The sequence below is a fragment of the Schistocerca americana genome, chromosome 3, assembly GCF_021461395.2.
Source record: "Schistocerca americana isolate TAMUIC-IGC-003095 chromosome 3, iqSchAmer2.1, whole genome shotgun sequence".
Classification (NCBI taxonomy): domain Eukaryota; kingdom Metazoa; phylum Arthropoda; class Insecta; order Orthoptera; family Acrididae; genus Schistocerca; species Schistocerca americana.
In genome coordinates this window covers 162,941,175-163,218,286 of record NC_060121.1, presented here as the reverse complement: position 1 = coordinate 163,218,286, position 277,112 = coordinate 162,941,175, and the positions used below count along the sequence as shown (strand labels likewise).

General features: G+C 43.9%; 1 protein-coding gene across 1 annotated transcript; it reads left to right on the top strand.

Annotated features, from left to right (window-relative positions):
• The first annotated feature begins 56,064 nt into the window (after positions 1-56,064).
• On the top strand, positions 56,065-213,717 carry LOC124605945. The gene is given in 5 exon segments (XM_047137905.1): positions 56,065-56,238; positions 56,240-56,427; positions 58,559-58,795; positions 202,456-202,666; positions 213,562-213,717. Coding segments are annotated over 5 exon segments (966 nt in total).
• The last annotated feature ends 63,395 nt before the right edge of the window (positions 213,718-277,112 follow it).

The following is a 277,112-nucleotide window of genomic DNA, read 5'->3' as shown; positions in this document are numbered from 1 at the left end:
TCTCCTAAAATGGGTTGATGCTCCCCTACAGCCACATGACCAAAATCTTCGTGTACTTTACCCCTTTTTGCCAGAAAGACAGGGTTTTGTCCACTCCTTTTTTGGGATGAGAAGCGAGCGATCAATTGTCTGGCTAGATGGATTCTGTATGTGAGCTGATTATGCTGTGCACTTTCTCTTTTACTAACTTTCCACAGGATAAAACTGTTCACTGCAGCAACATTCACCAGGAAATAAAATATTCTGTGCCACCATTTTACAGAACGTCTGCCAATAGCATACCTTTCTCGTAATTGATCAAACTTATCGACACCACCCATTATTTTGTTGTATTCTGCCACAACATCAGGACAAGAAATCTCTGTACTAGTACCATCCTTGTTTTTCCTTTTCACTGTGGATGTTTCTCGTGGGTCATGAATTGAGGACAGGAAAGTGACTGGATGGTTATCCGTCCATTTTGCTGCAGAAATGGCTCCTTTTGTTTCAAACTGGAATTCTCCTCGTTCAAATTTTACCTGCTGCTTCATAAATTTGGCTAAATCAAAAGTATTTACCTTATACTATAGCTTTGAGGGAAAAAAAATCACAAAATGTCACGCAAACAGCACTGAAAGGCTCCTCTACAGAGCAACACTCAGCTATACAATGCCTCTGCGCGAAGGTACAGCAAAAACGGTGGGAACTTCCGATTGGAAGTAGTACCCTATACTGTTCACTAGGTGATAACACCGTACAGAGGTGGGAACTGTGAATCCCACGGGACTAGGAGCGTTCATTGTAGTGGGAAGCATGTTTCCCACGGCTCACGAAAGGGTTCAAACAATGTTTTTCAGTTTAACCTCACTTTCAAGCAGACGATTGCAACGTGGAGTTTACGTGCAAATCGGTGACAAGTGAAATAATAACAAGTACAGAGGATTTGCAAGATACAACTAATTTATTACTGATCAACAGTTTAACCCAAAGGGCACAGTATTTACCAAAAATTTTGTACAAGTGTCTCTTATTCACAAGTCAGAAAAATACATTACACAATGCCTTTCTAATTGAATTAGGTGCAAACAAGAACTTCCATGCTAACTGTAAGCGCTTCAATAATAAAAGGTAAAATCAGTTTCATTTAACAAAGGGCACTTGAATAATAAAGGTGAAATAAGTTTCCTTTAAATAGGTCACCTGGGCAAGCACAATAGGATAATTCACATAATTTCCAATTTCCGCTACCTATCAAGTATTTCTCTTTAATATGTACATATGTTCAACTCCCGCTGCACGTAAGGTATAATTCAGAACACTAGTCTCCTTCCTTTATGGTTCTGAAGGTAAATATATAAGCAGTATAGCAAACGGAACAGACACCTTGGCGTCCCAATGCAGAGGAAACCTAATGCAAGATCCCCACTCACTGCAACCCGAAGAACTCAGTGGCCGTCGTATCGGTTGCCATTTTCCCCGCGGCCAAAAGAACCTCCGTTCCCTCTGGTACTGGTCGGCCAAGGCGTCGAACTCCGGACAACGATCTAGACACGGTCTAGGTGCCCGCTGCAGTGCCGCAACAGAAAAGCAGAAACACACAGCCACATCCAAAAGAAACAATGTTAACAGCCCCAAAATACAGTAAGATAAAATTCTTCAAAGATAGATCTCATCAAGACAAAGGCACATTAAAAATGGTTAAAAGAATTAACTGTAGAGTTCAAATTTCAAAATATGTAAAACTGCCCCATCACAAACAGACTAGTTTTAAAAGGGCAACGATAATACAAAGCATAATATTATTACACCAGTACATCGCAGTTCCAATACAGTATTGACACTCACAAGAAAAGGTAGAATCTAGTGGTAACACGCATAGGCCTGATTGCAACACTAGAAAGCTTGAATGTCTACTTCTTCAATAGACAGTTGCGTGGTACATAGTTCAACTCCACTAGCCAAAATGAAGACCACATTGCTCAGCGTCCTGTGTAGAAGACTATGGCCCCGTCACGCTTCAAGAACTTGCAATAACAGGCCCGCTTCCGCACTCTGACCCACATACACCGGTCAAATCCAGCTAACTCCACGCAAACACGTTTCGCTCTCTGAGCAGCGACACGTACCGGCTGTTTCGAAGCCAAAACCAAGTCTGTCCGCCAGCCCATCAGCACCACCACCGGCCAACGAGGCAAAGATTAGCAACGCCAGAGGGAAACAACCGATACGGGTGAATCGAACGGAGAAAGCAACTTGCACCGGCGCCTCCCCACGCATCAGATATTCGTCTTCATGTGCATTTTGAGCCTAACGAGTACGGTCACAAATGCAGGCAAAGCATTCGTGGCATTGATTTTGGCACTGTGTTTAAAGAAGAAGCAGAAGAAACATGACTATGGTACAGGAAATGAGAGATTTACCCTTGAAAATATGCTAAAGGAAATATTACTCTCAGAACCCGATGATTACATCAACTTTCTCCGAATGAACAGTGAACCTTTTTGAAACTTACTAATTTCAACCTAAAGGCCAACTTCGCTCTTGTCTAGCCACGGACGTATCAAACAAGCCTTCACACGTACCAAGAAAGCTTGTCGATTTAATCTTACTTTTGAAGCAGACACTTTTCGTGTATGCTGTATTTAGCCACCAGTAGGAACGGCTAGAGATGCAAATAAAGCTTTCCTAACGTTTACTCTGGCACTGTGTTTAAAGAAGAACAAAACAAGGGGCCGATTTAGGGAATGGTTTAAATTGGCAAATACACTAACGGATATGTTTCGCGCAGGACCTTGTAATGCCACTTCCTCGGACGAAAAATTAAAAAAGAAAAAATAGCAACCAATACCCCAAAAATTTTCCAAAAACAAGTTCCAAATTCCATGAAAAGTGAACAAGCAACCAAAGTTCCATTTAACACTATTATTTGAATAATAACTAGTAATTGATACTGTGGTGTCACCGCCAGACACCACACTTGCTAGGTGGTAGCTTTAAATCGGCCGCGATCCATTAGTACATGTCGGACCCGCGTGTCGCCACTGTCAGTGATCGCAGACCGAGCGCCACCACAAGGCAGGTCTCGAGAGACGTCCTAGCACTCGCCCCAGTTGTACGGACGACTTTGTTAGCGACTACACTGACGAAGCCTTTCTCTCATTTGCCGAGAGATAGTTAGAATAGCCTTCAGCTAAGTCAATGGCTACGACCTAGCAAGGCGCCATTAACCATTTCTAGAGAGAGTCTCACTTGTATCATCAAGAACGCTGTATACAAATGATGGATTAAAGTTAAGTATTCCAGCAGCTACGTACTTTTCTTTATAGCATTCATTATGTATCCTGTTTCAGACCTCACGCCATCCTGCGTGAGCTTATAGCGTGCATTTCGGTCTCCTCAAGACACACTGTGTCGGCACTTCTGTCGACACATCAGAAACAAGAACCTCATACATAGTAATTTATCAACTTACAAAAGAAAGATAGAATCTCAGTAAACTCAAACTCAAAATCATAGTAAATCATCGCAAAATCATTATAATTAAAATTAGCAAAGTAGAACCAACGATCTCAAAGAGTACTTCGTGTGAGTACTCTTTGAGAACCGTGAGTAATGGCTAAGGAAAATTTGATCCATTGTCACTACGATACGAGAGTTAGCCGAAGCTGGTCAGACTTGTTTGAATACTAGTATGTGTAGGCGCGGTTAGATGGTTTTTCAAGGATTGATAATTGCGATCTACTATGACGCAGTGAAACGAAATATTGACTTCAACTATAACATCGTTTAGAATTCAGGTAGAGGACTACCTTACATTAGACTGAAGTGAACTTTTTAATTAGATAACTCGAACTCAATTCTAGTTAGGCATTGAACAGTGATAGACGATTAACTTCATTCTTAATTGAAAATGGACTCTGGAACTTAGCAATAGTTTTAAAACAGATAAATTATAAATTTGACCCCCGCTCCCCCACACCACCTGGGAAAGCTTCCTCACGGCCTTGTTAGGAAGTGAGTGTTAATGTGAAATAAACCACCCTTTCGTGCCAATTTACACATTTGTGATTCCAAATTACAAAATTGTTTAGAGACATAACTGTGATATTTTGCGTGCTGCGATAATATTTGACTGAAGCGCTCGGCGCATATATATAAACTCTTTGACGTTAGGAAGCAATCGCTATGTTACGACTTATTAGATAATTGAAATTGCAACCAAATTATGGGGAAGTTGGTGTCGGTGGAACTGAATTGAATTCATCATCAATATTTTAATAGCAACTGTTAAACCATCGAATATAAACGAGTTAATTACGACGAGTAGCGTGATGTTGGTCACAGCTGGTAAAGTAAATACCATGCACACATCGAGAGTCCAGTTCACCACTGTTTTTTTTTTTTTTTTTTTTTTTTTTTTTTTTAACGTCGTCTTTACCTAATAACAGTATCATCGTTCTACCGACTATCGCCGAGTTTTAGCCAGGGCCGATCAATACTAATCTATCAACTACCAACTCGAAAAACCGGTGACGTTACAACCTGATGATTACATCAATTTTCTGCGAATGTACAGTGAAACGTTTAGTGACTTGTTTAGCCTTACTTCACCCTCACATTGGAGAAGACACAAGTAAGAGAAAATTTATCCTCTTCTACTTGGTCCTCTAATGGCAGGTCATTTAAACTCCGCGACATCGGAACATGTAGCCCAGATCGTCCGTGAAATAACCGGAGAACTTAGATTTCTTTTATTTCATTCCACTCTGCTTGTGTGTCAATGTATACTGATTTTGTTCATAACCTCTTCGTGTGTAATTTATGTCTGCGAAAAATGTGGTACCTCTACCATTTTGGTAACTGTCATGCTATTTTGTTTTTATACCCGATCGTAGTTTTCATTGTAGTGGGAACTCACGAACCAGTGAGATAAATAGTAATAAAACAATTATTCATTAAACATATGTGGCGGAACGTCAACATAAACAGCGTCCGTTACCTTCTCAAACTTTCTGTCGAACAAAATTTCTCTCAAACACTTCAAACACGATCTATGCTTGACAAACACGTCAAACTGCACTGTTCACAGTCAAATATTTGGAAAGCTTAGTTAAGTTAAACCAAATGTTTCATAGCTTACGCGAGGGCCTAAGACCCTTTTATATACCGACTTTCTTGCCCCATTTTTAAACAAAATCATTCCGCTTTTAGCTGTTAAAACATTACTTACTGCGACTGCAGTTTCAACATGTCATTTTCAAGCATTGTGGGATAAAGCTGTAACATGTTGTGTAAGAGCGTTGCATGAAGTATTGTGAATTTATCTACTGTTTCATATACCATATACGTTATGGTGTTGGTGAAATAATGACCTAAACATTGATGTGTTTACATCATTATTTCACCGGTTGAATGGAACAACAGATAAATCCTCACTAACTCATGTAACTGTTAACATTTCATTGTGTAGATTATTATTTCACGAGCTCTGTAACGGAGATAGAACAGCAAATAAATTGACAACAACTCAGGCAACTGTTCTTACACAGCGTGTCACCGCTGTATATTACCAAGTGGGTTAGGACATCCCGTAATGCTTGAAAATGAACACAGGTCAAAACTGCAGTCACAATAAATAATGTTTTAACAGCAAAAAGCGGAATGATTTCATTTAAAAATTTCACGAAGGCGGTGGACCCAGTTATCATCAAATTACCTCAGTTAAGCGACACCGCACTTCATGTTCGTTCCATGAAAACCTATGTCATGCATTGCTGTCTGCAGACCGAGCGTGATGGCGCAGCGGTTAGCACACTGGACTCGCATTCGGGAGGACGACGGTTCAATCCCGCGTCCGGCCATCCTGGTTTAGGTTTTCCGTGATTTCCCTAAATCGCTCCAGGCAAATGCCGGGATGGTTCCTTTGAAAGGGCACGGCCGACTTCCTTTCCCGTCCTTCCCTAATCCGATGAGACCGATGACCTCGCTGTTTGGTCTCTTCCCCCAAACAACCAAACCAACCGTCTGCAGACGGTATGTGACGTTCTAGGGGCATGCGCCACAAAGTGGTATATACAGTGGAGTGACAGAAGTCATGAGATATCTCCACATATAGTATCGGAAATCCTTTTGTTGTGCGTAAGGCAGCAACTCGACGTCGCAGGGACTCAACAAGTCGTTGGAAGCCCCTCCAGAAATATTGAGCAATGGTGCCTCTATAGCCGTCCATAATCGGGAAATTTTTGCCGTTGCAGGACTTTCTGCACGGTTTGAAATCTCGATTATGTCCCATAAACATTCGCTGGGATTCATGTCGACCTATCTGGGTGACCAAATCATTCGCTCGAATTGTCCAAAACGTTCTTTAAATCAAACGCGAGTAATTGTCGTCCGGCGAAATGGCACATTGTCATCCACAAGAATTCCATTATTGTTTGGGAACATGAAGCCCGTGAATGGCTGTAGATGGCCTCCAAGTAGCCGAACATAACCATTTCCAGTCAATGATCGGTTCAGTTCGACCAGAGGACCCAGTCCATTCGTTGTAAACACAGCCCATGCCACATGGAGCCACCACAAGCTTGCACAGTGCCCTCTTCACCACTTGGATCCATGACTTCGTGGGGTCTGCGCCACACTCCAACCCAGCTATCGGCTCTTACCAGCTGAAATCGGGACCCACCTGACTAGGCCACGGTTTTCCATTCGCTTAGAGTACAACCGATATGATCGCCGGCCGTTGTGACAGAGCAGTTCTAGGCGCATCAGTCCGGAACCGCGCTGCTGTTACGGTTCGAATCCTGCCTCGGGCATGGATGTGTGTGATGTCCTTATGCTAGTTAGGCTTAAGTAGTTCTGGTGACCTCAGATGTTAAGTCCCATAGTGCTCAGAGCCATTTGAACCAACCGATATGATCACTAGCGCAGGAGGGGCTATAGCTCATTAACGGAAAATTTCGCCGCACTGCCCTATGGGATACACTCGTCGAACATTGCACAGTGATATCTGCAGTATTTCACACAGTGTTGCTTATCTGTTAGCAGCAACAACTCTACGCAAACGCCACTGCTGTCGGTCGTTACGTGAAGGCCGTCGGCCGCTGGTTTGTCCCTGGTGAGCACACTCTTGACACTGTGGAATGGAATGTCCCCTCCGTCTAGCTCCAACTACCATTCCGCGTTCGAAGTCTGTTAATTCCTGTCGTGCGGCCACAATCACGTCGGAAACCTTTTCACATGAATCAGCTCAGCACAAATAACATCTCTGCCAATGCAGTGACCTTTTATACACTACTGGCCATTAAAATTGCTTCACCAAGAAGAAATGCAAGTGATAAATGGGTATTCATTGGACAAATATATTATACTAGAACTGACAGGTGATTACATTTTCACGCAATTTGAGTGCATAGATCCTGAGAAAGCAGTACCCAGAACACCCACCTCTGGCCGTAATAACGGCCTTGATACGCCTGGCCATTGAGTCAAACAGAGACTGGATGGCGTGTACAGGTACAGCTGCCCATGAACCTTCAACACGATACCACAGTTCATCAAGAGTTGTGACAGGCGTATTGTGACGAGCCAGTTGCTCGGCCACCATTGACCAGACGTTTTCAGTTGGGGAGAAATCTGGAGAATGTGCTGGCCAGGGCAGTAGTCGAACATTTTCTGTATCCAGAAAGGGCCGTACATGGCCTGCAACATGCGGTCGTGCATTATCCTGCTGAAATGTAGGGTTTCGCAGGGATCGAAGGAAGGGTAGAGCCACGGGTCGTAACACATCTGAAATGTAACGTCCACTGTTCAAAGTGCCGTCAATGCGAACAAGAGGTGACCGAGATGTGAACCAATGGCACCCCATACAATCAAGTCAGTATGGCGATGACGAATACACGCTTCCAATGTGCGTTCACGGCGATGTCGCCAAACACGGATGCGACCATCATGATGCTGTAAACAGAACCTGGATTCATCCGAAAAAATGACGTTTTGCCATTCGTGCACCCAGGTTCGTAGTTGATTACACCATCGCAGGCGCTCCTGTCTGTGATGCAGCGTCAAGGGTAACTGCAGCCATGGTCTCCGAGCTGATAGTCCATGCTGCTACAAACGTCGTCGAACTGTTCGTGCAGATGGTTGTTGTCTTGCAAATGTCCCCATCTGTTGACTCAGGGATCGAGACGTGGCTGCACGACCCGTTACAGCCATGCGGATAAGATGCCTGTCATCTCGACTGCTAGTGATACGAAGCAGTTGGGATCCAACACGGCGTTCCGTATTACCATCCTGAACCCACCGATTCCATATTCTGCTAACAGTCATTGGATCTCGACCAACGCGAGCAGCAATGTCGCGATACGATAAACAGCAATCGCGATAGGCTACAATCCGACCTTTATCAAAGTCGGAAACGTGATGGTACGCATTTCTTCTCCTTACACGAGGTATCACAACATCGTGTCACTAGGTAACGCCGGTCAACTGCTGTTTGTGTATGAGAAATCGGTTGGAAACTTTCCTCATGTCAGCATGTTGTAGGTATCGCCACCGGCGCCAACCATGTGTGAATGTTCTGAAAAGCTAATCATTTGCATATCACAGCATCTTCTTCCTGTCGGTTAAATTTCGCTTCTGTATCACGTCATCTTCGTGGTGTAACAATTTTAATGGTCAGTAGTGTACCTTGTGTACGCGATACTACGCAGTTTGTTTACCGAGCGAGGTATAAAAATGGTTCAAATGGCTCTGAGCACTATGGGACAACTTCTGAGGTCATCAGTCCCCTAGAACTTAGAACTACTTAAACCTAACTAACCTAAGGACATCACACACATCCATGCCCGAGGCAGGATTCGAACCTGCGACCGCAGCGATCGCGCGGTTCCAGACTGTAGCGCCTAGAACCGCTCGGCCACCCCAGCCGGCCGAGTGAGGTAGCGCAGTGGTTAGCACACTGGACTCGGATTCGAAAGGACGACGGTTCAAACCCACACCGGGCCATCCTGATTTAGGTTTTCCGCAAGTCGTGTCAGGCAAGTGCCGGGATGGTTCCCTTGATACGGCACTGCTGACTTCCTTCCGTAATCCGATGGGACTGATGACCCTGCTGTTTGATGCTCTCCCCCCGAATCAGCCAACCACCCATCGTTATATGTGCATATCACTATTCTTTGACTTTTGTCACCTCAGAGTACACATACTTTAGGTAAAAAAGGTCCGCACCTTAAGTAAAAGAGGAACAGTTCTCAGCAAACTTAACTTGTACAAAAGAGACCGACAGGACTGTCCATTAGGATAAGAATGCTTGGTTAGTCAACCTGTGTCAGAATAACTAAGTGACTGACTTTTGAGCACAGAAGCAGAGGAATCGCAGTACGCGCAAGCGCAGTGTGGCTTCAGTAGGATCATAATAGTCTTGCGACTTCGCTACGTGATTTCACAGTGGTCTCCATACATTCCGTAAAAGAGACATACTGCACTGGCAATAAACGCACACAAAAACAAATCACAACAATTATGTTACACACTAGTTATTGCGAGCTAATCTTATTATAAAGTAAAACTTCGTTAACACGAATCCGAAAGGACCGAAAACTCAGGAGTTCGTGTTAAAAAAATACGTGTTGAGTGAAAAACACAGATTTTAAGAAGTATACATGTGCAGCAGTACACTAATGTGTAAAACACTACATTATCAATCACGTTATTGTAGACTTATAGCACTATAAAGTGATTGTAAAATTACAAGTACTCACAAATTATGTACGTTACTTTCTTGGAAAAAATTCGGTCATGGTTCGCTGACGTTCATGGGAACGATAATATTTTGTAATTTCACAACCAATTGTAATGATTGCGTCCGTAAACCCAGCAGTGACGTCGGATGTTGAAGCGAACCGTTCTAAACAGTCCAAGGCTGTAAACATCTCCTGACGGGTAGGTGGAATGGTATCTGTATTCTCTTCCTCTTCGCTTTCTTCTGATGGCCTTTCTTACACCTCGTTCACAGCTTTTGGCACATCCGATTCCACAGAAGCACATACGGCAACATCGTCGTCTACACCAATGAATTCTTCGAAACTAATCCCAGGGTTTGCAACGTCCTGCAGAACTGTCCATTCATCAGGTGAAGTGGCATCTTCTAACTCGTGGACATCTTCAGCGCTGCTATGTCTCCAAGCTCTGTTAAAGCACTTCCTTATGTGATGTGGCGATACTGAGTTCCAGGCTGCTGCGATGGCTTTTATTGCGTCAAGCAGATTCCAATTTGGGGTTGCACTATTGTTTTCAGCAGCACGAACTGCAGCTCTTACAAGTCGCTTACGATAAGCTCTCTTTATGCGAGAGATTATGTCTTGGTCCAAAGGCTGAAGGCGGCTTGTGGCGTTGAGTGGAAAAAAACTTAACCTTTATGTTGGATAGGTTCAGATCATGAACGTGACGGGCAGTACATCTCTACAATGTAAGAAGAACATTTCTATTTTGAGCAACCATTCGACTGTTGAAACGAAGAAGCCACTTGCGAAATGATGTGCCATCGATCCAAGCTTTCTTGTGGTGAGAGTAGATGCAAGGTAAAGTGTCCGTATTTATGGTTTTAAAACAACGTTGTTTCTCTGATTTACCGGTAACCCAGGGACGAAACTTGTCACTGCCGTCAGCATTACAGCTCAGTACAACAAAAACACGTTGTTTGCTTCGTGCTCCACCGTGACACTTCATCACCTTATATCTCCAGGGTGTGATTTGGAAAATGATTGTAGAAAATTCGTTTCATCCATGTTAAACACATCACACTTTTCCCCTACTCGGTTGAATTCATGCAACCAGCTGTTCGCACTTTCTTCACCAATTTATTTGCTTCACCACAAATTTGTACAGATGAAATTGAATGTCTCTTTTGTAACCGATACAACCAATCAGCAGAACAACGGAAGTCTTCGATGTCCATATCTTTAGCAATATCATTTGCTTGTGACTGAATCACAGGGCCAGTTAAAGGTATGTAAGATTCACGCATATGATTGAACCATTCTAGCAGTAACGTCTCGATGTCTTCATACTTGGCGGTACGAAGTCGTTTAGATTTGTTTCCAGAACCTGATGCCGCAGCATTAATAATTTTTTCTCGATTCTTAGTAATCGTAGATAAAGTAGATTTAGGTATTCCAAACTGCTCTGCAATTGCTATTTTCTTGGTACCACGGTCCACTTCATCTACAATCTTAAGCTTTAACTGTACATTTAGAACTGTCTGTTTCTTCTTTGCCATTTTCTCGTGCTACGGTACCAGTTGTAACTGTAGTTTTTATTCAGTATTCCAACTCGATACGGCTACGACTAACAGAACACCTGTCAAATCTGGCACTGAGTACGTTCCTAAATACTGCTGCACACATTATTGAATGTCTTACAACGAACAGCATATGCTGATTGTTGAGTTGATAATCGCGGCTACCAACCTACAATACGTTAAAAACGAGTCAACAGTAATTGTAAGCGTAGGCTTCCGCGGCCGTTGTCTTCTTCGATAAAATTCTTCAGGGTATCAGACCGCATCGTCATAATTTAAAATGCGCCAACGTTTCGGCCAGCGTTGCAGCTAGCCTTCATCAGGGCCTTACGTATTTGTTTGCATACGCGTGAGGGTGTGCACGTTATGTTTTTCATGTACATATCTGACATTTGCTAACGTGAATTATGACGATGCGGTCTGATACCCTGAAGAATTTTATTGAACGAGTCAACAGTAAGTATAATTATGTTTGTAGCTACATTTCCTACATTCATTTCGGAAAAAAAATTACGCTTTAGAATACTCTAAGGTCGGAAGTTTGTGTTACAGTGAAATTTAATTTCGCTAGGAACTAAAAGAAAGTTCGTAATTCGCCTTAACCTCAATTGCTCCACTGAGCTCAGCCTCATACTGCGTCACAACAGCTGCTTGTTTCTTCTGCGCAACTGCCGCTATCAGTCAACAATATTGCATTCGTTAGCTTCATAGCTAATTATATTTGTTTGCATACGCGTGAGGGTGTGCACGTTATATTTTTCATGTACATATCTGACATTTGCTAACGTGAATTATTTTATTTACGCACTGATACAAGGTTAGGTTTGATCTAATGACGACGCATTCAAGCAAAAAACACTTTGATACCGAGTATTTCTTTACCCAGGTAAAGTACAAATTTGTCTTTACTGCGCTATGCAAGTCTGTCAGTTGGGAAGAAAGATAACGTCGAACGGTACTCAAAACCTTTCACTCGGAATTGAAAAGTATAATGTCAGCAGTAAAAGATGTTATCATATTTGAAAATATTTCTGCAAAGAAATTGGTGAGCTTAGCAACTTTTGGAGCCTCTGCGATTATAGGCGGAAAGAAGGGATTCTTAGTTTGTGTCGTAAGTACAGCAGCTTACCGAAATTTGTGTTGTACTATTGAATAATGCACCAACGGTAATGTGCCGAAAATTTTTAAGTATGAAAGATGTAATGAAAACACTCATAAAAGTAGTGAACAAAGTTAGAGCACATGCAATTCAGAGACATTTGTGGAGAGTACTGACAGATGAACTAGGTTGCGAGCATGGTCATCTACTGCCTCATTACGGAAGTTCGTTCGCTTTGTAGAGGCAGAGTTTGACAGCGTTTTAAACAATTGCTTCCTGCTTCAGTAGAATTTTCCGCGAACTAGAAGATCCGGTTTGTCTGGGTGATTTTGCTTTTCTCGCAGACATGACCAAAAAGTTGAATATCCTTAACTTGCAGCTTCACGGTAAGGCTAGGTCATTGGAGGAAGAGTTGCAGTTTATGCCTTACTCTGGAAAAAGCTGGAAGTTTGGAAAAAAATCCTCATCCAAGTTAAACAGAAACACTTCGTTTGTTTGAAACAAACCCTTGATGATTAAGGCTCTACAACGCCTCCTCACAACAGCGGAAATGGGTCGAATTTTTTTCACATTTGAGAAGTCACCTCCATCTATGCTTCCAAGATTTTAAAGGTATTTCAATTTTTGGGCATTTTGTCAACTAGCCCTTTACAGAGATTGATTCTGAACATTTCTCTACTGGTGTCATGGAACATTTGGTTTTTCGAGAAGTCATTGCTGCAATGGAGTTGGAACTGACACATTTTCAAATCATTTCTCTTTGAAGTCGCTTTCTTCTAGCTCGGGAAATGCTTAGCCTCTTGTTCCTAGAAAAATACTGTATTTTGCTCGAAGTTATTCCTAAAAGTTAAGGCAATGTTCAGCTAGCCATATCTGTGTGAAGTTTCTTTCTCCAGTATGAAATTTGTAAAAAATTAGTACAGAAACAGATTGACTTGGACAATTGTATTCGAATGGCAGCCACTGCCTACTCTCCCGACGTTAACCTGTAACTACTATGGATAGTCGCTCAGATCGCTACAGTTTTTTGTCTCGTGATATTCTACACACCCCTGTGAGGTGAAGTAGACTCTTCTGTGTACTTTCCTATTGGATGGTAAGTTACACATGCCAGAAATCTGGCATTGTCGTTACAATTTGTTTCCTATTTTTGGGCCTTGAAAAGTCTCACAGACGTACCATTGTGTCCACATGTGTTGTTATTGTCGAACGTTACCGTTTATCAGTGATGAAGAAAGCTAGACCTTATATGCAGCGTTTTCTACGCGAGACGGATGTGGCTGTTCAAGAACTCCTCAGTGAATTCTCAGATGAAGATTTTGATGACAGTCATAATGACCGAGATATGGAGTATTTAGTGATCACGATACTAATTCGGAGAAAGAAACTGAAAGTGATGAGATGTGACGGGCGATGACGATGGAGAAGCGTACTTCTTCGATGAGAAGAGAAAGAGAAAACAGAAGTTGCTAACGTACGAACATGGCAACTCAACATTGTCTTACAGAAGTCTGGACCGCAACGGATTCTGAAGTCTCGGGTAAAACTAGCTGTTCCGGAGATATGAGCCTCAAATGCAGAAATAACGTTTTGAAAAACGAAAAATATCAGACTTTTGTGATCCATGTCTGAAGTGTAAAACAAGATGTCCGTGTCAACAGTGTGGCATTTCGGTTTGTTTGGAGAATTCTAGGAGAGTGCGTGTGAAATGCATGCAGGCTGAAAGCGATTAAAATTTGATCCAAAGCCTCAGAAGAATACATAACGTAATTACTTTCTTCTTGATTTTTAAAATAAAAATTTGGCAAAATTTCTCCCTATATAGAACTGTGGGGTGGAATGATAGCTCAAGGCTAAAATGATGGGCAGTAACCTGAAAGCTGATTCCAAATACAATTTGTCAGAACTGAAATGTGTTTTTCCATACAGTTATGTTGCGAATCTGTAATACCATGTCTCTGATGATAATAATCTATGAGTGAGCAGAGAGGTAACTAGGTGCTGTTATTTTAGAAATACATATAAGAAAAATAAACTTCAAATTTTGCTGTGTTTTAGTTTCCAAAGTGTTTTAAATTCTGCGTTGTTTAAAAAATGCCGATGCAGCTTCAGCACGATACCACAGTTCACTGTGACTGGCGTATTGTGACGAGCCAGTTGCTCGGCCACCACTGACCAGACGTTTTCAATTGGTGAGAGATCTGGAGAATGTGCTGGCCAGGGCAGCAGTCGAACATTTTCTGTATCCAGAAAGGGCCGTACAGGACCTGGAACATGCGGTCGTGCATTATCCTGCTGAAATGTAGGGTTTCGCAGGGATCGAAGGAAGGGTAGAGCCACGGGTCGTAACACATCTGAAATGTAGCGTCCACTGTTCAAAGTGCCGTCAATGCGAACAAGAGGTGACCGAGACGTGTAACCAAAGGCACCCCATACCATCACGACGGGTGGTACGCCAGTATGGTGATGACGAATACACGCGGATGTAAACATCATGATGCTGTAAACAGAACCTGGATTCATCTGAAAAAATGACGTTTTGCCATTCGTGCACCCAGGTTCTTCGTTGAGTACACCATCGCAGGCGCTCCTGTCTGTGATGCAGCGTCTAGGGTAACCACAGCCATGGTCTCCGAGCTGACAGTCCATGCTGCTACAAACGTCGTCGAACTGTTCGTGCAGATGGTTGTTGCCCCTTGCAAACGTCCCCATCTGTTGACTCAGGGATCGAGACGTGGCTGCACGATCCGTTACAGCCATGCGGATAAGATGCCTGTCATCTCGACTGCTAGTGATACGAGGCCGTTCTGATCCAGCACGGCGTTCGGTATTACTCTCCTGAACCCACCGATTCCATATTCTGCTAACAGTCATTGGATCTCGACCAACGAGAGCAGCAATGTCGCGATACGATAAACCGCAATCGGGTAGGCTACAATCCGACCTTTATCAAAGTCGGAGACGTGATGGTACGCATTTCTCCTCTTTACACGAGGCATCACAACAACGTTTCACCAGGCAACGCAGGTCAACTGCTGTTTGTGTATGAGAAATCGGTTGGAAAGTTTCGTCATGTCAGCACGTTGTAGGTGTCGCCACCGGCGCCAACCTTGTGTGAATGCTCTGAAAAGCTAATCATTTGCATATCGCAGCATCTTCTTCCTGTCGGTTGAATTTCGCGTCTGTAGCACGTCATCTTCGTGGTGTAGCAATTTATTGGCCAGTAGTGTATATTTGCTATGTGTTACAAGGTTCGTTTCAGTTTCTTTGTTATGTAAAATTCAGTTTCTCTTCCTCACATACAGTTTAATTCAAACTCACTTCACATTTATTAGGAATGCAAGCTGACCTAGTTTCTTTTGGTAGGTGACAGCAGTACTTCGTAAAGGTGCGGTAGCTCAGAAGTTTAGCGACCACCGGTACAGAACGCAGTCCTCACGCGGAGTTGATTGGCAACCGGCAGCTGAGGTAGCAGAACGACGTGGCAGCTGTGCACCGGACGGATGTGAGCAAACTCGTGCTCTGACTGGCTGTTGTCGTGGCAGCTGCTACGGCAGCTGTCTTGTAAACAGCCAGCTTTCAGTAACTTTGTTGTTTTGATGCAGGCATGGGAGCAAGTAGGACTACTGCAGCACGTCTGGCGTTTCATTCCTGCACCCGGTCTCACCTATCAGAATGGACGTTCTCGTTTGCACGTAACCGACCAAATTGCGCATTTTTCTGTTCAGATGGAAGTCAGTTTCCTCATAGCTACACTTTTTACTTTATTTTGATGTTTATTTTACGTGTGAAACGAAAACTGTTTCGATACAAAGATGAAGGATCTGTGACACGAATTTTCAAACTTTGGGGCAGATTCATTGTAGACACCTCCCTCGATGCAGGGACAGTTATAGCACTTACAGCATTCTATTCATTAAGCACCCCTAACAGGTACACCAAGATAAAGACAATGTTACCTTGAAATCGATTGTAAGTACATGAGGTAGACTTCAAAATAAAATAAAAATGTAGCTGTAAATAAACTGACCTTAACTGGAATAAGTAAATAACAACTTTGAGTCGTATGTTCTGGGTGATCAAAAAGTCAGTATAAATTTGAAAACTGAATTAATCACGGAATAATGTAGATACAGAGGTACAAATTGACACACATGCTTGGAATGACATGGGGTTTTATTAGAACCAAAAAAATACAAAAGTTCAAAAAATGTCCGACAGATGGCCGTTCATCTGATCAGAATAGCAATTATTAGCTTAACAAAGTAAGACAAAGCAAAGATGATGTTCTTTACAGGAAATGCTCAATATGTCCACAATCACTCCTCAACAATAGCTGTAGTCGAGGAATAATGTTGTGAACAGTACTGTAAAGCATGTGCAGAGTTATGGTGAGGCATTGGCATCGGATGTTGTCTTTCAGCATCCCTAGAGATGTCGGTCGAACACGATTCACTTGCGACTTCGGGTAACCCCAAAGCCAATAATCGCACGGACTGAGGTCTGGGGACCTGGGAGGCCAAGCATGACGAAAGTGGCGGCTGAGCACACCAAACGACGCGCAAAAGAGATCTTTCACGCGTCTAGCAATATGGGGTAGAGCGCCATCCTGCATAAACATCGTACGTTCCAGCAAGTGTTTATCAGCCAGGCTGGGGATGATGCGATTCTGTAACATATCGGCGTACCTGTCACCCGTCACGGTAGCAGTTTCTGACGTTTTGCTGTCCAGCGCCATCTGTAGGATATTTTGTGAACTTTATTTTGTTGGTTCCAATAAAACGCCATGTCATTCCAAGCATGTGTGTCATTTTTTACCTCTCTATCTACATTATTCTGTGGTTTATTAAGTTTTCAAATTTATACTGACTTTTTGATCACCCTGTATATTCGGTACGCAGCCGACTCCATAAAAAAGAAAAAAATGCCTGTAATGCGACAGCTTCCTGGTGCACAGTTTGACACCTGAAAGGTGAAAGTCACGTTTGGGGGACCTCTCTTTCTACCAAGAAAATCGAAATATACGAGGGCGTACTGAAAAGTAATGCCTCTGAATTTTTTATTCTGCTCTCAATATCGATTGAGGCATTACATATCATGCACATTAGTCGGTCGATTTTGCAAGCTGCAAACTTTTGCTGCAAGAGGGCTCCGAATTGCAGAGTGTAGTATTCCGTTCAGAGTGGCATCGGCAACGGTCGTCAGACGTCGTCGCCAGAGGTCGCGCGATAACATCGGCCGAAAACTTGGCCACAATGCGTCCAATCTCCGTCAGTTTTTGGCGTGATGTACCCCGCAACGGTCCTGTGCTTGGAGACGAGTCCTGCATTGGGGCTTTTGCTGTACAAACGACTCCAAATGAATGTTAATGAGTTAAATCACTCTCGGGAAGCACGTGGCAAATACGATACGTTCTTTCCTTAGCTGCCAAAACAACTGAAAAAAAGCCTATGATTGTATGAGAATGAAGGGAGAAACATTCTATTACGCACGAGAGATGATCTGCAGCGATATTGAGAAGCCATCCAACTTCAGAAAATGCATTTGAGCCGAAGGGAGGATAATCGTTCAAAATGGTTCAAATGGCTCTGAGCACTATGGGACTTAACATCTGTGGTCATCAGTCCCCTAGAACATAGAACTACTTAAACCTAACTAACCTAAGGACATCACACACATCCATGCCCGAGGCAGGATTCGAACCTGCGACTGTAGCAGCCGCGCGGTTCCGGACTGCGCGCCTAGAACCGCTAGACCACCGCGGCTCGCGAGGATAATCATAAGGATAGTCGTAACAATACGGTAACATTTTTTATTCATACTGTTTAGTACCAGGTTCAAAGAAATGAAGTTGCTTATACCTGAGAGCATCTCACACTAAGCCTGCTAAAATGCTATTATGACCAGGATACAACCGTTGTGAGTGTGTGGGGGTTTTATTCCGTCAAGCTGCGCAATGAAATGATGCAACAAGTACCCTTTGCCTCCTGCAAGAAACGACTTCCACCTCACACTACTACAGAAGTCAGCCAGACGCACCTAATGTACCAACAAGAACTGCTTGAAAAACATTCAGCAACAAATATCTTCTGGAGTCGTCCGCTGTAAGGAAAACACACAAAAATATTCTATATTCTTACGTAACTAGTTGGATACTTGGATACAGCAGTATTGCTAGCTAGTGTAAGAAAAACATTAAACGAACGAAAAATATTATTTATTGCAAAAAAATTCTGAGAAATCAAGTGAAACTTTTTCTTATAAAAAATTAATAAATTTCCAGGTTCTTTTCGGAACAGTAGATTGCCTCTTATGGATAGGTATGCTATTATTTTACAAAGTATTAAAAGGTTCTTTTCTCCCTTTTCTTTAAGAATGTTATTTATTCGGCAGAATGGCTGAGAGCCACGCCTATACAACTTGAATAACTTTTCTAGGTACAGTCAAGGCTGTCGCGTGAGAAATGTAGTGGACGGTACTGTAGGGAGGACAGATGGGGCTCGCATACGCTGTAGCGCACAATACCGTGAGCTGCGACGACTGCTGATTGCGTCGCTCGCTGCTGACAAATAACAAAATGGTTCAAATGGCTCTGAGCACTATGGGACTCAACTGCTGAGGTCATTAGTCCCCTAGAACTTAGAACTAGTTAAACCTAACTAACCTAAGGACACCAAAAACATCCATGCCCGAGGCAGGATTCGAACCTGCGACCGTAGCGGTCTTGCGGTTCCAGACTGCAGCGCCTTTAACCGCACGGCCACTTCAGCCGGCGACAAATAACACAACTGTCTCTTTCTATCTGGATTGACCTTCACCAATCAAACTCTCCCTACATCTTGATGAAGTCAAGGACTCCTGTCTGCCCTTAGTCTAACTATTGGCGTGGTACACTGGTCAGATAACCAATCCACCATGATGCCACTCAATACTCGCTCGCAGGCGTTTAATTAATACTCTGTCCATGTTCACACCGCACAATAAGTGTGGCGACCAACATAGTGAACAATGCTTAATCCCGAACGACTCAATATAGAGTGTCACTCCGATTTGCTAACGACGGGGGTGCTCTCCCAGTCAGTTACTGAGGAGAGACTTTGTTCCTCACTCTTTGCGTACACGTACGAACGCACTCGCTCTCGTTACGTGTTCCCGCTCCAAGAGCGACAACGGAACGTCCCGTTGTTCTGGAAAAGTTGCAAGGGTATATAATTCGCTGCCTTCCCTCACAACTCTGACTCTTTGCGTCAGAAATATTCCTCCAATCAGCCTTGCTCTTTTAAACGGGAGAATGACGTTTCGTTTGAGTCGACCAATGCGGAAATCTGGAGCATCTCCATTAGGCGTGTACTGTCCTCCTGTGAGGACTCCATAACTACGCAGTCGGTCTGTGAAAAAATGCGTCTTCTGGGCGCTCCCACACAATGTAGCGGAATTTGCTTTTAAGTTGAACTCGGTGGTCGTTATCCCTTCACCCTGGCAAAAGCGGTCTTCTCTCTGGACGGTCGCTTCGGCTGAAATAGGTATTTTGTTGACACAGCCCTCTGAAGGGATAGTCTTCCCAGCCAGCTAGTTTCCTCTTTAGAACGAAAATCCCTGTGGCCGTCATGTTGTGTACGCCAGCCTCAACTTTTTCAACCTCGGTGCGCACTTGCGACTTACTTATTAGATTTGCGTATCGCTTACATGAATTCATACAAAATTGACTCTACCTTATCGAGTTTGGGTTCAAATGAAGCGTCTTGATGTGCAGAATTCGATTGTGAGGACGGAATGTGTAAGAAATGAAGGTCAGGAGACCACGGCACCTTTGTTCAACTGAATTTGTTCGCAAATCATCTGCAGCCTTAAGTTTACGCAATCACTTAACTGTAAGCGAATGATTTTACTTTGCCTACGATTAAAATATATTTAACAGTTAATAAAGAAATAACATTGCAGATTTGAAATTACAAAGGAATGAAAACCATTTTTATTAAAAATATCTAATTACAGTTACCATTTATAAACTATTTCTCAATGTAGAAATTAGATATTCTTCGTTGGGCCACTCCAAGACATGTGTGACCCAGAATTTCCTACTTGATACAATGCAAGCACTGTTCCTGAACTCTGGCGATCCTCAGCATCAGAAATATTGATGTGGCTCAAGTGTTCTGAATCTGACAGTGAGGAGGTGGTAGCATGCAATAAACCATGAAATGAGTCTGGGTATTGTTGACACACAGTCAAATTTTCAACTAAGACCTGTCGCAGTTTAACTACGGCGATTAATTTCAGGTGCTGTGGTATGACACGTAAATGTGGCAATAAACTCATGAGAAAGAAACAGTCTTCCAGTCTTCATCACACTCCTCCTAATTCTGATTCTTGGAACTCATATCTTCTAAATATTCTACCTTAGTTTTCTCCAGTTCTGTTAGATCGTAAACTGGATCTGCTATCTTTCGACACCTTTTCTTTGCCGATTTTGATAGATTTTCAGAAGTAACACTTTCGCCTCGAGTTGGTTCCTTCATCATTAGCTTGTTCTGAAAATTAATCCTGAAATTGTATTTCTTCATCATATGATAAAACTTGTACGAGTGTATCGTCGACCATTAAGTCTGATGTTTAGGATTTCTGGGGTTTTGGAACGCTACCAACATGATACCTTAAAGCATACTATCTCGTAAAAAATGCATTTGCTGGAAGTACGTCCATTTAGAATCAATGTCCAATGACGCTCAACCCATTGGAGGATTATTTTTCAGAAGTTCCCGTCGATATGCCTCTCTTAAATTCTTCCATTTTGTTTTCACGTTGGAAGCTAACAACACAGACACGATAAATCAATTTCTATCGAACCGCTTGCACGAATATTCGTGCAATGATAACACAATAAAAAGAGACAGCTTAAGTGCAGATCGGTTACGAAAGCATAGTTGCTTTATTGAGTTTGTGAGCAGAAGTTCGAGGAGTGTCAGTGAAATTGGTAGCCAATGTGAGCTCGGTACAAATGAGTATGGCACAGGTTGCCAACATAAGACTGGATGAAACTGAAAACAAAACATATTACTATTCCGACTATGGAAGACCTTCGCAAAATTGTGAATGATTGTGAGCGTTTGTGGAACTTTCCCAGTCGTATAGGTAGCATTGACGGTAAACACATTCGCGTAAAAGTTCTCCTAAATCGGGAACTATGTATTTTAATTACGAAAGGTTCTTCTTTATTCACCTTCAATGTATTGCAGATGCCGTGCACAGATTTATCACGGTGGATGTAGGCACACATGGGAGACAGAGGGAAAATGGTGTCTTTGTAGATTCTGCAATCTATCATTGCTTGGAAAGTAGTTCATTCAGTGTACCACCCAGAAAACCACCGCCAGGTACAGAAGTTATTGCACCTCATGTATTGCTGGATGACCAGGGATATCTTCTCATGGAATATTTGGTGAGACCATATCCCAACTGGACACAATATGGATCACCAAAAGGACATCCTCAGTTACCGCCTATCTAGAGCCAGACGAGCAACTGAATGTGCCTCTGGTATCCTTCTAAGCAAATGGAGCTGCCTGAAGACAGAACTTCAATCACATCCCGAAATTGCTTACAATGTTATAAAATATGTTTGTCAGCTACACAATACTGTAACTGGTATGGAATGTGTAAGTGAGAGAGAATCTATGTCAGTGGACAGCAACACTAACAAGTACAACAAATACAATGACTCTGAAAAAGGTGCACGGCTTTTCATTCGGTCTTCACGGAGAGCATATGAAATACGTGAAGCATTTAAGCAATATTTCATCGGCAGAGGTGTGCCTCGAGATAATAATTCAGTTTAAATAGCTGTTATACGTTTTCGAATTACATTATATAAAATGTTTGCATATGTATGTATGGGAATTTTTTTAAAATATTATCATAATATAATCAGTTTCTGTGATTCCAGAAAATAAAAAGGATTAACAGAGTCTCTCTTCTAGCAAGAACACAATTCACTTTGTTTTCACCTTAACATATTCCACCACAGTTTTGGCACCACCAGTCGGTCTTTATTTATAAGCTATGATAAAATACCGATGTATAAAATTAATGAAGGACTCACAGAACGAATGTGCTACTCACAAGAGAGATGAATTTTAGATCTGCGCCAGTGTAACATTTATCCAGACACATGTACGCCTTTTGGCATAGAAACATCACACTGGAACCCAAGAGCCACCAATACCAGTTCTCGATATACAAGAAGCCACAATATCCAGCACATACACAAACAGGCCAGATTCAAATACCACCCACGATGACTAAACCGAGTCCCAATGAATCAGTCCCAATGAATCAGTACAGCTACTTACATGAACTAAACAATTAGTAAGTCCTCATATAAAATGTCTGTACCTAAGACATGTGAAACAAATAATAAAAACACAACCACAAGAAAACTGCACCATAATACAACAGTAACAATTGTAAGTAGTCTATGTATGTTGGCAGCGCTATAGACTGTGTTAATATCGCTGGCAACACCCTGCGCCCTCGGGAAGAGATTCTGTGGTTGGACGGACTGGCAGTTAGCGAGTGAATAGGGAAGTGTATGGACACGATGTCCTTAGTGGACACTCTGTGTTGATAGGACATGCATTGTAAAGTGAGATGAAATGATAAGTTTATAAGAAAATACGCAAGGAAATTTATGATGATGGATGTTTGGTTGATAATGTTTGGGCAGTGGTATTATTGATAACTATATAATGGATATCACATGAATAAGGTAAAATTTTCTAAATACATTGTTTGCTCTTCAACAAAATCTTTCTTTCGCTAATCATATGCCTCCTAGCAGTTAGAATCTATACTAGTTAGGATCTTTGTATTTAGCTGGCTATAGTTGCTACTTGCTGTATTTGCTGTAGTTCGTGTTATGAAGATTTTCTGTGAGGTAAGTGACATGAAAAATAATGGGGTTTGCACTGTTGGGATTCGTGATTGAAATGAGTTTAGGCAGTTAACAGGGTTGGAGGTAGTTTCATATTTCTTTAATTTCATATTTTTTGGATTTGTATTATTGTTAGGATTTCTTGCAATTCGGGGCCATTCTTTTGTGTTCAGTATTGGAAGTCATGTTGTCAATGTGTAGCAATCAGACGGCGTTGGGCTTGTATATTGTGGGTAGTAAATGAGAAGGTTAAGTCTGAGTTGTCTTTGTCAGGGAAAATTCTGGAGGTCAGTGTTGAATTAAAATAATTAAAGAGGTAGTTTCACAATCACACAGCCAAAAGATTACACAAAGTACACAAAGACTGGTATGCCTCACATAACAGGAACACGGCTCACACTGATATTTGACAACAAACTAAGCCACAGGGTGTGAGCAAACAAGGAATACAAGTGGCATACAAAATAAACAGTACATTACAGAGAAGGTGGCTAAAGTCCGATATTGGATCTCCCCTCCACCCCCCCCCCCCTCCCTCCGAAATCATGATTATGATGACTCACTGATCGCTAGCAGAGCTCGAGGTCTAAGTTAGGTTGGTAGGTGATAATTTGGTTATGAGTTAGCGAAGGCAACGAACGTGAATGTCAAATAAAAGACTGTGGTAACAGATGACTTGTAGCGTGCTCTCACACTTGGCCACATTTAAAACGCTTTCGTCATCAAACTTAAATGGTTCAAATTGCTCTGAGCACTATGGGACTTAACTTCTGAGGTCATCAGTCCCCTAGAACTTAGAACTACTTAAACCTAACTAACCTAAGGACATTACACACATCCATGCCCGAGGCAGGGTTCGAATCTGCGACCGTAACGGTCGCGCGCTTCCAGACTGTAGCGCCTAGAACCGCTCGGCCACTCCGGCCGGCTCAAACTTAAAACTACAAGGTATATTCAGAACACATAGCCCCACGTTAGATAATGACATAAGTCGTCGATGGGTATTTTGTTGCATATTATATCGTACAAACTGCATAACTTTTATGAGGCATATGTCAGTTAACTTGCAAAGACGGACATTCAAAATTGTATAGCCGACACGTATAAATTTTACAGATACCTTGAATATGTAAGATCGGACAAGCGGAAGAACATGGTCCACATTTGTAAACCACTTCATGCAACAGAATCACCAGCCTACTCAAACAGATACACTAGTGAGCAGCAGTAAAAATTCGTAGACAGCTAAACTGGCCACAAATCACAACCAAAATGGATCCACGACAGTAACTATAAACATAAGCTACGCCACCGTTCTCACTTGAACAATTAATTTCTTATGGATATAATTTAGACCTAGAATTTCCGATGGTAGTAGTAACAACCACAAATTTTTTTGGGGTTATAATTTTCACCTAAATGTTACGGAAAAGATTTTGCTCTCTTGTGGTTTCATCTCATAGATTCCACAATATATCCCGATTATGATATTTTTCAAGCTCATGGTTCCACAAACTCCTTCTTTCTTGAATCAAACTTGTTTCTCACAGCCTATAATTTGTGTGTGAGAACGTCGATCAATTTTACCACAGAAAACGAACCGATCTGAATTTCATCGATTGTCGTCCTAAGTCTGTACGTTCGGGCGATGAGATCGGCTGCACCGTGACCACGCACGTACTGCGATACTGATTTGAAACAATCGGCCGTTTTCGGTCGATGTCGGTCATCGAGGATCCACCGAAGTCGGAGCGACTGCGACCACAGCCTAACATGGTGATGAATAACGTAACTATGTTGGTGCGTGAGGAACGGTGTGCTGAAATCGAATTTCTGACCGTCCACATTTGGAGCGCTCCTGTCTTCTTCAGCATGACAATGCCGGACAACACACGAGCGCTGCAACATCAGCAACAATCCGACGCGTTGGCGTCACTGTCATCGATCATCCTCCGTCCAATTCCGACCTGGTCCCATCCGACCTTCATCTGTTTGCAAAACTTAGGGAACTCCTCTGAGGACTTCGCTTTGATAGTAATGGAGAGGTGAGGTTGTGTCTGCGTCAACAGTGCTCAACATTTTAAAGTGGCGGTATCAACAAACTGGTATCTTGTTGGGAGAAATGTGTTCGTCGCCAGTTGACTATGTTGAGAAATAAACACGTAGACATGATGAATAAAGATGTGAAATGCTAAAAACAATATTATGAGAAAGAAAGTCACCACTCACCTTAAAGCGGAGATGCTGAGTCGCAGATAGGCACCCTTAAAAGACTAATGCCTTTGTCAAGAACAGACCACACACACACACACACACACATGACTGCAGTCTCAGGCAACTGTAGCCACAATGCGAGCAGCAGCACCAGTGCTATCTCTTGTGAGAGGATACTAGTAGGCTGTAGGCAGTCGTGCAGTTTTTGCACTGTGTCACGAAAAAAATCTAGCAACAAAAGAGTATGAAGAACAGACAAAAGCACACATCCATTATTACAATAGGCTTGAGCTCGGTGACGAAAAGTTAACTTACAAGTTAGCAGACGACGCCAGTCGGTGTGCATGCACAATCTGCAACATATCCAACATTTTTAGAACTCCACACACGGCGTAGTCAGTTGATCATTCTCGTCGCTGACCAGTTCTCGACGTGGTGATACTTGATTTACACGCAATCACGTGATGCCCTCCCAAAACTTGTAGTTGATTTTTATCAGAACGTCGCTCGTGTAACTCCTACTTCGGGCAATAAAAGACTTGCGCAGTGCTTTTCAGTCAAAATCCAGTCAACGTTACACGTCAGTCTTCCTTCTGAAAACTCTAGAAAGTAAATACTACAGCTACTCGTAGTAAAATAAGTCCATTAAGACCATTTTCATTATATACAATTTAATAAAACAATCTCAAAGTAAAATTTCTAAAAAGTATACACGGGAAAATCGAGATCGTTTTTCAGTTCAAATATTTACGGCAACCATTCAAGAAACTAACTGCTTAAAAAATTCGCTTTTACAAAATGGAAACAAGTTTCAGGCTTACAAAAGACATCTCTAATTACGCCGTTCTGGCACACTGCAACACAGTAATCAAACCAGAGAGTCTATAGGGCTGAAACACTCACTTTAAACGATAGGAAACGCACTCAAGAAATCCAAAAGTAATCAGGAAAAATGTAGGTCCAAATTATACTGAAGACGGTATGTAGAGACCAAGAGCAAATCAAAAGTTTTAAAAGTGTACCAACATTTATTCAGATACGAAGAAAAGAAGGCTAAAATTTTATACTCGTATGAAAGAATGGAACCAACGAGATTAATTATACCAAAATTCTTTGAGCTTATTAAAATAACGGAAGCAACCAGATTAACAAGACATCGCGGAATTCTACGGAACTCGCAGTAACGCTAAAACTGAAGAAATAAAATGGATCGGTGCTGTTAAAAAAGACCTGAAGGGAGGAGAGATAACAAGGCTTCATATACTAGAACGCAAAACATTCAGGCACAAAGTCTATGACTGGACAATCGGTTTGGCAGAAAAATCCAAAAAGACCGGAACAACTTGGTCTGACGACAGGAAAAAGAGTCCATTGCGAGAATATCAAAGTAATATGGGCACAAATGAGAGCTAAAACAAAACACTAAAGAAATGCCCCTTTGCGACAAGGGGGGTTCTACGTATAGTAATGTAACAACTCACTCTTTGCCACTTGAATGTTAAAAAAGAGACGAAAGTGTAACAAAATTCTTACCGACAATGTCTGCAGTCGCAATCGGTTGGCACAATACCCACCTACTGATAAGTCTTAAGTGCTCGCTATACAAATACGTTTTTGACTGTGATTGTACCTTATCAAAGGAATACGATTTCCTGACAACGGATAAATCTTTGTCAAAGCAAACTGAACTCACATTCAGGTGCTCCACATTTTTACACTTCTCCTATACTAAAGATACAGTATAAGTGTATAGATTACAACTAAGTTGGTTCTCGTGAAAATTAACATCCAGAACACGAGAGAATGAAAAACTAACTTAACTACGTAACGACCACAGAGTTTACAACGCACGCCGAGTCATAGACGTTGCTTCACAAAGCGTAAAAGCTAACAATTATATCAGACGCTTCATTTGATTAAATTATGAACATTTTCTACCATTTGTCAATAAAAAAGTGCTAATACACTGTAGCACCGGGAGCAACGCCTTAGGATGGGCAGTCTTGGCACTTTACAATACCCAATGCCGAGGACTTCTATAAACAGCAACTTCTATCGACAGCAATTAATGTCTTCACGATCGACGTGCTTGCATGAAGCCTCGTAAGAAAATTCCTCGTTGGACACTGCACCATTGAATCTGACATTATTCAGTTTTACCCTCATTTATATAATAATCCTACTGATGAGTTACAGAAAACATTTTCATTTATTGTTTAGTCTGTTGGCGATGGTTGGTGGCTTCACCGTTATTAATTTCTTTCCTTGACCAAAGGAAATTTAAATTTTGGCGCATTACCGTCAGCTGCTCTGAGCCTCTGGCTTTGTCAGCGAATGACGAGGAAACAAAGCAAACAGTTATCTGTGTTAGTTCCTGAACGAGCCTTCCCTAGAAATGTACTCTCATGAATCAATGCAGCAAAAGCGGGGGAACCCAACCATGCTATTTCAAACACTCAGATCATTCACCATTTATCAATGAATCCTTGAGTGAAACATCGTTTCTAGGTGCCATCAAAACTGCCAACTTAGTGCCTACTTTCAATGCACAAAAAACTAAATACCTACACCTTCCATACTCTTCAGCATGACTAAAAGAAAACAATACGCCTATTTTGACTGTTATCCGATCGCACATTGTCATCATTATCGCCATCTTTTGATCTTCGCACAGAGCGATTTTACATTGTGAAGGTCGTACCGAGCCAATTGTTGCCTACCAACACATTTATGTCCTCTAAGACGAGAAAAAAAATGTATTAGTGGTATTTTTCTACAACGTAGGCACAATTTATCATTTCACTTACTTCTTAAATTCAAAGGACACCGGAAAGATGGTAATTTACGAAGCACTACACTTGCAACCAGTAAGAATCTGTCAAACAACAGCATAGTGTTCGGACTATAGTTGCGATAGTGTTAGCAAACTATTTGTAGCTCTGACTTCCCATAAGTATTCACACTCTGATCATGATTGCTGATGTCTCTGTAATACACGTAAGAAGATGTAACATTACATTCACAAACCTCCCATGTTTCCTTCTACAATCAACCACACAATTTCACTGTCGTGGCAAACAAGTTAAGTCACATGCAGTTGTCATCACAACTTACATCTTCTTGTCCCATAACACTGCATATACACTAACCCATGAGGTAACAGAAGAACTGAAATATCCCTAGATCATACACAGAACAAGAAAAGAAAAAGGACAACGGATCAGTAAAAGGAAGGAAATTCAAGTCGAGTTCGAGAGTCCCATACTCGATAAGTATGTACCTGCTGTCGAGCAGGTTCTCTAGCAATTCGATTTATTCCTCTGTATGTAAGGCTTCAGGTCTTTTATGTTTCTAATATCAAGCTCTGTCTCAGGTCAGGGATATGTCAAGCAATAGGCATTGCCAAATGGATTACCTGCTACCTTGAATGGACCTTGATAAATCACCCAGAATTTCTTCATTTCAGTTTTTATTCCCTTGAAGTTCCCTTTCATCCTTATGAAAACCATGTTCGATTCTTTTCCCACCAGCTTTCCCTTTCTACCTGTCTATAGCTAAACTCATCTTTTTTTTCAATACCAGTTCTCTGATCACTTGATTCTCTACTTCCACCAGATAACATTACCTCTTTTTTCGTCTAACATAATTCCACATTTTTCTTGGACACGGGAATATAACTAGCCTAAACTTTTTGTAACTGAATGTTCCACACAAACAGTTCCATGCCTACATTATTTTTTCACTGTTGTTACCTTGCAGAAGGTACACAGAAATCTGAACATGTTTTGCAATCGTTGGACTCCGTAGTGCTTGAACGTATCTAAAAAGGGGGAGGCGAGAGAAAGGGCTCACCTATTCGATTCAAGTTACGTTACTAGAAGAGGGTAGATGTCCCTTTCAAGATCCTAGAATGTCTCACCTGAGTGGTCCATGGGAAAAGAGAAAACGTTCCCTAAAGGTTTTTCGGCAGCAACGGTTATAGAAACGCCGTAGCGCAGTGGTTACGCGAACCGACTCTCAGTCCATCCGCTCGGTTTCCGTCCCTCGCAATGTCGTTGTCCATTGTTCTAGTGTTCTCGTCGTCACTTGTTCATAACAGCTTCGTGCATTTGAAATCTTCTCGTGTTTCGGAGTTGATGAATGCAGTTCTGTCATTTGTAACGCCATCTTGTTCTGCTTCTTTCCACCAAATTCGAATACAAATTTTTCTTTCTCTCAAGAGCCAAGGACACCAAAGTACAAGAGGAGTATTCGCTAGGGTCGTAAGCATAGTCGTTCACGTGTCTACTTGAAGAAAGAACCCGGTACAGATAAAATAAGGCAGCATATAGTATAAGTGTGTGTGAGCAAAGAGAGAGAGGAAGACAGACAGAGAAAGAGAATGAGAGAATCCACACACCTCTTCATTTAGATTTTGTTTATCAGGTTCGGTGTTCACTGTCAAATCTGCAATTAGCATTCATAATTTCTAAAACCTGCTTCGCAGTTGCTTGACACATACACTATGTGATCAAAAGTATCCGGGCACCCCAAAAACATAGGTTTTTAGTATTAGGCGCATTGTGCTGCCACCTACTGCCAGGTACTCCATATCAGCGACCTCAGAAGTCATTAGACATCGTGAGAGAACAGAATGGGGCTCTCCGCGGAACTCACGGACTTCGAAAGTGGTCAGGTGATTGGGTGTCACTTGCGTCACACGTCTGTACTCGAGATTTCCACGCTCCTAAACATTTCTAGATCCGTTGTTTCCGACTTGTTATTGAAGTGGAAACGTGAGGGGACACGTAAAGCACAAAAGCGTACAGGCCAACCTCGTCTGTTGACTGACGGACAGCGCCGACAGTTGAAGAGGGTCGTAATGTGTAATAGGCAGACCTCTATCCAGAGCATCACACAAGAATTCGAAACTGCATCAGAATCCACTGCAAGTACTATAACAGTTAGGCGGGAGGTGAGAAAACTTGGATTTCATGGTCGAGCGGCTGCTCATAAGCCACACATCACGCCAGTCAAACGAAACCTCGCTTGGTGTAAGGAGCGTAACCATTATACGACTGAACAGTGGAAAAACGCTGTGTAGAGTGGCGAATCGCGGTACACAATGTGGCGATCCGACGGCAGGGTGCGGGTATGGCGAATGACAGGTAAACGTCATCTGCCAGCGTGTGTAGTACTAACAGTAAAATTCGGAGGCAGTGGTGTTATGGTGTGATCGTGTTTTTCAAGGAGGGGGCTTGCACCCCATGTTGTTTTGCATGGCACTATCGCAGCACAGGCCTACATTGATGTTTTGAGCACCTTCTTGCTTCCAACTGTTGAAGAGCAATTCGGGGATGGCGATTGCATCGTTCAACTCTATCGAGCACCTGTTCATAATGCACGGCCAGTGGCGGAGTGGTTACACGACAATAACATGCCTGTAATGGACTGGCCTGCACACACTCCTGACCTGAACCCTGTAGAACACCTTTGGGATGTTTTGGAACGCCGACTTCGTGCCAGGCCTCACCGACTGACATCGATACCTCTCCTCAGTGCAGCACTCTTATGGGACTTAACTGCTAAGGTCATCAGTCCCTAAGTTTACACACTACTTAATCTAAATTATCCTAAGGACAAACACACACACCCATGCCCGAGGGAGGACTCGAACCTCCGCCGGGACCAGCCGCACAGTCCATGATTGCAGCACCTCAGACCGCTCGGCTAATCCTAGGCTGCCATTCCGCGAGCAACTTTCCAGCACCTGATTGAACGTATGCCTGCGAGAGTGTAAGCCGTCATCAAGGCTAAGGGTTGGCCAACACCATACTGAATTCCTGCATTACCGATGGAGGGCGCCACGAACGTAAGTCATATTCAGCCACGTGTCCGGATACTTTTGATAACATAGTGTACCTACCGTTGCAGGACTAACGGACTGAAATAATACCTTTTATTTAAAAATTGAAAAAGGGTAATGAAGAGCACTGGTGACATTTTTTCTCTAAATCTTCATCAAAAGTTATGTTTCGACGTTCTCGCCAATCACATTACTGCTAGAAAATTCGTGTAGGATTTCCATTCTCCAGTAAACTAAGTGTTCATTGAAAACCACCACAGACACGTGGGGACACGCTGTTCACAACTGTAGGGACCAGTACAAAATTGTTAGCAAAATAACGAATGACGGACGGAGGAAGGACGACGTAAAAAGCAGACTAGCATTGGCGTAGGCGGAATTCCTGGCTGAAAGAAATCAGCTGGTGTCAAACATCGGCCTTAATTTGTAGAAGAAATTTCTGAGAATATACGTTTGGAGGATAGCATTGTATGGCAGCGAATCGAGGACTTTGAAACAACCAGAAAGGAAGAGAATCGAAGCATTTGAGGTGTGGTGTTATACGCTCTCTCTTTCTCTCTCTCTCTCTCTCTCTCTCTCTCTCTCTCTCTCTCTCTCTCTCTCCGTTCGAACAGACCTTGAAATGCCCAACGGTACCGACCGGCCGCCGTGTCGTCCTCAACCATAGGCGTAGAGTTGTTTAAAATTAGATGGACTGTTGAGGAAAGGAACGAGAAGTTTCTCCACAGAATCGGCGAAGAAAGGAACATATGAAAACACTGACAAGAAGAAGGGACGGGACGACAGAAACTGTGTTTAGACGTCCGTGAATAATTTTCTTTTTACTAGAGGGAGCAGCAGAGGGTAAGGACTGTAAAGGTAGACAGAGATTGGAGTACATGCAGCAAATAATAGAGAATACAGGTTGTTATTGCTATTCTGAGACCAAGTGATTGGCGCGGGAGAGGAATTCGTGCCGGCCATTGTGGCCGAGCGGTTCTAGGCGCTTCAGTCTGGAACCGCGCGGCCGCTACGGTCGCAGGTTCGAATCCTGCCTCGGGCATGGATGTGTGTGATGTCCTTAAGTCAGTTAGGTTTACGTGGTTCTAAGTTCTAGGGGACTGATGATCTCAGATGTTAAGTCCCGGCGGAGGTTCGAGTCCTCCCTCAGGCATGGGTGTGTGTGTTTGTCCTTAGGATAATTTAGGTTAAGTAGTGTGTAAGCTGAGGGACTGATGACCTTAGCAGTTAAGTCCCATAAGATTTCTCACACATTTGAACATTTTGTCAAGTCCCATAGTAGAGCTATTTGAGCCATTTTTTGAGGAATTCGTGGAGGGCCGCATCAAATCAGAAGATTAAAGGCTCTAAAAATCCTAATCCATTCGATTTTGATTCATGGTCTTTTGCGTAGAAAGCACTTCTTGATTAGAACCTTTCTTAGTCTAGCCAGAATTTTGTGTGTTTTTTACTGCAGAATTACCTGTGTGTGGTATTCTCCAGTCTGTTTTCTCAAGATATTCCTTTATACCTAGTTTAAATATCATAGTCCCTCTTTCTACTTTTGTTGCATGCGTGCCATTGAAATACAAATAGTGGGAAAGATTGGGATTAGTGCATACTCAAACTGAGGTCAGATTTATTTGTCTCGACTTCAGTTTCATGAGATACACATTTAATTACCAAACTTTAACGCCTTTTTGGTAGAAGATTGGTTTCAAATTATCCATAAGTGGTTCAGTAGTGGTAATTCTGTATTATGAAATGGAATGTTAGTTGCGCTGAGACTGACGTACAGTTCATATGGACTATTATCAAGTTACATTATTTGCACTGACAAAGACTCTGAAATGTTGCTTAACGAGTGGCTGGCAGACGTGTTTATTTTGTTATGTTATCTGAGCTATCCTGAAGAAATGGCAACTGGATAGCTGTGAAATACTGAGGAAATCGAATCTCATTTTACACTGTAAATTTGTTTAAGCTGTGTTTACTCTGCTACAGCTACTTCGCTTCGCTTCTAGTTTGGTTTTCCTCTGCTGTCTCATTTGCGAATGTTGTAACAAAACTAATTTTAATATATTTGCGTGCTTCGATTTCAGTTAGGTATATTTTGTTGAGTTTGTACAATAGTGAAGAAATGGCATTTTATTCCACTAATACTTGCTTAGTATGAACCAGCTTTCGGCTTATTAGGCCATCACAACTGGCTAATTCATAGCAATCACAAAAGGCACTATGCGCAAGAAAGAAAACCTTGAGCTATAGATATTACCGGTGTACAGAATATTTGGTCATAACGCGGACACGAAAAGTTGAACTGGACGGGTAAGGTATGGAATTAGGAGGTACTCTGGAGATTTGGTGAGGAAAGGAATATATGAAAAACAATGACAAAAAGAAGGGACAGGATAGTAAGACATCTATCTGTTAAGACATTACAGAATGACATCAATGGTACTAGACGGAGATGTAGAGAGTAAAAACTGTAGAGGAAATCAGAGACTGGAATTACTGGGGCTGTAGGTTGCAAGTGCTACTCTGAGATGAAGAGGTTGGCACAGGAGAGGAATTCGTGGCGGGAAAAAACATGCTCATTACTCATGTTATGTACGACATTTGCTATAATAGCGAGTGGCTTAGTGTGGTACAGCAGTACGGAAGTCCGCAGCTCGTGGTCTAGTGGCTAGCGTTGCTGCCTCTAGATCATGGGGTCCCGGGTTCGATTCCCGGCCGGGTTGGGGATTTTTCTCTGCCCGGGGACTGTGTTATCCTCATCATCATCATTCGTGACAGTGGCGAGACTGTATTGTGTAAAAATTAGACAGTGTCAAAATTAGGACTTTGTACAGGACTGTGTTATCCTCATCATCATCATTCGTGACAGTGGCGAGACTGTATTGTGTAAAAATTAGACAGTGTCAAAATTAGGACTTTGTACAGGCTCTGATGACCGCGCAGTTGAGCGCCCCCCAAATATCATCACTAACAGTATGGGAAGGTTGAGAGTGGATACAATTGCAATATAAATAGCTCTGAGCAAGAGACACATTTCAGTACACTTATAAGATGATCTCTAATGGCTAATATTACATGCACACTGGAACAATTATTGATTTTGGTTTTAGATTAGGAGCATGTGGCTTCTATGCTGTGTAGGATGATGGTAACCAAATGATACCGTAACTATACAACTGTGTTCAATTACAGTTTATAGTATGAAAAACGCTAAAACAGTATAGAACGGAAACACAATATGAAAGTGTATAGGTTGTATAGATGTAGTACGAGGGACGTTCAATAAGTAATGCAACACTTTTTTTTCTGATGCAGGTCGGTTTTATTCAGGATTCCCATACACCATATTATTCCCAACTCGTTTGGCTACAAAATCCAAAAATCTCCATTCCGTGCGACAGCCTTACGCTACCTTACTGCGAGGGGCTGTATGCCAGCGTGGTACCGCTGCTGCTGGTCGACGTCGGATTCAACGTCGTGTTGAACTGATAACCTCCCCATCACCAGCGTTCTGCTTCCCACGCAGTGCGCCTTCTTTGGGCCGAACAGATGGAAGTCAGAAGGTGCGAGATCCGGACTGTAGGAGGACGGGGAACAACAGTCCAATTAAGTTTTGTAAGCTCCTCTCGGGTGCGCAGACCAACAGAGACGTCCGGTTGAGTAGCGAGTGGTTTGATTGTGATCCGTCGATCAGCTCGAATGTGACAACACTGTAAGAGTCACAGCTGTGTGGGGCCGGCCGGCACATGGAAGATCGGTTACGTTTTCGCTACCTTGTTGCGATAATGACCGACGCCTCCCCCCACGACTTACTGTGCTTTCGTTCACTGCCAGATCTTCGAGACATTCTGCAAGCGCCTGTGAGTATCCGCGATGATCTGGGTTTTCTCCAAAAGACACTGAGTGACAGCTCTCTACTCGGCACGCACCTCTGTTACTGACGCCATTTTGTAGGCTACGCATAGCGCCGCCAGCTATCGGCACTTCAAGAAACTATAGGGACTGAATGGGAATATTCCACAGTGTCCAACAATAAATTCCGCATTTTTTCAACTGAAACTGTTGTGTCTAGACAAGACAGTCTAGACACAATGAGAGGAAGCCGAAAGGCACGCGCTTAAACTCACGCAGGCTGGCGTGAGGTCTGAAACAGGATACGTAATGAATGCTATAAAGAAAAGTACGTAGCTTCTGGAATACTTAACTTTAATCCACATTTGTAGAACATCGCTCTTGATGATAAATGCTTCACATAATAGTAATTATCAATTGAATACGGCGCCTTGCTAGGTCGTAGCAAATGTAGCTGAAGGCTATGCTAACTATCGTCTCGGCAAATGAGAGCGTCTTTGTCAGTAAACCATTGCTATGAACGTCGGCTGTACAACTGGGGCGAGTGCTAGGAAGTCTCTCTAGACCTGCCGTGTGGTGGCGCTCGGTCTGCGATCACTGACAGTGGCGACACGCGGGTCCGGCGTATACTAATGGACCGCGGCCGATTTAAAGGCTACCACCTAGCAAGTGTGGTGTCTGGCGGTGACACCACAGAAACTATCCCAAAAAAAGTATTGCATTACTTATTGAACGCCCCTCGATATTAAGGGAATTGTTATATAACATAAAAGCGAGCAAACAACATAGTATGTGTGGTGTCACCGCCAGACACCACACTTGCTAGGTGGTAGCCTTTAAATCGGCCGCGGTCCGCTAAGACACGTCGGACCCGCGTGTCGCCACTATCAGTGATTGCAGACCGAGCGCCGCCACACGGCAGGTCTAGAGAGACTTACTAGCACTCGCCCCAGTGGTACAGCCGACTTTGCTAGCAAGGGTTCACTGACAAATTACGCTCTCATTTGCCGAGACGATAGTTAGCATAGCCTTCAGCTACGTCATTTGCTACGACCTAGCAAGGCGCCAGTATCATTTGCTGTTAATCTTGTGATGCCTGTACAGTCAGAGCGATGTTCACCAATTATGGATTAAAGTTAAGTATTCCAGCAGCTACGTACTTTTCTTGATAGTATAATTCCTTTACCTGTTCCAGACCTCACGCCAGCCTGCGTGAGCTTAAACGCGTGCCTTTCGGCTTCCTCCAAACCCCGTGAATTGGCTCCTGCCAATTCACAACAGTATGTTAGCAAGAATATATGGATTCCAACACACAGATTAAGAATCACAAATAGCAATTTACTTACATGGAATGTATAAATACTAAATTCTAGAAAATGAAGTCTAAGCTTCCCAGTAGGAAGGAGATTGCTGAAAACTGGAGAAGTGGTTCATAAGAAACAAGTTTGAGTGGTACAAAACGTAGTTTGCTTGATCTTCTGCCTTCCACACGCTGTTCATTATAAATTAAAATAAGTGGTGTCTATTCTGGATTAAAAGTAACTATGAAGCCACATGTAGCATTAGGAGAGATATGCTGACAGTAATGATTTTTCTTCTGATGAGAATAATAAACATGGTATTATACTAAAAGGCTAAAATCACCTGCTCCCAGTTGCAGGTTGTCTATCCAGACATTTGATTTTCTGTATTTCGTGTAACTGTCGAAAGAATTTAACGCTTTAAATTGCTGCCATAACCTACTGATTAAGAGATACAATATTGCGTTAAACGTTAAACACAGTAAGTCAAGTGTTACAAGTAGAAATCGTGTGCGTGTCTTGAGGTAGCGTAACTCACGGCATAAAAATTCCCCAGACTATATTCATCCAGTATTTGAGAATGAGAGCACTTAGCGACTTCCAACAAACCTTACGCATAAGTTCCAACCTTTTCGTAACTTTTTTCTCGCTGACACTCCTCACAAGACACTGAAGGAAGAAAATTTGTCGCTTGCTACACTTTCGCTGTTCACGCAGTAAAACTTCAGCGTGAGGCATGACTTTTTAAATTATTTATTCTTTACTCCTAACTACGCAACACATTTTTCAGACAATAACCACATATACCAGTTCATGTACACGCAAAATTGTATCACTGTACGATGCACAGTTCAGGAGTTACGACGTCACAAACATTGAGATGTCTGGGACCAGGTCCACACCTTAGGGCCAACAGTAGTTGCTAGTCGCTTATCTGGTGAGTATTCCTTGCTCGGCATGGGTGCTGGTTTAACATTAGAACGTCATTTACACCGAAGTATACCAAACAATGTTGTATACCTATGTAGTTATGTCATCTACATATTTATAGTACATAAGCGGTGCTAAAATTCTCAACATGAATGCATTTGGAGAGATCCTGTGCATTTAGATGGGTGTCATGAGTAAGACTGGTGTGAAACAGTCTTCATTGAACAGCAGTTATGGACACCTCTCACTCTGTTCCTTCATGAGACATGGAATTTAGCAGTTATAGAACTTTCCTATTTATGGTCAGTAGCAGATTAAATCAGTCACCATGTTGCATGGAGGGTTGGTCGAGGATAATGTGGGAGGATCTTTCAATTCCGACGTTACTGTATGAATGTGATAATACTCTGTGACCCTCATCCACATAGTGGAAGATGACCAGTCCTAATCGTAAATTCCGCACTATGATTTATGTTCTATAAATATATAGATAATCTAACTGGATCGGTATAGGACACTGTCTGGTATACTTTGATGTATATGACTGTATGGACATACCGCATAATGGCCTATCTATATTCGCAGTCTAGTATATGGTACTCGCAAAGTAATGGAATGGTGGTTTAGCAATGATACAGAGATTGGGAAGCCTTCTGCTGTCTTATTGTCTGGCGTTGAAATAACAGAACTGGTAAAATTGCTAAAATTGATCAAGCTATCAGCTGTGCTGCTTAATACAGTACCTTGTCCCATGTCGATGGTGCCTTTTCCATTCCATCTGTCCTCTGGTACACTGTTGATTACCACACAATGACTGATTGACACCACTTGCAATGGAGAGAGAGCCTTGGTGGAACACTGGACGTCAGCTACTTGTCACTGTGGAACATGAGATTAAATGTAGAGGTCATCACCTTCAGATAGCTGTTGGCAGAGCTTCCTCAGTACTTCAGACTCGACCTGTTTCCATATGTTACGATGCCCTCCACACTCTTTTTCACCAATAAAATAACAGTACCTCTTTTTCTTTCTACTATCCCACTTGTGTTGCGAACAGCGCCGTCTGGGGATGGTCAAGATGGGAACAGTGATCATGTACACGACTGCAAAAAGAGGAAACATTGGCAAATCTACTACCCCATCACAGTGGAAGATGAGATTAAACGTATAGGTCATCACTTCGGACACCTGTTTGGAAACGGTCCACAATGCCTAAAACTCTTCCTGTTTCCATATGTTGCGGTGTCTTCCACATTTTAGTCAATAAGAAACACTGTCTCTGTATTTTATTTCTACCATCCTGTGTGTTATGGGAGCAGCGTAGTTCCCAGATTTCTGTGAGAGCCAATGGGTCGACACATGTTAATGTTCGTTCGGCACTTGACACCGGCTTTGAAGTCTTGGCAGAAAAACAAAAATTGTGGCGGTGTATGTGGTGTCACCGCCAGACACCACACTTGCTAGGTGGTAGCTTTAAATCGGCCGCGGTCCATTAGTACATGTCGGACCCGCGTGTCGCCACTGTCAGTGATCGCAGACCGAGCGCCACCACACGGCAGGTCTCGAGAGACTTACTAGCACTCGCCCCAGTTGTACGGACGACTTAGCTAGCGATGCAACGGACGAAGCCTCGTTTATTTGCAGAGCAGATAGTTAGAATAGCCTTCAGCTAAGTCAATGGCTACGACCTAGCAAGGCGCCATAGCAATTGATAGTTATCGTATGAAGCATGTCTCATCAAGAACGATGTATACAAATGATGGATTAAAGTTAAGTATTCCAGAAGATACGTACTTTTCTTTATAGCATTCATTACGTATCCTGTTTCAGACCTCACGCCATTCTGCGTGAGCTTATAGCGTGCATTTCGGTCTCCTCAAACCACACTGTGTCGGCACTTCTGTCGACACATCAGTGTACAAAGCTGTTTGAGTGTGTTACAAGTGTAAAAGAATGTATCACACTGCTTATGAAAGAACAACACAGGATCATTCTCTTGTGGTTGATAGTCTGTGGGATTAGGTCATCCTCCAGTACAGGCGACAAAACTCAACACACATCTGTGCAAGCCACTTTGATAACTGGCAACCTGCTCCAGTGGCGCAATACGTGTTTCTGTACACTACTGGCAATTAAAATTGCTACACCAAGAAGAATTGCAGATGATAAACGGGTATTCATTGGACAAATATATTATACTAGAACTGACATGTGATTACATTTTCAAGCAATTTGGGTGCATAGATCCTGAGAAATCAGTACCCAGAACAACCACCTCTGGCTTTAATAACGGCCTTGATACGCCTGGGCATTGAGTCAAACAGAGCTTGGATGGCATGTACATGTACAGCTGCCATGCAGCTTCAACACGATACCACAGTTCATCAAGGGTAGTGACTGGCGTACTGTGATGAGCCAGTTGCTCGGCCACCATTGACCAGACGTTTAAAATTGGCGAGAGATCTAGAGAATGTGCTGACCAGGGCAGCGGTCGAACATTTTCTGTATCCATAAAGGCCTGTACAGGACCTTCAACATGCGGTCATGCATTATCCTGCTGAAATGTAGGGTTTCGCTGGGATCGAATGAAGGGTAGAGCCACGGGTCGAAACACATCTGAAATGTAACGTCCACTGTTCAAAGTGCCGTCAGTGCGAACAAGAGGTGACCGAGACGTGTAACCAATGGCACCCCATACCATCACGCCGGGTGATACGCCAGTATGGCGATGACGAATACACGCTTCGTATGTGCGTTCACCGCGATGTCGCCAAACACGGATGCGACCATGGTTCAAATGGCTCTGAGCACTATGGGACTTAACTTCTGAGGTCATAAGTCCCCTAGAACTTAGAACTACTTAAACCTAACTAACCTAAGGACATCACACACATCCATGCCCGAGGCAGGATTCGAACCTGCGACCGTAGCGGTCGCGCGGTTCCAGACTGAAGCGCCTAGAACCGCTCGGCCACACTGGCCGGCTCAAGCACGTACAGTGCAAACTGTCAATGATTTGTTTGACTGATGGGGCTGCTAAGTGCTATATCACCTACTGCACCCGCCTGGGTCAAGCCCTCGTAGCTTCAAATCGATTTCTAAACTGATGGAAACACTTCACAGCATTCACTTCAGAACTGCTACAAATTCGTCGGGCAATAGACAGCGCCGCTCGAACTGTCAACACAACTGGCATTGCTAAGAGTATACGACTTCCACATCGCTAGCAACGGGTTATACACAATGCTGGTGACTACTTTGGTCATTAAAACTTTGAAACACGTATCTATTTTGTACGATCTGTAAATAAATAGTTGCCTCTATTAAAGTTCCAACCCTCCTATATTGGATTATGACCTGTTGAGTATGAGTGGTGTTTTTCTTTCACAACAATTTCGATGTGTAATTAGAACAGTGAAGCATTTTTCGTCAGTTGTGGTAGCATTTATTGGCATTCCTGAATTTCGGTCACCTGGGCTGCAGGGTGATTGTCGAGCAATGCAGCGGGAGGCATCTGTAGCGAACTCTATGGCGATAGACACAGTCCTCAGCTGTATGCTTACAAGTAATACACATATTAAACTCATCTCCGCGGAAACACCATCATCTCATCAGCTGAAAACAATTCCCACCAAAAATAAAGATAGTACCTTTTACTCCAGTCTTTTTCCCAACAGCTTATACGTGTAGGGATCATCCTATGTAGAGTCTGAGTACGTATGCCACTAGTTTTGACTGGTATGTGACATTTTTCCCCAGCAGGAAAGCACCAGTTTTATGATATCGTCAATTTTTGAGCTGTATTGCGATTTTAGGTGCTCCTTGTGTAGTGCTATGCATATAGATGTTTAATTAGGCTCAATCTATTATTAATTACGTAATTAGGACCGATCTTTACTTCAGTTCCCATCCAAAATAAATAAAGTATACTGAACTAACCTTCAATTCCCTCATCTGGACAGTTCCCTTATGTTGGGATGTGCTCTTGGGCTTCACGCCCCGAATGGCTAAAGCCCCAGAAAGGGCACCGCTATTTTGAATTTCCCTCCAATTTCTGGTTGAGGGAGTGGGGGTGGGATACCATCACAGCCTTGGAACAACGAAATTCCGACCATTTTTGAAATTCCCACCATTTTTTGAATTTTTCCGACAAAATTCGAATTTCCGGTCAAAATTGGAAATTCCTGCTGATAGGTTAAATGGGAGAGGGAGGGGAGGGGGTAGGGACGCATATGCCAGCTGGGGTAAGCCATGACGTCATCCATGGGTAGGGGTGTGGGTGATGGTGGGGGAGGATAATTAATTGATCAATTGAATGAATTTGCGTGTCAATTTGGTATCAAAAGCGTTCTTATGCCGCTATCAGCCTATTACTGGTTACAGCACGTTTCACATAGGAACAGCGTTATTGCTCACAGTTTTGGTCCATTGTGGGAATAGATGAAATTGTATTGGAACAAATATTGGTCCCAATGTTAGTGCAGTTTCGCGGCTTGTCAACTGTTCGCAAAACAACAAAGGGCGTTGCGGCGATTATCGATCGACCATACACATGCGCCAACGTTGTTAGTTTTCGGTGTCGTCTCGAAACCCGAATTTTGTTTGTTTGTCGAATGTAACTCCAAGTTGGGTTTTCGAAATTACAATGTATCAGGAACAGTGGAGCTACATTAAGTTTTTGGTAACTTTATCAGCAAAAAATTCTTTTATGCAATCCTGCTATGAGGAACTACACAATGCATCCAGCAAGAATTGAATATGAATTGCACTACAGCCGTATTAAAGAAAAAGGAGTCTTTATGTCAGCTCTTCACCAAATGCTATAAAACTGTCCTGAGGATTGATGCATGAAATGGCCCAATAACTGACGCCTGTCATAGCTGCAACCATAATCTATATCTATGCTTCTGTATTACTATATAAAGAAAAATCGTTGTTTAATGTTGTTATCAAAAATCTCGAAAAGTACTTGATCGATTTACTTCAGATTTTTACACAGTAGTCCAGTGAACATTCGGAACGTTATTACCAAAAGTCTCGAAAAGCACTTGAGCGGCCGGCAGCTGTGGCCGAGCAGTTCTAGGCGCTTCAGTCCTGAGCCACGCGGCTGCTGCAGTAGCAGGTTCGAATCCTGCCTCGGGCATGGATGTGTGTGATGTCCTTAGGATAGTTAGGTTTAGGTAGTTCAAAGTCTAGGGGACTGATGACCTCAGATGTTAAGTTGTATAGTGTTTAGAGCCATTTTTGAAGAATCTTCTAATCTACACAGTACTTTAATGAACATTCGAAAGGACGTAGGCTATATATTTTATATGCATAAGATAAAATATATATAATCTATAATAGGGAAACGTTGTACACGAAATTCTGTAAGTTCTTGATCTATTTGCATCAAATTTTTCATACGATACTGTATTCAGACAGACATGGCACGTATTTTTTTGAAACAATAATGTATAGGTTTTCTCTTAAAACCGACTGTGATAAAGAAAACACTGTGCTGTACTCTGCTGTGAAAGTGTACAGTTTTGTTTTCTTTCTTGCAGTGTGTTTTAACTGTGATAGCAGGGCGTTTAAGCCATTAGACCAGTTGTTTCTCCCTTGTATATTCTTTTTCATGGTATACATTTCCAAACAAAAGTTGTGTACACAATGGTGTAATGTTTTGTTTTCTTCCTTGCAGACGGTTTTCACAGAAAACAGGAAATTCGTACTTATGGGTTATCAGCTTAACATTAGAATATTACTGAGGAGTCTGAATTTGTTGCAATAACAATAAACACGGCCCAGGAGAGATATATAGAGAGAGGGCAGAGGGATATTAGGATATATACGAGGGCCGTTCAGAAAGTAACCTCCGGTTGATTTAAAAAAATACACCAAGTTAAATAAAAATATTTTAATATATACATCTTACAACTACATCTTTGCACTATTTTTCTACATAGTCTCCATAGCGATTGAGGCACTTATCGTATCTCTTCACAAGCTTTGAAATTCCTTCTGCATAAAAATCACCCGCTTGTGCCTGGAGCCAGCCTGTGACCGCATCTTTGAGCTCTTCGTCGTCATCAAACCACTGTGACCCGAGCCATTTCTTCAAATGCATGAAGAGGTGATAATCACTTGGCGCCAGGTCTGGGCTGTAAGGTGGATGGTTGATAACGTCCCACTTGAAGGACTCAAGAAGGGCCGTTGTTCTGCGAGCAGAGTGAGGACGGGCGTTATCGTGCAAAAAAACGATACCGGAAGTCAGCATACCACGGCGTTTGTTCTGTATAGCCCATCGTAACTTTTTTATTGTTTTACAGTACACGTCTTGATTAATGGTCGTACCACGTTCCATGAATTCAACCAACAACACCCCTTTGGCATCCCAAAACACCGTTGCCATCAGTTTTCTGGCAGAAAAATCTTGCGAGGCTTTTCTTGGTTTGGTAGGCGAATTTGAATGTGCCCACATCTTTGATTGTTCTTTTGCCTCAGGGTTCACGTACTTAATCCAGGTTTCGTCACCGGTCACGATTCTGTTTAACAATGGTTCTCCTTCGTCCTCATAACGTGACAGAAAGTCTAATGCAGAGGCCATTCTTTGAGTTTTGTGGTGGTCGGTAAGAATTTTGGGCACCCATCGTGCACAGAACTTACGGTAACCCAATCTTGCTGTCACTATCTCGTACAAGAGAGTCTTAGAAATCTGTGGAAAACCAGTAGACAACTCCGACATTGAGAAACGTCGATTTTCACGAACTTTTGCATCAACTGTCTGAACGAGTTCGTCAGTCACCAATGATGGTCTACCACTCCTCTCTTCATCATGAACGTTTTCTCGTCCACTTTTAAATAAACGTACCCATTCACGGACAACTCCTTCACTCATAACTCTTGGTCCGTACACGGCACAAAGCTCACGATGAATAGCTGCTGCAGAATATCCTTTGGCTGTAAAAAACCTTATGACAGCACGCACTTCACATTTGGCGGGGTTTTCTATTGCAGCACACATTTCAAACTGCCACAAAAACTAAACTAGCGCAGGTACGACGTTCACTCGACCACGGCTTGATGCCGACTGACCTGTTGAGTGCGTGAACGCACAGATGGCGTCGCTACTCCCCCCACAACCCGCACTGTGACCAATCGGAGGTTACTTTCTGAACCGCTCTCGTATATAATTCCAATACATATTTAGAAATTGTGACGCATTGCTGGATTCGCTAGCTATAACTAATACTCCAAGACAAGTTGATGCAATTTTGATTATGGTAACTGATAACTTATACCTTATTTAAATTTTAATGATTTCAAAATGCGTGAAGTATTAGAGACCACCACGTTTTACATTTTACCCTTTTATTGTTTTGCAGAGACAAAACACTGTTATTCACACTCAAAACAGGAAATGCAGCAGTCTATATTTCAAACGAGTTAACACTGGTCCTATGCGAATACAACTGAATCTTGGCAGGAACTGGTGGGTGCTGTCCTATAAGTATTAGTCATTGTTCGCGCCAACGTTGGCACCAATGTTCGGGTGAAGGATAATACGTACATTTTATACACGGGAGTTGGTTTCGTCAAGGAATCCAGGGGTGGGGGATAGTGGCAGTACTGAAGAGATCCAGACTAACAGTCTTTATAATTATTAGTGCAAGACCAACAATATCAGAAGACTAATGTAGTTTTACACTGTGTACAACCCCCTTAGAATCTGTTGTTTACTGTGAGCTCTCGAAGCAAGTAAAGTGCTTGTTACCATTTGCTGCTACTGCCCTGAATGCATGTTTTGGGCGATGCTAACTTCATGAAAGCCTAGCTTCAGCACAGAGCTATACTGAGCAACTTCCGTCCAGACCAAACCGATATCGCAGCACACAGAACGTATAGCAAGTGAGGCCTAGTCGCCGTTCGATTCAGGGCTCTTATTTGGCGCAAACCGATATAATGTTCTGAAAATTGTTTCCAGATAAAACGACTATAACTGTGCTCATGTTGGCTTCCGCAGGATGATCTGAAAATACTTTTTTTGTTGTAACGCATAACCTTGAACTGTACATCCAAGGTGAGAGCCGTATCTCTTGTTAGTGGTTCCAAAAGGACCGCGAAAACTGCTGTGGAGTTGGCTCTTTGCCTGTTCGCTGACCGTCAACTCTCGTCCTTGGATTCCCCAAAATGGTTTCCGCGCCCCACGCTGCACGTGGCAGGCCGTATAACTAGAAAGGCGGATGTGCGAAACCTGTTTGTGCAGACCGGTTCACAGGCTGTGGGACCCGCAGCGTTCTGCGAAACCACTCGGATCGCCACTCCTAGCATCTTGTATGTAATGTTTTGCTTTCCTTCTGCTGCTACGCGCTCAAGCGAAAAGCTACACGCCCGTTTCTTCCTTTCTGCGACACGCTCAATTTACACCCTGCGGGTGGACTAGAAAAAGCGTAGCTGCGACAAATAACAAGTTACTGAGAAGTCACACTTCTCGTAATTTCAAGTTATCAGTATCTGGTTGTGATTTCAAATAATAACCTGCTGGCGTGTCGTCTGTTTCACGGCGTTCACACTACCGTTGAAGTCGCATGCTGGTCGACAGTATTTCGAGTGTTCTGAGGAACAGTGAACAACAAAAAGTAGCATTATAACATACAGAGTCGTGTGCCATGTGTTGAGCGACGTTTAGACTTCTTTCTAAGAACTTTGTTTCTCATACAGTCGATGTACAACCTATACAATCTGTTAATGAAAGCAGTTAATGAGGAAGCTCTTAACAGTTGCAATAAAAAATCTCGTTTTAGTTCATTCAGAAACGTAGAACCTAACATTATTTCAGAAGAAAGCAATGGCAACTTCTCAGTTTCTGCTGTCAGTGATATTTTCAGTTTTCTCTATCTCGAATGACCGAAAATATCGTTTAGACTCCTGTAAAAATAACAACAAAGAATTAAGAATCCTTATTGTAAACACGAACACATGCCGTAAAGTGCGTCAATTTATGTTATGATCCTCAATATCAGTAATAATTTCACACTTTTCCGTTAGTTCAAAATTCAAAGCTAAAGGAAGAACAAATGTGAACAGCAGAAATATTTTAACGCATACATGTTTTGAAGTTGTAAAATGTTATTTAAGACTGTGACAAATCACACTCAAAATTACAGCAAGTACAGCGGAGAGTAACAAAACAGCGATAGCTATTATCGGAATGTAACAGTGTAGCCCATTCCTATCACATAACATGCTTGATACGACGATTAAGTTTTTATGATACCAGTGAATGAAAAATCGTGTTCTTCGCTGTTCCTTTTATTGTTTCTCAAAATATTTGCATTACAAATTTATGCAATAGTGTTTGCAAATTTTGGACATATTTTTTCTCACTATGATGCTGATACCTCAAACACACCATTCCCGTTGTTAGTTGAGGGGATGCAAATCGTAGTTTATGCAGATTTTGTTTGATTGTAGGGAACAGAAAAATGTCTTATTTATTCTTTTTTTAATTATTTGCTTTTGCAACGTGACCGTACAGCCATCTCAAGATTGGAAATGTTGTACTGCAGTTTGGTTAGACGTTTCAGAGTATACATTAGTGTAAGTCGTTCCCTGGTACAAAGTCACATAGGCTTAACAAAGGACAGATTCGGACACAAAGCAAATTTTACACATCCCAATATACCGAAACGAGTAAACAAGACGAAAATGTAAGATGGGCTACACAGAAGAGAGGTCATATGTTATAACAAAATCCTACTGGTGACGCAATAACAACAGATAAATCGCCTTAGGTAAACGTTTGTGACGTTCCCAGTTCAACCCGTATTAATAACTACAAATATCGCGTGAGGTCGAAATTCGACCGATTGAATCAGAGGACTGATCTCTGATCAAAAATATCATCTACTGTAAAGTAATACACTCCATGTAAAACTGTGTAATTTTAGCCTCAGAACTGACCGGTAGCAAATGCTGCATTGTAGCTACGTGTAGTCTTGAAACAATTCTTTGATTTGTCTTTAATTGCTTCATCATCTGAAGTCAGTCTTTGATACAATGCGTTGAAAAATAAATTTTATGTTAACGGCGGAAAATTAACTTACGACAAAACAATGTGAATGCCGTTGCATCGCGTAAAGCAAGGTCAGATGCAAAATGATTTACATTATAAAATCTGATCTGTAAATTCATTAGACTGCAATTATAACTCTCAAAATTATTTGGAGTTACGTTCAGTACATATTTAAATATGTCTTTCAAAACAACAATACGGGTCCACATTATTCCTATTACTTTTTCTACGCAAAAGTTGTGTCTGTCTAGCCTAAAACATATATAGTTTCCATGTAACAAGAGAAGTCGTAGGTATTCAGAATGAAGAAACTGAAAATTAGGAACACTTCGGATATTGTGGCGACGGCGTCAGACGATCACAACGTTAGTTCCGTTTATTCTAGGAGGACAGTAAGACGAAAAAAGTGATGCTAATAAAAAACGTTTGTTGCCCCCGGCGACTTCGTTATCAAGAAGAAAGTTACTAATCTGTGTAGAGCAATAGCAAATGCAGAGAGGGAAACAGATAAACTACAGTATCTACATAAATTTTATGACAGAACCGTCAACCTAACAGATATTGTCTTTTCTAATGAAGAGCAAAAGCTTTTGGATAAGTGGCTTAAGCATAATCCGCGAACGAACTTGCGAGACATCAAGAGAATGATCGCAGAAGTGAAGGTAGTATGTAGGGACGCTAAGTTAACTAAATTCCAGGAGACATGCATCGCCATCAAAGCCAAAGAGGCAGTTGAATGCCAGAAAACATTACGTAACGGTAAATATAGTGAGCTGAGGTTAGTGAGAGAAATTAACTTAAAACTAGATTCTAACAACGCAATCGTGATTAAGTCAGATAAGGGCAGTACCTCAATCGTGATTTACGAAAAAGATTATGTAGATAAGACACTGCAGTTTTGTTTTCATTAAAATTGAATTAAAGAAATCAAAAAAGATCTAACAAAGAAGTTTGAGACAGATTTAAAAGCTAGGGTAGAAGCAATACAATTTTTACTCACTCCAAGTGAAAAAGCTAGATTAGTAAAGATAAATCCAAGAACACCTGAAGCGAGAGCGCAAATAAAGTTGCACAAGGAGAACAAACCGGTGCGTGTTATTTGTAATGGAAAGGAAGCCGTTAATGAGCTCTTGAATAAGGCTTTGCGCCGTAAGTTAAAATCTGCGTATAAATACCAGCAAGTTTACAACGTAAAAAATATTGTGTGTTTCGCGAACGAAGTGAAGAGCATTGCAATTCCAGAGGACGCCGTCCTAGCCTCATTGGACGTCGTGAACCTCTACACTAATATACCAATAGCGGAAACTTTGCAGATTATCAGGAAAAACCTGATAAAAAAAAGGTCAATGAGCATGGGTGAAACCGTCGAACTCGTGGATATGCTAGAGTTCACATTGAGTTTTAACAGTTTCATCTTGAACTATAAGGTTTTTATTCAAGATGAAGGTTTAGCTATGGGAAACAGTATCAGGCATTTTAGCTGAAATTTTTATGAAAGACTTTGAGAACAGAGTTTTCAGCTCTTTTCCAGAAATTAAGGAGAAGTTAATTTATTACAGACGGTATGTTCACGACACTGTATTATTATTCAAAGGGAAAAAAGAAGAAGTAGAGGAAATGACTAAAGTTGTAAACGAGCAGCATCCAAAAATTTAATTCACGCTAGAAATGGAGAACAATGGGGCGATTAACTATTTAGATTTGACCGTCAGAAAGGAGGGAGGTAGGCACGTGTTCGGCGTCTATAGATAAGACACTTGTTCCGACAACATCATAGAAGCGACATCGCACCACCCGGCACAGCATAAAAGAGCGTACTTTCATGCAATGTGCAACAGAGCCCTGAGATTGCCACTAAAGGAAGACGAGTTGCAGAAAGAACTAGGTATTATTAAGCAAGTACCAGCAGCTAGTGAATACGGGACAAGATGTTATACATATGTTTAACAAGATCAAAAACAAATCCGCGGGTATCAGCAATGATTCTAGGAAAATTAAAGTTAAGAAGTTTGTCACCCTGACATACAAAGGGAGTGTATAGGAAAGAATCGCTAAATGCTTTCCAAAAAACATCGCCGTGGCATTCCAGAATGAAGGGCAAATGGCACATAGATTAACACATAAACCAGCAAATGAAATACAATTCCGGAGTATATAAGATCAAATGTGATGAATGTGACAGATATTATATAGGACAGACATGGCGGAATTTTGAAATTCGATACAGGGAACATTGCAGTCATAGCAATCGGACAGCATTTGGAGCGCACGTAAAAGACAGTAAACATGAAGTGAGAAATATAAATCAACAAATGGTGGTGCTACATAAAGCTCCAAAAAATCTCTACCTTAACATGCTCGAAGAGATTGAAATATACACTACTGCCCATTAAAATTGCTACACCACGATGTTGACCTGCTGCAGACGAGAAATTTAACCGACAGGAAGAAGATGCTGTGATATGCAAATGATTAGCTTTTCAGAGCATTCACACAAAGTTGGCGCCGGTGGCGACACCAAAACGTGCTGACATGAGGAAAGTTTCCAACCGATTTCTCATACACAAACAGCAGTTGACCGGCGTTGCCTGGTGAAACGTTGTTGTGATGCCTCGTGTAAGGAGCAGAAATGCGTCCCGTCACGTTTCCGACTTTGATAAAGGTCGGATTGTAGCCTATCGCGATTGCGGTTTATCGTTCCGCGACATTGCTGCTCGCGTTGGTCGAGATCCAATGACTGTTAGCAGAATATGGAATCGGTGGGTTCAGGAGGGTAATACGGAACGCCGTGCTGGATCCCAACGGCTTCGTATCACTAACAGTCGAGATGACAGGCATCTTATCCTCATGGCTGTAACGGATCGTGCAGCCACGTCTCGATCTCTGAGTCAACAGATGGGGGCGTTTACAAGACAACAACCATCTGCACGAACAGTTCGACGACGTTTGCAGCAGCATGGACTATCAAGTCGGAGACCATGGCTGCGGTTACCCTTGACGCTGCATCACAGACAGGAGCACCTGCGATGTTGTACTCAATGACGAACCTGGGTGCACGAATGGCAAAACGTCATTTTTTCGGATGAAAACCAGGTAATACGCCAGTTTCGCGATGACGAATACATGCTTCCAATGTGCGTTCACTGCGATGTCGACAAACACGGATGCGACCATCATGATGCTGTAAACAGAACCTGGATTCATCCGAAAAAATGACTTTTTGCCATTCGTGCACCCAGGTTCGTCATTGAGTACAACATCGCAGGCGCTCCTGTCTGTGATGCAGCGTCAAGGGTAACCGCACCCATGGTCTCCGAGTTGATAGTCCATGCTGCTGTAAACGTTGTCGAACTGTTCGTGCAGATGGTTGTTGTCTTGCAAACGTCCCCATCTGTTGACTCAGTGACCGAGACGTGGCTGCACGATCCGTTACAGCCATGCGGATGTCTGTCATCTCGACTGTTAGTGATACGAAGCCGTTGGGATCCAGCACGGCGTTCCGTATTACCCTCCTGAACCCACCGATTCCATATTCTGCTAACACTCATTGGATAAACCGCAATCGCGATAGGCTACAATCCGACCTTTATCAAAGTCGGAAACGTGATGGGACGCATTCCTGCTCTTTACACGAGGCATCACAACAACGTTTCACCAGGCAACGCCGGTGAACTGCTGTTTGTGTATGAGAAATCGGTTGGAAACTTTCCTCACGTCAGCACGTTTTAGGTGTCGCCACCGGCGCCAACCTTGTGTGAATGCTCTGAAAAGCTAATCATTTGCATATCACAGCATCTTCTTCCTGTCGGTTAAATTTCGCGTCTGTAGCACGTCATTTTCGTGGTGTAGCAGTTTTAATGGCCAGTAGTGTAGGTACATATACTGAAATTATAAATTTTAACGTATTGTCGATGAGCATAAACGACATATCGATTACAAAGATGTTCGTGTGAAAGAACGCTGCTATTGCTGAGGCAGAGTGTGTGACACAAAGAGCACATCTTAGGTCGCGCTCAACTGCGCAGTTGTTACTCAGGAGAGAGGCCGACGGTGTGCGTTCCCATGCTCCGGAGGGGACAGTCGCTTGGTATTAAATACTAAGTGTAATAATTCTAGTGTTGTGTATTAATGATTTATGGAAGGAATAAGATCTGAAGTAAAATTAAGCTTGAAAATGCTATAAATATTATTATGAAATTTTCGTGAAGAGTCTCACTACATATAGTTACATCGATCGACAACGAGGTAATCAGTATTCATGTATTTATGCGCTTTTGCTGTAGAACTAATTTGAGTGTGACCAGCTTTGTATGTAATACCAAGTTTTTTTAGTAAAGATCATTTGTTTGCGTACATGTAATTTGTATGAGATGGGTTAACAATTGCAGGTCAATTACTCAATATAGTAAAATTTTCAAGTAAGATATTACGGTCATTCTCTTCGGTCTTGTTCTGCCTCCCAGCTCCAAGTCGTTTTCTTTAAACAAATTCTAAATGTGTCTCAGTCAAATACACTCCTGGAAATTGAAATAAGAACACCGTGAATTCATTGTCCCAGGAAGGGGAAACTTTATTGACACATTCCTGGGGTCAGATATATCACATGATCACACTGACAGAACCACAGGCACATAGACACAGGCAACAGAGCATGCACAATGTCGGCACTAGTACAGTGTATATCCACCTTTCGCAGCAATGCAGGCTGCTATTCTCCCATGGAGACGATCGTAGAGATGCTGGATGTAGTCCTGTGGAACGGCTTGCCATGCCATTTCCACCTGGCGCCTCAGTTGGACCAGCGTTCGTGCTGGACGTGCAGACCGCGTGAGACGACGCTTCATCCAGTCCCAAACATGCTCAATGGGGGACAGATCCGGAGATCTTGCTGGCCAGGGTAGTTGACTTACACCTTCTAGAGCACGTTGGGTGGCACGGGATACATGCGGACGTGCATTGTCCTGTTGGAACAGCAAGTTCCCTTGCCGGTCTAGGAATGGTAGAACGATGGGTTCGATGACGGTTTGGATGTACCGTGCACTATTCAGTGTCCCCTCGACGATCACCAGTGGTGTACGGCCAGTGTAGGAGATCGCTCCCCACACCATGATGCCGGGTGTTGGCCCTGTGTGCCTCGGTCGTATGCAGTCCTGATTGTGGCGCTCACCTGCACGGCGCCAAACACGCATACGACCATCATTGGCACCAAGGCAGAAGCGACTCTCATCGCTGAAGACGACACGTCTCCATTCGTCCCTCCATTCATGCCTGTCGCGACACCACTGGAGGCGGGCTGCGCGATGTTGGGGCGTGAGCGGAAGACGGCCTAACGGTGTGCGGGACCGTAGCCCAGCTTCATGGAGACGGTTGCGAATGGTCCTCGCCGATACCCCAGGAGCAACAGTGTCCCTAATTTGCAGGGAAGTGGCGGTGCGGTCCCCTACGGCACTGCGTAGGATCCTACGGTCTTGGCGTGCATCCGTGCGTCGCTGCGGTCCGGTCCCAGGTCGACGGGCACGTGCACCTTCCGCTGACCACATCGATGTACTGTGGAGACCTCACGCCCCACGCGTTGAGCAATTCGGCGGTACGTCCACCCGGCCTCCCGCATGCCCACTATACGCCCTCGCTCAAAGTCCATCAACTGCACATACGGTTCACGTCCACGCTGTCGCGGCATGCTACCAGTGTTAAAGACTGCGATGGAGCTCCGTATGCCACGGCAAACTGGCTGACACTGACGGCGGCGGTGCACAAATGCTGCGCAGCTAGCGCCATTCGACGGCCAACACCGCGGTTCCTGGTGTGTCCGCTGTGCCGTGCGTGTGATCATTGCTTGTACAGCCCTCTCGCAGTGTCCGGAGCAAGTATGGTGGGTCTGACACACCGGTGTGAATGTGTTCTTTTTTCCATTTCCAGGAGTGTATCTTGCATTTTGGCTTTTGCAACTGTAGTTAGTTTAGTAGATCTGAGAGCAGAACAACGCTTTTTCCAAGGCGACACCAATATGAGGTAAGGAATTTATTTCACGCAGTTTTATTTTACACAATTTATGAATTTTTCGCACAGGGACCACTTTTGTACTTAATCATATTTACAGGGCCATAGTAAGATGGAATTAAGGGATCACCAATTTAGTATTGGAGGGCAGCGTGGAGGGTAAAAATCGTAGAGGGAGACCAAGAGATGAATACACTAAGCAGATTCAGAAGGATGTAGGTTGCAGTAGGTACTGGGAGATGAAGAAGCTTGCATAGGATAGAGTAGCATGGAGAGCTGCATCAAACCAGTCTCAGGACTGAGGACCACAACAACAACAACAACAGTAAGATGGAGTAGGTCTGAATGTACTTACCTCTAATTTGTCATTATCGCTCACAGGTTTTAATTAGTTTGGGTATACTGGTATTTCTTTCTTCGTAGTAGATAGATTGTTTAGAACAGGGTCAGGTAAATATAGACAAACGTATTCAGATGCGCTGTCAGCACACCATTTGATATAAATGTTCTTTGTTAGACATAAACATCACATCTTGGTTAAGACATAAACGTTACACACTTTCTCCATTTTGTCTTATGGGTCGTCTTGCCCTTCTTTTTCCGTGCAGTCCCGTCGACGTTTCAGCGAAGGCTGCAGGTCTCGTAATGCAGGTGCATCTGTGCGTTTGTATCGTTGGGCGCGATGATTGAGTCGCTAATTACTTCCCTGATGGGCGACGTTGGTGGTTGGTTTTACGAATTTTGTGGAGCAGGGGGGCAGAAATCGTCACCTACATGACGGTGAGCAACGCGTAGCAAAATATTTAACGATTTGGCAGAGCCTACAGAAGCATATCAAATCTTGGTACGAACTATCACTGTTTACACTAGGAGAGTACTAACCGAGTAGGAAGTGCTTGCACCATCGTAGCGTTCCCTCTTCCGCGTCTCGGTGCGAACTGAAAGTCATCATCTGCACAAAGTTCCATGTTTTCTTTCATTTCCCCTGCAAATAATCACTTGTTTGATGTCTTGTATCACAGCCGACATTGTCATGATGAACAATGATGTGACTGTTCAATTGTTTTCGTGATTTTATCCATAACTTGTCAAACAAACTGCTGTATACCATTCAGCATTAATTATTCTTCGATCCCGTAAAGCAATCATCATCACCCGCGTAGTGTAACCAACGTAACAAGCGATCAATTCCTGGAAAGCATTTCACAAAGGAACCACTTTTCGTTGTTTTTCGTTAATCTTGAAATATCGTACCAGTTCAATACTGCTTTCAGAATGAGATTTTCACCCTGCAGCGGAGTGTGCGCTGATATGAAACTTCCTGGCAGATTAAAACTGTGTGCCCGAGCGAGACTCGAACTCGGGACCTTTGCCTTTCGCGGGCAAGTGCTCTACCAACTGAGCTACCGAAGCACGACCCACGCCCGCTCCTCACAGCTGTACTTCTGCCAGTATCTCGCCTCCTACTTGGAAACTTTACAGAAGCTCTCCTGCGAACCTTGCAGAACTAGCACTCCTGAAAGAAAGGATACTGCTGTTCGCAGGAGAGCTTCTGTAAAGTTTCCAGGTAGGAGACGAGATACTGGCAGAAGTAAAGCTGTGAGGATTGGGCGTGAGTCGTGCTTCGGTAGCTCAGATGGTAGAGCACTTGCCCGCAAAAGGCAAAGGTCCCGATTTCGAGTCTCGGTCGGGCACACAGTTTTAATCTGCCAGGAAGTTTCATATCAGTGCACACTCCGCTGCAGAGTGAAAATCTCATTCTGGAAACATCCCCCAGACTGTGGCTAAGCCATGTCTCCGCAATATCCTTTCTCTCAGGAGTGCTAGTTCTGCAAGGTTCGCAGGAGAGCTTCTGTAAAGTTTGGAAGCTAGGAGACGAGATACTGGCAGAAGTAGAGCTGTGAGGACCGGACGTGAGTCGTGCTTCGGTAGCTCAGATGGTAGAGCACTTGCCCGCGAAAGGCAAAGGTCCCGAGTTCGAGTCTCGGTCGGGCACACAGTTTTAATCTGCCAGGAAGTTTCAATACTGCTTGTTTTCCACCTTGAATGAATCTATCCATGTTTCGTCTCCTGTTACGACGTTAATAAACAGAGTTTGGACTTAACTGGACGAATTTTTTTAAAACATTTGATATGAGTACGCGACCTAAGTGTGTTCGAATCCAAGCTGCACAGTTGCTAGATTTCCGATGATATCATCAACAATGTCAACATGCAACATTCTCAGATTTCTCCCCCTGACCCTCTGAGATCGCAGTCTAATCGCCCTGCGTGTAAAGGTGCAGCCACACTACTCGTGTGGCTCGTGTACTTTGATGCTTGCGAGCCTTGCGAGTAATGTGGATGGAGGGAGGCTCTGAGGATTCGCCGCGAAACAGGCTTGCGAGCCGCCCGAGCTTATGGCTTGTGTGGCTCCGGCTGTTGGTACATCAAAGGGATGGCGGCGAGCTGCGCGAGTGGTGTGGACGGCAACAAAGCACTTACCAGTTGGCTCGCTACACTCGTGCAGTTTGGTCTTGGTATTATCCTTTTTCTGTGTTGTGGACATCGGTTTTTCTTTTCAAATGAAGTGGACCGACGATTTTGTCATTAAATTCATAAATACTTATGAACAATACCCTGAGCTGTGGGATGCAACAAACTCCCAATGTAAAATAAAATTTAAAAAAAGTGAAGTGTGGGATTCCATCGCGACAGGCCTCGGCGTGGATGTGGCCGGATTAAAAAAAAAAAAAGACCAGCTTATTAGCCACTTACAGGAAAGTCCGCCAGATGAAGACTGAGCCTGGGAAGTCTTGCGCTGGGGTTGGGGAAGTTAACGCTCCAAATTGGTTCATTTTCAAAGGATTTGAATTTCTGCACTGCAAATATCAGCTGCGGAAGACAATCAACACAGATATAAGTAAAATATATTTATTTTTGGAAATGTGTAAACAAATTATTAACAAACTTAATGGGGTTCAGTCCCTTTTTGGTTCCGTCTCCACAGCTACCTTACTTTTTATCTTTCTCAGCTTTCATTTCGGTCCCTGGTCATTTGTTAATTTTAAATTTTTTGGTGTTACTCCCTTATATACCATTACTCATATCGTTTCTTAAGATATTTTTTCATATTTGTTTTAGCTTACTATCATTTCTATTAGGACTATACCAAGTAATTGCTTATAGTTTTCAAATTGAAAAATTAAAAATGTTCTAATTGTGAGAAAACTATAAGGTTTATGGCAAAATGAGTTCTGAACGTCACAGTGGGGAAAGGAGGAAATGGAGTAACAGGACTTGAATACATACTGGGGCAACGCTGGGTACTCAGCTAGTAATAAATAAATAATAATGAATAACATTTATTTTTCTAACACAGTATATTGAAGCACATGTACATTTATATGTATTTTATTTGTATATAATGTTATTTGAGGAAATAAAAATAATAAAATAGGAATTAATAAAGGTAAAACTTTACATATATAGGTAGTTGAAATGTGTGCAGTCAGGCAGTCACTAGTATGTACGTAGCTAGTAGCTGAAAATTCTTTAATAAGTTATTGGTAATCATCTTGCCATGGCAGTCTTCCCTCTTCGGAAATGAAACAAGCAGCGACCTCATCTCTAATGTCTTGTGCAGTCTGCTTTGAACGTCGTGGAATGCTCGCTAATCGTGTAAACGTTGTAGCAGGAGTGACCCCATTTCTCCAAGTTCCTGCCTTTAAATGCCCGTTCTCCTCATGATCCACTACTCCTACAGGGGTATAAATTTGTCTGGAAGCAGAACTTTTTCGCAAGAAATTATTGAGGTATATACAAGTCATTATAACACTTTAGGCTTTCTCAGGCTGTAGTAATGTACGCTTTCTTAGTATCCGTAATACGGAAGAAAGTATTCCGAACGCATTTTCCACAATACGCCGTCCTCTTGAAAGTCTGTAGTTAAAAATTCTTTTCATTGACCTCCGTGGTTGTTGTCTACTATTGCTTGCGGCTTCATGATATGATTGTTGAATGGAAATGTCTGCGACAATAACATAGGGTACTTTTTTCTGTCTATCTGGGAGGGTACGATCGTCCGGAAAACGATTACTCATATTCTTTAAAAAAGATGTATTTCGAAAAACATCACCGTCTGAAATTCGATCTTGGCAGCCGACATCAGCATACAAAAACCAATAGTCAGCATCCACTAGACCAAAAAGAACAATACTGAAAGTCCGCAGCTCGTGGTCGTGCGGTAACGTTCTCGCTTCCTACGCCCGGGTTCCCGGGTTCGATTCCCGGCGGGGTCAGGGATTTTCTCTGCCTCGTGATGACTGGGTGTTGTGTGATGTCCTTAGGTTAGTTAGGTTTAAGTAGTTCTAAGTTCTATGGGACTGATGACCAAAGATGTTAAGTCCCATAGTGCTCAGAGCCATTTGAACAATACTGAAAAAGTCTTATAATTGAAAACATCGCTTCCAGAATTAACTGGGCTTTGGATTGCGCAATGTTTGCCATCCGTTGCACCGAGGCAATGAGGAAAGTTCCATTTTCTCTCATATTCCCCTGCTGCAAGTAACCACCCTTGTGTCTGTGGCGTCTCCAAAAAAGTAAATAGAAACTAATAACTCCTAATAATATAAATAATTATTAAATGCATAGACAATAATGGACATTCTAATAGTTATGAACATTAACATTAATTAAAATCAGTAATTTTGGGTAAAATTGGTAGTAATCATTATAACAAATATTCTGAATTTCACTTATCAACTTGACATTGTTCCCAATTTTTTACGATTATTATCGTCTATCTCCCTATTCCTACATCCATTCTATTATTTTTTTATTTTACTTGCTTTGCTATTGTTTATGTCAATCTTTTGTCGTCGCTTTGTTTTTGGAGGAATTTAAGGAGGATTTGGAAGAACAGACAGTTGCGGGCATGGATACAAACGAAGGTACAGCGAGCACTTGCGAAGAAATTAGTAGTCAAGATGTCGATCATCAAACAATGCAAGACAACAAACTACCACCCACATCAAACAAACGCACGAAGGTATTTGCTTCACCTAAAAAAAATCAGAGAAAAAGGGCCGAAGATCCTCGTATAGGAGAGGCATACAATGCACTACAAACTGCTTTATCTAAAACTAGAGACGAGTTTGACGCCTATGGAGAGTACATAGTGAACATTATACGGTCCATGGACAACAGAACACGTGCTTTTGTTAAAAAAGAATTTTCCGACACGATTTTCAGAGCAGAAAGCGCCTGTTTCGAACATTCTATACCAAGTTCAACCAACAGCGACTACAGTTGCTCGTCGCATTTACCGATTCCTTCAACTCAACAAGTTCATGCCCATGAGCAGATGCAAAGCAACTTCCAACAGACATTTACTTCTACTTCTGACAACACCGAACAAGGCTTTCCACATTTTCTGGATCTGCTTGATTTATAATAATTAAAAGTAATCATTTTTGCGTTTAATTGTTTCTCATTCTTTAAATCCAAATATTTTTATTTCTTTTGCTTATTACCTGATGAATAAAAGTGAATTAATAACAAAATTTGTATAATTTACTAACTTACCTTTACAAACTCCTTCAAGCTGCCAGTAAGAGCTGCACGTACTTCAGCAACAATGTTTGATATCTCTTTCTTGGAGACTTTAAATAAAAAGCTGAGGCTGATGTAGGAATCGCCAGTTGCTAGGTATCTGAGCGTAAGTGCCAACCGCTCAGCAACTGGTATAGTTTCCGAAATTTTCTGTCAGCCTTCGATATTTTCGGTCCTACCAAATTTATCAGATATTCAAAATCTGATGCGAACATACGGCGAAATGCGTTGAAATGTATGTTTTCAACATCCAAGTCATCCATCAAATCACTTCCACTATATCTCTTTCTGCTTCTGAAAACTGTGGTCATCCACCACCTGCGTTTTCTTGGGACTTTGTAGCGCCTTCTTCTGTCCTCTTCCTCAGCTAAAAGGCGCATCACAAGGAAGCTGGCACTTGCTATAACCACTTCGTCCATTTTTAAATTAGGAAACTGGCACTGGTCACGACTGCGAGTAGTGTCGACGAAGATAGAAGCAGCACGAACGCAAGTCAGACAATTTTGAGAAGTCTCCCGGCAGACGAGTATGACGAGCACAAGGCTGGCGAGCACGAGTAGTGTGGACGCGCCTTAAGACTGCGGGAATTTTTTTTAAAGAAATAGCGTAATTTCAAATAATCCAATTGTGCTAAGTGTAAATTGGTGAGAAATACAAAAATACGAGATTGACTATTGTCATACTAGCGGAAAATTCAAGATTGTGGACCTGGATACACTAGCACAACCTGCATGTTTGTCAAAACAGTTCCCCGCTGGGTTTCCCCAGGCCCTGTGACATCAAAATTCAAGATGGTGGTCCCAGAGATGTAATCACAGCCTGTATAGTTGCCATGTTTCCTCAGTTTTCCCGAGCGGTTCTAGGCGCTTCAGTCCTGAACCGCGCTGCAGCTACAGTCGCAGGTTCGAATCCTGCCTCGAGCATGGACGTGTGTGATGTCCTTAGGTTAGTTAGGTTTAAGTAGTTCTAAGTCTAGGGAACTGATGACCGCAGGTGTTAAGTCCCATTGTGCTTAGAACCATTTTTTTCGGTTTTCCCCAGGCCTACGATGTCAGAATGTAAGATGGTGAACCTGGTGGATACTGGCAAAGCCTGTGTGGTTGTCAGATCATGTGTGTTAAATATAGAATTCTGTCCTAATTTTAAAATGGCAGGAAAATAAAAAAAAAAAAAAAATCATACGTTTTCCCAACTGCTATGACGTCACAGATCAGCTGTACTAAGAGTTCAAGTGAATCGAGTTTAAAATTGTGTTAACTCAGTTCTCCCAAGTTTAAACTATTTCCCCGACCGTCTGATGTCATAGCTTGCATATTTAATCATTTGTCACCAGAAGTTTAGAACTCAAGGGTCCACTTCTCCTAAGTTTGAGACGCTGGAGTATTAAAAATTTCCACCTGTACTAACTTTAAGAATGTGGGAAATTAAAAGAAAATCACTCGTTCCACATTTAAAATGGCGACAAATTCAAAAATTCACTTACCTAGGTTTAAGTTGGTGGGAAACCGACTGTTGCAAACTACATGGTTGACCTTGTGTACTTCTCAGACCTGAAAGTTACACATGTGTCTGCCATGTAAGCTCGTGGAAAACACACCTTGCCTTCAAATAGAAGTCTCAGTTGCGATCACAAAAACCTTTTACAGCTACAGGAACAGATTTTGCATACTCGTTATTCACCGTGAAAGTGCACTCTGTCAACAAATACTACATTGCTCTCTATGACAACCAACAAATTTTTGTCAGACCAAAGTCTACCTAAACTGAAAATCAATGTTATTTAATGAAAACTACTACCACCTATCAAAGAACTATGTGTGGTTGTTTTGGTGACTCCCATAAAAGTTGAAAAAAGATGCATCCCACGCTGTGTTGTTGTTAGGTTTCCATCGACAACATCGATGATGTCACCATGCGACCTCCCTCCCTCCCCTCGTTCTTCTCTTTCGCCATAGCCCAACTGCACCAGGAATAAAATGGCGGCCCCCTACTGACACGAGCCTTTGTTCTGAGCTTCAGTCTCACTATAAAATACATGTGAAGGTTTTCGAATCACGTCTCTCGTAGCGATGTATTTTGAAATAACAACCAATTTTGGTCGACCTTCACGAAAGTTACGACTGAAGTAAGCACGATCACAACTAAATACTACAAAACAATTACAAAAAATCTATTCTGAAGATGACTAAGTCTTAAAAGTTGAAGGCAGCTATACAAAGCAATCTTGTTGAGTTCCACTTTTACATAAATCGCAAAGAAACATCCAGTGGAAACCATCACAGGACATTTACATGTATTCACCAAACTTTTTCCTTGAACGCATACTCTACACAAATAACTTGGCCAGTTTCCGACCTGTCATTGTTTCAGCAATAACAAATGACAACTCTTTAAACAACACAATTGTCACATCTAATAGCACCGCCATTCAGCGTTCGTTTGTGGAACCGTAAATGCCTCGCACGCGCACAATTCGTTCCCACATCGTTGTGTCGCTACCTGACTCCTTAGTGTGTTCCACGTTCGATAAAGATAACGACTACTTCTTGCAGTTTTCAGCTTACACTAAAGCCTGCCCGCAGCTCGTGGTCGTGCGGTAGCGTTCTCGCTTACCGCGCCCGGGTTCCCGGGTTCGATTCCCGGCGGGTCAGGGATTTTCTCTGCCTCGTGATGGCTGGGTGTTGTGTGATGTCCTTAGGTTAGTTAGGTTTAAGTAGTTCTAAGTTCTAGGGGACTGATGACCATAGATGTTAAGTCCCATAGTGCTCAGAGCCATTTGAACCATTTGAACACTATAGCCCCGGTAAACAACGAGTCTCTAGTGTTTTATAAATGAATCTGGAGCATGAAACACAATGTTCTGCAAGCGATGGCTCCTCATGGCGTTTCTTCACCGGAAATAGACAGATCTCAGACGTCTAATGTTTTCACCTCAACGATCTCTTGACATGACAGGCATATTGACAGTCTACTTTTAACCCACGTGAATAGCCACGAATGTTTATAAAATAAGCAGCAACGCGTTCCCGTAACCACGCGGAAAAAGCCATCAATATTTATTTTATTTATTTCTTTTTTTCAAATTAATACCGCTTTCCTCTTCTACAGAGAAATTGTTAACAAGAGAAATTCAGTGACATCACTTGCGTGGATCTGAAAATAAATTGTCGAGTATAGATGTGTATGAAATTTGGGTTCTTCTGTTGCTCTTCCAACACTGTTGCATGATTCGTCATCCGGAAACTTGCAGCAAAATACTATATAGTTCTCTTTGTAATGTTTCAAGGCAGCGAATCTTTCGCAGTTAATAAAGCAAAGATATGAGTGGAGCAGCCTTCAGCTAACCATATTAATAATATGTTTAAAAATTTCCTACGTAGCTTCTTTTCTTAACGAACGTAGTATCTCCCGGCACTCTGATTGTCGCAACAGACGGATCCATATGTATGTTCTGGAGGGAGGTGACAGGCTAATTTCATGAAAAAGCAGTTATCGTCACTCAAATAACCAAAATGATTCCATAAAGTATTCATTCATGGATTATAAATGCGACTGATCAGCACCTAAATTAATTTCTCTAGTCCATACGTATTAGCACCAGGAGAGAGCAGAATCTGGTCGGATATTTCCTGCCAAGAAGAAAGTGACGTCAGCGAGACAAAACGTAAAAATTTAATTAATTTCCACCTAACTCCAACTGTCTTCACGCAGAATAGGAAACCGAAACTCCCAGAAACTAGGCCCAGGAGCCTTTAATTTTGAATGAAGCATTAAATACTTCCATACTTCGAAATTACAATGATATTGGCAACATAACGACTGCAGCACACAAAAGTTGATCAAAAATTAACTTTTAACGAAAATAAGGTGATGGGTTGCCGGCACAGTATAGTCATACTACAGAACGTGTTATTGCTAAATAATTCTTGATTGATTCTAACTGAACCAATTTTGGGAGAAATACAGGGTGATTCAAAAAGAATACCACAACTTTAGGAATTTAAAACTCTGCAACGACAAAAGGCAGAGCTAAGCACTATCTGTCGGCGAATTAAGGGAGCTATAAAGTTTCATTTAGTTGTACATTTGTTCACTTGAGGCGCTGTTGACTAGGCGTCAGCGTCAGTTGATGCTAAGATGGCGACCGCTCAACAGAAAGCTTTTTGTGTTATTGAGTACGGCAGACGTGAATCGACGGCAGTTGTTCAGCGTGCATTTCGAACGAAGTATGGTGTTAAACCTCCTGATATGTGGTGAATTAAACGTTGGTATAAACAATTTACAGAGAATGGGTGTTTGTGCAAAGGGAAAAGTTCTGGACGGCCGAGAACGAGTGATGAAAATGTAGCACGCATCCAGCAAGCATTTATTCGCAGCCCAGGAAAATCGACTCGCAGAGCTAGCAGAGAGCTGCAAATTCCACAATCAACTGTATGGAGAGTCCTACGAAAAAGGTTAGTTATGAAACCTTATCGTCTGAAATTGGTTCAAGCACTGTCTGCAGCTGATAAGATTAAGAGTATCGATTTCTGTGATTTTATCCTTGCTCAAATGGAAACAGATGAATCTTTCGTTTCAAAGATTGTGTTTAGTGATGAAGCAACTTTCCACACTAACAGGAAAGTCAACCGTCACAATGTCTGTATATGGGGCACTGAGAATCGGCGGGAAACAACTCAGTATGAACGTGACTCGCCTAAGGTGAACGTTTTCTGTGCCATTTCAGCCAATAAAGTTTTTGGTCCCTTTTTCTTCGAAGGTGCTACTGTAACTGGACTACAGTATCTGGAGATGTTAGAGAATTGGCTGTTCCCTCAGCTCGAACAAGAAGCACAACAATTCATATTTCAGCAGGATGGAGCGCCACCACATTGGCACTTATCTGTCCGTAACTACCTGAACGTCAACTACCCGAGGCGATGGATCGGCCGCCAGGCAGCCCGTGACAGAGCACTTCATCACTGGCCTCCAAGAAGCCCTGGTCTTACCCCCTGCGATTTTTTCTTATGGGGGTATGTTAAGGATATGGTGTTTCGGCCACCTCTCCCAGCCACCATTGATGATTTGAAACGAGAAATAACAGCAGCTATCCAAACTGTTATGCCTGATATGCTACAGAGAGTGTGGAACGAGTTGGAGTATCGGGTTGATATTGCTCGAGTGTCTGGAGGGGGCCATATTGAACATCTCTGAACTTGTTTTTGAGTGAAAAAAAACATTTTTAAATACTCTTTGTAATGATGTATAACAGAAGGTTATATTATGTTTCTTTCATTAAATACACATTTTTAAAGTTGTGGTATTCTTTTTGAATCACCCTGTATATTCTTCCGCTTTCTGTTATGTTGTCCATGATTTATTTCATGAGCTGCATTAGTTATAAAATCTCAAGTTACACATATATAAACCCTTCTTAAGAGTTTACTACTGCTTATCTTAAAGTGATTTATCGATTAGCGGATGACCTTGCTATTGGACTGCTTATTGGGTGTATAATGGTTCTTTATATATTTTTGGTTTATATTGTTACTGTTGAACCTGAGTGACCATCTACTCGCATTACCTTAGAATATTATACTCGACTTTGCGTCATGGTTGCTAATATACCAGGCACATAAGAAATGGTGTCTATATTGTGACCCTTATTTCAGTAACTTGGTAAACAAATTAATTATTTTAGAAGTGTGCGCAACGGAAACTGGTGCGAGTTTCTCTAAGATAATACGTGATGTGGTGGTTGAACTCAAAACCGTCACTCCAGCAGCTGGTAGCCTATCTAGATTCAAATTGTAGATTATTTCTATCAATCATTAAATTTAGAAGATCTAACTGAAAAGGCTTGCCAGGTTTAATTGAACTGAATAAGATATGTCCTATCCCTTTCATTTATCAGGTGACTGGGTATTTCTTAATTGAAATGCTGACTCTCATTTAATACATTTATTTTCTACTCTGATGAAAATATTTTATAACACCACACACAAGAATTTCTCCTCAGTTACAAAACTTATGTTTGAATGAGCGTTAAACTTCTCATGGGTAGAACAATGACAAAAGGAAAACACTACACGAATAATTTCATAACACAAAAAAATACATAAGTGGGCCACACCGTGTTTAGCGGGATAATCATCATTCATTCCTTAAAACTCACGTTTCATCATGCTTGAATTACACTATACCACAGTTTAGGGGTTGGACCACAATGATTCTACCACATTTGCAAGACACTGTACCGATCAAATTACTATACTGTCGCTATCAGCAGGCCAAATAACTCTAGATGTTAGGGTTATCAGAGCACAAACACAATTACACAACACGGGACTGTTAACTCAAATGTCTTTTGGTGGGCATGAGCATTCTTTGGTATATTAATTTTGTTACTTTAATTTAACACAATTTGTTAGCTCACAGCTGGCGTAATGCTGCATGAAAAACACTGCTAGAAATTTAAGGTAAGCCACTGCTGAACGTAGAAAACCTCAACCAAAGAAAACATTCTGGGCAAAATTTTACTAACATTTTTTGTAGATTTTACAATGATTCATACGCCGCTGTCTGTTTCAATTGAAAGGACTATGCAATGAACACAGTTAACTTCAGTTTTAACATGGCAAGGAGGTGGGGGGGGGGGGGGGGGGAGGGGGGGAATCTATTGTTCTATGCCTGCTACTGGCCATGTGGTCGAACATCAACTACAGCAAAAATGCTAAAAAATACACAAACTTTTCAATCAAAAATTCATATTAAGACACGCAAAATCACTTTTAAAATGTATCAGCAAGAAATCGTGCGAGCAGAAACGCAATTATCAGGCAGATGCACGGTAGTGGTTATGCACTGGATTCACTTTCCGACACCGCGAAGGTAAGAAATAATCAGAATTTATTCTGGTTTAATCACCGAATGCTGTTAGGTGAACTGATTAATTTGCTTTGAACGCTGAAAATTTCACTGTAGCAACGACTATTAGGCTGTAAAGCATGTGCTACGCTGAGGACGCAAAGACGTGGTCGATCATATGATATCAAAGAAACTACCTCAAATTCATAAAATATTTAGGTAAAAGGAGAGTAGCACACTAATAACGGTTAAATATGTCACTGAAAACAACTGTAAGCATACTGAAAACTCGAGAACTGACCACTTTATCGGACTTTGTACTATTGGCGCCATAATGAAGTGGGAACTAAACTCACAAAGAAAGTACCAAAAATAATTAAATTTCGCGACAGAAATTTCTCGATCTGACATCTAATACGCAGTCTGCACTCACTGAGTTAAAAGCGAAGCTTATAACTCGGGAAATAGCTACATGAACTGATGGTTCCTGTTGCGTGCTCACTACCACAAAGCAAAATTTTACTAACACATTTCCGAGAAAATTATTGCAAATAAATTAAAGCCGTAACGTGTACCGATCAAGATATGTTGAATGCGTGCTATGGGCATACCCTGTCGTGAATTTTTAGCCATATTACCTCATTTTTATCTCACCAAATCTGCGAGCTGCTGTGCTCCCGCGTCCTGTCCGTCTCGTGTCTGGCCCCACAGTGCTCTCCACGCGCCAAAATCCGACCAACGTTGCTATTCAGACGCGGTGGTGGGGAGACTCACCTTACCCCCGCACCAACTTTGTAACCTACCCTCGTGCCTGTTTTCATGTTTGCTTGCTGCTCTGGCCTACCTGCCGTTATTCTTGTAACGTTGGCAATGACTGCTATTCCCTTAAAATGTTCCCTTTTGTCCATGCTCCCGCTACATTTGACTTCCATTCATCCTCATGCACACTCATACAGGATGGAATAAGGAGTATACATATAAACGGCGGGTGACCTCTTTGTGAAATGATAAAAAGAAATAAACAAATGCGTCCAATATTCCATTCACCCAGTGAGGTGTTGAAGCTGCTAGCAATCAAATAAAGACTTATGTCTCGACATAGAAAACATAATTACTTCCTACTGTAACCTGAGGCAAAACGAAAGTAATGCCTCAACCTTGTGCGTTTATGTGACTAGCTACTGAAATTTTGTGTCATAGTCGTTGTGTTTGAAATAACGGTGACTGCGACGCTTGAGATGATTGTGGGAACACAGGATGATTCCGTGAGAATGTTACAAACTTTCAGGGATGATGAAGAAGCGTAAATATATCAGTTTGAGATGAAGGGCCCTGATCCGGAAACGAACGAGTCGAAAGTTACACTAATGTAACGAAGACCATGGGACAGCGCTGTGCGCATACACAGATGGCGGTAGTATCGCATATACAAGGTATAAAAGGGCAGTGTATTGGTGGAGCTGTCATTTGTACTTATGTGATTCATCTGAGAAGGTGATTGTGGCCGCCCGACGGGAATTCGCAGACTTTAAAGATGGAGCTAGACGCATAGGATTCTGTTTCGGAAACCGTTAGGTAATACAAAATTCTGAAATACACAGTGTCAAGAGTGCGACGGAATAACAAATTTCAAGTATTACCTCCAACCACGGGCAATGCACTTAACGAGCGAAAGCAACGGCGTTTGAGTAGAGTTACCAGTGCTAACAGACAAGCATAATGGCTCTGAGCACTATGGGACTTACAATCTGAGGTCATCAGTCCCCTAGAACTTAGAACTACGTAAACCTAACTAACTTAAGGACAACACAAACACCCATGCCCGAGGCAGGATTCGAACCTGCGACCGTTGCGGTCGCGCGGTTCCAGTCTGAAGCGCCTAGAACCGCTCGTCCACGCCGGCCGGCAACAGACAAGCAACACAGCGTGAAATAAGCACAGAAAGCGGTGTGGGAAGTACGAGGAACATATCGGCTAGGACAGTGTTGCGAAATTTGCCGTTAATAGTCTATGCCAGCAGACGACCAAAGCGAGCGCCTTTGGTAATAGCATGATGTCTTCTGTAGCTAATCTCCTGGGGCTCATGATCATATCGTTTGAAGCCTTGACGACTGGCAAACCGTGGCCTGGTCAGATGAGTCCCGATTTCAGTGGATAAGAGCTGATTTTTAGGGTTCGACAATGGCACAGACCCTAGAAAGCCATAGACCCGTCAGGGCACTGTACGAGCTGGTGGTGGCTTCATAATGGCGTGGGCTGTCTTTAGGTGGAATATACTGGATCCTATTGTCCAGCTGAACCAATCATTGTCTGTAAACGATTATGTTAGGCTGCCAGGAGACCATTTGCAGCCATTCATTGTCTTCATGCTCCCAAACGACGATGAGCCATCCCTCTGGGCCACAACTGTTAGCAGTTGGTTTGAAGAACATTCTGGACAGTTCTAGCAAATGGTTTGGCCACCCAGCTCGTCCGATATGAATCCCATGGAATATCGAGAGGTCAGTTTGTGCACAAAATATTGCACCAGCAACACTTTTCGTAATTATGGAAATCGTTAATTAGGAAATCGTTAGGGAATTCAATACTCTGAGATCCGCAGTGTCGAGAGTGTGCCGAGAGTACCAAATTTCAGGCATTACGTCTCACCAAGGTCAACGCAGTAGTCGACGGCCTAAGTGTATTAACGACCGAGAACAGTTGCGTTTACATAAAGTTGGCGGTGCTAACAGACAAGCACCACTGCTTGAAACAACCACCGTAATCGACGAAAATATCGATTAGGCGATATTTGGCGATAATGGACTGTGGCAGCAGACGACCGTCGCGATTCTTTTCCTATCAGCACAACATCGCCTGCAGTGCCTCTCCTGGGCTCGTGACCACATCGTTTTGACTGGGAAACCTTGGCCTGGTCACATGAGTCCCGATTTCAGTTGGTAAGAGCAGAAGATAGGTTTCGAGAGTGGTGCAGAGCCGTCGAAGCCATGGACCCAAGTATTGTTGTGAACAAGGCACTGTGCAAGCTGCCTGTGGCTCAATAACGGTGTGGGCTTGGTAACATGGAATGGACTGGGTCCTCTGTCGATGGAACCTATCATTGACTGGTAATTGTGTTCGGCTACTTGGAGAACTTTAGCAGCCTTTCATGGCCTTCATACTCCCAATCTTGTCACCGGGCCACAGTTGTTCAAGACTGGTTTCAAGAACATTCAGGACAATTCGAGCAAATGATTTGGTCATCTGCATCGCCCACCATGAATCCCACTGAACATTTATGGGATATAATCAAGAGGTCACTTCGCGCACAAAATCCTGAACCGGCAATACTTTCGTAATTATGGACGGCTATCGAAGCAGTATGGGTCAGTATTTTGCAGGGGACTTCCAACGACTTAGTGAGTCCATGCCACGTCGAGTTGCTGCGATACGCCAGACAAGAGGTGATCCGACACAACGTTAAGAAATACACTATGATTTTTTTCATTTTAGTGTATGAGCGAAATTTCTTATACCTCTGATAGTACACCTCTCCCAGTGCAAGCTCTTTGCCTTCTATATTTTGGGAGAAGGTAGCATGAACCAAAACAAGAAGAAAACTTCCGGTAAACACGGTCTCTAATCTACATATCTTAAGAGCAATAAGCACTTGTTCATCTTCGCTATTGCGAGGCACATCTCTTCTACTCACCAACTGCTAATACAGGGTGGCGCACGAAATGTGTTACCAATTGTTTCTTTCACAATTTACGACGCACATTAGATATCCTGCTGGGATCTCTACAGCAGTACCAGCAGAGCTTGGAGAAACAAATGAGTTACGAAATGACGTGTAATTCACGATACTGCCGTTAGGAGACTAGTAAGCAGCACTGGCTGACAATGGAAGACTGACGACACAGCAACGATCGGCAATTGTGTTACTTTTTCATGAAACGAAAAGCCTTGTTGTGACTCAGAGGCGTTTTCGACAACAGTTTAACACACGATAGGTCCCTTGCAAGAAGACCATACACAGGTTGAACGATAAATTTGTACAGGAAGGAACAGTATTGGAAGCGAAGCGACCTCGGCCTAAGCCTGTTTGCTCGCCGGAGAATACTGAAGCAGTACGAGTTGCTGTACAGAGCAGTCCCGGGAAATCGTGTAGAAAGGCAGCAGTGCAACTGGGAATATCCAGACGCTCCGTTCAACGCATTGTTAAAAGTGACCTCCATATGTACCCATACAAGATGACCTGTGCACAGAAGCTCACAGAAGAACACAAGCAGCAGAGACTTCTGTTTGCTCAGTGGGCGGAGGATAGGGGAGAAACTCTCAACAACGTTTGGTTTTCAGACGAGGCGCATTTTCATTTGGACGGTGTGGTTAACAAACAAAATGTACGCTTTTGGGCCACTGAAAACCCACAAGTGCTTCATGAACGACAACATTATGCTCCGAGGATTACAGAGTGGGCAGCAATTTCCAGTCACGGACTTATTGGACCCTTTTTCTTTGGAGAAACTGTGAACAGCGAGCGTTATTTGAGCATGCTTCGCAATAGCTTCATTCCACAGTTTCTTGCTACTGCCTTGCCCTTCAACACGCAGTGGTTCATGCAAGATGGAGCAAGGCCACATACTGCAAACACTGTGTTGGAGTATTTACACGAGCATTTCGACATGCGGATCATTTCACTCAGGATTCCAGGTCGCTTCAATGACGGACAAAATTGGCCCCCCAACAGTCGAGACCTCAATCCATGTGACTTTTTTCTTTGGGGCTACCTAAAGGAAAAAACTTTCCCGAATCGTCCACGTGATTTAATGGAGCTCAGAAGACTTATTCTTACGGAAGACATGTGCCGTAGGGTAATCACTAACTTCAGCGTTCGTTTGAAGGAAGTTAGGAAACGAAATGGTGGACATATTGAGCATGTGCTGAGTTACAACAAATCTCCATGAACGGCTCTTCACTGAAGTATATGTTCCTTTCAGATTGTATTGACAGTTAAGTTTATATTCAAAAACAAAATGGTAACACATTTCGTGCGCCACCCTGTAGCTCCCAAGGTATGCATTTTAGTGGCCTTGTTTACTAGTCAGTTTTTTCTTGTTTTCGCTCGTACTACCCCCTCCCAAAATATGAAAAGCAAAGAGCTTGCACTGGAAGAAGTCCACTCTCAGAGGTAAAATAACGATTTTCGCTTATAGCCTTCGACTCAGTGGTTTACGGGTCAGGTTTCCTTACCTCAAATTGATGCATTTACCCTCCTTCATCATGCCTGCAAGTTTGTAACATTATCATGGAATCACGATATACATTCCTTCTCGAGTCATAACATTAAATTTATATTAAATTCCGCACAATGAAATTTCAGGACCTATGGAGCTATCTTTTATAATCCATCTAACAAGGGGTGGACAAAAACATTGAAAACTAAAATCTCAACACAATACGACGCCCGGTACGGCGTTGGCATTCAAAACAATTTCCTGTCTTCTCCGAACGGATAAATGCAGATCCTGCATGGTTTTAAAGAGACTGTTATACCATTCTTCCTGCAAAATAGAAGCAAATTCAAGTAACGATGATGGAGGAGGATAGCGATCACGCATCCTTCTCTCCAATGAAGACAACAGAGGCTCAATATTACTGAGTGGTGGGTAGGAGAGAAATGGCATTGGATTCTCGTGCTCACAAAACCGGTCCTGGAAGATGCGAGCGGTGTGAACATAGGCGTTGTCATCTTAGACAGCATCACCACTGGGAAACAAATATTGTACCACGGAATGGACCTAATAAGACATAAAGTCACGGAATCTTTGGCAGCAATGCGACCTTACAGAATAACCATTGGCTCCGTGGGATACTACGATGTGGATGCCCAAACCATCACCGAATCGTAGACGGGCTTCATTCTCGGGTCGTAAACTCAGCCAGAAATTGGAAACAGTGTGACAGAAGACCCATCCGACCAAATAACTTTCTTCGATTGTTCCGCAATCCACGTTTAATAACCTAGGCACTACGTTTTACCGTTACGAGTATTTGCATCACTGATGAGTCGGTTTGGAAATCCAGGGCACTCTTCAATTCCTAGGGAGTTTCCCCTCGTCTTGTATTGGTACTGACAAGATTCGGAAGTGCGACATTCAGTTCTGCACCAACTTTTGCAACTGCTTTCCTCTTATTTTTCGTCAGAATAGTCTTCAATGACCGTCTGTCACGATCACTCGAAACACACTTTCGTCCGCTTTGTGTCTTATTGAATGATGTTTTTCCGCTTTTCTTGTACGTATGTATATAAATGACCTAGTAGATAGTGTCGAAAGTTCCATGCGGCTTTTCGCGGATGATGCTGTAGTATACATAGAAGTTGCAGCATTAGAAAATTGCACCGAAATGCAGGAAGATCTGCAGCGGATAGGCACTTGGTGCATGGAGTGACAACTGACCCTTAACATAGACAAATCTAATGTATCGCGAATACATAGAAATAAGAATCCTTTATTGTATGATTATGTGATAACGGAACGAACACTGGTAACAGATACTTCTGTAAAATATCTGGGAGTATGCGTACGGAACGATATGAAGTGGAATGATCGTATAAAATTAATTATTGGTAAGGCGGGCGCCAGGTTGACATTCATTGGGAGAGTCCTTAGAAAATGTAGTCCATCAACAAAGGAGGTGGCTTACAAAACACCTGTTCGCCCTATACTTGAGTATTGCTCATCAGTGTGGGATCCGCACCAGGTCGGGTTGACAGAGGAGATAGAGAAGATCCAAAGAAGAGCGGCGCTTTTCGTCACAGGGTTATTTGGTAAACGTACTAGCGTTACGGAGATGTTTCGCAAACTCAAGTGGCAGACTGTGCAAGAGAGGCGCTCTGCATCGCGGTGTAGCTTGCTGTCCAGGTTTCGAGAGGGTGCGTTTCTGAATGAGGTATCGAATATATTGCTTCCTTCTACTTATACCTCCCGAGGAGGTCACGAATGTAAAATTAGAGAGGCTTTTCGGCAGTTGTTCTTCCCGCGAACCATACGCGACTGGAACAGGAAAGGGAGGTAATGACAGTGGCACGTAATGTTCCCTCCGCCATACACCGTTGGGTGGCTTGCGGAGTACAAATGTAGATGTAGATGTAGAGTATAAATTTACGATGCTCACAACTACACGCAACATTGTTCTGGCCGCGATGATACTTACAACATACTGAGGACATTGCGCAGGTGCTGTTCGTTGTCAAATACATCAGCGCAACCCGCAGGCTTGGCTGCATCTGCACTTTTGTCCAAGCGTGCGTTTCTTGTGGCGTTTCCATTTTTTGTCCAATCGCTGTACGTTCTTCCCCTCGATAGCATCTCCATGCGCCCTTGAACATGATTTCTTACCCAGCGAGATGGCGCAGTGGTTCGACACTGGACTCGCATTCGGGAGGACGACGGTTCAATCCCGCGTCCGGCCATCCTGTTTTAGGTTTTCCGTGATTTCCCTAAATCGCTCCAGGCAAATGCCGGGATGGTTCCTTTCAAAGGACACGGCCGACTTCCTTCCCCATCCTTCCCTAATCCGATGAGACCAATGACCTCGCTGTCTGGTCTCATTCCCGTAAACAACCCAACCAACCATGATTTCTTGCGTTCCGTGGCAACGTAAAATGTTCGGGTGGTGTATAAGTTCATAGTATTTTTGTTTTGCATGTTGAAATTCCGGTTGCTGTTGGTCTATTTATCGACTGTCATTTTCTATTTTTAGTTGACTGTTGCTAATTTATTTTAAATACTGTTATTTTGTCAAAGTGAATTGAGCGGTGGACGTCAGAAAAGGGAACGCGAAGATAGGAAATAAGAACATTTCCGACATATTCTCCTGTTTGAGTTCAGTAAAGATCTCACAGCTGAGGAGGCAGCCAGAAACATTTGCGCCGTGTATGGGGATGATGACACTGGACAGAGCACGGGAAAAAAATACACTACTGGCCATTAAAGTTGCTACACCACCAAGATGACGTGCTACAGACGCGAAATTTAACCGACAGGAAGAAGATACTGCGATATGCAAATGATTAGCTTTTCATAGCATTCACACAAGGTTGGCGCCCTTGGCGACACCTACAATGGGCTGACATTAGGAAAGTTTCCAACCGATTTCTCATACACAAACAGCAGTTGACCGGAACCTGGGTGCACGAATGGCAAAACGCCATTTTTTCGGGTGAATCCAGGCTCTGTTTACAGCATCATGATGGTCGCATCCGTGTTTGGCGACATCGCCGTGAACGCACATTGGAAGCGTCTATTCGTCATCGCCATACTGGCGTATCACCGGTCGTGATGGTATGAGGTGCCATTGGTTACACGTCTCGGTCACTTCTTGTTCGCATTGACGGCACTTTGAACAGTGGACGTTACATTTCAGATGGGTTCGACCCGTGGCTCTACCCTTCATTCGAGCCCTGCGAAACCCTACATTTCAGCAGGATAATGCACGACCGCATGTTGCAGGTCCTTAACGGGCCTTTCTGGATACAGAAAATGTTCGACTGCTGCCCTGGCCAGCACATTCTCCAGATCTCTCACCAATTGAAAACGTCTGGTCAATGGTGGCCGAGCAACTGGCTCGTCATAATACGCCAGTCACAGTGAACTATGGTATCGTGTTGAAGCTGCATGGGCATCTGTACCTGTACACGCCATCCAAGCTCTGTTTGGTTCAATGCCCCGGCATACCAAGGCCTTCATTACGGCCAGAGGTGGTTGTTCTGGGTGCTGATTTCTCAGGATCTACGCAGCCAAATTGCGTGAAAAGGTAATCACATGTCAGTTCTAGTATAATATCTTTGTCCAATGAATACCCGATTATCATCTGCACTTCTTCTTGGTGTAGCGATTTTAATGGCCAGTAGTGTAGTTTCCTCGATTTAAGGTGGATCGGTTGACATTAGTAACTCCCCACGCTCAGAAAGACCTTCGGCGTTTGACGAAGATCGAGTAAAAGCATTAATCCACAATGATCCACGTCAGTGTACGCGAGAAGTGGCAAAACTGTGATCATTCCACCATCGTGCGACACTTGCATGCAACCAGGAAGGTTCAAAAATCGGGTGTATTGGTACCACATGCTCCAAACCAAAATCATAAAATCAGCAGGCGGCCATATGTGCATTTCTGCTTGCTCATCAGCTGGCTCGTGAACAACACCAACCAAAAATGATATCTTTATGCTAACGTAAAGAAAAGAGAGGAATGTTTAAGCCTAAACAAAGCAGCAACTCCCCGTACAAAGACATCCACAAAAGGTAATGTTATATATCTGATGCAACAGCGACGGTGTGCTGTACTACGAATTGCTTCCCCAGTGTGTAACCACACTGCTGATATTTATTGTCAACAACTGAGACGTCTTGCAGCACAGTCCAAGAACAACGACCAGCAAGACTGCGTAAAGTGATGCTAATCCACGCTAACGCCCGCCCGCATTCTGACAGACTGACAAAAAACACTATACAGGTTGGTTGGTTGGTTGGTTTTGGGAAGGGGACCAAACAGCGAGGTCATCGGTCCCATCGGATTAGGGAGCGATGTGGAAGGAAGTGGCCGTACCCTTTCAAGGGAACCATCCCCGACACTTGCCTGAAGCGATTTACGGAAATAACAGAAAACCTAGACCAGGATGGCCGGAAGTCGGTTTGTTTCCCTACGTAAGGCAGAACACATTTTGCTGCAAATTGTGATGTACGAGGGGCGTTCAGAAAGTAAGCTCCGATCGGTCGCGAAATGCAAACGACTATGAAAATCCGATAAAGCTTTGCACAGATGTGTTGGGTAGTGTCTCTAGTATAACCCCAGTTAGCATCACGTCGCTCTTCTCATTTCTGAGCTCGCAGTGAGTGCGTAAAGACGTCTAGAAAATAGTGTCTGCCGCCAAGTACGAGGGCCTGGTGAGAAATTTCGCCTGAAGCTATGCAGCTAACATTACATAACTGTCGTGCTGTTTCTTCTTCAAGACAATTCTCAGCCGCATTCTGCAGGGGCAATGAAGATGCTCCTGCATCGTTTTCAAATGAAAATGTGAGATTACCCACAATACAGTCCGCAATTGTCTCCCCCTGAGTTTCATCTCTGGTCACATGAACCGCTGTCTTTGAAGACAACATTTTGACACAGACAACGAGGTGTAGGCCAGCGTGGAGAATTGGCGGAAAGCACTGGCGGCTGCCTTCTATGATGATGCTATTGAAAAGTTGGTACAACGCTATGACAAAAGTCTAAGTCAGAACGGCGACTACGTAGAGAAGTAGCTGAAAGGTGTAGCTAATTGTTACAAGTAAAACATTTCTGATGTTCACTGTGGTTTCAATTTGGCAATCAATCGGAGCTTACTTTCTGAACAGGCCTCGTAATACTGTACATTTGTCTTGACAACGCTACAGATTATCTCAGCCGCTCATACTGTCTTGCATTTCATTGTGACGATAATTCTGAATGATGCGTATTTTGGAAATGACTCCATTCTGCTCGTGGCGAACAGTGATTTTCTACTATTCTTATTTCATCTATACACAATCATAGCAATACGCGTTCAGTCGTGACAATTTACGGTCAAACACTGATCTTTGTCAGAAACCATATGCTACCTAGCACTTATGATTTATGAAGAGGCGGCCACGATTAATAGCATGTTACTGTGTTTGTTTGTAAATAGTAAATAGAACCGAATAGCGCATATGGCAGGCCTCGCACGGTAACTATCTAGTTGAGACACGTATAGCATTCTGCTACCAGAACAGGTACACCGCTGGAAAGACTCCAAGACCAGGTCAGCTTCGCAGCAGGTTTCCGTAAAATGTCGAATGCGAAACCGGTTAAGAATTACGCCACTTACGGCTCGCGCAGTCGAATGCACTGCCCTGCCTCAGCTGGAGGTAGCTTCACAAAACGAACTTTTGACGGCGTCTTCATTCGCTTCACCTGTGACTCTATTCTACCTTTTAAGGTCCTCTTCGTAACATCAAGCCGAAAAGAAAAGTTGATCGAGGCTGTACCTTGTTTCTGAATTCATACATTATAATTTTTTGTCACAAACACAGCATGCAACCTGCCTTTGTCCGTTTGCCGAACCTTCACGAGTAAATCATTCTGGTTGTGGATTTGGTGCGGTGCCTCAAAGATGTAATATTCCATCCCATTCACTGTGCAAAAAAGTGAATTTTAGGTGTACTTATTCACCATTCTTCCACTACTTTATCATCATGAATAAAAGCTACTAAATTTTATATGAAATAAAATGTTCGTAACTTCTGAACGGTTTGCATTGGGACGTTTAAACTGCATCGTTGGCTGTGGGGCGCGATGGGAATTAGTATGCGCGTGCATGGTTTGGTTTAGCGACGAAGCCCACTTTCATTTTAATGGGATCGTCAGTGAGCAAAATTGAAGCATTTGGAGGACTGAGAATCCGTATTTTTGCGATAGAGAAGTCTCTTCACGCTCAACGGATGAGTGTGGTGTGCAATGTCCAGTCACGGAATAATCGGTGCGATAATCCTTGACGGCAGGGTGGCTACTGGAGGGTATGTGAAGGTTTTGGAGGATGATTTCATCCCCATTATCCAAAGTGACCCTGATTTCGACGAGATGTGGTTCATACATGACAGAGCTCGACCCCCATCGGCGCAGGAGAGTGTGTGATGTCCTGCAGGAGCACTTTGGCGACCGCATTCTGGGTCTAGGGTACCGAGAGGCCACTGGCATGGGCCTCGATTGACCGCCATATTCTCCGTATCTGAACACATGCGACTCCTTTTTGTGGAGCTGCATTAAAGACAACGTGTACTGCAATAACCCCAAAACCACTGCCGAGCTGAAAACAGCCATTCAGGAGGTCATCGACAGCAGATCACGCAGAATTTCGCTATTCGTCTGGGTCACATCATTGCCACTTATGGCAGGCGTATCGAACCTGTCATAACCTATATCCGAATATCTGTGGCAACGTTTGTATGCTGAATGAAGTGTGTGCACGCCGTAGTTTGTTACTACTTCACATTTTTGTTTTCATATAGTCCAATAATTCTCACCGTGCATAATTCTCACCGCTTACCAGTCCGGCCTCTATCTGATAGGAAGGCCATTATACCGGAACTACTGTGAGCTACTTTTGACCACATCATTTTACGGATGCAGCATCTCGCTGGCATCTCTGGTGACCATACTGAGCAAACTGTGTGAGCGGCAGTTAATAATAAAATCAACATTATGCTTTTCTCACTTGTTGGAACTTTTCTGCCCTCGTCCCGTTCGTAATGCATTAAACACTGGACTATTTCTATATAACGGTATTACATTCACAGTGCAAGATTTGCACCTGGTGGCCAAAACAAGAAATAATTTTTTTTCCATCATAGATCGGTTCCGTATTAACGCATTACTTAGAACTACTTAAACCTAACTAACCTAAGGACATCACACACATCCTTGCCCGAGGCAGGATTCGAACCTGCGACCGTGGCGGTCGCGTGGTTCCAGACTGTAGCGCCTAGAACCGCTCGGCCACCCAGGCCGACTCTGCTTGGATAGATAGTGTGTTAGGGGACAGATCACGTGAGGCGAAATTAAGAGTACTGGACTGACACACTGCTACAGTGCGTCGCGCACTCAAAGTAAATCTGAAGATTCGGAACGCTTTCATTGTCCATTGCGTCTCAGGATGACAACGTTCAATTTTCTCGGCGAAAATACAGCTTTCAGAGTCTGATAGTAGCCACCAAACTTGGTACTGTCACTTGGAAAACTCGATGTACTTAATTCAAATATGTTTTTAAAGAAATTATATTGTTGTTGTTGTTGTGGTCTTCAGTCCTGAGACTGGTTTGATGCAGCTCTCCATGCTACTCTATCATGTGCAATCTTCTTCATCTCCCAGTACCTACTGCAACCTACATCCTTCTGAAGCTGCTTAGTGTATTCATCTCTTGGTCTCCCTCTACGATTTTTACCCTCCACGCTGCCCTCCAATGCTAAATTTGTGATCCCTTGATGCCTCAAAACATGTCCTACCAACCGATCCCTTCTTCTAGTCAAGTTGTGCAACAAACTTCTCTTCTCCTCAATCCTATTCAGTACCTCCTCATTAGTTACGTGATCTACCCACCTTATCTTCAGCATTCTTCTGTAGCACCACATTCCAAAAACTTCTATTCTCTTCTTGTCCAAACTAGTTATCGTCCATGTTGCACTTCCATACATGGCTACACTCCATACAAATACTTTCAGAAACGACTTCCTGACACTTAAATCTACACTCGATGTTAACAAATTTCTCTTCTTCAGAAACGATTTCCTTGCCATTGCCAGTCTACATTTTATATCCTCTCTACTTCGACCATCATCAGTTATTTTGCTCCCTAAATAGCAAAACTCCTTTACTACTTTAAGTGTCTCATTTCCTAATCTAATTCCCTCAGCATCACCCGATTTGATTTGACTACATTCCATTATCCTTGTTTTGCTTTTGTTGATGTTCATCTTATATCCTCCTTTCAAGACACTGTCCATTCCGTTCAACTGCTCTTCCAAGTCCTTTGCTGTCTCTGATAGAATTACAGTGTCATCGGCAAACCTCAAAATTTTTACTTCTTCTCCATGAATTTTAATACCTACTCCAAATTTTTCTTTTGTTTCCTTTACTGCTTGCTCAATATACAGATTGAATAACATCGGTGAGAGGCTACAACCCTGTCTCACTCCTTTCCCAACCACTGCTTCCCTTTCATGCCCCTCGACTCTTATAACTGCCATCTGGTTTCTGTACAAATTGTAAATAGCCTTCCGCTCCCTGTATTTTACCCCTGCCACCATCAGAATTTGAAAGAGAGTATTCCAGTTAACATTGTCAAAAGCTTTCTCTAAGTCTACAAATGCTAGAAACGTAGGTTTGCCTTTTCTTAACCTTTGTTCTAAGATAAGTCATATGGTCAGTATTGCCTCACGTGTTCCAACGTTTCTACGGAATCCAAACTGATCTTCCCCGAGGTCCACTTCTACCAGTTTTTCCATTCGTCTGTAAAGAATTCGCGTTAGTATTTTGCAACTGTGACTTATTAAACTGATAGTTCGGTAATTTTCACATCTGTCAACACCTGCTTTCTTTGGGATTGGAATTATTATATTCTTCTTGAAGTCTGAGGGTATTTCGCCTGTCTCATACATCTTGCTCACCAGATGGTAGAGTTTTGTCATGACTGGCTCTCCCAAGGTCTCCAAATTATATTAATCTAACTAATTGTAATGACAAATCTGGCCAGATTCGGTTGCTAAGAAGTAATCATCAGGACTTTAAAAAAAAACTCAAAGACCATAAATAGGGAGCAACTATTACGAAAGATAAAATTGAAAAGTGCATAGATATGAAAAATAAGACATTAATGAGGCTTTTGTGACGTAAGGTTTTACAGACATGGTGCGTGCATCCCAGTCACACAACACAAAATGCCTCAGCCGCTTCTGCATCATGCGTGAGGGAATGGGACTCACTCTATTAATAATGGGAGCAGAACCATGCTTGGCTTACACGTGTGAGCAGAAATAGAAATGTGTGGTTTACGCATGTGAATAGAAACAGAAATATGTTGAGTAGAATTCTGAAATCAATGTCATAAACATCGTTATCTGCGAGCTTTGATACAAGTTAAGAAAACAAGGAGATCCATATGCGTATGGTCATCTTCGTCTTTATATTTAGTATGATCAAGACAGTTTTGATAGAAACGTCTTATACTTGTGCTAGCGAATCTGTTCTTACACCTGCAACATGTAAGAACCACAACACACTGTTCGCAGGTAGGTACGTGCTACAAGAGACGGTGTGTGTTTTTGCTGAAATCTGCAGCACGCTGCCGTAACACCTAACTTCTTGGAATCGCAGGAGCGTCACAAACTCGTCTGGGAAACGCTCAGAATGAAGTGCAGAGCTGCGTCTGTCCATACTGCTTCATTCGGGGTTCTGGTAGTTAACGACTTCAACAGAGGAATACTGTAGCGGTCAGCTTGTTCCGCGAGCATATGTCTCATTCGTGTAGGTAGTATAGCGATTCCCACTTACAACAACTTCATTCTGTTTTATTTTGTACGATATTTAATGACTCAAGGTATTATCTTCACTTACCATTAGAACTGCATTATCGGAAGTTTCACACCAGACGAATAGGATGGAGGTCATCTTTGGAAGTTTCTGTTTCAACAGAAAACTGATACAGCTAAAAAACAAAGGAATCTTTTTCATAATTCAAAAATCAGCTACCCAAAATATTTACATTAGTTCTTTTCATCATATACAAAATGTCTGTCTCGGCAGGTAAGAGTACCCAAATTCGTTTTAGTACGGAAAGCATCGTAATTTTCGGACGGAATCCAGAAACACACATTATGCACTACAGAACTGAATCACAAAGTTCACATTTAAAAATAGCCTTCACTAATTCAGGTATTAGGCCTACACGTCTTATTTCGAGTCTTCTCTACAAATAATGAGTAAAACTTACAACAGCAGTATCACACTCCATGATAGAGACACACGTGAAACGATCCAAAACTGAAAAAATACTGTGTAGTATCCATTCCATGAGTGAGTAAGAACCAACTGCGTAAAGATGCGTTTAATGGAACATTCTCAGAAAAATATAGTCCTAGAGGAAACATCGACGCATGGAATATGCGGAAAAAGAACTATACATCGGAAACGTACAGCAACCTAAAAAAAATATTCATTATCTAGAGAAAATAAGTATTTAATATTTATAATTGACCCAGAAGACATATATCAAACATATAGAGTAACAGTAATTGCTATTAGTTAAGAACGACCACCAATTATCCACTATAAGATTGTGTACAAAGGATACAAATTTAAATAGGAGGAAGAAACGAATAAACGAAAGCCTGAGATAACAAAAGGAAAGATGTTAAAAGAAGCCGTCGGTGATGAGATCGTCGGAGACGGATTTCCTTATAACAAAGAACGAATTTGCTGGTAGTCGTATTGAAGCCATCTGGAACGATTCAGAGAAAGCCCCGAAAAACCAATTGAGCATGGCCAGATGCGGATTTGAACCATTGTCTTCACGAACACCCTTATATGCAGAGGACAGGAGATGCATGGCAATCGTTCTGACGTTTAACGACCGAGCCTTTCATCCTTACGAGGTTTTGAAACGTCTTACATAAGACACTGTGCATAAAGACACGACTCTTTCAAACTAATTTACACTAACAAATTTCTAGCTGAGGTCAGCATTCTTTACTATTCCAAACGGGACAGCGCAAGTGACGCAATGTCTAACAGCTAGTCAGATTAAATAATCTATTTACTCAGACGTACAATAATTTCCATAAAGTTGATGTAAGTTTAAGTTCTCACGTGATATTCAGAAACGTTTGTGCAATGAATCAGATATTTTCCTATATAAGACCTTTCTGCCCTCAAATTATTGGTAGTCAGCACAAAAATTTTTAAAAAAATAGTTGAGAATGCACATTCACTTTTCATATGTCTGAAGGGTTCACTATTGAAAAAAATATGAGATTGAAAAATTGTAACAATTTGTTTACATCTTCGGGCACTGGTGACAGCAATATGTGAAAGCCACACATCTGCAGACTGCACGACATAACAGAAACACATCCTCTGGTACCCTTTTCAATTCTAAGATTATAAGTTGAACATCGAGCTTTAAATCCTCAATCTGCACCTCATACACTGTACATGATTTCGAACGTTATGCAAAGGTGTGTTAAACGTTTTTCCAATCTATTTTGTTTCTTACTTTTCTACAAATCATTTCACAACGCATTTGACGGCTTTACTTTTAAATATTTTGATTATTTTCAAGTTTTGTTCAGAAAGCATGAACTTTTTAACACCACATTTTGATGTGATGCAAAGCAAGCTCAGTACACTCGTCACGAAACGGCGCGGGCGACGTGACAGGTGGACAATTGTCAGTGTGCTCTCTCATTACAGAGTGTAATATTATTGGGATTTCCGTAGTATGAAAGCTGTGAGTACCCTTGGAAAGGCATTCACCTATCTGTATATTAAATGATCAACTTATGAGATGAGACATATTCTTTGAGAGACATTTGTTTTACACATATAATTTACATAACTGTAGAGATGCGCATCTAGCGCGGACGCTAATACATCAATTGCGCAGTCAAAGAAACATTTTAACAGAAGCTGAAATGACGTTCCGCTTCGATCTAAATAAAAGATGACAGTAAAATACATTTGTAGATCTTCAGATTTTAATGTACTTCTGCTTGTAATGTGAAAACGTAAAGAAGGTGGACTTTAAGCTATAAAAGTGAGCGGTTTTGCCAGCGTGTAGACAACATTATTAATTAATAAAATTCAAGTAATTTATGTTCGAAACTGTAAATCGGCAAGTTATTGTTATGAAGGTGTTGAACAGTGCAAGAATTGTCTTTAACGAAGGATAAAAGTAATGACTGTAATTTGTGACAAAAACGTGAACCAAGGAGACAGCACAGGGCAGGCTGAAATCTGATCGCACCATACAGTTAGAAAATTACTTATGTAAGTTATACTGTTTATAAAGAAGCTCTAATTTGCTAGTGAGAATTGTTTGAACATATTTAGTGTTTACCAGATTTCTTATTCTGTTCTTTTCCTTTATACTTTTTTAACCTCCATGCCATATTATTTTTATAAATGTCAAACAGCCTTTACTACAGCAGAGAATACTGCGGCATCCTGCTCGTGGACAGAAGGCCGCTCCATATCGTCTATACAACTTATAGCTGCCCCATTTATTATTGATTTCATTCGCAAATGCAATTTTTTTATTGTTCATTGTTAAAGGTCGCTTAGGTGATTATAAACTTCATACTGATTACGTAAAGAAATCCGGGTTGTTATTTTCCAAATAATAGAAGCCTTTGCGTAATCAAAAACTAGCCGCCTTCTGACAACGATCAGGAGCCGACCAGAAGACGGACGTCTTCGACCGCTTTCGTGATATATATATATATATATATATATATATATATATATATATATATATATATAATTATCAGATTAAAATTGAAAACAAAATTCAAATATATTTAAGCAATTTTTTTTTATCATACTAGATGTGGCGCCCGAACAGGGACCTGATAAAAAAAAATTTAATCTGTTCTGTTATTGTTTCATGACATCATCCGGTGGACGTCGGGAAGCCGTAAAGAAAGTACTGGACGAAACCGAGGAAGTATTAAAAAAATTTCAAAAAATAACAGCAGTGCGCAAAACGACTGATGTAAGTACGGTTTTCATTACGCATAAAATCTCGCGTCTTGTATAAAAAAAACTGATTTCCGGAATTTCTTTCCTTACTGCTTCATTTTATCCTAGCGCTATTATTTCCTTGCGGAGTTGCTTATTTACGTAGTTAGAATTCATTTCTGATCATCTCTTCATGCAAAAGTTTATTTGTTAGCATTATTAGCATCTTCATTGTTGCTACGGATAAGAACACAAGATGGATGCCATAATAGCAGGATTAAGTGTCTAGTAGGTGTTTGTCACTTATTTTCAAAGTTAGGTGCCATCTTGTCTTCTACCCGGTATAGCACTGCAATTGTCAGCTACCGCGGTGTGACGTTTGACTATCAGGAAGCGTCGCAGCGTGCGCATCTGAGAGTAGACGGTCGGCGTGCAGCGAAAGATTTCCTTGAGCAGTTACGTCACAAACTTGAAAATAAACATGTCAGATGACAGAGGCAAGCCGACAAACAGTGTGGATGACGTTGATGAAACATTTTTTTATCATACCAGAAGAGCCATACCAGAAGTCCGGCATCACTTTGTAAAAAGTCAGAAATCAGCTCCAATAAGCGGACCACTAACATCAGCAAAAATGAACTTCCACTATGGACAGAAGGAATGGCGGAAATGTAGTGAAATTTAGCGTTCACCATGCGTGTTGATGCGGATATTGTTTGCTCCAGTCAATGTATGGGGTGTGGCTAAATTTGATTCAGAGCACAGATGCCATGTGAAAACATTAATTTCCGAGCCAGAGTCGACTAGAAATTTGTAACCAATGTTCCTGTCCTTCATAAACAGCCCGTCTGCGAACGTTTTAGCGCTGCGATCGTCGCGTTGATGCAGTGTAGGTAAAGCACTGGTTGTGGTCGGGCGTGTTTTGTTTGGATGGCGAGCGGGAACGCCCACTAACTCTCGTCGCTCGCGTTTGGGTATGCACACGGCACAGTACATTATTTTGCATTAGCGCCAAACTTTTTGTACAACCAACACCAACTGGAAGAGTCACTTGTTTTACTGGTGAAATCTGGCTTTCTGCGTCCTGGAGATTAGTTGGAGGATGCGAACTGACGTTGAATTTCAGTACAGGTATCACTTGCTTGCTGTGTAGGCTACATGTTATGACGCAGCGCGCGTAGAGCTATTACAGCTTTGTAGTCATGCGCAATGCAGGGCCGCTAGTCGTTACACTGCAGCATATGCGCGATCCGGGGCTGCTTTCGCATGCATACAACAATTGATCACAACAGTCTTCAAGGTACTTAGCCATAGTACCAGCCTTCTAAACGTTCATGGAATGGTAGAGAATAATGTTCAATTAAAGCCTGTTTCGGGTCGACATACGATTGTTCCGGTAGCACATGCTCCACATTTTCGTTGTGCTAACACTAACGCATATTTGTCAGTCACGGTGCACACGGTGTTTGCAAAATATTGCTTCCAAATTACTGCAGTTTCACATTAGCAATGCTTGGTGGGCACGAAGCATGATGCAAGTCCAGATTGGTGTGACAACTTATTTGCTCAGCTGTGACCGAAGTAGAAGCCGCTGGCGTAGAAACTGGTGTACGTTCCTGCTTGACTGATGTCGAAAACGGCTCCGAGGTAGGATGCAACAGTGGTGGATCTGACTCTGTTGTCACTGGTCTATCCACGTTCTACTCAGTGGTCACCAATGTAGGAGATAATGTGAGGAATTTCTGTGTTATCTCAACTGCAAAAAAAAAAAAAAAAATGGTTCTAATGGCTCTGAGCACTGTGAGACTTAACATCTGAGGTTATCAGTCCCGTAGAACTTAGAACTACTTAAACCTAACCTACCTAAGGACATCACACACATCCATGCCCGAGGCAGGATTCGAACCTGTATCAGCGCATCAGGGATTCCATGCGACGGAGGGTAGATGCATGTATCCTCGCTAACGGAGAACATTTTGAACATTTCCTATAACAAAGTGTTTGAAGTCACGCTGGTACGTTCTGTTGTTGTGTGTTTCCATTCCATGATTAATGTGATTTGAAGAGAAGTAATAAAATGAGCTCTAACATGGAAAGTAAACGTTTCCGGACACATGTCCACTTAACATATTTTCTTTCTTTGTGTGTGAGGAATGTTTCCTGAAAGTTTGGACGTACCTTTTTGTAACACCCTGTATATGTTCTTTACATATTGTTCGTAAATGGACGAAATCGGCACATTTGAAGATACATACACTTAACGATCATAAAATAAATACAAAGACACACACACAGTAAGAAAAACACTCTCGCATGCGCAGCCCAGAGATATCAGAAACACACATTCGACAGTTGGTAATAACATTCAACAGTTGGCAACATCATCCGAAACATAAGACGAAGAAAATCAGTGTTCGTTTCTTAGTGTTGTGCTAATGAAAATTTGAATTACAGAAAGTAAAAGAGTAGCTTTAAGTCCAGAAAAAAAACAAGAATACATGTACAGTAATATCCACAAACTTAGTCAGTAGAAATTGAAACTACCATGTGGAAACTATTGCTCAATATACAGTGTCTAACATATAAAATAAATCAGTGTAAATGAAATCTATAGATATATAGTTTTCCGAATATAAAGCCGAAACGCGTATGGCAGGAAAAATTTTGATTTATTCACTTTTAATCAGATGGACGTACCGTGAAACTTATAAACATAATACAACACGCAGTTGTTGACGGCAGGGAAACAAAAGTTAAAGGTTATTCGTGCACCAGTAGCGTGTTATTTGACCGTTATTGTTTGCAGTACATATAAATGACCTGGTGGGTAATGTCGTTAAGTTCAGTGAAGCAATTCTCAGGCAATTCTGCTGTCAACAGGACGGTTGCAACACCAGAATACCTAAGCGGAATGCAGGAATCTTACGCAGTGACTGGCGTTTGACTCTGAACGTAAATACACGTAAAGTATTGCGCACGAGTACCCGCAGAGCTCCATTAACATTCAATTATGCTATTGTAATTAAATGACAAGAAACAGCACGAGCAATAAAACACATAACAGTAACCGAGGAATGTATCAATTGTAAGAAAAGTGGATTGGAGACTAAGATTGATTGGAAGAAAAGTAAATGGCTCACAAAATACTCGTTCGACCGAGTCGAGTATTTCTCAACGCCACGGTGCTCTTTTATTACGGTGAATTAATAGAAACGATCCAGCGAGGATCGGCGTCTTTCTTCACGGAATCGTTAGAGTCGGTGCGAGAACTTTACGGGAATACTCAAAACAAAGTCCAGTGGCAGAGCGGCGTTGAAATTCCAATAGAGTGTGTTACATCAGGCAACATATTAATTTCTCCCACCTCCCGAAATGATTATTACACGAAAATCAAAGAAATTAGAGCTCTCGCTGACGGTTTGCGAATGGAACGTGCAAGAGGAGGAATGGCAGTAGCAAAGTGCGCTCCACCATATACCACATGGTGGTTTGCGAAATAGAGATACAGACCTCAAAGGTCTGGCCTGCGTGTCGCCCACTGACACATCCTCAAGAGCGGCGAGTTCTCTCCGTGAACCATTTACGGATCCGCCACTTGTCCGGCACCAGTGCCTCACGGAACGCGATCCGACCGCCAAAACTGGACATGATAGATTTACAGCTGCAACGAACATCTAATCATCGCAGATGGGGAAAAAAATCCATACAACACATGGTACGGGTCGTATGAGCACAAACCGTTTTACTGTATTGTGAAAAAATACGCCCGCCAGTACTGCGATCTGTGACCACGACATTCCCTTTCAGGTCACGTAGTAAACGTACTAATGATTTTATTTGGGTGGGCGCGTCAGGTGCTCAAGATCTCTTTTTATTTGTTCAGTGTTCCAGTCTCACTTCTGGTGACTTTTTCTAAAAAACTAATGTAGTGGAAAAATTTCTTTGTTCCTGCGTGTACCGGGCGTGACTCCTAATAGTCGTCAAGCGCATTTTCTGTGATGTTTCGGCGGATATTTGCAGTATCGTGTTTGCACCCTGTAGCTGTAGTCAGCCCAAACAATTACTGCTAGTCACGTCTTTCATGCGACCCAATTGTCAGCAGAAATCATTGGCTTGTTTGAATAAGACAAGTCGTCATGTTTAAAAAAATTGTTCAAATGGCTCTGAGCACTATGGGACTTAACATCTGTGGTCATCAGTCCCCTAGAACGTAGAACTACTTAAACCTAACTAACCTAAGGACATCACACACATCCATGCCCGAGGCAGGATTCGAACCTGCGACCGTATCGGTCACGCGGTTCCAGACTGAAGCGCCTAGAACCGCACGGCAACACCGGCCGGCCTCATGTTTAAAAGTAACTGCTACAGAGGGTGTTTATGGTGTGCTACATTTAGAAAAAGAATGTTACGATTTGGGAGGTCCTGCGCATACGATGTCTGTTCAAAAAATTCCGGAACTTGGGCCACAAAATTTTTCTGTTCTTACCTGTTACTTATCGTGCATGGTCTGCTTCGAAATACTCTTCTCCACAATTGGTACACCGCTCCGCAACGCCATTCCCACTTACGGAAGCAGTCTTGGTACGCCTCTTGCTGGATCACACGAAGTGCCGTCTGCGAATTTTCTTTTGTCTCGTCTATCGTTGCAAATTTTCTCCTTACAGAGGGGTTTCCAACTTTAGAGATAAAAAATCTCCGCAGGAGCCAGGTCTGGAGAGTACAGAGGAAGAGGCATCACAGCGATTTCGTTTATGGTGCAGTAGTCACGCACCAACACGGACGAATTTGCGGGTGCGTTATCGTGATGCAAGAGCCAAGAATTGTCTCGACACATTTCAGGCTGTTTCTTCTCACATATTCTCGCAGGCGTCGCAACACGTCCCGATAATAACATAGGTTAACAGATTGTCCCTGTGACATCAATTTATAATGGGGTAATCCTTCAAAGTCAAAGAAAACTATCAGCATGGCTTTGACATTTGACGTGACCTGACGAGCTTTTTTTGGTCTTGGAGAACCTTTTCCGACCCATTGTGAAGATTAAACCTTTGTCTTGGCATCATAACCATAGACCCACGTCTCATCACCAGTTATGATCCTCTTAAGGAACATCTATTTCTCACTTGCACGATACAAAAGCTCTTCACACATTGTGAGGCTCCAAGAACTACTTAAACCTAACTAAACTAAGGACATTACACGCATCCATTCCCGAGGCAGGTTTCCAACCTGCGACCGTAGCAACAGCGCGGTTCCAGACTGAAGCGCCTAGAACCGCTCGGTTACAACGGCCGGCGCGAAGGTCTTCCTGGTCTTGACTCTTGAGCCGTGGGACGAAGGTGGCGGCAGCACGATGCATTCCATGATGTTGTGTCAGAATTTCATGACCTGATGCAACTGCGCGAGGCGTTGGCAACTGTGCTACATTTACATGCAATTTTACAAAATGGAACGAGAAGTGATATCATGATCGCATGGATAGAAGTGACATGTCCGAAAGAACAGACAACATCGTTGACCATGCAGCACGTTAGAATGAAATTACAATGAAATGAATACCGCTAGCTGCATACAGGCGTTGATATAAGTCAACGGGGACAGTTTAAAATGTGTGCCCCGACCGGGACTCGAACCCGGGATCTTCTCCTTAGCGGGGACAGTTTAAAATGTGTGCCCCGAGCGGGACTCGAACCCGGGATCTCCTGCTTAACGGGGACAGTTTGAAATGTGTGCCCCGACCGGGACTCGAACCCGGGATCTTCTGCTTACATAGCAGACGCTCTATCCTGTTTTTTTCATTTTGTTCGATGTTGATCGTTGTGTTCGGTCATTGCGGACGCCATAAGACATCCGTTCTAGTTCGTTTGTTGATCCTCCCACTCATTTTTTTTTATTACACAGCCCAACCAGCTCTCTGACCGAACACGCTGAGCTACCGTGCCGGTTGAATCCATCTGAGCCACCGAGGGCACAGGGGATAGTGCGACTGCAGGGACGTACCTCTGGCACTCCTCCCGTGAGACCCATACTCCCAAATTGTCCCACACTATATTCATAGTGCCTCTGCCCATTATACTCATTACTCGCGGCTTTTTGCCGATTCCCGTAGGAGTTCAGGCTCTGTTTGAACATCCGCACAGAAGAAGATGGTCAAATGGCCGGTGAGCCTGAACTATATAGTAATAAATTTATGTATGTCGGACTAAAAGCCCAGATGTGACCCAAAAGTTATCAGCAATCGCCTTATAAATTTTTATAAAGTGTCTGTGGCTAAAGAGCGTTGTATTACCGGTTGGGGTGACTACAGTATACAGCTACAGAATGGATCGCATGTTTGACCCTGTGTAGGACTATTTAGGTGTTTTAAATCTTAACAAACAATATTTACAATGTGCTTCTATTTACTTCCCGGCAAGCATAACCTTGCGGCGTCAGCTAACAAACAGTTTCTGTATGGCAACATTCTACTGTATGTCTATTCAGGTAATAGTGATACATGTAAGTGGATTGTTGTTTTTGATACTTTCCTGAAAAAGAGAGTCGTCTGCCTCTAAACTTACAAGGATCTGCGTTAAAGGACTATGGGGTGACCGGTTGAGAGAAAGAGAGGAAGATGTTGCTGCAAGTCATTTATCAAGCATTTAACCATTTTTTCCCGTTTTTCTCTCGGGAAGCATTAGTTGTGTGGCATAGCCTGCGATCGACTGGTATACAATTGTATGTTCTGTGTGCTACTTAGAGCACTATCTACCTGCGATCGGTAACAGCAAACCTCTCCAAACCACAATCATCAGAGGACTTCCAACTCATGTGTGATGAAACATGTTCATCCATGGGAAACGTGTTTCGGTACCCTCCTCTAGATGAACGAAGATGTATGAAGATGTATGCGACGTGGCTCATATCTCTGCCACATATTGGACGTAAATCGAGCCTTCAGTTTCATATAGGTACGAAACGACTATTGCTATACTTTCCATGTTCGTCCTACCCTAAATGCATGCAAGTGGATCGTCGGGGAGAGGGCAAGTCATGCACACCAGGAAATCTATGTAGTGTTTGTGTTACAAAGAATCGATGTTTTCTTTGGTGTGCAAGGTAGTAGCTTTATAAATTTGCAGGTTGTTGCCATAGTTTATCGTAGAGAAACTTGCATGGAGACTGTATGTCATGACCTGGGGATATGTTTCTTACTTTGGAGTATTAACAGCATGGCATTCCTCACGACTAATAGATCAGAAGCTGCACAGCTCTAGCGTTATAGCGCGTTTTAAGTGAATAACCATGTAGCCTTAGGAAAGAATGTGTTTATGTTCTATCTTACCAATACCTTTTTGGTACTGACCTCAGACACTAGAACAGTACTTCTGAATTGATAGTGCAGTAGATTTGCATAAAATGCTTCAAACTACGTCCATCTGGAGGTCCATCATGCATAAACCACACGTTTCTTCTTCATAACCATCTGTTATATGATCACAACACTTTCATATCTACTACACATCGATAAGGGATGCTAACCTCCTCGACATGCGCACATCTGGAGAGATCATTGTGCACTTCGATGAGTACAATGAAAAGATAGTTCCGGAACAGCAGTTACGGACTTGTCTCACTCTGCTTTCTCCATGAGATGTGGAATGTAGTGGTCTACTTTTGTTCAGCTGCAAATTGAATTAGCTGTTATCCTAAGAATGCGAGAATGCTCTGTGACTTCCATGTGTATAGGGAAAGATGTACAACCATAATCGTAAATTACGCACTACGATAGAAATGCTAGAAAATATGTAGATCGCTGTCTGGTATACTTTGGTGTAAATGTTCAGAATTAACAAGGAGTGAAAGTCCTGTATTCATCATCTACATTCGCAATCCAGTATATGGTAATCGCAAAGTAGTGGAGAGGCGATTTAGCGAGACACAGAAATTGGGAAGTATGCTGTAGTGTCTTTGGTCAGTGTTGACGTTATGGAAAAAACTGTAAAATTGCTAAAATTGGTCGCACTATCAACTGTGATGCTTATAACAGTACACTGACGGTGTCTTTTCCATCCCATCTGTCCACTGGTATGCTGTTGATTGCCACATAATGACTGACTGACTGCTTATTTGAGACGGAGAAAGATTCTTGGTCGAGAGGCAACACCCAGGGATGGCTAGCACTGAGACAGTGATCGGGTACATGACTTCAATATGAGGAATCAATCGGAACGGAACACTGAGCCATCTGCTATCCCGTCACTGTGAAAGATGAATTTAAATGAAGAGGTCGTCAGTCACCTTAGGACAGCTGTTTGGAAAGGCTCCACAATCTCACAAAACTCTTCCAGATTCCATATGTCGTGACAGTCTTTTACTTAAAATCATCCTGTGTGTATAGTGGGAGCAGCAGCATAATTTACACTGTGGGATGTCCAACCTTCAACCAGAGCCAATGGATCGAAACGTGTTTATGGCAGTTTAGAACCCAACATAGACCTGGAAGTCGTGGTTAAGAAAAGAAAATGTATGGCGGTGTACAAACCTGTGTCATACACTGCTTGGACACGTTATAGCAGAAAAAAACAATGCATAAAGCAAAAACAGGGACACTCTCTTGCAACTGATAGCCTGTCGGATATGGTCCTCCTATAGTACAGGTGGTGGCACTTTATGCCGATCTGTGCAGGCGACTTCAATCACTGAGTGAATCAATACCTGCATATTTAATGGGGGTCAGTGTATATGCTCGATGGCAGCACATAGATGGTATTTGTTTTCGATATATACATGTCAGAAAATAGGGACGCGGTAAAATCTTATTGAGTTCTCTACCAGATGATGTTTCTGGCGTTTTTATAGTTCATAGTTTTTTATTCTCTGTTGGCTGGTACAAAGCGATGATGATAGTGACAGACGTAAATGCACCCTGAGGGACACAGATCTCCTTTGGACTGCAGTACCTATATGTAGTTTGGAGGTGCACCACAGTGTGGTAGCAAAATATTTGCCCTTCTCCCAGTTCCCATACTGTCTTTTTCTAGTACTGCCTCATGTTGCAGGAGATACCTTCATTTGGCATTGGCCTTACACGTCATATACTGTTGGCGGAGCTATGACAACATGTTCCCATTTTAACCAAATGGTCAAAACATGGTCCTGTCGCATTAACTCAGGTCACCCTGTTTCTATGCAGAATGTGGTAGATATAGCGGTCTCTGACTTCTGCTCAGTTCCGACTTAAATTGGAACAATCACATGCACAACGCCGCAGGGATGGTGGGTCAGAGACTGAGGAACAGTTACAAGATGCATAGGGGCTGCCTAAAATGCCATGTTGGAGTTTTACTGTAACAAATAGATTAAAAAAATGTGATTCACTTTCAGATATGAGAATGGCACGAATTTGATTCACTAGTGGCTGTAATCATTAAAAGACATCTCCATAGGATCCAATGCAGGTATGTGGCGGAATAGAGAGTCTTGATTCCAAACTGCAGACAGCATTTCTACCAGAAAGCGTAACACTATCAGCGACTCTTGTGTGTGCCTGTAGAACCAAGACGCCTTTCTATGCAGGGTGATGGTAACATAATCATTGCGATCATGTTTTTAATTGTGTGGTCCTTAATGCAAAATGTATGTTGCCAGCGGTTGAACCGTTCTGCGGTCAGCTTCAAATGTCGGTTCTCAATAGTGTTCCTCAAAAAGAACATCGTCTTCCCTCCAGGGATTCCCATTTCAACTATCTGGTGAGTGTAATCCGACTACAGAAAAAGAAAAGTTATTCACCATGCAAAGTGATTCTCATGATCAATTTAATTAATTAGACTATCAATTTGATATCAGTGGCGTGCCGCCTGGTAGGTAGAGGTGATAGCTAGGGCACTAAAGTGGTAAGTAGTATAAAACTTACATTTACAACTTCTCTGTGCTGTTACCTTAAGAGAAAGTCCGGAAGATAGGAGGCGTCCTGTGACTGTTTGATCTTAAGCACTCCATCGTGAGCCAAAAATAAGTTTAATATTCTAGTCCTGTGTTTCAGGACATGGCAGATAAGAAAAGATACTTTTCTACCAGATGAGAGAATATTGGAAGGAATATAGCCTATGCCATAATCCTGTACAGGATTTTCACAAGTAACGATACTTAGGGATGTGAAAATGTGTGTATGGTCCGATTTCTTCTACCTTCGAAAATAACTCATATAAAAGGGAGAAACCTACATTTCGTGCGATAAATTCGAGGTGTATGGTCAACAACATCACTGCCTCAGATTGTGGAAAGTAGATTTTTTAAACTGGTGGGTCTATGTCGCAGTGGAATCGTTTAGAGCTGCTGTATACATCCAAGGTGCAGCTGCTTGTTTCGCAGTGCCAGGCGGCTGGCTGGAGCAGCGGCCCTGAGGAGTTGGGAACAGGAAGTAACGGATTAGCTCAGCCTTCACCGGGTACAAAGAATGCATCGACTTGCCTGATCTTGCCCATCGCACCAAGGGCTGGCGAAATGACCGGCGTGCTCAGTGATCGCGACAGAGGCAGACGTGTGTGTGTTGCGTCAGAGGAGATTCAAAATGAGAGATGTTTGCGATGGACGTATTGATAACATTCGAATTCCTACCACTCCAATCATTTCCAGATGCCCTCCATGGCAGGGGCAATCACCATACACGCGGTCCACGACTGCAGCTGTGGCCATGGCTGCAAGTGGTTTAAGTGTGTCGTGTCTAGAGCTTCCCAATACATCGCAGTGGGCTCTGTCTTGCAGTGGTATTTGCCATTGTCTCTATCCTATCATGCGGTAGAACCTTCCTCTTCCTCCTCCTTATTCCGAATGTTGCAGAGAGAACCAATGTAGGAATTCTGTAGTGCTTGAAAAACCCAATCGAAACATCAGATTCCCAATTGATGGCGACCTCTGACGTATAGCCGTAACAGCTTATTGCTACAGACTAGATCGTTGTTTAAGCGTGTCATGTATAGTGCTGCTCAGTATATCGCAGTGGACTTTGACTTGCAGTGGTGTTTTCTGTTGTCTCTGTTCTATCATGCAGTAGAACCTTCCTCTCTCCTTTAGAATGTATCAGAGAGAACAAGTTTAATAAGTCAGTTTAAAAACCCAGTCACGAGCCGGCCGGTGTGGCCGAGCTGTTTCAGGCGCTACAGTCTAGAACCGCGTGACCGCTACGGTCGCAGGTTCGAATCCTGCCTCGGGCATGGATGTGTGTGATGTCCGTAGGTTAGTTAGGTTTAAGTGGTTCTAAGTTCTAGGGGACTGATGACCTTAGAAGTTAAGTCCCATAGTGCTCAGAGCCATTTTTGAACCCAGTCAAGATGTCAAAATCCCTATTGGTCCATTTACGGTTTCCGATATCTGTATTGCATGCACGCATGCATTCGGTACGGGTGTGCATTGATCTCTCTTTCCCAGCTGGTGAGGACAGGGCTGCTCTGCATTCAGCGGACGGCGCGATTCGTGATCGCAAGTTTGTGTGATCGTCAGAATTTTTTTTCACCAGATATGTTTAGCGGAAACGTTGTGGTGGAGGAGGATGTTTATGTTCTGAAATGTCTGTGCGTACAAGACCTGGGATGCCTTTAGCGCTATGATCTATTTGTGACGGAAATTGCATTACTTGATTTGCATAATGTTTGTGTGTGATACTCAAACGTTGAAAATATGTTTTATTATGAAGAAATATCATCGTAAGGTGGAAGTGATTGCGTTAAGTGATCTATTTGACTCCTTTGAATTGCTAAACAATTAATTTGACATGGTCTTGCAAATGGATTTTTTGATATCGAAATTGCTTCAGCTTTCCTCTTGTCTCTCGCATTAGCCAATAGGAATACAGTGTCCTGAGGAGACGTTGGTTCACACAGACAACCAGGGAGCAGCCTTTAGAGAGAGACAGGAAACGAGTTTGGAATTTGAGGATCAACAGAATGCCGCCACTTGATGCTTTGTTTGGAGGCTGTGAGATCAAAGGAGGCCGATATTCAGTCTGTGGTAAGTGATATTTAGTAACGTGATCTGTATTTAGGACAGTGAGCTGTTTTGACCTTCATGATGATAGACACATATGCGGGAGACTCCCAGCAGTACCTACCGTACCGCACTTCATTCCATTTCCTGGTGATTGCAGTTATAATGTCATGGGGTACAAGGGTGTGGGTGGGGTGCAGTCTATCCAAGTAGGGGAACGCTGTCACCTGAAAAGTGATTAAATAAACAATATGTATGAATATATTATTGACTTCGATTTCAATTTCATGACGTGAGATCCTTCCTCTCCATCACAGAGTGAGTCTTTTTCCTACCAATTTTTTCTGGGATGGATGGGAGGGAGGGGGTGAGGGGTAGCGGGGTGGGAGGTCCTCTCGTGGTGGCACTGTGCACTAGCTCAGTCGAACCCTGCATGTGAAAGTGAGTGCACACATTAAAATTTTCCAATAAGATGACACCTCCAATATGCGGCAGTATAATTACATACACTACTGGCCTTTAAAATCGCTACACCAAGAAGAAATGCAGATGACTAACGGCTATTCATTGGGCAAATATATTATACTAGAACTGACATGTGATTACATTTTCACGAAATTTGGGTGCATAGATCCTGAGAAATCAGTACCCAGAACAACCACCTCTGGCCGTAATAACGGCCTTGATACGCCTGGACATTGAGTCAAACAGAGCTTGGATGGAGTGTACAGGTACAGCTGCCCATGCAGCTTCAACACGATACCACAGTTCATCAAGAGTAGTGATTGGCGTATTGTGAAAAGCCAGTTACTCGGCCACCATTCACCAGACGTTTTCAATTGGTGAGAGATCTGGAGAATGTGCTGGACAGGGCAGCAGTTGGGCATTTTCTGTATCCAGAAAGGCCCGTACAGGACCTGCAACATGCGGTCGTTCGTTATCCTGCTGAAATGTAGGGTTTTGCAGGGATCGAATGAAGGGTAGAGCCACGGGTCGTAACACATCTGAAATGTAACGCCCATCAATGCGAACAAGAGGTGACCGAGACGTGTAACCAATGGCACCCCATACCATCATGCCGGGTAATACGCCAGTATGGCTTCGAATGTGCGTTCACCGCGATGTCGGAAACACGGACTCGACCATCATGATACTGTAAACAGAACCTGGATTCATCCGAAAACATGACGTTTTGCCATTCGTGCACCCAGGTTCGTCGTTGAGTACACCACCGCAGACGCTCCTGTCTGTGATGCAGCGTCAAGGGTAACCGCAGCCATGGTCTCCTAGCTGATAGTCCATGCTGCTGCAAACGTCGTCGAACTGTTCGTGCAGATGGTTGTTGTCTTGCAAACGTCCCCATCTGTTGACTCAGGGATCGAGACGTGGCTGCACGTTACAGCCACGTGGATGAGATGCCTGTCATCTCTTATCACTAAGAGGCCGTTGGGATCCAGCACGGTGTTCCGTATTACCCTCCTGAACCCACCGATCCCATATTCTGCTAACAGTCATTGGATCTCGATCAACGCGAGGAGCAATGTCGCGATACGATAAACCGCAAACGCGATAGGCTACAATCCGACCTTTATCAAAGACGGAAACGTGATGGTACGTATTTCTCCTCCTTACACGAGGCATCACAACGACGTTTCACCAGGCAACGCCGGTCAACTGCTGTTTGTGTATGAGAAATCGGTTGGAAACTTTCCTCATGTCAGCACGTTGTAGGTGTCGCCACCGGCGCCAACCTTGTGTGAATGCTCTGAAAAGCTAATCATTTGCATATCACAGCATCTTCTTCCTGTCGGTTAAACTTCGCGTCTGTATAGCACGTCATCTTCATGATGCAGCAAATTTAATGGCCTGTAGCGTAAGTAGAACGTGTAGTTATCAGATGTGAGCTTTTTCCACCAAATAAAAATGAGGGACCAGCCCCTGCGAATTGAATTTTATAAACAAACAGTATATCCTATGCTATATAACAGAATTTCCTGTCGTGAGATACTTCCTCTCTAGCACAGACAGCAGCTTAGAGCCCATGGCGGAGTCCATTCTCAGCAAGGTATTTGCCTTGGAAGGAATTCTCGCATGCATCAGTTTCTGCAGGAGTTTACAGATAAACGGTGCTTTGTTTGCAGTTCGGTTCGACTTCGACTGACGGCACGTGCAGGCCTTGCAGTGGGCTGCTACAGGAGGATAAAGAGAGAGAGAGAGAGAGAGAGATAGAGAGAGAGAGAGGGAAGGAGGGAGTGAGCATGTGTTTCGACAGGAATTTCTTGAGTATCAAGTATCAAAGGATTGCTGCCACCTGATGCTTTTGTTCGGGGTCTAACTTAACAACTGGTCTGTCAGTTGCGGAGCCCAAGTGGATGCATCTTGGACGCCGCCACGTAGTGTGGCTGCTGATGGACATGCTACTTCATGGGGTCCCCAGTGCACCCTGACTCTGTGCAGCGTGTGCACGTGGCACGAGCTGGCACTTGGTGTGGGACTGTGGATGTTGTGTGCATTGTGACCAAAAAGCAGTGTAATTACGTGCTATGGCTGTTTCATGACGGTATTCCTTGCATGATCAGGATAAAAAAAGCGATCGATTTAATTACTCGTTTTTGATGTATTTTACAACACCTGCATCTTACCAAACAGCAGAGAATGATGAGCAAGAGAGATGCAAGCCCTGCAAATGAATTTTTTTTTTTTGCAAATAATATACCATCTGCTATGTAGTTGAATTTTCTGGTGTGAGATCCATTCTCTCCAGCACAGAGCTGCCAATTTACGGGTAGCAGAGTGTGGGATGGGAGGGAATGGTTGGAGGTTTACCAGAGGGGGAAGGGTTAATTAACTGATCAATTTAATTGAGTAGTCAATCAAACTGATAGAGTCAGAGGCGGCTATTCGAATAACTCAGGCCTGAAAGTGTTTATCACTAAGGGGGAGGAGTGAGGGTTGGTGGTTTCCTAAGGGGTTGGGAGGTGGAGGGGTATGGGGAGGGGTGGGGTTTCTCAGAAGGATAAATTATCTCCAGAAGGTCATAATCCTCTTGGCAAAACAACAGGTTAACGACCTGTCAATAAAAGGAGAATAATAGGTTTGCCCTTGAATACTTACTTCCCCTTGATATGGGCAACCAACAATAACAAATGCCCTGATTCTCTCTTTATCCTACTACTATTGGCGATCCATTATAGTTCACTAGTTGTCGAAACACTATTTACCAGTTCTCAGATATCAGAAATGATAATAAAGTCAAACGAGGGGAGCATACCAGTTTTTAATTTACGCCTCACTTCCGGTATTTCAATAGCCTTTGACATAAACAGTTTGGCATTACTTTACTAGCGCATACGTCGTGTCGGGGAAAGTGCTGCTTTCTGGATCTAAGTTTATTAGGATTATTTGCTTGTTTGATAGTCCCCTATAATAGGTAAAACAACTCTATATGTAATATAATGATAGAGAGGTATAGTACAGTTAACTCGTTGTGAATAGTAAACAATAAATAATAGCCACTTTGTTTGAATATAAAATGTGTGTGTCATCTGATATGAATGAAAGCGGTGTCTGAGAGCATTTGATCTCCACCCCCCTTCGCGCCGGACAAACCAAATAAAGCATATCATCCACCCCCCTTCGAACATCCCACCGCAAACTATTACACATATATTTAACTGCAAGAAATGGACGTATTACAGCGGTCCCTCAATCATTTAGCTCCATCAAGAATTTTAACCCTGTGGTGCATAGCGTCCACTACAGTGGACAGCTGTTAATGGTCGTTTCTTTGGCATTTTCAATCAGTCCTGAGGCTGCAAATGCACACAGTTCACTGCAGTGGGCACTCCCTACTGGTGTTGTGTCCTGCAAGCATTTTCAGCCTCTTGACTGATTGAAAACTCCAGAGAATTGACCATTAAAAGTTGTCCACTGCAGTGAAATTCATGCATCACAGGTTTAAGGACTAATTATGTAAATGTACAAAAGAGGAATAGCCATACTGGTTGGACCTTCAGAGTATGGGAACCCATCTTCGTACTCTACGCGGTAAACACAAATGACTTGCATACATCTTTGACCACAAAGAACATTAACAGTTTAAGTGTGTCAAAATTAACCTGAATTAAGCGTGCATTCACGGTGCACGAAACATCATTATGGTCAGGAAGAGTGGTCTGTGTGAGAACTTAAAGATGGGATGCTAACGTCAGTGTCCGACATAGCTAGTGGCTTTCGAAGGCCACTGCCTATGATTCTTGCCACAGTTCGTTCCAGCCTGTCACGGATGACATAGGATTAATTGTGCGACCAGACTAAAGAGAATTTGTCACAGTCGATGTCACACTTAGTGTCTGAAGCTCTCAAAAGTAGGAGTTGGGGGCTGTTTCGTGTCTGGCCCATTACAGAAAGAACAATAGTTCAGCTACGTACTAATTAATAGGAAAGGAAATCTGCCATGTAAATGTCCCAGTAGTAGCATAAAGTGATCGGTATAAATAACGGAAAAGTGTTGTCGAAAGGGGATCTGAACCCTGACCACAACAGTGTTTTCTACATCTACGTCACACAGATACTGCATAAGCAACCCTACAGTGCATTTCTGAGGGTACCTTGTTCTGTTGCTAGGCATTCCTTGTACTGTTTAACCAGCAAATGGAGCAACCGAGAAACGATTGTATATACGCTTCCGTGCGAGTCCTCCTTCTTTTTCCTGGCCTTTATTCCGAATCTTTACCGAGCGAGGTGGCGCAGTGGTTAGCACACTGGACATTCGGGAGGACGATGGTTCAAATCCACGTCCGGCCATCCTGATTGAGGTTTTCCGTGATTTCCCTAAATCATTTCAGGCAAATGGCGACATGGTTCCTTTGAAAAGGAATGGCCAACTTCCTTCCCCATCCTTCCCCAATCAGGTGGGACCAATGACCTCGCTGTTTGGTCCCCTCCCCCAAATCAATCAACCAACCAATCGAATCTTCACAGGGTCGGCATGTTGATTTTGGATTTGGGAGTGTTGGGGGTAGAGTGAGCCTAGATGACCTTCTTGTCGCCAGCTATCCTCCCCCCCCCCCCCCCTCCCTCGACTTCCCGTTTGCAGCTTCTGGACGAAATTTGTGTTCCTTACCTCTCTGCATCTAGTGTTATCCCGTGTGATAGTGTGAGAATGTCTTCTAAGTATTTGCGAATAGCCTAACCGAGACGGGACGTGAGTACCGGGCCTGTATGCACCCAGCACATCGGCCCTCTTCGTTAACTTACAGGGCGGATTCGATCCAGAGCTGGCGAGCTCCCCCAAATCCCGGAAGCGTCGTGCTGGCGCGCGCGGCTCTTCAGGCGTGTCTACCATACGGGCCCCGATGCCTCTTATCTTGGTTCAAAAATGGCTCAAATGGCTCTGAGCACTATGGGACTTAACATCTATGGTCATCAGTCCCCTAGAACTTAGAACTACTTAAACCTAACTAACCTAAGGACATCACACAACACCCAGTCATCACGAGGCAGAGAAAATCCCTGACCCCGCCTCTTATCTTGTCTTTGCAGTCTTTCGCGAGAATTATGTTCTTGCAATAGGACCATGCTGCAGTCTGTCGTGACTGCCAGTTCTCTAAAACTACTTGAATATTATTTAACAAAAAGCACATCGTTTTGTCTTCAGGCATTCCCATTTTAGCAGAATAGAACAACCACAGCTATGAGTAGTCATTTTGGGTATTAATAACCGCTTCAGCTGTACTTAGTCGTTTATTATTGGATCACTACCGGTTTCGTGGCGCTAAAAGCCACATCTTCAGGTGAACATATGACTAAAACGTTAGAGCGGAAAAACTCGGAACCTTTTTAGCCAACACTCTTTGTCCGTCAGAACAGGCAAACCTTTTACTTTCTTGTCTTCGGTATGACAGAGCAAGCGGCCGCGTGTCATGTGCGCAATTCCGTGCAGGTCGGAGAAGCGGATCCATCCACATTTGAATCCGGTTGTTTTATTCCATGACATACCGCCTTTTAGCAGCGTTTTGTTCTGACAGCCAACGAGTGTTGGGTAAAAAGGTTACGAGCTTTCCCGCTCTAATATGTGTGTGTGTGTGTGTGTGTGTAAAATCTTATTGGACTTAAGGTCATCAGTCCCTAAGCTTACACACTACTTAACCTAAATTATCCTAAGGACAAACACACACACCCATGCCCGAGGGAGGACTCGAACCTCCGCCGGGACCAGCCGCACAGTCCATGACTGAAGCACCTTAGACCCGCTCTAATGTTTCAGTCATATGTTCACCTGATGATGAGGTTGTTAGTGCCACGAAACTGGTAGTGATCCAATAATAAAGGACTAACTAGAGCAAAAGCGGTTATTAATACCCAGGATTTCCATTTTAGTTCACATAGCATTTCCGCAATATTCGCGTGTAGCAGAACACCTCTGAAGCACTTCGACGTCTTCCTTTAATCTGTCTCCCTTTAACTGGCGTGGTGGGGATTCCAAACACCCTAGCAGAACTCAAGTATGTGTCTCAGATGCGTTCTGTACGCGGTCACCTTTATAGATGAACTGCAGTTTCCTAGAATTCTCCAAATAAACCGAAGTCAACTATTCACCTTCCCGCAACTGAACGTACGTGCGCGTTCCATGTCATATAATCTTACAGCATTACACCTATAAACAGGGTGACAATTGTTGAACCACATGAAAAAAAAACATAAATTAGTTAGAAACAACTGCGTGCATACACTTTATTCAACATGTGAACATCACTACAAATATTCAGATTTAGATTATGACATGTTCGATATGACTGCCATCACTGGCGATGGTTTGGTGCAAACGAATAACGAAATTCTGCATGTCCCGCAGAAGTGTCGGAACATCGATACTGTCGATGACCTCCTGAGTGTCTGTTTTCAGCTCAGCATTGGTTTTGGGACTATTGCTGTCTTTAACATAGCCCGTAGAAAGGAGTCGCATGTGTTCAGAGCCGGAGAATATGGCGGCCAATCGAGGCCAATGCCAGAGGCAGAATGCGGTCCCCAGAGTGCTCTTCCAGGACATGAAAAACTCTCCTGCTTCGATGGATCGAGCTCCGTCATGCATGAACCACATCTTGACGAAATCAGTGTCCCTTTGGATAATGGGGATTAAATCATCTTCCAAAACGTTCACGTTCCCTTCGGTAGTCACCGTGCCATCACGGAATATCACACCGATAATTCCGTGACTGGACAGTGCACAGCACACAGTCAACCGTAGAGGGTGAAGAGACGGCTGGCTCTGAGCACTATGCGACTTAACTTCTGAGGTCATCAGTCGCCTAGAACTTAGAACTAATTAAACCTAACTAACCTAAGGACATCACACACATCCATGCCCGAGGCAGGATTCGAACCTGCGACCGTAGCGGTCGCTCGGTTCCAGACTGTAGCGCCTAGAACCGCTCGGCCACCTCGGCCGGCGGTGAAGAGGTTTCTTTCGCGAAATGCCGATTCTCAGTTCCCCAAATCCACCAGTTTTGCCTATTGTCGAATCCATCCAAATGAAAATGGACTTCGTCGCTAATCGAATAAACTACACTAATTCCCATCATGCCTCGCGTACAACCGTGCAGTTTGAACGTTCTAATGCAGACCGTTAGGAAGTTACGGCGATGTTATTTCATATAATTCAATAACCGTCACCATATATTTGGCCGATGTCACTATGTCGAGCAGCACACAGCTAATAACGTATTCGAACGTTATAGGATTGTTTTTCCTAATAATCTGCATTAATTTACTGTTTTTCACATTTAGAGCAAGCTGCCATTCATCACACAAAATTGAAATTCTGTCCAAGTCATCCTGTATCCTCCTAAAGCCTTTGCATACATCACAGCTGCAGAATATTGCTCACCCTAACCGTAAGATATTTTATGTACAAGAGCGGCCCTCTCACACTTACCTTGGACGCTCTTAACGATATCCTTGTCTCCGACGATCAGTCGCTGTCCGGGACAACGTACTGGGTTCTATCACTTAGGAAGTCTACAAGCCACAAGCATATCTGAGAGCCTATTCCGTGTGCTCGGATGTTTGTTAACAGTCTTCATTGTGGCACTGTGTCAAAAGCTTCCCGGAAATCTAGGAATATGGAAATGCCTGTTGCCATTCATCCATAGTTTGCAGGACATAGGCCGAGAAAAGACCAAACTGAGATTCGCACGAGCTTTTCTTTCTAAATGTCTGTGATTTGTGGATAGAAGCCACTGTCTCACCCCGCCGCTCTTCAATCTTCTTCAAAGGAGAAATAAATGGGGGTTGCGTCAATAAAGACAGACTAAAGATGTGACGTTTAATTTCTTGTTTCACAGAATGCATGCTACTGTTAAGCTGCTTTTGATGTCTCCGAAGGTCCAAGGCTCCTTCTCTGCTACAGGCCCAGTACTGGGAACGCAGCAGCGGATATGTTCGGTAGTTAGCGCTTCCTTAACCTCCACAGAAGCATATACACCTTGATGGAGGTTTGATTTGTATGCTCGACGACTGGGTCTATGGCGTCTGTACGAGACACATGAGAAGCAATTATGCCTGAAATTGTACGACGTCAGAAGTTTCCATTCACACCCAGCTCACAGACACATTATTACTCTGCAGTTCACACTTAAACGTTTGTCACAGGGTTCTAGAAACATTTTCAGACTATTTCCCTTCCGTCCCACTTCCGAATTGCACATTGGAAAAATGAACAGTTTAATCTTTTCTTGCGAGCTCTGACTTCTTTTGTTTTACCCCGCTGGTCAATTGTCCTTGCGCAGATGACAGTGAGAAAATGTTTTGGCTTTCAGAAGAGAAACTTGGTGATTTTAATTTCGTGAACAGATCTCGGTAACGAAAAATGCCTTTGTTTCAATGATTGCAACCCCAACTCACTTATGTATCTGTTATATTCTACCCTCCCCCTATTTCGTGATAAGAGAAAACGAGCTGCCCTTCTTTGAACTTTTTCGACGTCCTCCGTCAATCATATCCGATAAGGGGCCCAAATTGAGCAGCAGTACTCCAGAAAAGAATTGATAATCGTAGTGTAGGCAGTCTCTTTAGCAGGTTTGTTGCATCTGAGTGTCCTGCCAATAAAAAACCAAACTTTTTTCAACTTCCCCACAAAATTTTGTGTGTGACTCTTCCAGTTTGTCAGTAACTATAATACCTAGGTACAGGGTGTTTCGAAAAGAATATACATGCTCCGAACGCATGCATTTATTAAAGAGACGGACATACAACTACGAAACTTAGGACACGATTTACGAATTTCTCAAGTTTAGATTACAGATGTTCAGTATGTCCACAAGCGAAACGAAAAATAACACATCGTCACTCGAATTCCTCCCATACTCAGGTAAGTATGGGCATCGTCACTGATATTATGGCAGTACGGATACTATTCTTCATCTCTCCTAGGCTCTGTGATAGTGTTAGTGAGTAAACGTTGTTCTTAATGATATCCCACAGCAAGGGAGTCAAATTCGGTGACAGCTAAGAGACGCTAAGTCGCCGGCTGTTTGATTATACGACTCCAATGGCTCGATACTCTTTCTTTCAGTTGTTCACGCACTTGGCGACTCCAGTGAAGGGGTGTCCAGCCTTGTTTTAAAAAAATGAAGTTGTCCTCGTTCAGGTGCGGAAACAACCAGTTTTGTAACTTCTTTAGAAAGCGGTTTGAATCTGTGCAACATTTTCGTCGGAAACGCGAGAGCGGCCAAGACTCTTTCCTTTACATACACATCCCGTGGCTACAAACTGTCGATACCATCTTGCGAATGTTACATCCATTCGAGGGATCAGTTTGGTACCTCGGTCTGAAACGTCTCTGCGCTGTAATCAACAGAATTACACTTCGTAAACTCGAGACACAAAATGATTTCAACTGCGCCGTTGCAGTTTTGCAACATGTGACCATCACCAAGCAAACAGAAGATAACCGACATCTAACGGCAATGAATATTAACCAGACACTGTATTCGTTACTCCGATAATCGAGTCGTGGTGCAGCGAATGATAGTTTTGACAATATAATACTTTGTAATACACTTTTCGAAACGCTTTGTATTTACTACAGTCGACAGCCGTTAAATGTGTGTGATTTATCATGTAACCAAAATTTAACACATTCTTTTTACTACTCATGCAGATGTCCTGACACGTTTTGTTGTTCAGGCTCAGTTGCCACCACTCGCACCATGCAGATACTATGCCTAATCATTTTGTATGTCGTTTTGACTTTACTAGTCGGTAAACGAGAGCACCACCTGCTATAAATAAATAAATGTCGTGTGACTAGGTCCTCCCGTCGGGTAGACCGTTCGCCGGGTGCAAGTCTTTCGATTTGATGCCACTTCGGCGACTTGCGTCGAAACACCACCTGCTTACAATCTAAGATGGCTGCTAGGATTGTCTCCTGAATCATTTATATAGATCAGGGACAGCAGAAGGCCTATAGCACTTCCTTGGGAAACACCAGATATCGCTTCGTATTACTTGATAACTTTCCGTCAGTTACTATCCTTTCCGATAGGACTTCACCAATCCAGTAGTACAACTGACATGATACTCAATAGGTACGCAGTTTGATTTGAAGCTGCTTGTGAGGTACGGTATCGAAAGCTTTCTGGAAATCTAGAAACATGGAACCAGTTTGAGGTACCCTGTAGAAGCCCTCATTACTTCATGAAAGTGACGAGCTACTTGTGTGGCAGAAGAACGGTATTTTCTGAATTCGTAGTCACTATGTGTCAATAGATCAGTTTCCTCGAGGTATCTCATAATGTTAGAACACAGTATATGTTCCAAAGCCCTATTACAAATCAACGTCAGTGATACAAGTCTGTAATTCAGCGGATTGCTTCTGCTTCTTTTATTAGAGTTCCATACCTCAATCGGTAGAAACGGAACTCCTATAGGAGCCGTTTCTTGTCCATATGTCTATCTGGCCGACTGTTAAGAATCCTTTTCCCCAGGAAGGGGTGGCTGTATCAAGTTGAAATTTATATCAGATACTAAGGTGTGCAGTCCGTTGGCGTTGTGAAAACTAAGCTTGTAACAAGGGAAACTGCCGGTCGCACCCCCCTCAGATTAAGTGGTAAGATGCCCCAGTGGATAGCCCGTCGAAAACTAAACACAGATGAAGCATGAAAACAGGAAAAAGGTGTATTGAGCTGTGAAAAAAAAAGCAAAACATAAACCGTAGCGTTTCAAGAAAAGGAAGTGCAATAAAGAGAAACTAATAACAGCAACGGTGTCGTTGTTGAGTGGTTACCGCCGACACGGTAGCTCAGCGTGTTCGGTCAGCGGGTGAGCTGCCCTATGTAATAAAAAAATTGAGTTCATGGATGAACGATGAACTCCAACAAGAATCATAGAACGACCGCCTCGAACAAATACAACGAATGCTAACGAACAAAATTAGATCAACACCCCCCACCCAAAAAGAGTGTCTATGGTGTTGGCTTGCCCAGCGGGCGAGCCGTGTTCAAAGTTAGCTCGTGCTACTAATGTTTCTATTTATTTTTTCATAGTATTGAAACATTTGTTCTCTTTCTGCCATCTTGGAAGTTGTCATACTGTACATTTGTTATAGAATATGAGTCATGTGGTATGAATACGTTACCGTCGGAAGTAAATGTGATAAAAAGTGAGAGCAGACGAGATACCACACAGACGTCTCACAGAAATGAAAGCAACAAATAAACAGCTGGGAACTATGTCATAACAAGGAAACCCAACTTCAGAAACGTTAGAAACATTTGTTTTGACAGAGCACAGAGAAACTGTGTGATTGTCAAATTGTTGCTTTCATTTGTTGCAGCTTATGTGACAAACTATTATGTTTTTATCATTTCCTTGGGAGTGATCACATTCACATTCATACGAACACCTATATCGGGCAAGGAGGCATGTCTCTCTCACTTACCAGTCGTACAAAGTAGGTGCGTCGATAAGAAATTCCTATCATATGACACACGTGCTGTCACTAATGCCATGTATGACACACCAGACGTGTTTTCCGTTGGAGAATTTGGTTGACTTGTCACCTTGTCATCAAACGTTTGCAGTTCCCATTCGAAAGCCACTTCCTATCAGCTGCTAATAGAGCAGTTGTGCAGGATCAACTGTCGTTATAGGTCCCTTCCTTACAAAATTGGTTCAAATGGCTTTGATCACTATGAGACTTAACTTCTGAGGTCATCAGTCCCCTAGAACGTAGAACTACTTAAACCTAACTATCCTAAGGACATCACACACATCAATGCCCGAGGCAGGATTCGAATCTGCGACCGTAGCGGTCGCGCGGTTCCAGACTGTAGCGCCTAGAACCGCTCGGCCACTCCGGCCGGCCCTTCCTTGCACCCCGTTGCTGCAAGCGGACATTACACGACGACACAGACACGAATTTGAATTAAACGAATAACGAAAAAAAAAGAAGTTTGTATGAGCGAGATTCGAACGTGGACAGCTCGCTCTGTTGTTCAACACCGTAACCACTTACCCACGGCGCCATTTTGCTTACCGGGTGCTCTATATTGCACTTCTTGTTCTCAGACCGTTCACTGTTACTATTTTGCCTTTTTTTCGTAGTGCAGTACACCTTCTTCCTGTTGCCGTGCCTGATCTGTGTTCAATTTTTGGCGCGGGCTGTCCACTGGTTCCTCTAACCACGAGATCTGATGGGGGTGCGATGGGAACTTTCCCTTGTAAGTCAATGGAATCAAAAGATACAGCCATTTATGTCACATATTTTGATATTCGCAAACACACTTGTCAAAATCTATAGGGTACTTCCCCTTGACCCAGAATCGTGAAATTTGGTAAGCGACAATGTTTCACAGTACTAGTAAAGGAAAAAAATCTGAAAATAGTTAATTTGCATTATATCACATAAAAATGTTTTTCCCATTAGAGCTTGCATTGCATTCATAATCCTTCACAGACCTTAGTAGACAAATATTACTCCATGCAAACATAAAATGTAAGATGTAGTCATGTTTTAAGTAAGTGAATAAAACATGTACTATTAAATCTTCTCTGACTACATCCATGAACTGAAGTCCCCTGCTCGCTTCTTTTTGAATCTCCAGTTTAATCTCAGAACTACTGTAGAGATTTTGATACCGTCTTGGAATTCTTGGGGCTGATGCCTTGCCAGTTCCGATATGGATAAGAGGCAAAAATCATCGATATTGTCGATTCCTGGGATGGATAAGCTATCTATACATATAATTAAGTTTGTACGGAAACCTCAGTACGCGAGTCCTACTCGCATTTGCCAAATTTGTGTATCGTGTGACCTGTGCAACTTCCCGGTTTTTAGGTACGGATCTATCGGAGGGAGAGCGGCTACATATGATTGCTAAAATTGAGCTATTTCATCAGCGTAAAGGAAACAAAAGAAAAATTCGGAGTAGAAATTAAAATCCACGGAGAAGAAATAAAAACTTAGAGGTTCGCCGATGACATTGTAATTCTGTCAGAGACAGCAAAGGAGTTGGAAGAGCAGCTGAACGGAATGGACAGTGTCTTGAAAGGAGGGTATAAGATGAACATCAACAAAAGCAAAACGAGTATAATGGAATGTAGTCGAATTAAATAGGGTGATGCTGCGGGAATTAGATTAGGAAATGGGATGCTTAAAGTAGTAAATGGATTTTACTATTTGGGGAGCAAAATAACTGATGATGGCCGAAGTAGGGAGGATATAAAATGTAGACTGGCAATGGCAAGGAAAGTGTTTCGGAAGAAGAGAAATTTGTTAACATCGTGTATAGGTTTGTCAGGAAGTCGTTTTCGCAAGTATTTGTATGGAGTGTAGCCATGTATGGAAGTGAAACGTGGACGATAAATAGTTTAGACAAGAAGAGAATAGAAACTTTCGAAATGTGGTGCTACAGAAGAACGCTGAAGATTAGATGGGTAGATCACATAAATACTGAGGAGGTACTGAACAGAAATGGAGAGAAGAGAAAATTGTGGCACAACTTGACTAGAAGAAGGGATCGGTTGGTAGGGCATATTCTGAGGCATCATGGGATCACCAATTTAGTATTGGAGGCCAGCGTGGAGGGTAAAAATCGTAGAGGGAGACCAAGAGATGAATACACTAAGCAGATTCAGAAGGTTGTAGGTTGCAGTAGGTACCGGGAGATGAAGATGCTTGCACAGGATAGAGTAGCATGGAGAGCTGCATCAAACCAGTCTGTGGACTGAAGACCAACTCCAAAACGAACCAAAATAGTCTACAATGTGGGCTTAGACTTCACTTTACTTGTGAATTCATTTACACCGAGGGTATCTGTTTTCAAATTACGCATGTTGACAACTGTTTTTTTTTTTTAATTTTGGAACATTTATTGCATTTTGGAAAGCGCTGTTGCCGGTAATGTTACCATTCCTGTCATGCAGTGAAGGTACTGATGGTGTCTTGTCGCTTGTATACTTTATATGCGACGAGAACCTCTTTGGACTTTCTGCCACATTTCGAGACAGATCTTTGTAGTAAAAACTATTAAAAGCATTCCACGCTGAAGTCCACAATAAGCTTCGATCAACTGTAAACCACACCCTAATTTTGAAGACATTGCGTTCTTTTAAATCTTATGTGCGGCTGGTCCCGGCGGAGGTTCGAGTCCTCCCTGGCGCATGAGTGTGTGTGTTTGCCCTTAGGATAATTTAGATTAAGTTGAGTGTAAGCTTAGGGACTGATGACCTTAGCAGTTAAGTCCCATAAGATTTCACACACATCTGAACACTTTTTTAAAATCTTAAGCTTAAGGAGGAAACAGGAATAAAATGACATTACAGAGTATTTTTATCTTACAAAATGTGGTAAAACTGACGGCCATCAACCTCTATGCAATCATGACATTGGCAAATAAGATCCTGACGCTCCCTGACAAATATCCTTGGTGTGTTTCGAATCACCTCACAGGCAGCTACAATTCTGGCAACTAATTCCATCTCCGTACCCACTGAGGTCTCATACTCAAGTGACTTTAGATATCCCCATGGGAAATAATCAAGAGGATTCAGGTCAGGCCATGGGAAAGGACCTCCCCTTCCAATCCAGCGACAAGGAAATGCAGAATTGAGATGTTTGTACTGTATTGCACTGTACGTCTCTGAGTAGCACTTAGTAATGAATGGGTATATCGTTGATTCATGGCACGTTCTGTCGTGGGACAATGTAAATACGATACAATAGAGCTCAAAATGGTTCAAATGGCTCTAAGCACTATGGGACATCTGAGGTCATCAGCCCCCTAGACTTAGAACTGGTCAAACATAACTAACCTAAGGACATCCCGCCCAGTTGGCCGTGCAGTCTAACTCACGGCTTTCTGGACGGGAAGGAGCGCCTGGTCCCTGGCACGAATGCGCCCGGCGGATTTGTGTCGAGGCACGGTGAACTGGCCAGTCTGTGGAAGGTTTTTAGGCGGTTATTCATCTGCTTCGTCGAATGCGGGCTGGTTCCCCTTATTCCGCCTCAGTTACACTATGTTGGCGATTGCTCCGCAAACAAGTTCTCCGCGTACGCGGACACCACCATTATTCTACCACTGAAACATAGGGGTTATACTCGTCTGCTGTGAGCCGTTCCCTGGGGGTCCACCGGGGGCCGAACTGCACATTAACCCTGGGTTCGGCGTGGGGCGGCGGAAGGGTGAAGTGGACTGCGGTAGTTGTCGTGGCGTTGTGGAGGACTGCAGATGTGGCGGGGACGGAGCCTCTCCGTCGTTCCTAGGTCCCCGGTTAACATACAATACAATACAATACAACCTAATGACATCACACACATCCATGCCCGAGGCAGGATTAGAACCTAGACCATAGCAGCACCGCGCTTCCAGACTGAAGCGCCTAGAACCGCTGGGCCACTGCGGCCAGCTTACAATAGAGCCACTTCGTGACTTGCTGGTAATCAGCTTCGTCCTTCTTGTTTCCTTGCAGGAAATAAAGAACGCACATGTAAATAAACAACACAGTACGTGTAAACTTGTAAGCATGTTAGTTGTAAATAAGCTGTAAAACAGTAATGCTAGACAAACCGGTAGACAAGTTTACTTCCATATCTCCGACCCCAGGTTCCCTACCTCAAATTGTTCAGTGGGACATTCTCCATGTTCTGCTACATTTATGCACGATGTTATGGACATTTCAGGTGAATGCCTGATTACCAGAAATTAAGAAGCAATATGGAACCACTGACTTTGGAACAACGATTGTTTTTCGTAAGAAAATCTTATGCGAATAACCGCAATAATGTCACAGTTCGACGGGCAAGTTTACCACAGTTCGGAAAGAAAAGGACACTTGTGAAGTTGCTATCGCGCGGTAAGTTATAGCGCTCTAAAGTCGCAGTGATGTTGAAACCATCAGACGCTCGACGTTCTGGTCCTCACCTCACACTGATTCTCATTGTTGACGGCCTGTTGGCCAGATTCGAATCTACCGGGAGTGTTTCGGATGCAAGAAGCAAGGCGTCGGGACGGGAATCCGCATTCCTTACCGATTACAACAGGGAGCGTGTCCGTGCATTCTCTGAGGATCCGCCAACCACATTCTCTCGACAGACGTCCCAACGGTTAAGCATATCCTAAACATCATTACAAAGGCTCACGAAAACGGTGGGGTGGCGTTCTTACAAGATCCAAATGTGCCAGGCGCTGAAGGAGGGGTACACTGTGCAGCGGAGAGATTTCGCAAACCACATGATGGAGGAACTTGAACATGGTGCCATCAGTGAACACAAGATCTGGTTCAGTGACGAGGCCCATTCTCAGTCGAATGGTTAACTGAACAAACAAAACAGGCGTCATTCGGGTATTCAAAATCCTCAGTGTTGTCTTGCCACTGCGTCCACAAAGGGTCACAGAGTGGTGCGGTGTGCCACATCGTCGAAATTGATCGTCGGTCCGATATTCGTTGACGGTACGGTCACAGGAGTGAGTATCGAGAGTCCCTGGTGCTTACTTTGGCCCAGCTGTGGGCCGTCTCAATACGACTCGCCGGTACTGGCGCATGCTGGATGGGGCTCGTCCCTGTGGGACTGCTGACGTCTTAACGTGGCTTGAAACGTCGTTCGGTGGACGTTTGATTGCATTTGATGCAGAAAAATTCACGCGGCTTCTGACTGAGTAGCCCCCATACAGTCCGGACCTCAATCCGTATTTCTTACGAGTACATCAAGGACAGAACCTATAGAAATCCTCCTACATCACTGGAGGACCTCAAATCGCCCAACACAAGTGAGACAGATGCACTTGAATCCGTCACACTCCAGGGCGTCATGACAGAGTTCCGGACCCGGCTGTATACCAGTGGCCGGCCGAAGTGGCCGTGCGGTTAAAGGCGCTGCAGTCTGGAACCGCAAGACCGCTACGGTCGCAGGTTCGAATCCTGCCTCGGGCATGGATGTTTGTGATGATGTCCTTAGGTTAGTTAGGTTTAACTAGTTCTAAGTTCTAGGGGACTAATGACCTCAGCAGTTGAGTCCCATAGTGCTCAGAGCCATTTGAACCAATTTTGTATACCAGTGTGGCCGGGGACATTAGACATTTTACATCTACATCTACATCCATACTCCGCAAGGGTACTTTGAGTACCTCTATCGGTTCTCCCTTCTATTCCAGTCTGGTATTGTTCGTGGAAAGAAAGATTGTCGGTATGCCTGTGTGGGCTCTAATCTCTCTGATTTTATCCTCATGGTCTCTTCTCGAGATATACGTAGGAGGGAGCAATATGCTGCTTGACTCCTCGGTGAAGGTATGTTCTCGAAACTTCAACGAAAGCCCGTACCGAGCTACTGAGCGTCTCTCCTACAAAGTCTTCCACTGGAGTTTATCTATCATCTCTGTAACGCTTTCGCGAAGACTAAATGATCCTGTAACGAATCGCGCTGTTCTCCGTTGGATCTCCTCTATCTCTTCTATCAAACCCATCGGGTACGGATCCCACACTAGTTCAAAAATGGTTCAAATGGCTCTGAGCACTATGGGACTCAACTGCTGAGGTCATTAGTCCCCTAGAACTTAGAACTAGTTAAACCTAACTAACCTAAGGACATCACAAACATCCATGCCCGAGGCAGGATTCGAACCTGCGACCGTAGCGGTCTTGCGGTTCCAGACTGCAGCGCCTTTAACCGCACTGCCACTTCGGCCGGCCCCACACTGGTGAGCAATATTCAAGTGTACTGTAACCGACTTACTTTGTTTTCGAATTGCATTTTCTTAGGATTCTTCCAATGAATCTCAGTCTGGCATCTGCTTTACCGACGATTAACTTTATATGACCATTCCATTTTAAATCACTCCTAATGTCTACTCCCAGATAATTTATGGAATTAACTGCTTCCAGTTGTTGACCTGGTATATTGTAGCTAAATGATAAAGGATCTTTCTTTCTATGTATTCGCAGCACATTACACTTGTCTACATTGAGATTCAGTTGCCATTCCCTGCACCATGCGTCAATTCATTGCAGATCCTCCTGCATTTCAGTACAATTTTCCATTGTTACAACCTCTCGATATACCACAGAATCATCCGCTAAAAGCCTCAGTGAACTTCCGATGTTATCCACAAGGTCATTTACGTATATTGTGAATAGCAACGGTCCTACGACACTCCCCTGCGGCACACCTGAAATCACATTCGAGTATCTTGTATATTAAATATCATTTTTACCTGTACTCAGTAAAACAGGGTTAATGTTCTTGCATGTTGTCTTTTTCCTCATCGATCGCTTACTTTCTGTCATGTGTTTTGAACAATCCTGTATCAACACGCTGAGAATGAAACTCTTAATTGCTGTCAATTCCGTATAGGAGAGACTAAAATTCTATACCAGTTACGTGCGGTTGGCTAATATGGAAGAGTCAGCCATTTTGCAACACAGCAAAACCTCCGACCTAGAGCTGGCCGAAGTGGCCGAGCGTTTCTATGCGCTACAGTCTGGAACCGCGCGACCGCTCGGTCGCAGGTTCGAATCCTGCCTCGGGCATGGATGTGCGTGATGTCCTTAAGTTAGTCAGGTTTAAGTAGTTCTTAGGGGACTGATGACCTCAGAAGTTAAGCCCCATAGTGCTCAGAGCCATTTGAACCTCCAACCTAGATGCTTCGACAGTAGTTGGGAATCTGCACAAAATGTTTATCGCTACATTTGTTTCTAACAGCGAAAACACAGGATGATCCACGGGCATGGAATGGTGGCAAATATGTGAGGCTATGTTACCAACATATTGGCCATTTTGAAAGTCGCCGTCTTGGATGCAACTTGTAATTTTCAAATGAAACAAGGTCACGTGACGTATCAAACAGCTAGAAAAATACGTGAGAAAACAATGGTAACTTTTATTTGAGCAAAGCCTCATTATTGCGACCAGGTTTCTTGCTTACAGGTGACTTGCAATCTGGTGATGGCGACACAACTTGTGCTCACTGAGATCGTGCTGATATCAGGAGAGAAGAGCATCCCTTTTTTCGCAGATGGATTTCAGTCAGCGGCACCCAGACAGACCAACCGTTACGCACAGCGCGATTGTGAAACTTCTCGCGAGATTCCGTGAATCTGGGTCTCTTGCAGACACACCGAAAGCTGGACGGCCGTAAATGGCTGCGGATGATGCAACATCAGCCGCCGTTCTGGCGTCGTTGGGTAAGCAGAACGCACTACTCGCTGCATCTCGTCGGAAACTGGGGTCACGCGAAAATCAATAATGGGAATTTAGGCCACATATAAATTATACGTTTGCAAAATGCAAATATTACATCTCATTGAGGACGATCCAAATCATCGTGTTCGGTTTGCGGAATGGGTGACACTCAAGCTGAACGATAATCATCGTTCCCCTATGGTGTACAGTTTGCGAATGAAGCTAATTCCTATGAGAAAGTAAATAATAAATAAACAGATTTATACATTCTGGTCAAATGTCAGTCATCACTGGATGGATCCATCGAAGTTAGTTTGGAGCGTCGGGAGTGATGGTAATTTTTCAAATAGCTTACGGGAATGCAGCCGGGTGACATTGTCGACAACCCCCGATATCTCGACAGGTGACCAGCACGTCATTTCCGAGACAAAGATGCAAGAAGTAAGCGCTCTACGAGGGAATTTAAAACCTCTGTCATTTTACCTGGTGATAAGGGCAATGCTACCGGTGTTCTGGACTAGCAGGATTACTTTCAACAGATGCAGTGTTTACTGCCTGATTCAGCGTATCGCAGGATCGGTGCTGACCACCAAAAGAGTTTTGAGAAAAATACTAACAGCCTCCTGAAGAAAACGTCCTTGTCGCATGTGACTACTAAGAGTCTTAATTCTTACTGTGCTGTTTCTTCTAGGTTATTGGTCTTTCTAAGGTTCACAAGGAAGTGGTTCCTCTTCGTTCGATAGTAAAGTTTTTGCTCTGATATATTGTGTCGCAAAATACCTAGCTATTCTGTTGTACACTATAGTAGGTCGACGTGAGCACCACATTAAGAACTCGGCGGATTTCTTGCGTCGATTAGAGAGAAAGCGTTTGAATGACTCTCATACTCTAGTAAGTTTTCATGTGGTCTCTCTCTTCACTCGTGTTACTCTGATTCATCACGGTTAATTGACAGTAGGTTTGGTGTTGAATTAACAAACCTATTTCGACATGTGATGACTTCCACATACTTTTTATTCAAACAGATGGAGTTGCGATGGATAGCCCATTGTTACCTATGTGAGTGTGTGGGTTTTATTTTGTCAAGCTGCCCAATAGATTGATCCAACAAGTACCCTTTGGCTCCTGCAAGAAACAATTTCCACCTCACACTACTACAGAAGTCAGACAGACGCTCCTAATGTACCAACAAGAACTGCTTGAAAAACGTTCAGCAACATATATTTCTGGAGTCGTCTGCTGTAAGGAAAAGACACAAAAATATTCTATATTCTTCGTAACTAGTGGAATACTTGGGTACTGGAGTACTGCTAGTTACTGTAAAAAAAACTTTAAACGAACGAAAAATATTATTTGTTGCAAAAAAATTCTGAGAAATCAAGTGAAACTTTTTCCTATAAATTAATAAATTTCCAGGTTCTTTTCAGAACAGTAGATTGCCTCTTATGGATAGGAATGGTATTATTTTACAAAGTATTAAAAGATTCTTTTCTCCCTTTTCTTTAAGAATGTTATTCACTCGGCAGGATGGCTGAGAGCTGGGCCTACACACCTTGAATAATTTTCCTAGGTACGCTCATGGCTGTCGTGTGAGAAATGTAATGGAGTGTACTGTTAGGGAGGAAAGATGGGGCTTGCATACACTGTAGCGCACAGTACCGTGAGCTGCGATGACTACTGCCTGTGTCGCTCGCTGCTGACAAATAAGACAACTATCTCTCTATCTCGATAGACCTTCGCCAATCAAACTTTCCCTACACCTTGATGAAGCCAAGAACTCCTATCCACCCCTAGTCTAAGTATTGGCGTGGTATACTGATCAGATAACCAGTCCACCGCGATGCCACTCAATATTCGCTCGCAGGCATTTAACTAGTACTCTGTCCGTGTTCACACTGCACAATAAGTGTGGTAACCAACACAGTGAAGAACGCCTAATTGCGAGTGACTCAGTATAATCACTCCAATTCGCTAACGACAGAGGTGCTCTCCCAGCGAAGTACTGAGGAGAGACTTTGTTCCTAGCTCTTTGCATACACGTACGACCGCACTCGCTCTCGTTACATGTTCCCACTCCAAGAGCGACAATGGAACAGTCCTTTTTTTCTGTAAAAGTTGCAAGGGTATATCATTCGCTGTCTTCCCTCAGTCCTCTGGCTCTTTGTGTCAGAAATATTCCACCAATCAGCGTTGCTCTTTTAAATGGGAGAATGACGTTTCATTGAAGTCGACCAATGCGGCGTATACTGTTCTCCTGTGAGAACTCCGTAACTATGCAGTCAGTCCGTCAAAAAATGCATCTTCTGGGTGCTCCCACACAATTTAGTGGAATTTGCTTTTAAGTCGGACACGGGGGGTTGTTATCCTTTTGCTCTGGCAAAAGCTGTGCTCTCTCAGGGCCGTCGTTCCGGCTGAAGTAGGTGTGCGCCGACCCACCCTTCTGAAGGGACGGGTCTCCCAGTGGGCTGGCCACCTCCTTAGAACGAAAATTCCTGTGGGCGTCATGTTGTGTACGTCAGCCTCGACTTTTACAACCTTGGTGCACGCTCACGTTTTATTTATTATATCTGCATATTGCTTACATGAATTCATACAAAATTGGCTCTACCTTATCGAGTTTGGGTTCGAATGAAGCATCTTGTTGTTTCACTATGGAGTTGGAAAAGGAAGTGATGGCTTCCCTTCTTTGATGTGTTGGTCAGATGGAAGGTTGATGATATGATGGGACACGCCGTTTACAGTAAAACTACTTGCATTGACTTTTATCTGCAGGATGATATTTTTGCCACTCTGCTCAACGTGTAAAGCTACATCGTATCTTGGTTCAAAGGGCCATGTCATATCGCACTCTGAGAGTTTCTCAACTGAGTTAGCGCAGCTTGAGGTCTGCATTCGTCAGAATGCTTTTAGTGAAAGACAGGACAGACGTGCTTTGCGCTATCTACCAACCGTGCACCGGGTGAGTGACGATAATTCCGAGGTGGGACCACAGTCTACGCCCTTTTCCCATTACGCAGGAGGCATTTCGGACAGGATTGGTCGTATTTTGCGAAAATATTATGTAAAGAGTGTTTTTGGACGAGCATCTAGATCAGGGTCCTTCTAGGTTCCCTAAACGATTAACTTGGTTCGCATAAGGTGGATTTCTACCATATTCCTTGCAGCTGTGAGATATTATAGTAGTCAGACAATCAGAATTGTGGAGGTACGGTGTTCTGAGCGTAAGCTTCATACAGGCCTACAACAAAGGAACCATTCCGCCACTGCAGAACGTTGTCTTCGCAGCGGTCATCCTATGGAGTATAACAACGCGGAGTTTCCGGCATGTACTTCCAGCTGTTGGGATAGTCTTATTAAGGAAGCAGTTGAAATTAATTAGGAAGTAACCTTGTAAATAGAGATGAAGGTTTTTGTTTAAATTTGGAATGGAATCCAGCTCTCTCCTTTGTCAAAACAAAAGCGGGACGGAGTTAATGCTACCTCATCCGTTGGTTATTAATTTCACTATCGTTAACTTCTGACGTCGGTCATCTCTGGTTTGTGACGGCGCTAGTGTTTATAGCGTGTACGTATGTGTGTGTGTGTGCGCGTGTGTGAGCGCGCGCGCACTTGCACAGCGCTTACTTTCTGCAGTTTTTCCTGGAAAATGACAGGTTGTGCTCCTATCGAAATATCGGCTATGTTGACGATGTCACCCGTCAGCATACCCGTAAGTTATTTGAACAGTGTGTACGCCAGGAGAAACTAAGGTCTTGCAGTGGTGGTTCTGTGTGCAATATGAGGTTCTCGTATTGTTGGACCCTTCTTCATTCACACTACACCGACAGCAGACCGTCATCTGCTGTTGTTAGACGAAGATGTGCTGCTTTCGCTGCAACACATTCCTAGCTTTCTGACGGCATGACTCTGGCCTTACGGACTGGCTGTCCGGGCGTACCTGCATATTCAGTTCCAGTAGCGATGGATGGTTCGTAGTGTGGAGTTGCTGCCATGTTCCCGGGATTTAGGTCCATTATATTTCAGTAAGTGGGTACAAGTGCAGGCAGTTGCGTACGTACTAAAGACCAGAAACCTTGCAAACACCAGGGAGCGGACTGTCGATAATTGTGCTCGCATTGCGGTACGTGTGTTGGTTAAAGTCCATGGGGAGTGGGTGAAGCGGATGCCAACAACCTTACCACAAGTCAAGCTCATGCTACAACATCTATGTATTCCCAACAAAATTTGCCTCGCTCTGTACAAAATCGTCATAGATCGAGAATGAGTAAAGCTATACTCAAGTGAAAGGCAGTAAAATCTTTCTCGTGTAATTCTCTGTCCATCTCATATCTCTCAGTTGAAAATTACGAGTTGCATCCAAGAGGGCGGCTTCTAAAATCGCCGCCTTGTTGGTATCATACCTTCCCAGGTTCCCCCAACCCCTCCCTACCATCTCATACTACTCTACTCTAAATTCCCGACTATCTGTTTTTGTTTTAGAAGTGTGTTTGCACACCGATGAATCAGCCTGTAGCGGGCAACCACACGTTCCTCAGCTGTCACACAAACATGAAATATAGTTCATTAAAAGCTTTTGTCCCCCCCCCCCTCCCCTAATGAACCATGGATCTTGCTGTTGGTGGGGAGGCTTGCGTGCCTCAGCGATACAGATAGCCGTACGGTAGGTGCAACCACAACGGAGGGGTATCTGTTGAGAGGCTTGACAAACGTGTGGTTCCTGAAGAGGGGCAGCAGCCTTTTCAGCAGTTGCAGGGGCAATACTCTGGATGATTGACTGATCTGGCCTTGTAACACTAACCAAAATTGACTTGCTGTGATGGTACTGCGAACGGCTGAAAGCAAGGGGAAACTACAGCCGTAATTTTTTCCGAGAGCATGCAGCTTTACTGTATGGTTAAATGATGATGGCGTCCTCTTGGGTAAAATATTCCGGAGGTGGAATAGTCTCCCATTCGGATCTCCAGGCGGGGACTACTCAGGAGGACGTCATTATCAGGTGAAAGAAAACTGCCCTTAATAGGGCAGGTAAGCTAGAAAATTTAAAAAGGGAAATGGATAGGTTAAAGTTAGATATAGTGGGAATTAGTGAACTTCGGTGGCAGGAGGAACAAGACTTTTGGTCGGGCGAATACAGCGTTATAAATACAAAATCAAATAGGGGTAATGCAGGAGTAGGTTTAATAATGAATAAAAAAATAGGAGTGCGGATAAGCTACTATAAACAGCATAGTGAACACTTCATTGCTCCCAAGATAGACACGAAGCCCACGCCTACTACAGTAGCACAAGTTTATATGCCAAGTAGCTCTGCAGATGACGAAGAAATTGAATAAATGTATGATGAAATAAAAGAAATTATTTAGATAGTGAAGGGAGACGAAAATTTAATAGTCACGGGTGACTGGAATTCGGTAGTAGGAAGAGAAGGAAACGTAATAGGTGAATACGGATTGGGGCTAAGAAATGAATGAGGAAGCCGCCTGGTAGAATTTCGCACAGAGCAAAACTTAATTATAGCTAACACTTGGTTCAAGAACCATAAAAGAAGGTTGTATACATGGAAGAAGCCTGGAGATACTGACAGGTTTCAGATAGATTATATAATGGTAAGACAGAGATTTAGGAACCAGGTTTTAAATTGTAAGACATTTCCAGGGGCAGATGTGGACTCTGACAGAAGATATATTAAATTTAATTGATGAAAGGAGAAAATATAAAAATGCAGTAAATGAAGCAGGCAAAAAGGAATACAAATGTGTCAAAAATGAGATCGACAGGAAGTGTCAAATGGGTAAGCAGGGATGGCTAGAGGACCAATGTAATGATGTAGAGGTTTATCTCACTAGGGGTAAGATAGATATTGCCTACAGGAAAATTAAAGATACCTTTGGAGAAAAGAGAACAAAATGCATGAATATCAAGAGCTCAGTTGGAAACCCAGTTCTAAGCAAACAAGGGAAAGCAGAAAGGTGGAAGGAGTATATAGAGGGACTATACAAGGGCGATGTACTTGAGCCCAATATTATGGAAATAGAAGAGGATGTAGATGAAGACGAAATGGGAGATACGGTACTGCGTCAAGAGTTTGACAGAGCACTGAAAGACCTAAGTCGAAACAAGGCCAGGGAGTAGACAACATTCCATTAAAACTACTGACAGCCTTGGGAGAGCCACTCCTGACAAAATTCTACCATCTGGTGAGCAAGATGTATGAGACAGGCGAAATACCCTCAGACGTCAAGAAGAATATAATAATTCCAATCCCAAAGAAAGCAGGTGTTGATAGATGCGAAAATTACCGAACTATCAGTTTAACAAGTCACGGCTGCAAAATACTAACGCGAATTCTTTACAGACGAATGGAAAAACTAGTAGAAGTCGACCTCGGGGAAGATCAGTTTGGATTCCGTAGAAATATTGGAACACGTGAGGGAATACTGACCATACGACTCATCTTAGAAGCTAGATTAAGGAAAGGCAAACCTACGTTTCTAGCATTTGTAGACTTAGAGAAAGCTTTTGACAATGTTGACTGGAATACTCTCTTTCAAATTCTGAAGGTGACAGGGGTAAAATACAGGGAGCGAAAGCCTGTTTACAATTTGTACAGAAACCAGATGGCAGTTATAAGAGTCGAGGGACATGAAAGGGTAGCAGTGGTGAGGAAGGGAGTGAGACAGGGTTGTAGCCTATCCCCGATGTTATTCAATCTGTATATTGAGCAAGTAGTGAAGGAAACAAAAGAAAAATTCGGAGTAGGTATTAAAATCCATGGAGAAGAAATAAAAAAAATGGTTCAAATGGTTCTGAGCACTATGGGACTTAACATCTGTGGTCATCAGTCCCCTAGAACTTAGAACTACTTAAACCTAACTAACCTAATGACATCACACACATCCATGCCCGAGGCAGGATTCGAACCTGCGACCGTAGCAGTCGCACGGTTCCGGACTGCGCGCCTAGAACCGCTAGACCACCGCGGCCGGCTAAGAAATAAAAACTTTAAGGTTCGCCGATGACATTGTAATTCTGTCAGAGACAGCAAAGGACTTGGAAGAGCAGTTGAACGAAATGGAAAGTGTCTTGGAAGGAGGATATAAGATGAACATCAACAAAACAAAACGAGGATAATGGAATGTAGTCGAATTAAGTCGGGTGATGCTGAGGGAATTAGATTATGAAATGAGACACTTAAAGTGGTAAACGAGTTTTGTTATTTGTGGAGAAAAATAATTGATGATGTTCGAAGTAGAGACGATATAAAATGCAGACTGACAATGGCAAGGAAAGCGTTTCTGAAGAAGAGAAATTTGTTAACATCGAGTGTAGACTTAAGTGTCAGGAAGACGTTTCTGAAAGTATTTGTATGGGGTGTAGCCATGTATGGAAGTGAAACATGGACGATAAATAGTTTAGACAAGAAGAGAATAGAAGCTTTCAGAAATGTGGTGCTACAGAAGAATGCTTAAGATTAGATGGGTAGATCACATAACTAATGAGGAACTGTTGAATGGGATTGGGGAGAAGAGAAGTTTGTGGCACAACTTGACTAGAAGATGGGATCGGTTGGTAGAACATGTTCTGAGGCATCAAGGGATGACCAGTTTAATATTGGAGGGCAGTGTGGAGGGTAAAAATCGCAGAGGGAGACCAAGAGATGAATACACTAAACAGATTCAGAAGGATGTAGGTTGCAGTAGGTACTGGAAGATGAAGAATCTTGCACAGGATAGAGTAGCATGGAGAGCTGCATCAAACCAGTCTCATGACTGAAGACCACAACAACAACAACAACAAAAGCTTTTGTACTGTGGTAGTTGACAAGCAAAATAGGCTTCTGGCTGTTTACTGTCAGATTATGTAGCCATGTATGAGAAAGGAAAACAAAAAGAAGCAGTGCTCTAGTACACCACACTCGCAGATTCGGCTTCAGTAAGCACAGTTTATTGTCTACTAGCCACTCTTAATCTCACAGTTGCACTAAAGAGGAAGGCGACGTACAGTAAGCCTGACAGTAACATACTGTGGCAGCCCACCCGGCTAGCCACGCAGTCTAACACACCGCTTCCCGAGTAGGAAGGCGTACCAGTCCCCAGGATGAATCCACTTGGTGGATTAGTGTCGGGGTCCAGTGTGCCGGCCAGCCTGTGGATGGTTTTTAAGCGGTTTTCCATCTGCGTCGGCGAATGCGGGCTCCACATACATGTACACCGTAATTACCCTACTACGCAAACTCTCGTCTGGCATGAGACGTTCCCAAGAGGGTTGGCGGCGGTGGGGGGCGGGGGGGTGGGAGGGGGGGGGATGTTCACTGGGGACTGGGGGCCAAACCGCACAATAATCCTGGGTTCGGTGTGGGGCGGCGGTAGGGTGGGTGGGTGGACTGCTGTGGCCCGTTGTGGGGTTGTGAACCACTGAGGGCTACGGCGTGACGAAGCCTCTCCATCGTTTCTAGGTCCCCAGATCAATACACAATACACGTACACACAACATACTGTGGCACACTGTCATATTCATATTGATTATGATTATGGCTACATACCCCCATCAAGACTTTGACTTTGATCTCAACCATATTGTCATCTCTGAAGCTAGACTTAGTGGTTATGACCGATTTGCAAATTTACTATCAACCGCCAGAAATAGACATGTTCCCCTGCTGTTGAAGCTGTAGAACTGTGGTCCTGAATCTCTTTGGCGACTTTTTTCTGCAGTGTACAGTATGTGTAGAGCAAGAAGTCGATGAGAGTAGATCAGAAATCTTTTTCTTTGCTGATACCTCATATGCTTGCACCTGCATAAGCGAGTACAGTTCTTTTCTTACTGCTGTTGTCTAAAGTACGAAGACAAGCTTTTCTAAAAAATTATTTTTTATGTAAAAATCGAGCTTATCGATTAACAATCAGAAATTTCATTTGAAAATACTTGTGTAATAAAAGAAGGCGTGGCCTTCACATTTTTTTAGAGAGCAGCTAGGAGAAGCCTGGCTGTCGCATTTGTCTTTCTTGTTCCAGCTATCAGAATTTAAGCATCGTGAGCTGTAGTTATTAAGGATTCTAATATAAGGAACTGATTTTGACTTACCAACGAATTGTATCATTATTAATACGCCATATCAGATGTTTATCTTATTATTTATTGTTCTACAACTTTAATTTCCCAGCTTTTCTCGCGGGGAAGACGCAACACTTCTGTGGGGCACCGATCTCCCATTGGCGTGATTTTATTACTAATTTACTATGTTAATTTTTGCTTATCGTAGACCGGAGCCGGCAGCCATTCAGAGAAGAAGTCTGAAAGATTTTAATCAATCATACAGCATAGAGCGGCTATCAATATGCAACTTACATTTTCTAAAATTCAATCGGTCCACATTCTCTTTTGTACTGCTACCAAAACCAATCTGGGACACTTACAAACTTCATTCTGATAAAGTTTTATTTGTAATACTTGAATGAGAGGATGTGGAAGCCAACTCAAGGGCTCTCTAAATTACTCTGTCCTGCGCAAGCCTCTTCAACCCCGAAAAATTATTTAACTCGAAATAAATAATCTAGCAGGAAGTTTCTACCCAAATTACATTTCAACCTGCTTAACGTGGTCTCTCTCTATAATTTTATCCCCTCACTCTCCTCTGCTTCTTCTGCCGTTAGTCTGCATTTTACAGCCTCTGTAATTCGGCCATCGTCAATTATTTGGCTAACTACTTTTAGTGTCTCATTTCTTATCCTAATTCCCTCACATCACCTGATTTAATTCGACGATATACCATTTTATTTTTATTTATCATCGTCTTACAAACTCTTCTCAAGGTACGATTCATTCCATTCAACTGAAGCTCGACGTTCCTTTCTGTTTGTGGCAGAAATACAGTCTTTTCAGAAAACAAAGATTATTGTGTTTGAATCATTAGTTTATCGTACAAAAAGAAGTAATGTCACTTACTTACAGGCCATAAAGTAAGTACTACATGCGAACTGCAGTTTCTGTGACGTATCCTTTTTTGGAACTATGTGTACTTATCGATTTTCCATTTATGTAACTATACTTGTTATGATATGTTACTTTTCGCATAGCCTGGTATGTTATCGTTACATACCAATACGAGCACTCAAGTGAACGGCAATACGACGTGCTACAAATTGCTGGAACAAGCTACAAATGTCACTACATGAAGCATTACTTTTTTAACTACAATTTTCTCTACAAGTCGGAAAGAAGAACTGTTGTTTTCCGTTCAAAAGCGCTTTTCCGTTCGTTTATAATGTAACTCATATACAGCAGAACATAATTTATTCAACTTAACTGTAAGTATCACTATTTATATCTAAAATTATCCGTCCCTTATTTCTTTATTTTTGTTTCTATCTTAATAGGGATCGGTGAAGATGATAATATTTGGCTACAACCAGATTAATTTCAATAGGACATAGCAATTCAATGATCAAGTCTCTGAAGATATTAGCAGCTTGCTTACTTCTTATACCCTCTGAAGCAGGTAAACACAGTTAAAAGCCTTTATTTGGCCAAGCTTGCAATATGAAGAATATTGATTACTAGTTTCGACCGGTTAAACGGTTATCTTCAGATCAGAATACGAACATTGGGAGTCTAAATTGAAGGAATAAGTAATACAGTTTGTAATTATGCTGTCAACATCCCTAACACTATAACGAAAGAATGTCTTACGTTTTCCCTTTGATTTAGACACCGCATGTTTGTATTCTGATCTGAAGATGACCGTTTATCCGATTGAAATTAGTAATCAATGTTCTTTTATTTTGCGATCTTGACCAAGAAAAGATTTTTAACAAAATTTGAAACAGTCAAGCCGGCCGGAGTGGCCGTGCGGTTCTAGGCGCTACAGTCTGGAACCGAGCGACCGCTACGGTCGCAGGTTCGAATCCTGCCTCGGGCATGGATGTGTGTGATTTCCTTAGGTTAGTTAGGTTTCATTAGTTCTAAGTTCTAGGCGACTGATGACATCAGAAGTTAAGCCGCATAGTGCTCAGAACCATTTGAACCATTTGAAACAGCCAAGTTTACATTTCGCCACCTCCACTGTGATTAAGTCATGTAAGTATAACAATTCTTTAATTCTGTGAATTTCATTAGATTATAAAACATCGTATCAGACAATAATGATTTTTCACCCTGTGAATCAAACTGCGAAATCATATGTTCACAATGTTAACAAAGTGAAATTCTGTTTCCTTTTTTGTATTGGTTCCCCCGACCACCGATGTTAAGCAACGATGGCGTCAGCTAGTATTTAGATGGGCGACCTTTGGGGGCGAATCGAGTGCCGTTGGATTTAAAGACACACAAGTCACCGAAGTGGCGTCCACCTGACAGACTTACACCACGCCGTTGTGCCTCACGACATCTACATCTACATCATGTTTCGCAAGCCACCTAACGGCGTGTGCCAAGGGTACTTTCGTTACCACTATCTGGTACCTCCAACCCTGTTCCACTCGCGAATAGAGCGTGGGAAGAATGATTGTCGGTAAGCCTCTGTATTAGGTCTAATTTCTCGATTTTTCTCTTCGCGGTCGATACGCGAGTTGTATGTGGGGGAAGTATAAGGGGCTTCAAAAAGAGACGAGCCCGGGGGCATAATTACAGGAACCAGTACCTGTATCTTAGAAGTATTGGCCCTGGCTGTTGAGACACTTATCCAACTGTGGCACAAGGCGGTAAATGGCTGTCTCATAAAATTCCCGGGGCTGCGATGTTGTGGGGACCACACTGTGTGGTTCAGGTCGAAAAAAAAATCGATTTTCGGTTTTCATCATATTTCGATAGATTAAAGTTATATTTAAGTACTCTGAAAAGGATTTTGCTGAATAAAATTTTTTTCGAGCATTTGTAGAGCATTTTCCTACCACATGTGTTTATGTGCTAGCCCACTTTTCTGTCACTCGCTATTCTGCTTATATTTTAGATCCCCTACATTGCAAATTAGGAATTTTTTTTTTTACTCCCGAGTGTGTTGGTTATCCTTGGAATGCAACGGTCGGTATTCTTTTGTTTCTGCTGTTTGTAAACAACACGCTTTCAAACACGCGGTTAGTTTTGTTCAAGTGTGATTGCGAGTAGTCGTTATAGAAAACTTGCAGGTGTACTATGGGCAGGCAATTAGGAGAAATAAAGAAAATCTGGGGGGCAATGAAGAGAGATGTTTGGGCCATATTCTTCCATAAGTCCTATACTGATGATAAGCCATGTCATAGATTGTGTCCATCAGGAGAAAATTCGTGGTGCAATTACAATAGGGCTCAGGCAACTGGAGAATCTTATTCTCACCAGCGCTCTCTTCCTGCTGCTGTTATTACAGCAATTAAACCGATTTTCAGAGACTTGACTCATCCTGGCCTTCTAAGGAAATGTCTGCATGGGCAGACACAGAACTCAAATGAATGCTTCAATAGCATATTTTGGAACTGCCTTGCTAAAACTGTATTTTTAGGCATGCATACAATGAAACTAGGAGTTCATGATGGTGTTATTACATTCAATTGTGGTAATACTAGAAAGTGTTGGGTACTGAAAAAGCTGGGAATTAATCCTGGTGAAAATATGATCACTGGGCTGCAACATTGCGATAAAATGAGGATAGCCGATGCAGACAGGTCTGCATCTAATATGGCCAAGAAAGCAAGACAAACATCCAGGAAGGTGAAAAAGAAGCTGGAAGACCTGCTAGAGGCCAAAGAAGGGTCATCATATGCAGGAGGACAGTTTTTATTAAATGTAGGTAACAAATTTCAAAAGTTTTTTCTTTAAAGTCAATTTCTCGCAAACTAAAATTTTCAGTACATATGCCCCATTATATCAGAAACTATCACTGATAAATGAATGAAATTTTCAGAGACTCTGTATAACATAAAAAGCCACCTCTGGTACTACATTCATTAATATTTCCCCATTAGGAAGTCCACAAAAAATATTTTCTGCAGAAAAAACTTAATATTTTTTTAATAAATTTAAAAAAAGTATTTCTTAAAAACTATAAAATGGATAAAGTAGATTTTAGTACTGTTGACTCTATTATCATCGTGTAACATATATTAAAAATATTAAGGTCCTGCATCAAATAGTTTTTCATAAATGGGTCAAATACTTTCCTAAATTAACATGGGTTAGACAGGCAGTGTGTGGACCCCTTAACAAGTTCCGCAGTGAGACGTCGGCGTCCGAGGTGAATCGTTTGCCCCTCAGAGCCTTTTTAAGGGGACCAAAAATGGCAAAAAAACAGGGACAGAGGTCCGGACTGTACGGAGGGTGGCCGAGAACCTCCCATTTGAATTCCTGCAGGAGTGCGGCGACTGTGTTGGCCGTATGAGGCTTTGCATTGTCGCGGAGAAGAATGACCCCATGGGTGAGATTGCCTGGTCGTTTTGATTTGATCTCTTCGCGACGGGTGGTCAAGGTTTGCGAGTAACGCTGGGCATTCACTGTTGTCTCGTGCTGCAGGAAGTGATTCAGAAGGGGGCCATCTTGGTCAAGGAAGAACGTCAGCATAACAATTCCTGCACTCGTGTGGACGGCGACGTCCAGCTGTACATGCGGAACTGGTTAACATCGCAGCTCCAGGAATTTTTGAGACAGCCATTCACCGCCTTACGTCATAGAGGGACAGGTGTCGCAACAGCCAGGGTCAATACTTCTCAGATACAGGTACTGGTTTCTGTAATTATGCTTCCAGCTGGTTTCTTTTTGAATGCCTCTTGTAATATGTTGTCCGACTCCTCCTGAAAAGTGCTGTTCCGAAATTTCAATAGTAAATCTCTCCATGATGCAAAATACCTCTGAGCTGTGCTGCGGCTCTGTTGGAGGCCAGACCGTATCGATTAGTTGGCATGGTTGCAGTTGTTTCTCTTCTTCTCATGTTGACTGGCGCCACTTCGTTTTGCAAGCATTGCCTGTCCACTAGTGGCATCAGCGGCGGTTATCGATATGTAGTAACTGTTGCTCTGTCTTTGGGGCGATGTCGTTGTTTTTCCAGGCGTGAGTGTGGAGAGTAGGTTGGGGACTGAGGAGGAGCCAGGTCCGCGCAGTGCGGGAACACGCCGGGGCCGCTGGCGGCGCGCGTGGGCTGCCGGATCGAAGGGCTGTGCTCACGACCTCGTTGTAAAACGGATCCTGCAAGTTTTAAGATGAGTGCACTTGAATTCAACTAGAGAAACCTCCACCATTGTGATATCGGGCGATTTTCCAGTGACTTGGGTCGTGTTGCTGCTCGTAGTGTCGCCGAGCTGAAGAGCAGCGAGTGGAGTGCTTGGGGAAGGCGGATATGATTAGCTTCCCTCGACTTCTTATTACTGTTTACTGCTTTCAGCTTGTTACAGTTTGTTAAGTTGAACCAGCGGTATTTTTCCCGCCTAGTGGCCGCTAACGCCCCAGTTACCTGCCCCGGGGGGTTGGTGTATGTAACAACAATGTACGTTTCCTCGCCTTGCCGCAGCTGTGCGATAAGGCGTATGGTTTTGACATTTTTTTTATTGTAGGCCGGTTGGTGACTTTTTTCTACTCTGGTGGTAGTGATTCCTTTCTCCTTCCGAGCGCTCTAAACACAGTATTCTGGGGACATAGTGCAGACCGCCGGTTCCAGCTTTGGCGTGTTGTTCCATCGTTATATTTGGTTTGTCGGACGTTAGGTAGCTTCAGCAAGTTTCATTAGTCATTCATTGGACTGCCACTAGTCCGAGTTACCATCTTGTGAAATGAATGCAACTCGTGGTTGCCTTTCTCATCGATTGCGAAAGTGTTTCTTCTCAGAGGTCGATTCCTGGAGTACCGTCTGTGACTGGTCCTTGTGTTTTATTATTATATTACTTATTATAATCCCTTGTAATGCCTACATTAAAGGCCATGTATGAATAGTTAATAGTTCTGGTCGCCTTCTAGAAAAAATCTAGCAGTGTAAGGGTTGTGTTACAAGGTTTACCATCATTTCATTTCACCCGTTTGGTGATCAGTTTTTTTTAATATTAACCTTTGCTATTGTATTTGCTGTTTTTCGGCAGGTTTACAATTTTTTATATAATTGCCGTTCCTGGCGTGTAAGGCGTTCAGCCGTGATTGTGGTTATTGCCTTAAAATTCTAATTTGGTATTGGTACTTTTAGCAGTAACCCTTAAAACCTTATTTACTGCCATGTCTGGCATCTGATGCCTTCTGCTGTGTTTGTGGCTACTTACCTGTAATATTTCAATATTTGTAAGTTGTAAATTGCAGTGAATTGTTAAACATTCTTAATTTATTGGCATTCTTGGCCTATTAGGCCTTCAGCCGTGATCACAGTGGCTTGTTTTTAAAACATTATTTGTTGTATCTGTATTTTATGGTGATTTTCTAAATTGTTACGCACTGAAAACACTATTATTTTACACAGTTGTTCATTCCTTCATTAATAACGTGTGTTTTTTTATTTATTGTAGAGTCTTGAGTTACTGGTTTAAAATAGAGGTCTATAACTATAAAAGGCAACCAATAGTAACTGACTACAGCCTCGTCCACAATCGTAACCGAATCCTGCCTTCCCCTGACTACCAGGTCTCAGATGGTTGCAGAGCGGGTTATGATCATAATATCGCCATTTCAGTTGCTGTTGGTTTGATTTGTTAAAGTGTTGTACTATATCTCGCTTTGGTATTCTGTTCTGTTTTAGGTGATCGACTCTGTAATGGCGGTCAGGCAGTGCCCCGGGATCGGTCTATTGAGGAAGGACCACCTCACTTCTGAGCTGGCCGATTGAGGGTAGTGTTCCAGACTTAGCAGCCCGCTTGCGTGCTACCGTTCTGCGTGCTACCGTTCTTCAGACGGTTGACGCCTCGCCAGATGTTGTGGATGAGACAAAGCCAGCCGTTGAGATGTTGCTTAAGGCTGTTAAGAGTCTTGACGACAACATCGGCTTTTTAGAGGGCACTCAATCTAGTGGCAGTCAGCTAGACAGAGTGCGGGCACAGTTGATACATTTCACGAACGGGATAACTGATTTAAGTGCATTAATGTTAAAGGATCGTGATAAGGAATCAACCGCTGAATTGGGATCCTTTGTTAGTAATTGCAGTATAAGGTTACATGTTCAGAGCTTGGTGGAAGACGATGGGGGACCAGGATTTATTAACTTCCGGATGGTGCGCCAGCGAGCCCGGGAATAATGCCCTTCTGTCCTCTGAGTGGTTAGCCGGGGCCTTTCCTAAATTGGCTAATGTCGTGTCCTGACATAGGTGGGAGAGGGAAAAAAGGGGTTACTGGTCAGTCTGCGCTTCTGAGCAGTACAGAGCAAGAGGCAGAAGGACAATTCAAAGTGAAGGCATTTGATTGTTTTCTTCTATCTGAGCCAACACTGGTACAGGCATTTACTACAAATGCAGGTGGTGAGACTCAGTAGGGAACTCGTTGTGGAGACTCTTGGACAAACAGGGTTTTGAAATAGTTGTTTATTCCAGACAAAACTAACTAATACCTTGGAGGCTATTTCTAGGGTTAGAAAAAGCATGAATAACACTTTTACAACTGGAGCCAGTGCAGAAGTCCCAGGGGTGGATGCTAACCACAGTAGCAAACATTAGCAGAATCTTAAGGCAACAGCTTAGTTGCAAAACAAAACATAATAAATGTGACACTGTTCACTGAGACACTCCAAGTGAGAGAGCAGACTTACGTGGAGCTGGACCGAGGCTGGAGTCAATGGACGTGGATTCGGCGCCCAGATCGTCTGACTGAGAACTCCTCCAAAATGCGGAATCTCGGGGTTTTAAAGAGTCGCGTGGGGGCACTGTTTTTCCCACTTAAAGCCACCCAGCCAATCCACCAGGTCTCCTGCAGGCGCCTGCCAATCACGGTTTAGTTAGGTCCCCTCTACCCTAATGCAGTTGCTCTAAGTCCGTATTTGGTATAAACATTGTTCAGCTGAAAGTTAAATGTAACTGCTCTGCCAAATAAGGCTTGCATCATTATTGTTATCCGTCATTTAGCTCCGCCGATCGGGCTCCTCGGAGTAGGGACTGCTAGGTCAAAGGTTTTTGGCGTTTTCGCTCTCTTTCTAACCCTTGTGAGCCTATTGACGTTGCTGTTCTCAGAGCTTTATACGCTACTTCGCGCCTGTTGGTTACAAAGTTCTATGGTGGCAACCTACCACAGCGTCTAGACGACGTATGAAGTTACATGTTAATTTCATGAAGAGTAACTAAAGCCCTGGGACAGCGACTGGGGGCGTCTGCATTTTCGCAAGGCTCTCCCCTTACGGTTTACTTCATGTAACAATGTCTCTCCTAGTTTCGTCTGCCTTCGGCATCGTCTCTGCTTTCGCACCTTGGAATGCCTGTTCTCCATTCTCACAGCTTCATGATAACACTACAGCAGCAAGGAATAATCAGTATATTACACTAATCCCGTGGTGCATCTGTTTCGAGACATCACAGATTTAGCTATAGATCAACTCGAGCAAATTGAAAGGTTGTTATGGTTGTTGGTTTGCTTTGAGCAACACGCTGATGCATTTGGTGTTTCACGTCAGTTAATTTTGTCTCTATTGTATCCTTTAACTAGAGGCTAATTGAGGACTGGTATCCAGGGCTATGGCACAAGTGTTTTCATTCCATCATTTGAGGGAGCTTGTGATTAGCGAAAGACTGACTACAGGAGTTCGTAAACTGCCAACGGCCTTGCCGCAGTGGTAACACCGGTTCCCGTCAGATCACCAAAGTTAAGCACTGTTCTTTCCTTTTGTGTTATTCTGCTATGTGTTTGTGTACCCTTGTGTGTTTGTGTTCTTCCTGTCTCTGTGTGCTTTTTCATAGAATTTTTTTCTCTTCTAATACTAAGCTACTTCACTATCATGAGAAATACTGAAATCCTCAAATATAATTAACATTAATAATATGTTCTTTAGAATGAAATTTTCACTCTACAGCGGAGTGTGCGCTGATATGAAACTTCCTGGCAGATTAAAACTGTGTGCCGGACCGAGACTCGAACTCGGGACCTTTACCTTTCGCAGGCAAGTGCTCTACCAACTGAGCTACCCAAGCACGGCTCACGCCCCGTTCTCACAGCTTTACTTCTGCCAGTACCTCGTCTCCTACCTTCCAAACTTTACAGAAGCTCTCCTGATAACCTTGCAGAACTAGCACTACTGAAAGAAAGGATATTGCGGAGACATGGCTTAGCCACAGCCTAGGGGATGTTTCGAGAATCAAATCTTCACTCTACAGCGGAGTGTGCTCTGATATGAAACTTCCTGGCAGATTAAAACTGCGTGCCGGACCGAGACTCGAACTCGGGACCTTTACCTTTCGCGGGCAAGTGGTAGAGGTAGGAGACGAGGTACTGGCAGCAGTAAAGCTGTGAGAACGGGGCGTGAGTCGTGCTTGGGTAGCTCAGTTGGTAGAGCACTTGCCTGCAAAAGGTAAAGGTCCCGAGTTCGAGTCTCGGTCCGGCACACAGTTTTAATCTGCCATGAAGTTTCATATCAGCGCACACTCCGCTGTAGAGTGAAAATTTCATTCTAGAAACATCCCCTAGGCTGTGGCTAAGCCATGTCTCCGCAATATCCTTTCTTTCAGGAGTGCTAGTTCTGCAAGGTTAGCAGGAGAGCTTCTGCAAAGTTTGGAAGGTAGGAGACGAGGTACTGGCAGAAGTAAAGCTGTGAGAACGGGGCGTGAGTCGTGCTTGGGTAGCTCAATTGGTAGAGCACTTGCCCGCGAAAGGTAAAGGTCCCGAGTTCGAGTCTCGGTCCGGCACACAGTTTTAATCTCCCAAGAAGTTTCAATATGTTCTTTACTTTGTAAAGATGTTTAGACATTATTTATTCTGTTCTGTTTTCTTTTAATGCTCATGTGTGAAGTTAATGTTCCGAAAGATATTCTCATTTTTTATTTATTTTCTTATGTCATAATTCCTGTAACACTTATGCATATGTTTATTTCTATTCTTTTGTAAAGACTGTATTACTACAAATGTTATATGTTCTATTATGTTCTTTAATGATGTTTTCTGTACCTTTATAACTGTATTCTTATGCTGTAAATTTGTAATTGTATAGACACCAGTTCTTCAAATTAAGTATATAGTAGGGTTTCATTTCACTGCACACATTTCTGTTGGTCATAGTATATGCACAGTATGTGAGAAGTTAAGAAAAAAAGAGGCTGTTAGTGCTCGCACGTGTGTTGATAATTCAGCAAGGGACTGGTTAACAGCATTGCTAGTTCTAAGGACATTTCAATTTTTTTTTTTTTTTATTGTGAGTGCACAAATGGTGGTTCATGGACTTGCCATATTATCCGCAAGACTCTTCTATGGTGATTGTGCACCCGCACAGTCGCAACAGATGGCTGCTAGCCATCTCTACAGGGACAACCGTGGACCTGCACCTGCGATGGCCCACCAATACCATTATCTCTACAAGGACTGCAGTGGGTCTGCACCTTTGGTGGCCCACCAATAGCATAATCTCTACCAGGACTACAGTGGGTCTGCTCTGTGCTGACCTACCTACCAATGTTCTTCAAAACTTCGACTGACTCTGCTGTGGGTTTGCTCTGTTGTGGCCCATTACCTGTCCGCATGTCAAGAGACAGCACTGTCTTTCTGTTGGAAGGACAACACTACTTCTTCAAGATTGCATGGAAATCCACTACTTCTGTGTGCATTTTTTTTTTTAACTGCTCAGACTTTAGCCGGCCCAAGTGGCCGTGCGGTTAAAGGCGCTGCAGTCTGGAACCGCAAGGCCGCTACGGTCGCAGGTTCGAATCCTGCCTCGGGCATGGATGTTTGTGATGTCCTTAGGTTAGTTAGGTTTAACTAGTTCTAAGTTCTAGGGGACTAATGACCTCAGCAGTTGAGTCCCATAGTGCTCAGAGCCATTTGAACCATTTTTGCTCAGACTTTGTGCATAAAACTGCAATTACTATTGTGATGAATGATCAGGAGTGTCTTTATGGACTGTGAGGACAATTTTTGCTTTTGACCAAAGTCTATCAATAAGTGTGTGCATTTAATATATTTATTATCGTTAATATAAAAAATTTTTAGCAAATTAGTATTGGCCTTTGCCCAAAACAATTTGTAAAATTTCTTTTGAGGGGTATGGAGGCTACGTAAGTAGGCTGTTTAGGTTTTTATGTTGGTAACGCCACGTAGTGCTCTGTATGAAAATCGCTGACTGCGCTGTGTGCAGTCTGTGGCTGGTTGGCATTGTTATTATATTCGCTATTGTAGCGTTGGGCAGTTGGATGTGAACAGGGCGTAGTGTTGGGCACTTGGAAATGAGCCGCCTGCAGTGGTGGATGTGGGGAAAGAGATTCCAGAGTTCTGAGAGGTTACTATGATCGGACGATCTGGGCGTGTGTCCGTCAGGAAAAGGATATTTGTAAAACTGGATGTCACGAACTGATATATATATATATATATATATATATATATATATATATATATATATATATATATATATATATGTAATGACTTTTGAACACTATTAAGGTAAATACGTTGTTTGTTCTCTATCAAAATCTTTCATTTGCTAACTATATGCCTATCAGTAGTTAGTGCCTTCAGTACGAGGGCAGTTCAATAAGTAATGCAACACATTTTTTCTCTCGGCCAATTTTGGTTGAAAAAACCGGAAATTTCTTGTGGAATATTTTCAAACATTCCCGCTTCGTCTCGTATAGTTTCATTGACTTCCGACAGGTGGCAGCGCTGTACGGAGCTGTTAAAATGGCGTCTGTAACGGATATGCGTTGCAAACAATGGGCAGTGATCGAGTTTCTTTTGGCGGAAAACCAGGGCATCTCAGATATTCATAGGCGCTTGCAGAATGTCTACGGTGATCTGGCAGTGGACAAAAGCACGGTGAGTTGTTGGGCAAAGCGTGTGTCATCATCGCCGCAAGGTCAAGCAAGACTGTCTGATCTCCCGCGTGCGGGCCGGCCGTGCACAGCTGTGACTCCTGCAATGGCGGAGCGTGCGAACACACTCGTTCGAGATGATCGACGGATCACCATCAAACAACTCAGTGCTCAACTTGATATCTCTGTTGGTAGTGCTGTCACAATTGTTCACCAGTTGGGATATTCAAAGGTTTGTTCCCGCTGGGTCCCTCGTTGTCTAACCGAACACCATAAAGAGCAAAGGAGAACCATCTGTGCGGAATTGCTTGCTCGTCATGTGGCTGAGGGTGACAATTTCTTGTCAAAGATTGTTACAGGCGATGAAACATGGGTTCATCACTTCGAACCTGAAACAAAACCGCAATCAATGGAGTGGCGCCACACCCACTCCCCTACCAAGAAAAAGTTTAAAGCCATACTCTCAGCCGGTAAAGTCATGGTTACAGTCTTCTGGGACGCTGAAGGGGTTATTCTGTTCGATGTCCTTCCCCATGGTCAAACGATCAACTCTGAAGTGTATTGTGCTACTCTTCAGAAATTGAAGAAACGACTTCAGCGTGTTCGTAGGCACAAAAATCTGAACGAACTTCTCCTTCTTCATGACAACGCAAGACCTCACACAAGTCTTCGCACCCGAGAGGAGCTCACAAAACTTCAGTGGACTGTTCTTCCTCATGCATCCTACAGCCCTGATCTCGCACCGTCGGATTTCCATATGTTTGACCCAATGAAGGACGCAATCTGTGGGAGGCACTACGCGGATGATGAAGAAGTTATTGATGCAGTACGACGTTGGCTCCGACATCGATCAGTGGAATGGTACCGTGCAGGCATACAGGCCCTCATTTCAAGGTGGCGTAAGGCCGTAGCATTGAACGGAGATTACGTTGAAAAATAGTGTTGTGAAGCTAAAAGATTGGGGAATAACCTGGTGTATTTCAATGCTGAATAAAACAACCCCTGTTTCAGAAAAAAAATATGTTGCATTACTTATTGAACTGCCCTCGTAGTTAGAAACTTTTATTTAGCTGGCAGTATTGGCACTCGCTGTATTGCAGTAGTTCGAGTAACGAAGATTTTTATGAGGTAAGTGATTCATGAAAGGTATAGGTTATTGTTAGTCAGAGCTATTCTTTGGTAGGGTTTATTGAAAGTTAGATTTCGTAGCGCTAAAATATTGTGTGTTAGTTTAGTGATGGTCAAAATAAGTAAAGATAAAACTGTCAGTACGTTGAGTTTTGCTCAGCTGTTTGAAAATCACATAACGTAAGAGTTTTTCTAGCACTGTAATTTTTTACATACAAAAGGGAAGTTTCAGAGTTAGATAAACATGGTTAGGATTACAAAATGCGTCATGTTTCACATTTTCCTGTTCAGGAATGAATGAATGAATGATAAGTAATTTTTCCCTCACGTAATAGTTTTTTTCTCTGTCACAACTGTCCCAGTGAGAAAAAAACACTATACTTCGTGCAACAAAGCTGCAGACCGATAATAAGGGCAGTTATCTTCAAATACCACAAACATTCCATTCATACACTGCATGTTGAAGCTTTTCCTGTTGTTGTTGTTGTTGTTGTGGTCTTCAGTCCAGAGATTGGTTTGATGCAGCTTTCAATGTTTCTCTATCCTGTGCAAGCCTCTTGGTCTCCGAATAACTACTGCAACCTACATCCTTCTGAATCTGCTGAATGTATTCATCTCTTGCTCTCCCTCTATGATTTTTACCCTCCACGCTGCCCTCCAATACTAAACTGGAGATCCCTTGCTGCCTCCGAACGTGTCCTATCAACCGATCCCTTGTTGTAGTCAATTTGTACCACAAATTCCTCTTCTCCCCAATTCTATTCACTAGCTCCTCATTAGTTACGTGATCTACCCATCTAATCTTCAGCATTCTTCTGCAGCACCACATTTAGCAAGCTTCTATTCTATTCTTGTCCAAACTATTTATCATCCATGTTTCACTCCCATACGTGGCTACACTCCATACAAATATTTCCAGACAAGACTTCCTGACACGTAAATCTATGCTCGATGTTAACACATTTCTCTTTTTCGGAAACGCTTTCCTTGCCATTGCCAGTCTACATTTTATTCCCTGTCTACTTCGACCATCATCAGTTATTTTGCTCCCCAAATAGAAAAACTCATTTACTGCTTTAAGTGTCTCATTTCCTAATCTAATTCCCTCAGCAACACCCGACTTAATTCGACTACATTCCATTATCCTCGTTTTGCTTTTGTTGATGTTCATCTTATATCCTCCTTTCAAGACACTGTCCATTCCGTTCAGCTGCTCTTCCAAGTCTTTTGCTGTCTCTGACAGAATTACCATGTCATCGGTAGGCCTAAAATTTTTTTTTCCTGTCCATGGATTTTAATACCTACTCCGAATTTTTCTTTTGCTTCCTTTACTGTTTGCTCAATATACAGATTGAATAACGTCGGGGATATGTTACAACCCTGTCTCACTCCCTTCTCAACCACTGCTTCCCTTTCGTGCCCCTCGACTCTTATAACTGCCATCTGGTTTCTGTACAAATTGTAAATAGCCTTTCGCTCCCTATATTTGACCTTTGCCACCTTCAGAATTTGAAAGAGAGTATTCCAGTCAACATTGTCAAAAGCTTTCTCTAATTCTAAAAATGCTAGAAACGTAAGTTTGTCTTTCCTTAATCTATCTTCTAAGATACGTTGTAAGGCCAGTATCGCCTCACGTGTTCCAACATCTGTATGGAGTCCAAACTGATTCTTTCCTGTATAAATTATAAATTTTCGTAGTTTCTTTCATACTAGCAGAGTGAGCTATTATACAAACCTTCGCTCTTAAACTAACACTAAACGCCATTCTGTTGGGTTATGTACAATACCAAATGTGACAATAAGAAAAGAAATGTTATTACGAAACGATTTTTCTTCAGAAAAATAGTCTCTAAATTGAGATTAATTATTACGGTATGTACAAAGCTTTGTATTCGCTTGAAGAAGATTCCGTCCTTTTAGGCCGAAATCAAGCAATCCACACTGGTTTTTGGATAACTTTCAATCTTGTTCGGGATCGTTCTTTTTTTTTTTACTTGCTTGTTTCCATCAGGAGACTTTGGCGTGTACACCACTGTAGGTTTTGATACTTTAATCTCTGTTAAGCAGAAATAGAAGCCACAGAAGAGATTGTTGGTTCCCTCTAAATCACATGGGCATCAAACAGCAAGTGGCGTGTGCCATTCTGTCACGCAGTAAGAAGCCTGGAACAGGATAAACTACAGATACGAGAGGCACTGGCCCTTGTTTGATATCCTAGTTTACATCCAAATTAAAGTTCATTCTATGCTTATGGAGTGAACCTTAATTTCTGGACGTGGGCGTCACTTCATCACGTATTTTAACTATAGTTCTTAGGCAAGGTAGCATGCGAGGCGGCTTATTTCATTCCATTACATTTACAGTGCTATAGGGCCTTTTTTGACAGTGGATAAACAGACGAAAAAGCGTTTATTTAAAAAATTGAAAACTGAAATTTAAGTAAACTGTGAGTGATGACAAAATTCCGAAAACATATTTGAAAATATTATAAAAAATGCGATAAGCGCAGCTATTAGTAGCCGTGAGATCAAAATCATGTTTGCTCAGTGTTAGCCATGTATATCTTACAATACGTCCGTTTTCCAAATCGAACTGGTGTAGCTATCGTTGCAGTAATCGTGTTGATTTACTATGTGAATATCAGCGGTGAGCCATCCGAATTAAGGGGAGAGGGAAGGTAATTTTTATAAGAACTATATGTGTTAAAACAGTGGAATTTTTATAATATATATGTTTGCATTTACAAGTAAAATGAACAAAAAACCTTTTAGGGATTTGAAGAAACTTATTTTATTCTTTCACTAATAAAATTTCACCTCCTAAAATAATTAATTAATATAAAACAATTTCTGTTGGGTTGGTGGTTCTCAATTTACTTGTAATAACTTATTGCCATCCTGAGTACTACTTTGCCAAGTTTCATATTTCTAATACAATTAGTTTAGAAAATAGTGGCACTTGCAATTTTAATGTAGTTATTGAGGAAAATTACTTACCACTACTCTTTTTTTCTGCACCATACTGAGCATAATCTCAATCATGCTGAGTTTTTCTTCTCTTGGTCCCTTTCCTTTTCTGTATAGCTTCCTTTGTGCATTTTAAATTAGCAATTTCTGCTTTGCAGATTCTCTCTTTATCTTTCTACACTAAGGATTTTGCAGTATTTACACAAGAAATCAATGCCCAATACTTCCAAAATACTCAGTTTTCTTGTTACACCGTGACTGAAGTATAAAATAGCATCACAGACACCTAATTTGAGGGCTGTAATCTGAACAAATACAGTTTTTGGTAATCGGGACTAAATGAAAGAATTCACACATTAATTTAAATTTTGCGTTTCCTCATGACATTTCTCCAACAAAGTACCATTACAAAGATCTCTAAATATACATTTAATTTCTTTCATTACTGCTACAGATAAAAAATGTTCATGGTCGTATGGTCCTGTACTTGCACCAAGTGGCAGAATCATTTGGGCAAAGACAGTGCTGAGGAGTTTAATTTGTGGAAAACGTGTGGGAAAAAAGTACCCCATAATGCTTTTTCGTGGATTCTAAATTCCCAATATCTCTTCTTACGGCAAAACCGTAATAATTCTGTAATCTACACTGAAGCTCCAAAGAAACTGGTATAGGTATGCGTATTCAAATACAGGGATATGTGAACAGGCAGTATATGGCGCTGCGGTCGGCAATGCATATAGTAGACAACGTGTCTGGCGCAGTTGCTAGATCGGTTACTGCTGCTACAATGGCAGGTTATCAAGATTTAAGTGAGTTTGAACGTGGTGTTATAGTCGGTGCTCAAGCGATGGGTCACAGCATCTCTGAGTTAGCGGGAATTTTCCCGTACGACCATTTCACGAGGGTAGCGTGAATATCAAGAATCCAGTAAAACATCAAGTCTCCGACATCGCTGCGGCCGGAAAAAGATCCTGCAAGAACGGGACCAACGACGACTGGAGAGAATCGTTCAGAGTGACAGACGTGGAACCCTTACGCAAATTGTTGCAGATTTGAGCTGGACCATCAACAAGTGTCAGCGTGCGAACCATTCGAAGAAAAACCATCGATACCGGCTTTCGTAGCCGAAGGCCCACTCGTGTACCATTGACGTCTCCAAGGCACAAAGATTTATGCCTCGCCTGGGACCGTCAATATCGACATTGTACTTTTGATGACTGGAAACGTTGCCTGGTGGGACGAGTCTCGTTTCAAATTGTATCTAGCGGCTGGACAGTACGAGTAGGGAGACAACCTCATAAGTTCATGGACCCTGCATGTCAGCAGGGGACTGTTCGAGCTGGTGGAGGCTCTGTAATGGTGTGGAGCGTGTGCAGTTTGATTGATATGGGACCCCTGCTACATCTAGATATGATCTGACAGGTGACACGTACGTAAGTATCCTGACTGATCACCTGCATCCATTCATATCCATTGTGCATTCTGACTGACTTCAGAAATTCCAGCAGAACAATGCGACACACCACACGTCCAGAATTGCTACAGAGTGGTTGCAGGTACACTCTTCTAAAACACTTCCTCTGGCCACCAAACTCCCCAGACATGAACATTTTTGAGCATTTCTGGGATGCCTTGCAACGTGCTGTTCAAAAGAGATCTCCGCTCCTTCGTACTCTTATAGATTTATGGACAACCCTGCAGGCTTCATGGTGTCAGTTCCTTCCAGCATTACTTCAGACACTAGTCGAGTCCATGCCAAGTCGTGTTTTGGTACTTCTTCGTGCCTACACGATATTAGGTATGTGTATCTGTTTCTTTGGCTCCTCAGTGCATCTATTTCAACATTTGTTACATTGAAGTTAATAAGAGACGGGGCTGATCCACCATGGTACATAAAACACCTCAGAACACTGTTGCAGAAGCAACGAAAAAAGCATGCCGGATTCAGAAGAACGCAAAATCCCCAAGACTGGCTAAGTTTCACGGAAGCTAGAAATTTAGTGCGGACGTCAGTGCGAGATGCTTTTAATAGTTTCCGCAATAAAATACTGTCTCGAAATATGACAGAAAACCCAAACAGATTCTGGTCGTATGTAAAGTACACCAGTGGCAAAAAACAGTCAATACCGTCACTGCGCGATAGCGATGGAAATGTTACCGATGATGGTGCCACTAAAGCGGAGTTACTAAATACAGATTTCCGTAATTCCTTCACGAAAGAAGACGAAGTAAATATTCTAGAATTCGAAACCAGAACAGCTGCTAGCATGAGTGACATAAAAGTAGCTATATTAGGTGTTGCGAAACAACTCAAATTACTTAAGAAAGGCTAGTCTTCCGGTCCAGATGGTATACCAACAAGTTCCGCTCAGAGTGTGCAGACACAATACTCCCTTTCTTAGCAGTCATATACGACCGCTCACTTGACGAAAAGTCTGTTCCTAAGGACTGGAAAGTAGCACAGGTCACACCAATATTCAAGAAAAGAAAAGGAGTAACCCACTGAATTACAGACCCACATCACTGACCTCAATTTGCAGTAGGATTTTGGAGCAAATACTATACTCGAATATTATGAATCACCTTGAAGAAAATGATTTATTGATACATAACCAACACGGATTCAGAAAATATCGTTATTGTGCAACACAGCTAGCTCTTTATTCCCATGAAGTAATGAGTGCTGTCGACATGGGATCTCAGATCGTTTCCATATTCCTAGATTTCCAGAAGGTTTTTGATACCGTTCCTCACAAGCGACTATTAAGGAAATTGCGTGCATATGGAGTATCGTCTCAGTTATGTGACTGGATTCGTGATTTCCTCTCAGAGCGGTCACAGTACGTAGTGATAGACAGTAAACCATCGAGTACAATAGAAGTGATATCTGGCGTTCCGCAGGTTAGTGTCATAGGCCCTCTGCTGTTCCTGATTGATATAAATGATCTAGGTGATAATCTGAGCAGCCACCTTAGATTGTTTGCAGATGACGCTGTAATTTACCGCCTAGTAAAATCATCAGATGATCAATTCCAATTACAAAATGATTTGTGCGAGGTCATCCACATGGGTACTAAAAGAAATCCTATAAATTTTGGTATACGATAAATCACACAAATCTAAGAGCTGTCAGTTCGACTAAATACCTAGGAATTACAATTACGAGCAACTTAAATTGTAAAGACCACATATACAATACTGTGGGGAAGGCGAAACAAAGACTGCGGTTTGTTGGCAGAACACTTGGATGATGCGACAAACCCACTAAACCTTACCAGGTAGGATTGACGGAGGACATCAAAAAAGTACAAAGAAGGGCAGCTCGTTTCGTGTTATCGCTCAGAAGGGGTGAGAGTGTCATTGAAATGATACGCGAGTTGGGGTGGCAGTCACTGAAACAAAGGCAGTTTTCTTTGCGGCGAGATCTATTTACGAAATTTCAATCACCAGCTTTCTCTTCCGAATGCGTAAATATTTTGTTGACACCCACCTACGTAGGGAGAAATGATCATCATAATAAAATAAGAGAAATCAAAGCTCGAACGGGAAGATTAGGTGTTCCTTTTTCCCACGCGCCATTCGAGAGTGGAATGGTAGTGAAGTAGTAAGAAAATGGTTCGATGAACATGAACCCTCTGCCAGGCACTTAAGTGTGAATTGCAGAGTAACCATGTAGATGTAGATGTTGTCAGGCGACTTTGGCATCTATCTTCTTACAATTTTCAAGTTCTGTTTTCGACTATTCTTTTGATAATCTTCTCAACCTAGACCCCACTCTCTTCTGGACATGCTCAATGCATTCTAATTTTGAGAGAGAATGAGAAAATAATGTAAAAGGAATAAAAGAAGCCTATGCAATATGTCTGCATGGTGCAAAAAAGAAGGGTGAGCCGTGGTGAAAAATTGCTGTTTTGAAGAGCGCGCCGCAGCGCGTAGTGTGAAGCAGTCGCCCTCCATTTCTTGCGGTGGCACCGCTGTGGCAATCGCAGCTTTGGTGTCTCCATCTGGTGAGAAAGGGGAAAGGTTGCCTGATCACGTGCATTTAAGAGACGCTATGAGCTCGCTAGTCGGTCAGTCTCTCGTCCCCAGCTTGCTAGTTTGTCTCTCGTCCGCATTTGTTAGGCAGTAAGAGAAAGCGAGTGGTCGCCCGGTCGGGGCTTAGTTCCTGCATCTGAGTCTGCGCGTTAGGCCGCCAGTCTGCTCGAGTTTGCTCAGGCAATGGTCATTGCCGGTTGGATCGATCGGTTGGTCGGTCGCGCACTGAGACACAAGATGACTTTCCGTCTTCAGCGTCGGCGCATGTGAGGTCGCCACGTGAGTCCAGTGGGCCGCGGCGTATAGCGAGGGATAGTGACTTCGCGGTCGACACGAGAGCAACAGGAGTCAACCGACGACATCAGTCTGGCCGGTGCGAGCTGCGACGCGGTGAGACGGGAGATCGGCGCGCCTTCCTGCTTCCGTTGAAGCGGCTGGCAGCGGACGGTTTGGGAGAGCGATTTGTGGGTGCTGCGCCAGGTCTTCTCGAGAAATCGCAGTTTATTAGAAGTTGAGTGATTGGTGACATGTTGTTTGATTTACTCTTGTTAAATTCTACTTGTTTTCTTGGTGAGGTCACCAGCCATTTTGCTTTGGGGTCGTCCTACCATTCTTATCGGTTTGCCCACCCAGGGGAAGGTGGTTGTTTATAAATTGGGCGGTCCGTTTTTCCCTTGTGCAGTAGGAGTGGGTTAGAGCAACCTGCGGTTCGGGTTGTTCGGTAATCTCCCTATCAATCTACCGTACGTTAGTAGCTGCCTCTGCCATGTTTATCGGATTTGGTGTGTTAACGAATTTATTGCTTGGAGTGTAACGTCCTAATACCTGAAATATGTTTTTGTCTTTGGAAACTTTGATATTATTGCCTATGCTCTTGAGAGGCGGTATCTGTGTACTGTAGCGCATCGTAACTATTTTTTGGCCAACCTTGTAGAATTTTACATAAGATTGCACTTCATGGGCTTTTATTTAAATGATCACTTTAGTATATAAAGTTGCCACCCTTTCACCGTAAGACTTTTCTTAGAAGTTAAAATCAAATTGTACCTTCAGTGACAAGGTTAATATGTTAATTGTTAGTGTTTGGTACCATTTCCATCCCTCCTGCAGGGGTGCATAGTTTGTGTGCTTGTGTAAATTGATAAAACTCTTAGTTTAAAGTTATCTGGTGTGTTGCAGATTTGCACCAGTGTAGTCTTTCAGAGGCTGTTGTGAGCGGTCGTAACTACAGCCGTGTCAAAAGGAGCGGGAGGGTTCTCTGCCCGAAAGCTCATACAGTCAAAACTTGTTTCTTTCTGCCTCTGAATAAACTGTAACTTTGATATTTAGAGGGTGCTTTCTGATTATAATTTTAAATCTGTTTCTTTAAAAAAAGGCTTTTATGCACTATTAAAGTGAATAAAATTCCCTTTTTTTAGAAGGAATTTGGTTATGATTTCATCAGTTACTCCCTGGCAACTACTTCCATGCTTACATAGTGTGATTAAATGTGTTGATGTTCTTGATGAACCGCTAGTAAATAAAATAAATTCTTAAGAATATTCTTTGAAAATAAATCACGGTTCAAAGGGGTGGCATTTAAATGCCAGATCGTACAGAGCGTCAGGAAAACCATCATAACTCACGAAAAAAAGTGTAGTATTTACATGACACAAAAACAGTTTTACGCAGGAAACAGCGGGCTTTAAACACGCAAAAATCTAAAAATCGATTTTTTGAACCCATTTTTCTTCCGTCTTCCTTGAAACAGTCATTAGAATTTATCGTATACCAACAGAAGACAGTCCCACTCTGTGTGTAGTAACAGAAGGCAGTCCCACTCTGTGTGTAGTAACGGTTACCACTAGCGCTGCCAGAGAGAGTGCTACTCCTAACGTGCTGAGAAGCAAGTGTAAACCTGTCCGGTCGGCGCTGGCGCTGAACGACCTATCGGCTGGCCTGCCGGATTGCCCCTCCCGCCGCTGGGACACTGACCTACGGCGTGTCCTCGGTGGCTACACGAGATAACGGCCACACCAGCAGCCGCGAACTCGGCCACGCAGCGGACGAGGGAGCGTTGCCGAAACACCGTGCACACACAACACGCGACACCTGCTTCTGACAAGAGCACTACACGGTGTTCAGATCTACGTTACGTGAAGTTCGGAAGCCAAATATCACTCCCCAAAAGCCGTTCGATGCAAATCTCGAAAATTACCGAGAACTTCGACTTTCAAGTTCTTCGAGCGTCATTTATGTCCTGAAGTGAAGTTCCTTATTCGGCAGGTACTGCGATGCTTTGGGTGAATGATCGCCAGCCACGTAGGCGACGTGGATTCGATTTCTGGCTGTTGCAACTTTTTTGTAACAAGTGTATATGTTCGACGAGCATTTGTATGAAGTGTAAAATGCATGACAACAGTATCGCTTTAGACTGGTAATTGCTGGATCAGCTGGTTCGAGTCTCGTTGCTGTCATTTTTTTTTCGTTTTTTTTTCTGTTCAGTTCGAATACCTACGTCATTTATATATAAAATTCATCAAATACCAGATGGTTACAATTAAAGTGCAGCTGCTCAAGTACGTCCAGAGTGGGCTGTAATCAGCGTATCGCAGGAAACTTGGTAGATAGGCGAAAAAAATTAGTTCCAGTTTTAGCCACTTGGTGGAAATTTGGCGCTATATACGGTTTGTAGGACGCTGTGACATCCAAGCTCTCATTTGACAGGTCGTAAAAGTGAATGAATAATATGCCTATCGAGAAGAGAGACCGTGGGCAGTTCGAGAGACTGTTTTATGTGAATGGCAGTAATTACAGTGCTTCATCGAAAGGTCTGAGCAGAGGCCCGATGTCATGACATTATTTAAACAAGATGATAATAAAATTCGAAAACACGGGTGAATTTGGTGTAGCAACTGGTAGAGATAGGCGCCCTATCCCTTTGGAAGTCAATGACGTGATTGCTGTTGCTGTAGCTGACCACACTGCACGTGCCCCAGGTGGTGGTAATTGCTTGTCCAACTCACAGTCAACAGTACGGAAAGTTTTGCGGTCTATATTACACTGGTACCCTACAAGACCCAGGTTCTGCAGCAACTCAAACGTCATCCGCAGCAACGTTCTGATTTTGAGCATAGGTTCCTGGTACGGATTGAAGCTGATGACATGTGGCGGGGCAATGTTCGCTGGAGTGATGAGACACATATTACACTACAGGATGCTGTGACTACACAGAACTGCCGAATTTGGGGTCCTGATAAACTACGAGTTATGCACGAAGATCCATTGCACTCGCCGTGTGGGTGGCGTGGATTCAGAAACGACTTCATTCTCGGTCCGTTCTTCTTTGAAGAGAATACACCCGAAGGGCGTGTCAGTGTACCGTGACGTCTGCACCTTATCGAGACCCCCTGTACCCCCTGTACAGCATGTGATTCCTGCTATGAAAGAGCGCAACTGTGTGGAAACCGCTTTTTTCATGCAATATGGAACAACACTTCATGTCGCTCGCCCTGTAAAAGATCGACGAATGATCCACGAACGTGTTATGTCCAGAGTTTTTTGAGGTGTATAGCCTGAAAGATCACCTGATCAGAATTTGTATGAGTTTGGGCTCTGGGAGTATCTAAAACAACGCGTTTACGAAGGACACCTGATGTGGAGGCCAATATACACGAACACATTGCTCAGATTCCACTGGAACTGCTGCGAGCAACTGTTGATCATGTCGTTTTACGGATGCAGAATCTCATCGACGTTTCCGGTGCTCATATTGAACATCTTGTGTAAGCGGCGGTTGATAATAAAATAGTATGCCTTTCTGACTTGTTTGACCTTGTCTGCGCACGTCCCGTTCACAATCTATTATATACGCAAACATTTCTATACGCCATTGCGCCAGATACGAAACCTGGTGGACAAAACTGGAACTACTTTTTTTCAGCTTAAATCGCTTCCGCATTAACAATCGGCATATCTAATAAGTTTCGCTGCCTACTATAATTACCGTCCACACTGTACTTACATGAGCAGATGCACTTTAATTATAATCACACGGTGTTTGCTAATTAACGCAAATTTAGTTGTCACGTTTGTCAAAAATGCACGTCCTCGTTATTCTAACTACCTAATGCACAAAAATATCCAGTTATCATTACAAATATAAATTCTTAATTACCGATCTTTTGAGGAAGATTGTTAATAGAGATTGTTTGACCTGAAAATACATTACAAATTCGTTTTTTTCCTCTTTATGTATTTTACACTTCACGGAAATGCTCGTACGAACTGGACCTTTGTTTAAAAATTTATCTCAGCTAAGGAGTGAATGTAGGGTACCCACATGGCAGGCGAGCACTCTACACACACAGAGACACAGCCCCTCCAAAATGACGACCTTATAGCAGGGTATTAAAGACACTCGAAAAACTTCAGAGTCGATTTTCTCGAGAATTTTTTAGAGTTGTGTTGACCTGCTTTGGATGATTGATATTTGAGTTCTGAACTACACCTACCATAAGTATAAAGAAATACAAACATCTTATTGCCGCATGGTCTCCTTGTGAGTCAAACGTTTAAGTATTATACTCTGCAAGTTGATACGATTCACTGTCATTTTAAAGTTACAGGGCATTCCATGTTCACTCCTGGGTCGCGATGTTCAGATGGTTCACATGGCTCTGAGCACTATGGGACTGAACATCTGAGGCCATCAGTCCCCTAGAACTTAGAACTACTTAAACCTAACTAACCTAAGGACACACACACATCCATGCCCGAGGCAGGATTCGAACCTGCGACCGTAGCGGTCGGGCTGTGCAGAATGAAACGCCTAGAACCGCTCGGCGGTGTTGTAACTGCACGGAATTGCTGTTGGATGACACAGAATAATGTCATGTTCCCACAGCGTGCACAACAGCGCTGTTTGGACTCGCTTAAGACAAGTATTCAGCCGCCAGTGTGCAGGCCACATCATTAGAAGACTGCCTAAAATCTGGAGCAAACAGTCGTCGTAGTATACACAGGGTGTTACAAAAAGGTACGGCCAAATTTTCAGGAAACATTCCTCACACACAAATAAAGAAAAGATGTTATGTGGACATGTGTCCGGAAACGCTTAATTTCCGTGCTAGAGCTCATTTTAGTTTCGTCAGTATGTACTGTACTTCCTCGATTCACCGCCAGTTGGCCCAATTGAAGGAAGGTAATGTTGACTTCGGTGCTTGTGTTGACATGCGACACATTGCTCTACAGTACTAGCATCAAGCACATCAGTACGTAGCATCAACAGGTTAGTGTTCATCACGAACGTGGTTTTGCAGTCAGTGCAATGTTTACAAATGCGGAGTTGGCAGATGCCCATTTGATGTATGGATTAGAACGGGGTAATAACCGTGGCGCGGTACGTTTGTATCGAGACAGCTTTCCAGAACGAAGGTGTCCCGACAGGAAGACGTTCGAAGCAATTGATCGGCGTCTTAGGGAGCACGGAACATTCCAGCCTACGACTCGCGATTGGGGAAGACCTAGAACGACGAGGACACCTGCAATGGACGAGGCAGTTCTTCGTGCAGTTGACGATAACCCTAATGTCAGCGCCAGAGAAGTTGCTGCTGTACAAGGTAACGTTGACCACGTCACTGTATGGAGAGCTCTACGGGAGAACCAGTTGTTTACGTACCATGTACAGCGTGTGCAGGCACCATCAGCAGCTGATTGGCCTCCACGGGTACACTTCTGCGAATGGTTCATCCAACAATGTGTCAATCCTCATTTCAATGCAAATGTTCTCTTTACGGATGATGCTTCATTCCAACGTGATCAAATTGTAAATTTTCACAATCCACATGTGTGGGCTGACGAGAATCCGCACGCAATTGTGCAATCACGACATCAACACAGATTTTCTGTGAACGTTTGGGCAGAGATTGTTGGTGATGTCTTGATTGGGCCCCATGTTCTTCCACCTACGCTCGATGGAGCACGTTATCATGATTTTATACGGGATACTCTACCTGTGCTGCTAGAACATGTGCCTTTACAAGTACGACACAACATGTGGTTCATGCACGATGGAGCTCCTGCACGTTGCAGTCGAAGTGTTCGTACGCTTCCCAACAACAGATTCGGTGACCGATGGATTGGTAGAGGCGGACCAATTCCATGGCCTCCACGCTCTCTTGACCTCAACCCTCTTGACTTTCATTTATGGGGGCATTTGAAAGCTCTTGTCTACGCAACCCCGGTACCAAATGTAGAGACTCTTCGTGCTCGTATTGTGGACGGCTGTGATACAATACGCCATTCTCCAGGGCTGCATCAGCGCATCAGGGATTCCATGCGACGGAGGGTGGATGCATGTATCCTCGCTAACGGAGGACATTTTGAACATTTCCTGTAACAAAGTGTTTGAAGTCACGCTGGTACTTTCTGTTGCTGTGTGTTTCCACTCCATGATTAATGTGATTTGAAGAGAAGTAATAAAATGAGCTCTAACATGGAAAGTAAGCGTTTCCGGACACATGTCCACATAACATATTTTCTTTCTTTGTGTGTGAGGTATGTTTCCTGAAAGTTTGGCCGTACCTTTTTGTAACACCCTGTATATATACGTACTTTGGATAGTAATGTTGTAACATGTTACCTCTCTACTTTAGCAAGAAATTCATAGATTTTTTAACGTGTTCAGAATGTATCGCCTGCGTTTCTAAACAATGGCAAAGAATAGTTCATACAAAAAGGATTAAAATGTGTTATAACGGAAAAAATCAGGATAGTGCTAAAATTAAAAAGTGGTTACGACATTTACAGTCCAAAGAATTGTTTCCTGTTACTCTATCCTGTGAAATGCTCTTTATCTCAGCGTACCTACTGTAGCCTACATCTACAATTTTTACTCCCTACCAAATTAACAATTCCAAGATGCCTTACGATGTTTTCTATGAGTCTATCTCTTCTTTTCGTGAACATCTTCCATAGACCTTTTCTCCGTGACTCGATTAAGTACCATTTCCTTGCTTATCCTATCTATGAATCTAACCTTCAGTATTTTTCTGGAACACCAGTTTTCCAAAACCTGCTAGTGTCGTCTTGTTTGTATTGTTTATCGTCTACGTTTCATCCCCATTTAAGGCCACACCGCTGACAAATACTTTCGTAACAGGACTTAAATTTATACTAAACTGGCTGACAAAAGAAGTGAGGCATCGAAAAGACATTGTAGGACATCAGTGTAAATTCCTATGCATACAAACCCTCGGTGGCTGTCTAAATGATAAGTGCTAGAATTCTCTGTGACAGGAAGAGCGGCCGTCAGACTGCATCAGTATTGTTCGTGTTAGAATTCTTAGCAGATATGGCAGAGAATAGGGCTATTCAAAAAGCAAAAAAAGAATTTCCTTTGTTTACCAGAGATAAACTATGAAAGAAAGAAATATATTGCGCATGTCACTGGAAAGAGGGAGGTTCACAGTTTTATGTTCGCACAGACACTATACCATACACTCAACATCGAAACGGTAGTCATTTCATTCCACACACAAATCAACAGTCTCAACAATAAGATCTCTCAGCTCTTGAAGAGTAGCTGCTACAGGTGGGACAAAGACTGTGTTTAATGTACTCCCACAGAAAAAAATCGCAAGGCCTGAGGTCTGGTGACATGCGAGGCCAAAATGACCAAGATACCAAGATTTTGTTGTCCACCTCTTTCAGTCCAACGTTTCGTGTTGGTGTTTCTAAGATAACGCCGCACCTCACGGTGAAAGAGAGGCAGGAGACCGTCATTCATAAAAATTAAATCATTGGAACCTTCGTAAAGTTGAGGAAACAACCAGTTTTGCTGCACGTCTATGTGTGACATTTCGGTGAGTCTTTTTCATTTTGTGACCCCTACACTCTTATGTCATAGCAGTTTAGTTTACCCAATAGATGAAACGTCAATCCGTCCGAAACGAAGAGACGTTCAGAAGAAGTGTATTCTGCCATAGCCTGCAGAAATGAAAAGGAAAATTCGTACCTTCTGTTAGGATCGCCGAGACGGAATTGCGGCAGTAACTGCAACTTGTAAGGCTTCTTATGCAGGCTTCGTTTCAGAACACGGCGCACTGTTGTTTGAGAAAGTTCAAGTTCCTTGCCTGCCCGTCTTGTGGATTTGCGAGGCCTCCGTGTAAATACATCTCGGATACGCTCGACATTCTCATCAGAAGTGCGTGGCCGTCCAGTGCTCTTCTCTTTGCATACGCAACCAGTTTGGAATAACTTTGTATAGCAGGCACAAATTTGATTGCACAGAGGCGGCTTCTTGCTGCTTCGACGGCGTAGTGCACGTTGCACTTGAACAATGGACTGACTTCGTGCAAAAATCCAACACAAATAACTGATTTCTCTTTGTGGTGTAGTCGCCATCTTGCTGCAAACAAAGAATAACGTGGTTGTTTCAGAACGTTGAACCTCCTCTATCCAGTGACGTGCTCAATGTGTTTTTATCTTTTATTGTTTGTCTATCATAAACAAACGAATTCTTTTTTTTTCTTTTTGAATCACCCGGTATATAAGGAGCGTTAGAACAGGGTGAAGCAGCTTATTCCTGTAACACAGCATTATCAGAAACTGACTGCTTCATATTAGGTCTCCATATGGCTGGCTGTTCGAATTGTGCAATACCCAGATTTGTAGGTCATTTGGATGTGACAGTAGCCTGGTGCTGGAATGCGAAGGAGCTTGAGGACAGACATACTCGCCAACAGGGTTCCAGTCGACCACATCTCACCACAACAATGGGGATCACTGTATTGTTCACCAAACATATCGTAACCGTTTCACACTAGGGCTGTTGATATTTTTAAAAATGTCGGGAATCCGATAAATTGATAAATTAAAAAAAATACCACTATCTGCCCGCGATACATCGAAAAAAGTAGATATATAGACGGAAAAAATATCGACCTATTGGCCTATAAAATTATCGGCTGCACATGGTAAATATACTGCCAGTTTTAGAGCTGTGTATTGTTGTACTGACTTATTACTAGATATTCTGTACATCAAGAAGCTAGCAGCCTGCTTATCTCCCTTAGAGCAAGATTTGAAAGGAAAACGATGCACATTCACGCTTGGCAATAACCACTTTGCTAACAATGGTAACCGCATGTAAGTGGCACAATAAAAGGTGTCCGATGGGTCAGCCGCTCGGTTTCGCCACGTATCGGATTTTCCGGAACGCTTCGCGTCGATTCTCTGTTTTTTTCATTCCTGCGAACGTCAGGGAGATAGCAGTTTTGACAGAATTGCGAGGTGAAGTTAAGCGTTGCAATGTCTGTTGGTAGCGCCGAGCGCTGATTACGTCGAACATTTCCACTCACACGTCTCCACCCACCACAGAGACCAATCTTCTCTTTTAGATTTTTGTTTATTATTTTCAGCAACTGTTTTTGAAGAATGCCTATGTGAAGAAATACCACACCCGTTGCGTTAAAAATTGTTTCTAACGCAGCTGGTGTGCTACTTCTTCACATCGGAAATCTTGTTTTCCATTCACACCACCATTATCCCCCCCTTTCCCCCACTGACGTGCCAGAACAATCAGACTTCTTTTGTTCCACCTGTTCTTGCTTCACACAGCCAAAGAGAAGGACTGAACTGATGAGAGCTCAAAAAGTGGTAAGGCTCCTTCACGCAGTGAAAGTAAAATTATGTTCTACTACAATTTCAGGAGAACAGTTTCAAGTGTTTACCGAAAATTGAATAAATAAATAAATAAATAAATAAAGCGGCACCCGATATTGCCATTTCGATGCTGATAGATCGATACATCCGTGAAAGATATCGCCGTTTTATATCGATATCACTTGAGAAAAATTGGTGGGATACTAGCAGCAGACGGTCTACAAAATTACCGTGCCATATACATAGGCTGCCATTGACAGCACACCATAAACAGCTGTCGTGACCTGGAAACAACGGCTGCTGATGAATGCCGTCGCACCGCGTTCTGCGATGAATCGCGGTTCTGCGGTACTCCGGGCGACCATCGTCGGGAGTTTGGTAGCGACCTGGACGGACGTCCGTCCCTCCCTTGTTTGTAGAGGCACAGCGGTATTACTTATGGCATCATGGGTTGGGGAGTCATCGGCTGTGACCTCAGGTCACGGCTGGTAGTGCTCGAGGGAACGCTGACCACATAACGGTCGCCGCAGACGATAATATAGTGGTGTCACTTTTAAAGGCTGGCCGCAAGATGAGACGCAGGTCCGTGAGGTGACGCAGGCTGACTCACGGTGAGTTTTTGCGAACCACACCACTGAATGGTCCTGCGCACGTTAGAGCGCAGCGTGACGTGACGCAGTTCCTGCGCTTGGTGACCCTGCGGACCGCAGTCTCCTGTACGCAGTTTACTGCGAGGCTCACGGTTGTTCTAGCTGTTGGTAGTTCGAAATGGAGGAAAAGCTAATTGAAGCCGTACGTGTTCGCAAAGTTCTGTATGATACAAGCCATGAAGATTACTTGAAAACGAAGCTGAAAGCTGAGAAGTGGGAGGAGGTGGCCAAGGAAACGGACATACGAAATGGTAAGTTGCATTGTAATTCGTTGTTAACATTCTACATCGACATTGTTAAAACTCTGTAGCAAATTTTCGTGATGCGCTCTGCCCTGGTTAAATGTTTATCAAAAAAGATGCCTAGGTTCCTTAGAATATCATTCCTTACTAGTGTGTAACCCCCCATATCTACCAGTGAAAACGGAATAGATGGATTTAACCACGTCTTTGATATCAATGTAGAATCGAAACTGTCGTGAAAGAACATTTAAGAGAATGACACAAAGTTCTATGAGCACTGTTTAAATTGATTTGTTGTTGGATAGTCCTGATGACTAATAGGATTCTGTTTCTGCTAATGTCTGTATGCGAAAATACGGTTTCTGTTAATTGATAATAATGAAATTTGCCCACTTGTCGCTATATATACAGTACCCCTGTCGACAGCAAGGGCTTTTCTCACCAGCTGCCCTGCCCCTTCTGACTCACGCCATATGGTCCTACTCGTGCCTTCTTCGGCATGAGAACTTGTAGCCAGCCAGCTAGCCAGCCATTCTTACCAAACTTTGTTAAACATGTAAAAAACAAAATTTAATAAAAGCGATGTAACACACAGTTTCGAACTCAAACTCAGAGTCGGAATCCGAGATAACATAGCAGAAGTAGTCGCCATCTCTGCCAGAACCAAAGTTACTCAGCAAACTGCGATTGAAACTGCGATCCAACTTGCGATGATTGTCGCCGTGACTCACGCTGCCTTGAGGAATTTGGCGTGAGCCCCCCTGCGTCACCTAATGGGCCTGCGTCTCATCTTGCGGCCCGCCTTAGGGTTCCTGCACCTCAGTCGATAAAAACGGAACCCTTGGAGGATCAAAAATGGTTCAAATGGCTCTGAGCACTATGGGACTTAACTTCTGAGGTCATCAGTCCCCTAGAACTTATAACTACTTAAACCTAACTAACCTAAGAACATCACACACATCCATGCCCGAGGCAGGATTCGAACCTGTGACCCTAGCGGACGCGCAGTTCCAGACTGTAGCGTCTAGAACCGCTCGGCCACCTCGGCCAGCCCTTGGAGGATCACTTTGTTGTCCGTCTGTCTATCCGACTGTTCAAAACCCTTTGACTCAGTAGCAGGTAGGTATACTGAATTCGAATTTATGTCGCATGTTAAGATCTACAGTACCTTTGCGATGTAAAAAAGTGAAGTGTCTAGGTCAATGCTATCAAAAGATATGACCAATTATGTCACATACTTTGAGACTCGCAAAGTCACTCAACAAAACCAACGAGGTACTTCCCTTTCAGCTAAAAACATGAAATTTACCGGCAAGCAAGGTTTCACACTACAACTAAAGGGAGAATCCGAAAATTGTTAATCAGTAACTGTATCAAAGGAAAAAAGATTGCCACGTGCTATCAGACTCTGTATGTCCTTTCGTCTATTGACACTCCTCTCTCTCCTGAAATTTATGTCACGTGCTAAGGTCCATGGTCCCTTGGGGATATAAGAGACGTTAGCTTCTAAGCCAACGCAATCAAAAGATACGGCCATTTATGTCACATACTTTGAGACTCGCAAAGTCACTCAACAGAACCTATAGGGTACTTCCCGCTCACCTAGAAACATAAAATTTTCTAACAAGCGAGGTCCCACACTACAACCAAAGGAAAAATATTCGGAAATTGTTCATTTATAATCACATCACACACGAGAGCGAACTAGTTGTCTGTTGTTATGAGACTGTCTGTCTGTCTGTCCACTTCTTAAGACTCCTTTGTCTCAGGAACGGTAGATATACCAAGTTGAAATTTATGTCACGTACTAAGGTCTATAGTCCCTTGGTGTTACAGTGAACGTTAGTAGCTAAATCAATGTAATCAAAAGATACTCCGATTTATATCACATATTTAGATGCTCGGAAACTCACTCATTAAAACCTATAGGGTACTTCCACATGACGAAGAGTCATGTAACTAGGCAAGAAGGGAGGTTTCACAGTGCAAGAGAAGGAAAAAATTAAGAAAATTGTTAATTTATAATTGTTGTTGTTGTTGTTGTGGTCTTCAGTCCTGAGACTGGTTTGATGCAGCTCTCCATGCTACTCTATCCTGTGCAAACTTCTTCATCTCCCAGTACCTACTGCAACCTACAATCTTCTGAATCTCCTTAGTGTATTCATCTCTTGGTCTCTCTCTACAATTTTTACCCTCTACACTGACCTCCAATACTAAATTGGTGATCCCTTGATGCCTCAGAACGTGTCCTACCAACTGATGCCTTGTGCCACAAATTTCTCTTCTCCCCAGTTCTATTCAATACCTCCTCATTAGTTACCTGATCTACCCATCTAATCTTCAGCATTCTTCTGTAGCACCACATTTCTAAACCTTCAATTCTCTTCTTGTCCAAACTATTTATCGTCCATGTTTCACTTCCATACATGGCTACACTCCATACAAATACTTTGAGAAACGACTTCCTGACACTTAAATCTATATTCGATGTTAACAAATTTCTCTTCTTCAGCGCTATTATTTTGCAGCCATTTTTTAAGCTGATAGTTCGCTAATTTTCACATCTGTCAATACCTGCTTTCTTTGGGATTGGAATTATTATATTCTTCTTGAAGTCTGAGGCTTGCCATCTTGCTCACCAGATGGTAGAGTTTTGTTAGGACTGGCTCTCCCAAGGCTGCCATTTGTTCTAATGGAATGTTGTCTGCTCCCGGGTTCTTGTTTCGACTCAGGTCTTTCAGTGCTCTGTCAAACTCTCCACGTAGTATCATATCTCCCATTTCATCTTCAGCTACATCCTCTTCCATTTCCATAACATTGTTCTCAAGTACATCGCCCTTGTATAGACCCTCTATATACTCCTTCCACCTTTCTGCTTTCCCTTCTTTGCTTAGAACTGGGTTTCCATCTGAGATCTTGATATTCATACAAGTGGTACTCTTTTCTCCAAAGGTCTCTCTAATTTTCCTGTAGGCAGTATCTATCTTACCCCTAGTGATATGCGCCTCTACATCCTCACATTTGTCCTCTAGCCATCCCTGCTTAGCCATTTTGCACATCCTGTCGATCTCATTTTTGAGTCGTTTGTATTCCTTTTTGCCTGCTTCATTTACTGCGTTTTTATATTTTCTCCTTTCATCAGTTAATTTCAATATTTCTTCTGTTATCCAAGGATTTCTACTATCCCTCGTTTTTTTACCTACTTGATCCTCTGCTGCCGTCACTACCTCACTTTACAATTATGTGAGACAAAAAAAATATTTCATTTCGTAAAATGTTTCATTTGTTGTTTGTTATCCGACCTCAAGCTTGAAATTAAACCCTTCTCGAAAGTCTTGGGAATCCATGGGACAGATATCTTGCCAATATCAATGTCGTCAACAGACAAATATCATCGAGATCCTCGATTCGCGAAATGAAATGAGCTGTCTATACAGGGTGTTTCAGAAGTGTTGCTCAATAATTCACACGTGGATACTACAGGTCAAAAGTAGTTAAAAAGCTCCAATAAACATGGGTCCGCAAATTCCGAGGTATCGCATTAATTGGTATCTCAAGTTTTGGAATCGAGTATCTGTTTGTTTTACGCCTGCGCAACTACTTCCCTTTCCTCCTCCGTGCACTGTGCCGTACCAGCCACAGAATCAGTTACGAACGTGGAGAGAGGTTGCACCAATAAAGAGTACCCTGACATGCACTTCATGTACGGCAAAGGACGATTGTACGAAGAAGCTTTTCGTCTCCGCAGGCTGCCCGACAGGCGTACATTTAGCCGATTACATCAGCGCCTTAGAGAAACCGGGAGTTTCGCACGCCATGTACGAGAAAGTCGACCCAGATCCATAACACACGATGTTGTACACGAACGTCCGAGTACTTCAACATGGAGGATCGCTGCCCAAGAACGTGTCCTGAGTCATAGCAGTGTGTGGCGGATTTTACATCGGAAAGTACTGTATGCATATCATCTGCAGCGAGTGCAAGCCCTCAACAATGCGGACTTACTCCTAGAGAGAAGTTCTGCAAATGGCTGCGACAACAATGTACCCTCAAAGTCCTATTTGTAAGCAGTATTCTGTTCACGGGTGAGGCTGGATTTACCCATGACGGTATTTTTAACTACCATAACTGTCACTTTTGGGCCGATGTCAATTCTAATGCAACACACGTATCACGATACCAGCAGCGTTACTCGTTGGACGTCTGGGCAGGACTGCTGGAGACCGCATAACTGGACCACACTTTCTACCACAGGGACTAAACGGAGAGCAGTATACGTGGTTTCTGCGGACTGTACGTCCAGATGTATATGATGATGTCCCACTGAACTAATACCTGAAAATATGGTTCATGCATGACGGCGCCCCAGCACATTTTCATTTACGAGTGCGCCGGCTTCTAACTCGGATAGGTAGAGGAGGACCTACGCCATGGCCTCCAAGGTCTCCGGATTTAAATACCATGGAATTCTGTGTGCGGTGTCATGTCAAGTGCCTGGTCTACGCTACCGAGGTCAACTCTCTTGAGGAATTATAATTGCAGATTGAAGCGGGCTTACAATATTTACGGAATTCCCCACGACTGCCTGACAGGATTGCAACTTCAGAGACGAGTTCAATGATGCATTCAGACGAATTGACAACATTTCGAACTGCTACTTTAGCGTTTAGAGATGCCGTGTGTTCTTAGTCACTGATGAACTGCCACAGAAAATGTCTTGTATCTCGACAAAGGTTGATTTGTGGACCCATGTTTATTGAAACTTTTTAGCTACTATTGGCCCGTACTTTAATGTGTGAATTATTGACCATCACTTCTGAAATACCCTGTATACATAATTTAGTTTATGCGGAGCCCTCAGTGCGTGAGTCCTACTTGCGCCTGGTCAATTTTTCAACAGGACAACGCTCGACCGCACATGGCACGTGTCTCTATGAGCTGCCAGGATGATGCTGAGGTATTCCTGTGGACACCAAGATTCTCAGATCTGTCCCCGATAGAGCAGCTCGAATATCAAATCTGTCCCACAGCCTTTATCCAGGGTGTCGAGGACCAGTTACAACAGTTGTGGATCAGCTTGCCTCAGGGCAGAATACACCGTCTTTACGATACTCTTCCCAACCGAATCACTGTATACATCCAGCAACGGCAGACTGATAATTAAGCTCAAACTGCCAAGGTGTTGGTCAAATTTCACTCGATTTGCAGTCACTGAAGTTACATCTCGTACCCTCTCATCAACTTGTGAAGTTTCAGTTTATTTCCTCCACCTCTTCCGCGTTCTTCACCTCTTTTGTCGAGCTGTGCAGATGTTTAACTATTGCAAGTCTCCGTTTCATATGCTCTTCAGGTTGGCATTGCCGATTGTATTGTATTGTATTGTATTGAACCGGGGACCTAGAAACGACGGAGAAGCTTCGTCCCACCGTAGCCCTCAATGGTTCACCACCCCACAACAGGCCACAGCAGTCCACCCACCCCACCGCCGCCCCACACCGAACCCAGGATTATTGTGCAGTTCGGCCCCCAGTGGACCCCTCCCCCTCCACCCCGCGAACGTCACACACCAGACGAGTGTAACCCCAAATGCTTGCATGGTAGAGTAATTATGGTGTACGCATACGTGGAAATCGTGTTTGTGAAGCAATCGCCGACATAGTGTAACTGAGGCGGAATAAGGGGAACCAGCGTACATTCGCCGAGGTTTATGTAAAACCGCCTTAAAAACCATCCACAGGCTGCTCTGCACACCAGACCTCGACACTAATCCGCCGGACGGATTCGTGCCAGGGACCGGCACGCCTTTCCTCTAGCCGCCCGTTGTGATCGAGCGGTTCTAGGCGCTTCAGTCCGGAACCGCGCTGCTGCTACAGTCGCAGGTTCGAATCCTGCCTCGGGTATGGATGTGTGTGATGTCCTTAGGTTAGTCAGGTTTAAGTAGTTCTAAGTCTAGGGGACTGATGACCTCAGATATTAAGTCCCATAGTGCTCAGAGCCATTTGAACCATTTTAGCCTTTCCGCTCGAGAAGTAGCGCGTTAGACCGCGCAGCTAGCCGGCCGGGCAATGGGCATTGCCAGTTGCTTTGCTACCCAAACAGCAGAATTCGTTTAGTACCTCTAGTGTCTCATTTCTTAATATTATTCCCTCAGTATCGCCATGTTTGACTACAGTCCATTCACACTTGTTATATTTTATTGATATTCACCTTACATATACGGCAGTTGACGTTATAATGGCAATCAAGGTAGCGAAATTAAGAAGATGTGAACAGTTAAGTACTACGATTATAAGAAAAAGATTTTGGAAAGTAAACAAGCTCTGTCGAAAAAGAAGCTACTGAGAATAAGGTTATACAAAAAATTGATAGTAAGTTTCATGAAACAATGGCAATTATCAAGGCGAATAAGTAGGACACAACCGTATTGATTCACGATATTGACTATATTCGAGAGACAGAAAAATTGTTCTAGAAAAAATAACGTTAAAAAAGTGCCACAAAAGAATCCGAAAATAACTAAGAACATAGATAATATGAACTTTCTTTTATCAGATAAAAATAAAATCTACCTGTGCGTGTACACTTAGTCTTTGGGCACAAATTAAATTGCAAAAAAAAAGTTTTTCGAAATGCATTGACGATCCAACGAAACCGGTACACCTGCCTAATATCGTGTAGGGTACCTGTGAGCACGCAGAAGTGCCGCAACACGACGTGGCATGGACTCGAATCATGTCTGAAGCAGTGCTGGAGGAAATTGACACCATGAATCCTACCGGCTGTCCAAAAAATCCGTAGGAGTGGGAGGGGATGCAGATCTCTTCTGAACAGCACGTTGCAAGGCATCCTAGATATGCGCAATAATGTCCATGTCTGGGGTGTTTGGTGCCCAGCGGAAGTGTTTAAACTCAGAAGAGTGTTTCTGGAGCCATTCTGAACGTGTGAGATGTTGTATTGTCCTGTTGAAATGCCCAATCCCATCGGAATGCACAATGGACAGAATGGATGCAGGTGATAAGACAAGATGCTTACGTACGTGTCACCTGTCAGAGCCGTATCTAGACTATCAGGGGTCCTACATGACTCCAACTGCACTCGCCCCACGCCATTACAGAGCCTCCACTAGCGTGAACATACCCCTGATGACATGCAGGGTCCATGGACTTATGAGATTGTCTCCCTACCGGAACTATCCATCCACTCGATACAATTTGAAGCGAGACTCGTCCGACCAACGCCGGCCGCTGTGGCCGAACGGTTCTAGGCGCTTCAGTCCGGAACCACACGACTGCTACGGTCGCAGGTTCGAATCCTGCCTCGGGCATGGATGTGTGTGATGTCCTTAGGTTAGTTAGGTTTAAGTAGTTCTAAGTTCTAGGGGACTGATGACCTCAGATGTTAAGTCCAATAGTGGTTCAAATGGTTCAAATGGCTCTGAGCACTATGGGACTTAACATCTGAGGTCATCAGTCCCCTAGAACTTAGAACCTAACTAACCTAAGGACATCACACACATCCATGCCCGAAGCAGGATTCGAACCTGCGACCGTAGCAGTCGCGCGGTTCCCGACTGAAGCGCCTAGAACCGCTTGAGTCCAATAGTGCTCAGAGCCATTTTGAAGAGCAAGAACATGTTTCCAGTCATCAACAGTACAGTGTTGGCGTTGACGAGCCCAGGCGAGGAGTAAAGCTTTGTGTCGTGAAGTCTTCAAGGAAATCGATGATGTTTCATTGAATGGTTCTCACGCTGAGACATGTTGATGGCGCAGCACTGAAATCTGCAACGATTTGCGGAAGGTTTGCACTTCTGTCACGTTGAACGATTGTCTTCAGTCCTCATTGGTCCCATTCTTGCAGGATCTTTCTCCGGCCGCAGCGATGTCGGAGATTTGATGTTTTACCGTATTCCTGATATTCACAGTACCCACGTGAATTGGTCGTACGGGAAAATCCCCACTTCATTGCTACCTCGGGGATGCTGTGTCCCATCGCTCGAGCCGACTACAACACCAGGTTCAAACGCACTTAAATCTTGATAACCTGCCATTGCAGCAGCAGTAACCGATCTAGCAACTGCGCCAGACACTTGTCTTCTACAGGCGTTGCCGACCACAGCGCCGTATTCTGCTTGTTTACATATCTCTGTTTTTCAATACGCATACCTATACCAGTTTCTCTGGCACTTCAGTGTATATTCGCTGAATTGTGAATTATTTCAGCATTAGCTGTATCGTGCATAACTCTGCTACCCATCGGTACCGGATCTGGACTCGAAACCAGATATCCCGCTTGTCGCAAGCCGCGTACAAAACGCAGGAAATGTGCAAAGCTATAACGTGCACCGAAGAAAAATTAAAACATGCAAAAAGAAACCTCAGTCAGGGTGATACTTAATATAAATTGTCTTACATACAAAATAATTTTATGTCAAAAAGACTATATTAGCCCTACTGATTGGCAATATTTGCACAATATCGATATTCTATCGAGCTCTGATTGCATATTAGTGTAGCTCTTTTAGACAGGACTACGCTCCTAGTGCTGAAAGTTTGTCCTGCAGAAATTTCTATCGTGTAGTCTAGGCGATTATACAGTAGCTGAAACTTGTTTTAAATCCTTATGCTTTGGAACAGAGGCACGCGTATTTTCGGTGTCCATTGCGGCAGAAGTGGCAACGTCAGAACGCTCCAAATTTTTTTTATTTCCTGGGCAAAGTTCGCATTGTTGTTGATACATACCAACTGCAGAAGTTTATGTTTCAAAGATATGGAGAACTAAATTTTGAAGCATGTATTCAGATTACTAAAATCATATATCTTTTCCATAGCGGCTGCGACAACCATAACTGTGTTACGTGAAAGTGAAGTGGCATTTTTCACTTATGCTATGTTTATTTCACTTTGTTTTTCCTTCTAGAAGTACTTTAGTTTATGCTTCATAAGCCATTATGCAGTGTATAGGCGTATAAAAATGCACTTATTATCGCCACGAAAGGAGAGCATAATGGTATGTACGTAAACTAACGGGAAGATAGTTACATACAGAAACGTGCCATACATGGAGATAAGAGAAGAAGGAAGATTGCAGTATAGACTTACGCTGCACGTTGTTTTGAAACCAGAGTGGGTGGGACCTGCCGCCATCTTAAATAGCCCAAAGCATTAGCAGACTGCTGTTTACAATTGCTTCTTATTCATTATTTCTGTCGTGTGCACACAACTCTTTTAAATACTACATCAATAATATATTGTCAGGAAGGCAATTTCAAATGTTTTTCTGTTCTTCAATGCAAATTTGCTCTAGTAATATGACACATTTGGCCTCGTTCATGTAATTTGTTTTTTTTTTCAACATATTTCGAATACCCAAAAAGAGAAGGTAATGATGTGAGAAGGACTCTTTCGTAATCCACGTAATTTCACTTTTACTGCTTTTATATCAATGTCAAATGTAGCTGGAACTCCTAAACCAATGCTTGTTTGCTTACTAGTACTGCTTCTTGTTCGTTACATTTCCAGCTTTCAGCTCGTAAGCACAACATTTTTAGTGTTCCCATTTCCTAAAAACGTACCTACGACTTCTTTGTTAGCCCATAAACGTGTGCAGTGAGAAAAGAATCAAGGCATGTTACCGTATCTTGCGCTGGCGCAAGTTCACATTTTTTATGAAACGACTACGTCTCCACACAACCAAAGCACTACGAAAGTCGATAGTTATTGCCAACGGTCGAAACTGGGCCTCGGCATGCCAGAATGACGTCACGGGGAAGTATCATTGCTGTGAACCAATGGGGTATAAATGCGCTGAACCTAATGTTTTGGGGCTACACAAGATTGCAGATGTCGGCTTGAAGTTCGTGACGTAGTGAGAGCTCCCTTCTTTTTTTACCTCCATGGTGCCATACGTATAAAAATGGAACATCTCCGATATTGTTAGATCCCCTCTCTTTAATTCCTTGGTGAGCATTGTATCTTTGCACATTTCCCACGTTATGTACAATATCTGCGAAAAATCAAGAGCAGTTAAATTTGAAATTCAGAAATACTGGTAGCACAAAGTGAATGTGCTGCCATTTTTATACGGATGTCACCTCTTTCTAGGTAACTATCTGTCAGATAGTTGACGTGTCGTGGCAGTTAACATACTGTGCCTTTTTATACAACTCAACAGTGGATAATGGCTTAAAATACAGGGAATAGTTCTGCGATGAGAACAGATTTCAATGAAAATAGCCTAAGAGCAAGCTGCAGCATCCGTTTGCTAAAATAAGTCCATGCCGTTTTCAATCTTTTGTTTAATTTTTCTCCTGCCCATATAGTTATTGTATTGAAATCATCAACAATTTCTATTCCCACACAAATTCGTACAATGTTCTTTTCAGTGTGTTCATTGTGCATTGTTTTAGTATTTCTCTGATGGATTTTCAGGCCTTATCTTAAAATTGCTCCGTTAAGTCTTCAGATTAACTCTCTAGGAAGGAGAGAAACTCACTAGGAAGGAGAAAACTACTGAAGTTTCGACGCAGTTTGATAGAAGGGACGTTGCGATTGGTAGAGGGTGTGTCTACAAAATAAGAGGAACGCTCCTAATGGTCAAAAAAAGCCGTGACGTGAAAAAAGAACGCAAGTGGAGGGAGGCAGTTCTGCCACGAGAGGACTAGAGAGAAATTTTGGTGGGACTCTTCTCTGAACTTGCGTCAAGTGCAGAACGGAGCGCTTAATGCTCCGTGCGATGCAGAGAAGAAATTGTGTGGACACTGCGTTCACAGCGGCTGCACTCCAGCTAAAATCAGCTGTAGCAACGTTTAGCTCCAACTGTGGAGAAACGAACCAGCCAACTAGTTAATTGTTCTTGCGAGAACTGAGAGAGCACTATCATATGCACGCTGTTCCAAACATGAGCGTGTATATCGCCACATAATAAGAGTAGGGGTGAGTACATGTTTTCTCACATAACGAGAAACATAGGGAAAGTTTCTGCTGGAATGTTCAGCAAAGGCCAGATTAGTTTTATAGGAATTTCAGTGGGGGAGAGGGGCCTTGCAGACAGCAGCAAGTCGCAGCTTAAGGTAAATACCGCGTTCAGAGACGTAAATCTTTATTGGTTCACCAGCTTGCATCCACTGTAAACTCGAGCGGCCTTGGGTAATCTTGCGCTCCAATTTGTCACTTGACTAACCATCCACCGTAGACTAGACTGTCATCCTAAATAGTACAGAACTTTGAACCGGAATCGGACGATTTTCGTAGTACTGACCAACATAATAATGTATGTGCAGGAGCAATTTTGCTAAGAAACGTCCAATTAAACAAACTTTCATATTATTATGCTTAGAATTAATGTAAAGAAACTTCCAATTAAACTTTCATAATATTGTATTTAAGATTAATGTTCTTTCAGAGAGTTAATATTTAACATTGTTGTGTATAAAGTTATTTCATTTTTTGATGTTGGCAAGATGTGTTATCAATTGCACTGTTTTTATGCTGGCGAGTTGAAAACTGTGTGAAAAGCTGTAATTTCTTGAGAAATATTGCGACATCAAACTTGTCAATTCACCTCACACAGTTGTTCTCAATTCAAGAATGAGCAAGCAAAAACAACAACCCCCCCCCCTTACCTTACCAGCTGTTTAAAACATTAAAACGGTTTCAACAGCATTGAAACGTCCCCTTACAAAAATTTATAAATTACTGTGCTGGTAAACACCTTACGTTATTTGATTTTCAAACAGCTGAGCAAAACTGAACGTACTCAGACATTTCTCTCTTTACTTATTCTGATCATCACGAAACTGACACACAATATTTTTAGCGCAACGCAATCTGACTTTTAATAATCCCTACAAAAGAATGGCCCTGACTAACATTAACCTATACCTTTCACAAATCACTTACCCCACAAAAAGCTTCGTTACTCGAACTACTGCAATACAGCGAGCGCCACTACTGCCAGCTAAATAAAAGATTCAAACTACTGAAGGCACTAACTACTGATAGGCATAGTTAGCAAATGAAAGATTTTGATAGAGAACAAACAATGTATTTACCTTAATAGTGTTCAAAAGTCATAATATATATAGCAGTTCATGACATCCATTTTTACAACTGTACTGTTTCTGATGGACACACGTCCAGATCATCCACTCTCAAAAATCCGCCATCTCACTTCCCCACATCCACCACTGATGGCGACTCACCTCCAACTGCGCAACGCTACGCGCTGTTAACAGCCAACAGCCCAACACTACAATAGCGAATATTACAACAATGCCACCCAGCCACAGACTGCACACAGCACAGCCAGTGATTTTCATACAGAGCGCTACGTGGCGTTACCAATAAAAAAACCTAAACAGCCTACTTACAGCATTTTCAGCGAGTATAAATGTGCATGTTGTTCACTTAAACCTGCCTTCATAAAAAACCAAACAAGAACAAAAAACCACGCTATTAAAAACAGTCACTGCAGATGAACAGAACAAGCCAGGTGACAATGAACTGGCAATGACTTGCGCTGTACATGCCTAGCGGCGGGAATTCTTACTACACAATCTCCGGCCATGGCAATGTTATTCCGGTTTTTTGAGGTAACCCCTCGTACTGTCTGGCACGAAACTAAGTAAACGACTGCACGAAATTTTGTGTTTGCAAAGGTAAAAACGCGTTATGTAGGTATTGTATATAGTTCATTTTATAGTTTCATGTTATTGCGTATGAAACGTAGCCAAAATATAGAGAGCCGGCCGGAATGGCAGAGCGGTTCTAGGCGCTACAGTCTGGAACCACGCGACCGCTACGGTCGCAGGTTCGAATCCTGCCTCGGGCATGGGTGTGTGTGGTGTCCTTAGGTTAGTTAGGTTTAAGTAGTTCTAAGTTCTAGGGGACTGATGACCAAAGAAGTTAAGTCCCACAGTACTCAGAGCCATTTGAACCATTTTTTTTAAAGACAGAGGTTTTATCTATATGGTGCGTAGGAGGCAGCCGTCTCGTATCGGTAGTTTGGTAGTAACGTTCTATGTCGTCAGCGCTCGTATAAATCCCCAATCTGTATACAGTCCAGTTTAGCCACTTACATGAATGATGATGGAATGATGAGAACAACACAAACACCTAGTCCCCGGGCAGAGAAAATCCCAAACCCGGCCGAGAATCGAATCCGCGACCCCATGATCCAGAGGTAGCAACGCTAGCCACTAGACCACGAGATGCGAACCCAAACAGTCGAGGTGACGCAAGAGGACCAGTAAGGTGCAATAAAATTCTGTGTTCGTTGAAAGCACACAGCCACTGGAACTTATGAAAAGCTGTAGCAAGCGCATGGTGAATGTGCACTACCTCGTCCAACGGTGTTTAGGTGGTTCAAGGTCATCAAAGAAGGCCGACGACTTGTCTGTGTTAAGCAAGGTGTACTCGGTGTTTCGCCTACTGCTGTGACTGAAGTCAACATCAAGATGGCTGCTGTGGTTGTCTGTGAGGACAGACGATTGGCATTACATAACCCCAGCGAAGTGTTGAAAACTTCATATGCCAGTGTCTTTACGATTATACATGATCGTCATGTAATCTAAGTTTGTACTAGGGCTGTTGATAAAATATCGATATATATACTTAGATCGATATTTTTCAAAAATATCAATATATATCGGGGATACTTTTCTCGATATCGATATCTACACTACTGGCCGTTAAAAATGCTACACCACAAAGATGACGTGCTACAGACGCGAAATTTAACCGACAGGAAGAAGATGCTGTGATATGCAAATGATTAGCTTCTCAGAGCCTTCACACAAGGTTAGCGCCGGTGGCGACACCTACAACGTGCTGACATGAGGAAAGTTTCCCACCGATTGCACATACACAAACAGCAGTTGACTGGCGTTGCCTGGTGAAACGTTGCTGTGATGCCTCGTGTAAGGAGGACAAATGCATACCATCACGTATCCGACTTTGATAAAGGTCGGATTGTAGCCTATCGCGATTGCGGTCTATCGTATAGCAACACTGCTGCTCGTGTTGGTCGAGATCCAATGACTGTTAGCAGAATATGGAACCAGTGGGTTCAGGAGTGTAATACGGAACGCCGTGCTAGATCCCAACAGCAACGTATCACTAGCAGTCGAGATGACAGGCATCTTATCCGCATGGCTGTAACGGATCGTGCAGCCACGCCTCGATCCCTGAGTCAACAGATGGGGACGTTTGCAAGACAACAACCATATGCACGAACATTTCGACGACGTTTGCAGCAGCATTGACTATCAGCTCGGAGACCATGGGTGCGGTTACCCTTGACGCTGCATCACAGACAGGAGCGTCTGCGATGGTGTACTCAACGACGAACCTGGGTGCACGAATGGCGAAACGTCATTTTTTCGGATGAATCCAGCTTCTGTTTAAAGCATCACGATGGTCGCATCCGTGTTTGGCGACATCGTGGTGAACGCACATTGAAAGTGTGTATTCGTCATCGCCATACTGGCGTATCACACGGCGTGATGGTATGGGGTTCTATTGGTTACACGTCTCGGTCACCTCTTGTTCGCATTGACGGCACTTTGAACAGTGGACGTTACATTTCAGATGTGTTACGACCCCTAGCTATACCCTTCGTTCGATCCCTGCGAAACCCTACATTTCAGCAGGATAATGCACGCCCGCATGTTGCAGGTCCTGTAAGGGACTTTCTGGATACAGAAAATGTTCGACTGTTGCCCTGGCCAGCACATTCTCCAGATCTCTCACCAATTGAAAACGTCTGGTCAATGGTGGCCGAGCAACTGGCTCGTCACAATACGCCAGTCTCTACTCTTGATGAACTGTGGTATCGTGTTGAAGCTGCATGGGCAGCTGAACCTATACACGCCATCCAAGCTCTGTTTGACTCAATGCCCAGGCGTATCAAGGCTGTTATTACGGCCAGAGGTGGTTGTTCTGGGTACTGATTTCTCAGGATCTATGCACCCAAATTGAGTGAAAATGTGATCACATGTCAGTTCTAGTATAATATATTTGCCCAATGAATACCCGTTTATCATTTGCATTTCTTCTCGGTGTAGCAATTTTAATGGCCAGTAGTGTAAATGGCAATATGAGTGCCGATACTTTCATTTTATATTATATCTTTTCGCAATTTTCGGTAAATATTTGAAATTGGTCTGCTGAAATTGTAGTAGAACATAATTTCATTTTTGCTGTGTGAAGGAGTCTTACTACTTTTGAGCTTTCATGACGTCTTTCTCTTTGACTGTGTGAACCAAGTATAGATGGTACAAGGAAGAAGTCCGATTACATGTGGGTGGCAGTGTGAATGCAATAACAAGATATCTGATGCAAAGAATTAGCACACCAGCTGCGTTAAAAAACAATTTTGACACAATAAACATACCATTTGTACTGCATCTTACAAAACGTGCTGAAACTGACGGCCATCGGCCTCAATGCAATCATGACGTCAGCGAACAAGATTCCGTCGCACCCAGACAAATATCCCTGGTGTGTTTCAAATCACATCACAGGTATCTACAACTTTGGCAAGTAATTACATCTCCGTTTCCACTGGAGTCTCAAACATAAGTTCTCGTGGCCTGCCCATTCGATGAATATGAGGTGCCTAGGAAACCTGCTTTCTCGGACCGCTAGACAATAATTCAAGCAAATTGTATTAATGAATTTTATTTACAGAAAATAAATGACAAAACTTAACTTCGAGAAATGTACATTGATGTGTCGCAGGAAAATGGCGACAGACCAATAAGATCTCTTCAGTTGAGAGGTGGCATGCCTTTACGGTGCACACAGTGACTTGCCCCCTCTCATATTTATATCTTACTCTGAGTTATTCGATTTGGGGAAGTATAGCAGAGTATGGTCGTTACAAGACTAGTATTGAGAACTCTGAAGATATTCATATTTTCCTCTCTAATTGCATGCGGTGAAAAGTTGCTATTCCTTCACACACAGACTTCCCACGCAGCATCTCTCGTCACCCAGGTGGCCCGGGGACAGGCAGGTTCTGCTCACCTTGAAAGAGTTATACTGACGGGTGTGAGGGAGTCGAGTGGATGCTGTCCAAACACCGACATTGTCATAAGAGTGGGGGCGACACTCCCACAGGGGCGTGAAGGAGCGGCTGGGTTTAGAGATTCCATTACTTTGCAGAAACTTAGTGAAAACACTTTCTGACGGGCCACCAGCGAGGTGTGGGAATGACTTGTGTTCCCAGGCAGTCTTGGTGGGAAAATTCCTGCGTTTTTTGCAAAATCATAACTGTTTGCAAAATTGGCGCAGAAATTGGCGCCAAGTATCTCCATTGGTGGAATAATAGCGCTTCGGCAACAGAGTGGAATTTTCCACCGGTTTTCGAGTTGCTGATTGGCACGTTTAACCACGGCCACTGTGGTGGGGGCGGTAATGTTCTGTGTTTGGCTTGTACGGGTGCTCTTGAGAGTCGAGTCTCGCCTTTCGGTCAGAGTAGGTTACAAGACTATGCTCTGGCTGCTCTGGACAGCTTGCCTTCAGTTGGCTGTGTAATATACTTTCATTTAATTGTAACTGTTTGACGAAGTAACTTAAATTTACACTTCAGTGTAACTTTCCGAGTACAGTTGGCAATTGAGTGTTCTGCATACAAGCGGCCTAGGTCGTCCGTCTTGAGCAGTTTTGGCTAAAGTTGACTGTATTGGAGCTACTGTGTGACTTCGCTTGTTAAAATCAATCACTGTACCGTCAGTGATTGTGTGGCGAGCCGCCTTCATCTCCCTCAGAGGCGCATTTGTGTTCTAGGAAGTCTTTAGTCTGGAACAACCAGACCAGGATAATTTGTTTCAGGCTATAGTCGCGACAATATCATCACCACAATGGGACGTCGAAGCAACCAGCCATCTCCTTCGGTACGCCAGATCATGTCCTTGCAGTTAAGAAGACAGCTTGGTAATGTATGTCCACAGCACCGGCAGATTAGGGAATTTTGCTACGTGATAATCAGAGCTCAACAGAGCGCCACTGTTTCCATTCTTTCTATCTTGGTTCTGTCTTGGGAGTTCATTGTCTGAGTTCTCACTGCTGTAGCAGCAATTAATGTTGGGTTCGCTGGGTGTTTTAAGATTTGAGTTGCAAGGAATTGGCTACACATACCACTTGGTCATAAATGTCACAACCTAGTTTATGGACAACTTCACCTTCACAGCATTTATTTGAGTATCCAATTTGACGTATTGTAAATATTTCATGTGTTTTGTTTATTATTTTGAGTTTGGTCATAATAAATCAAATTGTTATTTTGGACAGAACTTTCATTCTGTAGATCGGTAGAGCAACCCTTTCATTTCTCACTACGTTAATGAAACTTTCTTTTATCAAATTTTCTATCAAATTAAATTATTGCAGGTGCCAAACTCTTTTCTACTCCACTTGCAGGGTCGATTATAGTCAGTTCGCGTTTCTTCTTAATCCATGTGCAACAGCAAAAGTCGGAGCTAGAAAAAGGAGGAGGGGCCTTAGAGCATCATTTCCATATGAAGATTCTAGAAGAATTTAGTGTTAAATATACTGATAGCCCCGGCACCTCGCACAGTGTACACAACTCCTAATACAAGTGAAGTAATGCAGTTCCTAAGTCGCTGCTATAGAGTTCGTAGAACCGCTGGTCTTCAACTGAGCAGCGGCCAGGCGGAGCGGTGCTTATTTTCTGTTGGCCTAGACGCCGCTCCTGTGTCGTTGTCGTCCTGGAGAGGGGTCGGTCAGCGTGCAAGTGGCTGACGTCGTCTCACAGTCCTCTCTGCTCTAGCGTTCCTGACCGGTGCCCCGGCGCTTGACTTTACGCTGCAACATAAATGATTTTAGATATACCCATAGGAAATAATCAAGGGGTACAGGTCAGGTGACCCCACAGGCCATGGAACAGGACCTTCACTTCCAATCCAGCGACCAGAAGACACAGCACTGAGACGGTTGCGGACATCCACACTGAAGTGATGCGGTGCACCGTCATGTGGTACCCACACCCTCTCACGAAGAGCCAAGGGTTCGTCTTCCAACAACTCAGGTAGAATTCTTAGCATGAACCTTAAGTAAAGACGGCCAGGTAGAGGCTATGCCCCAATGAGATACCCGCCTACAATGCCAGTAGAGATATTCACAGCAAAACGTACTTCATGGTGAGGGTTTTGCTCATCCCACACATGGCTATTCCTGCTGTTCGAAATACCATCACGATCAAATGAAGCCTCGTCAGTAAACAGCACAATTTGGAGGAAATCTGGTGGATCAATCCACTGCTGGAGCACCCACTGATACAGTGCGATCCTTGGTGCAAAGTCAGTCGTAAGCATTGCATGGACTCATTGTGGGTGATATGGGTGAAACTGTTGTTCGTGGAGTACTCGCCAAACGCTAGTATGTGCAGCGGCTATTTCACGTGCAATACGACGAGTACTTGTAGTGAGCTCCGCTGCAACACGTTGCAGCACCTCCTCTTCAAAATCGGCTGTACGAGTGGTCCTGATGTTGCCAGATCCCTCCTTTTTTCTTTCCAATGAGCGAGTCTCCCGCATTCGCCGATTGAGGGCAATAAACATTCGTGGTGACGGATGACGCCTGTTACGAAATCGTTCCCTGTGCAGCCATTGAGCAGCGGGAATATTGCAGCGTACTTCCCCCGTACACAAGATGTACGAGGATCACTCCAAAAGAAATGCACACTATTTTTGTAAAAATACAGTTTTCATTGTGCATGTGTGAAAGTTTTAGTGTGTAGATACGTCCTTCCCGCTTGTTTTCAAACTTAGTTCAACCTGTTCCCGTGAGTGGCGCCGTCACAGCATGTCTTCAAGATGGCTGCTACACTTGACGTTCGTCAGAAGCAACGTGCTGTCATAGAATTCCTGTGCTGTGAAAACTAGACAGTGGGAAACATCCACAAGAGGTTGAAAAAGGTGTATGGAGATGCTGCTGTCGATCGCAGTACAGTTACTCGATGGGCAAGCAGGTTAAGTGATGAAAGCGGGCACGGCAATATTGAGGATTGTCCTCGCAGCGGCAGGCCTCGTACTGCACACACTCCAGACAATGTGCAGAGAGTTAACGAATTGGTGACTGCTGACAGACGCATCACAGTGAACGAATTGTCACGCTACGTTGGGATAGGGGAAGGAAGTGTTTGCAGAATACTGAAATTGTTGGCGTTAGAAAAGGTTTGTGCCCGGCGGGTTCTCAGGATGTTGACAGTGGCTCACAGAGAAACAAGAAAAACGGCATGCAGCGAACTTTTGGAACAGTACGAGATAGGTGGAGATGAATTTCTTGGAAGAATTGTGACAGGTGATGAAACATGGCTCCATCTTTTTCACCAGAGATGAAGAGGCAATCAATGAAGTGGCATCATGCAAATTCACCCAAGAAAATAAATTCAAAACCACATCTTCTGTTGGAAAAGTTATGACTACGGTGTTTTTCGATTCCGAAGGACCCTTGCTTCTGGACATCATGCCAAGTGGAACCACCATAAATTCTGACGCATATGTGACGACACTGAAGAAACTTCAAGCTCGACTGAGCCGTGTTCGACCACATCGGGAAAAGCAGGATATTTTGCTGTTGCACGACAATGCACTGTCAGATGTGAGTCAGAAAACCATGGAAGCGATCACAAAACTCGGATGGACAACACTGAAACACCCGCGTTACAGTCCTTCCCTGGCTCCATGTGACTATCATCTCTGTGGGAAACTGAAAGACTCTCTTCGTGGAACAAGGATTGAAGATGATGACTGCCTTGTGCAGGCTGCCAAACAGTGGCTCCAACAGATTGGTCCAGAGTTTTACCGTGCGAGTATACAGGCGCTAGTTCCAAGATGGCGTAAGGCAGTTGAGAGGGATGGAAATTGTGTGGAGAAATGAAAATATTGTTCCTAAAGGATGTATCTACACACTGTAAAACTTTCAAACGTGTAGAATGAAAGATGGATTTCAAGAAAATAGTATGCATTTCTTTTGGAGTGACCCTCGTATGTCTTACTGCTCCATCGTATTGTACTGTACGTCTCCGAATAGCACTGAGTAACGAATGGGTCTGTCGTTGGTTCATAGCAAGTTCTGTCACGGGACAATGTCAATACGATACAACAGAGCCACTTAAAGTAAACAAAACCTGCGTCATGACTTTCTAGTAATCGGGCTTGTCCATCTTGTTTTCTTGCAGGAACTAAAGAATGTACATTGTAATAACGCAGCCACTTTCGACAAGTCGCCGCGAGCGGCCGTGGAGGAGGAGCCCCCGGATGCAATCTTTCTGCAAGCACACAGGGGGAAGCCGGGCCGAAGTCCGTGCCTCGCTCAAGGACGGATACGATGTGAAGGGCCTGTCTGACAATGAGAAGCATGCCGTGTTGAGAACTGATGGACATCTGCAGGCATTAGGACGGAACGCCAAGAATGTACGAGCGAAAGGAGTTCTTCTAGCCTGGCGGCAGTCATTTTAGCTGCCTCAGAATGCAGGGACTGCCAACAATTCCAGCACCCCACGGGCAGAGGGAGCAGCGTACAAAAATCTCGGGGAATTGGTGCAGGGAGGCGTGTAAAAGAAGCCAGCATTCTTAAGAAAATGTTTTTCTCGACAGTGAGGACTAGAGATGGGTAGTTCGCGAATGAAGGGGTGCAAAGGAACGGTTCACCAAGATGAACGAAAGGACCGAGGAACGATCGGTTCATAGTTCACTTCGGTCGCGGCAGTGTACTTATAGTTCCCAGGAACGAGGAACGAACGGTTCATAGTTCGGTCTACTTATAGTTCCCGGGAACGAGGAACGATTGTTTCATAGTTCACTTCGGTCCCGGCGGTCACTTCGGCAGTTCTCGTTCCGGCCTCGGTCGCGTGCTCGTCTCAGTCTCGGTCTCCCCCGGCCGCACTCGTCGTCCTTCGCATGACCACCTGTCTCAGTTCCACTGCCGACTGCTCCTAGTTAGTTCAGTATCCAGTCGTTCGTTTCGTTCACTGCGCTCGCCCATTTTACATGTGTTTCAAACTGTTTTTGCGCTTGGGTCTGGTTATTCACCGTCCACGACCGGTAATCAAAAAGTATTTTATAGTCACGTAAATTACATAAAAATTACGTTCTATGTAATAGGTACGTCTTTCAGATAACAAAAGGGCATATCAGCTCACTTCATTGTATCGATGAACAGCGGAAGACACATTTATAATAAGGCAAGTTCTTTTTGTTATTCATATATTTTTGGTGTGATCTACTTGATTTAGCAACTAACTTTCAATTATTTGCTTAATTTTTAGTGTAAGAAAATTAATATAAAACAATTTTCTTGTATCTTTCATATACAAAACATTACATTTAGGAAGGCTCTAATTACTTTTAAGTTTTATTTGTTTCCAATTTGCTTTACCTGCTAGTTTGGTTTCTTTGAAAAAAAAAAAGTGCGTTGTGGGTTATTTTAGCTCAGCAGGAAAAGCGGTGCGTCTCCATTTGAAAAGACAGATTGCCATAAAATCGTATTTACTTATTATCTCAAAAACATTTGTTCAGGAGCAGGAGCAGCTTTCAAACCAAAAACTTTATTACTGCTTAATTATTATTATTAATTATTATTATTATTGCCGCATTAACTTTAATAATGCAACATAAAAACCTAATTTTTACTAAGCGCGTGGCGCAAGTATGATGAGAAAACCACATTTTATTTTACGCTTCCATAAAGTCTACTTCGTCTACGAACTCAGAGACAGCGTGAAGTATATATAAGGTGTAAACGATTATTGTTTACAACGTAGCATAGCTATGTAGTGGAAATCGAAACGAAGAATTTTATACAAGACACTTGTGGTCTATTAACTTGGGAAACAGTCACCAACAGGTTTACAAGACTACATGTGCTATAGCCCCTGTGCGTCGCGTGAGATTTTCATGTTCTCTTCTCCAGCTCTCTACACATCGACATCGATTGTTTCGCCACTGTTGCTTGCATTAGCTTGTTATTTCTTCACTGCCTAATTATTACATGTTTGTCTGTTTGTTGTATCTGCTCGTAACGGGCAACACATCGTCCGTAATTGGCGAGCAGTCTGTACTCGGGGTCGGTTTTCCGTGCGCCACCCTTTATTATTTCCCTGCGATCAGCCACACAACCCTACAGTTGGCAGAACCACAGAAATTACTTTTAAAAGTGTGTAAGAATTCTGTAATGAATAAAAACTCTATACTCCAGGGGGGAGGCAAGTGCCCCCTCTTGGTGCCTTCCATCCTTTAGTCACCTACGCTACTAGTTTTCAGTTTTTCATAAGAACCATATACCAAGCACAAATGAACGGTGACGAGTAAAAATGAACAGTTCCCCAAAAAGAACGATCAGCAGTGAACTAGTTCCCAAGGATGAACGAGTTTGCCCATCTCTAGCGAGGACATTCCTTTTAAATGTCGGACGCCGGCAGATTTTGAGATGGAGCCCAAACATTGTCCAGGGCTCACGCAGAGAGAGCGGTTATAAAGAAGTGTTGTGTAGCTGCTCTTCCAACAGCCTCGGAATGCAGGAAAACATCTTAAGAATGTGAGATCTTGAGAAATATGCCAATTCACGAGGCACACGCCAGCCCACGCCAGATGAAAAATTTCCACCCTGCACGGAGAGGCGTGGCTATGAAACGGTGACCTGCCATGGGACTACATTGAAAATTTCGAACGCCAATGACAACGCCGAAAGGAACAGCGTTTCGAAGAGGAGTTGAGCCGAGAGATGGATGACAAGCGAAAGGAGGAGTCGTGGAGACACCATGGAGGCGAGATGACGTAGACGCTATTCCACCCATCGCCAACATCAGCCTTCCGACGCCGTGAGAGCACAGCTTCGGCCACGCAACCGACAACGGGCAGACAACGGGGAGATCGTACCTAGGCCCCGCCGCAAAGCCGCGATTCCTAAGGACGGTAGGCAACCCGTGCAGCACAGCTCCGATGCGACACGCCGCACCGACGCAGCGCCTGCCGCTGACAGCAGTATACGACGAACGGTAACAAGAATGGTGAGATGACTCGTACCTCCTCCTTCCCCTTAATAAATGAGACGTGTCCACGCCCAGTCAAATCGGCCCTGAGATTTATAATTTTGTTTTGTTTTGTGTAAACAGCACGAAAATAAATACATTTCTTTCATGCTTCGAACATATAAGCAATCTTTTATATTCATACAGGAATCCCTAAATTTTGTACCCTTTGTGTTTGATTTTATTTAATTTCTCGAATTCACTACAGTTTTCGCGCCCAACATGGGGCGACCGGTATCTGATGTCACACAATTATTTCTCTCAAGTTCACACTACAACATGTAAATAAACAGCACAGTATGTGTAAACTCGTACACATGTTACTTGTGAATAATCTGGGAATCAATAATGCTAGACAAAGCGGTAGACAAGTTTACCTCGATATCTCCTTAAGCTGGCTTCTCCGACCCCAGGTACTCTACCTCAGATTGTTCGGTGGAACATTCTCTATGTTTTGTTACATTGTTACTTCAAATGGTTCAAATGGCTCTGAGCACTATGGGACTGAACATCTGTGGTCATCAGTCCCCTAGAACTTAGAACTACTTAAACCTAACTAACCTAAGGACATCACACACATCCATGCCCGAGGCAGGACTCGAACCTGCGACCATAGCGGTCTCGCGGTTCCAGAGTGAAGCGCCTAGAACCGCTCGGCCATCCCGGCCGGTTGGTTGGTTGGTTTGTGGGATTGAAGGGACCAGACTGCTAGGGCCATCGGTCCCTACCCCGGCTGGCAAATTATTACTCTTAGGGAAACACCCTGTATCAAAGGAACAGAATTTGTTATTACATGAAATCCAGACTCTGCGCATAATCAAATGGTTCAAATGGCTCTGAGCACTATGAGACTTAACATCTGTGGTCATCAGTCCCCTAGAACTTAGAACTACTTAAACCTAACTAACCTAAGTACATGAGACACATCCTAGCCCGAGGCAGGATTCGAACCTGCGACCGTAGCGGTCACGCGGTTCCAGACTGAAGCGCCTAGAACCGCACGGCCACACCGGCCGGCTGCACATAATCCATAACTCTTAACCTGCAACTCATAAAACATAACCAATTACGTGTAACACATAACCTGGAACCAATAACCTCTACAACATAACTGATAACGCATAACCAATGACACCTCCTCCTGCCTGCAGCCGGATACTGCCGCAGCTGACTACAGTAGTGAACAGGGCTAGCACCCGCGGGCAGCTAACAAGTTCTCACTGCGGTACGTGATCGATGCTACAGCTGAGAGGCAACGAGTGGCTCTCGCTACGGGCAGAGCACTGGCATTAGATGCTGCGCAGAACAGGTGGTCCGCATTGCACCGTGGGGCTGTCAGACGAATACAGGCCGAGATCGTGCAAGTAGCTGCTGAGATGAATATCGACCTGGGATGTATTAGTGTTATGTGGCGTAGACAGAGAAACAAGCTGTAACCTTAACTTGAATTTCAAGGAAGTTCACTTTTTTATGTTGGGGTGCACATTCTTTAAAAGCTATTAACGATAAAGAGGTGAAATTTCTGTATGCTCTCTGAAAACATACGTAACTAGAAAGTAGACTATTCTTATGCCTTAAACTTCAAAACTACTTTATTAACGAGAAACTATGAAGTAATTACGGAAATTTTTTATAGTCACTATTTAAAATCTTTTAAACTGTAATTTATGACAGCACACCTTTTTAGAAGTCTACTTCAAACATAATAAACTACTGGCCACTAAAATTGCTACACCACGAAGATGACGTGCTACAGACTCGAAATTTAACCGACAGGAAGAAGATGCTGTGATATGCAAATGATTAGCTTTTCGGAGCATTCACACAAGGTTGGCGCCGGGGGCGACACCTACAACGTGCTGACATGAGGAAAGTTTCCAACCGATTTCTCATACGCAAACAGCAGTTGACCGGCGTTGCCAGGTGAAACGTTGTTGTGATGCCTCGTGTAAGGAGGAGAAATGCGTACCATCACGTTTCCGACTTCACGTTTGGTTTATCGTATCGTGACATTGCTGCTCGCGTTGGTCGAGATCCAATGACTGTTAGCAGAATATGGAATCGGTGGGTTCAGGAGGGTAATACGGAACGCCGTGCTAGATCCCAACAGCCACGTATCACTAGCAGTCGAGATGACAGGCATCTTATCCGCATGGCTGTAACGGATCGTGCAGCCACGTCTCGATCCCTGAGTCAACAGATGGGGACGTTTGCAAGGTAACAACCGTCTGCACGAACAGTTCGACGACGTTTTCAGCAGCATGGACTATCAGCTCGGAGACCATAGCTGTGGTTACTCTTGACGCTGCATCACAGACAGGAACTCCTGCGATTGTGTACTCAACGACGAACCTGAGTGCACGAATGGTACATCGTCATTCCTTCGGATGAATCCAGTTTCTGTTTACAGCATGATGTTGGTCGCATCCGTGTTTGGCGACGTCGCGGTGAACGCACATTGGAAGCGTGTATTCGTCATCGCCATACTGGCGTATCACCCGGCGTGATGGTATGGGGTGCCATTGGTTACACGTCTCGGTCACCTCTTGTTCGCATTGACAGCACTTTGAACAGTGGTCGTTACATGTCAGATGTGTTATGACCCGTGCCGCTACCCTTCATTCGATCCCTGCGAAACCCCACATTTCAGCAGGATAGTGCACAACCGCATGTTGCAGGCCTTTCTGGATACAGAAAATGTTCGACTGCTGCCCTGGCAAGCACATTCTCCAGATCTGTCACCAATTGAAAACGTCTGGTCAATGGTGGCCGAGCAACTGGCTCGTCCCAATATGCCAGTCACTACTCTTGATGAGCTGTGGTATCGTGTTGAAGCTGCATGGGCAGCAGTACCTGTACACGTCACCCAAACTCATTTCGACTCAGTGCCCAGGCGTATCAAGGCCGTTATTACGGCCAGAGGTGGATGTTCCGGCCACTGATTTCTCAGGATCTACGCACCCAAATTGCGTGAAAATGTAATCACATGTCAGTTCTAGTATAATACATTTGTCCAGTGAATATCCGTTTATAATCTGCATTTCTTCTTGGTGTAGCAATTTTAATGGCCAGTAGTGTAGTATAAAGAACATGCAGAAAAAAAATCAAGCTTCTAGTTTGTTTTGTTTCTAGTTATCTGTACCTATGCTGTACATAGTCAATTAACATGACAAATTTCACTTGCAACACAAAATATAGCTGAGAGAAAAGTGTGAGACCAAAAGACGTGCTTCATACATAAAATTGTTCCCAAAATATCTGTTAAAAGATGGTCAGCATTACGTGGGCTTACAGCTCTTATTCTTTGAGCTAAACTATTTAGAAAACTGACCAGTTTTTCAAAAATTCCGCTTGTGTTCACGAACAAGTCCCCGTAAAGTATGCATTTTAGAGTTCATATTTACGGGACAATTTTTTCTTGTTTCGTCGCTACTACCTCCTCCCAAAATACGGATCGCAGAGAGCTTCCAGCAGAAGAGATTTGCTTCACAATATCCAAGAAGGAGAAGGGCTCGTAACTCATAAACTGCGCATTTTAGACTCCATGTTTACTAGACTTTTTTGTTTCAGAAGGTCGATCCTGTCATTTTCCTGAATATCGGCACTTTCTCCGGAGCACTCTGTATAAGCAGAGCAGAGACGAATAGGTGAATCTTGATTCGCTAAGTGCATGGCAGGTGTGTGGAACACCGCCGTCATACGAGGCTACAACAGCCGGAAAAATCGGCAATAGCAGAACACTGCCTAAATGAGGGACACAGTATGAAATTTGATGAAACTGTGGTAGTTGTCAACATTCCCGATTTTTGGAACAGTGTCTATAAAGAGGAGATTGAAATTATGTTGGCTGATAATTTAATCAACAGAGACAATGGGTTTCCTCTTAGTAAGACGTGGAATCCTGCATTATCTCGCATCAAAACCGAACGTTCTTCGGTGCGGCCTTGATTGCGATATATCGTTGCCAGCAGTGTTTCACTAGGGGCGGCGCCACCTCCCTTTCTTGGAAGGCAGAAAACGTGATGGTCGGGGCATGCGCCGTGTCGATTTGCAACCTGGCGTCAGTTCTCAGCGGGACTCATCAGCAGAACCAGCATTTTCCTGAAGATGGCGACCAGTTGGATCGCCGAAATATCGAGTCAAGTTGATTTCAGGATCCGGTAGCAAACCCGAAGAGACTTTCAAGACTTATTACGCCGGGAAAACCTACATAACCGAATAGGTGAATCATTGCAGTCACGGTACGGCCCACAAACGCACTCACATAATCGACTTTGACGAAGGGCAGATTGTTACGCCGTGACGCCCGCAAACGAGCGACTCGGAAGCGGGCAAACTGGTCGGCTAGTGGCGTCCTACTGGTCGTGAGCATCTGAAGGACGGAGAAACCTTGAGACCGCGGCACGTGTCGTCACAAAATGTGCGGCTCGGAGGCTCGCACGATGTGGAGCGATCTGTGGCAGATACGACGACAGAGCGCAGCGCTGGTGCAGCCGCAACTGTTTCGGAGCGCACCGCTCAGCGCTCAGTGTGTAACATGGTGCTCCACGGCAGAACACCTTACGTGTTCTCAAGTCGACGCAATGGTATTGTTAATTCCGATAGCAGTGGACACAGTGTCATCGAAAGTGGACCGTGGTTTATTGGAAACGTGTCGCCTGGTCAGGCGAATCACGTTCCTTTGCTTTAATCATAAATTAAAAAAATGGTTCAAATGGCTCTGAGCACTATGGGACTTAACAGCGGAGGTCATCAGTCCCCTAGAACTTAGAACTACTTAAACCTAACTAACGTAAGGACATCACACACATTCATGCCCGAGGCAGGATTCGAACCTACGACCGTAGCGGTCGCGCGGTTCCAGACTGAAGCGCCTAGAACCGGTCGGCCACCCAGGCAGGCAATCATAAATATATGTGATGCTGAATGTTATTATCTTCAGGTAAAGAAAAGTTTTATCTTCTCAATAATCTTCAAATCGTGAGTTCATTTTTATGCACACATCAAAAAAAGTTTTGCATCACCCCGGTTCCCAGAACTCCTGAAGATAGACGTTGACTGTTAATATTTTATCACAGTCCCTTTGACTGTTCAGAGATGTCACTAAACCTGCCCAAAAATGTAAATAACCATGCATTAGCAGCGCCTGTTAGATGGAGGGGGTCCGACAGCCGATCAGTTCCAGTCATTCCACCTGGAAGGAGGTATACGGCTCGTGTTGTCTGTAGTTCAACCATGCCTAGACGGTCAATACCGCATCTCGCAGTGAACCAAAGCGAAGTTGTTTGGACATGGAGGAATTACAGACAGACAGGAACTGTCGATGACATTGAGAGGTTCCATGCCCTCTTTTGCATGTCTCCTCTCATTTTCATCAATTTTAATGTTCTATGTCATAGCACGGTAGTAACAGACCGAATAAGGTTATTGTAATGAGAGTATTTGTACTGAGAGCTCAAAAAATACTTTTCACTTTATTCCTATACATGTTGGGTTAGTTCCATGGGTGGCCTGTGCGAGGCAAGCATCGGAGGGCGCGGCACACGGCATTTCCGGTTGGGGGATGCACTTCTCTGAATTCTGTGGAGTTCGTACAATAGGCTTAAGTGCCTGGCGGGACGTCGGTCGAGTTTCGCCTATTGTATGCAGGGCGAAACGACCTGTGAGACGTCTGAGTGTCGCCGCAGTTTATGTGTTTACCGCTCCGGCGCGTCCAGAACGAAGTTTCCTGGCACCGCCTGACTGCATTGTCCGCATAATTCTGAGAATACTTGTGGACTGTGCCGTGCTGGGTGCAACTGTCTGGCGCCAGATGGCCGGTGGTCTAGGCAGGTTGTTTTCGTAGACGGTCAAACGGCAAGCTCAGTGCCCTCAGCTGAATGGCAGAGGCATGATTGGTCAACTTAAACTGAGGCTAGTTGACGTCATAAAGCCCTGCTCGAAATTGGAGGGAACGGCCGCTATTGGCGCGAATGATGCTCTGAGACAGTGTGGGGGAATTTTGGAACCAGAACTGAATGCTGATTCGCAGTTTTCGAGGAGAGTAGGGAGTTGAGCAATGCTGGCTTCGCTCTTGCATCGCATCACAGAGAGGGGATTCGGGATCTGATCTTCCTCGGAGTCGCACCGTCTTGCGACTTGGTCGCTCGTTTTCGGAAGAACTTAGAATTCTTGGACAGCCTTCGCGGCCAGGAGTTGACACAGAGTTGCTGCACGGCAGAAGTCGGCGCCTACATCATCAGGACGCTGCCTACCAATGACGTGCTGCAGATTTCAGTACTGGTACAGTATTTTGCGGCTCCAGCATTGTGGGACCTTATCAATTTTATACTGAATCCCTCAGCAGCACGCGCGTTCTCTTTGCTGCAAGTCCACATTGCTTGTTTCTCCATGTGATCCCATTTGAGCTCTCACTACTAATTTCGATACTGCTACATAATCGGGACATTAATATTTGATTCCTTAGGATCTCCAGTGATTATCGTCAATCTATTGCATCACAGAGAGTAGGAGCCCCTTGTTCTCTACCCAACTCTTATTCTCATAATATTTCAGTATACCCTATCCTTTACCTTACTGTGTGTGTCGACAATCATGTGCATTTATGTCCTCATGTATAATAAATCTCATTGTAATATTTAATCAGCATATCACTTCGTAGATATGCAGAATCCCGTTTCCTGTTTATTATGATAAAGTTTTCTTTTTTTTAGTAAATTACAATTTTTATTGAATTATTGTGAGTGTGCACTCCTGATTTTACCAACTAGCAGGGTCCACCATCATTTCCTTCCGTTACCGTTGTGCTCATAATTAATTAGCTGGTAGATAAGGAGGGGGACCAGTGCATGTCTCGTTCTCATGCAAAATTCGTCTGAATTAAAGAGGTACAAACTCATCTCCACCCCAGCACCTCGCAACATGCATCGCTGAGGCCGCCCAAGGGCTACTAATGCATTGGATGAACGCTACCTACGGCTTATGGCTCGGGGAAACCATGACAGTAACGCCACCATGTTGAATAATGCTTTTCGTGCAGCCACAGGACGTCGTGTTACGACTCAAACAGCGCGCCACAGGCTGCATGATGCGCAACTTCACTCCCGACGTCCATGCTGAGGTCCATCTTTGCAACCACGACACCATGCAACGTGGTACAGAGGGGCCCCAACAACATGCCGAATGGACCGCTCAGGATTGGCATATTCCTTCAAGCAGACAATCGTCGGAGACGTGTTTGGACACAACGCAGTCGTACTGAGCGCCTTAGACGCACTGTCCAGCGAGTGCAGCAAGGTGGAAGTTACCTGCTGTTTTGGGGTGGCATTGTGTGGGGCAGATGTACGCCGCTGGTGGTCATGGAAGGCGCCGTAACGGCTGTATGATACATGAATGGCATCCTCCGACCGACTGTGCAACCATATCCGCAGCATATTAGCGAGGCATTCGTCTTCATGGACGACAGTTCGCGCCCCCATCGTGCACATCTTGTGAATGACATCTTTCAGGATAACCACATGACTCGACTAGAATGGCCAGCATGTTCTCCAGACATGAACCCTATCGAACATGTCTAGGATAGATTGAAAACAGCTGTTTATGGACGACGTGACCCACTAACCACTCTGAGGGATCTACGCCGAATTGCCGTTGCGGAGTGGGACAATCTGGACCAACAGCGCCTTGATGAACTTGTGGATAGCATGCCACGACAAATACAGGCATGCACCAATGCAAGAGGACTTGCTGCTGGGTATTAGAGGTATCAGTGTGTACAGCAATCTGGGCCACTACCTCTGAAGGTCGCTCTGTATGGTGGTGCAACATGCAATGCGTGGTTTTCATGAGGAATAAAAGGGGCGGAAATGATGTTTATGTTGTTCTCTATTCCAATTTTTCTGTACGGGTTTCGGAACTCTCGGAACCCAGGTGACCCAAAATTTGTTTTATGTCTGTATATGAAAGTGAATTTAATCATGGAACATTTGTTGGCTACCCTTCAGTTACTTTCAGAAGTCAAATTAACAACCAGATTAATTAATTTAGTACGATAGAATCTTAAATTGTTGGTGTATCCATGTACCACCAGAATAAAATAAAAATATTGATTAACTGAGGAAGTATGAATCAGAACAGTTGGCGTATTTAAGTTTACAAAACAATTCTAACACATATGAGACTGGTTCTGATCTATCTTCCTACCACAGTTACGCAAGAACGCGCTGGGAGTGTTTTAGGAATTTGGTGTTGAACCTACGGCCTACACGGTAGGAAGATACCATCTCACACATGCAGAGTTCAGGAGGGTGCAGCCGTACTGGCAGTGATGTAATCAGACAATGATGTCAGTATCGGTGCCACCACACTCCCTGTGAAGGAATCGTTATCGCTAATAGAAATTAGTCTACTTGTTCATGCGTAACTATATGTTAGCAACAAATGAAAATGCTAGATTATCGTTATTGAGGTTTATTTTTACTCTAAGTATGACTTCATGAGATATTACAATACGTACAGGGTGGTAAAATATAGGTATGGGGTGTTCACAACTGTGGAGCGAAATTCCTAAATATTCTAAGGTTTTTTTAATAGCAAGATGGTTGATGACCATGTCTGGGGGTCGATAAAATACAAACAAATTAAATACAATTGGGGCCAGAGATATCAATTTTAAAAATGCAGAATTAAAATAACCAATTATTGGATGGGGATCGGTAAAGAGCACTCAGAAAGAAGTACACATTTATTTCATTACCATTGGGTTATAAAGCACTCTACAGTGCCTGATCAATGCTTTTCGTTAAATCGGATATCTCGCGTTTCTTCTTCAATGAAGCCTGACAATCGTGAATATGTTTAACTACAGGTCATGGTTGAGTGTACGAAAAAAATAGGAGAGACGGAGACGACCGCAGTTTTGAGTGTCAATTGAATATCACTTGCTGGCGTGGCGCGAGCGCGCATGTTTACCTTTCGTCAGTTGTGATTGTGGCGGCTGTCGGCGCAGGTTGTGAACCTGAACATCTATTCAAAATCTCTCTCGATTGCAAAATCCCAGTCTGATACATTTCCTACGTCTTCGGTGAAGCCGAGAGTCCTATTTGTTCCCTAGCTAATTGGCATGGTACACACGATTTGGTTGGAATAGCACGTACGTCGTTGCCCTCAAATCGCTCGCAAGCGTTAACTGTCAGTGCTCGGTGCGATGCTCCGTACTAGGAGAGTTTGCAGTTTAACTCGTTACGAGTTAAGACGAGCCTGTGAATAAATGTTCACATAATGACTCTCGCAATCGTCTCGGTGCGGCGCGAGTCGCTCTGCTCAAACACTCGAGGAATTGCTGCAAGAGAAAGCACGAAATTTAGTCTTCAATTTGCCTATATCAAAGCTGGTTTTCTTTCTGGCCAGTCAGAGCGTTCGTACTTCACCCAATAGAGTTTCTGTAGCCTATCACAGGCGTCGTTTCTCTCATAGGACAGAGTTTGACTATTGTTACATAATACTGAGATAAGCAGCTTTTTATTTGAGTTGGGTTTCTCCCGACGTTCATCTGCCGCCTCCGGCCGTGTTCCTGTAGAAAGGCTTTCCAAAGGGTCGTCGTTAAAAGCACGAACGAGGGCGGCTTTGACCGGCGGCGGTCTACGCAGTTGCTCCGGCGTCTCATTGTGTCCGTTAGTTGTGCCACTGTGGAGTTTTTGGCCAACATGGAACGGGCGTTGCCATCGTAAAATTCTTCTTCCGTCAGAACTGCGTCTCGTAGCTCAGATCTGGGAAATTACTTGCATGCGGTTACTAGTGTGAGTGTTAGTGGTTTATAGTCGCATGGATGTGTGTGATGTCGTTGAGTACACAATCGCAGGAGTTCTTGTCTGTGATGCAGCGTCAAGAGTAACCACAGCTATGGTCTCCGAGCTGATAGTCCATGCTGCTGAAAACGTCGTCGAACTGTTCGTGCATATGGTTGTTATCTTGCAAACGTCCCCATCTGTTGACTCAGGGATCGAGACGTGGCTGCACGATCCGTTACAGCCATGCGGATAAGGTGCCTGTCATCTCGACTTCTAGTGATACGAAGCCGTTGGGATCCAGCACGGCGTTCCGTATTACCCTCCTGAACCCATCGATTCCATATTCTGCTAACAGTCATTGGATCTCGACCAACGCGAGCAGCAATGTCGCGATACGATAAACCGAAACGTGAAGTCGGAAACGTGATGGTACGCATTTCTCCTCCTTACACGAGGCATCACAACAACGTTTCACCTGGCAACGCCGGTCAACTGCTGTTTGCGTATGAGAAATCGGTTGGAAACTTTCCTCATGTCAGCACGTTGTAGGTGTCGCCACCGGCGCCAACCTTGTGTGAATGCTCTGAAAAGCTAATCATTTGCATATCACAGCATCTTCTTCCTGTCGGTTAAATTTCGAGTCTGTAGCACGTCATCTTCGTGGTGTAGCAATTTTAGTGGCCAGTGGTGTATTATGTTTAAAGCAGACTTCTAAAAAGGTGTGCTGTCATAAATTACGGTTTAAAAGTTTTTAAATAGTGACTATCAAAAATTTCCGTAATTAATTCATAGTTTCTCGTTAATAAAGTAATTTTGAAGTTTAAGGCATAAGAATAGTCTACTTTTTAGTTACGTATGTTTTCAGAGAGCATACAGAAATTTCACCTCTTTATCGTTAATAGCTTTTAAAGAATGTGTACCCCAACATAAAAAAGTGAACTTCCTTGAAATTCAAGTTAAGGTTACAGCTTGTTTCTCTGTCTACGCCACATAACACTAATACATCCCAGGTCGATATTCATCTCAGCAGCTACTTGCAAGATCTCGGCCTGTATTCGTCTGACAGCCCCACTCTGCAATGCGGACCACCTGTTCTGCGCAGCATCTGCTGCCAGTGCTCTGCCCGTAGCGAGAGCCACTCGTTGCCTCTCAGCTGTAGCATCGATCACGTACCGCAGTGAGAACTTGTTAGCTGCCCGCGTGTGCTAGCCCTGTTCACTACTGTAGTCAGCTGCGGCAATATCCGGTTGCAGGCAGAAGGAGGTGTCATTGGTTATGCGTTATCAGTTATGTTGTAGAGGTTATTGGTTCCAGGTTATGTGTTACACGTAATTGGTTATGTTTTATGAGTTGCAGGTTATGAGTTATGGATTATGTGCAGCTGGCCGGTGTGGCCGTGCGGTTCTAGGCGCTTCAGTCTGGAACCGCGTGACCGCTACGGTCGCAGGTTCGAATCCTGCCTCGGGCTAGGATGTGTGTCATGTCCTTAGGTTAGTTAGGTTTAAGTAGTTCTAAGTTCTAGGGGACTGATGACCACAGATGTTAAGTCCCATAGTGCTCAGAGCCATTTGAACCATTTTTGTTTATAGTCACGAAATACTGGCTTGTTTATTCGATATGCATATCAACAAAATTCGAACAATTTGACGTAACTGTGTAGCGTCACTGGAATTGTTTCAGGAATTCAATGTAAGGTGTGTTACTTGTTTGATACTTTACACAATGACAAGTTTGATTAATTCTTCTATAACTACAACAAGCTGACAAATCTTACACAAAAAAATGACGAACACAAGTCAGAAAAGCGATGGTGTTTGATTGCCAGAGTGTACATTGGGATGGAAACTATACAGATTCTCCCCTGAGTTAATCCCTTTTACAACGCAATCTGACTTTGCATGAGTCCACTGTGAGGCCCAGCTCTGTTCACATGGAATCAACTACAACCAAGTACACCGCAAACTATGATTCGTCTAGGAACAGGGAACTGTGAATATCATGTTAACAGCCCTACGCTGGTGTAACAGTACTTCCCCTTTTCACCTAAGTGGAAGGAGGAGAGAGCATCGGCCAGAAGTCCTTCTCCGTGTAAGATCCACTGCTTCCCAGAATTACTCACACAGCCTGGTCGCTGCACTCAGAATTTATGGCCCGCAATCCATCTCTCTCTGCCTGTTCTCCGTCGCCTCCACTATGGCGCCTAGGGAACAGTTCCTCTACAGGTTACACATGCAGTTATAAGAACATTTTGCCCACAGTTACCTCATGTAAAAAAGTCGTAAACCACACATACCAAATGTAGTACTAGAGAACACCGAGATAATGACCTAAAATATGAACGTTAATCTGACTGACAAAGTTGTTAAAGTGAGAGAGTAGCGTGCCATTTGTCACCTTGTTACACCAAGTCGATGATTGTGGCCAGATACGCAGTCATGACTGGTCGAAACCTGCACACCTGCACTGTGCCTCTGATAGTTGTGGACTACGCGAATGTTGCTGCATTCTTTCACTACCCGTATCACAAGGCCAGAATCATGCTACAGTGGTTTAAAGTATGCGTTAGTGAACTCACGTTGATGTCTTGGCCAGCAAATTCATCTGATCTGACCAGTATGTAATCGGACGCTAGCTGCACACTCATGAACTACCAGCCAGTAATTTATGGGAAATGTGCGACCTGTGGATAGACATCTCGTGCCACATGCACCCCTACGGTCGCAGGTTCGAATCCTGCCTCGGGCATGGATGTGTGTGATGTCCTTAGGTTAGTTAGGTTTAATTAGTTCTAAGTTCTAGGCGACTGATGACCTCAGAAGTTAAGTCGCATAGTGCTCAGAGCCATTTGAACCATTTGAACCACATGCACCCCAAAAGCTGCCAAGGCCTTAATGATTTTACTTTCTTGTGGACCCGCTGTCATTTTAAACTTTTTAAAAGACGTAACAGCCATTCAGCTGTACAGCATGTTTTAATCCACAATCTACATTTCGGCCTTGTACCATTTTCAGTGTTACAGGCATTAGAAAATCATTGGACTTAAACAGAACACAAGTCATCGTCAAAACACGTGTCTTCGGTTATACAAACCAATTTTGTGAAAAGTAAATTCGACGCCAATTGTGTAATAGTCTGTGTCCTCAGAGCCCTTGGCACCAGCATGACTGGATAAGATCTTCTCATTCAAATAGCATCAATTCCAATAAAATTTTAATTTAATGTAAATAAGCCTCTTACACAAATGTTCTCGCATTTACTTTTGACAAAATCTTTTAATACATTTCATACATTACCACTAGCTCTCCCTCTTCATCTCCCGCCCTGCCTATCTCCTGCCTCTTGGTGCGCCTCCTGTCCCTTTTTCCTCTTCCTCCCAAACCCCCCCCCCCCCCCCAGCCACCCCACCGCACCTTCCTCCCCTCTTTTTCCCTCCTCTCCAGCCTCCAGTCCCTCAGCAGGTCCCTTCTAGCGGTTTTTTATTCTTCATGAATGCTCCGTCGTTTCCAGAGGGTTTTTCTTTTTCTTTTAAGTGTCTTGCCGACTTTTAACTTGTGTTTGCCTCCAGTGGTTTTTAAGTGCAATTTGATTTGTCAGCCGTGATCTTTTAACTTTATGTCGGCATTTAACTGTCCCCCAGTGCATGTCCCAATCTTAGTGTATATTTTAACTCCCATCATCTCCATTTACTGTGGTTTTTATGTCCCCCTTTTTATCCCCCCTTCCGTATATTCGTAAAGCCAATTGGCTGTAGAGTGGTGGACTGTGCTGCTGCCAGCCCTCCCTTGCCCATTTCTACAATAAGGAAAAAAAACCGTTAGCTCTAATTAAAAAACGAAACGATATTTTATAAAATAACTGCTGGGATTATGCCAACACGTAAAAAACCAAAGATGTCACGCATGATTCCAAGGATTTAGAATTTGAAGATTGCTCTCCACACAGTTGCACTAGGGCCAGGTTGGGGTGTCAGCGCTCGCGATTTGTGGCAAGTGTTTCTGTACTTTCGTTTGGAGTGTGGTCGGCGCCCAGATACCAAACCACATACACACATTTTAGCATCCGACAGTTATATTCTGACTAGCTAAGAAACCTGGCGTTATCTGGGTATTCCAGTCTTCTGTTAGTTTATCTCCTCCTCTCCCCCCAACCAATTCCTCCTTTCCCCCCCCCCTCACCCTCTATCCAACTGTTGCCCCCTCTCTCCGTCCATTCCCTCCTCCCCCTCTATCCATCCACCTCCACCCCCTCTCTCCATCCACCTACTCCTCCTCCTATACCCATCCCCTCTCTCTTTATCCACCTCTCCTCCCTCACCTCTCTATCCACCTTGTCCCTCTCTACCACCTCCAACCCTCCCTCTCTCTGTCCTTCCCTATCAGCTCCTCACCCTGTGTCTCGTCCTGCCCCATTTCTATGTCTGCTCCCCCCCCCCCCTCTGTCCATATCCACCCCCCCCCCATCTCCCTGTACATCTCTTTCCCTTTCCTCCCTGCGCCCCTCTCCTCCTCTTGTCTCTCTATGTCCAGTCCATCTCCTCCTCTTCCCTTTCACTGTCTATTTCCGCCTTTCCGCCTTCCCCTTTCTCCGTTCATTTCCTCCTCCTGTATCTCGCTCCCTGTCTCTTCCTCCTCCTGACTCTCTCCATCTCCTCTTTCCTTTCTCTGTCCATCTCCTCCTCTCTTCTCTCTGTCCACTTCCCCTTCCTTATCTCTACCCATCTTCTCCTGCTCCTATCTGTGACTCTCTCTTTTTCCCCTCTCTGAGTGTCCATCTGCTCGTCCTCCCCTCTCTCTCCACATTAACATGCTCACTCCAATGTCAGTTTGATAGTTTTAGCCCTAAGTATTTCTTTCCAGATTGTAACTAATATATGTACCAGATTTGATTGAAATCGGTCCATGGGTTTAGGATGAGCTTTTTACTCCCAGCTTTGCTCGCATACACACGTGCCATATATATTTCACACATGTTTAATACATTCCATGCGTATTTGTAGACATATTTCACCCGTATGTCTAGCGAATTTGTCCTGTAGTTTCAGTTTCAGCCAGCTTAATTTTTATGACATCGCATCTTCTGAACTATGTGCTGTACAGTGATGTAATTTTGTAGGACATCCAGTGGTATGTGTGCCTACTATCGTCGAAATGTGTTGTGATTAGAGCTAGTGAAACATAGTACATGATGCGGCAGTTTATCACGCATCTCAGTTTTTATCACATCATATCTCTGAAATACGAGTCGCATAATGATACATTTTTGTAGGTTCATTCAGCGGCAAACGAGGATACTGTCTAGTAGAAGTGTTATGAACACAGTTAATATCAACGAAGTAATAAATTTAACAGTTTTACATGATGAGGCAGTTTTCACACATTCAGTGTTTCTGATGTCGTATCTCCTGAACTAAACAATGATGCAATTTTTATAGTACATTCAGTGGTATAAATGAATATTGTCTGCACATTGTTAGTGGTAAAGAAGTAATAAACTAAAACGACAAGCTTTTTGTAGTAGTTGTTCTGAAAGAACAACAAAACTGTAGTAAACGACTTTCATCATTTGTGGGGGTGATCAGCGAGAAAAAGTTTCAGAAAAGTTTGAAATATTGTTTGTAAAGTTTTTTGCAAATTTCTAAATACTCACATTCTCAAATACTGGATAACCGAAGTATGGGTTTCTCGCGTCGTGGGTTACACTGTTTTTCTCCCCCACACCCACCCTTTTGGATAGGTTGGTGGTTCTTACCCCCGCAGTGACTGTTTCCAGGATGTAGATGGTATGTGTGCCAAGTTTGGTTGAAATCGGTCCAATGGTTAATAAGGAGATGTGGAACATACATACACTGAAGCGCCAAAGAAACTGCTATGAGCATGCGTATTCAAATACACGAATGTGTAAACACGCAGAATACGGCGCTGCGGTCGGCAACGCCTATATAAGACAACAAGTGTTTGGCGCAGTAGTTAGATCAGTTACCGCTGCTACAATGACAAGTTATCAAGATTCGAGTGAGTTTGAACGCGGTGTTAGAGTCGGCACACGAGTGATGGGACACAGCATCTCCCAGGTAACGATGAAGTGGGGATTTTCCCGTGCGACTATTTAACGAGTGTACTGTGAATATCACGAATCCGGTAAAACATCAAATCTCCGACACTGCTGCGGCCAGAAAAAGATCCTGCAAGAACGGGACCAACTACGACTGAAGAGAATCGTTCAACGTGGCAGAAGTGCAACCCTTCCGCAAGCTGCCGCAGATTTCAATGCTGGGCCACCAGCAAGTGTCAGAGTGCGAACCATTCAACGAAGCATCATCAGTAAGGGCTTTCGAAGACGAAGGCCCACTCGTGTACCCTTGATGACTGCACAACACAAAGTTTTACGCGTCGCCTGGGCCCGTCAACATAGACATTGGACTGATGATGACTGGAAATATGTCGCCTCGTCGGACGAGTCTCGTTTCACATTGTATCGAGCGGATGGACGTGTACGGGTATGGAGACAAGCCCATGAAACCATGGACCCTGCATGTCAGCAGGGAACTGTTCAAGCTAGTGGAGGCTCTGTATTGGCGTGGGACGTGCGCAATTCGAGCGATATGGACCCCCTGATACGTCTAGATACAACTCTGACAGGTGACGAACGTAAGCGTCCTGTGTGATCACCTGCATGCATTCATGTCCATTGTGGATTCCGACGGACTTTGGCAATTCCAGCAGGACAATGCGACACCCCACAAGTCCAGAACTGCTACATAGTGGCTTCCGGATCACTTTTCTGAGTTTAAACAGTTCCGCTGGCTGCTATCCCCAGCCATGAACATTACTGACCATATCTTCCAAGATGCTACGTGCCATGAACATTATGGACCATTTCTTCCCAGATGCAACGTGCTGATCAGAAGAGATCTGCACCTCCTCGGACTATTACGGATTTATGGATGGCCCTGCAGGATCTCAAGGTGTCAGTTCCCTCCAGCACTACTCCACACATTAGTTGAGTCCATGGTATTTCATTTTGTGGCATTTCTGCATTCTCGAGGGGGCACTATACGATATTATGCAGGTGTACCAGTTTCTTTGGCTCTTCTGGTGGTATATACATACATACATTTTTTATAATTTTAGTGGATTTTTTGCCAGCCTGAGTACGAATTTGGAGGACAAGTCTGAGATACTAAGACTAAATAAGTCGGTCACAGGTCGCTCCTTCGGAGGGCATTGTCACAGCTGCAGGCTTGTCACGTGGGCTCGTCCACCGACGCGAGAGTGCCTCCAGATACCGCAGCCACGCACGTCTTTGGCAGTTCTCGCTATTCTGTAAAGACTTCGGTACGTGCGATTGACAGTAGAGCCACTGAGCTTGCCTTCGCTACTGCCTGGTCGTTCGCTCCGTGAAATCCGCTTTCACCGACCACAGGTACCGCCCGTTTGTTACAGCACTCTCTACGCCACTGCCAGTGCGAGTGACCAGAAACTGTGTTCTACCTACACTGATTAGAATAGAAAACTTATTTTAAGACGATTGTGGCAGAACCCAGAAGTACTTGGCCACCCATGTAAATACTTTTACTACATGCAGTGGGCACTACTTCTGTGAGGGACAGCAAGAAAGAGAGAGGCACGTATCCTGAAACTCTCAGGCCGACGCCAGCACAGGATGCTATCAGTATAAGCAAGTAGTCTGTGAAAAAGCAGCTCCGTGTGTGACTGGTTTGGTAGTGACAGTAAAGACTTAACTTTCAGTAACTGGCAGATTTGTGCCAAATCTTTTAGTTAACCAGTACCTATTCTTGGTTTTCCCAATTTAATGATCTTCAGACACCCTCTACGACCACTGAGAATAGTTTTGATGATCAGAATTTACTCCTCTTTCACTTCGCAAATTCCTGCTGTTCTACTGAAGCCCAACTTATCTTTCACTTGAAAATATTTGCCGAAAGAAGAAAACAAGATAAGCGGAGGGAAGTACGGTACTTCTGATTTAAATAGAATAAGGCTTTCTAGATCTGCATCTACATCTATACTCCACAAGCCACAGTACGGTGTATGACGGGAGGTCGAGAATGGTTAGCGGGGAGAAATATTCTTAATAAGCCTCCGTGTAAACTCGAATCTCTCTGATTTTACCTTCATGGTCTTTTCTCGAGATACACGTAACAGAAATCAATATATTAGCTGACCCTTCTAGGAATGTACGCACCCGGAATTTCAACAGTAAACTACATCGTGATGCAAAACCATATGTTCCATAGCGTATGTCACAGCCTTTGCACGCAGTCTACATCTACATCTACAACCATACTCCGCAAGCCACCCGACGCTGTGTGGCGGAGGGTACTTTGAGTACCTCTGTCGGTTCTCCCTTCTATTCCAGTCTCGTATTGTTCGTGGAAAGAAAGATTGTCGGTATGCCTCTGTGTGGGCTCTAATCTCTCTGATTTTATCCTCATGGTCTCTTCGCGAGATATACGTAGGAGGGAGCAATATACTGCTTGACTCCTCGGTGAAGGTATGTTCTCGAAACTTCAACAAAAACCCGTACCGAGCTACTGAGCGTCTCTCCTGCAGAGTCTTCCACTGGAGTTTATCTATCATCTCCGTAATGCCTTCGCGATTACTAAATCATCCTGTAACGAAGCGCGCTGCTCTCCGTTGGATCTTCTCTATCTCTTCCATCAACCTTATCTGGTACGGATCCCACACCGGTGAGCAGTATTCAAGCAGTGGGCGAACAATTGTACTGTAACCGACTTCCTTTGTTTTCGGACTGCATTTCCTTAGGATTCTTCCAATGAATCTCAGTCTGGCATCCGCTTTACCGACGATTAATTTTATATGGTCATTCCATTTCAAATCACTGCTAATGCCTACTCCCAGATAATTTATGAAATTAACTGCTTCCAGTTGCTGACCTGCTATATTGTAGTGTAAATGATAAAGGACCTTTCTTTCTGTATATTCGCAGCACATTACATTTGTCTACATTGAGATTCAATTGTCATTCCCTGCACCATGCGTCAATTCGTTGCACATCCTCCTGCATTTCAGTACAATTTTCCATTGTTACAACCTCTCGATATATAACAGCATCATCCGCAAAAATCCTCAGTGAACTTTCGATGTTATCCACAAGGTCATTTATGTATATTGTGAATACCAACGGTCTTATTACACTCCCCTGCGGCACACCTGAAATCATTCTTACTTCAAAAGACTTCTCTCCATTGAGAATGACATGCTGCGTTCTGTTATCTAGGAACTCTTCAATCCAATCACACAGTTGGTCTGATAGTCCATATGCTCTTACTTTGTTCATTAAGTGACTGTGGGGAAGAGGAAATACAGCTATTCGAACCCATAACCTCCAAAATGGGTGTCAGAAACCATACCACTACGCTACGAAGTCACATGAATGTGACTATCGCCCATATTCGACGTCAACGTGCGATAACCACTGACAGACGGCAGGTGGTGATGATAGCAGAGCAGGGTAAATAAATACTGTCGGTGGGGAAGGTGAAAATAGTGCAGTCGTTGTCGTAATACGGAAACGGAGCGATTTATCTGACTTCCGAAAGAGCATGACCATTGGCTTTTGGGCCAAGGGTCGAAGGATTTTCTGCAACGACTGTAATCTGTTTGCTTGCCGCCGTGGTTAAAGTGCACAGTGCATGGTAAAATGGTGCTGTCCAAAACCGGCGACGAGGTGGCTGTGGTGAACTACGAGCCATAAAAGATAATGGTGAACGGCGCTTCGGAGCCGTGTACTGACGCACAGACGTGCAACTGTTGAGCAACTGATCTCCCAAATGAACCAAAGGATACCAACAGTGTCTCCTCAACAACTTTCCAGCGAACGTTGCTGCATACAGACCTTCGAAGTTGGCGCTTGCTTCATGCACCCATAGTGACTGCCGTTCGTGGACGCCAATACCGCAACTGGACGCCCACAGGTGACCTTTTCATACTAAGCACGTTTTATGCTCCTGCGCCGCGAAACGTCTGAAAGTAAACACCTTGCAATAATCATCAGAAAATTCCAGTCCAGAGGAGGTAGCGCTATTGTCTGGGGAATGTTTTCACGGTTTTTCCTGCGTGAGCTCGTCATTCTGGAAAGCACAATGGATCGACGTAAGTATGCATCTATCCTTGGGGACATATCCACCCACATAATTTGATATATCTCGGCACGATGGAACCTACCAGCAGGACAGTGTATAACATTATTTGTTTATGGTTCATTTAAATGTTTATAATTTTTTTGCTTTAAAATTTTCGCATATTCGTCCTATATTTTCTGTATATCTAAAGTAAAGTGTACTACACTGGAGACTGAAGTTCTTTGCATTGTATGTGAGTTATGTATGTAAAATACTACGTAAGTTGTTTATTACGTTAAATTATTTCCTGATTACATTTTGTATTTAAGAATATTTGTGTGTATAAATTGTTCATGTTGATATCAATCTGAAAATTTAAGAAATGGTCACGAACAACGTAAGAAATAGGTAAAAGCCAGTGTGCTTTTGTTTAAAACGAAAGTGGCTCTGGGGAGTGGAAAAGGTGGCACGGGCGAATTGGCTACCTAGAGCAAGCGTTGGAAGTAAGTCACACAGTCTCTAGGCAGCAGTGATTGAGGCAACACCCTTGTGGAGCACGAGAAGCTCTGTCTGCAAATTTGCACAACTCCCCAGGATGAAGGCTGCAAACGGCTTACGGCATACCTGCGAGTTGTTGAGCTACTGTATGTAAAATTGAACGTCGCCAAGAAGAGAAATTGAGCCCATACAGAATGATCCCCCTCCATGAACCATAGACATTGCCGTCGGTGTGGAGGCTTGCGTGCCTCAGCGATGCAGATAGCCGTACCGTAGGTGCAACCACAGTGGAGGGGTATGTGTTGAAACGTCAGCAGCACCCTTTTCAGTAGTTACAGAGGCAACAGTCTGGATGACTGACTGATCTGGCCTTGTAACATTAACCAAAACGGCCTTGCTGTGCTGGTACTGCGATCAGCTGAATGCAAAGGGAAACTACCACTGTAATTTCTCCCGGGGGCATGCAGCTTTACCGTATGGTTAAATGATGATGGTGTCCTCTTGGTTAAAATATTCTGGAGGTAAAATAGTCCCTCATTCGGATCTCCGGGCAGGGAATACTCTGGAGCACGTCGTTATCAGGAGAAACAAAACAGGCGTTCTATGGATCGGAGCGTGGAATGTCCGATGCCTTAATTCGACAGGTAGGTTAGAAAATTTAAAAAGGGAAATGGATAGGTTAAAGTTAGATATAGTGGGATTAGTGAAGTTCGGTGGCAGGAGGAATACAGGGCAGAAGGCAGGTGAACACATTGTTCTAAATACAAAATCAAATAGGGGTAACGCAGGAGTAGGATTAATAATGAATAAAAAAATAGGAGCGCGGGAAGGCTACTATGCACAACAAAGATAACGCATTATTGTAGCATGCCCATGCCTACCATAGTGGTACAAGTTTGTACGCCAACTAGCTCCGCAGACGGAGCAGAGATTCAAGAAAGGTATGATGAGATACAAGAAATTATTCATATAATGGAGATGAAAACTTAATAGTCACGGAGGACTGGAATTCAACATTAGGAAAAATAAGAGAAGGAAAAGTAGTAGGTGAATATGGAATGGGAGTAAGGAATGAAAGAGGAAGCCGCCTGGTAGAATTTTGCACAGAGCGTAACTTAATCACAGCTGGTTTAAGAATCATGAAAAAAAGGCTGTATACGCGAAAGAGGCCTGAAGACACTGGAAGGTTTCGGATAGATCATATAATGGTAAGTCAGAGATTTAGGAACTAGGTTTTAAACTGTAAGACATTTCCAGGGGCAGATGTGGATTCTGACCACAATCTATTGGTTTTGAACTGCAGATTAAAACTGAAGAAACTACAAAAAGGTGGGAATTTAAGGAGATGGGACCTGGATAAACTGAAAGAACCAGAGATTGTAGAGAGTTTCAGAAGAAGCATTAGGGAACGATTGACAAGAATGGGGGAAAGAAATACAGTAGAATATGAATGGGTAGTTTTGAGGGATGAAATAGTGAAGGCAGCAGAGGATCAAGTAGGTAAAAAGACGAGAGCTAGTAGAAATCCTTGGGTAATAGAAGAGATATTGAATATAATTATAAAAGGAGAAAATATAAAAATGCAGTAAATGAAGCAGGCAAAAAAGAATACAAAAGTCTGAAAACTGAGATCGACAGGAAGTCCAAAATGGCTAAGCAGGGGCTGGTCCCGGCGATGAAGCGTCATTCACCAACAGCGGAAATTCGAGTCTTCCCTTGAGCATGGGTGTGTGTGTTTGTCCTTAGGATAATTTAGGTTAAGTAGTGTGTAAGCTTAGGGACTGAAGACCTTAGAAGTTAAGTCCCATAAGATTTCACACACATTTTTTTGCTAAGCAGGGATGGCTAGAGGACAAACGTAAGGATGTAGAGGCATATATCACTAGGGGTAGGATAGATACTGCCTACGGGAAATTAAAAAGACCTTTGGAGAAAAGAGAACCACTTGTATGAATATCAAGAGCTCAGGTGGAAAACCAGTTCTAAGCAAAGAAGGGAAAGCAGAAAGGTGGAAGGAGTATATAGAGGGTCTATACAAGGGCGATGTACTTGAGGGCAATATCATGGAGGAGGACGTAGGTGAAGATGAAATGGGAGATATGATACTGCGTGATGAATTGGACAGAACACTCAAAGACCCAAGTCGAAAGGAGGCTCTGGGTTTAGACAACATTCTGTTAGAACTACCGATAGCCTTGGGAGAGCCAACCATGACAAAACTCTTCCATATGATGAGTAAGATGTATGAGACAGGTAAAATACCCTCAGACTTCAAGAAGAATATAATAATTCGAATCCCAAAGAAAGCAGGTGTTGGCAGGTGTGAAAATTACCGAACTATCAGTTTAATAAGTCACGGCTGTAAAATATTGACACGAATTCTTTAGAGACGAATGGAAAACCTGGTAGAAGCTGACCTAGAGGGAGATCAGTTAGGATTCCGTAGAAAAGTAGGAACACGTGATGCAATACTGACCCTACGACTTATCTTAGAAGAAAGATTAAGAAAAGGTAAACCCATGTTTCTAACGTTCCAGACTTAGAGAAAGCTTTTCACAATGTTGACTGAAATACTCTCATTCAAATTCTGAAGGTGGTAGGGGTAAAATACAGGGAGCGAAAGGCTATTTACAATTTGTACAGAAACCTGATGGCAGTTATAAGAGTCGAGGGGCATTTAAGGGAAGCAGTGGTTGGGAAGGGAGTAAGATAGGGTTGTAGGCTATCCCGGATATTCAATCTATAGATTGAGCAAGCAGTAAAGGAAACGAAAGAAAAATTAGGAGTAGGAATTAAAATCCATGGAGAAGAAATAAAAACTTCAAGGTTTGCCGATAACACTGTATTCTGTCAGAGACAGCAAAGGAGCTGGAAGAGCAGTTGAAAGGAATGGACAGAGTCTTGAATGGAGACTATTAGATTAATATCAACAAAAGCAAAACGAGGATAATGGAATGTAGTCGAATTAATTCAGGTGACGCTGAGGGAATTAGATTAGGAAATGAGACACTTAAAGTAGTAAAGGAGTTTTGCTATTTGGGGAGCAAAATAACTGAGGATGGTCGAAATGGGGAAGATATAAAATGTAAACTGCTAATGGCAAGAAAAGCGTTTCTGAGAAAGAGAAATTTGTAAACTTCGAGTATAGATTTAAGTGTCAGGAAGTCGTTTCTGAAAGTATTTGTATGGAGTGTAACCATGTATGGAAGTGAAAAACGGACGATAAATAGTTCAGACAAGAAGAGAATATAAGCTTTCGAAATGTGGTGCTACAGAAGAATGCTCAAGGTTACGTGAGTAGATCACGTAACTAATGAGGAGGTACTGAATAGAATTGGGGAGTCTGGTACTGCGCGCCGCGGAATTTGAATCCGCGCCAGACGTCATGGGCGTCGAAGACCCCTAGAGGTCTCTGCACCATCGCGCCGTAAGCTGTGGCGTCGCGCGCCTCCTGGCCTGCTTTTTAGTGTGAGGGCGCCACAGTGGAACACGAGGTCCCAGCGGCCAATAGCAGCGCCCCCGATAGCCTACTTAAGCGCCTGCCTTGCGCTAAGGCAGGTCATTCGAGGGTTGGATTCCCTCTCTTCTTCATCGAAGAGTTTCACTGCCTGGGCTACTCTCAGGGTGCGCCTTCGACGTGGAAGATCCCTGCCGTGTCGTCTGCTTGCCGTCACCGTCAACGCCGCCGCCGCTTGGTCGCCGCCTTCCGGTCCTTGCAGCCGCCGCAGCCGTCGCCGCCTGCCGGGGCTCGCCGCCCCCGCCTGGCCGCCGCCGTCGCCGCCCCCGCCTGGTCGCCGCCTGCCGGTGCTCGCCGCCCCCGCCTGGTCGCCGCCTGCCGGTGCTCGCCGCCCCCGCCTGGTCGCCGCCTGCCGGTGCTCGCCGCCGCCGCCGGTGCCCGCCGCCGCCGTCCGGTGCCGCCGTCCTGACCCTGGTATACGGCCGTCTTCGTCTTCATCCGTCTTCGTCTTTGTCTGTCCCCAATTTCTGTCCTCTCCTCTTCGTTCTGTTCGTTCTTGTTTCTCTCTTCCGTCATGTCCACCCCCACCACCACTGTCACTACCACCACCACCGCCATTGTCTATACCTCCCCTTCCGCCGCCTCCACCACTATAACTTGGTGTGCCCAGTCCCACCCCCCTCCTTCCATTCCACCTCTCCTCACTCTCCCTTCACCCTCTATCTTTGTCGCCCCCTCTCCCGCTTCTTCCTCCCGCTCCTCTCGTTCTGATCCCTTCCCCCCACTCCCCCAGCCTGTCACTGCAGCCCCAGCTCGGGTGATGGCCCGTCGGGCCACTGCCCACGCCCAGCTCTCCCCGTCACCTTCGCCATCACCGCCGCCACTGCCACCGTCATCGTCATCGTCGCCGTCGCCTTCACCGTCACCGTCACCATCTCCGGCGCCGACTCCGGCCCCGGGACCTGCCCCTCCCCGCCACATTCCCGTTGTTCCCATCCCCCACACCTCCTCCACCGCCGTCAAGCGCCCCGGTGGCACCCCTGCTTCCTCTGCTTCCAAAAAGGCTGCGCCTCGTCCTTCTTCCCCCACCCATGATGCCATGGAAGTCTCCCCGCCTGTCCCTGCCCCCTCATCCTCCTCCTCTCCCCCTTCCTCCTACCGCTACCTCCTCTCCCGTCCTGATCCCTCTCTCCTTGAAGCCCGGAACCTCACCCTCTTCCTTCGCCAGCATTGTCCTGGTGCCCCCATCTCCCTCCTCACTCCTCGCCGCGATTCTGTTCTCATCTCCTCCCCCAGCCCAACCCTCCATACTGACATCCTCTCCCGCCTCCCCATCAACCGTTTTGGTCCCAACGCCTCCCTTACCCCTGCTCCTTCTCCATCTCCTACCCGCCAACCCCAACCCCCGCGTCGCCCGCCGACCCTCACCGCCGTGATCACGCGGCTCAGACCGTCGATCACAGAGGAGGAGGTGTTGGCGGAGTTCCAGGCCCATCCCACGCTGGAGGTGCGGGCAGTCCGCCGCATTTTCAACTCGGCCGGCCCCACCCGCCTTATGCGGGTTTTCTCTGAGGACGCCCCCTCCATTGACCGTCTCCTGAAGGAGGGTGCCCTCCTCTTCCACCAGCGGTACAAGGTCGACCCTTCCCGTTCCCCTCCTCAATCCCTGCGCTGCCAGAGGTGTCTGCGCTATAATGCGCACCCCACAGCTGAGTGCCGCGAGGCCCCCACCTGCCCGCATTGTCGGCAGGCGCACTTCCTCCGGCAGTGCCCTAACCTCCAATCCCCTCCCTCCTGTAATACCTGCAATCTCCCTCATCCCACCTACTCCCAAAAGTGCAAAGCCCGACCCCCTCCAACCACTCCTGAACTCACCGTACCTGTCCGTCCTCTGGACGCCCCCACCCCTCCTGGCAATTTCCTTCGTCCCCCACCCACCGCTGAGGACATCATCAGGTTCCTCACCATCGTCCTCCAGAATGTTCATCCCTTTCAGCGCCCTCACACCCTCCAGCAGATCTCCCTTGCTGCCCGTTCCATCTTCCACCTCAAGATGTACGCCACCTACTCCAACAACCAGGCCCATTTCACCTTCTCCCGTCTTGACACCCTCGTTTAAATCCCAGTCATGGCGCGACAGCAACGTATCCTTTTCAACAACATCCGCTCCCTTCCCGCCAACAAAAACCTGTTCCTGCACACCCTTGCCACCCACCGCGTGGATGCCTTCCTCCTCAATGAAACCTTCCTGCAACCCCACCACACAGTCCACACTTCGCCCTACCTCCTCCACCGCTCCGATAATCCCCTCCCGATTGCACGTGGCGGAGTTGCCATTGGTCACCACCGCCAGATCCCCGTTCGGCTCCAACCTCTCCTTCCTGACCCCACCGAACACCTGATCCTTAGTCTCTTCTTCCCCGGCCTTACCGTTACCTGCGCCACCATCTATGTCCGCCCCAACGCTCCTATTCCCTTCGACTTCCTCTCCCACGTCGATCGTACCTTTTCCTCCTACGTGATCGCCGCCGACCTCAACATCCATAGTCGTTCCGCTGCCCAGTTACGGCGATGGCATCGGTTCCTCTCCACCCTTCAAGGTGACCTCGTCCCCATCCCCCGGCATACCCGTCCTGAATCCAACTCCACTCCTGATGTTATCCTCTCCTCCCCCAACCTCCTTGGCCGCATAACGGTGGATGTCCTGGAGCCTATTGGTAGCGACCATCTCCCTGTCCTCCTCACCGTTTCAGACGGTCGTCGCCCTCGCCCCGACCCTCGTACTGACCCTCCCCCTAAGTATGTCCACGACTATTCCCGAGCCGACTGGAATGCCTACCGGGATACCCTTTCCACCCAGGTCGATAGCGACCCTCTCACCTACCATCACCCTGACGATGTCACCCATGCCGCCTCCTTTCTCCAGCGGACCTTGTCTGAGGCCGTGGAGGCCCACGTTCCTACTGTCGCCATCCACCCCCACCGTCCTACCTTACCCCCACAGGCCGTTCTCCTCCTCCGTGAATCCCGTCGTCTCTACCGTGCCTTCCTCCGCACGCGTGACCCGGACACACTCCGACGCCACCGGCAACTCCAGCGACACGTTCGTAATTTGCTCGCGGCTAAGAAACGCCGGGACTGGCGACAGACATGCACCCGTTTAAATGCAACCCTACCAATCAACTCGTCCAAGTTCTGGTCGGCCTTCCGTCGCCTTACCGGAACTAAACCCTCCCCCTATTATCCTCTTCTCCATGATGATCACCCTTTCCCTGACTCCCTTAGTAAGGCCAATCACTTTGCCTCCTACCTCTCCGATGTATTTTCCGTCCCCGATGATCCCCAGTTCGATTACTCCCTCTTCCCGGATATCCGCGATCGAACTGACACCTCTTCCCCTCCCCTCGCTCCTGGCTTCCAGTACTTGGACAACATTACACACACGGAACTCAATGCCCCTATCACTACACAGGATCTCATTGCTACCCTCCGCACAAAACGCAACACCGCTCCTGGTCACGATCGTGCCACCTACCGTCACCTTCGTGAAGCTCCTGTCTCTTTCCTCTCCACCCTGGCCAGGCTCTACAATGTAGTCCTGTCCACCGGTTACTACCCCGACCTGTGGAAAACCTCCCGTATCCTCATGTTCCTTAAACCTGGCAAACCGCCGTCAGCCGTCTCCTCCTACCATCCCATCAGCCTTACCTCGGTCTTCAGCAAGGTCCTAGAATCTATCCTCACCCGCCGCATCCACCAGCATCTCCGCCAGCACCGCCTCCTTCCCGTCACCCAGTGTGGCTTTCGGCCAGCCTTCTCTTCCGACGATCTTCTCCTTCACCTCACTCATCTCCTTTCCGAACAGCTTAATTCCCGTCGCTCCGCCATCTTCCTCTCACTTGACCTCGAACGCGCTTATGACCGCGTCTGGCATTCCGGTCTCCTCTTCAAGCCCCAAACCTTTGCCCTTCCCATTAACTACGTCCGTCTGATCGGTTCCTTTCTCTCCCGCCGTCCTTCCTATGTCACCATCCATAACACCGATTCCTACACCTTTTTCCCCTCCGCCGGTGTGCCCCAAGGCTCCGTCCTCTCCCCCCTTCTGTACCTTTTGTACACGGCGGACATGCCGCCGCCGTCGCCCCCCGTCCACCTCCTCCAGTTTGCCGATGACACCGCCTTCCTCGCCCTTGCCCCCACCCTGCAACGCTCCCAACGCCTTCTCCAATCCCATCTTGACCGGTTCACCGCTTGGTGTAACCAGTGGTTGCTCAAGGTCAATCCCTCCAAAACCCAGGCGATCATTGTAGGCAAAACCACCCCTTCCTTCCGCCTCCTTGATTTCTATCTCACCGTCTATGGCCGTCCTATCGCCCTCACTCCCACCCTTAAGTACCTTGGCGTCACCCTCGACCGTCGCCTCTCCTGGACTCCCCATCTCCAGACGATCCAAGCCAAGGCACGTTCCCAACTCCGTCTCCTCAAGCTCCTTTCCGGCCGCACGTGGGGTCTGGACCCCTCCACAATCCTACACACCTATAAATCCCTCATCCGCCCTATCCTTTGTTACGCCCATCCAGCGTGGATCTCCGCCCCACCTACCTTTTATAAATCCCTCCAAATCCTTGAACGCCATGCTCTCCGCCTTGCCTATCGCATCCGTCTCCCCTCCCCCACGCGGATCCTGTATGATCTCATCCCCTTCCCCCACCTCCTCCTTTTTCTTGAAAGGATACGTATGCTGTACACCTCACGTAAACTTGATCCTCCTCACCCGCTCCTTTCCCCGATCCTCTCCCACCCCCGCCCGCTGCCGCGCCTGTATTCGCACGTCCCACCCGGTCTCCATCTCTCCACCCTCCATACCCTCTCCCAAGGTGGCTTCCGCCAGCTCCCTCTCCCTGATGATGTCCTCGTCCCCTCCATCTACCCCTCCTATCAACTTTGACCCTGCCCCGCCCCCCACTTCCCGTGTCCTTTCCTTTCGGCATCCTCCCTCCCTTCTCTTCTCTTCCCTTCTTTTTCCGTCTCCCTGTCCCCTCCCTTCCCCCTCTTCCCCCGGGCTTCCTCTCCCCCTTCCTCCCTCCCCCCTATCTCCCCTGCCCGTGGCATCTCTGCTCTCCCCTCTCGCTCTCCCTCTCCCCTTCCTCCTCCTCCTCTCTTGGCAGGTCCCCGGACTCGCACACGTATAGTGAACATTCGCGCGCCGGAGATCGTCGCCTTTTGTGTCTCCTGTGTGTGACGTCGTATAGTGTTTTTGGTGTCCGCCGTCCCACTCCTACGTTCACTTGTGCCATCGGTCTCATCAGTGCTTTGTGCGCCGTGCCGACGTGTTTTCCGTGTTGTTATCGTCACATGTGAACGACTCCGTGTTTTTTATGTCTCTGTGACCTCTCTCTTTTGCCCGTCACTTTGTTCTTTGTCATTCACCATGTTTTATACTCTTGTAAAACGCTATGGCTGAAGAGCGGCGTAGTGTGCCGCTGCCAGCCTACCTGAGTTGTACAGGTTTTAAAATAACAATAAAGTAAAAAAAAAAAAAAAAAAAAAAGCTAAGGCAGGTATCAGAGGGTTGGATCCCCTCAGTCGACGACGTCAGGTTGCAACGCCTGGGCTACTCTCAGGTTGTAATCTCCGTCTTCGGCGGTTGTGTCTGCCTGCCTGCCTGCCTGCCTGCCTGCCCGTCGCTTCCTGCTGTCGCTGTTCGTCCGTCTGTCTGCCTGCCTGCCTGCCCGTCGCTTCCTGCTGTCGCTGTTCGTCCGTCTGTCCGCCTGCCTGCTCGCTGTCCGCCGCCGCCGCTGCTGCCTGCTGTCCGTCCGTCTGTCCGCCTGCCTGCTCGCTGTCCGCCGCCGCCGCTGCTGCCTGCTGTCCGTCCGTCCGTCTGTTCGTCGCCGCCGCCATCCGGTGCCCGCCGCCGCCGCCGCCGCCGCCGCCGCCGCCGCCGTTGCCGCCTGGTCGCCGCCGTCGCCGCCGTCGCCGCCGTCCTGACCCTGGTCTACGGCCGTCTTCGTCGTCATCCGTCTTCGTCTTTGTCTGTCCCCAGTTTCTGTCCTTTCCTCTTCGTTCTGTTCGTTCTTGTTTCTCTCTACCGTCATGTCCGCCCCCACCACCGCTGCCACCGCTACCACCACCGCCATAGTTTATACTTCCCCTTCCGCCGCCTCCACCAGTATAACTTGGTGTGCCCAGTCCCACCCCCCTCCTTCCATCCCACCTCTCCTCACTCTCCCTTCACCCTCTATCTTTGTCGCCCCCTCTCCCGCTTCTTTCTCTCGCTCCTCTCGTTCTGATCCTTTCCCCCCACTCCCCCAGCCTGTCACTGCAGCTCCGGCTCGGGTGGTGGCCCGTCGGGCTACTGTCCATGCCCCGTCACCTTCGCCGCCACTGCCACCGTCATCGTCATCGTCGCCGTCGCCTTCGCCTTCGCCGTCACCGTCACCGTCACCATCTCCGGCGCCGACTCCGGCCCCGGGACCTGCCCCTCCCCGCCACATTCCCGTTGTTCCCATCCCCCACACCTCCTCCACCGCCGTCAAGCGCCCCAGTGGCACCTCTGCTTCCAAAAAGGCTCCGCCTCGTCCTCCTTCCCCCACCCATGATGCCATGGATGTCTCCCCGCTTGTCCCTGCCCCCTCATCCTCCTCCTCTACCCCCTCCTCCTACCGCTACCTCCTCTCCCGTCCTGATCCCTCTCTCCTTGAAGCCCGGAACCTCACCCTCTTCCTGCACCAGCATTGTCCTGGTGCCCCCATCTCCCTCATCACTCCTCGCCGTGATTCGGTCCTCATCTCCTCCCCCAGCCCAACCCTCCACACATACCTCCTTTCCCGCATCCCTGTCACCCGCTTTGGCCCTCATGCCTCTCTCACCCCTGCTCCTTCACCACCTCCCTCCCGCCAACCCCAACCTTCGCGTCGCCCGCCAACTCTCACCGCCGTGATCACTCGGCTTAGTCCAGTGATCACGGAGGAGGAGGTGTTGGCGGAGCTCAAGGCGCATCCCCATTTGGAGGTGCGTGCGGTTCGCCGCATACATAACGCTGCCGGCCCCACCTGCCTTATGCGGGTTTTTTCTGAGCATGCCCCCTCCATTGACCGTCTCCTGAAGGAGGGTGCCCTCCTTTTTAACCAGCGGTAAAGGTCGACCCCTCCCGTTCCTCTCCTCAATCCCTGCGCTGCCAGAGGTGTCTGCGCTATAATGCGCACCCCACAGCTGAGTGCCGCGAGGCCCCCACCTGCCCGCATTGTCGGCAAGCGCAGTTCCTCAGGCAGTGCCCTAACCTCCAATCCCCTCCTTCCTGCAATCTCCCCCATCCCACCTACTCCCAAAAGTGTAAAGCCCGACCCCCTCCAACCACTCCTGAACTCACCGTCCCTGTCCGTCCCCTGGACGCCCCCACCCCTCCTGGCAATTTCCTTCGTCCCCCCCCCCCCCACCGCTGAGGACATCATCAGGTTCCTTACCATCGTCCTCCAGAATGTTCATCCCTTTCAGCGCCCCCACACCCTCCAGCAGATCTCCCTTGCCGCCCGTTCCATATTCCAACTCAAGATGTACGCCACCTACTCCAACAACCAGGCCCATTTCACCTTCTCCCGCCTTGACACCCTCGTCTAAATCCCTATCATGGCGCGACAGCAACGTATCCTTTTCAACAACATCCGCTCCCTACCTGCCAACAGGAACCTCTTCCTGCACACCCTTGCCACCCACCGCGTGGATGCCTTCCTCCTTAATGAAACCTTCCTCCAACCCCACCACACCATTCACACTTCGCCCTACCTCCTCCACCGCTCCGATAATCCCCTCCCAATTGCGCGTGGCGGAGTTGCCATTGGTCACCACCGCCAGATCCCCGTTCGGCTCCAACCTCTCCTTCCCGACCCCACCGAACACCTGATCCTTAGTCTCTTCTTCCCCGGCCTTACCGTTACCTGCGCCACCATCTATGTCCGCCCCAACGCTCCTATTCCCTTCGACTTCCTCTCCCACGTCGATCGTACCTTTTCCTCCTACGTGATCGCCGCCGACCTCAACATCCATAGTCGTTCCGCTGCCCAGTTATGGCGGTGGCATCGGTTCCTCTCCACCCTTCAAGGCGACCTGGTCCCCATCCCCCAGCATACCCGTCCTGAATCCAACTCCACTCCTGATGTTATCCTCTCCTCCCCCAACCTCCTTGGCCGCATAACGGTGGATGTCCTGGAGCCTATTGGTAGCGACCATCTCCCTGTCCTCCTCACTGTTTCAGACGGTCGTCGCCCTCGCCCCGACCCTCGTACTGACCCTCCCCCTAAGTTTGTCCTCGACTATTCCCGAGCCGACTGGAATGCCTACCGGGCTACCCTTTCCACCCAGGTCGATAGCCACCCCTTCCCCTACCACCACCCTGACGATGTCACCCATGCCGCCTCCTTTCTCCAGCAGACCTTGTCTGAGGCCGTGGAGGCCCACGTCCCTACTGTCGCCATCCACCCCCACCGTCCTACCTTACCCCCACAGGCTGTTCTCCTCCTCCGTGAATCCCGTCGTCTCTACCGTGCCTTCCTCCGCACGCGTGACCCGGACACACTACGACGCCACCGGAAACTCCAGCGACACATTCGTAATTTGCTCGCGGCTACGAAACGCCGGGACTGGCGACAGACATGCACCCGTTTAAATGCTACCCTGCCAATCAACTCGTCCAAGTTCTGGTCGGCCTTCCGTCGTCTTACCGGAACTAAACCCTCCCCCTATTATCCTCTTCTCCATGATGATCACCCTTTCCCTGACACCCTTAGTAAGGCCAATCATTTTTGTCTCCTACCTCTCCGATGTCTTTTCCATCCCCGATGATCCCCAGTTCGATTACTCCCTCTTCCCGGATGTCCGCGATCGAACTGACACCTCCGTCCCTCCCCTCGCCCCGGGTTTCCAGTACTTGGACAACATTGCACACACGGAACTCAATGCCCCTATCACTACACAGGATCTCATTGCTACACTCCGCACAAAACGCAACACCGCTCCTGGTCACGATCGTGTCACCTACCATCACCTTCGTGAAGCTCCTGTCTCTTTCCTCTCCACCCTGGCCAGGCTCTACAATGTAGTCCTCTCCACCGGTTACTACCCCGACCTGTGGAAAACCTCCCGTATCCTCATGTTCCTTAAACCTGGCAAACCGCCGTCCGCCGTCTCCTCCTACCGTCCCATCTGCCTTACCTCGGTCTTCAGCAAGGTCCTGGAATCTATCCTCACCCGACGCATCCACCAGCATCTCCGCCAGCACCGCCTCCTTCCCGTTACCCAGTGTGGCTTTCGGCCATCCCCGTCGCTCCGCAATCTTCCTCTCCCTGGACCTCGAACGTGCATATGACCGCGTATGGCATTCCGGTCTCCTCTTTAAGCTCAAAACCTTCGCCTTTCCCATTAACTACGTCCGTCTGATCGGCTCCTTTCTCTCCCGCCGTCCTTCCTATGTCACCATCCATAACACGGATTCCTACACCTTTTTCCCCTCCGCCGGTGTGTCCCAAGGCTCCGTCCTCTCCCCCCTCCTGTATCTTTTGTATACGGCGGACATGCCGCCGCCATCACCCCCCGTCCACCTTCTCCAGTTTGCCGATGACACCGCCTTCCTTGCCCTTGCCCCCACCCTGCAACGCTCCCAACGCCTTCTCCAATCCCATCTTGACCGATTCACTGCTTGGTGTAACCAGTGGTTGCTCAAGGTCAATCCTTCGAAAACCCAGGCGATCATTGTAGCAAAACCACCCCTTCCTTCCGCCTCCTTGATTTCTATGGCCGTCCCATCGCCCTCACTCCCACCCTTAAGTACCTTGGCGTCACCCTCGACCGTCGCCTCTCCTGGACTCCCCATCTCTGTACAATCCAAGCCAAGGCACGTTCCCGACTCCGTCTCCTCAAGCTCCTTTCCCGCTGTACGTGGGGTCTGGACCCTTCCACAATCCTCCACACCTATAAATCCCTCATCCGCCCTATCCTTTGTTATGCCCATCCAGCCTGGATCTCCGCCCCCCCTACCTTTTATAAATCCCTTCAAATCCTTGAACGCCATGCTCTCCGCCTCGCCTATCGCATCCGTCTCCCCTCCCCCACGTGGATCCTGTATGATCTCATCCCCTTCCCCAACTCCTCCTTTTCCTTGAAAGGATACGGATCCTGTACACCTCCCGTAAACTCGATCCTCCTTACCCACTCGTATCCATGATCCTCTCCCATCCCCGCCCGCTGCCGCGCCTGTATTCCCACGTCCCGCCCGGTCTCCATCTCTCCACCCTCCTTACTCTCTCCCAAGGTGGCTTCCGCCAGCTCCCCCTCCCTGATGATGTCCTCCTCCCCTCCATCTACCCCTCCTATCAACTTTGACCCTGCCCCACCACCCACTTCCGGTGTCCTTTCCTTTAGGCACCCTCCCTCCCTCCCTTCTCTTCCCTTCCCTCCCCTTCTCTTTCCTTTTCCCCCGTCCCCTCCCTCCACCACTCTTCCCCCCGGGATTCCCCTCCCCCTTCCTCCCTCCCCCCCTTTCTCCCCAGCCCGTGGCATCTCTGCTCTCCCTTCTCCCTCTCCCACTCCCCTTCCTCCTCCTCCTCTCTTGGCAGGTCCCCGGACTCGCACACGCATAGTGAACATTCGCGCGCCGGAGATCATTGCCATCAGTGTCTAGTGTGTGTGCTTCGTTTTGTGTTTCGTGCCGTTACAACTCAACTGTTCACATGTGCCGTCGCAGTTCTCCATGTCTTGTGCGCCGTGTCAACAAGTGTTAGTGTTTTTATCGTCCAACGTGAACGGCTTCTTCTTTTTTGTTTTTTTTGTAACTACTTTCTTTGCCCGCCATTTTTTGTATTTTCTGTGTCACCTATCTCATATTATTGTACCCCATAAGGCTGAAGAGCGGCGTATTAAGCTGCTGCCAGCCCGCCTTGTATGAGGTGCTGAAAATTACAATAAAGGGAAAAAAAAAGCTAAGGCAGGGCATTCGAGGGTTGGATTCCCTCACATCCTCATCGAGGACTCGCACTGCCTGGGCTACTCTCAGGGTGTATCTTCGACGTGGAAGAGTCCCAACCGTGCTTGTCGTGTTGTTGCCCGTCTGCACGCCGTCACTGCTGCCCGCCGCCGCCGCCGCCGCCGTCGTCGTCGTCGTCTGTTCGCCGCCGCCCGGTGCTTGCCGCCGCCGCCGCCGCCGCCGCCGCCGCTTGGTCGCCGTCTGTCGGTGCTCGCCGCTTCCTCTTCTGCCGCCGCCACCTGGTCGCCGCTTCTTCAGCCGCCGCCGCCGCCGCCGCCGCCGCCGCTGTCGCCGTCTCTTGGTGCTCGCCGCTTCTTCTGCCGCCGTCTCTCGGTGTTCGCTGCCGCCTGCGATCATGGACGCCCCAACTACCACCATCATCTACACCGCTCCTTCACCTGCCCCCCACTGTAACGTCATGGAGTGCTTCCTCTGGGATTCACCTGTCTCATGCACCTCCCTTACTCACCGTCTCCTCCCCATCTATCTCCTCCATCGATGTATCCCCACCTGTACGTCACTCCTGCTCCTACCCCTGCTACTGCCCCTGCTGCTTCTCCAGCTCCTGCCTCTGTCCCTGCTCCCAACCCCCCTCCCGCTCCTGTCGCCCCCCGAGACGACTTTCCCCCTCTCCCCCCTGCGACTACCACTGCTTCCCCTGCCAGGGTCTCCGCCCGCCGCGCCACAGTCGCCGCCACAGAGCGCCCTACCCTTTCATCTGGTGCTACTGCCTCACAGGAGGGCCCTGCCTCCCACCACCTCCCCATCCATCCAGTCCCTCAACCTTCGTCCCAGGCAACACCCGCCAAAAAATCTTCCAAACGGCCCACTGGCGACCTCTCTTCTACTCCTTCCTCCAAAAAGCCACTGCCCACCCCACCTCCCACTGACCCCGCTATGGATACCACCCCACCTCCCTCCTCTCCAGCCCCCTCCCTGTATACCTTTGTCCTAGCCAACCCTGATCTGAAATTCCTGGATGCCCGCACCCTCACCCTTGAAATCCGGAAGTACATCCCCAGTGCACCCATCACCCAACTTATCCCTCGCAGAGACTCTGGTCTCATCAAGTCTCCCTCTCCGTCCTTCCATACTGATCTGCTCCGGCACCTTCCCCGCATCACCTTTGGGCCCCACGCATCCCTCACCCCATTCCTTACATCCTCCTCTCCTCGTCAACCCCAACCGCCTTGTCGTCTGCCGGCCCTCACTGCCGTCATCACAAAACTCAGCCCTGTGGTCACGGAGGCTGAGGTGTTGGCGGAACTGAATGCCCACCCCTCCCTGGAAGTCTGCTCTGCCCACCGTATTTACAACTCCTCTGGCCCTACTTTCCTCATCTGTATCTTTACAGAGTCCGCCTCCTCCATCGACCACCTCCTCACGCAGGGAGCCCTGATTTTCAACCGCCGCCACCCTGTTGACCCGTCCCGTTCCCCTCCTCAATCCTACCGCTGCCTGCGTTGTCTTCTGTACAATACCACCTCACCCAAAACTGCAAGAACCCACCCACCTGCCCCCATTGTAAAGCCTCTCACTTCCTCAAACAGTGTCCCAACCTCGCCTCCCCCCCATCCTGCAACACCTGCAATGAACCTCACCCCACCTATTCCTCCAAATGCAAAGCCAAGCCCCCTCCCACCAACCCTGAACTCACTGTCCCCGTTCGCCCCATTGACCCACCTATCCACCCTAACAATTCCCTCCGCCATCCCCCTACAGCAGAAGACATCATCCGGTTCCTCACCATCGTCCTGCAGAACATCCACCCCTTCCAGCGCCCCCACACACTCCAGCAGATTTCCCTCGCTGCCCGCTCTGTTTTCCACTTAAACACCTACGCCACATACTCCCACAACCAGGCCCACTTTACCTTCACCCGCCTAGACACCCTCGTTTAAGCCCCTCTCTCCCCTTCCTGCACCCTTCCCACACCCAACCCCATGGCTCGTCAACAGTATCGTCTCCTCTACCTCAACATACGCTCCCTCCCTGCAAACAAATACCTCTTCATGCATACCCTCTCCCAGCACCAGGTTGACTCATTCATCCTTAATGAAACCTTCCTCCAACCCCACCACGTGGTCCGCATCTCCCCTTATCTCCTTCACCACACTGACAATCCCCTTCCTCTAGCTCGAGGTGGAGTCGCTATCGGCCACCTCAGGCATCTCCCTGTCCGGCCGCAACCCCTCCTCAATGACCCAACCGAACACCTTCTCCTCAGCCTCTTTTTTTTTTTTTTTCCCCTCCCTCACCGTCAACTGTGCCACTATCTATATTCGCCCCGCAGCGCCTCTCCCCTTTGACTTCATTTCCCATGTTGACCGTACCTTCTCCACCTATGTGATCGCCGCTGACCTCAACATCCACAGCCGTGACCCTGCCACCCTTCGGCGGTGGCATCAGTTCCTTGCCACCCTCCATGGTGACCTTGTTCCTCTCCCACAGCACACCCGTCCTGAAACTAACTCCACCCCCGATGTTATCCTCGCTTCCCCCAACCTCCTTGGTCACATTGCCATTGATGTCCTCGATCCCGTCGGTAGTGACCATCTCCCTGTCCTTCTCACCATCTCCTCTACCCGTCCTGCCACTGCAGCCACCTGCACAACTGCCACTCCAAAGTCTGTCCATGACTACCACCGTGCCAATTGGGATGCCTACCGGGAATCCATTGCCTTACAGGTCGAAAGCCACCCTCTCACTTTCCACCACCCTTATGACATCACCCATGCCTCTTCCTTCCTTCAGAAGACCATCACTGACGCTGTGGAGGCTCGTGTCCCTACAAAACTCATCCACCCTCACCGCCCTACGCTTCCTCCACAGGCCGTCCTTCTTCTGCGTGAATCCTGCAGGCTCTACCGCTCCTTCCTCCGCACTCGTGACCAGGATACTCTCACCCGCCACCGGCAATTACAGCGACATATCCGGAACCTCCTTACAGCAAAGAAACGCCGGGACTGGCATCAGACATGCACACGCCTAAACTCCACCCTCCCTGTCAACTCCTCCAAGTACTGGTCAGCCTTCCACCGCCTTACTGGTAGCCATCCCACCCCGCATTACCCCATCCTCCATGACGATCGACCCTTTCCTGACAACCTCAGTAAGGCTAACCATTTTGCTTCCCACCTATCCGAGGTCTTCTCCATTCCTGACGATCCCCATTTTGATTACTCCCTCTTCCCCACTGTCCTTGACCACACTGACACCTCTGTCTCCCCGCTCGCCCCTAGCTTCCAGTACTTGGATCAGCTACCCCCCTCCGACATCATCGCTCCCATCACCATGCAAGACATCACACTCGTCCTCCGCTCCCAACGCAACACCGCCCCTGGTCATGATGGCGTCACCTACCGTCACCTCAAGGAACCCCTCCATCCTTCCTGTCTGTCCTTGCTACCCTGTACAGTGTCCTCCTCCACTGGATTTTACCCTGACCTGTGGAAGACTTCCCGTGTCCTGCTGTTCCCTAAGCCTAACAAACCTCCCTCTGCTACCTCTTCCTATTGTCCCATCTGCCTCACCTCCGTGTTCAGTAAGGTCTTTGATGCCATCCTCTCTCGCCGTATCCACCGCCACCTTAACCAGCACCGCCTCCTTCCTCTTACCCAATGTGGCTTCCGGCCTTCCTTCTCTGCTGACGACCAGCTCCTTAACCTTACCAATCTTCTTTCCCTCCAACTTAACTCCCGTCGCTCTGCTATCTTTGTTTCCCTTGATCTCCAGAACGCCTATGACCGTGTCTGGCATCCCGGGCTCCTTTTCAAACTCCAGACCTATGCTCTCCCCATCAACTTCGTCCGTCTCGTTGCTTCCTTCCTCTCCCATCGTCCCTCCTATGTGAGTATCCACAATTCCAACTCCCGTACTTTCTACCCCTCTGCCGGCGTGCCCCAAGGTTCTGTCCTTTCCCCTCTCGTCTATCTCCTGTACACTGCTGATATACCCAAACCTCCCCCTCCTGTTCATCTTCTCCAGTTCGCTGATGACACCGCCTTCCTAGCCCTTTATCCTACCCTTCAACAGTCCCAACGTACCCTCCAAACCCACCTTGACCAATTCACCGCTTGGTGCAACCAGTGGTTCCTCTGTGTTAATCCCTCCAAGACCCAAGCGATCATCATAGGCCGCACCACCCGCTCCTTCCGCCTCCATGATTTCTACCTCACTATTTATGGCCGTCCTATCCACCTCACTCCTACCCTCAAATACCTTGGCCTCACCCTCGACCGCCACCTCACCTGGACTCCCCATCTCCTTACCATCCAAAACAAAGCTCACAACCACCTCCGCCTCCTGAAACTCCTGTCTGGCCGGACATGGGGTCTGCATCCTTCCACCATCCTCCACACCTACAAATCCATGATGCGCCCCATCCTTCGTTATGCCAGCATCGCTTGGATTTCCGCCCCTCCCCGGTTCTATAATGCCCTCCAAATCCTCGAACGCTGTGCACTCTGCCTCGCCTTCCGCATCCGCCTTCCGTCCCCCACGCGCATCCTCTATGACCTCATCCCTTTCCCCCACCTTCTCCTTTTCCTAGAACACATCCGCACACTATATATTATCCGCCGCCTTGATCCCCCTCACCCCCTGGTGTCTCCCTTCCTCTCCACTCCCAACCAGTTGCTGTGCCTTTACCGTTGTGTCCCACCCTCTCTCCATCTCCACACCCTCCATCTCCTTTCCCAACACAACTTCCACCGTCTACTCCTCCCGGATGATGAGCTTCGCCCTGACATCTACCCTTCCTACCAACTCAAACCCCCTCCTCCTGCCTCCTCCTCAGGGCTCCCTCCCTCCTTCTGAGTGGATTTCCCCTCCTACTCCCCCTCCATCTCTTGTGCCTTCTTTCAGTGTCTCTGCACTCCCTCCTGCCCTGTCTTCCCTTTTCCTCTCCCACCCCATGTGTCTCCTGCCTCTTCGTGAACCCACGGTTGCCCCTCCTCTCTTCATCCCGCCGCTTCCCCAGCTGCCCCATGCTCTCCCCTCCTTTTCCATCCTCTCTGCCCTTTCCCTCGGCAGGTCCCACCTGGTAGTTTTATTCTTCGTCGTGTGTGCTCCAAGTGGGTTTAAGTGTGTTGTTTCGGAGTGTTTTTAATACTGTGGCCAACTTTTAACTTGTGCATGCGCATCCAGTGTCTTCTCTGTGTTTTAAGAATCGCCAACTGCGTTTTTTAACTTTCTGGTGACTTTCTTAACTGTCCCCAATAAACGTCTACATGTCAGTGTATTTTTACCTCCATTTTCTCCCCTTACTCTGTTTTATGTTCCCCTTTTTTGCCTCCTTATGTATGTATTACTTTATTCTTGTTTTAGTTGTCATGTCTCTCGGCTGAAGAGCGGCGGATTGTGCTGCTGACAGCCCTCCCCTGCCCATATGGGGCAGGGGAATGAAATCACAATAAAGAAAAAAAAAGCTAAGGCAGCATAAGCTGCTGCCAGCCCGCCCCCTTTAGGGGGAAGCGAAACTCAATAAAGGAAAAATAAAGGCTAAGGCAGCAGTCTAACATCGCGTTGCGTCTCAGGACATATCGTCTCAGACAGCGTATTGACTTCGTGTTTCTATTCCAGTGGACGTGGTTGTCTTGTTTGGTTCGTTACTCTGTTGTCTGTTCTTGTTGTGTCGTAAGTTCCTCCTTTGGTCGTGTCCGTCCTCTCCCGTTGTGGTGTTGTTTGCAGGCCGCTCCGGGGGTCCCGCCGCGTTTCCGTCACTACAACCCCGCGACCCTTCCGGTCGCCGTTGCAACAGAGAGAAGAGGATTTTGGGGCATAATTTGACTAGAAGAGAGGTTCGGTTGGTAGTATATGTTCTGATTTAACAAGGGATCATCAATTTAGTACTGGAGGACGGCGTGGAGGGTAAAAATCATAGAGGGAGACCAAGAGATGAATACACTAAGCAGATTCAGAAGGCTCTAGGTTGCAGTAGGTACTTGGAGATGAAGAGACTTGCACAGGATAGAGTAGCATGGAGAACTGCATCAAACCAGTCTCTAGACTGAAGACGACGACAACAACAACAACAACAACAACAACAGCAGCAGCGAGATACTTGCAGGCCGTACTGTGAGTAGTGTAATCGTCATAATTGTTCGCCACATCCAAGCCTACCGTCACCAGATAAGATTTTTTTGTATTTTACTTTTGTACAGCGTGAACCATTAATTTAAACTCTTTTAATAATCATTCGTGAACTTTAAAGAAACTTGTTCACCCTGTTGTTTCATACTAATCATACACCAATATATGGTTCCTTCCTGGTATTTGATTAATCCGAGTATGCTGTCTTACAGGCTTATGAAGTGCCAAGTTAATATAAAGAGGGACCATTTAAATTGTTTTTGTGTAAATAATAAAAAAGTTTCATAAGTATTGCAAAGTGTAATAGTAAAAGTATGCTTGCGTAAAATTCAATCAGAGTGAAGCCTAGTTACTAGAATATGTTAAATGACTATACAGAGTTAATTCAAAGAATAATAGCTCTTAAAAGTAAATACCAGTAATAAAGAGGTTTTCTTGGAGTAAAATGTTCAGTATAATAAAAGTCTGTGCTTTAGTATCTAACTATTTTAGTATTTAAGTTTGTTTATTACGGAAAATGCTTTTCTAAAGGTTTTTAGCGTCCTTGAAGTTATCTACTGGGCTTTTCCTCTTTCAGAATCATAATGTATAAGAGTGTAGTCCAGCATTGTTTACGTGGAGTAATATCTATCTGAAGAAGAAACTTAAACAGTAGCAAGAAAGTAGGCAAAATTCATACTTCTGCTTTTCTAGTACTTCACTGTTTCATTGCCTGGATAGGCTGGCGATCATTAGTACATGTTTTAAACCACTAAATGAACTTGGAACTGAGTTCTCGTAGATTCAATAAATGAGGGTAATCCCAAAAGTAAGGTCTCCTATTTTTTTATAAGTGCATAGACCTGTTTATTTCTACAATGGTTTACATCAGTTTACAGCTTGAACATTTAGCTATTTTTCGAAATAATCACATTTCTGTCGATGCATTTTTGTAGACGCTGTAGTAGTTTTTGTATGCCCAAGTCATACCAGCTCGCCGCCATGCTGTTCACAAAGTTATGAACCTCTTCTTTCAGCTCGTCGTCGGAGCTGAATCGCTTTCCGGCTAAATGTTCTTTTAACCTAGGGAACAGGTGATAGTCACTGGGCGCCAAGTCGGGACTGTAGGGTGGGTGGGTTTTTATGTTCCATTGAAACTGTTACAGGAGACCAACGGTTTGCCGAGCGATGTGTGGGCGAACGTTGTCATGGAGAATGTGTACGCCCTTGCTCAGCCGGCCGAGATGGCCGAGCGGTTCTAGGCGCTACAGTCTGGAACCGCACGACCACTACGGTCGCATGTTCGAATCCTGCTTCGGGCATGGATGTGTGTGATGTCCTTAGGTTAGTTAGGTTTAGGTAGTTCTAAGTTCTAGGGGACTAATGACCATAGAAGTTAAGTCCCATAGTGCTCAGAGCCATTTGAACCGTTTAGTCCTTGCTCAACATTCCTCTTCTCCGATTCTGAATTGCCCGTTTGAGTTTTTTCAGAGTCTCACAATACCTGCCAGCGTTAATTGCAGTCCCAGTGGGCATAAAGTCGACCAACAATAACCCCTTTCCGATCCGAAAAAACGGTTGTCATGACTTTACCGGCAGACTGTGTTAGTTTGAAGTTCCACGGCTTTGGCGAAGAAGGATCCCGCCACTGGCGTGATTGTTGCTTGGTCTCAGGTGTAAAGTGGTATGCCCAGTTTTCGTCACCCTTGACAATTGAGTCCAGATCGGCTGAAAGGCGGCGAAGAAATGCGCGGGAAGCATCAACTCGTAGCCGCACGTGGTCCTCAGTCAGCACGCGTGGCACCCATCTTGCGCACACCTTCCGGTAGTTCAATGTTTCCGTTAAATGTGCGTGGTGCTTCAGGAAACCTCAGGAACCAAGGTGCAGAGACCATCCAGGGTGATTCGCCGATCTTCACGCATTCTTTGCTCAATCTTCAACACTGTCTCTCAGGAACTGACGGTCTCCTGCTCCTTTGTTCGTCGTGAATTTAGGTACGACCAGCTGCAAACTCTCTACACAACTTAGGAACATTTTTGACATCCATGCACGACTCACCATACACTTCCGTAATTGGCGATCGATTTCAATCGGCCCAATGCCCTTTGCGTTCAAAAACCGAATAACTGCGAGCAATTCGCACTTGGCGGTAACATCCAACGGGAGCTCCATTTTCAACGGCTGCCAAGCCAAGGTTGAGCGCCTCAGCGCGGCGTGCGCATGTTTACACACAGCGCGTGAAGCACTCTTCATAACAGTGTGACCAACTGCCACACAAACAGAGTTCTGTAGTTATAAAAAAATAGGAGACCTTACTTTTGGGATTACCCTCGTAATGTTATTCATCCTGCGTTTCTACCTAACCACCGGGTAAGATCTTAGGAAAGGATGTGAATAGTCTGATTTACTTATCCATTAGACACAACCCACGCTCAGATCCTGTAAAAAAGGGTAACTCTATTGATTAGATTTTCCTATAAACAGGACTATTCTCCTATAGTGTACTTTATTTGGAAACTAAACTAAATTTTAGTAGGAGGGCTATACGTGGCAACATGGAGCGAGAGTTTCTGTTATTTAGGTAAATAAAAATGTAAATGTCGCGTGACTAGGGCCTCCCGTCGGGTAGATCGTTTGCTGGGTGCAAGTCTTTCGATTTGACGCCACTTCGGCGACTTGCGCGTCGATGGGGATGAAAGGATGATGATTAGGACAACACAACACTCAGTCCATGAGCGGAGAAAATCGCCGACCCAGACGGGAATCGAACCCGGGCCCTTTGGATTGACATTCTGTCGCACTGACTACTCAGCTACCGGGTGTGGACATTTAGGTAAATGTATACTGAAATACAATAGTAGTGGTAGGGTTATAAGTGCTACATTTCACACAGCTCGCAGTGTACGAGCGTCGTCCGGAGAGCATCGGGATGAGTTTACCGTACACCCCAGGCCACCAAACTGCTCGGATTAAAACCCAATCGTGAATATGTGGCACCACCTCGATTGCAACCTTCGCACCATGGATCCTCGACCAAGAAACCTACCGCCGCTGGCCATGGCATGGCTCTCGGTACCTTTCATGACGTCACTGACCCCTTGCTGCACGCCTCGCATCAGTCTGCTCTGCAAGAGGTGGCTATTCGACTTTTGGCAGGTGGCTACACTAACGTGACGGGGCTGTACTTACTGCAGTCTGCTTAGAGACCCATCCTTACCGCAAGTTAGGCACAAAATCTAGGGTTTGATCTAAATGGATCGGTTATTTAAGCGTCGCGTTCTCTCCCTTTGTGTTCTTATCCTAGGGAAGTAGGAGAGTCACTCCAAAAGAAATGCACACTATTTTTTTAAAATCGATCTTTTATTCTACATGTTTGAATGTTTTACAGTGTGTAGATACATCCTTTAGGAACAATATTTTCATTTCTCCACATAATTTACATCCCTCTCAACTGCCTTATGCCTTCTTGGAACCACATCTGTATACCCGCATGGTGAAATTCTGGCCCAACCTGTTGGAGCCACTGTTTGGCAGCGTGCACAAGGCAGTCATCTTCTTCAAACCTTGTTCCACGAAGAGTCTTTCAGTTTCACAAAGAGATGATAGTCACATGGACCCAGGTCAGGACTGTAAGGCGGGTTTTTCAGTGTTGTCCATCCGAGTTTTGTGATAGCTTCCATGGTTTTTTGACTAACATATCGCTGTGCATTGTTGTGCAACAGCAAAACATCCTGCTTTTGCCGATGTGGCCGAACACGACTTAGTCGAGCTCTAAGTTTCTTCAGTGTCATCACATATGCATAAGAATTTATGGTGGTTCCACTCGGCATGATGTCCACAAGCAAGAGTCCTTCGGAATCGAAAAACACCGTAGCCATAACTTTTCCAGCAGAAGGTGCTGTTTTGATTTTTTTTTTTTTTTTTTTCTTGGGTGAATTTGCATGATGCCACTCCATTGATTGCCTCTTCGTCTCTGGTGAAAAATGATGGAGCCATGTTTCCTCACCTGTCACAATTCTTCCAAGAAAATCATCTCCACCATTCTCGTACTGTTCCAAAACTTCGCTGCATACCGTTTTTCTTGTTTCTTTGTGAGCCACTGTCAACATCCTGTGAACCCACCTGGCACAAACCTTTTTTAACGCCAACACTTTCAGTATTCTGCAGATACTTTCTTCCCCTATCCTAACGTAGCGTGACAATTCGTTCACTGTGATGCACCTGTCAGCAGTCACCAATTCGTTAACTCTCTGCACATTGTCTGGAATGTGTGCAGTACGACGCCTGCCGCTGCGAGGGCAGTCCTCAATATTGCCGTGCCCACTTTCATCAAGTAACCTGCTTGTCCACCGACTAACTGTACTGCGATATACAGCAGCATCTCCATACACCTTTTTCAACCTCTTGTGGATGTTTCCCAACTTCTCGTCTTCACGGCACAGGAATTCTATGACAGCACGTTGCTTCTGGCGAACGTCAAGTGTAGCAGCCATCTTGAAGACATGCTGTGACGGCGACACTCACGGGAACAGGTTGAACTAAGTTTGAAAAAAAGCAGGAAGAATGTATCTACACACTGTAAAACTTTCACGCATGCAGAATGAAAACTGTATTTTTACAAAAATAGTGTGCATTTCTTTTGGAGTGACCCTCATAATAGGCCAGAGGAATTTGAGGAAATTCGAGTAGCGTTTCGAGCTAGAATCAGTAGATTTCTCTCAATGAGAGAATAACGTACAATGTATTTGCAGCTACTTACGTAACAAGTGACTCATTAATTGTTGGTGTTACAAGTAGCGGAATGCAAAATTATCTAGCTGTAGCACTAGACACTTGTCATGCGAATAGCTGCACCTACTTTACTGTCTCGCTTACCGTTTTATATCTTATTATAAGAGCTCTCGTAATCGTAGCTCCAAACACAGCGACCTGAACAGACACACACATAATTACAATTTGCAACCGGTTGCATACCTATATCTAAATAAATCACCAATTTCAATTACAGTTGTAGTTCGTCATCTTTTTTTTTTTTTTTTTTTTCGTCAGTCTGCTGACTGGTTTGATGCGGCCCGCCACGAATTCCTTTCCTGTGCTAACCTCTTCATCTCAGAGTAGCACTTGCAACCTACATCCTCAATGATTTGCTTGGCGTATTCCAATCTCTGTCTTCCTCTACAGTTTTTGCCCTCTACAGCTCCCTCTAGTACCATGGAAGTCATTCCCTCATGTCTTAGCAGATGTCCTATCATCCTGTCCCTTCTCCTTATCAGTGTTTTCCACATATTCCTTTCCTCTCCGATTCCGCGTAGAACCTCCTCATTCCTTACCTTATCAGTCCACCTAATTTTCAACATTCGTCTATAGCATCACATCTCAAATGCTTCGATTCTCTTCTGTTCCGGTTTTCCCACAGTCCATGTTTCACTACCATACAATGCTGTACTCCAGACGTACATCCTCAGAAATTTCTTCCTCAAATTAAGGCCGGTATTTGATATTAGTAGACTTCTCTTGGCCAGAAATGCCTTTATTGCCATAGCGAGCCTGCTTCTGATGTCCTCCTTGCTCCGTCCGTCATTGGTTATTTTACTGCCTAGGTAGCAGAATTCCTTAACTTCATTGACTTCGTGACCATCAATCGTAATGTTAAGTTTCTCGCTGTTCTCATTTCTACTACTTCTCATTACCTTCGTCTTTCTCCGATTTACTCTCAAACCATACTGTGTACTCATTAGACTGTTCATTCCGTTCAGCAGATCATTTAATTCTTCTTCGCTTTCACTCAGGATAGCAATGTCATCAGCGAATCGTATCATTGATATCCTTTCACCTTGTATTTTAATTCCACTCCTGAACCTTTCTTTTATTTCCATCATTGCTTCCTCGATGTACAGATTGAAGAGTAGGGGCAAAAGGCTACAGCCTTGTCTTACACCCCTCTTAATACGAGCACTTCGTTCTTGATCGTCCACTCTTATTATTCCCTCTTGGTTGTTGTACATATTGTATATGACCCGTCTCTCCCTATAGCTTACCCCTACTTTTTCCAGAATCTCGAACAGCTTGCACCATTTTATATTGTCGAACGCTTTTTCCAGGTCGACAAATCCTATGAAAGTGTCTTGATTTTTCTTTAGCCTTGCTTCCATTATTAGCCGTAACGTCAGAATTGCCTCTCTCGTCCCTTTACTTTTCCTAAAGCCAAACTGATCGTCACCTAGCGCATTCTCAATTTTCTTTTCCATTCTTCTGTATATTATTCTTGTAAGCAGCTTCGATGCATGAGCTGTTAAGCTGATTGTGCGATAATTCTCGCACTTATCAGCTCTTGCCGTCTTCGGAATTGTGTGGATGTTGCTTTTCCGAAAGTCAGATGGTATGTGGCCAGACTCATATATTCTACACACCAACGTGAATAGTCATCTATAAGGGATATATTGAAATGCGCCACAGATATCTTTATTTTCCACGATTCGATTCAGTGCCACATTTCAGAAGCTTCAGCCCTCTTCTATTCCGAAATGCTTGTCGTTCATATTTCACTTCCGTACAAATCAGACAAAAACCTTCAGGAAAGACTTCCTAACATTTAAATTTATATTATATGTTAGAACATTCCTCTTTTTTCAGAAATGTTTTTCTTGTTGTTGCTGGTCTGTATTTTATGTTGTCTCTGCTTCGACCGTCATCAGCTGTTTTGCTTCCAAAACAGCAAAACTCATCGCCTGCTCTTAGTGCCTCCTGTGCTAATCTAATTCCTCCAGCGTCGCCTGCTTTAACACAACTCATTCCGTTATCCTTGTTTTACTTTTTTCATGTTCATCTCACAATTTTGGTATGATGAATGAAATTAATGAAGACACTATACACTCTGTTCAGTTGATATACCGATTTCTGCCCCATTCGGATAGTTCCTTCGTTTCCTTTTAGACTGTTATGTACAAAGGTAAGAGGAACTAAATGGAAATGAGATGGGGTACATGATGCTGCGGGAAGAATTTGACAGAACACTGAAACGCCAGAGGGTAAATTAGACGCCTGGGGCAGTCAACATTACTTCAGAATTATTGAGAGCCTTGGTAGGTCCAGCCACGGCGAAACTGTTCCACCCGGTGTTCAAGCTGTATGAAGCAGAAAAAATTCCGTCAGACTTCAAGAAGAATGCAATACTTGCAATTACGAAGAAGGCGCGCGTCGACAAGTGAATACTACTTAACGATCAGTTCAGTAAGTAACATTTGCAAAATACTGACACCAATTATTTACAGAAGTAACTCTTTGTACATTGTCTGGAGTGTGTGCAGTACGAGGCCTGCCGCTACGAGGACAATCCTCAATATAGCCGTGCCCGCTTTCAGCACGTAACCTGCTTGCCCACCGACTAACTGTACTGCGATCGACAGCAGCATCTCCATACACCTTTTTCAACCTCTTGTGGATGTTTCCCACTTTCTCGTTTTCACAGCACAGCAATTCTATGATAGCACGTTGGTTCTGATAAACGTGAAGTGTAGCAGCCATCTTGAAGACATGTTGTGACGGGGCCACTCATGGGAACATGTTGAACTAAGCTTGAAAACAACCAGGAAGGATGTATCTAAACACTGTAAAACTTTCACACGTGCAGAATGAAAACTGTATTTTTACAAAAATAGTGTGCATTTCTTTTGGCGTGACCCTCGTACTATTGTAAATATTGTCATTTTTGTCGTTTAATATGGATTCAAGTTGTTTTGTATCGTGTTTTTATATTTGGAGTGTTTCGAGGATGTCTAGTTTTTTGCCTTTAGGTTGGATGTGTAGGATGTTGATACCACCTGAAATATTTAGTCCCACGCTTGTATTCAACACGTCAAAACAGAGGTCTCCAAAATCCTTTAAAAATGTAATCCTTAATAATGTTGTTACGATGTTCTTTGCACTTTTGTGATAATGTTTCTCTTCTGCTATATGGTCCTTGCACCTAATAGTTTCCCGACGCCATATTTGTTAACAAAATATGACAGTATACATGGGATGTGCTACGGCAATGAAAGGAACCTGCCACCACTGGAGTTACTTTAGTTTACTTACTTTATTGTTACTGTTAGATATAAGTTTAGTTTTTTGTCGAAAGAAACTCAAAACCATGTTCTGAAATAGTGTTTTGTTTCTCCCACTAGACAGTGCCGCAAGTTCCCCCAAAAATCGTAACACAACACACACACACATGAAACTTCCTGGCAGATTAAAACTGTGTGCCGGACCGAGACTCGAACTCGCGACCTTTGCCGTTCGCGGGCAAGTGCCCTATCGACTGAGCTACCCAAGCACGACTCATGCCCCGTCCTCACAGCTTTACTTCTACCAGTATCTCGTCTCTTACCTTCCAAACTTTACAGAAGCTCTCCTTGAACCATGCAGAACTAGCACTCCTGAAAGAAATGATATTGCGGATACATGGCTTAGCCACAGCCTGGGTGATGTTTCCATTGGGGGATGTGTCCATTCTGGACACACACACATGTCACACTAACAAATGTAAATCCACCTGATGATGGAGGTTTAAACCATTGAAACGCTTGGTGGAGATAAATAAACGGTGACTGGTAACAGTAAACCTGTTGTTTCATTTAAAGAAGAAATAATAATTTTGAGGTTTGCTGATGACTGACACGTCTTTGCTGGTCTTCGGAGTTCAGTTCAGAGCGACACTCATCACTGAAGGCCATTCTACTCCAGTCAAATTATATTCAAGGCGGAAGATGTGTCTGGAGACGCTCCAGACAGTGGTGGGGTACCAACCTAACCGTTGTAGTAATGATTTGGGGTGCCGTTTCTTTTCACAGCTGCACACCTTTGGTTGTCATCCGCGGCACCCTTACGGCACGGTGGTAAGTCTACGCCAAGTTTTGTTGTCCTTCATTCCAAACAATCCCGGGCTTGAATTTCAGCAAGATAACGCACTCCCGCACACGGCGACAGCTTCCATTGCTTATCGTCATGCTTACCATACCCTGCCTTCACCGGGAAGGTCAACAGATCTCTCTCCAATTGAAATGATTTGGAGCATTATGAGCTGAGCCCAACAACCAGCTCGGGATTTTGGGGTCTAACACGCCAGTCGGACAGATTTGGACATGAAATGTCTGAAGAGGACATCCAACAACTCTCTCAATCCATGTCAAGCCGAATAACAGCTTGCATACTTGCCAGAGGTGGACCAACGCATTACTGACTTTCTCAATCTGTGAAACTCTTCCTCTTGAATAAACTATCCAGTGTTTCTGAAAACATTTCTATGTCTATACATGTGTCACATCCATCGATTTCTGTCTCATTCGTATAATTCCTTCGTGGTTCTTTTTTTCTTCATTTTCCTTGTCTAGCCGTACTTCACATTTCCTTCAACTTCTTCTTCTTCTTCGCTTAGCACTGGTTTGTCATCTGAGCTCTTGATATCCATACAGTCACTTCTATTTTCTCCAAAGGTCTCTTTAATTTTCCTGCATAAAAAGTTCATTCCAGTTACACGTGGTACAAGCTTCATAGACGTGAGTGGATGTGGTGCAGGCAACGTTGCTTCTCGACATCCGGTACAAAACGCTCCGTCATAAATCTTTGACGGTATCGTTTCCGTAAAAAGATAATTTGAGCCTGCCAACTTTTTTATAGGCAAGACATTGATCACCTTGCCACACGAGGCACAAGTCCTCTATTTGCTCTGGGTCACCTTGATCGTGCTCTTCGGGTGCTATCGCTAATGTTACTGCGTAGCAAGGTCACACGACATTTGTCTTGATTATCTGTGGTAGCTACTGAGTGTGCAATGTCCTGAGGCCATCTAAGTACAGCTTACGCAATTCGATAGTGGATTATAGCCACTTAGCATTAGGGTCTCGTCTCGCCTTCCCTGAGGCTGTGCCCTGGCCGTCCACGTTCGCAATATATTCGAAGTATGCTGGCGCTGTTACCAAGTACACTACGAATAGCCCCTGTGAAGATCTTTTGAAGTGTCGTTTCTTGAGGTTCGACTAGAGTTAAAAAGCACTTTTAACTTTTGTTGTACTGTAACTTGCGTGTAATATTATGTTTACAATTTTCAAATTAGGTCTGTCTAACTACAACTGAATGAAACGAATTTTTTTCGAGCAATACAAGTTTTGCATTTATTTTTTGACCTTAAGTATAAACACTGAACAGCCAGAGATACGGGTACGCCTGTGTAATATCATGCCGCGCGGGATTAGCCGAACGGTCTAGGACGCTGCAGTCATGGACTGTGCGGCTGGTCCCGGCGGAGGTTCGAGTCCTCCCTCGGGCATGGGTGTGTTTGCTTGTTCTTAGGATAATTTAGGTTAAGTAGCGTGTAAGCTTAGGTTCTGATGACCTTAGCAGTTAAGTCCCATAAGATTTGACACACATTTGAACATTTTTTGTAATATCGTATAGGGCCCTCGCGAGCACCCAGAAGTGCCGCAACACGACGTGGCATGCTCTGGATTAATGTCTGAAGTAGTGCTAGAGGGAACTGACACAATTAATCCTGCAAGTCGTCCATAAACCCATAAGATTAGGGGGAGGGGGTGGGGTGGGGGGGGGGGGGGGAGATCTCTTCTGAACAGCGCGTTGAAAGGCATCCCAGATACGCTCAATAATGTTCATGTCTGCAGAGTTTCGTGGCCAGCGGAAGTCTCTAAACTCAGAAGAGTGTTCCTGGAGTCACTTTGTAGCAATTCAGGACGTGTGGGCTGTCGCATTGTCCTACTGGAATTGCACAAGTCCGTCGTAATGCATAATGGACATGAATGGATACAGGTGATCAGACAGGATCACATACTTACTGTATGTTTCTACTTCAGTCTAGATGTGTTACTTCTCTTCCAATGTTGTTTCAAACATTGTAACTTCTATGGTGATAATACAAGGTAAATGTCCGAAGATGGCGTTGTAAGCCGAAAACCGGTTAACAATGAAAGTAATATTGTAGAACAAAAGCAAATTGGTGGTTTCCATTTATTACGAATATCTTCTGGATCTCCATCTCCTGTAAGCTTCCAGTAACGTCACAAACATCCAGTAGCCATCATTTACTCATACCATTCTTTGTTTGTACGATTGGCTTTTCTCTGTAGTGAAAACAATGCAAATAATATCAATTTCGGGCGAATTTTCAATCAATGTATCCTACAGGCATGTAAATACTGGAGTGTTCCAATTACTGTGTGTTGAAATTGTAATGTGGGAGCTATTTCGCATGCCTTTTTCACTCTACATGAAGTCGATTAAGGGAGGAGAGAAAGATTATGGTGAGGATTACATGGGCAATGTATATTAAAGCACATCGAATCACGGAGGCTGGACATACTGCGCTCTTTCTAGCATCATTTCTTTTCATTTTAGTTTGGTGCTTAAACGGCCTGTTTTTCTGGATGATTTTTGCGTGTGTGCGAAGGCGCGGCGACTCAGATTTGGGACAGAATGGACAGATTGCTACAAAAGACATCGGCTCTATGTCGTGGGCAGAGACTGTGGCATCAGGTGCCTGTAATTGCGGAAGGTGGGTCGCCAGCGCGAAGCCAGGGGACCCAGCGGCTGTTGTGTATTTTACAATGTAGGGGTGCCTAGAGGCAGAACTGTGGCGAAGTCGCCACGCAAACAGTGGGCGAGAACCATTTCCCTATCTTTCGAAAAAAGCTTCTGTAGACAATCTTCGCTGACTTTCCTTTACAGAGACGCATAGTGCTGAAATGATGGTCCTCGTCTCTCTGATTTCAGGAGATATCTGATGAGAGGCCTGTGACGGCCGCAAAAACATGCTGTTGGTAAATTAGTCAATGACACTACAAAGATGGAGCTGAAGCGACGGTTTTTAGAGATCGAAAGCCGATTTTGTGATATGATTGGATTGGACTTTTGAAGTGTTCTGTTGGCAGCATTCTGTGTGCTGGAGGGTATCTATGCTATCAGGCCGCCATATGTGCACTTTTAGGTATTGGCGGCGATGTACGGCTTGGCGGGAAAATATTTCTAGGTGTAGGATGACGCTGGAAATGAAGATGAGATGGTGGTGAGAGTTCATGGTAGACGGATTTCGGAGTTCGGGGCCAGCTGGCTGAAATTGTGGCCCAGAGAGAGTATCTTAGTGGGCGAGCGGTATTTGGAGTTGAGTCCACTTCCTGTACAGCAGAGCCATCCGTACGTCGACATCGTCCAGCACAGCTGTCCGCAAATAATTATAGGAGGATATGTTCTAGCACCAGCTTGATAGGGAATTCTTGGTCTGCACTGGCGGGTTTCTGTACAATAACCTGGCTCATATCAGCAGTTTCTGTACTGAGTTCAAGAGCCTCTTGATTAACCACCAGGGGTCCAATCACTCTTCGTTTGAGGTTAGCGAATTTTCAGACCAACTTAATGTTTGATAGTTTGCGTCAGAAGAGCTTAGCTATCTCGTTGGTGAAAGTAACTCAGCAAACCGTTCAAAATCCAGTGGTTAAAGCTGTTGTGGATTGGCCAGAGCGCCAACCCACAATGAGAGGAAGCCGAAAGGCACGCGTTTAAGCTCACGCAGGTTGGCGTGAGGTCTGGAACAAGTAAAGTAATTGAGACAAGCAAATAAAGTACGTAGCTGCTGGAATACTTAACTTTAATCCATAATTGATTAACATTGGTGTGATGGTACATGCATCACAACACAAATAGCTAATAATAATGGCGCCTTGCTAGGTCGTAGCAAATGACGTAGCTGAAGGCTATGCTAACTATCGTCTCGGCAAATGAGAGCGTAATTTGTCAGTGAACCATCGCTAGCAAAGTCGGCTGTACAACTGGGGCGAGTGCTAGGAAGTCTCTCTAGACCTGCCGTGTGGCGGCGCTCGGTCTGCAATCACTGATAGTGGCGACACGCGGGTCCGACGTATACTACCGGACCGCGGCCGATTTAAAGGCTACCACCTAGCAAGTGTGGTATCTGGCGGTGACACTACAAAAGCTATATGCACTGAGTTTACAAATCATTCAGCAATCTTGAATAAATTGTTCATTTCTACTATGTTTTATTGAATGAATTATTGTGTTCACTGAAACTTTGTTTCTGTTACACACCGTTCATACGTATTAAAATAAATTTTGTGTGAATCTCCACTTTCGGATCTACACTACTGGCCATTAAAATTGCTACACCAGGAAGATGACGTGCTACAGACGCGAAATTTAACCGACAGGAAGAAGATGCTGTGATATGCAAATGGTAAGCTTTCCAGAACCATCACACAAGGTTGACGCCGTTGGCAACACCTACAACGTGCTGACATAAGGAAAGTTTCCAGCCGATTTCTCATACACAAACAGAAATTGACCGCCGTTGCCTGGTGAAACGTTGTTCTGATGCCTCGTGTAAGGAGGAGACATGCATACCATCACGTTTCCGACTTTGATAAAGGTCGGATTGTAGCCTATCACGATTGCGGTTTACCGTATCGCGACATTGCTGCTCGCATTGGTCGAGATCCAATGACTGTTAGCAGAATATGGAATCGGTGGGTTCAGGAGGGTAATACGGAACGCCGTGCTGGATCCCATCGGCCTCGTATCACTAGCAGTCGCATCTTATCCGCATGGCTGTAACGGATCGTGCAGCCACGTCTCGATCCCTGAGTCAACAGATGGGGACGTTTGCAAGACAACAACCATCTGCACGAACAGTTCGACGACGTTCGCAGCAGCATGGACTATCAGCTCGCAGACCATGGCTGCCGTCACCCTTGACGCTGCATCACAGACAGGAGCGCCTGTGATGGTGTACTCAACGACGAACCTGGGAGCACAATGGCAAAACGTCATTTTTCGGATGAATCCAGGTTCTGTTAACAGCATCATGATGGTCACATCCGTGTTTGGCGACATCGTGGTGAACGCACATTGGAAGTGTGTATTTGTCATCGCCATACTGGCGTATCACCCGGCGTGATGTTATGGGGTGCCATTGGTTACACGTCTCGGTCACCTCTTGTTCGCATTGACGGCACTTTCAACAGTGGACGTTACATTTCAGATGTGTTACGACCAGTGGCTCTACCCTTCATTCGATCCCTGCAAAACCTTACTTTTCAGCAGGATAATGCACGACCGCATGTTGCAGGTCCTGTACGGGCCTTTCTGGATACAGAAAATGATCGACTGCTGCCCCGGCCAGCACATTCTCCAGATCTCTCACCAACTGAAAACGTGTGGTCTATGGTGGCCGAGCAACTGGCTCGTCACAATACGCCAGTCATTGCTCTTGATGAACTGTGGCATGAGCAGCTGTACCTATACACGCCATCCAAGCTCTGTTTGACACAATGCCCAAGCGTATGAAGGCCGTTATTACGGCCTGAGGTGGTTGTTCTGGGTATTGATTTCTCAGGATCTATGCACCCAAATTGCGTGAAAATGTAATCACATGTCAATTCTAGTATAATATATTTGTCTGATGAATACCCGTTTATCATCTGCATTTCTTTTTGGTGTAGCAATTTTAATGGCCATTAGTGTATAATTAGTACCTTAGTAATAGCGTTATCCATAAAAACTCTGCACTTTAAAATAGTTAACTTAGATCTTAAAGTCTTATTTTTCTATGATCGTATAGCTTTTTGCACGCACGGGGTTTCGCAAAGCCATTTCTCTGAAGTCGTACCTAATTGTTTAGTAGTAAAGCATGTATCTGAAAAACCGAAAGGTTGTGCGATCGAACCCTGATGGGACAACGTGATTTTCAGTTTGCCTAAAATGTCCCTTGCCCCTCCCACTGATATCAAGATTCGCCAAGAATGACACGTAGTTCCGATTCCACGTAGAATTGTAGGTCTCCTTTTCCTGGTATGATCACTGGGGTGGGCTGGACAAAAGGTCGCCGAACTGGCGCCCAATTGAAACACTTTCGCCAGGCCACTGATCCACTCGGAATTATTATTATTACCTATTAAAGTCAGCTTCTTGACTGACTAATCTCTTCAGCAGTTTTCACTTGCGACACACTTCAATATATGCTTCTGATACCTTCTGGTACCTTGCGTATTTATTGCCGGACTACAATGGATTTGGGAACGAATGCAAACAGCGGCGTCTAAGGTTGATGGCGTGTTTATTGGCTTGTGGAAAGTCTTCGATACAATTCTTAACCAATTTCTAGTAAATACATTGCTTGCATATGTAATATGTAATTCGAAATAGACCCATCATGACGTTTTTTATGGAACGACATCGACTCGAAGCAAAAGCAGCGTCCGATGTATGGCAATAAAGTGCGACAGGGCAGTTACTGTCCACCTATACACTTACTGGCAAAAATAAATAAATAAATAAATAAAAGAGGAGTCGCCCTGAAGAAAAGGAAAAAAAAACTTAAAAATAGAAAAGTGCGAGGTCATCCACATGAAAGTAAAAGGAATTCGTTAAACTTCGGTTACACGATAAATCAGTCAAATATAAAGGCCATGAATTCAACTAAATACCTAGGAATTGCAATTACGAACAACGTAAATTGGATGGAACACATAGAAAATGTTGTGGGGAAGGCTAACCAAAGACTGACTTTTGTGGGCAGGACACTTAGAAAATGTAACAACAGATCTACTAAGGAGACTGTCTACGCTACGCTTGTTCGTCCTCTTTTAGAATACTGCTGCGCTGTGTGGAATCCTTACCAGATAGGACTGGCGGAGTACACTGAAAAAGTTCAAAGAAGGGCAGCACGTTTTGTATTATCGCGAAATATGGGAGAGATTTTACTGAAATGATACAAGATTTGGACTGGACATCATTAAAAGAAAGGCGTTTTTCGTTGTGACGGAATCTTCTCACGAATTTCCAATCACCAAATCACCAACTTTCTCCTCCGAATGCGAAAATATTTTGTTGAGACTGACCTACATAGGGAGAAACGATCACCACGATAAAATAAGGGAAATCAGAGCTCGTACGGAAAGATATAGGTGTTCGTTCCTTCCGCGCGCTATACGAGATTGGAATAATAGAGAATTGTGAAGGGGGTTCGATGAACCCTGTGCAAGGCACTTAAATGTGATTTGCAGAGTATCCATGTAGATGTAGAAATCATACTATACGGTTTGAGGCGGTATGTAATGTTATTGCAGTGATTACTGAGTCGAGACAATTTACGAAGAACTTTGCAGTCTTAACTCACTTACCAGTATGACATTCCATCTAATATTGTTGGTGAATTATCGACACATCGATTTTTTCCGAGGTATTTCGACACCAACCATGCGTATCATCGCCTGATATATCGGTATCGATATGCTTATATCGATTGACGATATTTTTTCTATATTAAATTTTTTTCGCAATTTCGGTAAATATTTGAAATTGTTCTTTTGAAGTTGTAGTAGAACATAATTTTACTTTCGCTGTGTGAAGGCGTCTTACTGCTTTTTGAGCTTTCATCACGTCCGGTCTTTCTTTTTGACTGTGCGAAGCAAGTGTAGGTGGCACAAAGCAGAAAGTCCGATAGCACTGGGGATGGAGGCGTGAATCGAATGAGATGATGCGAAGAAATAGCACAGCAGTTCCGTTAAGAATCAATATTTAGAGCAACTAGTGTGCTATTTCTTCACATCGTCATTCTTCAAAAACAGCTGCTTCGAAATGATGAACAAAAATCTAAATGACAAGATTGTTCTTTGCGATGGGTGGAGATGTGTGAGAGGAAATGTTGACGTAGTCGTCGCTCGGCGCTGGTAACTGAAACTTCAATGTTTAACTTGACCACACAGTTTTGACACTATAACTGCTATGTGGCTGGCGTTTGCAGAAATGAAAAAAACAGAGAAGTCGACATGAAGTGCTCCAGACAAATCCGATATGTGCCCATATTTGTATAGGGCGATACGTCGATACTTTCCCTGACGATATACCGGTATGTCTATTCTTTTCCCAATGTCGACTGCTGGTAAGGGTCACTTCTTAAATATCGATACATAGGGTTCTCGATATTTTTAAAAATATCAACAGTCCTAATTCCATCACTTATGGCCTGGGTCCATACACTGATTCGGTTGGAAAGGACGTCATAAGGCCGTTTTATTCTCTCCTGAGCCAAGCTGACGCACAACTGTTGTAACTAATCGTCTATAACCTGGATACTGGCACGTACACAAAGCTGATGGCCAATCTGGTCCTACACGTGTTCCATCGAGTACAATTCAGAGGTTCTCTCTGGCCACGGGAATGCCTTAGTGTCAGTGAGAATGTTAATAAAGACACATGCTACGTATAGACGAGCATTGTCCTACTGAAAAATGGCACCACGATACTGTCGCAGTATTGCCAACATATGAGAATACAGGATCCCCACGACGTGTCGTTGTGCTGCCAGTCCTTCGATCAGCTATGCCCTGAAACCATGCGGCCCTCACACAATGACACCGCAATTTCTCTCCAAAACATTGGAAGAATTAGACCTCTGCGCATGTGGCCGCCGTATTCGCTGAGGATGTCCATCCGGAGCAGCACAGGACACCGCCACTGAACACAGTGTAACGCCATTTATGAGCAGTCCATGCTTCCCAGCCACAATAACATTAGAAACGCAGCCGTTTTGTTGTAGTGTTGACGGCAGCCCGCATATGGGACGGTAATTCCTTAGTCCGGCCGCTGCTGACCTCCTACCAATGACCGCGCGACTGCTACGGTCGCAGGTTCGAGTCCTGCCTCGGGCATGGATGTGTGCGATGTCCTTAGGTTAGTTGGGTTTAAGTAGTTCTCAGTTCTAGGGGACTGATGACCACAGCTGTTAAGTCCCATAGTGCTCAGAGCCATTTGAACCATTTTCCTACCAATGGTGTAAAATGACAGAAAATTGCAGAGAGTCCATTACTTGTTCACGGATGGCAGGCGAAGAGTTGAACGGGTATCGATGTCCTTGGTGTGATCGCTGTCATGCCATGCAGTCGAATGTCGTACCAACGTCACATCCGAATGCCCCATAAACCTGAAAGTTACACGATTCGGCCAAATCACTATCAACTGCCGAGAACGCTGTCTCACATGCCCATGCAGCATCTTCGTGTCCTTCGGAGCGATCACCACATCTGACACTGTTCACGCCCTTATACAGGATGATTCAACGCTCCCTACCGACGTCGTTCTGTGCAACCCGCAATTCTATATCTGGCCTTCAGAAACCACACGCGACATTTTCATATTCTCTCGCTCACTACGAGCAAACTGTTAGCCCTACATAGAAAATGAACAGGACCTTTTACAGGAAATTTAATGTACTTAAATTTTGTACTAGACTACTCGCCATTAAAATTGCTACACCACGAAGATGACGTGCTACAGACACGAAATTTAACCGACAGGAAGAAGGTGCTGTGATATGCAAATGGTTAGCTTTTCACAGCTTTCACACAAGGTTGGCGCCGGTGGCGACACGTACAACGTGCTGACGTGAGGAAAGTTTCCAACCGATTTCTTATAGACAAACAGCAGTTGACCGGCGTTGCCTGGTGAAACGTTGTTGTGATGCCTCGTGTAAGGAGGAGAAATGCGTATCATTACGTTTCCGACTTTGATAAAGGTCGGATTGTAGCCTATCGCGATTGCGGTTTATCGTATCGCGACATTGCTGCTCACATTGGTCGAGATCCAATGACTGCTAGCAGAATATGGAATCGGTGGTTTCAGGAGGGTAATACGGAACGCCGTGCTGGATCCCATCGGCCTCGTATCACTAGCAGTCGAGATGACAAGCATCTTATCAACATGGCTGTAACGAACGGATCGTGCAGCCACGTCTCGATCCCTGAGTCAGCAGATAGGGACGTTTGCAAGACAACAACCATCTGCACGAACAGTTCGACGACGTTTGCAGCAGCATGGACTATTAGCTCGGAGTCCACGGCTGCGGTTACCCTTGATGCTGCATCACAGACAGGAGCGCCTGCGATGGTGTACTCAACGACGAACCCTATGCAAAATGTAATCAGATGTCGTGTAACCTCCCAACAGCAAAAGTATATAATAACCTTCCAACAGTAAAAATATAATATAATTATATAATTCACATTCTGCGTAACCTACCAACAGATAAATTCCGAAACCTACCAATAATACAATGTGCCTAATCTTTCAATAAAATTGTGGCTCACTTATATCACCCTTCAATAATTTATTAAAAAACTAGAAACCCGCCTCGGTTGCGTAAAAAGCACGTAGTGTTAACCTAGGTTTCGGCGTAGATAACTACACCTTCTTCAGAACAATAAAACCCACAAGTGCCTAAGAAGACCTTTGTCAATGATTAAAAGAACACCATAGCTATAAATTTATAAACGAAAAAAAAGGAAAATACAAACAGTACATACGTACAAAGTCTAAACCACTACTTAACTTAATGGTGTAACCACCACCTCACACCGGCCTACGTTCGATGGGCCATGACCCGCCATAAACTGCAGCTACAAGTGGTCGCTCACTTACACGCCCGACCCGCTACCTATGCACATGCGCAAGACAAGGGGAGTTACTTGAATGCGCATGCGCATACGAATACGTGAAAGTTTATACACGAGTCGTGGCTAAATAGCCCTTATATTCCCACTGTGGATCAACGTATATATATATATATATAAAACATAACTGATAAATAATATAAGTACAGAACATATTAAGAAAGGAAATAGAGTGTACGCGCACTGAGTACAAAATATATTAACAAATGACAAAGCGCACATGCGCTGTAAAACTCTTTAGTATTTTACATAACTTAAACATATGAAGGAGTGAAATAAAATGCAATTGCATTGTATAAGTCTTTACCATTTTACAAGAACTAGGAAAGGAATGGGAAGGACAGCATCATGGTTGTAGCACAGTGGGTTGCACGTTGTTGTTGTTGTGGTCTTCAGTCCTGAGACTGGTTTGATGCAGCTCTCCATGCTACTCTATACCGTGCAAGCTTCTTCACCTCCCAGTACCTACTGCAACCTACATCCTTCTGAATCTGCTTAGTGTATTCATCTCTTCGTCTCCCTCTACGATTTCTACCCTCCATGCTGCCCTCCAATGCTAAATTATTGATCCCTTGATGCCTCAGAACATGTCCTACCAACCGATCCCGTCTTCTAGTCAAGTTGTGCCACAAACTTCTCCCCAATCCTATTCAATGCCTCCTCATTAGTGATGTGATCTACCTACCTAATCTTCAGCATTCTTCTGTAGCACCACATTTCGAAAGCTTCTATTCTCTTCTTGTCCAAACTATTTATTGTCCACGTTTCACTTCCATACATGGCTACACTCCATACAAATGCTTTCAGAAACGACTTCCTGACACTTAAATCTATATTCGATGTTAACAAATTTCTATTCTTCAGAAACGCTTTCCTTGCCATTGCCAGTCTACATTTTATATCCTCTCTACTTCAACCATCATCAGTTATTTTGCTCCCCAAATAGCAAAACTCCTTTACTACTTTAAGTGCCTCATTTCCTAATTCCCTCAGCATCACCCGACTTAATTCGACTACATTCCATGATCCTCGCTTTGGTTTTGTTGATGTTCATCTTATATCCTCCTTTCAAGGCACTGTCCATTCCGTTCAACTGCTCTTCCAAGTCCTTTGCTGTCTCTGACAGAATTACAATGTCATCGGCGAACTTCAAAGTTTTTATTTCTTCTCCCTGGATTTTAATACCTACTCTAAATTTTTCTTCTGTTTCCTTTACTGCTTGCTCAATATACAGATTGAATAATATTGAGGAGAGGCTACAACCCTGTCTCACTCCCTTCCCAACCACTGCTTCCCTTTCATGTCCCTCGACTCTTGTAACTGCCATCTGGTTTCTGTAAAATTGTAAATAGCCTTTCGCTCCCTGTATTTTACCCCTGCCAGCTTAAGAATTTGGAAGAGAGTATTCCAGTCAACATTGTCAAAAGCTTTCTCTAAGTCTACAAATGCTAGAAATATAGGTTTGCCTTTCCTTAAACTTTCTTCTAAGATAAGTCGTAAGGTCAGTATTGCCTCACGTGTTCTAACATTTCTATAGAATCCAAATTGATCTTCCCCGAGGTCGGCTTCTACCAGTTTTTCCATTCGTCTGTAAAGAATTCGTGTTAGTATTTTGCAGCTGTGACTTATTAAACTGATAGTTCGGTAATTTTCACATCTGTCAACACCTGCTTTCTTTGTGATTGGAATTATTATATTCTTCTTGAAGTCTGAGGGTATTTCGCCTATCTCGTATATCTTTCTCACCAGATGGAAGAGTTTTGTCAGGACTGGCTCTCCCAAGGCCATCAGTAGTTCTACTGGAATGTTGACTACTCCCAGGGCCTTGTTTCGACTCAGGTCTTTCAGTGCTCTGTCAAACTCTCCACGCAGTATCATGTCTCCCATTTCATCTTTGTCTACATCCTCTTCCATTTCCATAATATTGTCCTCAAGTACTTTGCCCTTGTATAGACCCTCTATATACTCCTTCCACCTTTCTGCTTTCCCTTCTTTGGTTAGGACTGGGTTTCCATCTGAGATCTTGATATTCATACAAGTGGTTCTCTTTTCTCCAAAGGTCTCTTTAATTTTCCTGTAGGCAGTATCTATCTTACCCCTAGTGAGATAAGCCTCTACATCCTTACATTTGTCCTCTAGCCATCCCTGCTTAGCCATTTTGCACTTCCTGTCGATCTCATTTTTGAGATGTTTGTATTCCTTTTTGCCTGCTTCATTTCCTGCATTTCTATATTTTCTCCTTTCATCAATTAAATTCAATATTTCTTCTGTTACCCAAGGATTTCTACTAACTCTCGTCTTTTTACCTACTTGATCCTCTGCTGCCTTCACTACTTCATCCCTCAGAGCTACCCATTCTTCTTCTACTGTATTTCTTTCCCCCATTCCTGTCAATTGTTCCCGTATGCTCTCCCTGAAACCCCGTACAACCCTCAGGTCCCATCTCCTTAACATTGTGCTCCATGATCATGAGGATGAGGAGCATGTACGGATATTGCAGTACTTGGTGGTAATTAGGTCAGAAAGTGAAAGATACATTATGTCTTATGCTAGTCATCATTCAGAATTACACTAGCATATCAACTGATTTGAATAATTATTGGCACTCATTGGCCAGTTTTTAAACATTTGTGTAGTACGTATGGAGTATTACAAAATATTATTAATAAGTCATCTAATTAGAGTAATTATTGGCATAGCATTTATGCATAAGTCATATCATTACAGTAATCATTGGCACTGCATTTATGCATACGTCATCTCATTACTGTGATCATTGACATTGCATTTTGCATAAGCCATCTTATAACAGGAATCATTGGTATAACATTCATGCATAGGTCATCTCATTACAGTAATCATTGGCAACACATTTATGCGTAAGTCATCTCATTACAGTAATTATTGGTATAGCATGTGTGCATTATTACAAAACATCATTCAGTATTACTCATAAGTCATCATTCAAAACAAGAGTTAATGCATGTAGCATCAAATTCTTAGTATTTATATATGATATCATATAAGTGACATAAGACATATTTAAAATGTAAGACATTGGAACTATTACTCGAGCTCTGTAGTTCAATAATATGTAAATATAATGGATTCAATACATCAGAGAAATTTGCATTATATTTAGGACTAGAAATATATCTTTAACTGGTAGCATTATTTATTTGTATACTGGTAATAGTTGGGACTGGTAATAAAAAATTTTTTGCGCTAGCAATGCATTGCATTGGGATTGATAGTCAATTGCTGGAGCATGAAAATATTTGCTTTTGACTTATTGCTGGGAATAAGGATTAATAATATCATTCATCATAAGTCAGCTGTATCAAGGTTATGAAACAAGTAGAGTATATGTGATCACATCCATGAATGATACAAACAACTGGGTAAAAAAAATGCAAGTATTAGAACAGGTTTAATAACTAACTGCTTACAGCATATTAATATCATGAAAAGCTTCTCCTGGAAAAAATACAAAATGGGTTATTGACCTGAAATAAAAAATATATATTATGCTGAAAAGTAGTAAACTTCGAATTAATAGGTAATGAAATGTGTACTCAATATGTATATACTCTAGCTGTCTTTCCCAAAACATTCAATCATTATACTATGCAACATAAGACATACTGTCAAAAAGAACTCCAACAAATACTTAAATAACTACACAGCATTTCTTAACTAACAGAAAATATATCAACTTCATCCTTATCATCATCTGCAAAGAAAAACTTCATTATTACCATGTCTTTCATATAACTATTCATCGTCATTTATTATCATTCGCAAAAAATAGACACTTCATTATTCATATTCATATTACCATTTACTTCATACAACTATTCATTATGATTCATTACTTCATGTAGTATAGAGTTTCTTACTTCTAGCATTTTTCATCACTAAAATTAACATGTGTAGTTCTGTCTGACAGCCTGCATCAATCGCCTCGTGTTCTGAAAGAAAAACAATTAGTTAAGATTGCTATTATACAGTGTGTATAGTATATTCTTGTTAATGCTTGTTAATTCTGATCCATTTACTCTTCATGACACGGTACTGCATTTTCTATATTTCATTCCGATGGTGAAATTTCCATTTCATAGTAAACCACTGTGGTTTGTTTAATTTATTTCCTTTACATGTTATTGCTTTCTGAAAATGATGAATATGGATTAATATCTTGCATTTAATTCATATACCCATTAAATAAAAACTTATTTCTAGTGATATAACTAAGCATACAGCATAGCATGACAGAAAACGTATTATGTCAAAACCATTGACAATGTTCAAGTCCAAAAATGTACACACAGTATTATAATGCAGTAACAAAAAATGTAGAATAGTCAAGATATTGAGACATCATAAGGAAAAATGTCAAACTCAACTGGTGTTTGTTATATCTTAAAGATTTCATAGTGCATACAGACAAAATTCTACTTTCGTTAGGAAAAGAAACATACATACACGAAAAAATGGAAAATGTGCACAGTCTGATGTCAAACGACAAGAAAAGTGACCTGCTAACCTTACCTTGCCGGGCACTTACCAAGAAAAAAATATAATCATCATCAGTAAGTGGTTATATAAATATCTGGAAATGGCATTACAGTGTAATAAATCATAAAGTATGTTCATTCAATAAATGGTTTAATATTGGAAATATGGTGATTGCCCTTGCTTTTTCTGGTTCTCAAAATTTCGACATGTACTACATTGGGGTGAGGAATGCTGCGAACTCAATATGGACCTGCGTATAGAAGCTCAAATTTACTGCATCTTCTTTTTCCTCTGTTGGATAAATAGTGTGTGCGTACTAATATTTTCTGTGAAAGTCACGGCGCATACAAACCTGTTTTTGCTGTCTTCTCCTGCGCTCTGCGGCACGTTTGATGTTGTTGAGCGCAATGTCAATTATTTCATGGTGGCGTAGTCGACGAGATGTAGGAAAAGATGCTAATTCTTTAATTTTGTTAGGTGGTTCAACATTTTTCAATATAACAGTCGGAGATAGCATATTAGATTCATTTGGTATGGAGTTAATTACATCCTTGAATGAGAGTATGTGTGTATCCCAATCAATATGTTTTTTATTGCAGTATATTCTACATAGTTTACCAATTTCTTTCATTAGTCGTTCAGAAGGGTTCGAAGAAGCGCGATACCTGGATATATAGATAGGAGAAATGTTTCTTGCTCGTAACGTACGTGTCCATATCGCAGATCGAAATTGTGGTCCATTGTCGGAAATTACTTTCAATACATGCTCTAGATGAAATAAAAAATGTTTCAAAAATGCATTCGAAATAGATTTAGCAGTAGCTTTGCGTAACGGAGTGAAGGTAACAAATTTCGAAGTAAGTTCAACAGCGACAAAGATGTTACAAAATCCTCTATTATATCTGGGAATCGGACCAAAAATGTCTACAGCGGCCATATGTCTCAATTTAACGGGTACAATTGGATGTAACGGAGGAATATGTGAAGTCGTGTCTGATTTAGCTTTCTGGCAAATTTTACATGACGCTAAAACTCGTCGAATACGTTTCTCCATGTTGGCAAAATAACAGATCTGTCTCAGTATAAGAAAACATTTTCTGGCTCCGTAACTGGTGTAACTTAAATGAGTATACCAAATTAATTTGTTAACAAGCTCGTCAGGAATGCATAATAATCAGTTGTTGCTGTCAGGGTGAGAGCGGCGAAACAGAATATTCTTGCGTACAGTATAATGGTTTCTAATGGTAACGTTATTCCTATCTTGCCAAAGGTGTTTAATTTCTTTCCATATGGTGTCTTTGCTCTGCTCTTGTGCTATGTCTCGTAATGATGACGAAATGAAATTTTCAAATGCAACTTGTTGAATATACATGACGCTAAAATTTGCTTTGCAGAAGTTGGTTGCGATGTCTTGCTGATTATTGCTGAGAGAACGTGATAGTGCGTCTGCTACAATATTTTGTGTACCGGGAATGTGAACAATTGTAAAATTAAATTCCTGCAAATAAAGTTTCCATCTGCTTAACCTGTCATGTGTAAATTTAGCGGAAAGTAAAAACTGTATAACTCTATGATCTGTGTAAACGGTAGTATGTCTTCCATAAAGAAAATGCCTAAATCTGGTAACACAGTAATTGCGTTCAGCAGGTGACAGAATACGACTTACAAAGGCAATGTTTTGAATTACTGTGGTACCGTCTTCTTCAATTTCCTGAAAAGTGTGTACGCCTGAAACGGTGTTGGAACTGTCGGTGGCAATGGAAAAATTTCTAGTAAGATCTGGGTTGATAAAAGTGGTGCATTCAATAAGGCATGTTTCGAATTAACAAATTCAGACTGTGCTTGGCTATCTCATGACCAAATATCGTTTTTACCCGTCAACTGGCATAATCTAGGGGTGTCTAAAGCAGAGTAATGAATAAATTTACGGAAAAAGTTAATTATCCCAAAAAGCTGCGTAGTTGTTTCTTCGTCGTTGGAACAGTAACGTAACGTAAAGCTTGAAGTTTTTCCGGGTCAGGCGCATTGCCTTCTGCTGAAATTACATGTCCAAGAAATTTTATAGAAGTTTGGCCAAAGTGCGATTTGCTAAGATTAACTGTGAGTCGTTGCACACGAAAAGTTTGAAACAGTTGTTCAAGAATCAAATTGTGTTCAGATCAGTGAGCTTCTGCAATAAGGATGTCGTCTACTTATGTTGTGATTCTGTCTTTCAGTTCTGTTGGAAGTATACGATTCAAAGCGCGAATAAACGCTGCTGAGGAAATTGTTAAACCGAACGGTAATTTGCAAAATTGATAACAATCACCATAACAAAGAAATGCTGTGTCCTTTTGCAGTTAGGATGGAGCTGAATTTGCCAAAAGCCCGATTTTAAATCTAATGTGGAATAATTAGCAGTACCATGAAATTTCTGTAAAAGTTCTTCTAGTATCTGTGGGCCATATGTTTCATTAATAATAACGTCGTTGACATGACGCGAATCAAGTACGAGGTGAAGTGAAACACCCTTTTTCTTAACAATATGTAGCGGGTTTATGGACGGACTAACTGCCGGTTCAATAACTCCTTGGTGTAGCATAGCTTGTAATTCTTTCTTAACTTGTTCTCTGTGGATATACGGAATAGGATAATGTTTGGCTTTAAACGTGTCGTGCTGTTTAACTTTAAAATTCATCCATGAAACTGGACATAGTACCAGGGATGTTGTCAAAACCTGAGCTTGCTGTAAAAGAATTTTGCATAGTTGCGTACCTTCGTCGTCTGTATTTGCACTGCTTTGTTTTACTTAATCTGAAATCATTTGCATAACGTCATAGTCCGCTGCGTCTGGTGTATTATAGTTGTGTACGTACGTATCTGTGAACAATGTGGAATGACAGTCCGTGTTACGCGATGTAGAAAAGACCTCTGTTCGATTGATTGCCTGTTCATCTGCAGATAAAGCGTGCTGGAATTCTAATGCCAGTTGTACATTCTCATCCTTTAACATTAAATAGGATTTTTGAAAGTCAATAATTGCGTCGTGTTGTACCAGAAAATTCGTACCTAAAATAACGTCTGTTGTTAATAACGAAACAATCCAAAAATTTGAGTGGAACGTATGACGTGCAATACAAAATGATAAGTGTGTCTGTAACTTTACATCTACTCCTTTACTAGAAACTGCTCCTTTTACCTTAGTTTTGCCTAATGGTAATGTAGGATAAATATTCTCTTTGTTACATTCATTGAAGGTTTCTTCATTTATAACTGACATAGGTGATCGAGAATCGATTACTGCTGAAAATGTGGATGATCCAATCTTTACTTCAATGACAGGGTGGGAAATGGATTTTTGAATAACTGGTTTTTCATGCAAAAGAGTGTCTCGGATGTCGTCAAAAGTAATAAAATTTTCGTGAACAAGATTCTCTGTGTCAAAAGTATTGCTTGCGTTGCTGGAAGATGCAACCTGTACTGTATCTACTCAAATTCTTTCTGACTTGCTGTTATTTGCGGGAGGATGCTGTGGCATTTCAACTATTTGTACTGTTCTGTTATTTCTTCCTGACGTATTAGGTTCAGAATGATATCGACTGTCTGGTTCATTCATGATAATTTGTTGTTGCGGATGATTCTGCTGCTGTTATTAAATGTACGCTGAAATCTGTGATCATTACTTTTACGCCTGTCATGATAGTCATTTCCATACGGCGCGCTGCGATAGGAATTGAAATGATGTGTTTTCTGTATGTACTGATTCCTTGTTGCGGTGCGTTACTATTTGCTGGAGCCGACGCTATACGTGTAGGCGGCGAAACATTAAAGCTTGGTTGACCTTGCACATTACATTGTTGGTTAGGTATGCTAACCGGCTAGTTTTGTTTTCGTTGTGGGGAAAAACCTCTATTGTTCCCAAAATGTGTTTCCTGTTGTTGATAATTTTGACGATACTGATAATTAAAATTTTGTCACTTATTAAAATTATACTGGTAGTTCGGGAGTGTCTAATGAAAACTGTCACTTCAAGTAAAACTTGTCACATCAGGTTTTCTTTACTCATTCTTAATCCTAGATGGATCGATAGTTGAAGAGCTGTTTTGATAGATATAAAGGATAGTAAAAGAGTAAGCAGCAGTGCAGAAAACTAAAGAAGAAATAGCACTGCTACGGCTCGGGGCCCTGTGCACGCTACGGCGCATATTGATCGAAGTGTAATGAATCCCCTGAGGTCACTTACGCGCTGGGAATAAATTTTAGTTTCTGCGTTACAGGCCAAGCTAGTGGAAATGCGAAAGCAAATTGTTGTACCTAGTCCAAAGGGTGAATCTGTGTTCTGTCATTATTAAGTACTTTAAATTTCCTAACGGATAGAAAGTGCTTATAATCAAAATTATCGTCCCTGAATGTCTGAGCGGTTTCAGGATTGTATGATAATCTGCTTGTCTGTGACTGTTCGGAATCTCAGTCACGTACTCTCTGTAAATTACCTAAATTATACTGGCTGTGTGAGTGTGAGAAATGTTCGGAATGTGGCGTATGCTGTGCCGTGTTAGAGGCTGAAACATTTTTCATCTCTGTCACTTCTTGCTGTAAAGATGACAATTTTCTACGTAATGTATTATTGGACGAACCTATCTCACTGATTGTCTGCTGGAAGTTTTGGTTCAAATGGCTCTGAGCACTATGGGACTTAACAGCTATGGTCATCAGTCCCCTAGAACTTAGAACTACTTAAACCTAACTAACCTAAGGACATCACACACATCCATGCCCGAGGCAGGATTCGAACCTGCGACCGTAGCAGTCGCGTGGTTCCGGACTGCGCGCCTAGAACCGCGAGACCACCGCGGCGGCGGAAGTTCTGGAATTCGGGTGTTTGATTGAACGAAATTGGTGGCGTATCGTCTGATTTAGTGTCATTGTTATTTTCGATAACGTCAATACGACTGGCCAATTCATCAAATTTTTCATTCAGTGCTTTAACATGATCATTTTTAGTGTCACAAGCATTAATTTGTTTTTGCATTTTACGTATGGTTTTGTTTAATTTCTTAACGTCTGCTTTAATAGCATCGGGATCCTCTATTAAATCCAACTGTTCAAGTCTGCTGGTCATTGTCTGAAAGTCTACTGTGTGTGTGTCCGCTTTTGTTTTAAGAGCGGAGATTTCATCATGCAATTCAGTGTTCTACTGTTTGATAGTATTAATTTCGTCTGATACTGTCGCAATGTTGGTGTCTACGTATGTTTTTGCTTTCGTAAATAACTTACGCTTATCTTCCTGTCTCTGTGCAGTAATTGTTTCCATACTTGTTTCAAAAATGGCTCTGAGCACTATGGGACTCAACTGCTTACGTCATTAGTCTCCTAGAACTTAGAACTAGTTAAACCTAACTAACCTAAGGACATCACAAACATCCATGCCCGAGGCAGGATTCGAACCTGCGACCGTAGCGGTCTTGCGGTTCCAGACTGCAGCGCCTTTAACCGCACGGCCATGACTTGTTTCTTCACTGTATTCTGTTCCTGTATAAATTTACGGTAACGCGTTTCACTGTTTTGTAGGTGGTGATTAAAACGTTCGCCAATTTGGCTGTTCTGTTGTTCGAATTTCTTGTCTACTTTCGCATCCAGTGTGAGTGAAAGTTCTGCTGACATTAATTTAAACTCGTCGCGTAACTGTGTTGCGTTTTCTGAACATTGTTTAGCAACTGCACTAATTTCATCTCTAAGTAATTTTGTTGTGGCTGCATGTGCATTACATATTTTTTGTGCAACGGATCTAATTTCTTCACTACTATTCCTAGCACTAGCCTTAATTTCATCACGTAACTGTTTTTTAGTTTCGTTACACTGCTCGGCAACGTCTGTAATCTGTTCGGTAAGCTGTTCAGTAGAGGTGTCAAGTTTTTCTTTAATCTGTTTAAGATTTTCATTAAGTTGTTTGTAATTGTTGTCTTGTTTTTCATTCGACTGTTTGAGATTTTCATTAAGTTGTTTGTTCGATTCATTAAGGTTGTCTTGTTTTTCATTAACTTGTTTGTTCGATTCATTAAGTTGTTTGAAATTTTCATTTGTTGTTTGTTCGATTAATTAAGTTGCAGCAGTGTTGCCATAACTTGATGCAAGTCAAAATTAGCGACTCTATTCTCTGTGCTGTGTGATGGTGTATCTGTATTTGTCACGTTTTGTGTAACAATTTGGTCATTGTCTGATTCACGAAAAGGTTTGCTAAGTGGAAGTGCACTGTTGGTCACTACGTCGGAATCAAATAAATTTGACATATTTTGAGTACATTGTTCACCTTCGTTAGAAACATTTGTCTGTTCATTGTGTAAAGTTTGCAAATCAAGTGTTTCAACTGGGCAGCGTTCATTGTATCGGAACGTGCCGCGTCATCAATTGCCGTTAAATTAAATGTGGACATGATTGAATTTGTTTGTTCATCATTTGAAATAAAATCATTACTGGAGGTCGGCACGCACTGATTGTCTGTAATTGGAGGATTATCATTAAGACACTGAGTGTCGCTAGTATTATCAGTCAAATTATTCAAGTCGGCTTTTTCACTCATTACGGATCGCGATGTACTGTTAGCAGTTTTTCTCGGCATTTTCACAAATCAAAGATAAGCACAAAATCAAACAAAGACAAAGCAAAAATGGGAAAAATACAGTGACAACAGAGAGCAAAAAATTGCCGATGATCTGTGAAAGAAAGAGTGACAAATTAGTAAATGAGTTGCGCCAGATGCAAACTACATTTAACAATAGTGTAAATAAGAGCAGATATATGACCACTTCTCAGAAATTCACAAAAATACGATCCTGGCCAGTTGTCGACAAGTGTAGCCTCCAAACAGAAAAATTATATAATAACCTCCCAACAGTAAAAATATAATATAATTATATAATTCACATTTTGCGTAACCTACCAACAGATAAATTCCGAAACCTACCAATAATACAATGCGACTAATCTTTCAATAAAATTGTGGCTCACTTATATAACCTTTCAATAACTAACTGACTGTGAACCTAAACTGGTAAATTTGGACGTCAGCAGTGCTGCGTCATGGCCCTGAAAGATCATACTGAATAAATTGAAAAATCTTACCTCAATAAGGTCGCCGGATAACGCATATATATCTGCTCCTACAAGAAATTTTTCTGGTATAGCCCAGTGGAATGCTGGCCGATAGATTTGTCATGTATAAAAAGAAACAACTGATTTTTCTTTACAATAATCTGGATGACCATGGATTGGAGAAATTAGTAAATTCTTTAAATTGAGGTGAATGATTGTCAAAAGTTAATTTTTATAAGAAAGATTATTATTAAGAGATTTTTTAAAAACATTTACATGGGACTTGATATTACAATAGTACATATGCGCGAGGCTGCTTTTACCTTATACTACAACGCTCAGGCACCGCCATCGCTCCGCACGACCGGCCCAGCCAACTCCATACACCAGACTGCTCGCTACAACTTACTTCTACTGCTACACAGTTCCTACTGCAGTCAACACTGCTCTTTGGTCTGAGATTGTCTTGTAGTTTACATATCGCAGGCAGCGCGTGAGCAATCCATCGAAATTACATCTGCTCGAGTGCGCTAGCAACAAATTCTTTAATCATGGACCTCTTACAGTCAGTTCTAGTATAATATATTTGTCCAATGAATAGCCGTTTATCATCTGCATTTCCTCTTGGTATAGCAATTTTAATGGTCAATAGTGCACTTAAATTTTGTATTAGATACCTTTTCGCTAGAGGCAGTAGTTTCCGAGCTATTCAATAAAAACGTTCATAAGTGACTTTCAAACGCATTTCACACCCACACTTTACCCAACCAGTCAGCTTTTTAGTATGTTTTTCATGGCACTCCCCCCTACTACTGTGCAAAAGTTTGCGGCTGCAGGAACTATTTCCCAAATTCGATGTTTTTGGTCTTCATTGATTGGCCTTATGCCACTGGCTTAGTGGAGCATTGACAAATTGTAAAAATGACGTTTGTGTATACCTTACCAAACAATTTTATGATTTTTAACAGCATAAAATAAACAATGACATCGTTTTAACCGTCGGATCTTGTGACTACGAAACTAATGTACTTGTGAGGATTACATCTACATCCACATGATTAGTCTGCAACTCACATTTAAGTGCCTGGTAGAGGATTCATCGAACCACTTTCAAGTTATTTCTCTACCGTTCCATTCTGAACTGTTCTTTCTGTGCGAGCTCTGATGTGTCTTATTTTATTATGCTGATCGGTCCTCTCTATGTATATGGACGCCAACGAAATATTTTCACGCACTGAGGAGAAAAGTGGTGACTGAAATTTCATGAGAAGATCCTGCCGCAACGAAAAACGCCTTTGTTTTAATGACTGCCACTCCAATTCACATATCATATCTGAGCCGCTGTCCCCCCTGTTTCGCTATAGTACAAAACGAGTTGCCCTCCTTAAAACTTTTTCAATGTCCATCGTCGATCCTATCTTATGTGGATCCCACACTGCACAGCAACACTCCAGAAGAGGACGTACAAGGGTAGTGTAGGCAGTCTATTTAGTAGACCTGTTGCATTTTCTCAGTATTCTCTCAATAAATTGTAGTCTTTAGTTTACTTTAACCGCAACATTATCTATGTGATTGTTCCAACGTAAGTTATTGGTATCTGTAATCTCGAAGTATTCAGTTGAATCTACAGTCCTTAGATTTGTGTGATGTATCGCGTAACCGAAATTCAGTGCATATCTTTTGGTGCTAATGTGAATGACTTTACATATTTCATTATTTAGAGTCAATTGTCACTTTCCACAACATACAGGTAGGTTGTCTAAATCGTTCTGCAATTCTTTTTGATCATCTGATGACTCTACTGGGTGAAAAGTAGGAGGAGGAGGAGAGTAGTGTTTAACGTCCCGTCGACAACGAGGTCATTAGAGACGGGGGTGAAAAGTATTTAAACCGACAAACTCTGGGACGTTGTAAGGGACATCAAAACAAATATTTTTCCCTAATGTCATTTTATCCTATGAGAATTATTTAAACCAGTGGAGATCATATTACGCTCTTCAGTTGTTAGAGGCCATATTACGGTTGTTAGAGAGCGTATTACGCTCTTCAGTTGTAGGCAACTGCTGTCCACCAGCGTAGTAGTGGATTGTCTCTGTTTACTAATGGATCGATACACCTGGAGTGAGTACACTGATATGGTTGGTGACTACTACGTAGCACACCACAACGGACGAGCTGTACAGCGGGTTTATCAACAACAATATCCTAATCGCCGTATCCCGCATCATACGACCCTTGCTGCTGTGTACCAACGTCTGCGTGAGACCGGGTCATTTAGCAGATTACCTGGACAGGGACGCCGTCGCACAGCAAGAACGCTGCAATTTGAGGAAGTTGCTGGAAGACGTCCCGCTATCTACAAGACAACACATGTGGTTCCAACATGACTGGGCGCCGGCACATTTCAGTCGTCGTGTGCGTCGATTCCTGGACCGACGGTTCCCAGAAACGTGGATTGGCAGAGGTGGTCCTGTATCATGGTCTGCTCGATCCCCATATATGTCCCCTCTGGACTTTTTTGTGTGGGGAGAGATGCGCAACCTTGTTTAGGCAACTCCTGCTTCATCAGAAGAGGATCTAGTTGCCCGGATAGTAACAGCAGCGGGAACAATTCAGGATACTCCTGGGGTTTTTGGCCGTGTCAGACAGAACATGATCCGACGATTTAACCTTTGTTTACGTGTCAATGGAGGCATTTTTGAAAATCTACTGTAATTGAAATTGGGTTGTGTTAATGTGTTGTCTCTTGGTCATAAAAAAATGGAAAAGTGTTTGTTGGTTTAATTAATTTGCTGCCAGATAAATCCTTCTCTACCGGTTTATATACTCCTCATAGGAAAAAATGACATTAGGGAAAATATATTTGTTTTGATGTCCCCTACAACCTCCCAGAGCTTGTCGGTTTAAATACTTTTCACCCTGTATAAGACGTTAAATGATAGCGTCAGCTGCAAACAATCTAAGAATGCTATTCAGACTGTCACCTAAATCGTTTACGTAGATCAGGAACAGCAAACGGCCTATAAAACTTCCTTGGAGAACGCCAGATATTACTTTCCGTCAATTAGTACGAACCGTGACCTATCTGACAGAAAATCACGAATCCAGTCACTCAATTGAGACGATGCTCCACAGGCATGCAATTTAGTTAGAAGTCGTTTGTGAGGCACGGTTTCAAAAACCTGGTGGAAATATAAAGATGCGGCATCAATTTGAGTTCGATTGGATCGTCTTGCCAACGTAATTATTTTTAGCGTAACGTTTACAAAAACTGATTTTCTTTCACTTCCCTCAAGCCCACGTATAAAAAATTAATAATGTTAACGAAATAGCCAACTATGGTGGTGACGTAATAGGCCAATCGCTGGAGACAAAAAAAGCCGTATATCGGTAATAGTTAGTGTAGTTCGAATCATTTGTACTATGGTAGGAGGGACTGCCACGAACAACGTACTAGGAATCCTGTATGATGAGAGAAGAGTGGCAGAAAGTAGATGCGTTTGAAGTTCACTTTTGTACATTTTTCTTGAATAAGTCGATACCAGGGCCTCCAGCGAAAACGTATCCCAGTACAAAATTTAGCTACATTAAATTTCCGCCGGCCGCTATGACCGTGCGGTTCTAAGCGCTTCAGTCCGGAGCCGCGCGATTGCTACGGTCGCAGGTTCGAATTCTGCCTCGGGCATGGATGTGTGTGATGTCCTTATGTTAGTTAGGTATGAGTAGTTCTAAGTTCTAGGGGACTGATGACCTCAGATGTTAAGTCCCGTTGTGCTAAGAGCCATTTGAACCATTAAATTTTCTACAAAAAGGCCCTGTTAATTTTTTTTTTCTGTAGGGCTGAAAATTCACGTGTATCTATCACGAAGAACTGCAGCTCTTATCATTTACTTACGCGTCGATGGAGAGTGCGAGTACGAAGTTACGTTGGAATCCGACTGTGTCTTCTGGGTCCTTCACATCCTTTGTCAGGAGGTGAATGTTGCAAAGTAGAGTCGTGTTTGCGTGTCACTCTGACGTGTAGTGCAGCATTCAGCAAAAGCTACACGACCTGTCATAACAACGTGTAACCCTCTAGAACAGAACTGGACTTCGATGTACTTCTTCTACGTACCTGCACTTGTTTATTCTTTTGTTGTTTGTACACAGATTTCACATGTGCACCTTGTTTATTAACACGTTCCCGTTTTACGTCTCTCGTGTTAGGTTTAACATTCTTATACATGTTGAATTTCCTTTCGATCTTCTTTTTCCCAATTTCTTATCTTGTCTCTGTCACTTATTTTGATAGTGTGTGCTCCAAACTGCGGTTACTGTCATCACTAAGCAGCCTATACATCGAGCTCCTGTCTGATTCTTGTTATTCTTGCACTTTCTTCTTTCATCGATAAGTTTGAATACGTCCTGAGCTATCCGTCATTTTTTTTACCTCCGCATTCGCTGTACTTATAGTGCCTTACCCTGCTTAATTTTCTTCGTTTCTAGATTATTTGGATACTAAATATAGGACTGTGTATCATACTCTGGGATAGACATAGATCATAATGTAGTAGCGATGAATAGTGAGTGGAATGAAAAACAAGAGCCTCAAGAAAAGCGTCTGTTATGAAACGTAATACTAACAAGTTAGGACAGAACGAGACGAAGGGGAATTTCTGTCTCGCTATGTAAGTATTTTTGTGGCAACTATCTCAAATTCAGTTTCGGTAAACTGAAGAAGACATCGATTTAAAAGATTACTGGAGGATCCATACGAATATTTCCAACTTCAAAGCCGCTCTGTTATCTCGTACATATTTTATCCCAGCTTGTCGGCGATCTTCATCTATTTGCATTCGATATGTAGACCACTATTCACGCTTCGGTTCGCTCCGGCGGTTTCCGACATCTTACAACGGCCACTCGGCTGCAGTAAACAGAGTGCTGTGCCACCGGAAGAATTGAGGCAGGTTTCTCTGAACAGCGTACAGCTCTCAACAGTTAAATACGAAAATAGTAGACTGTCTCCCTGGTCCGTATTTGGCGCACTGTATTTTTTTCAATTCCCTAGGGAATGGATGTTAACACACATGAAGTTTCCAGTTTTCAGCATGTGTATTTATTTCACAATAACTAGTCCCAAGACAACTGTCAGTTGAGTTCTGCATGTTACTCGGTGAACTTACATAAGCGCTCCAAATACATTTTAATCACAGCACAAATGGTCACAGGTCGTGTACACGCAAAAGAACCCTGCTGTTCGTATACGTATTAACGGCAGATTGGTTATGAGATTATTATGTTACCCGCGTACTATGGGTTAATTTTAATATTTTTGTGTCACACCGAAGAAACTACCAAACAACAGATTTACACTTCATTTTCCTTCTTGTTAACACATGATTCGTTCTGTGTACGATTCGAAGCATCAAGATAAGCGAGGCTGGCAATGCAAGCAGTAACAACATTGCGAGTGGCAACTGCCAATTTTATGTGAACGATTGCTTACAACGGCTCGTTGTGTTTCCAGGCAAACGTGATTTTTTTCGCACTTGTCTTAGCCCTCGAATTAGTCATTAAGAGCAACCAAATGTTGGTTTAAAGTGACCGCCTCAATTCAGCCAGCGATATAATATTGACAGATACACTGAAGAGCCAAAGAAACTGGTACACCTGACGAACATCGTGTAGGGCCCCCAAGAGCACGCAAAGGTGCCGCAACACGGCGTAGCATGGAGTCGACTAATGTCTGAAGTAGTACTGGAGGGAACTAACATCATGAATCCTGCAGGGCTGACCATAAATCCGTGAGAGTACGAAGGGATGGAGCACGTTGCAAGGCGTCCCAGATATGCTCAAGAATGTTTTATGGCCAACGGAAGTGTTTAAACTCAGAAGAGTGTTCCTGGAGCCACTATGGACGTGTGGGGCGTGCCGCATTGTTCTGCTGGAATTGTCCAAGTCCCTCGGAATGCACAACAGACATGAATGGATACAGGTGATCAGACAGGATGCTTGCGTACATGTCAACTGTCAGAGCCGTATCTAGACGCATCAGGAGTCCCACATCACTACAACTGCAGAGGCCCCACACCATTACACACCCTCCACCAGCCTGAACAGTCCCCTGCTGACATGCAGGGTCCAGGGATTCATGAGGTTGTCACGACCATTCGCTCGATACAATTTGAAACGAGACTCGTCCGAACAGGTGTAACCACTCTTTAGAGAGTGTTTATACAGAAACGAGTATTAGACTAAATTCTGTAATACGAAATGACCTAAGAGCCACAAAACGGTAGTAGTATTTCGAAGTAATAGTTAGTTAAAATTTTACAAAGAGTAGATATTCGAAATAGAGTGACGTAAAGTAGTACAAAGGGAATCCAAGGAAGACATAACAGAGCTGCCTTTGGGTTTGAATGTAATATATATACCAATGCGCAGCATTGTTAGGTCTCTTGAGTTTTTGTTTTCAGCGGTGGCGAGTGTGTCCGCAGTTCTTCCGTGGTAGTCGGAATTTTGGGATTAGAAGCCTAATTAAATTGCATTCTTAGAACTGCTTGCACATTGGAGTGGTGGAGAATAGATTATTTTGGGAGAAATTCAACGGAGTCAATTAGAGGTGACTGGTTGTACGAACATTGATATTCAAGTGAATAGTGATTGTTCGTGTTAAACGAAACGCTACGATCGTATACTTACGATTGTGAAGAGATTTATTGACAATACGGAAACGCTTACGTTGAATTAGGACTTTATTCGCTGTATGCGAATTGTTTAAGAGTATTGGGACCGAAAATAGTTTGGACCTTATCACACTATTATCCTTGCCGTTCGTTGTCAAGGTGATAACTCTAACAAACGAGAAGTGAAAAATAGTGCCCGATAAAAGACTACACTTGTGCTGAACAGACATTGAAAGGATTTGAACCCATAATTAATATCGTGTCGTGAGAGTTGAGAAGCTTAGACATTGTAAGGCCCAGAGACATATTTATAACTTATCGGACAGTTTCATAGGAAATCATATCGTTGGTGATAGGTACACGTAGGAAAGTGGTATTGATGACTGTTATCATACCGAAAGAATACACACTAGGATCAACTCTCCTTTCATTGATCCCCTAGTGCTATCTCTCATTAATTTAAGAACTCAATTGTGTCAATAAAACAGAGACATTCCCAGTGTTTAATAAATTCCATAAGCAGCTAATACATAGACCATAATATCTGTGAACATTCAAGGGTTATTGAAGGAAGCTGATAAACTTTTTACAAACATATTTAATAGGATTCAACGAAGGCATACAGACTGCTATAGTAACTACATCAAATTATTCAGGGAAACAAATTAGTAAAAATAGACTGGAACTCAATTGATAACTTACTCCAGAATAATAAAAAACAAAACTGTCTTTGGATCCGTCGTGGTTGAAAGTGTATGAATTATCTCTGGAAAAATACGACCAATTTTCAACTGCTAGTTCACAGGACTAGATTCAGAACGTGATTCAGAGATGTTTTATGCCCGACCCTCACGGCAGGGAATGGTTCTTAACTAGCCGGGACAATATATACGCAAACTTTTGAGACTGTAGCGACATCTATGCAGTCGCGACAGCGATGGGCATACAGGCTACATGTTTCCAGTCATGAACAGTCCAATGTCGGTGCTGATGGGCCTAGGCGAAGCATAAAGCTTTGTATCGAGCTGTCATCAAGGGTACACGAGTAAGCCGATGATGTTTCGTTGAATGGTTTGCACGCCGACACTTTTTGATGGCCCAGCACTGAAATCTGCACCAATTTGCGGAAGGGTTGCACTTCCGTCACGTTAAACGACTCTCTTCAGTCATTGGTCCCGTTCTTGCAGGACTTTTTTTCCGGCCGCAGCGATGTCGGAAATTTGATGTTTTACCGGATTGCTGATGTTCAAGGTACAGTTTTCGTGAAATGGTCGTACCGGAAAGTCCCCATTTCATCGCTACCTCGGAGATGCTGCCTCCCATCGCTCGTGTGCCTACTACAACACCACGTTAAATACATACTCACTTGAATCTTGATAACCTGCCATTGCAGCAGCAGTAAACAATGTAACAACTGCACCAGACACTTGTTGTCTGATGCAGGCGTTGCCGACCGCAGCGCCTTATTCTGTCTGTTTATATATCTCCGTATTTGAGTACGAAAAATGTTCAAATGTGTGTGAAAACCTATGGGACTTAACTGCTAAGGTCAGGAGTCCCTAAGCTTACACACTACTTAACCTAAATTATCCTAAGGACAAACACACACACCCATGCCCGAGGACGGACTCAGCCGGGACCAGCCGCACAGTCCGTGACTGTAGCGCCTGAGACCGCTCGGCTAATCACGCGCGGCATTTGAGTACGCATGCCTATCCCAGTTTCTTTCCGCTTCAATGTAATAGTGCAATGCAGTAAAATAAATAGTCTAGAGATTGCTACCAATGTCACAGTAGATTTCACTATGAAAGGTGGATCTAAAAATTGACTGTAAATATACAGAGAAGTATGTATGCGTCTTTGTTCGGTAAAAACGAGGTTGCTGAAGTCGGCAAAGAGTGGTTCAGTATTAGAAGATCCGAAAATGGGCGTATCGTAGAATCACGCCGATACACGCAACTACTTAAGATATCCGCTATCGGAATGGGAATTGTAGGGGCTCTTCTCAGCAATTTAGGCGTCCACTACACAAAGTAGGCGGCTACCTAGACGAGTACGTGTGGCGAGCTGATAGAGGCTTTTAAGCTAGAACCCCTCAATAATTGTGGAAAGATCAACCATTTCGTTCTCGAAATAGAACTTTCGTCCTAGCAGATCAAAAAAGGAAATATTAATGTTGTGTTAGTACATTGCAAGAACATCTAAGTTAAGGTAACAGAATTAATGTCAAACGACTTACGGGAATGCGCCCAAGCGATATCTTCGACAACCACCGACATTTCGATGGGCGAACACACCGTCATTTTCAAGACACATATGAACTGAGAGAGCAGGGCTCTTACAAATGTATGGTGAACCACAATTAATGGTGTAAAGGATTACAGTCGAAAGTACACTATATTACAACCAAAAAAGTCCCAACATATATAGGTCTGCAAACGAACCGTTTACAAGATAACTGCGATTTGGTGCACTGTGTGCACTTGTATCAGATAACAATGACATGGCAGGCTGTTTAACGAAGGTACAATCATACGGCATAGGTTCCTAGACATATGAGTGGGTCGAGAATTTCTAAAGTAATAGAACCCACTGTCTTGTCCTCAACGACAAGTGTTCATCATAGACAGGGAGGTATGATACGAGCATTAGTATTTTCTGTATACATACACTACTGGCCATTAAAACTGCTACACCAAGAAGAAATGCAGATGATAAACGGGTATTCATTGGACAAATATATTATACTAGAAGTGCCATGTGATTACATTTTCAGGCAATTTAGGTACATACAGCCTGAGAAATCAGTACCCAGAACAACCACCTCTGGCCGTAAAAATGGTCTTGATACGCCTGGGCATTGAGTCAAACAGAGCTTGAATGGCGTGTACAGGTACAGCTGCCCATGCAGCTTCAACACGATACCACAGTTCATCAAGAGTAGCGACTGGCGTATTGTGACGAGACAGTTCCTCGGTCACCATTGACCAAAGTTTTCAATTGGTGAGGGATCTGGAGAATGTGCTGGCCAGGGCAGCATTCGAACTTTTCTGTACCCAGTAAGGCCCGTACAGGACCTGAAACATGCGGTCGTGCATTATCCTGCTGAAAAGTAGGGTTTCGTAGGGATCGAATGAAGGGTAGAGCCACGGGTCGTAAAACATCTGAAATGTAACGTCCACTGTTCAAAGTGCCGTCAATGCGAACAAGGTGAGGCCGAGACGTGTAACCAATGGCACCCCATACCATCACGCCGGGTGATACGCCAGTATGGCGATGACAAATACACGCTTCCAATGTGCGTCCACCGCGATGTCGCCAAACACGGATGCGACTATCATGATGCTGTAAACAGAACCTGGATTCATCCGAAAAAAAGACGCTTTGCCATTCGTGCACCCACATCGTCGTTGAGTACACCATCGCAGGTGCTCCTGTCTGTGATGCAGCGTCAAGGGTAACCGCAGCCATGGTCTCAGAGCTGATAGTCCATGCTGCTGCAAACGTCGTCGCACTGTTCGTGTAGGTGGTTGTCTTGCAAACGTCCCCATCTGTTGACTCAGGGACGAGACGTGGCTGCACGATCCGTTACAGCCATGCGGATAAGATGCCTGTCATCTCGACTGCTAGTGATACGAGGCCTTTGGGATCCATCACGGCGTTCCGTATTACCATCCTGAACCTACCGATTCCATATTCTGCTACAAGCATTGGATCTCGACCAACGGGAGCAGCAGTGTCGCGATACGATAAACCGCAATCGCGATATGCTACAATCCGACCTTTATTAAAGTCGGAAACGTGATGGTACGCATTTCTCCTCCTTACACGAGGCATCACAACAACCTTTCATCATGCAACGCCGGTGAAATGCTGTTTGTGTATGAGAAATCGGTTGGAAATTATTCTCATGTCAGCACGATGTAGGTGTCGCCACCGGCGCCAACCTTGTGTGAATGCTCTGAAAAGCTAAGCATTTGCATATCACAGCATCTTGTTCCTGTCGGTTAAATTTCGTGTCTGTAGCACGTCATCTTCGTGGTGTAGCAATTTTAATGGCCAGTAGTGCAAATGATCTGGCGGACTGGGTGGGCAGCAATCTGAGGTTATTTGCTGATGATATCGGGGTGTACAAAGGTGTCTAAGATGACCGACTGCAGGACGATGCAGCATGCCTTAGACAAAATTTTTAGTTGGTGTAGAAAAAGAAAGAAAGCTCTAAATGTAGAAAAATGTATGTCAGAGCGGATGAGTATGAGAAAGAAACCCGTAATTTTTGGATACGGCATTAGTAGTGTCCTGCTGAACACAATCACGTCGTTTAAATATCAGAACGTAACGTTGCAAAGCGATATGAAACGAACAGAGCATGTGAGGATTGTGGCAGGGAAGGCGAATGGTCGACTTCGGTTTATTGCAAGAATTTTAGGAAAGTGTAGTTAACCTGTAAAAAGAGCGTATGTACGACGCTAGTGGCACCTATCTTTGGTACTGCTCGAATGTTTGGGATCTCTATCAGCTCGGGTTAAAGCAAGACGTCGAAGCAATTCAGAGGCGGGCTGCTACATTTGTAACCGGCAGGTTCGAACAACAGGCAAGTGTTACAGAGGTGCTTTTCGAGGAACACCACTGAGAAAATTTAGAGAACTGATACTTGAAATTGACTGTAGAACGCGTACTACCGACAACATATACTCCGCGTAAGGATCACATGGGGCAGGAGATAGGGAGAGAGGGGTGAGGAGAAGATGGACAGACAGAGCGGGTGGAAGTAATGGACTGAGAGAAGGGATAGAGAGAGGGCAGGAGGAGATGGAGAGAGGTGCGGTGCAGATGGATAGAGAGAAGGGGGAAGAAGGAAGAGATGGCCAAAGAAAGTGGGCGGGGAGACGGACAGAGACGAAGTAGAGAAAAAGATTAGGACGTTTATCCAATTCTCACACGTATTAGGAACGTGTGCTTTCTCTTCTCTTTCTGTTCCATTTAAGCAGACTGAATCACAGCAAAGTGTGACCGGGTACAGGCTAGTTATGTATAAGGTTGCTGGAGATCGCAAAGTGCTCTCATTCTCAAACACTGGATAAACGTAGTCTGGGTAACTGGTGCACTGTGAGTTAGGCTTGCTCATGAGATATACACAATTTCTGACTGTAACAAGTCTTACTGCATTAAAGCTTTAAGATACGATTATATCTCTTAATGACCAGATTGTGACAGTATTTTTAAATTTTCATTCTGGAAATAGTTACTTGAAACACAAAAAATAAAATTTTCCTTATCCCTTGGGATCCGTTAGAAGGGCAACTTGCAAAAGGACCTGTGCATCGTCAAACATGAACCAATTTCACCTTTAGTAATATACTAGCCGGCAAACCGAGTATTGCCCTGGCATTCATTTCGCCAATTTCATATATATATATATATGGTGAGTCACTAACTATTGCCACCAAGAATAACTCCGAAAGTATGATAGGAGCTGAAACGTTTGTGGGACAAAAGTTGCATGGGACAAAGGGGGTTTCTTGTTGCTATGTGGGCTCGCTTCAGAGATATGAAGTTCAACTTTGTTTTTTTAAATGCAATGCTATAGTTTGGTACCTATTTTCTGATAGCGGCTATCGAGACGAATCCAATGATGTGTAACAGTAAGGTCTTTGAAGGTCAACGAAGGTCACAAAGGTGGCATGAACGTCCATTTACAGAAGGCGTTCAAAGTGATGACCATTGGTATCAATGTAATGCTGCAATCTCCTTATCACGGATTGAGTGGTATTCCTTATCACTTCGTCACTTATCGAAGCAAATGCTCTGACAATTCTCCCTCACGTATCTTCAGGTGAAGTTAGAACGTCTACGTATCCCCACAAGATAAACTCCAGAGGCACCAAGTCTGGCGAACGAGGCGCCCACAACACATCTCCTCTGCGTCCAATCCAACTATTTGGGAATTGTCTCTGCAGCTCATGTTTAGTCATCAGCGAAAAATGTGCCGAAGACCCATAGTGTTGCTATCACATTATGTTCCTTGTTCCTAAAGGTATTTCTTCCAATAACAGACCTAATGTTGAAACTTCCTGGCAGATTAAAACTGTGTGCCGGACCGAGACTCGAACTCGGGACCTGTTCGAGTTCAAGTCTCGGTCCGGCACACAGTTTTAATCTGTCAGGAAGTTTCATATCAGAACACATTCCGCTGTAGAGGGAAAATTTCATTCTAGAGACCTAATGTTTCTTGCAGGAATGTTCTGTACTTCCAACCATTAGGATTTCTTTCAATAAAACAGGGGCCTCTAATTCTGTCATCCAGAATCCCGCTCCATACATTCACCGACCACGGTTTTTGGTGTGTAACTTGCCACAGCCAACATGAATTTTCAGGTGCCCAATAATGCATGTTACGCAAATTAACATTTCCATAGTGAAGCCTCGTCAGTACATAAAATCAAATTAATAAATGTGTCATCCCTCTGAATCTGAAGTTGAGCCCATCGGCAGAACTCAATGCGACGCATACAATCCATACCAGTTAATTCTTCGTGGAGACTGATATGGTAAGGATGATATTTATGGCGATGCAGAACACGAACAACACTACCCCGGCTCATACAAGATTCCCTTGCGATTTGACGCGAACTAACTCAAGGATCTCTAACCACAGTGGCAAGAGTACCAATTTCCGTTTCCTCATTAGTAACTTTCCTTTGCCGGATATGTTTCCGATGCGGTAAAAAAAGTTGTTCTCAATTTATCATACACATCTTTAAATGTACGACGGTAGCGTGAGTACATTGAGGATATCTCTCAGCGTATAAGTCTCTAGCCCTCACCGAATTTCGTTGGCATTCTTCGTAAATGAGAAGCATATCGACTTGTTTTTCGAAGATATACATCATTCACATTCGCTTGTTTCGACGATACTAGTCTTGCCGTTCCTATTAGTGTTGTATCGCAAAACCGTAGAATGGTGTTTACATGTCAATGGCACGTTAGATGGTTACGCCGTAGTCGGGGAATATTTACTGTTTTCACGATATACGAGAGGGAATTGTCAGAGTATGTGCTTTGATAAGTGCCGAACTGATAAGGAATACCACTTAATCCATGATAAGAAGATTGCAGCACTGCGTTGATACCAATGGTCATCACTTCGAACACCTTCTGTAAATGGACGTTCTTGCCACCTTTTTGACCTTCGTTGACCTGCAAAAACCTTACTGTTACACATCATTAGATAGGTATAGCATCCCATTAAAAAAAGAAAGTTGACCTTCATATCTCTAAAGCGACGACACCTAGCAACAAAAAACCAACTTCATATTATGACCGCGTCTCATGCAACCTTTGTCTCGCAAACTTTTCAGCTACTACCATACTTATGAAGTTATTCTAAGTGGCAATAGTTACTGACTCACCTTGTATGTATATATTTCACTTCCATGTGCTCACGAAAACAAGCTATGATGCAGACGTACAGAGATCCCAGACAGCTTCTGCACGCTGGACTCAGCTGCCCGGCGCGTCTACAACGCTATTTTCTAAGCGTCTCCAAGGCATCGCCTCTTCACAGCTCTATAGACGGCTATCGTTTTCGCCTACAGCCATTTGCTCTTCGCAGCTGTAAGCTGTCGAAAGCACTGCCAGGTGTCACGAATTTCCACAATCTGGCAATTTTTCACGCATCTCATTGTTTATGACATCATACCTCCTTAATTATAATAGGTAAGGGGTTCTTATGCACAATCCTATTGTGCCCTGATGAGAAATAATCTGTGTACCAAGTTAGGTTAAAATCGTTACTGTGGGTTAGGAAGAAATATGGAACATAAATACATATATAACATCCATAATTACAATACTGGTGTGGTACGTAAGTTCGTAGAGTTTTCCATTAGTTTAATAAGACAACAGGTACACATAATAGAGATTTTAGCCGTTAATAATGCAGTTCTTTCTTTCTTTCTCGGGCCTGTGTCCCGCTCCAATGTGGGGTCGGCTGTGCTATGACGCATTTGGCAGTGTTAATGGCAGAGGGTTGCCGCATGCCCTTCCTGACGCCACCCCGAACCCCCCCAGGGTGGAAGTAGTGCACCCCAGCTGTCTGCGTCTAGTGTAAGTCATGAAAGAGTGCGAACGTTTTCAAATGTCTGTGAGTCGTGTAACTGAGGCGGAACTTGGAGACCAGCCCAGTATTCACGTAGCGCGATGTGGAAAACCGCCTAAAAACCACTTTCAGGCTTGCCGGCATACCGGCCCTCGTCGTTAATCCGCCGGGCGAATCCGATCCGGGGCCGGCGCGCCTACCCGAGTCCAGGAAGCAGCGCATTAGTGCTCTCGGCTACCCTGGCGGGTTCCATTAATAATGGAGTCTCCTTCACTATTCACAACAGTGTGCTAATCCGCGACTGTAGAAATCACGTGGTTTTGAGGCAAAGAACTCGTCGAGCCATTTTCAGAGGACATTTTCATCCGTAAAGGAAGTTCCTTAAATGTTGGTCGATAGAGAGCGGGCCGGCCGCGGTGGTCTAGCGGTTCTAGGCGCTCAGTCCGGAGCCGCGCGACTGCTACGGTCGCAGGTTCGAATCCTGCCTCGGGCATGGACGTGTGTGATGTCCTTAGGTTAGTTAGGTTTAAGTAGTTCTAAGTTCTAGGGGACTGATGACCTCAGAAGTTTAGTCCCATAGTGCTCAGAGCCATTTTTTGATAGAGAGCGGAAGAGGTGAAAATCTGATGTTGCAGGATCAGATAAACAAAGTGGGTTCGGAATGACTTCCCCATCCAGCCAGTCTAGCAGAATGCAGGTGAGTGCTATCATGGAGAAGCATCACTTCACTCTGTCTTAGTGACTGTTCTTCTTGGACTGTGTCTGCAACACGTCTGAGTTGTTGGCAACAAATGTCAGCAGTGATGGTTGCAACTTTGGGAAGCAATTAGTAGTACACCGTGCCGTCTCTGTTCCACCAGATTACATTATCTTTGGTGGATTCGTGCAGGTATATGTATGTGGTGTTGCTGCTTTGCTTGGGCTCGATCATTCCCTTCTTTCCCGTATGTTAGTATCAAGACACTATTTCCAGTCACCAGTAACGATACAGGAAAGGAATGGTCGGTGACGTTTATGAGCGAAATGATGACGAACAAGCAGAGATGCTCATATGGTTGCCCACTGTTTTTTTGTGATTGTGGCTTAGAGCATGCGCTACCCATACACCAGATTTTTGATCCTTCCCCATTGCATGCAAATGTCGCACGATAGTCAGAGTTCACCACATTTCGAGTTTTCGAGTGCACTGACGTGTTTCATTGTAGATTAATGCTTGTGAACGATATTCATCAAACCCCATCCCATTTTATTTTGGTGTAGGCCTATCACTGAGCTACTTTGTGAACTATTTATCATGTCCCAAAACCGAATTGTCATTGTCAATAGTTTTTACTTTAAAATGGCAAGAGAAAATCTTTCACAGAGTGAAATTTGAAGAATTTTATATGATCATGAGAGTGAATAGACAGTTCTGACAAGGATTCCGACTTCGAAATAATTAGTGACAATGACAGTAATAGTGAAATATGTGGCTATGAAGAGGAAGATCTTCAGCTCTCTGGCAGCACCGAAGCGCCTACTGCTGTTGATTCGAGTACAACTCCTGTAACTGACTTATGTACGTCACCTACGTTCGTTTATAAAGGAAAGTACGGAGCAATTCAATGGAGAAAAACTTGTTTCCCACAAAGCGTTCAAACACAACGTCACAAAAAAGTTACCATGCATTTTCCTGGAAGTATTCGAGCTGCGATTGATATGCACTACTGGACATTAAAATTGCTACACCACGAAGATGACGTGCTACAGACGCGAAATTTAACCGACAGGAAGAAGATGCTGTGATATGCAAACGATTAGTTTTTCAGAGCATTCACACAAGGCTGGCGCCAGTGTCGACATCTACAACGTGCTGACATGAGGAAAGTTTGCAACCGATTTCTCATACACAAACAGCATTTGACCGGCGTTGCCTGGTGAAACGTTGTTGTGATGCCTCGTGTAAGGAGGAGAAATGCGTACCATCACGTTACCGACTTTCATAAAGGTCAGATTGTCGCCTATCGCGATTGTGGTTTATCGTATCGCGACATTGCTGCTCGCGTTGGTCGAGATCTAATAAGTGTTAGTAGAATATGGAATCGGTGGGTTCAGGATGGTAATACGGAACGCAGTGCTGGATCCCAACGACCTCGTATCACTAGCAGTCGAGATGACAGGCATCTTATCCACACGGCTGTAACGGATCGTGCAGCCACGTCTCGATTCCTGAGTCAACAGATGGGGACGTTTGCAAGACAACAACCATCTGCACGAACAGTTCGCCGACGTTTGCAGCAGCATGGACTATCAGCTCGGAGAACATGGCTGCAGTTACCCTTGACGCTGCATCACAGACATGAGCGCCTGCTATGGTGTACTCAATGACGAACCTGGGGGCACGAATGGCACAACGTTATTTTTCCGTATGAATCCAGGTTCTGTTTACAGCATCATGATGGTCGAATCCGTGTTTGGCAACATCGCGGTGAACGCACACTGGAAGCGTGTATTCGTCATCGCCATACTGGCGTATCACCCGGCGTGATGGTATGGGGTGCCATTGGTTACACGTCTCGGTCACCTCTTGTTCGCATTGACGGCACTTTGAACAGTGGACGTTACATTTCAGATGTGTTACGACCCGTGGCTCTACCCTTCATTCGATCCCTGCGAAACCCTACATTTAAACAGGATAATGCACGACCGCATGTTGCAGGTCCTGCACGGGCCTTTCTGGATACAGAAAATGTCCGACTGCTGCCCTGGCCAGCACATTCTCCAGATCTCTCAGCAATTGAAAACGTCTGGTCAATGGTGGCCGAGCAACTGGCTCCTCACAATACGCCAGTCACTACTCTTGATGAACTGTGGTATCGTGTTGAAGCTGCATGGGCAGCTGTACCTGTACACGCCATCCAAGCTCTGTTTGACTCAATGCCCAGGCGTATCAAGGCCGTTATTACGGCCAGAGGTGGTTGTTCTGGGTATTGATTTCTCAGGATCTATGCACCCAAATTACGTGCAAATGTAATCAAATATCAATTCTACTATAATATATTTGTCCAATGAATACCCGTCTATCATCTGAATTTCTTCTTGGTGTAGCAGTTTTAATGGCCAGTAGTGTAGTTACCATGTATTTGCCTGGAAGTATTCGAGCTGCGATTGATATACATTCGCCGTTAGAACCATGTCAGTTATTTTCTAGCAATCGACTGACTGATTTAATGCTCGAATCAACCTATATATACATTGATTCAGTTCGAAACAAATAAACAAGTGACCCAAATATGGCTCGGACTGCGACTTTTGATGAGTTTAAGGTATACTTTGGCCTAATTTACTTATCTCCGACATTGCATGGTGGTAAAATGAATATTGAAGACCTTTTGAATACAGATGGGACAGAAACAGGAATCCCTCGAGCAAGTGTGTCATTGAAAAGTTCAAATTTTTGACTCGTCGAATTAGATTTGACAATATCCATATGAGGGAAGAAAGAAAAGCACAAGATAACCTTGCTGCAGTAAGATCCGTTCTTCATATTTTTGTCTCCTACTGCAATGCATATTTTTCTCCGTTATTAAAAATTACTTTGGACGAAATTCGAAATGCTCGTTCCAAACAAAGGCAGGTGCAGGGTCAGGATGTATCTTCCAAATAAACTTGCCGAGTGTGGAATCAAGGTTTTCGTTCTGGCTTCTTCTAAAACGTACTATGTTAAATATTTGGGAGACTACGCAGGTTCACAACCACAAGGACCGTACAAAGTCAGTAATAAGGCAGACGATGTTGTTTTGCGTCTTGTAGACCTAGTAAAATGGTGTGGTAGAACTCAGTCAATAGACAATTGGTTTACTTCTACGCAATCGTCAAAAAGTACAAAAAAGAATCTTACTGTTTTAGTACATAAAAAAAAGGCTGAAATTTGAATTAAGTTTTTACCCAAAAAATCTGAAAAAGAGTAGGCCTACTCTAGTACGTTTGCATTTCAGGAAGTCGTTATAATAGTTTCATATGCACCAAAACGAAACAAATCAGTACTGCGTATTTCGTCAATACATCATTATGATGAAACTGACGGTGACAACTGAGAAAAGAAATAAAAATATAAGTACAACAACGCGCAACAACAAAACAAAAGGCGGCGTAGATGCCGTTGTTGCTGTGTGTGGTGAATATATTGTTGCTGGAGGGACAAGAAGTTGGCCCCTCTGTCTCTTTCCTCTGTTGAACATTGCTGCTCTCATTGGCTACATTGCATTCAAAGCAAGCAAAAACGTTTCAGTTAGAAGAGGATGCTTCAGAACCCTAAGAAAGTCTCTCATAACACCATACTTGACAATGCGAGCAGACCAGCCAAACCTCCCTTGCGAAATTCGCAGGCTTGCCTCTAAACACTCTGGCACCCAAGAACAAAGAATAGTTGAAGATCCACAACCAGAGAAAAGGCGAAGATACTGCAAATGCAAGGACAGCAAAACTAAATACTTTTGCAAAGTTTGCAAGGTGAGGTTATGCTTGGGACACTATGAAATGGTTTGCGGCGACTGGGTTGAAAAATGATGATTTTAGAGGACGATTTCTCACAAACTATGCATTATAATCACAATTTCTATTTATATAGTAAAATTCAACATTTTTGCTTCTTAGTTCTACAGCTTACTCTCATTCAAATTCGTATTTCAATCTAATTAACGTGCATTTCCAGTTCATTAACATTTGGTACTACAGAGAAGTACGTTTTTCAGGTTTTTTTTACAACTATTGCATAATTCAAAAAGTTAAAATAATGTTCCTGTAACATTTAGTACTCCCTGAACAAAATAAAAATTCGTCATTTGATGTAAATATACTGCTTGTCACTTGTTGGAAGTGCTTTGTTTTTTGGTTCCCACAGACCCAGCTCGGCCGTTCTTGCAATTTTCGCCCGACCGTTCTGGCGTTAATAGTTAAATTGCAGGTACTCAAACACATTGGCCACTGCCTCAGTAGATTCAATCCCGAAAGAGTAACCTTGAAACTCGCATGGGTGTGGGTTAGCGCGCAGATATAACGGGATAAGCCGGTCTGTGAGTTTTGGAAAGCAGGTCGAATGCACTGATCCAGCTGCAAGGGCCGCTTTCTGGTGGTTCTGGTACACCGTATCTGTCGGGCGTCGACCCACGGCCTCTGAATAGGTGTGCTAACATCATGATGAGAAAAACTCTAAGCAAATTGACAAGCGATGAGACTACTACCCGCTTCAGTGTTTGATATTAATTTTTACAGAACACCAAGATGCTTGTTTGCACTGTCTAAAAGTAAGACAATGTAACGAAGCGTAGTATCGATTTATTTGTCTCCCATGACCGATATTTCAGTCGTACTTTATTCAAATGCGTTGCAATTGAGCGCTCTCAGTGATTCTGTTAACATTTCTCTCCAGGCACCCTTGTTTTCGAGCCCAAAGCCACCCACTTCCAGAAAACTGTAATGTAAGACAAAGATTGGATACAGTACAAAATATCAAAAAAGTGTGAGGCTCTTGTTAGGATACGCAAACATAGGGAGACAGCAGCGATCCCGGTGGCCTGGCAGTGAACTTTGAATACCAGAAAATATGGAGTGAGAAACCGTATTTTTTAATTCGAAATACGCGGATTTTGGTGAAAATACTTTTGATTTACACTTTGTGGGTGGATCCCGTAGTACAGTACTAACTTGCCTGCCTGAGAGCCAAGAGGTTTCTTTGACCTTGCAAAGTAATTAATTTCGATAAAATGTTTCAAATGGCTCTAAGCACCATAGAACTTAACATCTGAGGTCATCAGTCCCCTTGACTTAGAACTACTTAAACCTAACTAACCTAAGGACATCACACAGATCCATGCCCGAGGCAGGATTCGGACCTGGGACCGCAGCAGCAGCGCGGTTCCGAACTGAAGCGCCTAGAACCGCTCCGCCACAGCCGCCGGCTAATTTCGATAAATCTCAGTCAGAAACTAAGATTATCTTCCCGTAGCCGCGGTTCACAATCAAGGAAAATTTTGGAAATGACATTGTGGTCTCTTTCTGACTGAAAAACTATTTATTCGCAAGGCTCAATATTGCAGTTCCGACCATGTGGTCATTGTTAAGCGGAAATAATTGCGCCGTAGCACATATCAAAAGGTAAAAATTATATGACATGACACAGGTTTCATTGGATTGCGTTCCTCATTGCCTTTGCTTGTGTGTATTATAATTTTTGAATTGCGTTGTGAATGTGTTACTCCTATTATGCCATATTTTTGCACTCATCCGAATTATTGGTGGGAGTAATTTATTCCATTTTCTTTTTATTTCGTATAAAACGGAAGTTGGTTTTGCTGCATAGTGTACTGCGTGTGAACTGCTATATTTAAATGCAACGGAGGTATATATTTTCAGTATATGTTATAAACAATGCGTGCGTGATTATGAAACAAAATCTGTACTGTATGCTTGATATTTTCTTCACGTGCACGACATTTCGATCACACTGTGTACGAGGTGCCCTGTCGATTCATTTGTAATCCTTGGCCGTACACTGATGAGTCGATACAATGTGACCACTTCCTAACAGATTGTTTGTCCGTCTTTGGAACGAAATACATTACTGATTCAGCGTATCAGAGATCCGACAGCTTGTTGGTAGGTTTGTGGATGTGGCCTGTCTTTGAAGAAGTGTCATGATGATCTCTCCATTGGCAAAAGATTCCGGAATAGTCCCCCATTCGGATCTCCGGGAGGGGACTGCCAAGGGGGAGGTTACCATGAGAAAAAGATTGAATAATCAACGAAAGGATAACGCTCTACGAGTCGGGGCGTGGAATGTCCTTGAACGTGGTAGGGAAACTACAAAATCTGAAAAGGGAAATGCAAAGGCTCAATCTAGATATAGTAGGGGTCACTGAAGTGAAGTGGAAGGAAGACAAGGATTTCTGGTCAGGTGAGTATCGGGTAATAACAAAAGCAGCAGAAAATAATATAACAGGTGTAGGATTCATTATGAATAGGAAGGTTGGGCAGAGGGTGTGTTACTGTGAACAGTTCAGTGACCGGGTTGTTCTAATCAGAATCGACAGCAGACCAGCACCGACAATGATAGTTCAGGTATACATGCCGACGTCGCAAGCTGAAGATGAACAGATAGAGAAAGTGTATGAGGATATTGAAAGGGTAATGCACTATGTAAAGGGGGACGAAAATCTAATAGTCATGGGCGACTGGAATGCAGTTGTAGTCGAAGGAGTAGAAGAAAAGGTTACAGGAGAATATGGGCTTGGGACAAGGAACGAAAGAGGAGAAAGACTAATTGAGTTCTGTAACAAGTTTCAGCTAGTAATAGCGAATACCCTGTTCAAGAATCACAAGAGGAGGAGGTATACTTGGAAAAGGCCGGGAGATACGGGAAGATTTCAATTAGATTACATCATGGTCAGAAAGAGATTCTGAAATCAGATACTGGATTGTAAGGCGTACCCAGGAGCAGATATAGACTCAGATCACAATATAGTAGTGATGAAGAGTAGGCTGAAGTTAAAGACATTAGTCAGGAAGAATCAATATGCAAAGAAGTGGGATACGGAAGTACTGAGGAATGACGAGATACGTTTGAAGTTTTCTAACGCTATAGATACAGCAATAAGGAATAGCGCAGTAGGCAGTACAGACAGTTGAAGAGGAATGGACATCTCTAAAAAGGGCCATCACAGAAGTTGGGAAGGAAAACATAGATACAAAGAAGGTAGCTGCGAAGAAACCATGGGTAACAAAAGAAATATTGTTCAAATGGCTCTGAGCACTATGGGACTCAACTGCTGTGGTCATAAGTCCCCTAGAACTTAGAACTACTTAAACCTAACTAACCTAAGGACATCACACACATCCATGCCCGAGGCAGGATTCGAACCTGCGACCGTAGCGGTCGTGCGGTTCCAGACTGTAGCGCCTTTAACCGCTCGGCCACTCCGGCCGGCACAGAAGAAATACTTCAGTTGATTGATGAAAGGAGGAAGTACAAACATGTTCCGGGAAAATCAGGAATACAGAAATACAAGTCGCTGCGGAATGAAATAAATAGGAAGTGCAGGGAAGCTAAGACGAAATGGCTGCATGAAAAATGTGAAGACATCGAAAAAGATATGCTTGTCGGAAGGACAGACTCAGCATACAGGAAAGTCAAAACAACCTTTGGTGACATTAAAAGCAACGGTGGTAACATTAAGAGTGCAACGGGAATTCCACTGTTAAATGCAGAGGAGAGAGCAGATAGGTGAAAGAATACATTGAAAGCCTCTATGAGGGTGAAGATTTGTCTGATGTGATAGAAGAAGAAACAGGAGTCGATTTAGAAGAGATAGGGGATCCAGTATTAGAATCGGAAATTAAAAGAGCTTTGGAGGACTTACGGTCAAATAAGGCAGAAGGGATAGATAACATTCCATCAGAATTTCTAAAATCATTGGGGGAAGTGGCAACAAAACGACTATTCACGTTGGTGTGTAGAATATATGAGTCTGGCGATATACCATCTGACTTTCGGAAAAGCATCATCCACACAATTCTGAAGACGGCAAGAGCTGACAAGTGCGAGAATTATAGCACAATCAGCTTAACAGCTCATGCATCGAAGCTGCTTACAAGAATAATATACAGAAGAATGGAAAAGAAAATTGAGAATGCGCTAGGTGACGATCAGTTTGGCATTAGGAAAAGTAAAGGGACGAGAGAGGCAATTCTGACGTTACGGCTAATTATGGAAGCAAGGCTAAAGAAAAATCAAGACACTTTCATAGGATTTGTCGACCTGGAAAAAGCGTTCGACAATATAAAATGGTGCAAGCTGTTCGAGATTCTGAAAAAAGTAGGGGTAAGTTATAGGGAGAGACGGGTCATATACAATATGTACAACAACCAAGAGGGAATAATAAGAGTGGACGATCAAGAACGAAGTGCTCGTATTAAGAAGGGTGTAAGACAAGGTTGTAGCCTTTCGCCCCTACTCTTCAATCTGTACATCGAGGAAGCAATGATGGAAATAAAAGAAAGGTTCTGGAGTGGAATTAAAATACAAGGTGAAAGGATATCAATGATACGATTCGCTGATGACATTGCTATCCTGAGTGTAAGTGAAGAAGAATTAAATGATCTGCTGAACGGACTGAACAGTCTAATGAGTACACAGTATGGGTTGAGAGTAAATCGGAGAAAGACGAAGGTAATGAGAAGTAGTAGAAATGAGAACAGCGAGAAACTTAACATTAGGATTGATGGTCACGAAGTCAATGAAGTTAAGGAATTCTGCTACCTAGGCAGTAAAATAACCAATGACGGACGGAGCAAGGAGGACATCAAAAGCAGACTCGCTATGGCAACAAAGGCATTTCTGGCAAAGAGAAGTCTACTAATATCAAATACCAGCCTTAATTTGAGGAAGAAATTTCTGAGGATGTACGTGTGGAGTACAGCATTGTATGGTAGTGAAACATGGACTGTGGGAAAACCGGAACAGAAGAGAATCGAAGCATTTGAGATGTGTTGCTATAGACGAATGTTGAAAATTAGGTGGACTGATAAGGAATGAGGATGTTCTACGCAGAATCGGAGAGGAAAGGAATATGTGGAAAACACTGATAAGGAGAAGGGACAGGATGATAAGTCATCTGCTAAGACATGAGGGAATGACTTCCATGGTACTAGAGGGAGCTGTAGAGGGCAAAAACTGTAGAGGAAGACAGAGATTGGAATACGTCAAGCAAATAATTGAGGACGTAGGTTGCAATTGCTTCTCTGAGATGAAGAGGTTAGCACAGGAAAGGAATTCGTGGCGGGCCGCATCAAACCAGTCAGTAGACTGATGACCAAAAAAAAAGTGGCGTTATATGTCTTCGCACAGGTACAAGACCTCGCGTAAATAACGGGCCGCTGATTTCCGTACGCGGTGATGGCGCCCGACCTCGACCAAGATGGGTTGCATAGGACTTATATCAGGTGAATTTGGTACCCGAGACGTCAAAGTAAATTCACTACAATGCTCCTTAAATCGCTGTAGCATGGTTCGAAACAGGGAAAACTATACACCTGAAAGAGAACATCGTCTTCGGAAAAGACATCAAGCATGAAGGTATGCAGGTGGTTCACAGCTGTCGCGTGTCTCCGATTACTACCATAGGGCCCATGAAAGCTCAGGAGAATGTCTCCCATAGCATAATACTGCTCCCACTAACCTACGTCCGTGGCGCGCAGTACGTTTCGAGCCGCCGTTTATGTTGACCACGACGTTTGTGGAGACGACCATTTACCTAGTGTAGCAAAGACGTGATTAACCCGAAGATCCGACACGTTTCCATTGATCGACCGGTCGAATCCCGATGGTCCTGTGCCCACTGCAATCTTAACTGACGACGTCGTTGGGTCAACATATGAACATGTAGAGGTGGTCTGCTGCGGAGCTCCATGTTCAACAATGTACGATGAACGGCGTGCTCCGAAACACTTGTGCGTGCACCAGCGTTGTGGTCTTTCGGTAGAGATGCCACAGATCACCATCTATCCCAATTACAGAGCAGACAAGCCTCCTCGTCATGAACGTCCAACCGTTTAGAGCCTAGTGGTGGTCTCTTTGTCCTCCTACCTCTTTCCACAAATGCTTGCAACAGTAGCACGTGAAAATTCGACCAGCTTCGCCGTTTTTTGAGATTGTCGTTCAGAGGCTCTACGTAATAATACTCTGCCCTTTGTCAAAGTCGTTTATTTTGATGAATTTCCCCATTTACAGCCCATATCTTGGCTAGGGTGATCCTCCGTCATTGTCTACGCTTACATACTTTTTTTAGCGCGTCACATGCCCGCAACGCAACGAGGCGGCATCCACCGACGTGGTGGGCAGAGGTCATAATGTTTTGGCTGATCGGTGTATTTAATTCGTACATCATTTCCTCTAATGCTTTGTGAATACAACCATCTAGATCGCTTCAGGGCAGCCGGAACGATGAAAATGACAAAATTAACGTTTTTTGGTTTTTTCATTATAAAATTATTTGGAGTTTTCTGAATAAAACAAATCAAGCTTCACCCTTCTAAGTGAATTCTAGGGTATATCTTTTATCGCTGCAAAGTTGACGTGCCTGGTGTCTCACCTCTGACGGCGCCGCTCGCTGGCTGCAAGAAGGGTATCTTTGCGGAATTAGACAGTGTTTTGTTTTCCAATGTTGTATGGCTTTATCTCTGTGACAAGCGACTGTTCATATCGGTAAACATAAACGCTATACCGCGTGTGTTGACTTGTGGAGTTTGCTTTGTGTTGTTTAGCTGTTCAATTTTGCGTATTTAACGAATTTTGCTCGTACCTGTTTTACGTATTTGGTTTGTGGATATCAATATGTCCCGTTTCAGCAATCGAGTGTTTAAGAAAAAGCACAATGAGTGGAAGAAGAAATCTTTTGTTATTTCGAAGGGAGATGCTGCTCAGACTGCTTCACCGACTACACCAAATGAATGTGATAGAACTTCTTCCAGCAACAAACTTTGTGACAGAAAAGAAAATTTTGAAAACTATGATAGTGACAGTAATGATGTGAATGAAATAATTTACATTTCCTTGCTCTCTAATATTTTGAAACATAACGTATTATGCCAGGTTTGCAAAGAAAGAGGACTGGAATTGAAAATAACTTCACACATTGGATTAGGATTTCCAAAAGAGTGTTTGTACAGATAAAAACATTGCATTTTGGAGTGTATGATGCAGTGGCAACATACAATCAAGGAAACATTATCAAATGTGATGTGCTGAAACGTTTAGGTTTCCAACCAGGACACAACACCATTTCCACAATGCGCCTAATTGATGAAAAAATACTAAGAGGTGCAGAAAGAAGAGACAA